The following is a 208048-nucleotide window of genomic DNA, read 5'->3' as shown; positions in this document are numbered from 1 at the left end:
CTACTTTTTTTTTTTTTATTTGCATCTAGTACCATTTTGTGAGGAATTAGCAGGGGGACTTGCTACCGTTGTGTTTAGCTCTTAGTGGCACACATATCCACCTCAAACACCAAAGTGGGAAAATTTAGTAGGGGTTGGATTTCAATTAGGCACAGTCTGCCATTTTTCCTTTTTTATTTTACGTTTATTTTGTTTAATAACTCAGTGTCATCTCATCTGGCATAGTAGTGTGCTTTCATACTTGGCTAGAAAATAGCCATAGGAGAATCCAAACGGCTTACGCCTACAGTAGCGTTATATATTTGATTTCTGGTTGATCTGCTGGTGGCTGTACTTGCTGCAGTGCATCTACTAGACAATTGTGAGCAATTTGTAGTGAGACTTGCGACCGCTGTGTTTTGCGCTTAGTGACGCACATATCCATTGCAAAGACCGAAGTGGGAAAATTTAGTAGGGGTTGGATTTCAATTAGGCACAGTCTGCCATTTGTCCTTTTTTATTTTACGTTTATTTTGTTTAATAACTCAGCGTCATCTCATCTGGCATAGTAGTGTGCTTTCATACTTGGCTAGAAAATAGCCAAAGGAGAATCCAAACGGCTAACGCCTACAGTAGCGTTATATATTTGATTTCTGGTTGATCTGCTGGTGGCTGTACTTGCTGCAGTGCATCTACTAGCCAATTGTGAGCAATTTGTAGTGAGACTTGCGACCGCTGTGTTTTGCGCTTAGTGACGCACATATCCATTGCAAAGACCGAAGTGGGAAAATTTAGTAGGGGTTGGATTTCAATTAGGCACAGTCTGCCATTTGTCCTTTTTTATTTTACGTTTATTTTGTTTAATAACTCAGTGTCATCTCATCTGGCATAGTAGTGTGCTTTCATACTTGGCTAGAAAATAGCCATAGCAATAGGATAGCATTGTTTGGTTTTAAAAACTCAAAAACACAAAAAAAAAAAAAAAAAAACACAAAAAAAAGTTAAAAAAAAATTAAAGCTATAACTCTCATTTTAAAAATGTTTAACCCGAGGGCTAGGGGTAGAGGACGAGGGCGGGGACGTGGGCGTCCAACTACTGCAGGGGTCAGAGGCCGTGGTCCTGGCCGGGGTGAGACACCACCTGCTTATGAGGGAGCAGGGGAACGCCGCAGAGCTACACTCCCTAGGTTCATGTCTGAAGTTACTGGGACTCGTGGTAGAGCACTGTTGAGGCCAGAACAGTGCGAACAGGTGATGTCGTGGATTGCTGACAATGCTTCGAGCAATTTGTCCACCAGTCAGTCTTCCACGCAGTCCACCCATGTCACCGAAATCGCCACTCCTCCAGCTCCTGCACCTCAGCCTCCTCCCCCCCAGTCTGCCCCCTCCCAGGAAAATTTGGCATTTGAACCGGCATACTCTGAGGAACTGTTTTCTGGACCCTTCCCACAGTCACAAACCACTTGTCCGGTTGCTGCTGAGCAATTTTCCGATGCCCAGGTTTTCCACCAGTCACAGTCTGTGGGTGATGATGACCTTCTTGACGTAGTGGAAGTGTGTAAAGAGGTGTCCGACGATGAGGAGACACGGTTGTCAGACAGTGGGGAAGTTGTTGTCAGGGCAGGAAGTCCGAGGGGGGAGCAGACTGAGGGATCGGAGGATGATGAGGTGACAGACCCAAGCTGGGTTGAGAGGCCGGGTGAACACAGTGCTTCTGAGACGGAGGAGAGTCCTCGACCAGAACAGGTTGGAAGAGGCAGTGGTGGGGCCAGACGGAGAGGCAGGGCCAGAGCTGGTGCATCAGCGCCAAATGTGTCAACTAGTGAAGCTCCCGTGGTGAGGGCTCTTGCGGCGAGGGCTAGATCTTCAGAAGTCTGGAGGTTCTTTAAGGAAACACCGGATGACCGACGGACTGTGGTGTGCAACATTTGCCAAACCAGGCTCAGCAGGGGTTCCACCACTACTAGCTTAACTACCACCAGTATGCCCAGGCATATGAATGCTAAACACCCCACTCAGTGGCAACAAGCCAGCAGCGCAGCGCGATTGTAGACTGCCAGATGTCAACTTCCACCAGAAGTGGTAGTCAGGTCAGTCAGCTTCCTCAAGTCTACAATGAGGAGTGGACGTGGATGTCTGATATCTGTCAGGTGCTGAGTAACTTTGAGGAGTCAACACAGATGGTCAGTGGCGATGCCGCCATCATCAGCCTCACCATCCCGCTGCTTGGCCTGTTGAAAAACTCTCTGATCAGCATGAAGTCGGAAGCTTTGCGCTCGTCACAAGAGACGGGGGAAGAAGATTCCCTTGTTGATAGCCAAAGCACCCTCAGGTCTGTTTCTCAGCGCATATCGGAGGAGGTGGAGGTGGAGGAGGATGAGGAGGAAGAGGAGGAGAATGTTGGCGAGACACAAGAGGGGACCATTGTTGAGTCCTTCACTGTTAAGCGTGTATGGGCAGAAGAAGAGGAGTTGGAGGAGTTGGAGGAGGAGGAAATGGACAGTCAGGCCAGTGAGGGGAGTGAATTCTTACGCGTTGGTACTCTGGCGCATATGGCAGATTTCATGCTAGGCTGCCTATCCCGTGACCCTCGCGTTCAAAGAATTTATTCCAGCACCGATTATTGGGTGTTCACTCTCCTGGACCCACGGTACAGGCAAAATCTTTCCACTCTCATCCCTGCAGAGGAAAGGAGTGTGAGAATGCATGAATACCAGCAGGCCCTGGTGCACAAGCTGAAACAGTATTTCCCTTCTGACAGCGCTAGCGGCAGAGTGCGTAGTTCTGCGGGACAAGTAGCGAGGGAGAGTAGGCGAGCAGGCAGCTTGTCCAGCACTGGCAAGGGTACGCTTTACAAGGCTTTTGCCAGCTTTATGTCACCCCAGCAAGACACTGTCACCTGTCCCCAGTCTCGGCAGAGTAGGGCTGATCTTTACAGAAAGATGGTGAGGGAGTACGTAGCTGACCATACCATCGTCCTAAATGATCACACAGCTCCCTACAACTACTGGGTTTCAAAGCTGGCACGAACTGGCGCTGTACGCCTTGGAGGTTCTTGCCTGCCCTGCCGCTAGCGTCTTGTCCGAGCGGGTTTTCAGTGCAGCTGGTGGCATCATCACAGATAAGCGTACACGCCTGTCGACTGACAGCGCTGACAGGCTGACGCTTATTAAAATGAATAAAGGCTGGATTTCTCAGAATTTCCAATCTCCACCAGGTGAAGGAAGCTCAACCTGATTAATTGATCCACTCCTCCTCCTCCTCATTTTCCTCCTTCTCCTCCTCTTTGTACAGTAAAGCAGAGGAAACTGGCTATTTTTTGACAGGGCCCACTGGCTCTTGCTATAGTACTTTATGCATTTAATTTTTCTGGGGGGCCACCTACCCGGTCCTCTGTTTGAAACAATTTTTGTGAGTGCCACATACAGGCACTCAATCTATTCCATTTTTCTGGAGGGCCACCTACCTGGTCCTCTGTTTTAAAAATTTTTTGGGACTGCCACATACAGGCACTCAATCTATTCCATTTTACTGGAGGGCCACCTACCTGCTCCTCTGGTTTGAAAAATTTTTGGGACTGCCACATACAGGCACTCAATCTATTCCATTTTTCTGGAGGGACACCTACCTGCTCCTCTGGTTTGAAAACTTTTTGGGACTGCCACATACAGGCACTCAATCTATTCCATTTTACTGGAGGGCCACCTACCTGCTCCTCTGGTTTGAAACATTTTTGGGACTGCCACATACAGGCACTCAATCTATTCCATTTTTCTGGAGGGACACCTACCTGCTCCTCTGGTTTGAAAACTTTTTGGGACTGCCACATACAGGCACTCAATCTATTCCATTTTTCTGGAGGGCCACCTACCTGCTCCTCTGGTTTGAAAAATTTTTGGGACTGCCACATACAGGCACTCAATCTATTCCATTTTTCTGGAGGGACACCTACCTGCTCCTCTGGTTTGAAAACTTTTTGGGACTGCCACATACAGGCACTCAATCTATTCCATTTTACTGGAGGGCCACCTACCTGCTCCTCTGATTTGAAACATTTTTGGGACTGCCACATACAGGCACTATCCAAATTAAATTGTCTCCATAGCAGCCTCCACACGTTGTCTCCATTGCTACCTCCAAAAGTCGTCCATATAGCTGCCTCCATACATCCTCCCCTTATCAAACGAGGTGTGTCAGGCAGAAATTTGGGTTGTTTTCATGGATTCCACATCAAAGTTGTTAACTTTGTCGCCACCCTGCTGTGTTATCCACAAAATATACTGGCAAACTTTTATGATTAACCGATATTATTTCAGCGCTTCTTGCGCAGCTGTTTACATTCCCCTCACCCGCCATATCCCAAACTTATAAGAACGCTACTACACTTGATCTTATACAAAAGGTTCTTAGAAGTGCTGTTTGGGGAGTAGCCTAGAGACAGGGGCTTGGATTGGCGAAAGCTCGCCTGGCTGCAGAGCGCCAGCTCCATCCCAAGATCCAACTAACATAGTTTTAACTGCAGCACCTTTAATCTACTACTAGTTCACTGCCTCCATAATAATAATAATAATAATCTTTATTTATATAGCGTCATCATATTCTGTAGCGCTTTACAAATCATAGGAAACAAATACAAATGTAATGTAACAGAGCACAACATTTGTATGGAACAACAGGAGTGAGGTCCCTGCTCGCCAGAGCTTACGGTTTATGAAGATGATGGGGTAACACGAGGTAAAAGAATATTTAATGGTCAAGCCATTCTTCTTAGGGAATAGAACAAAATATAATAAATGGAATTGCTGTCGCTTGAACCACTCAGCCGTCATCTTATATACCAGGTCCAGGGTGAATGGGACTGCAGAGAAGTCTGGTGCCTGTTGGTTGCTGGATAACAGATGGGAGGACGACACAGGACGGGTTAGTAGAAGAGTTAAAACTTCATGCAGTTAATGAGTGTTATAGGCTTGCCTAAAGAAATGGGTTTTAAGACCACGTTTGAAACTTTGGAGGTTAAGTATTAGTCTGATAGTCCGGGGCAGAGCATTCCATAGAATTGGTGCAGCTCTAGAGAAGTCTTGGAGACGCGAGTGGGAGGTCCGCACTAGGGTAGAGGTTAATCTAAGATCACTGGCGGATCTAAGAGCACGGGTTGGGCGATAGACTGAGATAAGAGAGGAGAGGTAGGGGGGTGCAGCATTATACAGAGCTTTATGGATGAGGGTTATTATTATTTTAAACTGTATTCGAAAGGAGACTGGCAGCCAGTGCAGCGACTGGCATGAACTGTAAGCATACATGGTCCCCTTATCAAACGAGCTGTGTCAGGCAGAATTTTGGGTTGTTTTCATGGCTTCCACAACAAACTTGTTAACTTTGTCGCCACCCTGCTACAAAAGGTTCTTAGAAGTGCTGTTTGGGGAGTAGCCTATAGACAGGGGCTTGGATTGGCGAAAGCTCGCCTGGCAGCGGAGCGCCAGCTCCATGCCAAGATCCAACTAACATAGTTTTAACTGCAGCACCTTTAATCTACTACTAGTTCACTGCCTCCATACATGGTCCCCTTATCAAACGAGCTGTGTCAGGCAGAATTTTGGGTTGTTTTCATGGCTTCCATGTTAACTTTGTCGCCACCCTGCTGTGTAATCCACAAAATATACTGGCAAACTTTTATCATGTACCGATATTATTTGAGCGCTTCTTGCTCACCTCCTTTGGTTCCTCTCTGCCACCCATTGGTTTGAAGCCTGAGTCCATTTAGGGTATGTCGCCATGACACTCTCTAGCCTGCTGCCGCTGCCTCTGCATGCCGTCCCCTATAGTGTCAGGGTCAATTATTGGATGTTTTAGATGCTATCTAGCTTCATTCTGTCACTCTGTCATGGCCATGCTGTTGCCCATAATTTTGGCATAATGTTGCGATTATGCAGCCTCAGAGGCATCCATGCATGCTGCCCCTGCTGTTTCCTGTCCATTTCCGTGGTGTTTCCATCCTTTTCTGAGGTTCCCAGGTGTTTGGCCAAGCTTCCCTGTGCAGAGCCTTGGTCCCCTTGAAAAATGCTCGAGTCTCCCATTGACTTCAATGGGGTTCGTTATTCGAGACGAGCACTCGAGCATCGGGAAAAGTTCGTCTCGAATAACGAGTACCCGAGCATTTTAGTGTTCGCTCATCTCTAGTTATTAGTTATTTGTTTGTTATCAGTTGTCATTTATCCGGGCCTGTGGATAACTTAAGGGATATGGTCGATATATAATTTATAGTTTAGAGTTTGTGCATGGGGAAAAATGTATGGTGTAGCACTATGGCTTTGGTATGGGGTTTTGTTAACAGCAAATAGTAAAAATAATTTTTTAGCAAACAGTTTGAGAGATCCCGGGTGAGATCGCGAGCTCCTTGTCTGTATAGTTTAGGGTTGGAAGAACCCATTGATAGGTGTTGTGATGTAATGGGGAGCTCGCGGGGACACCTAGGACCTCCCATGACAATAACAGTTAAATCAGAACAGACTGAACTTAATGGGAGAGGAAAAAGAGAGAATGATATGTAGCCATGTTTCTGTCTAGGACTTCAATTCAGGCCCAAACAGATATGGCTGCCATCTTCTTCTGCAATAAAGACATCAATAAAGGTGGATCAGACAGGTCTTACTGCTTGTGGTTTGAGATTAGAGTTCCTTTAACTTTCTTGAAGTCTCTCTAATGGTGGCATTCTCCGTTCTCTCTGTCTTTGTTGTCGTGGCGTGTCGAATCTGGTGGAGGAATTTTGGTTCCAGCTCAGGGATCTTGTGTTCTGTCTTGGGTCTTGATCGTTGAAAGGGTCATCCCAGTTGGGGAGGGATATACGTGGTAGGTTTAATTCTTCCAAGAAGCTCGGCAGATCCTCTGGGTGGGTTAGTGTTGCTTGTTTGGTGCCATTCTTGGCGTGCAGAGCGAAGGGGAACCCCCACCTGTAGGTGATGTTTCTGTCTTGTAGGAGCGAGAGTAATGGGCGTAGCATGGCCCTCTGGCATAGTGTTCTCCTAGATAAATCTGGGAAAAGGGTTATTTTTGCTCCATCAAAGTCTATTTCCCCCTTGTTGCGTGCCTTCTGCAGGATTTGTTCTTTGATGGCGTAGTAGTGAATTCGGCAGATTACATCTCGAGGTCTAGCAGGATCCGAGCTTCTGGCTCTTAGAGCTCTGTGAGCGCGGTCAAATTCGATTGGAGTATCGACCGGCCGTTCCAGGAGGTTATTGAAGATGCCTGTGAGTGTGGGGATCAGGTCAGGTGCATGGGTCGCTTCTGGGAGCCCTCTTATTCGGATGTTGTTCCGTCTGTTTCTGTTCTCCAGATCGTCTATCTGGGCCGCTAGATGGCGCTGTTGGCTTTCCTGTGTGTTAGTAGCAGCTTGTAGCTCCAGGATTGTGGAGGAGATTTCTGTTCTGAAAGATTCCAGCTCATCTACTCTTTCTTGCAGGGATGATACGTCAGATTGGACCTTTTGTAGGTCTTGGCGCCAGGCGCCTTTTAGGTCTGATGCTAATGTATCCATGTCCCTTTTTGAAGGAAGAAGTGCTAGAAGTGCCTGGAGTTCTGTATGGCTTCTCAGGGCTAGTGCTGCCTCTTCAGGAGGGGGGAGGCTGACCAGGACATCAGCATGGTCCGACTGTGAGGCTGCAGGTCTCTGTGGGCTCTGAGAGGGCTCAGGATCTGGATTAGTGAAATAATCAGGAGCCTCTTTTCTACCTGGAGCTTGGTTGTGGGTATTTCTTTTGCCAGCCTGTGATGTTGCTGGGGACCCGAACAGGGTGCGTTTAGATGGGGGGCTTCTGCCTGAGTCTCCTTTCCCTCCTGCTCCTTTCTTAGTGGAGATATCTCCCTGGGTGTTATGTGGGGGGGCCATCTTGTCTCCTAGTCCCTGAGTGGCGTTGCGCGTGAGGGATCTGGTGACGGAGCGCTGGCCCTGAGCAGTGGGTATGAAAGCAGGGGTTGGTGTGCTGAGCGGGAGCCTTGGCTGTGTGTGGGCTCGGGGGCTGGTGGTGCAGGGGCTGTTACACTTACCCCGGTCCTGTGCCGTTCTGTTCTCCTTCCCTGCAGCTGCCGGGGGTCGGGGTGAGGGAGTCCCGGTGCGGCTCTGCGCTCCTCTCTTCACAGCAGCGCGCTGTGCTTGTGAGCGCTGCTGCTGTGGACTCTCCTGCCCTTGAACACGCTGCTGCCGGGGACGCTCCTGCTCCTGTGTGCGCTCCAGCTGCTGGGCCCTTGAGCGCCGCTGCTGCTGTCTCTCCTGCCCGTGTGAGCTCTCCTGCAGCTGGTGCTGGGAGCGCTGTTGGTGTGTGCGCTCACACTGCTGAGCGCTCTCCTGCTGCGCCCGATGTTGCTGCCGGCCGCGTGGTGTGAGGTGGCAGGAGCGGCTGCCCGTGGAGGGAGAGCGGCCCTGGAGGGGCTTAAAGAAGTTAAATATCGGGGTGCCAGACACCGGGGAATGTTGTGTCCTCCTGGAGGTACGTCTGGATCCTGGTTTCCCCATGCACTGTATATTTTATCTCCCTTTATCCTCTGGCCCGGAGCGGAGCTATCTCATGTGCGTCTGACCTGCATGGCGGTTAGTCACGCCCCCCACGATTCTTCTTTTTGTACCATTGAAGAAAGTGGTCAGTTAGAAACTCTATGGGGCGCATCTACTAAGGGCTTTGCGCCAGTTTGCTCTTGGACTTTTCAGGTTCCTTTAGGTGCAAACTGCTTGTACAGGTATTTAAGAAGTGTCTGAGAGAAATTTGTGTCTCACGCGACCCTTTTGTGACGCGACTACACTTTTCTTCACAAATTTGTGTACTGAAGGGGCCGTTTCGGTGCTGAGTCGGACTGTGCCCAGATTTAATATGCAAAGTCCCACAGAAATGTGTTGCATGGTTTATGTTAAAGGTGAACTAAAAAAAAGTAGCATAGCAGTGCAGGAGGCACCAGATTCATGCAGAATGTGCACCAGAAATCCTGAACCTGGCGCCCCCTGCACACTACACAGGTAATTGCACATAGTACACATTGCACTGTTCTTAGTAAATGTGCCCCTCTATATTTTGCTGAGTATATTTTCACACCTTCAGGAACCATAAAGAGGCCTACCAGCTCTCTCCCTATGATTCCGGCCAAAAACATGACTCTGCTACCTCTTTGCTGAGGTTGCAGCCTTGTTGGGACATGGTGTCCATCCACCAACCATCCATACCCATCCCTATGGAACATCCAGGGTTGCACAACGCTCATCAGTAAACAAGAGTTTTTGAAAATTTATGTATTTCTGGGCCCATTGCTACCGTTTCTGCTTGTGCGCACCGGTGGCGGAATAATAGGTTTATGCACCACAGCAAGTCTTTGATGGATCCTTCACCTAGAGGTTTCCAGGACTCCAGAGGCACCAGCAGCTTCACATATCTGTTTGCTTTTGTATTTGTATTTCATTTGCTTTCTTACAGTAATTCTGCAAATTCAGCAAATGACCATTTTCAGTTCTTTACAACCAATAAAATGTTTGGAAACTCTGCTGTGCAGAATAATGTGGAACTGAGCATTTAGAGGTTTTTTTTTTTTTAATCTTAAAGAATATCCGGTTATGGTTGGGAAGCTTGTTCAATAAAAATCGATTTATACTCGAATGGGTAATGACTTTTAGTATACTCATACTGCATCGACCATTTAGGAAAATCAGAGATAAATATCATTTGCATAATAATTTGGAGCATGGTGTAGAGTAGTGGTGGTGAACCTATGGCACGGGTGCCAGAAGTGGCACTCAGAGCCCTTTATGTGGCCATTGACCCCATAACAGAGCTCACCAAACAGGAACAAATTGACGAAATCTTCCTGCCGACCCAGGCAGTTTAAGAGATACTGCAATCAACGCTATTTTAAAACGACACTTTATTGGCTGTTTGGAACTGTGGGAAAAGTGAGAAGGTGTTGATAGAACTGCAGTATCTTAGTAGGTCATCCTACTGGACCCACCATTCTTACTGTACAGAGAGACCCTGGTGAGAAGATACAATGATAATCTGAATGTGCCCTCCTTCTTCAACTGCATTAGTGGCCTCAGGTGCTGATACGATTGATAGATGTTGAAGAGCAGGTAGCGATAAGTTATTGCTTAAATGCAATGTTGGCACTTTGCGGTAAATAAGTGGATTTTGGTTATAGTTTGGGCACTCGGTCTCCAAAAGGTTCGCCATCACTGGTGTAGAGGGTTCTCCAGTGAGAACAAGTTTAGCCTCATCAAAAGATAGGACCTAACTCTCTGTTTGATGGTTATCTCTAGAGATGAGCGAACATACTCGTCCGAGCTTGATGCTCGTTCGAGCATTAGCGTACTCGAAACTGCTCGTTGCTCGGACGAATACTTCGCCCGCTCGAGAAAATGGCAGCTCCCGCCGTTTTGCTTTTTGGCGGCCAGAAACAGAGCCAATCACAAGCCAGGAGACTCTGCACTCCACCCAGCATGACGTGGTACCCTTACACGTCGATAGCAGTGGTTGGCTGGCCAGATCAGGTGACCCTGGAATAGACTAGCCCCTGCCTGCGCTGCTCGGATCATTCTGTGTCTGGATGCCGCTAGGGAGAGAGCTGCTGCTGCTGCAGGGATAGCGTTAGGGTGTTCTATTAGCTTACTGTTAGGCAGGAGTGATTCTACAAGAACCCAACAGCCCTTCTTAGGGCTACAATAACGTTATACTTTTTTTTTGTTTTTATTTGCAGCTAGTACCATATTGTGAGGAATTTGCAGGGGGACTTGCTACCGTTGTGTTTAGCTCTTAGTGACGCACATATCCACCTCAAACACCAAAGTGGGAAAATTTATTAGGGGTTGGATTTCAATTAGGCACAGTCTGCCATTTACTTTTTATTTTACGTTTATTTTTTCATAACTCAGCGTCATCTCATCTGGCATAGTAGTGTGCTTTCATACTTGGCTAGAAAATAGCCATAGCAATAGGATAGCATCGTTTGGTTTTAAAAACTAAAAAACACAAAAAAAAAAAAAAAACACAAAAAAACACAAAAAAAAGTAAAAAAAAAATTAAAGTTATAACTTTCATTTTCAAAATGTTTAACCCGAGGGCTAGGGGTAGAGGACGAGGGCGGGGACGTGGGCGTCCAACTACTGCAGGGGTCAGAGGCCGTGGTCCTGGGCGGGGTGATACACCACCTGCTGATGGGGGAGCAGGGGAACGCCGCAGAGCTACACTCCCTAGGTTCATGTCTGAAGTTACTGGGACTCATGGTAGAGCACTGTTGAGGCCAGAACAGTGCGAAGAGGTGATGTCGTGGATTGCCGACAATGCTTCGAGCAATTTGTCCACCAGGCAGTCTTCCACGCAGTCCACCCATGTCACCGAAATCGGCACTCCTCCAGCTCCTCCACCTCAGCCTCCTCCCCCCCAGTCTGCCCCCTCCCAGGAAAATTTGGCATTTGAACCGGCATACTCTGAGGAACTGTTTTCTGGACCCTTCCCACAGTCACAAACCACTTGTCCGGTTGCTGCTGAGCAATTCTCCGATGCCCAGGTTTTCCACAAGTCGCAGTCTGTGGGTGATGATGACCTTCTTGACGTAGTGGAAGAAGTGTGTAAAGAGGTGTCCGACGATGAGGAGACACGGTTGTCAGACAGTGGTGAAGTTGTTGTCAGGGCAGGAAGTCCGAGGGGGGAGCAGACTGAGGGATCGGAGGATGATGAGGTGACAGACCCAAGCTGGGTTGAGAGGCCGGGTGAACACAGTGCTTCTGAGACGGAGGAGAGTCCTCGACCAGAACAGGTTGGAAGAGGCAGTGGTGGGGCCAGACGGAGAGGCAGGGCCAGAGCAGGTGCATCAGCGCCAAATGTGTCACGTAGTGAAGCTCCCGTGGCGAGGGCTCCCGCGGCGAGGGCTAAATTTTCAGAAGTCTGGAGGTTCTTTAAGGAAACACCGGACGACCGACGGACTGTGGTGTGCAACCTTTGCCAAACCAGGATCAGCAGGGGTTCCACCACTACTAGCTTAACTACCACCAGTATGCGCAGGCATATGAATGCTAAACACCCCACTCAGTGGCACCAAGCCCGTTCACCTCCGGCCGTGCACACCACTGTTCCTTCCCCTGTGTCAGCTGATAGTCAGCCCCCCTGCCCAGGACCCTGGCACAAAAACCCCATCGTCGCTTCCACGATCCTCCACAGCATCCACCAGCGTTCAGCTCTCCATACCCCAGGCGCTGGAGTGGAAACGGAAATATAGTGCAACCAACCCGCACGCCCAAGCCCTTAATGTCCACATGTCCAGATTGCTTAGCCTGGAGATGCTGCCCTATAGGCTAGTAGAGACCGAGGCCTTTCGCAACCTCATGGCGGCGGCCGCCCCTCGGTATCCGGTCCCCAGCCGCCACTACTTTTCCCGATGTGCCGTCCCAGCCCTGCACTAGCACGTGTCAGACAACATCATTCGTGCCCTGACCAACGTCGTTTCTGACAAGGTCCACCTGACCATGGACACGTGGACGAGTGCTGCCGGGCAGGGCCACTATATATCGCTGACGGCACATTGGGTTAACTTGGTGGAGGCTTGGACCGAGTCTGACCCTGCGGCTGGTCATATACTGCCGACGCCGAGGATTGCGGGGCCTACCTCGGTCCAGGTCTTTCAGGCATACTATGCCTCCTCCTCCTCCCACCCCTCCTCCACCTCCTCCTCCGAACTACCATCCGTGGGCATGGCGCCATCAGTCGCTAGCTCTAGGCACAGCAGCAGTGCCGTCGCTAAGCGACAGCAGGCGGTGCTCAAATTGCTGAGCCTAGGCGATAAAAGGCACACCGCCCAAGAACTATTACAGGGCATCACGGCGCAGACTGATCTGTGGCTGGCACCGCTGAACCTGAAGCCAGGCATGGTTGTGTGTGACAACGGCCGTAACCTGGTGGCGGCTCTGCAACTCGGCAGACTGACACATGTGCCATGCCTGGCCCATGTGTTAAATCTGATAGTTCAGCGTTTCCTCAAGACATACCCCAATCTGTCTGATTTGCTCACGAAGGTGCGCCGCATCTGTGCGCATTTCAGGAAGTCCAGCACAGATACTGCCACTCTCAGGGCAGCGCAGCGCCGCCTCCAACTGCCCGCTCACCGACTGTTGTGCGACGTGCCCACGAGGTGGAATTCAACATTAACCATGTTATCCAGAGTTTACCAGCAGCGCAGAGCGATTGTAGACTGCCAGATGTCAACTTCCACCAGAACTGGTAGTCAGGTCAGTCAGCTTCCTCAAGTCTACAATGAGGAGTGGACGTGGATGTCTGATATCTGTCAGGTGCTGAGTAACTTCGAGGAGTCAACACAGATGGTCAGTGGCGATGCCGCCATCATCAGCCTCACCATCCCGCTGCTTGGCCTGTTGAAAAACTCTCTGATCAGCATGAAGTCGGAAGCTTTGCGCTCGTCACAAGAGACGGGGGAAGAAGATTCCCTTGTTGATAGCCAAAGCACCCTTAGGTCTGTTTCTCAGCGCATATCAGAGGAGGTGGAGGTGGAGGAGGATGAGGAGGAAGAGGAGGAGAATGTTGGCGAGACACAAGAGGGGACCATTGTTGAGTCCTTCACTGTTCAGCGTGTATGGGCAGAAGAAGAGGAGTTGGAGGAGTTGGAGGAGGAGGAAATGGACAGTCAGGCCAGTGAGGGGAGTGAATTCTTACGCGTTGGTACTCTGGCGCATATGGCAGATTTCATGCTAGGCTGCCTATCCCAGGACCCTCGCGTTCGAAGAATTTATTCCAGCACCGATTACTGGGTATTCACTCTCCTGGACCCACAGTACAAGCAAAATCTTTCCACTCTCATCCCTGGAGAGGAAAGGAGTGTGAGAATGCATGAATACCAGCAGGCCCTGGTGCACAAGCTGAAACACTATTTCCCTCCTGACAGTGTTAGCGGCAGAGTGCGTAGTTCTGCGGGACAAGTAGAGAGGGAGAGTAGGCGAGCAGGCAGCTTGTCCAGCACTGGCAAGGGTACGCTTTACAAGGCTTTTGCCAGCTTTATGTCACCCCAGCAAGACACTGTCACCTGTCCCCAGTCTCGGCAGAGTAGGGCTGATCTTTACAGAAAGATGGTGAGGGAGTACGTAGCTGACCATACCATCGTCCTAAATGATCAGACAGCTCCCTACAACTACTGGGTAACAAAGCTGGACATGTGGCACGAACTGGCGCTGTACGCCTTGGAGGTTCTTGCCTGCCCTGCCGCTAGCGTCTTGTCCGAGCGGGTTTTCAGTGCAGCTGGTGGCATCATCACCGATAAGCGTACACGCCTGTCGACTGACAGCGCTGACAGGCTGACGCTTATTAAGATGAATAAAGCCTGGATTTCTCATAATTTCCAATCTCCACCAGCTGAAGGAAGCTCAACCTGAATAATTTATGCACTCCTCCTCATTTTCCTCCTTCTCCTCCTCTTTGTACACTAAAGCAGAGGAAACTGGCTATTTTTTGACAGGGCCCACTGGCTCTAGCTATAGTACTTTATGCATTTAATTTTTCTGGAGGGCCACCTACCCGGTCCTCTGTTTTAAACAATTTTTGGGAGTGCCACATACAGGCACTCAATCTATTCAATTTTTCTGGAGGGCCACCTACCTGCTCCTCTGGTTTGAAAACTTTTTTGGACTGCCACATACAGGCACTCAATCTATTTCATTTTTCTGGAGGGCCACCTACCTGCTCCTCTGGTTTGAAAACTTTTTTGGACTGCCACATACAGGCACTCAATCTATTTCATTTTTCTGGAGGGCCACCTACCTGCTCCTCTGGTTTGAAAACTTTTTTGGACTGCCACATACAGGCACTATCCAAATTAAATTGTCTCCATAGCAGCCTCCACACGTTGTCTCCATTGCTACCTCCAAAAGTCGTCCATATAGCTGCCTCCATACATCGTCCCCTTATCAAACGAGGTGTGTCAGGCAGAAATTTGGGTTGTTTTCATGGATTCCACATCAAAGTTGTTAACTTTGTCGCCACCCTGCTGTGTTATCCACAAAATATACTGGCAAACTTTTACCATTTAGGGATATTATTTCAGCGCTTCTTGCGCATCTGTTTACATTCCCCTCACCCGCCATATCCCAAACTTATAAGAACGCTACTACACTTAACTTGGTCCAGGCTGGGACCGAGTCTGACCCTGGGGCTGGTCATATACTGCCGACGCAGAGGATTGCGGGGCCTACCTCGGTCCAGGTCTCAAAGGCCTACTATACCTCTTCCTCCTCCCACCCCTCCTCCACCTCCTCCTCCTCCGAATTACCATCCGTGGCCATGGCGCCATCAGTCGGTAGCTCTAGGCACAGCAGCAGTGCCGTCGCTAAGCAACAGCAGGCGGTGCTCAAACTGCTGAGCCTAGGCGATAAAAGGCACACCGCCCAAGAGCTATTACAGGGCATTCCACATCAAACTTGTTAACTTTGTCGCCACCCTGCTGTGTAATCCACAAAATATACTGGCAAACTTTTATCATTTACCGATATTATTTCAGCGCTTCTTGCGCATCTGTTTACATTCCCCTCACCCGCCATATCCCAAACTTATAAGAACGCTACTACACTTAACTTGGTCCAGGCTGGGACCGAGTCTGACCCTGGGGCTGGTCATATACTGCCGACGCAGAGGATTGCGGGGCCTACCTCGGTCCAGGTCTCAAAGGCCTACTATACCTCTTCCTCCTCCCACCCCTCCTCCACCTCCTCCTCCTCCGAATTACCATCCGTGGCCATGGCGCCATCAGTCGGTAGCTCTAGGCACAGCAGCAGTGCCGTCGCTAAGCAACAGCAGGCGGTGCTCAAACTGCTGAGCCTAGGCGATAAAAGGCACACCGCCCAAGAGCTATTACAGGGCATTCCACATCAAACTTGTTAACTTTGTCGCCACCCTGCTGTGTAATCCACAAAATATACTGGCAAACTTTTATCATTTACCGATATTATTTCAGCGCTTCTTGCGCATCTGTTTACATTCCCCTCACCCGCCATATCCCAAACTTATAAGAACGCTACTACACTTAACTTGGTCCAGGCTGGGACCGAGTCTGACCCTGGGGCTGGTCATATACTGCCGACGCAGAGGATTGCGGGGCCTACCTCGGTCCAGGTCTCAAAGGCCTACTATACCTCTTCCTCCTCCCACCCCTCCTCCACCTCCTCCTCCTCCGAATTACCATCCGTGGCCATGGCGCCATCAGTCGGTAGCTCTAGTCACAGCAGCAGTGCCGTCGCTAAGCAACAGCAGGCGGTGCTCAAACTGCTGAGCCTAGGCGATAAAAGGCACACCGCCCAAGAGCTATTACAGGGCATTCCACATCAAACTTGTTAACTTTGTCGCCACCCTGCTGTGTAATCCACAAAATATACTGGCAAACTTTTATCATTTACCGATATTATTTCAGCGCTTCTTGCGCATCTGTTTACATTCCCCTCACCCGCCATATCCCAAACTTATAAGAACGCTACTACACTTGATCTTATACAAAAGGTTCTTAGAAGTGCTGTTTGGGGAGTAGCCTAGAGACAGGGGCTTGGATTGGCGAAAGCTCGTCTGGCAGCGGAGCGCCAGCTCCATGCCAAGATCCAACTAACATAGTTTTAACTGCAGCACCTTTAATCTACTACTAGTTCACTGCCTCCATAATAATAATAATAATAATAATCTTTATTTATATAGCGCCATCATATTCCGTAGCGCTTTACAAATCATAGGAAACAAATACAAATGTAATGTAACAGAGCACAACATTTGTATGGAACAACAGGAGTGAGGTCCCTGCTCGCCAGAGCTTACGGTTTATGAAGATGATGGGGTAACACGAGGTAAAAGAATATTTAATGGTCAAGCCATTCTTCTTAGGGAATAGAACAAAATATAATAAATGGAATTGCTGTCGCTTGAACCACTCAGCCGTCATCTTATATACCAGGTCCAGTGTGAATGGGACTGCAGAGAAGTCTGGTGCCTGTTGGTTGCTGGATAACAGATGGGAGGACGACACAGGACGGGTTAGTAGAAGAGTTAAAACTTCATGCAGTTAATGAGTGTTATAGGCTTGCCTAAAGAAATGGGTTTTAAAAACACGTTTGAAACTTTGGAGGTTAGGTATTAGTCTGATAGTCCGGGGCATTGCATTCCATAGAATTGGTGCAGCTCTAGAGAAGTCTTGGAGACGCGAGTGGGAGGTCCGCACTAGGGTAGAGGTTAATCTAAGATCACTGGCGGATCTAAGAGCACGGGTTGGGCGATAGACTGAGATAAGAGAGGAGAGGTAGGGGGGTGCAGCATTATACAGAGCTTTATGGATGAGGGTTATTATTTTAAACTGTATTCGAAAGGAGACTGGCAGCCAGTGCAGCGACTGGCATGAACTGTAGGCATACATGGTCCCCTTATCAAACGAGCTGTGTCAGGCAGAATTTTGGGTTGTTTTCATGGCTTCCACAACAAACTTGTTAACTTTGTCGCCACCCTGCTGTGTAATCCACAAAATATACTGGCAAACTTTTATCATTTACCAATATTATTTCAGCGCTTCTTGCGCATCTGTTTACATTCCCCTCACCCTCCATATCCTAAACTTATAAGAACGCTACTACACTTGATCTTATACAAAAGGTTCTTAGAAGTGCTGTTTGGGGAGTAGCCTAGAGACAGGGGCTTGGATTAGCGAAAGCTCGCCTGGCAGCGGAGCGCCAGCTCCATGCCAAGACCCAACTAACATAGTTTTAACTGCAGCACCTTTAATCTACTACTAGTTCACTGCCTCCATGCATGGTCCCCTTATCAAACGAGCTGTGTCAGGCAGAATTTTGGGTTGTTTTCATGGCTTCCATGTTAACTTTGTCGCCACCCTGCTGTGTAATCCACAAAATATACTGGCAAACTTTTATCATGTACCGATATTATTTGAGCGCTTCTTGCTCACCTCCTTTGGTTCCTCTCTGCCACCCATTGGTTTGAAGCCTGAGTCCATTTAGGGTATGTCGCCATGCCACTCTCTAGCCTGCCGCTGCTGCCGCTGCCTCTGCATGCCGTCCCCTATAGTGTCAGGGTCAATTATTGGATGTTTTAGATGCTATCTAGCCTCATTCTGTCACTCTGTCATGGCCATGCTGTTGCCCATAATTTTGGCATAATGGTGCGATTAAGCAGCCTCAGAGGCATCCATGCATGCTGCCCCTGCTGTTTCCTGTCCATTTCCGTGGTGTTTCCATCCTTTTCTGAGGTTCCCAGGTGTTTGGCCAAGCTTCCCTGTGCAGAGCCTTGGTCCCCTTGAAAAATGCTCGAGTCTCCCATTGACTTCAATGGGGTTCGTTATTCGAGACGAGCACTCGAGCATCGGGAAAAGTTTGTCTCGAATAACGAGTACCCGAGCATTTTAGTGCTCGCTCATCTCTAGTTATCTCCATTATGCATCCCCCACGAATCACGAGAAAGGGTGTGCATTGTACTCCCCTTGTACCCCAAGATGAATTGGAAGTTACAAGGTTTGATGGGTGACATAAGGTTAAGGTAGTAAGTAAATGTTGGTAGAAGCTGGGACAGTAAAGGTACTCGGGTCTTTGTTATGGTTGAAGAGGTAGAGTCTAGAAACACTAGGAAGTAAAAAGCCTGAATTTATTTTACTCCTGTGGGTGTTTCTGCACCCACAGATAATATTGAAAGGACCTGAACAGTAAAGTCATCAAGGGAAATGGGGAGGGTCATTGCCCTTGATGACTTTACTGTAGCACGCAATGCCACCAGCATGTTGATGCCTTTGACTTTCCAATGCTTGCTCATCACAACACGCGCAGCATCTGAGGGGTGCAGCCTAAATACAGTGGGGATTAAGTTGTAGTCTTACTTTTTTCACTGTTCCAGAACCTGGAGCCAGCCGAATGTGGGTGTCCTCCCGAAGGTCAGCTGTAGTTTGAGTGGAATGTATTGGAAATGTGGGGGGTCTTTCTGATGAATATTTAAATTTTTGGATATGATGGAGCGGATTGAGTAAGGTTTTTAGCTCCTTTATAGGCATTTATATTATGTTATTATTTTAAGTTCTTTCCCAAGCCCATTTTTAACAGGGCAACTGTATAATTACCCCATTTTGTAGCCCTATGCTGCTTACAACTGCCATTTTACAGCCATTTTTGGATTTCAGTAGATTTCAATGGAATTTCAATGGAATTTGTGTTCGGGCTCAATTTTGGGACCAAGTCCGTGTCCTGCACCAATTTTCCCCCAATCATCACTAGTATAGATATTCAACACTTTAGACCACAAGCTCTATGCTTGTCAGTTATAACCTAAAATAGTCAAAAGTAGCTTGAAAAAAAACATAAAAATCTATACATTTTCTATGAATGTTTCATACTAAATATAGCATGAAGCCAAATATGCTACATAAAAATAGATATTTTCCTTGCCTGGAAAGATACAACAAAATGTAACAAATTACCTCTGTAGAATGAAGAATAATGAAGAATAATATTTTTGTGCAGGATGGATAAAAATCAACGATAATAAATATAAACAATGAACCAGTTTCATTAAGGGAACAAAATTCTACCTTCTACTGATCAACTCCTAACAGTGTAATCTACAGGGAGGTGGCTCTGGTTTGGCTGATGTCTCAAGCTCGAATGCTTAAAAAAGTGATGGAGGGAATTGGTTTACATGATGGTTATGAAGCAGTAGTGACTCAGGATTCTTTCTTCTGCCGAGTGGGTATTTGGGATCACAAATCAGACAAATGTACCCATAGAATGATGGTGGAAGCTTGAAACTCACTCTACTTCACTTTTTTTTTTAATTATCATTTTTCAAAGAAATGTAACAGAAAAGTTGACATGTACATATTTCACAATAAAGTTTTTCAACAACAATACAACCGAAAGACAAGTTTTGTCCCAAAAGATATTAACAGCTTAAATCTTCCATTTGTGTAACAGGACACTAAGCCTGACCGTGCAGTATTTTCCTGGTATTTAAACATTTGCCAAGGATGGCATCAGCATTATGCCTAATCGGTTGAGGCGGGTTGGGGGGGGTATCAAAGAAAGACAGTCATACAAACTCACCATGACAACAATTAACAGTTGGGTAAAAACAAAAAGGGATGACCATATCACTCTCCTCCCCCTGCTCGCTCCTCTATCCAGTAGCGGTCCCAACGTTCCCAAGTTTTATCGAATAATGGGATACGATTATTCAAGGAGGCAGTCAGATACTACTTCACAATTTAACTTAAAAACTGAAATGAAAGCTTTTCTGATTTCTTGGTTCCTCAGGCTATAGATAATGGGGTTGAACATGGGAGTAACCACTGTATAAAGCAGAGACAGGATCTTGTTGAGATTGAGTCTATGTCCACCACTAGGACTAAGGTAGATACTGATGAGGGACCCATAGTAAGAGCAAACTACAGCCAAGTGGGAGCTGCAAGTGGAGAAGGTCTTCTGTCTACCTGTGCGGGATGATATGCCAAGGATGGTGTAGAATATGCAACCATATGTAGCTAGGACAAACATAAAAGGTAGCGGGACAATGAAATTTGTTAGAACTAATGTTTCCATTTCAACATCAAAAGTATCAGAACATGAGAGTTCCATAATTGGGGCCAAGTCACAGTAGAAATGGTCAATGATGTCCAAGTCACAGAATTCTAACCTGCATAGAAGTATTAGAGTTATAAGTACCAAGAGGAAGCCAAGCATCCATGAGTAGATAACTAGGTGCCAACAGCGGCTGGTCACCATTATCGAGATATATCTCAAAGGGTTGCAAATGGCCAAGTACCGATCAAAAGACATGACAGTAAGCAAATAACACTCAAAACCAGTACAAGATCCAAATATGTAAAACTGGGTAAAGCAGCCGATGAAAGATATTCGGCTTCCTTCTCTTAGGATGACCTGAAGCATGTTGGGCATGATATTAGTGGTAAACAACAGGTCACATAGTGACAAGTGACATAGGAAGAAATACATTGGTGAGTGGATGAGGTGACTTCTCAATATTAACAAGATGATAAGAAGGTTTCCACATATAGTGAACATATAAATGACCAGAAGGAAAGTGAAGAAAGGTATCTTGAAGTGATGAAGATCCTGGAAGCCCAGAAGGAAAAAACTTGTGACTATGGAATGGTTCATTTGGAGAATTTCCTGATGGAATTATATTATAATAGATCAGGTTATGGTACAACACAAATATCAAGCTACTTCTTGGATTGCTGCTTCAATTATTAAATTTAGGATTTTTCGGCTTAAAAAGTAAATGGCTAAAGGTTGACATTTATTTAAATGTGATGTCCTTAAGGAGAGGAGGTACTACCACCACCATAGACAGGGGGCATCCTCTACACCTAGAGGATAGGAGGTTCTACCATCACCATAGACAGGGGGCATCCTCTACACCTGGAGGAGAGGAGGTTCTACCATCACCATAGACAGGGGCATCCTCTAAACCTAGAAGAGAGGAAGTTCTACCATCACCATAGACAGGGGTCATCCTCTACACCTAGAGGGGAGGAGGTTCTACCATCACCATAGACAGGGGGCATCCTCTACACCTAGAGAAGAGGAGGTTCTATCATCACCATAGACAGGGGTCATCCTCTACACCTAGAGGAGAGGAGGTTCTACCATCACCATAGACAGGGGGCATCCTCTACACCTAGAGGAGAGGAGGTTCTATCATCACCATAGACAGGGGACATCCTCTACACCTAGAGGAGAGGAGGTTCAACCATCACCATAGACAGGGGGCATCCTCTACACCTAGAGCAGAGGAATTTCTACCATCACCATAGACAGGGGGCATCCTCTACGCCTAGAGGAGAGGAGGTTCTACCATCACCATAGACAGGGGGCATCCTCTACACCTAGAGGAGAGGCGGTTCTACCATCACCATAGACAGGGGGCATCCTCTACACTTAGAGGAGAGGCGGTTCTACCATCACCATAGACAGGGGACATCCTCTACACCTAGAGGAGAGGAGGTTCTACCATCACCATAGACAGGGGGCATCCTCTACACCTAGAGGAGAGGAGGTTCTACCATCACCATAGACAGGGGGCATCCTCTACACCTAGAGAAGAGGAGGTTCTATCATCACCATAGACAGGGGTCATCCTCTACACCTAGAGGAGAGGAGGTTCTACCATCACCATAGACAGGGGGCATCCTCTACACCTAGAGGAGAGGAGGTTCTATCATCACCATAGACAGGGGACATCCTCTACACCTAGAGGAGAGGAGGTTCAACCATCACCATAGACAGGGGGCATCCTCTACACCTAGAGGAGAGGCGGTTCTACCATCACCATAGACAGGGGATATCCTCTACACCTAGAGGAGAGGAGGTTCTAACATCACCATAGACAGGGGGCATCCTCTACATCTAGAGGAGAGGAGGTTCTACCATCACCATAGACAGGGGACATCCTTTACACCTAGAGGAGAGGCGGTTCTACCATCACCATAGACAGGGGGCATCCTCTACACCTAGAGGAGAGGAGGTTCTACCATCACCATAGAAAGGGGGCATCCTCTACACCTAGAGAAGAGGAGGTTCTACCATCACCATAGACAGGGGGACATCCTCTACATCTAGAGGAGAGGAGGTTCTACCTTCACCATAGACAGGGGACATCCTCTACACCTAGAGGAGAGGAGGTTCTAACATCACCATAGACAGGGGGCATCCTCTACATCTAGAGGAGAGGAGGTTCTACCATCACCATAGACAGGGGACATCCTCTACACCTAGAGGAGAGGAGGTTCTAACATCACCATAGACATGGGGCATCCTCTACACCTAGAGGAGAGGAGGTTCTATCATCACCATAGACAGGGGACATCCTCTACACCTAGAGGAGAGGAGGTTCAACCATCACCATAGACAAGGGGCATCCTCTACACCTAGAGGAGAGGAAGTTCTACCATCAACATAGACAGGGGGCATCCTCTACGCCTAGAGGAGAGGAGGTTCTACCATCACCATAGACAGGGGGCATCCTCTACACCTAGAAGAGAGGCGGTTCTACCATCACCATAGACAGGGGGCATCCTCTACACCTAGAGGAGAGGCGGTTCTACCATCACCATAGACAGGGGACATCCTCTACACCTAGAGGAGAGGAGGTTCTAACATCACCATAGACAGGGGTCATCCTCTACATCTAGAGGAGAGGAGGTTCTACCATCACCATAGACAGGGGACATCCTCTACACCTAGAGGAGAGGAGGTTCTAACATCACCATAGACAGGGGGCATCCTCTACACCTAGAGGATAGGAGGTTCTACCATCACCATAGACAGGGGGCATCCTCTACACCTAGAGGAGAGGAGGTTCTACCATCACCACAGACAGGGGGCATCCCCTACACCTAGAGGAGAGAAGGTTCTACCATCTCTATAGACAGGGGCATCCTATAAACCTAAAAGAGAGGAGGTTCTACCATCACCATAGACAGGGGGCATCCTCTACACCTAGAGGAGAGGAGGTTCTACCATCACCATAGACAGGGGTCATCCTCTACACCTAGAGGGGAGGAGGTTCTACCATCACCATAGACAGGGGGCATCCTCTACACCTAGAGAAGAGGAGGTTCTATCATCACCATAGACAGGGGTCATCCTCTACACCTAGAGGAGAGGAGGTTCTACCATAACCATAGACAGGGGGCATCCTCTACACCTAGAGGAGAGGAGGTTCTATCATCACCATAGACAGGGGACATCCTCTACACCTAGAGGAGAGGAGGTTCAACCATCACCATAGACAGGGGGCATCCTCTACACCTAGAGGAGAGGAAGTTCTACCATCACCATAGACAGGGGGCATCCTCTACGCCTAGAGGAGAGGAGGTTCTACCATCACCATAGACAGGGGGCATCCTCTACACCTAAAGGAGAGGCGGTTCTACCATCACCATAGACAGGGGGCATCCTCTACACCTAGAGGAGAGGCGGTTCTACCATCACCATAGACAGGGGACATCCTCTACACCTAGAGGAGAGGAGGTTCTAACATCACCATAGACAGGGGGCATCCTCTACATCTAGAGGAGAGGAGGTTCTACCATCACCATAGACAAGGGACATCCTCTACACCTAGAGGAGAGGAGGTTCTAACATCACCATAGACAGGGGGCATCCTCTACACCTAGAGGAGAGGAGGTTCTACCATCACCATAGAAAGGGGGCATCCTCTACACCTAGAGAAGAGGAGGTTCTACCATCACCATAGACAGGGGGACATCCTCTACATCTAGAGGAGAGGAGGTTCTACCTTCACCATAGACAGGGGACATCCTCTACACCTAGAGGAGAGGAGTTTCTAACATCACCATAGACAGGGGGCATCCTCTACATCTAGAGGAGAGGAGGTTCTACCATCACCATAGACAGGGGACATCCTCTACACCTAGAGGAGAGGAGGTTCTAACATCACCATAGACAGGGGGCATCCTCTACACCTAGGGAAAAGGAGGTTCTACCATCACCATAGACAGGAGGCATCCTCTACACCTAGAGGAGAGGAGGTTCTACCATCACCATAGACAGGGGTCATCCTCTACACCTAGGGGGGAGGAGGTTCTACCATCACCATAGACAGGGGGCATCCTCTACACCTAGAGAAGAGGAGGTTCTATCATCACCATAGACAGGGGTCATCCTCTACACCTAGAGGAGAGGAGGTTCTACCATCACCATAGACAGGGGGCATCCTCTACACCTAGAGGAGAGGAGGTTCTATCATCACCATAGACAGGGGACATCCTCTACACCTAGAGTAGAGGAGGTTCAACCATCACCATAGACAGGGGGCATCCTCTACACCTAGAGGAGAGGAATTTCTACCATCACCATAGACAGGGGGCATCCTCTACGCCTAGAGGAGAGGAGGTTCTACCATCACCATAGACAGGGGGCATCCTCTACACCTAGAGGAGAGGCGGTTCTACCATCACCATAGACAGGGGGCATCCTCTACACCTAGAGGAGAGGCGGTTCTACCATCACCATAGACAGGGGACATCCTCTACACCTAGAGGAGAGGAGGTTCTACCATCACCATAGACAGGGGGCATCCTCTACACCTAGAGGAGAGGAGGTTCTACCATCACCATAGACAGGGGGCATCCTCTACACCTAGAGAAGAGGAGGTTCTATCATCACCATAGACAGGGGTCATCCTCTACACCTAGAGGAGAGGAGGTTCTACCATCACCATAGACAGGGGGCATCCTCTACACCTAGAGGAGAGGAGGTTCTATCATCACCATAGACAGGGGACATCCTCTACACCTAGAGGAGAGGAGGTTCAACCATCAGCATAGACAGGGGGCATCCTCTACACCTAGAGGAGAGGCTGTTCTACCATCACCATAGACAGGGGACATCCTCTACACCTAGAGGAGAGGAGGTTCTAACATCACCATAGACAGGGGGCATCCTCTACATCTAGAGGAGAGGAGGTTCTACCATCACCATAGACAGGGGACATCCTCTACACCTAGAGGAGAGGAGGTTCTAACATCACCATAGACAGGGGGCATCCTCTACACCTAGAGGAGAGGAGGTTCTACCATCACCATAGAAAGGGGGCATCCTCTACACCTAGAGAAGAGGAGGTTCTACCATCACCATAGACAGGGGGACATCCTCTACATCTAGAGGAGAGGAGGTTCTACCTTCACCATAGACAGGGGACATCCTCTACACCTAGAGGAGAGGAGGTTCTAACATCACCATAGACAGGGGGTATCCTCTACATCTAGAGGAGAGGAGGTTCTACCATCACCATAGACAGGGGACATCCTCTACACCTAGAGGAGAGGAGGTTCTAACATCACCATAGAAAGGGGGCATCCTCTACACCTAGAGGAGAGGAGGTTTTATCATCACCATAGACAGGGGACATCCTCTACACCTAGAGGAGAGGAGGTTCAACCATCACCATAGACAGGGGGCATCCTCTACACCTAGAGGAGAGGAAGTTCTACCATCACCATAGACAGGGGGCATCCTCTACACCTAGAGGATAGGAGGTTCTACCATCACCATAGACAGGGGGCATCCTCTACACCTAGAGGAGAGGAGGTTCTACCATCACCACAGACAGGGGGCATCCCCTACACCTAGAGGAGAGGAGGTTCTACCATCTCTATAGACAGGGGCATCCTATAAACCTAAAAGAGAGGAGATTCTACCATCACCATAGACAGGGGGCATCCTCTACACCTAGAGGAGAGGAGGTTCTACCATCACCATAGACAGGGGTCATCCTCTACACCTAGAGGGGAGGAGGTTCTACCATCACCATAGACAGGGGGCATCCTCTACACCTAGAGAAGAGGAGGTTCTATCATCACCATAGACAGGGGTCATCCTCTACACCTAGAGGAGAGGAGGTTCTACCATCACCATAGACAGGGGGCATCCTCTACACCTAGAGGAGAGGAGGTTCTATCATCACCATAGACAGGGGACATCCTCTACACCTAGAGGAGAGGAGGTTCAACCATCACCATAGACAGGGGGCATCCTCTACACCTAGAGGAGAGGAAGTTCTACCATCACCATAGACAGGGGGCATCCTCTACGCCTAGAGGAGAGGAGGTTCTACCATCACCATAGACAGGGGGCATCCTCTACACCTAGAGGAGAGGCGGTTCTACCATCACCATAGACAGGGGGCATCCTCTACTCCTAGAGGAGAGGCGGTTCTACCATCACCATAGACAGGGGACATCCTCTACACCTAGAGGAGAGGAGGTTCTAACATCACCATAGACAGGGACATCCTCTACATCTAGAGGAGAGGAGGTTCTACCATCACCATAGACAGGGGACATCCTCTACACCTAGAGGAGAGGAGGTTCTACCATCACCATAGAAAGGGGGCATCCTCTACACCTAGAGAAGAGGAGGTTCTACCATCACCATAGACAGGGGACATCCTCTACACCTAGAGGAGAGGAGGTTCTAACATCACCATAGACAGGGGGCATCCTCTACATCTAGAGGAGAGGAGGTTCTACCATCACCATAGACAGGGGACATCCTCTACACCTAGAGGAGAGGAGGTTCTAACATCACCATAGACAGGGGGCATCCTCTACACCTAGGGAAAAGCAGGTTCTACCATCACCATAGACAGGGGGCATCCTCTACACCTAGAGGTTAGGAGGTTCTACCATCACCATAGACAGGAGGCATCCTCTACACCTAGAGGAGAGGAGGTTCTACCATCACCATAGACAGGGGGCATCCTCTACACCTAGAGGAGAGGAGGTTCTACCATCACCATAGACGTAGAGATGCTTTGCTGTTAAGGTGAGACTGTGGAGCTCTCTGCTGCACCTTGTTGTGATGACTAATAATTTGTACATGTTCAAGAGGGGTCTGGATGCTTTTTTTACCTAGCCAAAATATAATTATTAATATGGGGTTATGGGAACTATATAATAGTTGATCCAGGGATATCGGCTTCAGGAATTTTTCCCTCCTGTAAGATAACTCATATTCCCCTATTTTAGGGCTGACCACCTACTCCTTGTAGTACTAACTGCCACGTGTATTTCCTTATAACATTGACACCAACTTCATGCTCCTGTAATACTGTTACACTTAACATAGCATTAACATTACCAATCACACTCAACCTGCAAGACTGTGCCATAGATCATTGCAAACCACAAAGTCAACGGTTAGTACTTCCAACCTCTACTCCTGTGCTATGCAGAGCTCTGCTTCTCTTTAAAATGGAACTTTGTGGTAGTAGCCACTAGCGAGCACCTATATCTTGTGTCTAATGTTCATTGATCGATTAAAGTTATGTAACTGATCAGGGGGTAAGTAGGTAGGAGATGACAACTATACTCTCTGAGTCTGAATCGTCCAAGGGAAAAGTTGATTTTTTTATAGGTAAATGAATAAGATTTTACAAAAAAGGAAAAATTCTAGAGTAGACATTTTATTCCCTACCTGAGGGGGCTAGAAGTTTAAAGGGAACCTGACATCAGAGGGCAAAACAGCCTTCTGGTGACAGGTTCCCTTTAATGTAGTAAAATCTGTTGACAGGTTCTCTTTAAAGGAAACCTGCCATCAGAAATTGACCTACGAAACCCCAACCTGCCACTATCTACGGAGATCAGACCTGTCAACGATCGAGACAGTTAACCTGTTAAGTGCTGTCAAACCTGTGACATCGTTGGGAATGTTGGAGGGGGAATGCTGATCAATTGTCATGACTGCTGAGACTCTCTCTGGCTGTTATTTGTCCTGATCTGTTATAGTTTAGCAGTATCTTCACAATAAACTGCAAAAATGTACCTATTTTACTCGAGTATAAGCCGACCCAAGTATAAGCCAAGGCCCCTAATTTTACCACAAAAACCTGGTAAAACTTATATTTTTAGTATAAGCCAAGGTTGGGTTTTCAGCACATTTTTGTGCTGAAAAACTAGGCTTATACTCGAGTATATATGGTAGTATTGCAAATTTATTGTATGAGCCATCAGATCCTTGCATCCAAAAATTTAAAATATAAAAAATAATTATCCCATAATATGAAGGCTAAGAAGAAGTGTCCAAGTGTCCAAATGTGATTAAAAGGTGCAAACATAAGATCATCCCCTCCAAAAATGACACCCTACAGCTCCGTAGACTGAAGACTGAAAACATTACAGGGGTAACATTTTATTTTTTTGTTTCCATTTTTAAAGGTATTATTGTAAATTAACATTTGTTTAAATGTGGTATCTCTGGAACTTGTCATTTGGAACTTACATAGAAAGCCATCAAACAAAATCCCTAAGAAAATGGATCACATAGAGAACATGGCACACACCAAACTGGATTTCTTTAATTTTTTTATTTTAGCGAATATTTCACACAGTGGAGCCTTCACCGTAAAAAATGAACATAAATTATGTATTTCTATACAGATCATGTGGCCTCACCTTTCTCCTACCCACTACTGCAGACATTGCCAGATCATGCTTGACAAAGGTCGTGATGACCGAAACGTCGTAAATTACTTCTGATCTGTATAGAAATACATAATTTATGTTCATTTTTTATGGTGAAGGCTCCACTGTGTGAAATGTTAGCTAAAATAAAAAAATTAAAGAAATCCAGTTTGGTGTGTGCCATGTTCTCTATGTGGATTATGGATGGACTGAGAATCCTACATTAAGCACCACCCATACGTGGTGTGCGGTCACTACTGTTTCTACGTGTAAGAAAATGGCTCAATCATGTTAATAATACAATTTCATAATAATAATAGCCTGCACCTTCGCAGGCTACACTTTCTGGCATCCTCTGGTCAAAGTTCCACACGTGAAAGTTCTACGTTCCATTACCGGGGCAAAGCTCTCTTCCACGACGTTTCAGCCCGGCTTGCACCAGCGACTCGACCCGGTCATGGGACTCTATGTTCTGCATGACTGCTGTACATCACTGCATGAATGCCTGTGCCTTGCTCTCTACTGCACTGCCTGCCTGAATGGATGGGAGTGACTGACTGACTGACGGGTACACACACTCTATCACTCTCTTGAGCGGTCGGAGCATGCTGCCAGAGGCGCAGCCTGGCCTGCATCACATTCTGCCATCCACCGATCACACTTCCACACGTGGAAATCTCCAGTCTCACCTCCACCCCCAGACCTTCGGACACGCTAAAACTACGCCCACCGGGGGAGACCACACCCCCAAAAATTAAGCCCTCCTCTGAATATTAAATCACTGGTGAGTAATGCACCCATTGACCATGGGGGGGTGCCACCATGGACGGTAAGACTGAAATCAAGGGATGATGTCCCTTTCCACATCCCTCTTGTGTTTCCAGACAAGTTGCTGATTTCGTGTCCTGACAAGAGGGTGGCACGGAGTCCTCTGCTGCTGCCACCTGCAGAATTTTTCATTGTGCCACTCTCTGACCTCATGTGCTGCTGCTGCTGCCACCACCAGAATTTGTCATTGTGCCACCGGTACTTTGCAAAAATCACACCAGGCTCGTGGAGCCCTTTTCGGCAGCGGTTAGAGCGGATAATCCCCCTTCCCGGTTCTTTTCTACTTTCCACTCCAAGAGCTCCCTGGACCTCACGGCCGGGGCCCACTTCCATGAGCCCAGCTAGAGGAGGATGGCTTTGCCAGTCACCACCTGTAATGCTCCAAAGAAGACTCTCATGGCATAGCTGGTCGTAGGGATCCAAGGCAACCCACTGGGCGATTTACCGGGCCATGTACCTAACCGGGACTAACCACCAAGTGTGGCCGGGGACCACTTCCATGATCTAAGCTAGGCTTCCTGGGAGCTCCCGCTGACACTATGTGGAGGTAGCCACCACTTTTCAGGAAAATTGTAATGAATGATGCATGTGGCGTCTCTAATCTTCAAATTTAAATTAAACATTTCAACTTCAAATTTATTTCAAAATTCGTCATCGTGCCACACTGTGGCCTACCATGTTGCTTCCACCTCCAGAATTTGTCATTGTGCCACTCTCTGACCTCCTGCTGCTACTGCTGCCACCTCCACACTCTATCATTGTGCCACACTGTGGCCTACGAAGTTGCTACCACCTCCATAATTTGTCATTGTGCCACTCTGCAGCCTACTCATTCTGCTGCCAATTGACCGCTGTCTCCCTGGAACAACCTGTAATTTCCATAATGCTGTTTTCACCCTCCGCCACTCTATGAAATTGCCACTATGTTTGTTTTACCCCTTCATTTCATTTGTCAGAAGGAATGAAATGCTTCAGAATTGATAGTCGAAAGCAGGAGTGGATACAGAACACAGAGGACATGCAAACATTTACTGGTCATCTCTGTTTTGGATCAACTCCTGTTTGTTTTTGACTTATGGACCCATTGAAAGCGGACACTGACAGATGAAACGAAGGGCAAAATGATCTGTGAAATGAGATGGCACAGACGTTACCTTGTCAAGCTGCGTTCCCGCTTCGCTTATTTGGTGAAGTTGGTCTCTGTAAGTGCACATGGAAGTGAAGAGTGAAGCAATTCTAAGAGCTGTCATGTGCGTGTCATACTAAAACACAGCATTGTTTGAAGACCAAACCACACCCCTATGCATATTTGAGCATGGCACAACATTCAACAACACCCAACAGGCTCTGTGCAACCAGGGAAAACCTGTTTTTTAACATGATTCGTCATGATTTGATTCGTGTCGAATCAAATTTTTTCAAAAATTCGGCTAATCAGGTGGAATCGAATTTCAACAAATTCACTCATCTCTAGTTATAAATAATGAATTCAGATGTATGTGGTTTATTATAGACTTATCTCATTCTACAAAGGTCCCTCCATGAAACTACACAGGGTTTTCTAATCCATCATCACAAGCAAGTGGAAAGGAAGTGGCACCACAGCGCAAGTGAAATTTTTCACACCACCAACCTTGTAGCAGGTGCACAAAGGCCTATAATATTATTTTCAAGTTCTGCCCCTGTTCACACAACCTCAGGTTCTCTACTGACTAATAAAATTCACAAAGTGAGCTCAAAGAAATCACACCAAGACAAAGTATGGTATAATATCTCAATCTCTGTGAAGTGATACCATGAATGCTAGGCAGATGTGAGATGCTTTATTTGCATCACAAAGGATTATACAGAAACTTGTAGTGGGGCAGGACCTGGGCTTGGTTAGTTAAAGATAAAGAAGTAATGTCCATAGTCCATTGGTTTGTAAATTATCCCATGGGCATCGCAGAAACAAAGGCTCTGTTTTCCCTGGAGTGGGTAGTATGTTATCACACTGTTATCAATATTCATCCACATTTGAGCGTCCTCTTAGTTTCAGCATTTAGCAAGCATATAAAAATAAAAGCATGTTCATAAATTATACAGCAATACTTCACATTATCATTGCCCATTTGTACATATGTAACAGTTAAATAGCATATTTTAATAATAGAGATGTGTTAGTTTGAGATATCCTGATGATATCATGGTTGTGTAATAGTATCTATTCCACGTCACCTCAGTACCTATTCGAACTCACATAGTGCTTTCTAATATAACATAAATAGACCTGCTACATGTATGATCACAACCTATGGGAACCAGTCAGGGGATGCCTCATACTATGTCAGTATCTTTTATTTCTTCTTTATATTTTCTCCTCACATCCAGTGATGCGTATCCTGGTTCCCCTGAGTCTTGACATTTATCCAAAAAGTCCCCTTTCCTCCTGAAGAGACTACAGCACAAAAAATCGAGTTCCACTATGTATCTGTTGAAACTCCCGAAAATTCTGCCTGACACAGCTCGTTTGATAAGGGGATGATGTGCTGCATATCCTCTCGTGCTCCAGCGTCTGGGGTATAGAGAGTTGAAAGTTGCTCATGGAGACATTGGTGGACGCTGTGGAGGATCGTGGAGGCGAAATGGACAGGAAACAGCAGGGGCAGCATGCATGGATGCCTCTGAGGCTGCCTAATCTTGGGATGGAGCTGGCACTCCGCTGCCAGGTGAGCCTGTCCAAGCCCCTGTCTCTCGGCTCCTCCCCACCCAAAATGGGCCTGGGGGCCAGAAGCGTTTACTTTAAAAAATTATAATTTTCAAAGCAGGCGGGGTCGTTTGAATATTTCACCTAGGAATAATGGAATAGCATAGTGGTTCTATTTTTAATTGTTTTTCGGAAATGGTTCCATGATTAAGAGCGACAGTATGGGGCATCCATATTGCGCTGCTATGATTGCAACTTCAGGTCTCCAGCATGGCGGCGACAGATGGGCCGAGTTCCACTATGTATCTGGTGAAACACCTGAAAATTCTGCCTGACACAGCTCGTTTGATAAGGGGACCATGTATGGAGGCAGTGAAGTAGTAGTAGATTAAAGGTGCTGCAGTTTAAACTATGTTAGTTGGATCTTGGGATGGAGCTGGCGCTCCGCTGCCAGGCGAGCTTTCGCCTGTCCATGCCCCTATCTCTCTGCTCCTCCCCAAACAGCACCTCTAAGAACCTTTTGTATAAGATCAAGTGTAGTAGCGTTCTTATAAGTTTGGGTTATGGCGGGTGAGGGGAATGTCAACAGATGCGCAAGAAGCGCTGAAATAATATCGGTAAATCATAAAAGTTTGCCAGCATATTTTGTGGATAACACAGCAGGGTGGCGACAAAGTAAACAACTTTGTTGTGGAAGCCATGAAAACAACCCAAATTTCTGCCTGACACAGCTCGTTTGATAAGGGGACGATGTATGGAGGCAGCTATATGGACGACTTTTGGAGGCAGCTATGGAGATGACGTGTGGAGGTAGCAATGGAGACAACGTGTGGAGGCTGCTATGGAGACAATTTAATTTGGATAGTGCCTGTATGTGGCAGTCCAAAAAAGTTTTCAAACCAGAGGAGCAGGTAGGTGGCCCTCCAGAAAAATTAAATAGATTGAGTGCCTGTATGTGGCAGTCCAAAAAAGTTTTCAAACCAGAGGAGCAGGTAGGTGGCCCTCCAGAAAAATGAAATAGATTGAGTGCCTGTATGTGGCACTCCCAAAAATTGTTTAAAACAGAGGACCGGGTTGGTGGCCCTCCAGAAAAATTAAATGCATAGAGTACTCTAGCTAGAGCCAGTGGGCCCTGTCAAAAAATAGCCAGTTTCCTCTGCTTTAGTGTACAAAGAGGAGGAGAAGGAGGAAAATGAGGAGGAGGAGTGCATAAATTATTCAGGTTGAGCTTCCTTCACCTGGTGGAGAATGGAAATTCTGAGAAATCCAGGCTTTAGTCATCTTGATAAGCGTCAGCCTGTCAGCGCTGTCAGTCGACAGGCGTGTACGCTTATCGGTGATGATGCCACCAGCTGCACTGAAAACCCGCTCGGACAACACGCTAGCGGCAGGGCAGGCAAGAACCTCCAAGGCGTACAGTTCGTACCACATGTCCAGCTTTGAAACCCAGTAGTTGTAGGGAGCTGTGTGATCATTTAGGACGATGGTATGGTCAGCTACGTACTCCCTCACCATCTTTCTGTAAAGATCAGCCCTACTCTGCCGAGACTGGGGACAGGTGACAGTGTCTTGCTGGGGTGACATAAAGCTGGCAAAAGCCTTGTAAAGCGTACCCTTGCCAGTGCTGGACAAGCTGCCTGCTCGCCTACTCTCCCTCGCTACTTGTCCCGCAGAACTACGCACTCTGCCGCTAGCGCTGTCAGAAGGGAAATACTGTTTCAGCTTGTGCACCAGGGCCTGCTGGTATTCATGCATTCTCACACTCCTTTCCTCTCCAGGGATGAGAGTGGAAAGATTTTGCTTGTACCGTGGGTCCAGGAGAGTGAATACCCAGTAATCGGTGCTGGAATAAATTCTTTGAACGCGAGGGTCCCGGGATAGGCAGCCTAGCATGAAATCTTCCATATGCGCCAGAGTACCAACGCGCAAGAATTCACTCCCCTCACTGGCCTGTCTCTCCATTTCCTCCTCCTCCAACTCCTCCAACTCCTCCAACTCCTATTCTTCTGCCCATACACGCTGAACAGTGAAGGACTCAACAATGGTCCCCTCTTGTGTCTCGCCAACATTCTCCTCCTCTTCCTCCTCATCCTCCTCCACCTCCTCCGATATGCGCTGAGAAACAGACCTAAGGGTGCTTTGGCTATCAACAAGGGAATCTTCTTCCCCCATCTCTTGTGACGAGCGCAAAGCTTCCGACTTCATGCTGACCAGAGAGTTTTTCAACAGGCCAAGCAGCGGGATGGTGAGGCTGATGATGGCGGCATCGCCACTGACCATCTGTGTTGACTCCTCAAAGTTACTCAGCACCTGACAGATATCAGACATCCACGTCCACTCCTCATTGTAGACTTGAGGAAGCTGACTGACCTGACTACCAGTTCTGGTGGAAGTTGACATCTGGCAGTCTACAATCGCTCTGCGCTGCTGGTAAACTCTGGATAACATGGTTAATGTTGAATTCCACCTCGTGGGCACGTCGCACAACAGTCGGTGAGTGGGCAGTTGGAGGCGGCGCTGCGCTGCCCTGAGAGTGGCAGCATCTGTGCTGTACTTCCTGAAATGCGCACAGATGCGGCGCACCTTCGTGAGCAAATCAGACAGATTGGGGTATGTCTTGAGGAACCGCTGAACTATCAGATTTAACACATGGGCCAGGCATGGCACATGTGTCAGTCTGCCGAGTTGCAGAGCCGCCACCAGGTTACGGCCATTGTTACACACAACCATGCCTGGCTTTAGGTTCAGCGGTGCCAGCCACAGATCAGTCTGCGCCGTGATGCCCTGTAATAGCTCTTGAGCGGTGTGCCTTTTATCGCCTAGGCTCAGCAGTTTGAGCACCGCCTGCTGTCGCTTAGCGACGGCACTGCTGCTGTGCCTAGAGCTAGCGACTGATGGCGCCATGACCACGGATGGTAGTTCGGAGGAGGAGGTGGAGGAGGGGTGGGAGGAGGAGGAGGCATAGTAGGCCTGAAAGACCTGGACCGGGGTAGGCCCCGCTATCCTCGGCGTCGGCAGTATATGAGCAGCCGCAGGGTCAGACTCGGTCCCAGCCTCCACCAAGTTAACCCGATGTGCCGTCAGCGATACATAGTGGCCGTGCCCGGCAGCACTCGTCCACGTGTCCGTGGTCAGGTGGACCTTGTCAGAAACGGCGTTGGTCAGGGCACGGATGATGTTGTCTGACACGTGCTGGTGCAGGGCTGGGACGGCACATCGGGAAAAGTAGTGGCGGCTGGGGACCGAATACCGAGGGGCGGCCGCCGCCATGAGGTTTCGAAAGGCCTCGGTCTCTACCAGCCTATAGGGCAGCATCTCCAGGCTAAGTATTCTGGAGATGTGGACGTTGAGGGCTTGGGCGTGCGGGTGGGTTGCACTATACTTCCTTTTGCTCTCCAGCGTCTGGGGTATGGAGAGCTAAACGCTGGTGGTTGCTGTGGAGGATCGTGGAGGCGAAGATGGGGTTTTTGGGCCAGGGTCCTGGGCAGGGGGCTGACTAGCAGGGGAAGGAGCAGTGGTGTGCACGGCCGGAGGTGAACGGGCTTGGTGCCACTGAGTGGGGTGTTTAGCATTCATATGCCTGCGCATTCATATGCCTGCGCATACTGGTGGTAGTTAAGCTAGTAGTGGTGGAACCCCTGCTGATCCTGGTTTGGCACAGGTTGCACACCACAGTCCGTCGGTCATCTGGTGTTTCTTTAAAGAACCTCCAGACTTCTGAAAATCTAGCCCTCGCCACGGGAGCCCTCGCTACGGGAGCTTCACTACGTGAAACATTTGGCGCTGATGCACCAGCTCTGGCCCTGCCTCTCCGTCTGGCCCCACCACTGCCTCTTCCAACCTGCTCTGGTCGAGGACTCTCCTCCGTCTCAGAAGCACTGTGTTCACCCGGCCTCTCAACCCAGCTTGGGTCTGTCACCTCATCATCCTCCGATCCCTCAGTCTGCTCCCCCCTCGGACTTCCTGCCCTGACAACAACTTCACCACTGTCTGACAACCGTGTCTCCTCATCGTCGGACACCTCTTTACACACTTCTTCCGCTACGTCAAGAAGGTCATCATGACCCACAGACTGCGACCGGTGTAAAACCTGGGCATCGGAAAAGAGCTCAGCAGCAACCGGACAAGTGGTTTGTGAAGGGTCCAGAAAACAGTTACTCAGAGTATGCCGGTTCAAATGCCAAATTTTCCTGGGAGGGGGCAGACTGGGGGGGGCAGGAGGCTGAGGTGCAGGAGCTTGAGGAGTGCCAATTTCGGTGACATGGGTGGACTGCGTGGAAGATTGACTGGTGGACAAATGGCTAGAAGCATTGTCCGCAATCCACGACATCACCTGTTCGCACTGTTCTGGCCTCAACAGTGCTCTACCACGAGTCCCAGTAACTTCAGACATGAACCTAGGGAGTGTAGCTCTGCGGCGTTCCCCTGCTCCCTCATCAGCAAGTGGTGTCTCACCCCGCCCAGGACCACGGCCTCTGACCCCTGCAGTAGTTGGACGCCCACGTCCCCGCCCTCGTCCTCTACCCCTAGCCCTCGGGTTAAACATTTTGAAAATGAAAGTTGTAACTGTAAATTTTTTTTTTGTGTGTGTTTTTTTTGTTTTTTTTGTGTTTTTTTGTTTTTAAAACCAAACGATGCTATCCTATTGCTATGGCTATTTTCTAGCCAACAATGAAAACACACTGCTATGCCAGATGAGATGATGTTGAGTTATCAAAAAATAAACGTAAAATAAAAAGAAAATGGCAGACTGTGCCTAATTTAAATCAAACCCCTAATAAATTGTCCCACTTCGGTCTTTGCGATGGATATGTGTGTCACTAAGCGCTAAACACAACGGTTGCAAGTCTCCCTGCAAATTCCTCACAATATGGTAGTAGATGCACTACAGCAAGGCCAGCCACCAGCAGATCAACGAGAAATAAAATATATAACGCTATTGTAGGCCTAAGTAAGCCGTTTGGATTCTCCTATGGCTATTTTCTAGCCAACTATGAAAGCACACTGCTATGCCAGATGAGATGACGCTGAGTTATCAAAAAATAAACGAAAAAAATAAATAAATCGGCAGGCTGTGCCTAATTGAAATCAAACCCCTAATAAATTGGCCCACTTTGGTGTTTGAGGTGGATATGTGCGTCACTAAGAGCTAAACACAACGGTCGCAAGTCTCACTGCAAATTCCTCACAATATGGTACTAGATGCACTACTAGTGCCAGCAAGCCCAGCCACAAGCAGACAAAATAAATAAAATATATAAATAACGCTATTGTAGCCCTAACAAGGGCTGTTGTGTTCTTGTATACTCACTCCTGCCTAACAGTAAGCTAATAGAACACCCTAACGCTTTCCCTGACCAGCAGCAGCTCTCTCCCTAGCGGCATCCAGACATAGAATGATCCGAGCAGCGCGGGCAGGGGCTAGTATATTCCAGGGTCACCTGATCAGGCCAGCCAACCACTGCTATCAACGTGTAAGGGTACCACGTCATGCTGGGTGGAGTGCAGAGTCTCCTGGCTTGTGATTGGCCTTGTTTCTGGCCGCCAAAAATCTAAAGGGCGGGAGATGCCATTTTCTCAAGCTGGCGAAATACTCATCCGAGCAACGAGCAGTTTCGAGTACGCTAAAGCTCGGACGAGTATGTTCGCTCATCTCTATTCCTGATGTTTTGCTTGTTAGAACACATTGACAATAACACTATTCTTCACTTTGCAGGTGTGCGTGCGTGTCTCCCGCTAGGTTCGGTGATGTTCGGAACATCTGGAATGTGAAGAATATTGTTCTTGCAATGTGTTCTACACTGAAATGGTTCTGTATTCACTGTTTTTAATGTTTTAATTCTATTCTTCACTTTGCAGGTGTGCGCGTATCTCCAAACCTATCGGAAGACAAGTGCACACACCTGTAATGTGAAGAATAGAATTAAAACATTAAAAACAGTGAACACAGGAGCATTTAAGTGCAGAACACATTGAAAGAACAATATTCTTCACATTCCAGATGTTCCGAACATCTCCGAACCTAGCGGGAGACACGCGCGCACACCTGCAAAGTGAAGAATAGTGTTATTTCAATGTGTTCTTACAAGGAAAACATCAGGAAACATCTGGAATTTTTTATTATGCACTGTTCTTTTAATGTTCTCTTTTACTAAAAAAATGCTTGAGTCTCCCATTGACTTTAATGGGGCTCGTTATTCGATACGAGCACTCGATCATCGGGAAAAGCTCGTATCGAATAACGAGCACCCGAGCATTTTAGTGCTCGCTCATCTCTAGTAATGACTTTTAGTATACTGCATCGACCATTTAGGAAAATCTGAGATAAATATCATTGCCCTTGATGACTTAACATGCTGGTGGCATTGCGTGCTACAGTAAATGCCGTTGACTTTCCAATGCTTGCTCATCACAACACACGCAGCATCTGAGGGGTGCAGCCTAAATACAGTGGGTATTAAGTTGTAGTCCTACTTTTTTCACTGTTCCAGAACCGGGAGCCAGCCGAATGTGGCTGCCCTCCCGAAGGTCAGCTGTAGTTTGGGTGGAAGGGAATGGAAATATGGGGGGTCTTTCTGATGAATATTCCAATTTGTGGATAGGATGGAGCAGATTGAGTAATGCTCCTTTATAGGCATTTATATTATGTTATTATTTTAAGTTCTTTCCCAAGCCCATTTTTAGCAGGGCGACTGTATTATTAACCCATTTTGTAGCCCTCTACTGCTTACAACTGCCATTTTACAGCCATTTATGGGTGTTAAAATTCATCACTGATTTCAATGGAATTTGTGTTCGGGCTCAATTTCGGGACCAAGTCCGTGTCCTGCACCAATTTTTCCCCCAATCATCACTAGTATGGATATTCAACACTTTATCCCACAAGCTCTATGCTTGTCAGATATAACCCAAAATAGTCAAAAGTAGCTTGAAAAAAACCATAAAAATCTATACATTTTCTATGAATGTTTAATACGACATATAGCTTGAAGCCAAATATGCAACATAAAAATAGATATTTTCCCTGCCTGGAAAGATACAAGAAAATGTAACACATTTCCTCTGTAGAATAAAGAATAATGAAGAATAATATTTTTGTGCAGAATGGATAAAAATCGGCGATAATAAATATACAATGAACCAGTTGGATTGAGGGAACAAAATTCTACCTTCTAAAGATCAGCTCCTAACAGTGATATCTACCCTCTATGGAGGGAATTGGTTTGCATGATGGTTATGAAGCAGTAGTGACTTAGGATTCTTTCTTCTGCCGAGTGGGCATTTGGAATCAGATATCAGAAAAATGTACCCATAGAATGATGGTGAAAGCTTGAAACTCACTCTACTTCACTCTTTAACTTAAAAACTGTAATGAAGGCTTTTCTGATTTCTTGGTTCCTCAGGCTATAGATAATGGGGTTGAACATGGGAGTAACCACTGTATAAAGCAGAGACAGGATCTTGTTGAGATTGAGTCTATGTTCACCTCTAGGACTAAGGTAGATACTGATGAGGGACCCATAGTAAGAGCAAACTACAGCCAAGTGGGAGCTGCAAGTGGAGAAGGTCTTCTGTCTACCAGTGCGGGATGATATGCCAAGGATGGTGTAGAATATGCAACCATACGTAACTAGGACAAACATAAAAGGTAGCGGGACAATGAAATTTGTTAGAACTAATGTTTCCATTTCAACATCAAAAGTATCAGAACATGAGAGTTCCATAATTGGGGCCAAGTCACAGTAGAAATGGTCAATGATGTCCAAGTCACAGAATTATAACCTGCATAGAAGTATTAGAGTTATAAGTACCAAGAGGAAGCCAAGCATCCATGAGTAGATAACTAGGTGCCAACAGCGGCTGGTCACCATTATCGAGATATATCTCAAAGGGTTGCAGATGGCCAAGTACCGATCAAAAGACATGACAGTAAGCAAATAACACTCAAAACTAGTACAAGATCCAAATATGTAAAACTGGGTAAAGCAGCCGATGAAAGATATTCGGCTTCCTTCTCCTAGTGTGACGTGAAGCATGTTGGGCATGATATTAGTGGTAAACAACAAGTCACATAGTGACAAGTGACATAGGAAGAAATACATTGGTGAGTGGATGAGGTGACTTCTCAATATTAACAAGATGATAAGAAGGTTTCCACATATAGTGAACATATAAATGACCAGAAGGAAAGTGAAGAAAGGTATCTTGAAGTGATGAAGATCCTGGAAGCCCAGAAGGAAAAAACTTGTGACTATGGAATGGTTCCATTGGAGAATTTCCTGATGGAATTATATTATAATAGATCAGGTTATGGTACAAAACACAAATATCAAGCTACTTCTTGGATTGCTGCTACAATTATTAAACTTGGGATTATTCGGCTTAAAAAGTAGATTACCTAATTTGAATAAACAAATATCTGACTGGGCAATTCAGAGGTCTTTCTTATTATCTTTTTATAACTAGGTCTGTGGCCAAGACAAGGGGGCATCCTCTACAACTAGAGGAGAGTCGGTTCTACCATCACCATAGACATGGGGCATCATTTATTCCTAGAGGAGTGGAGGGTCTACCATCACCATAGACAGGGGGGGGGGGGTCCTCTACACCTAGAGGAGAGGTCGTTCTACCATCACCATAGACAGAAGGCAACCTCCACACCCAGAGGAGATTCTACCATCACCATAGACATGTGGCATCCTCTATACCTAAAAGAGAGGTAGTTCTACCATCACCATAGACAGGGGGCATCCTCTACACCTAGAGGAGAGGAGGTTCTACCATCACCATAGACAGGGGACATCCTCTACACCTAGAGGAAAGGAGGTTCTACCATCACCATAGACATGGGGCATCATTTATGCCTAGAGGAGTGGAGGTTCGACCATCACCATAAACAGGGGGCATCATTTATGCCTAGAGGAGAGGCGGTTCTCCCATCACAATAGACAAGGGGCATCCTCTACACCTAGAAGAGAGGCGGTTTTACCATCACCATAGACAGGGGGCATCCTCTACACCTAGAGGAGAGTAGGCTCTACCATCACAATAGACAGGGTGCATCCTCTACACCTAGAAGAGAGACGGTACTACCATCAACATAGACAGGGGACATCATCTACACCTAGAGGAAAGGAGGTTCGACCATCACCATAGACAGAGATGCTTTACTGTTAACGTGAGACTGTGGAACTCTCTGCTGCACATTGTTGTGATGACTGATAATTTATACATTTTCAAGAGGGGTCTGGATGCTTTTTTTACAGAGCAAAAATATCATTATTAATATGGGCTTATGGGAACTAAATAATTGATGTTGATCCAGGGATATCGGCTTCAGGAAGGAAATTTCCCAACTGTAAGATAATTCATATTCCCCTATGTCAAAGCTGACTACCTACTCCTCATAGTACTAACTGCATAGTGCCAATTGTATTTCCTTATAACATTGACACCAACTTAATGTTCCTGTAATACTGTTAGACTTAACATCCCATTAACGTTACCAATCACACCCAACCAGGAAAATGGTGTCATTAGAGATGGGCGAATTTGTTGAAATTCAGTTTGTCCCAATTCGCCAATTTTTTTTAAAAAAATTTGATTTGACTCGAATTGAATCATGACGAATCACTTTAAAAACAAGTATTTCCTGGCTGCAGAGAGCCTGTAGGGTGTTGTAGAACGTTGTGCCATGCTTAAATTTGCATAGGGAGCGTGGTTTGGTCTTCAAACAATGCTATGTTTTAGTATGACACGCACATGACAGCCATGGCTCTTAGGATCGCTTCACTCTTCGATTCCATGTGCACTTACAGAGGCCAACTTCACCAAATAAGCGAAGCGGGAACGCAGCCTGACAAAGTAACGTCTGTGCCAGTTCGAAAGGACTGAGCTGACAGCCAAGATCCCACTATAACATCACAGAGTGCAATCTTTTTACACTGACATGAGATGATTCCATAGATTTCTACAGAACCTGTTCTGTTACACGCGGATACATGTAGAAATCCCCCAAAAGAGTGCAGAGGGTGTCGGCAGTAATTCTGCACTGACGTCACTGATCATTTTGCCCTTCATTTCATCCGTCAGTGTCTGCTTTCGAACAGGTCAATAATCCATCAGTATTGCTAAAGCCAAAATCAAACAGGAATGGATCCAAAACAGAGATGGGATAGTAAATGGGATATTTCATGTACAGTGTGTGTTCTGTATCCACTCCTGCTTTTGGCTATCAATCCGGAGCCTTTCTCATTCCTTCTGACAGATGAAATGAAGCAAACATAGCGGCAACGTCATAGAGCGGTGGAGGGTGAAAACAGCATTATGGAAATCACAGGTTGTTCCAGGGAGACAGCGGTCAGTTGGCAGCAGCATGAGTAAGCCACAGAGTGGCACAATGATAAATTATGGTGTTAGCGGAAACATGGTAGGCCACAGAGTGGCATAATGACAGACCTTGGAGGTGGTGGTGGCAGCAGCAGCAGGAGGCCACAAAGCGGCAGAATGATAGGGTGTGTAGGTGGCGGCAGGAGCAGGGGAACACAAAGCCCACAGCAGAGGAGGCCACAATGTGGCACAATGACGAAGTTTGAAATGAATTTGAAGTTGAAATTTAAATTTGAATTTGAAAGTTACAAACACCACATGCATCCTACATTACAGTTTTCCTGAAAATATCAGGTCTTTGCCAAAAAAGAACTACAAAGGTGGCACCAGCAGCAGCAGCATGAGGTCAGAGGTGTGAAGGTGGCAGCAACATAGTAGGCCACAGAGTGGGAAAATGATAGAGTGTGGAGGTGACGGACAATTCCAGTCCCTGGTAAAGATGGTAGGAGGCAGATGGAGCAACTGGCAGCAGATGTGTGGCATCAGGCGGGTGGCAGCATCAGAATAGTGGCTGAGGCAGGTAGTTAGAACCTCGACTCATTTTTAAACGTTGGGGGAGACGTTATGGCTGATCTAATCTGATGCATTGGGGAGTTGAAATCCTGGCCGATCCAAGCCTGATTCATCTTAACAAAGGTTAGTCTCTCCACATTACGGGTGGACAAGCGGGTTCTCCTTGGGATAACGATGGCCCCCGCCACACTGAACATCCGCTCTGATGCCACACTACTGGCCGGGCAGGACAGCTTCTCTACGGAAAACTCTGCAAGTTGCGGCCACGCATCAAGTTTGGCTGCCCAGTAGTCCATGGGTTACTCTACCTGAGGTGGTAAAGTGCTGTCCAAGTAGGCCTCCACCTGCTGGTACCGGATCTGCTCCATGTCCTGCTGCTGCTGGTGGCGTTTAACCTCCTCACTAGGCGGGTGAAGTAAGCTGCTCATTAAGGAATCCAGACTTAAGCTGCTGCAGATGAAGCTGTTACTGCTCCTACCCCCCATCTCCCCACAGCAGCCGTGGCAGTAGTACTTGAGCGATGACTGCCAGGAATCCCTCGGTCAAACCTCACAGAGGATGGACAATGGTGCACATAGGCAGCTTCCAACTGTGTGCACAGTATTTCTCTATAGTATGCCAGCTGTTTCACCCTCTCAGCAGCTTTAAAAAAGTCACCCATTTTTGACCGGTAGCGAGGGTTCAAGAGGGTGGAGAGCCAAATGTCATCCCTATGCCGGATGTTGACTATTCGGCTGTCACTAGTTAGGCAAAGTAGCATGCTGCGGGTCATCTGCAAGTGACTCTGAGGGACTCCCGGCCTCCATCTCCACCATATACTGCCACGGTGCTTCTGGGTCATCTGTCTCGTCTTCTACCTCCTCCGGATGCTCTTGCTCCTCCTCTCTTGTCACCTAAGTGGAAAAACCACTGATTTCACCAGACTCTGCTTGTGCTCCAATGTCCTCCTCCTCCTCCAGTTCAGCCCCCACCGGACTCATGTGGCCATGAGATGTAGTCTCCACTTCTCCAGTGCCCTGACCAGACAGATTTGGCAGCATCAGTTCCAGGACATATAGCAGTGGAATGATGTTATTCATCCCGCAGTCCTGGCAACTGACAAATAACGTGGCCTTTTTAAGGGCCTGAGCAAACGGCAGGTGTCACGCATGAGCTGCCAGTGGCTGACATCAAAATTAGTGCTTGGCTTTGTAAGAATAGCTGAAGTGTGTGCACAGTGTCCTGGCCATTTTTAAAATGCAGATGGGTGTAAGACTTGAGGAATCTGTTGACAACCAGATTGAACACGCCCGCCATGCAGGGCGCATGGACCATCCCTCCTCGGTGCAGCGCGGACACCATGTTCCTCCCATTGTCTGTCACCATGGTTCTGATTTTTAGTTGTCGCGGAGAAAGCCACACATTGATTTCTCGTTGCATGACGCGGAGCAGTTCCTCCCCTGTGTGACTTTGTTCGCCCAATCAAACCAAGTGTAGAACCGTGTGAAACGACTGTACCCTGCACATGTGGTATGATGGAGCAGCACTTGGGGAGGCTGAGGTGGTGTGGAGAAGGAGGAGGCGGACACTGACGCAGGAGCAGCAGTTTGACGACGTGGAGGAGAAAGCAGCGTCTCTTGTTGAAGTTGTTTGTGTGGCTTGGAGGGAAGTACATTTGCTGTAAAGGACATGTACTGGCCCTGACCATAGTTACAGCTCCACATGTCCGCACTGCCAGGCACCTTGGAAGAAACTGATAAGCTCAAGGACTGTTCCACCTTCTGTTTTACATATTGGTGAAGGGCTGGCACAGCCTTTTTGGAAAAAGAATTTCGGCTTGGAACTCTCCACCTCGGTTCCGCACAAGCAGAGTCCTGCAGAGTCCACGAATTGGAAAAGGAGGGACTGCAATACCAGCAACTTGGACTAGAGCATGGTCAGCTTCTGCACCTTAGGATGGCTGGACGCATACATTTGTCTCTTTGTAATCGCCTTTTTCAACGACTGCTGGCGCCATGCGTAGCGAGGAGCAGGAGCATCCGGACCCGGAGATGATGTCAAAGACAAACAGCTCCCTTCGGCAGAGGTGCTGGAGCCTTAACTGGCTGAAATAACATGTGTGCCACTAGGTGCTGCTGCTGTTGCTGCAGCGGCAGGATGGACCTCCGCATCTGTTCCACGTTTCTCCCAGCCCATTGGATGGTGACGCTGCATGAGTTCATGCAGGGCTGTGGTGCCAACGTTAGCTCCCTGGCCACGCTTCACTTTTTGCCCGCAGATTCTACATATACAAACCCTCGGCTCCTCTGGTGTCTTAACAAAAAACTGCCACACCGCCGAGGTGGTGATTTTAATGCCAACAATCTGCACTAAGCGACTACTTATACCGCTGCCTCTCTGAGCCCTGTACCACTGCTTACTTGGACCTCCGAAGTAGGGTTTTTACCCCGTGGCCATTTGGCTCCCATGCTTATACTGCTGCCACCCTGCTGACTCACCGCCACAGTAGCAACTTGCTGCCCGCTTCGCTGCCTGACGCACAAGCTGACACTTTCTTCGCCTGATGATGATGAATCCCTTGCTACACCCGGCTCCCAAGTGTGATCGGCTACATCATCGTCAATTTGCGTTTCCCGGTCACTGCTACTCTCCCCAACGGTGTCAGTATGCAAAGCCTGCCTACTGCACAAAGCAGAGGATGACTGCCCCATCTCTTCACTGCCAAGCAGCTGCTACTGGTTGAGTACAGGTGAGGGATGCTGACCTGCTCCCGGGCCATGCCAACTAATTGTTGTATCTGACGAACCCACAGACTCTCGGCTGGGGTTGTCAGATGTTATATTTGAGGAATTGGATGACCTAGTCAACCAATCAACAACCTTTGGGTTGTTGATCAACACACTGCCGCTAGATGACAACGGCAGTACTGGCCTCATAGAGTCACCCCTGCTGCGAAGTCCCCTTACAGTGCTGTGACCTCTGCCTGCTCCACCTACCACCTTTCTGTCTGACATAGAGGTTAATCAACTACGTGAATTTGACAATTATTTGTTGCTCTCAAATTTCCAAAAAAAAAGTATTGGAATTTGCATTGTACAGATACCCCACAACAGACACTCTGTAATTGGAGCGAAAATCACTCTATAAACTATGTGGATTTGACACATAAATCTTGCTCTGAACTTTAGCAACAAAAAGTATTGGAATTTGCGTTATACAAATCCCCCAAAATGGACACCCTGGGATTGGAGCAGAAATCACTACAGAAAGTATGTGGATTTCACAATGATTTCTTTCTATTCACTTCAGCAACAAAAAAAGAACTGCTATTTGGGGTATACAGATCCCCCAAATCAAACACCCTGGGATTGGAGCAGAAATCACTACAGAAAGTATGTGGTTTTCACACTGATTTCTTCCTCTTCACTTCAGAAACAAAAAAGAACTGCTATTTGGGGTATACAGATCCCCAAAATCAGACACCCTGGGATTGGAGCAGAAATCACTACAGAAAGTATGTGGTTTTTGCACTGATTTCTTCCTCTTCACTTCAGAAACAAAAAAGAACTGCTATTTGGGGTATACAGATCCCATAAATCAGACACCCTGGGATTGGAGCAGAAATCACTACAGAAAGTATGCGGTTTTCACACTGATTTCTTCCTCTTCACTTCAGAAACAAAAAAGAACTGCTATTTGGGGTTTACAGATCCCCCAAATCAGACACCCTGGGATTGGAGCAGAAATCACTACAGAAAGTATGTGGTTTTCACACTGAATTCTTCCTCTTCACTTCAGAAACAAAAAAGAACTGCTATTTGGGGTATACAGATCCCCCAAATCAGACACCCAGGGATTGGAGCAGAAATCACTACAGAAAGTATGTGGTTTTCACACTGATTTCTTCCTCTTCACTTCAGAAACAAAAAAGAACTGCTATTTGGGGTATACAGATCCCCCAAATCAGACACCCTGGGATTGGAGCAGAAATCCCTACAGAAAGTATGCGGTTTTCACACTGATTTCTTCCTCTTCACTTCAGAAACAAAAAAGAACTGCTATTTGGGGTATACAGATCCCCCAAATCAGACAACCTGGGATTGGAGCAGAAATCACTACAGAAAGTATGTGGATTTCACAATGATTTCTTCCTATTCACTTCAGCTACAAAAAAGAACTGCTATTTGGGTTACACAGATCCCCCAAATCAGACACCCTGGGATTGGAGCAGAAATCACTACAGAAAGTATGTGGTTTTCACACTGATTTCTTCCTCTTCACTTCAGAAACAAAAAAGAACTGCTATTTGGGGTATACAGATCCCCTAAATCAGACACCCTGGGATTGGAGCAGAAATCACTACAGAAATTATGTGGTTTTCACACTGATTTCTTCCTCTTCACTTCAGAAACAAAAAAGAACTGCTATTTGGGGTATACGGACACCCTTGGAGAAAAAATCATTACAGCACAGTACAGTAGAAGCTACTGGACGCTAAGGCAGCACATGCAGAGTGAAGTGCCGAGTAAATGGCTGCCTCTTTTTATAGTCTGTGTGACATCACATAAGCCTGCCGATCGCTGATTGGCTAAAAGGGCTGCACGTGTGATCCAGGGTGTTCATTTCTCCTTCCCAGAGTTCTCTGCCCCATGTAACATGTTTACTTGCGCCCATTTTGGCAATAAAGGAGGGAAAAAAAACTTTGTTCCCACGAATCAGCGTAAGCTTCGGCTTCGTGACGAATCAAATTTTTCCTGAAATTCTAACCGAAGTTAGAATCGTTAGAATCGATTCGCCCATCTCTAATCTCAATCCAAAACCAAACAAAAATCAGAAAGTGTTATACAGTGTTAGGCTACATTCACATGACTATATGGGAGACGTATGTATGGCCGCAAGCTTGCGGCCGTACATACATTCTCCATAGAAGGCAGTGGCTGCATGGAACGATACAGTGCTGCATTGTACCGTTCCATACATGGGGAAAAGATAGGAAATGTTCTATCATTCCCGTAGTACGGCCCGTACACCATGCATTTGTATGGAGAGGGGAGGAGTCACTCCCCATGGCGCCGGACGTATGCCCACCCAGTTGAAGCCATGTGGGCATATACGTTAGTCTAAATGCAGCCTTATACATTCAGGTGAAGTTGTGTCCATGCTGGCGCTGAGTACTGGGTAACACTATCCATATATTAAAGTCAGATCGATTGTGGAATATTTGTGACAAATATGAGGATTTATTAGGATTAACAAATAATGTGGGGTGTATTAGGATGTATGTGGTTTTGTATAGACTTTTCTCGTTCTACAAAGGTCTCTCTATGAAACTACACAGGGTTTTCTAATCCATCATCACAAGCAAGTGGAAAGGAAGTGGCACCACAGCGCAAGTGAAATCTTTCACGCCACCAACATTGCATCAGGTGGACAAATGGGCTATAATATTATAGCCCATATTATAGCCCCTGTTCACACAGCCTCAGGTTCTCTAATGACTAATAAAATTCACAGAGTGAGCTCAAAGAAATCACACCAAGACAAAGTATTGTATAATATCTCAATCTCTGTGAAGTGATACCATGAAATGCTAGGCAGATGTGAGATGCTTTATTTGCATCACAAAGGATTATACAGAAACTTTTAGTGGGGCAGGACCTGGGCTTGGTTAGTTAAAGATAAAGAAGTAATGTCCATAGTCCATTGGTTTGTAAATTATCACATGGGCATCGCAGAAACAAAGGCTCTGTTTTCCCTGGAATTGGTAGCATCGTAAATCAGTCCAGGGAGCCTCACATTCTTCTCTGCACGGGAGTGTGTTATCAATCTTCATCCACAGTTGAGCGTCCTCTTAGTTCCAGCATTTAGCAAGCATATAAAAATAAAAGCATTTTCATAAATTATACAGCAATACTTCACATTATCGTTGCCCATTTGTACATATCTAACAGTGATATAGCATCTTTTACCAATAGAGACTATTTCCTATTATATTCCCTCTTATGTTTTTTGGATATACTAACATCTAGTGTTCAAATTGGATAGTGTCCCGCTCTGCTTTTTATTGCCATCCTCAGTATTTTTCTTTGTTCTTTTGGAAGTATATTTAATTGACTTATTGATGCATTTTTTATGCTTCCAACTGCACCAGCTGTGCTTTTTGTTTTATGTTTTTTTGTGTGCTATATTTTGGATTTAAGCTTTAAATAAAGTGGTATTATTTTACATTATTGTTTTTTTTTCTTTTATTGTTAAGGGTTTGTTTGTCGGGTCAGGGCCGGCTACAGATTTAAGAAGGCCCCTGGGCGACAGAGCCCTAGTGGGCCTCCCCCCGGTAGCCACACTGTCTCCACTACATAGCCACTCTGCCCCCCTCCTAACTACTAAGCCACACTGTTTCCCTATAAGTTACATTCCATAAGCCACACTGAACACCCCATAGCCACACTGTCCCCCCCACGTAGCCACACTGTCCCCCTTACCACATAGGCACATTGTCCCCTCTTACGTAGCCACACTGTTCCCCCCTATGTAGCCACACTATCCCTCTTCCCCCGTAGCCACATTGTCCCCCCCTATGTAGCCACACTTTCCCCCCATAAGCCACATTCCATAAGCCACACTGTCCCCCAATAGCTACACTGTCCGCCCTACATAGCCATACTGCCCCCCTACATAGCGACACTGTCCCCCATAAGCCACATTCCATAAGCCACACTGTCCCCTCCGACTAGCCACACTGCCCCCCACCTATAAGGCACACTGCCCCCCTAACCAAAATCTTGCACTGTCCCCTTTGCCCGTAGCCACACTGTTCCCCCTCCCCCCATAGCAACACTGTACCCCCCATAAGGAACACTGTCCACTCCCCCCATAGCCACACTCTCCCCCCACCCAAAAGGCACATTGCTCCCTCCACCCATAGCCACACTGTCCTCCTCACTATGGGAAAGAAAAAAAAGAATCACCATTCCTAATTCCCCAGCATCAGCACCTGCAGCTGCTTTCATTCTTCAGCATGCGCCCGCTGTACACCCTGGCTTTGAAGCCGGCACACATAATCTGACATCATCATGTTCGCCATCTTCACAGCTGTCGCGTAGTGCAGAGCACCACTTCGGGGGAACTAGGAAAGGTGAGTTTTGCATTCTGCCTCTATGCAGCTCTCCGGACAATCGCAGAATAGAGGCAGAAAGCTACACGAGCTGGAAGGTGATCATTTGTACCAGTGTCTTAAAGCGACATTGTTACAATACATCAGGGGACCCGGGTCAGCCCCACCAGCACCCTGGGCCCCAGCACATGCCTGGGTAAGGCATGTGTTGGCGCCGGGCCTGTGTAAGGTATTACTTTGGTGTATTACATAAGTTTGGTTCCATTATTGTCCTTTCTCTATACATAAAGCTTTTTTGGTTATATTGAGGTTTATCTTGCATAGTCCCCTCTCCTCTGGCCCAGTTTAATAAATTCTTGCCGTACCATGTTCTGGTCTCATAGGACATAAGGAAGGTGTCAGCATATCAGGTCTCTGATGTGATGTGGGTCCAAATCATTGTATATAGCAAATGCTGGAAGAACCACACATGACACACACACACTTGTGCCTCCCAATATGACTCCAACTTTATTTGCCCCGGGGAACTTCACAAAACATGTATAAGGGTTTCCTAAAGAAATGTACAACTTCTCACATTTTATCATGGGACAGGATGATGTATAAAAAATCTGAGACAAGTTAGTGTCTGAGTAGTTAGCTCAAAACGCGTCAGTCTTTTCCTGCGACTTGTGCATGTGGATTTTATGGCTCCAATAAAGAACTGATCATTTGCAAGAAACCAGGTGCCGGAGGATTCTTTTCTGTGTTAGTAAATGGATTCCGTTCTGTCCCACAGGCTCCGCCCTGTGGGTGGAGTGATGATATGAACCGACATTGCACATGGAGCCAGGATATATTCTGCTGGCAGCCGGAACAGCTGTAGGAGGTGTGGCAATAGGAACGGCAGCCAGACGGTCAGTCAGGGGGGGGGGCATGGACACTCCTGAAGAGGGAGGGGGATATTTTATTTAAATATTCATCTAGCTGTGGCTGCGTACACCCGACATAAGTGCAAGCTCAGCAGGTTTACTGTACAGTACAGAATCCAGAGAGATTAGTTTCCATTAGAGTAATTTTTTCAGAAGTTTTCATATGACACTTTTGTAAGAGAGAGTAGTGAAAGGGTCGGACAGAGATTTATAGTAGCAAAAAGTAGTGGGTCAGGCAAGAGGAGACCAACTCAGGGCAACACGTGGCTCAGTGGTTAGCATTATAGCCTTTTAGCGCTGGGGACCTGGGTTCAAGTCTCAGGGTCAACATCTGCAGAGAGTTTGTATGCTCTCTCTGTGTTTGCTTGGGTTTCTTCTAGGTCCTCCGGTTTCCTCCCACACTCCAAAAACATACTGGTAGGATGATTAGATTGTGAGCCCAATTGGGGACAGGGACTGATTTGGCAAACTCTGTGCAGTGCACAGACTGAAGGTAGGTGGGTAATGACCAGTCACCTACCTCTTGTGGCCCCATGTTTTACAGCAATTTCGATTGTGCACATTTCTTTATTCTATGTCAGTCGTTACAAAAACTAGAATAGAATTATGTTATTTTCTTACTATTACTACTGCAGGACCAAACACTCCGGAGACTCGTATAATAATGAGCCTGAATTACTGAGGGGATGAGGTGGAACCTGAGGGAACATCCACGAGTGTCTAACACTAATTGGAGGACCATCTCATTTCTCACATGGAAAAACTCCATGTGTATAATAAATCCAGTCACAGTAAACTCCAGCTTGTACATTACAATACAAAATAACAAAAGTTTAAAATAAATATTATTAACCCCTTAATGGCCACTGTATCATGATTTAATACTGGCCATTAAGGGTCCTGTAAGTGTTTGACTCCTGCCCCCCCCCCCCCCTCCCCTTCCCGGAGAGCTAACTATAGGACCAGCGCTTATTTAAGCCTAAGTGTAGAATAAATTTAAAAAGTAAAAAAAAAATAAAGCACAAAAAAACAACATACTTGGTATCACCTCTTCTGTATAAATCTGTGCAATAGATCAAACGCAATATTGATCCCACATGGTAGACAGAGTTAAAAAAAAAAATTATGTAATATGTAATTTTACATAAAAAATCCTAATAAAAAATGTGATTAAAAAAGTAATGTGTCCCAAAATGACACAACTGAAAATAACCACCCTTTTCACAAAAAAAAAAAAAAAAAAAAAGCCCTCAACAAGCTCTATCAACAATAAAAATACAGAAGCTACGCTGGTTGTTAAAAACTAAAAAAAAAAATGCAATTTTCTCCAATATTGGTTTTGCTCAGCAAAATCGAACAAAAAAAACCACATCACCACATCCCAAAATGTGCAATCTATAAAAATATAAAAAAAACGGTTATTCCTGGTGGTGAACCCCCGTAACGGAAAGATGTGCTCAAATGTCCGAATCAACACTTTTTTTGCCATTTCCCAACAAATAAAAACATAATAAAAAATGGTAGCAATGAAAATATCAGCTCGTCCTGAAAAACAATGACACCTTAACCAGTATGAAAAAGTATTTTTGTAGTCAGAATATGGTAAAGGTACCGTATATACTCGAGTATAAGCCGACCCGTGTATAAGCCGAGGCCCCTAATTTTACCACAAAATAATGGAAAAACCTATTGACTCGAGTATAAGCCGAGGGTGGGAAATGCATTGGTCACAGCCTCCCCAGTATATAGCCAGCAAGCCCCTGCCCCAGTGTATATAGCCTGCCAGACCCTGCCCCAGTGTATATAGCCAGCCAGCGCCTGCCCCAGTGTATATAGCCTGCCAGCCCCTGCCCCAGTGCATATAGCCTGCCAGCCCCTGCCCCAGTGTATATAGCCTGCCAGACCCTGCCCCAGTGTATATAGCCTGCCAGCCCCTGCCCCAGTGTATATAGCCTGCCAGCCCCTGCCCCAGTGTATATAGCCTGCCAGCCCCTGCCCCAGTGTATATAGCCTGCCAGCCCCTGCCCCAGTGCATATAGCCTGCCAGCCCCTGCCCCAGTGCATATAGCCTGCCAGCCCCTGCCCCAGTGTATATAGCCTGCCAGCCCCCGCCCCAGTGTATATAGCCAGCCAGCGCCTGCCCCAGTGTATATAGCCTGCCAGCTCCTGCCCCAGTGCATATAGCCTGCCAGCCCCTGCCCCAGTGTATATAGCCTGCCAGACCCTGCCCCAGTGTATATAGCCTGCCAGCCCCTGCCCCAGTGTATATATCCTGCCAGCCCCTGCCCCAGGGTATAAAGCCTGCCAGCCCCTGCCCCAGTGTATATAGCCTGCCAGCCCCTGCCCCAGTGTATATAGCCTGCCAGCCCCTGCCCCAGTGTATATAGCCTGCCAGCCCCTGCCCCAGTGTATATATCCTGCCAGCCCCTGCCCCAGTGTATATAGCCTGCCAGCCCCTGCCCCAGGGTATATAGCCTGCCAGCCCCTGCCCCAGTGTATATAGCCTGCCAGCCCCTGCCCCAGGGTATATAGCCTGCCAGCCCCTGCCCCAGTGTATATAGCCTGCCAGCCCCTGCCCCAGTGTATATAGCCTCCCAGCCCCTGCCCCAGTGTATATAGCCTGCCAGCCCCTGCCCCAGTGTATATAGCCTCCCAGCCCCTGCCCCAGTGTATATAGCCTCCCAACCCCTACCCCAGTGTATATAGCCTGCCAGCCCCTGCCCCAGTGTATATAGCCTGCCAGCCCCTGCCCCAGTGCATATAGCCTGCCAGACCCTGCCCCAGTGTATATAGCCTGCCAGACCCTGCCCCAGTGTATATAGCCTGCCAGACCCTGCCCCAGTGTATATAGCCTGCCAGCCCCTGCCCCAGTGCATATAGCCTGCCAGCCCCTACCCCAGTGCATATAGCCTGCCAGCCCCTGCCCCAGTGCATATAGCCTGCCAGCCCCTGCCCCAGTGCATATAGCCTGCCAGCCCCTGCCCCAGTGTATATAGCCTGCCAGCCCCTGCCCCAGTGTATATAGCCTCCCAGCCCCTGCCCCAGTGTATATAGCCTCCCAACCCCTACCCCAGTGTATATAGCCTGCCAGACCCTGCCCCAGTGTATATAGCCTGCCAGCCCCTGCCCCAGTGCATATAGCCTGCCAGCCCCTACCCCAGTGCATATAGCCTGCCAGCCCCTGCCCCAGTGCATATAGCCTGCCAGCCCCTGCCCCAGTGCATATAGCCTGCCAGCCCCTGCCCCAGTGCATATAGCCTGCCAGCCCCTGCCCCAGTGCATATAGCCTGCCAGCCCCTACCCCAGTGTATATAGCCTGCCAGACCCTGCCCCAGTGTATATAGCCTGCCAGACCCTGCCCCAGTGCATATAGCCTGCCAGCCCCTGCCCCAGTGTATATAGCCTGCCAGACCCTGCCCCAGTGTATATAGCCTGCCGCCGCTGCCAGACAGATCACACAGAAGATATACAGGGGTCACCGGAAAGGTGAGTTTAGATATATTAATTTTTTTGACTCGAGTATAAGCCGAGTTTGGGTTTTTCAGCACATTTTTTGTGCTGAAAAACTAGGCTTATACTCGAGTATATAAGGTAATCATTTTTAAATTTTTTGTAAAACCTATTAACACTAGAGATAGGTGAGCACTAAAATGCACGGGTGCTCGTTATTCGAGACAAACTTTTCCAGATGCTCGAGTGCTCGTCTCGAATAACGAGCCCCATTGAAGTCAATGGGAGACCCGAGCATTTTTTTGCTAAAACAGAACAGTAAAAGAACACAGTGCTTAATGACATATTCCAGATGTTTCCTGATGTTTTGTTTTGCTTCACATTGCAGGTGTGCGCGCGTGTCTCCCGGTTCGGAGATGTTCGGAACATCAGGAATGTGAAGAATATTGTTCTTTCAATGTGTTCTGCACTTACATGCTCCTGTGTTCACTGTTTTTAATGTTTTAATTCTATTCTTCACATTCCAGATGTTCCGCACATCTCCGAACCTAGCGGGAGACACGCGCGCACCCCTGCAAAGTGAAGAATAGTGTTATTTCAATGTGTTCTTACAAGCAAAACATCAGGAAACATCTGGAATATTTTATTAAACAATAAAAACACTGTTCTTCACTTAATTTAATGCTCGATCGCGAGCAGGGGAAATACTCGTCCGAGTAACGAGCCGGTCCGAGTATGCTAATACTCCACCCAGCAGTATACTCGCTCATCTCTAATTAACACCTAATAAAACCTATATAAATTTATTATCCCTGTGATGGTACCAAACCAAAGAATATACTAGAGATGCCATATGGAATGTACACTGAAAGACATACAAGCAGAGCGCACAAGAAAATGGCGCAAATGAGGTTTTGTGTCAATTTTATCGCATTTTGAATTATATTTCCACTTCCCAGTACAAGGGATGGAATATAAAATACTGTCACTAGGAAGGACAATTTGTTACACAGAAAACAAGCCCTCACACAGCTCCGTACACAGAAAAATAAAAAAGTTACTGATTTAAGTAGGGAGCGATAAACAGAAAGTAAAAAGGAAAAAGACCATCAGGGGTTAATATGCCCCCCGATACCACGTGATAAAAAGTTTACAAATTCTCTGGGATAAAGGTTTATGGTACCTGAGGCCACGGTCACACTCGTGATCACATATTTTGGTAACATTGGGGCACATTTACTTACCCGGTCCATTCGCGATCCAGCGGCGCGTTCTGTGTGGAGGATTCGGGTCCACCAGGTGGCGCTGCTGCGCTGAAGTTCATCGCAATGCACTGAATTTCACCAAGCCGGGCCGAGTGCAGGTAAGCGCGTGTCCAGTGTTTTTTTTTTTTTAATTCGGCAGTTTTTCCGAATCCGTCAGTTTTGCATTCAGCCACGCCCACCGATTTCCGTCGCGTGCATGCCGGCGCCGATGCGCCACAACCCGATCGTGTGCGCCAAAAACCCGGGGCAATTCAGGGAAAATCGGCACAAAACGGAAAAATTCGGGTAAATCGCTGTAAAAACGCGATTCGGCCCCTTAGTAAATGACCCCCATAGTGTTTTTAACACAATAATTAAATCAAAGTAAATGCAATCTTACCTTAATGGGGGTCATTTACTAAGGGCCCGATTCGTGTTTTCCCGACGTGTTACCCGAATATTTCCGATTTGCGCAGTTTTTTCCTGAATTGCCCCGGGATTTTGGCCCACACGATCGGATTGTGGCGCATCGGCGCTGGCATGCACGCGACGGAAATCGGGGGGCGTGGCCAAACGAAAACCCGACGGATTTGGAAAAACCGCCGCATTTTTAAAAAAAAAAGTGTTGCGGGACTAGTGCTTACCTTCATCCAGGATAGGATCGTGAACTCCAGCTCGTTCCGATGCTCTTCAGCGCAGCAGCGCCACCTGGTGGGCGTCGGAGGAACTGCCTTAGTGAATCCCGGCTGGACCCGAATCCACCGCAGAGAACGCGCAGCTGGATCGCGAATGGACCGGTTAAGTAAATCTGCCCCAATGTGCGATCACAGGTGGAGCCTTTGGATTGTTTTTCAAAATGCAACCAAAATGCCATGTGTGAATGTGGCCTCAGGGGCTCTATAAACACGTCATGGCACCTGAAAACTATCCTGCCCTACAAAAGCTCAATGGCTCCTCCCCTTCCACGCTTTGCCATGTGTCCTGACAGTGGGTTACATCCACATGTGGCATCCTCTTACTCAGAAAAACTGCTCAATATATTCCTAGATCATTTCCTACTATTATTCAGTTAATGTGGGTAAATTTTGCGGCTGAATGAATGTATCAATGATAATTATTAGTGAATGCCAAATCGAACCTTCATTTTGTTTGAAATTCTGTAAAATACATAAAGGGTTAACAAGCTTCCTACCTGCTGCTCTGAATAGTTTGAGGGGTGAAGTTAATAATAATTCATTTATTTATATAGCAAACACAGATTACCAAATGCACAGAGTTTGCCAAATTGGTCCCTGTCCCCAATTGGGCTCACAATCTAATCAACCTTCCAGTATGTTTTGGAGTGTGGGGGGAAACCAGAGGACCCGGAGGAAACCCACGCAAATACGGAGAGAACGTATAAACTCTTTGCAGATGTTGACCTGGGTAGGACTTTAACCCATGACCCCAGCGCTGCAAGGCAGAAGTGCTACCCACTGAGCCACTGTTAATAGAATGGGGTGATATGTGTGTGTGTGTGTGGGGGGGGGGGGGGGGTTCTATTAACAGAACTTCCAAAACCCTATAGAAATTAAATGGTCCCTAAAATAATCTAAAATTGTTTTGAAAATGAGAGAGAATTCTGTTGGATTTGTGATCTTTCTAGTGTTGTAATAAAACAAAAGGACACTTCTAAAATGACGCAAACGCAAAGCTGAGGGATGGGAAATGTTAGTAACTAATTTGGGAAGTAAGAAAACCAGAACATTTTGAAGTTTGAAAATAGCTATTTTTTTTTCAAAATGTTTATCAAATTAATCTTTTTTTCATAAATAAATGTTAAATATATCAAGCAAACTGTAAGTGCAAAATGTAATGGAAAAACAAACTCAGAAACACTTGTAAAAAACCAGCGCTTACCATGCGCTCGCCTCTCCTTCACTTCCTATGTAGCCGCGCGAACGCGCGCATGGTAAGTGCCGAGCGTGTACCTCCCTGCGCCGGCTATAAAGTTTAAAAAGTGTTTTAAACCGCAATACCGCGGTTTAAAACACTAACAAAAATAAGCTCCGGCACCAGCTCACCCTGAGCTCACCCTGAGCTCACCCTGACCTCACCCTGACCTCACCCTGACCTCACCCTGAGCTGGTGCCCGGTATTGCCATCGGAAACCTGCCACTTCAAGTGGTAGGTTTCCTTTAAAGCTTCTAAAGTAATAACCGGATAAATTGGCACGTGCTGGTTTTGCAAAAAAGGCCTTGGTCATCAAGACGCAAATGAGCTTAGTCACTAAGGCCCCTTCTGCACTCGATGAACTCGCAACGCGTGCTACTCGGATCGCACGGCCCGAACGCTGCACACCGGGACTGAACTGACATGCTGAGTTCAGTCCCGGTGTGCAGCGTTCGGGCAGAGAGGTGGGAGCAGCACGCGTTGCGAGTGTGATGCGAGTTCGTCGCATCACACACGTGAGTGTAGAAGGGGCCTAAGGGATTAACTGATGTGTTGAGAAGCCTTTTAAAGAAAATTTACCATCAAAATCAAGCATGACAAAACCATGGACACTTACTTGTACTAGGGTGGTTCAATAAGTCCCTGAGGGAAGTTGGTGTTATCATCGTGTGCCGCCATCTATCAAACGAAGGCAGCCATTGGAGTAAGACGTGTTTCGTGATTTTCGCTAAGATGGAAAATGCGCAGTATAGTTCGGTAATTCACTTTTTGTTTTTGGATGGGAAAAAATGCGAGGAGATAAAAGTTGGAAGCTGTTTATGGGGACACTTCGCCATCTGTGACCACACTTAGATATTGGTTCAACAAATTTAAACGTGAGCGATCATCCGTTTTTGATGAGGAGCTAGCAGGACGCCCGGCAGACGTGGTTACCGAGGAAACAAAAGTGCATGAAGTAGCAGAGGCCGTAGGTGTGTCGACCGGAACGGCAATTAATATTTTACATGATAAGTTGCCGATGAAATAATTGTCGGACTGATGGGTGCCGCGATTGCGGTGGACAACAACCCGATGCGGCTGGTAACTTAGAAGCAGTGTTTGGATCAATTTAAGCGAGATCCGAAGGAGTTTTCGCGTCGAGTTGTCACCATTGATGAAACCTGGATTCATCATTACACACCAGAAACTAAGCAACAATCAGAACAATGGATTTCTCCCTGTGAATCTGCTCCAAAGAAGGTGAAGACGGTCCCATCAGCCTAAAAGGTATTGGCAACGATTTTTTGGATGCGAACGGCGTCATCCTCATGGATTTTTTAGAAAAAGGTAGAACGATCACTCGACAATACTACAGTGAGTTATTGGACCGCTTCGACAAAAAATTGAAGGAGACACGGCCGCAATTGGTGAAAAAGAAGGTGCTGTTTCACCAAGATAACGCACCAGCACATTCATCCAGAATCGTCGCCGTCAAACTGCATCAATTGTGTTATGAATTGTGGCTGCAAGACCCGCCCTCTCCCCCCCCCCCCAATTGTCAGCCTGCGACTTTTTCTTGTTCCCTAACATGAAGAAATGGCTTGTGGGAAAAAAATCTAGCTCAAACGAGGAAGTCATTGCCGAGACAGGGGCATATTCTGGAGGGTTCGACAAATCCTATTTTTTGGAGGGGATAAAAAAATGGCAAGAACATTGCGAGAAGTGTATCTTTCTAAAAGGGGACCAAAATATTTTTTTGAAAAAAAAGGTGTCTTAATTTCTAACATGAGTACTTATTGAGCGCCCTCGTAGATCGTGGCACCAAAAGTATAATAATCTTTTTATTTACATTTTGCCATCCATGGATTCTTCCTTTCTAAAGCTTTTAAAATCATGCTAATGAGCCAAAAGGGCTCCTAAGGTTGTTACCAGAGCCCCTCTGCGCTGTCGCTTCACAGGCTGTTACACAGTGCAATAGCAAGTAGGGGGTCTGTTAATGCCCTCAGATGGTCATGGGTGCCCTTGCGATCCATGTCACGGATCACGGGCACACCTGTGCCCCTCTCTGTGGCATGGTACCCCTGGCCCTCACTTATCTCTCCACGAGCCTGCTTCCCATCGCGTTCTCTAGGATTTAAAGGGCCAGCGTCCCTCTGATTGGTGCTGGCACTTCTGGGTTTGCTATATAATCCAGCGGCTCCCATCATTCCCGGCGGGATATTCCCTAGGTTTCCCAAGCTGACCCAAGCCATTCCTGTGAAGTAAAAACTTCTCTGTGTTCCTGCGTTCCTGTGTTCCTGCATTCCTGAGTTCCTGTGTTCCAGTCTGTTCAAGTCTGTTCCGTGTCCCAGCCTGCTCCCATGTTACTGCTGTGAGTTCCAGGGTTCCTTCCAGTGCTATACTCTCGCTGTCATCCCAGGCTTGTACTGTGTTCTGCATTGCTACCTTGGCTGCCACCGCGGGCTAGTGGCACCTGTGGAACGACCTGGTGGCACCCTGCCGCAGCAAGACCATCCCGCTTTGTGGCGGGCTCTGGTGAAGACCTATTGCCACTTAGACTCCGGTTCCAGGTGTTGGCTAGTACCATCTCCTGCGGGGTTCACTGACCCAAGAACCCTGACAGTAAAATCCGGCAATGGACCCCTCCAAGGAGCCGAACCCCTCCAAGGAGCCACATTGGGTACTGTCTGATCTTTTTAGCATGGTCGACCGGCAGTCTCAGCAGATTGCTTCTCAAGGAGACCTACTAGGCAAAGGTGCCGCCACGCTTCAACAGCTGCTTGACTCCCAGCAACAGGCTTCTGTGACTACTTCTGCGACTTCACCAGTCACCCGGGCAAGTCCTCCGGCAGCAGAACCAAGGCTCAGATTTTCTATGCCTGATAAGAACAATGGTGACCACAAATTGTTCAGGGGCTTTATAAACCAGTGCTCGCTGCACATAGAACTGATGCCATCCCAGTTTGTCACCGAAAGCTCCAAGGTGGCATTCATTGTCAGTTTGCTTTCCAGGAAGGCCCTGGCCTGGGCAACTCCTATATGGGACAGAGGTGATTCAGTCACAGCAACCCATACTGCATTCCTGGCTGAATTCCGGTCCGTGTTCGAGGAACCTGCACGAGCCTCCTCAGCTGAAACGGCGCTGCTGAACCTGTGCCAGGGAAAATGATCTGTGGCTGAATATGCTGTCAAGTTCCACACCCTGGCTTCTGAGATCTCCTGGAACGACACGGTCTTGTCAGCAACTTTCAAAAAAGAACTGTCTTCCAAGGTCAAATACGCACTGGCTGCCCGTGATCTGCCAGCTACTATGAGTGGTCTTAACAGCCTGGCCAGCCGGAAAGACATGCGGTTCAGGAAGAGAGCTGGATAATTGCATCACGAGCAACCACAGGCTCCAATTCCACATCTTCCTTATTTTGCTCCGGCTTTCCAAAACCCGCTCCGGCCTCCGGCTGCACAGTCTGCAGAGGAGCCAATGCAAGTTGACAGAGTCCGACTCACGGCCAAGGAACGTTCCAGATGTCTCCAAGAAAACCTCTGCTTGTACTGTGCCAGTCCCAAGCATCTCATCGGGGCTTGTCCTGTCCGTTCTCCCAGGTCCAGGAGACACCAACACCTTGGGGTCCTGGGAGAAACATCCCTACGTGTGAATACTGTGTCTCCACATCTGACTGTTCCTGTACTCCTAGGTGTCGGTACTCGCATTCCCGTGCAAGTCTCAGCCTTTGTGGACTCTGTTTCTGGTGGTTCCTCTCAAGAAGCCCCTATCCATATCCTCTCTTGATGGATAAATCTTCTCTGAACCAGTCCGGTACCGCACTGAGCCAGTTTTTTTGCCACGCTCCACCTCACCTCTTCTCCTGGGTCTTCTATGGCTGAAACTTCACTCTCCGGTCCTCAATTGCAAAACTTCACTCAAGCTGCATCGTATCACCGCCATCTCTCCTGACCTCTCTGGACATGGCTGGAGAGGGGCCAGTGCCTCGGCAGCTGTCTCCCGGCAAGATGTATGTAAAACCTGCTCTCCTCCAGAGGTGCCTCGGGACCAAAAAGAAGAGGAGGAGGCCGAAGAAGAGGGAGGGCCCTAAGGGGGGGGTACTGTCACAGGTGCCCCACGATCCATGTCACGGACTGCAGGCACACCCGTGCCCCTCTCTGTGGTGCGCCACCCCCTGCTCTCACTTACCTTTCCACAAGCCCATCGGACTAGGCAACGTGCTCCCTATGGCGCGCTCGCCGGTTCTCTGGGATTTAAAGGGCCAGTGTCCTTCTGATTGGCGCTGGCACTTCCAGGTTTGCTATACAATCCAATGGCTCTCATCATTCCCGGCCGGATCTTCCCTAGGTTTCCCAAGCTGACCCAAGCCATTCCTGTGAAATGGAAGCTCCTCTGTGTTCCTGCATTCCTGTGTTCCAGTCTGTTCCCGTGTCCCAGCCTGCTCCCGTGTTCCTGCTGTGAGTTCCAGGGTTCCTTCCAGTGCTAGACTCCCGCTGTCATCCCATGCTTGTACTGTGTTCTACATTGCTACCTTGGCTCCCACCCTGGGATAGTGGCACCTGTGGAACGACCTGGTGGCTCCCCGCTGCATCAAGACCATCCCGCTTTGCGGCGGGCTCTGGTGAAGACCAGGGGCCACTTAGACTCCGGTCCCAGGTGTCGACTAGTACCATCTCCCGCGGTGGTTCAGAGGGTCCACAGACCCTAGAACCCTGACCAGAGCCTTTCCGGCTCATTATAATAATTTCAAAGTTGATTTTAGAAGGAAGAATATAAAAAGAATATCTTAGTCAAGGTGCCTTGATCTATGAGTAATGTCTCTGGTTTATTATAATGGATTTTGATGGTAGATTTCTTTTAACCTTAAGAAAGTTACCGTAACTACAAACTTTACATTTCTAACAAATTCTATTCTGGCAATTCTCAGAAATGTAATTGGACCAGTGGGGAATTCGGCAGATAATTAGATCTTATTCTACATCACTACTGAAGGTATAAAACCAGGGGATAGCATCTCCGCTCTGCTCGCTGCACTAAACAGAGACCAAAACTGTCCAATATCTGCCAGAACATGTAAGTGATTTGCTATCATCATCACAGGAGAGAAAACTGAGATTAGATGCAGAGCATTTCTGAAATCAGAACATAACATTACATTAGACATAATTATATAAAAATAAAGCAAATACTGTAAATGTTATTGTGATATTGCAAAAAATATGATATCATTTTGTTTTGTTTTATTCATATTCCAGAGAAAGATTGAAAATACAAAACAAAAATTCAATAGGAATAAGGAATAATAACATATTGGGGTTTATTTACTAAGGGTCCGCGGAACGCATTTCTGTCGGACTGTTCATGGTTTTCCGGGACAGGGACAGGGATTTAGCAGGGGATTTTGGCACACACAATCGGATTTAGGTGCAGCGGCACCAGCTTTCATGTGACAAAAATCGGGGGGCTGGCCGTTGGATGATCGGACTGAGCGCGGGATTTAAAATTAAAATTGTGTTGCACTTAACTGCACCGCAAAGAACATGGTGAACTCCGGGGACCTTAGCGGGGAAGCGACACATGCAGGATATCGGGCGCACAATCTTAGTGAATCGGGGCACAGTGCATTGACGTCGGACAATGCTATTCGGGTGAACTCCGTTGGCCGGGTAAGTAAATGTGCCCCATTGTTTGGTCAAATGGTTGGATGTGGACTGGAAAATGATTGCGGATAAGGAATAGGCCAGATCTAGAGACATTGGGGCACATTTACTAAGGGTCCGAATCGCAGTTTTCCGCCGGGTTTTCCGAATTTTACCGCTTTGCGCCGAATTATCCAGGGTTTTTGGTGCACGTGATAGGATTGTGTCCCATCGGCGGCGGCTTGCATGCGACGAAAACCGGTGGGCATGGCTGTCGGAAAACCCAACGGATTCAGAAAAATTGTGCTGTTTAAAAAAAAAAGTGTCGCTTGACACAGACTTACATGCACCAGGAATAGGATGGTGAACACCAGCGGTAAATCGCCGGAAGACCCGAATCCTCCACAGAGACCGCGCCGCTGGATCGCGACAAGACCAGGTAAGTAAATCTGCCCCTTTGTGTCCTTGATTGAATTATCATGTTTATTGGGTGAAGGGGCATTTCGCTCTCTGTTATAGGGTTGTTGATCTATCTACCCAACAGAAGGCAGTTGGGAGACGTTTTATTTTTGTGATGGGGTCACATACATATTAATGATTCTTTTATGACTCTTTCTTCTGTGTCCATCCTTCTACCATGTCACAATCTCCTTAAAGTAGAGAGTTAGGGATACATATTGGACTACGTATTGGACAGCATAGTATGTTACTCCATTCCATTCTACCTGGAGATGATGATGATTCGACAAAACACTTCCATAGTCACAGATTTCTTCCTCACAGGATTCCAAAACATTGACAACTACAAGATCATTTTTTTTATATTTCTACTTAAAATGTACATCCTGACCGTCAGTGGAAACCTTCTCCTTGTCATCTTAGTGAACACTAGCCGCCTCGCGGAGACCCCCATGTACTTTTTCTTGAGCCACCTCTCATGTTGTGATTTTCTATTCTCCTCGAACATTGTCCCCAACATGATGCACATCACATTAGCGGATGGAAGTCCCATCTCGTTTTCTGGTTGTCTTCTTCAGTTCTATGTTTTTGCTTCATGCACTGCCACAGAGTGCTACCTCCTAACAGTCATGTCCATTGACCGATTTGTGGCAATCTGTGTCCCGTTACGATATTCCTCTGCCATGAACAGTCAGCTGTGTCTGCACTTGGCAATGTGGTCGTGGTTACTTGGCTTTCTCTTTGTCTTGATAACCATCTCATTGATATGCCAGTTGGATTTTTGCAGTAGCAGGACCATTAACCACTTCTACTGTGACTTCATCCCGATGTTGGAGCTTTCTTGCTCCGATGTATCACCAGTCGTCTTAGAGACATTTTTCTTTGCCATTGTCATAGTCCTGGTGCCTTTTCTGACTGTCCTAGGTAGCTACATCTCTATTTTCTGGACAATCATTGGGATACCCTCATCGACAGGCAGAAAGAAGACCTTCTCCACTTGCAGCTCCCACCTTCTTGTTGTAGGTGCATATTATGGCTCTCTACTTAGTATATATTTATTCCCTTCTGGAGGCCAGTCTGATAACATTAATAAGATGTTATCTCTATTGTACACTTTAGGGACACCATTGTTAAATCCAGTAATATACTGTTTCAGAAATCATGAGATCCAAAGTCAACTTTCTAGAATTTTCCATTGCTTGAAAAATATCCACACATTTCTTATCTGGCAATAATTTTAGTTTGTGTATCACCAGAATAGGTCCTTTTATCTCAAATATGTTTTCACTTTGTCCCCCTGGTCAAATGTAATAGACCACTACTATGGGAGTACTTTTTACTTCAGAAAATTTGGAAACTGCAATGTATAGTGCTCGGTGCGGTGATTCACTATGATCATGCGCGAGAAATCATGAATGTGTCGCTTCCCCGCACTGGCCCGACAGAGTTACCTATCTCTTTTTGTGGTGGATATTTAACATAGGGCGAGCGACACAATTTCATGTTAAATACAGCACTTGGTCCAAATCAGTCAGACCAACCGAGGGTTCCAAATTTTCTGCTATCCAGTCATATCAGTCATACCACACAAAAACCTGATGGCAATCATTTACCAAATGCCTGCTTCAGGTTGGCATGCCATTTTTATGTGCCTTCTTATTTTTTAGGGTATTATGAGGCTTAAAACCTTAGGTGCAGTTTTTCACATTTTAATGAAAGTCAAAACTTAAAGAGAACCGGTCACCACATTTTCACATACACAACTACTGACAGGTTCCTATAGAGACCTATTAACTAATTGACCAACTTCTTTTAGCTAAAAATCAACTTTATCTTTATCAGAGGGGCATGTCCTGTATAGCCAGTCCCTCCCATGTACTCCACCCATGCCTTATGTCTCATCTCAGCATGTCATGTGACCAGGCAACACAGGTCCTTTAGTCTCCTGCCATTAGCAAACTGTACACCTTATATGTATTTATGTGAGCACATGTATATGTATTTATGTGAGCACATGAAATCACAGCAGCCTCCATGGACTTCTACTCCTCCCCATCCTCCATGGAGGGTGCAGTGATTTCATGTCATTAGATACATACATCGGTTAGACATTGCAGATGTAAGAGAACCTTAAATGATGTCATCCTGGTCACTTGAATTTGAGTGCCCAATGAGCTCTCTCTGAATGTTCCATACAGCAAAATATCATAATCCTAAGACCAAGTCAGGAGCCAGGGCAATGCAAGTAACTCATGAAGGGCTTCATTGGACTCACTTAGTGTAGTGGACTCACATCAGGTGTTTTGCATATAAGTCTACAAACAGATTCTGTAACACAGCAGCCACAGAAATGAACCATTTAGGGATAAGGGCAATGCTTTGTAATCAAAGTCTTTATTTCGGGTGGGTACATTTGCATGACAGGGCCCCTTTTGAAGGACCAGTTCAATTTTCAAGTGACTTTGAGCGGCCTAAATAACAGTTAAACCCCATAAATTACCCCACTATAGAAACTACAGCATCTGTACCAGAACATTTAGTAAGTTTGCTAACTCTTTAGGTGTTTCAAAGAGGTTAAAACAGAATGGAGATGCAATTTAGAAATGGTAATTGTGGGGGAAATTCATTTTGGCACATAAATTCCACATTAATAATAGATGAAATAATGAATTTGATAAGTCAGATTTATTGTACAGGTAAATACAGCAATACCAATTCTGTGGGTTATTTGTGTTGTTTATATTTTATTAGATATTTACATGGAAAGCTGGTGCCGGTGTTTTAGAGACTTTTTCATTCTTCCTTTATTTTAATAAAAAATATTGAAATGTATTTTTCACTTTTTTACTCAAATTTTAGCTTTAGACTTGAACAAGTGGTTAGAAGATTTCTTGCTCGATCTACTGCACTGCAATACTTAGGGGTAAGGATCTTAAGGGTTAGACAGCTCTAGTCTAGTTTTTGTACTTACTGCGCTTGTTTTTTACATTATGTATTTGAACAGCTGTTGATGTGTCTTTATTAGAGATGAGCGAACACTAAAATGCTCGGGTACTCGTTATTCGAGACGAACTTTTCCCGATGCTCGAGTGCTCGTCTCGAATAACGAACCCCATTGAAGTCAATGGGAGACTCGAGCATTTTTCAAGGGGACCAAGGCTCTGCACAGGGAAGCTTGGCCAAACACCTGGGAACCTCAGAAAAGGATGGAAACACCACGGAAATGGACAGGAAACAGCAGGGGCAGCATGCATGGATGCCTCTGAGGCTGCCTAATCGCACCATTATGCCAAAATTATGGGCAACAGCATGGCCATGACAGAGTGACAGAATGAAGCTAGATAGCATCTAAAACATCCAATAATTGACCCTGACACTATAGGGGACGGCATGCAGAGGCAGCGGCAGCAGCGGCAGGCTAGAGAGTGGCATGGCGACATACCCTAAATGGACTCAGGCTTCAAACCAATGGGTGGCAGAGAGGAACCAAAGGAGGTGAGCAAGAAGCGCTCAAATAATATCGCTACATGATAAAAGTTTGCCAGTATATTTTGTGGATTACACAGCAGGGTGGCGACAAAGTTAACATGGAAGCCATGAAAACAACCCAAAATTCTGCCTGACACAGCTCGTTTGATAAGGGGACCATGTATGCTTACAGTTCATGCCAGTCGCTGCACTTGCTGCCAGTCTCCTTTCGAATAGTTTAAAATAATAATAACCCTCATCCATAAAGCTCTGTATAATGCTGCACCCCCCTACCTCTCCTCTCTTATCTCAGTCTATCGCCCAACCCGTGCTCTTAGATCCGCCAGTGATCTTAGATTAACCTCTACCCTAGTGCGGACCTCCCACTCGCGTCTCCAAGACTTCTCTAGAGCTGCACCAATTCTATGGAATGCTCTGCCCCGGACTATCAGACTAATACCTAACCTCCAAAGTTTCAAACGTGCTCTTAAAACCCATTTCTTTAGGCAAGCCTATAACACTCATTAACTGCATGAAGTTTTAACTCTTCTACTAACCCGTCCTGTGTCGTCCTCCCATCTGTTATCCAGCAACCAACAGGCACCAGACTTCTCTGCAGTCCCATTCACCCTGGACCTGGTATATAAGATGACGGCTGAGTGTTTCAAGCGACAGCAATTCCATTTATTATATTTTTTTCTATTCCCTAAGAAGAATGGCTTGACCATTAAATATTCTTTTACCTCGTGTTACCCCATCATCTTCATAAACCGTAAGCTCTGGCGAGCAGGGACCTCACTCCTGTTGTTCCATACAAATGTTGTGCTCTGTTACATTACATTTGTATTTGTTTCCTATGATTTGTAAAGCGCTGCAGAATATGATGACGCTATATAAATAAAGATTATTATTATTATGGAGGCAGTGAACTAGTAGTAGATTAAAGGTGCTGCAACTATGTTAGTTGGATCTTGTGATGGAGCTGGCGCTCTGCAGCCAGGCGAGCTTTCGCCAATCCAAGCCCCTGTTTCTAGGCTACTCCCCAAACAGCACTTCTAAGAACCTTTTGTATAAGATCAAGTGTAGTAGCGTTCTTATAAGTTTAGGATATGCCGGGTGAGGGGAATGTAAACAGATGCGCAAGAAGCGCTGAAATAATATCCCTAAATGGTAAAAGTTTGCCAGTATATTTTGTGGATTACACAGCAGGGTGGCGACAAAGTTAACAACTTTGATGTGGAATGCCCTGTAATAGCTCTTGGGCGGTGTGCCTTTTATCGCCTAGGCTCAGCAGTTTCAGCACCGCCTGCTGTCGCTTAGCGACGGCACTGCTGCTGTGCCTAGAGCTACCGACTGATGGCGCCATGCCCACGGATGGTAATTCGGAGGAGGAGGAGGTGGAGGAGGGGTGGGAGGAGGTATAGTAGGCCTTTGAGACCTGGACCGAGGTAGGCCCCGCAATTCTCTGCGTCGCCAGTATATGAGCAGCCCCAGGGTCAGACTCGGTCCCAGCCTGCACCAAGTTAAGTGTAGTAGCGTTCTTATAAGTTTGGGATATGGCGGGTGAGGGGAATGTAAACAGATGCGCAAGAAGCGCATGATGCGCATGGAGCTGGCGCTCCGCTGCCAGGCGAGCTTTCGCCAATCCAAGCCCCTGTCTCTAGGCTACTCCCCAAACAGCACTTCTAAGAACCTTTTGTATAAGATCAAGTGTAGTAGCGTTCTTATAAGTTTAGGATATGCCGGGTGAGGGGAATGTAAACAGATGCGCAAGAAGCGCTGAAATAATATCCCTAAATGGTAAAAGTTTGCCAGTATATTTTGTGGATAACACAGCAGGGTGGCGACAAAGTTAACAACTTTGATGTGGAATCCATGAAAACAACCCAAATTTCTGCCTGACACACCTCGTTTGATAAAGGGACGATGTATGGAGGCAGCTATATGGACGACTTTTGGAGGTAGCAATGGAGACAACGTGTGGAGGCTGCTATGGAGACAATTTAATTTGGATAGTGCCTGTATGTGGCAGTCCCAAACATTTTTCAAACCAGAGGAGCAGGTAGGTGGCCCTCCAGTAAAATGGAATAGATTGAGTGCCTGTATGTGGCAGTCCCAAAAATGTTTCAAACCAGAGGAGCAGGTAGGTGGCCCTCCAGTAAAATGGAATAGATTGAGTGCCTGTATGTGGCAGTCCCAAAAATTCTTCAAACCAGAGGAGCAGGTAGGTGGCCCTCCAGTAAAATGGAATAGATTGAGTGCCTGTATGTGGCAGTCCCAAAAATGTTTCAAACCAGAGGAGCAGGTAGGTGGCCCTCCAGTAAAATGGAATAGATTGAGTGCCTGTATGTGGCAGTCCCAAAAATTGTTCAAACCAGAGGAGCAGGTAGGTGGCCCTGCAGTAAAATGGAATAGATTGAGTGCCTGTATGTGGCAGTCCCAAAAATGTTTCAAACCAGAGGAGCAGGTAGGTGGCCCTCCAGTAAAATGGAATAGATTGAGTGCCTGTATGTGGCAGTCCCAAAAATTGTTCAAACCAGAGGAGCAGGTAGGTGGCCCTGCAGTAAAATGGAATAGATTGAGTGCCTGTATGTGGCAGTCCCAAAAATGTTTCAAACCAGAGGAGCAGGTAGGTGGCCCTCCAGTAAAATGGAATAGATTGAGTGCCTGTATGTGGCAGTCCCAAAAATTTTTTAAAACAGAGGACCGGGTAGGTGGCCCTCCAGAAAAATGGAATAGATTGAGTGCCTGTATGTGGCACTCACAAAAATTGTTTCAAACAGAGGACCGGGTAGGTGGCCCTCCAGAAAAATTAAATGCATGAAGTACTATAGCAAGAGCCAGTGGGCCCTGTCAAAAAATAGCCATTTTCCTCTGCTTTACTGTACAAAGAGGAGGAGAAGGAGGAAAATGAGGAGGAGGAGGAGGAGTGGATCAATTATTCAGGTTGAGCTTCCTTCACCTGGTGGAGATTGGAAATTCTGAGAAATCCAGCCTTTATTCATTTTAATAAGCGTCAGCCTGTCAGCGCTGTCAGTCGACAGGCGTGTACGCTTATCGGTGATGATGCCACCAGCTGCACTGAAAACCCGCTCGGACAAGACGCTAGCGGCAGGGCAGGCAAGAACCTCCAAGGCGTACAGCGCCAGTTCGTGCCACATGTCCAGCTTTGAAACCCAGTAGTTGTAGGGAGCTGTGTGATCATTTAGGACGATGGTATGGTCAGCTACGTACTCCCTCACCATCTTTCTGTAAAGATCAGCCCTACTCTGCCGAGACTGGGGACAGGTGACAGTGTCTTGCTGGGGTGACATAAAGCTGGCAAAAGCCTTGTAAAGCGTACCCTTGCCAGTGCTGGACAAGCTGCCTGCTCGCCTACTCTCCCTCGCTACTTGTCCCGCAGAACTACGCACTCTGCCGCTAGCGCTGTCAGAAGGGAAATACTGTTTCAGCTTGTGCACCAGGGCCTGCTGGTATTCATGCATTCTCACACTCCTTTCCTCTGCAGGGATGAGAGTGGGAAGATTTTGCTTGTACCGTGGGTCCAGGAGAGTGAACACCCAGTAATCGGTGCTGGAATAAATTCTTTGAACGCGAGGGTCACGGGATAGGCAGCCTAGCATGAAATCTGCCATATGCGCCAGAGTACCAACGCATAAGAATTCACTCCCCTCACTGGCCTGACTGTCCATTTCCTCCTCCTCCAACTCCTCCAACTCCTCTTCTTCTGCCCATACACGCTGAACAGTGAAGGACTCAACAATGGTCCCCTCTTGTGTCTCGCCAACATTCTCCTCCTCTTCCTCCTCATCCTCCTCCACCTCCACCTCCTCCGATATGCGCTGAGAAACAGACCTCAGGGTGCTTTGGCTATCAACAAGGGAATATTCTTCCCCCGTCTCTTGTGACGAGCGCAAAGCTTCCGACTTCATGCTGACCAGAGAGTTTTTCAACAGGCCAAGCAGCGGGATGGTGAGGCTGATGATGGCGGCATCGCCACTGACCATCTGTGTTGACTCCTCAAAGTTACTCAGCACCTGACAGATATCAGACATCCACGTCCACTCCTCATTGTAGACTTGAGGAAGCTGACTGACCTGACTACCAGTTCTGGTGGAAGTTGACATCTGGCAGTCTACAATCGCTCTGCGCTGCTGGTAAACTCTGGATAACATGGTCAGTGTTGAATTCCACCTCGTGGGCACGTCGCACAACAGTCGGTGAGCGGGCAGTTGGAGGCGGCGCTGCGCTGCCCTGAGAGTGGCAGCATCTGGGCTGGACTTCCTGAAATGCGCACAGATGCGGCGCACCTTCGTGAGCAAATCAGACAGATTGGGGTATGTCTTGAGGAAACGCTGCACTATCAGATTTAACACATGGGCCAGGCATGGCACATGTGTCAGTCTGCCGAGTTGCAGAGCCGCCACCAGGTTACGGCCGTTGTCACACACAACCATTCCCGGCTTGAGGTTCAGCGGTGCCAGCCACAGATCAGTCTGCGCCGTGATGCCCTGTAATAGCTCTTGGGCGGTGTGCCTTTTGTCGCCTAGGCTCAGCAGTTTGAGCACCGCCTGCTGTCGCTTAGCGACGGCACTGCTGCTGTGCCTAGAGCTACCGACTGATGGCGCCGTGCCCACGGATGGTAGTTCGGAGGAGGAGGTGGAGGAGGGGTGGGAGGAGGAGGAGGCATAGTAGGCCTGAAACACCTGGACCGAGGTAGGCCCCGCAATCCTCGGCGTCGGCAGTATATGAGCAGCCCCAGGGTCAGACTCGGTCCCAGCCTCCACCAAGTTAACCCAATGTGCCGTCAGCGATATATAGTGGCCCTGCCCGGCAGCACTCGTCCACGTGTCCGTGGTCAGGTGGACCTTGTCAGAAACGGCGTTGGTCAGGGCACGGATGATGTTGTCTGACACGTGCTGGTGCAGGGCTGGGACGGCACATCGGGAAAAGTAGTGGCGGCTGGGGACCGAATACCGAGGGGCGGCCGCCGCCATGAGGTTGCGAAAGGCCTCGGTCTCTACTAGCCTATAGGGCAGCATCTCCAGGCTAAGCAATCTGGAGATGTGCACATTAAGGGCTTGGGCGTGCGGGTGGGTTGCACTATATTTGCGTTTCCGCTCCAGCGTCTGGGGTATGGAGAGCTGAACGCTGGTGGATGCTGTGGAGGATCGTGGAGGCGACGATGGGGTTTTTGTGCCAGGGTCCTGGGCAGGGGGCTGACTAGCAGCTGACACAGGGGAAGGAGCAGTGGTGTGCACGGCCGGAGGTGAACGGGCTTGTTGCCACTGAGTGGGGTGCTTAGCATTCATATGCCTGCGCATACTGGTGGTAGTTAAGCTAGTAGTGGTGGAACCCCTGCTGAGCCTGGTTTGGCAAATGTTGCACACCACAGTCCGTCGGTCATCCGGTGTTTCCTTAAAGAACCTCCACACTTCTGAAGATCTAGCCCTCGCCGCAAGAGCCCTCACCACGGGAGCTTCACTAGTTGACAGTGGCGCTGATGCACCAGCTCTGGCCCTGCCTCTCCGTCTGGCCCCACCACTGCCTCTTCCAACCTGTTCAGGTCGAGGACTCTCCTCCGTCTCAGAAGCACTGTGTTCACCCGGCCTCTCAACCCAGCTTGGGTCTGTCACCTCATCATCCTCCGATCCCTCAGTCTGCTCCCCCCTCGGACTTCCTGCCCTGACAACAACTTCCCCACTGTCTGACAACCGTGTCTCCTCATCGTCGGACACCTCTTTACACACTTCCACTACGTCAAGAAGGTCATCATCACCCACAGACTGTGACTGGTGGAAAACCTGGGCATCGGAAAATTGCTCAGCAGCAACCGGACAAGTGGTTTGTGACTGTGGGAAGGGTCCAGAAAACAGTTCCTCAGAGTATGCCGGTTCAAATGGCAAATTTTCCTGGGAGGGGGCAGACTGGGGGGGAGGAGGCTGAGGTGCAGGAGCTGGAGGAGTGGGGATTTCGGTGACATGGGTGGACTGCGTGGAAGACTGACTGGTGGTGGACAAATTGCTCGAAGCATTGTCAGCAATCCACGACATCACCTGTTCGCACTGTTCTGGCCTCAACAGTGCTCTACCACGAGTCCCAGTAACTTCAGACATGAACCTAGGGAGTGTAGCTCTGCGGCGTTCCCCTGCTCCCTCATCAGCAGGTGGTGTCTCACCCCGCCCAGGACCACGGCCTCTGACCCCTGCAGTAGTTGGACGCCCACGTCCCCGCCCTCGTCCTCTACCCCTAGCCCTCGGGTTAAACATTTTTAAAATGAGAGTTATAACTTTTTTTTTTTTTTACTTCTTTTTGTTTTTTTTTGTGTTTTTTTGTGTTTTTTTTTTTTTTTGTGTTTTTTGTTTTTTTTTGAGTTTTTAAAACCAAACAATCCTATCCTATTGCTATGGCTATTTTCTAGCCAAGTATCAAAGGAAGCACACTACTATGCCAGATGAGATGACACTGAGTTAGTGCCTAATAGAAATCCAACCCCTACTGAATTTTGCCACTTCGGCCTTTGCTATGGATATGTGCGCCACTAAGCGCAGAACACAGCGGTCGCAAGTCTCACTACAAATTGCTCAGAATTGGCAAGTACATGCACTGCAGAAACTACAGCCACCAGCAGATCAACCAGAAATCAAATATATAGAACGCTACTGTAGGCTTCAAGAAGCTGTTTGTATTCTCCTATGGCTATTTTCTAGCCAAGTATCAAAGGAAGCACACTACTATGCCAGATGAGATGACACTGAGTTATTGCCTAATAGAAATCCAACCCCTACTGAATTTTGCCACTTCGGCCTTTGCTATGGATATGTGCGCCACTAAGCGCAGAACACAGCGGTCGCAAGTCTCACTACAAATTGCTCAGAATTGGCAAGTACATGCACTGCAGAAACTACAGCCACCAGCAGATCAACCAGAAATCAAATATATAGAACGCTACTGTAGGCTTCAAGAAGCTGTTTGTATTCTCCTATGGCTATTTTCTAGCCAAGTATCAAAGGAAGCACACTACTATGCCAGATGAGATGACACTGAGTTATTGCCTAATAGAAATCCAACCCCTACTGAATTTTGCCACTTCGGCCTTTGCTATGGATATGTGCGCCACTAAGCGCAGAACACAGCGGTCGCAAGTCTCACTACAAATTGCTCAGAATTGGCAAGTACATGCACTGCAGAAACTACAGCCACCAGCAGATCAACCAGAAATCAAATATATAGAACGCTACTGTAGGCTTCAAGAAGCTGTTTGTATTCTCCTATGGCTATTTTCTAGCCAAGTATCAAAGGAAGCACACTACTATGCCAGATGAGATGACACTGAGTTATTGCCTAATAGAAATCCAACCCCTACTGAATTTTGCCACTTCGGCCTTTGCTATGGATATGTGCGTCACTAAGCGCAGAACACAGCGGTCGCAAGTCTCACTACAAATTGCTCAGAATTGGCAAGTACATGCACTGCAGAAACTACAGCCACCAGCAGATCAACCAGAAATCAAATATATAGAACGCTACTGTAGGCTTCAAGAAGCTGTTTGTATTCTCCTATGGCTATTTTCTAGCCAAGTATCAAAGGAAGCACACTACTATGCCAGATGAGATGACACTGAGTTATTGCCTAATAGAAATCCAACCCCTACTGAATTTTGCCACTTCGGCCTTTGCTATGGATATGTGCGCCACTAAGCGCAGAACACAGCGGTCGCAAGTCTCACTACAAATTGCTCAGAATTGGCAAGTACATGCACTGCAGAAACTACAGCCACCAGCAGATCAACCAGAAATCAAATATATAGAACGCTACTGTAGGCTTCAAGAAGCTGTTTGTATTCTCCTATGGCTATTTTCTAGCCAAGTATCAAAGGAAGCACACTACTATGCCAGATGAGATGACACTGAGTTATTGCCTAATAGAAATCCAACCCCTACTGAATTTTGCCACTTCGGCCTTTGCTATGGATATGTGTGCCACTAAGAGCTAAACACAACGGTAGCAAGTCCCCCTGCTAATTCCTCACAAAATGGTAATAGATGCAAATTAAAATAAAAAAAGTAGAACGTTATTGTAGCCCTAAGAAGGGCTGTTGGGTTCTTTGAGAATCACTCCTGCCTAACAGTAAGCTAATAGAACACCCTAACGCTTTCCCTGACCAGCAGCAGCTCTCTCCCTAGCGGCATCCAGAGACAGAATGATCCGAGCAGCGCGGCCAGCGGCTAGTCTATCCCAGGGTCACCTGATCTGGCCAGCCAACCACTGCTATCGACGTGTAAGGGTACCACGTCATGCTGGGTGGAGTGCAGAGTCTCCTGGCTTGTGATTGGCTCTGTTTCTGGCCGCCAAAAAGCAAAACGGCGGGAGCTGCCATTTTCTCGAGCGGGCGAAGTATTCGTCCGAGTAACGAGCAGTTTCGAGTACCCTAATGCTCGACCGAGCATCAAGCTCGGACGAGCATGTTCGCTCATCTCTAGTCTTTATCTCTTTGTCATGTAAAGTTGTGATTTTATAATCTGTTGCCGTTCAGGATGGCTTTTCCCTCGATAAAGAACATCCATAAAATTTTTTATTTTGAGGTTTCCAGCATTATTTGGGATTTAGTCAGATAAGCAGAAAATCCTTTATCCAGCTGATGACTCATCCTTCCTCTCCAAAAGTTTGTCCTTCCGGGGAGTAGAAAGTTCCCTCGAAACGTCGCACAGTCTCGGTGAAGCCACAACAATTTAGTGTGGATCTCCATTTAAATCAATATATATATATATATATATATATATATATATATATATATATATATATATATATATATATATTATAATGGTGATATGGTGATATCACAAGTATATTTATCTTTTTGTATTGAAATGCCGGCAAAGATAATATAAATTGAAAAGTCACTCTACAATATAAGCAGGACTGGAGAGCTCACCCTCATACTCCAACCAAATTGTTATCAGATCCCAAAAAGATCCAAAACTACTGTATTGCAGTAATTTATGAAGAAGGCCTCATTGTTTGCCTCCTGCAGGCTGTAAGAGATTGTTCTGCCCTAAAGGCCTGGGAGACTCGGAGAGTTCATGGCTAAAACGGCAACTGATTGGCATCCCTCAAATGCCACAATGTGCCTCCATAGCTTAAGGAGGACCTGTCACCAGAATCTTACCACCCTGACTAACAATGTATACTGATAAAGGGTTACAAGTCCTCCCCATATCACCTAAAATTAGCTGCTGGAGAGGGACTGCACCTTACAGCCATTTTTCTGATATGCAAATTAGCTTTCCTGACTCATGTCTCCTGGCTTTGACTCTTCTTTCTCGCAGGCTGCCAGTGAATCACATAATCACCACCCCCTCTCCAGGGAATAAGAGCTTCATTGTATAATGTGAACAGGGGCTGGATTGATGCTGCTCTACTAAAACATCCATCCCCTAATTTTAATAACTTCATCAACACAGATGTGACTGAGGGAGCCGGTTTTCTTCAGTATGGCAAAGCCTGGCGACATAACTCAATGATGCCTCTGCCTCTATGAACGGTTGGACCATGTGATTAGAAGCTCAGGGTTAGTAAGGAAAGCCAACTCCTTATGGAGACTTAATTCGCAGATCGCCATTACTGACATACAGGGAGTCATTTATCTTGTTTTTTTTCCTCTGTGTTAAATAATTATATATCACAAATTCATCAGTATTAGACCATGAAGAGTTAAAGTAATAGCCATACACGTGCTGATGACATATACAATCTATATCAGCATTAGGGAAGAGCTACTGTACATTGCATCAAGCCTAAATATATATGAATACCATATATAGGGACACAGAGCGTCCAACACTACAAGACACACCTCTACTATGACTATACATGACAGACAGACAGTGTGATGGGCCGCTGGGACGGAGAGGCTGGTACAAGGAGGCTACGACAGCTCACTTCTCTCACTTCTAGAACTCTTGTGCTCTCACGTCTCTCACAGACATATGAAAAGACACAACAGGTGGATATGGACATATGAAGAGCTACGAGAAAAGATGGAAGCCTCTATTTCTTCTGAATCCAGACGTGGAAATATAAAAGATGCAATTTTGGCACATTTGTGGCAGATAACCCTCTAAGATAAATCCAAGAGTCCAACCCCCACCCCCACCCCCCTCTTAAAAAAAAAGGCTAAATAAAAAATGACCAACACAGAGTTTAATAAGACAGGCAAGTTTTTTTAATTTACAGAGAAGTGAACTCTTCCCTGGCTGTAGGCCTCCACATTGCTCTATTAACACAACAAAGCAATCAGCTCTGATGTGTGTGTATCAGGGGTTAAAAGTGTTCTTGTTTCTATCATTTCCATCAGGGATATCTAGGGATACTTGTAGAAACCTTTGGTCAGACAGGAAAAGGGAATCTCCAAATGAGCAAGAAGGGAGGATGGAGCACTTACTCCACTACTCACTACTGATACTTAAAGGGAACCTACCACCCCGATTCTACCTATAAAGGTAGAAGGGGTGGTAGGTGGAAGAATGGGACGTGACTCATGTCCGGCTACTCCACGCCCCAGTAGCCGCATAAAATTTTTTACATATGCCTGCAATAAAGTTTTCTAAAAGACACTCGGGACGAGAGGATTAGCCCAAAAAAGGGCTATCCTCACGTCCCATTCATCCACCTACCACCCCTTCTACCTTTATAGGTAGAATCGGGGTGGTAGGTGCCCTTTAATAACTACAACTGTGTTTCGATCTACCGTATATGCACCATTGGATATCCACCATGGTCATGTGATATCTGTTTACCTATTAAAATAGAGAAGACCCCTCCCCCCCCATGTACCAGTGATTATAACGCCTGGGGGAGTCAAAGTTCCCCTAACATTAACGCGGAAGGGTTGCAGATCAAAATATTATAATAATAGTAAAATATTTATTAAATAAGATACAACAATCTGCTACAAGAATCCTTCAAAATACAAGTTATTTTATTGTATCAAAAAATGGTAGCACCGGAAAAATCTGAAATATTCATAAAACTGTAATGTATAAAATTTAAGGAAATTTTAAAAAGTAAAAATGAACATATGATACCTACAAGTTCACTGTTATTTGCTCACTTAAAATAGAAAAACAGAAATGCGCTCACATTGACAGTTGTATTTTCTGACAGTGCGGTAAACATATACACAGAATGACAATTTATAAATCCTTAGAGTGCTGATCCATTATGGTGGTGTAAGTTCCAGAATAATCAATCATATAAGTGGCTTAAAAGTGTTTCTAAGAGGTCAGAACCGTCTCAGGTCCAAATTGGACAATATCAATGTGCTCAGATAAAATCCATTATGTGCAGGTCTACTATATAACTGTATAGCCCCACTATTATTTATGGAAAATTCTAGTTCGCACAATAGCGGCTCCCAGGTTCTGTGATTATGGTAGGGTCCATTTCCACTTAGTCCTCCCAAACTCAGATCTCCAAGAGGTAGGATAATGCAGGTCCACTTAGAACCTTCCAAATTACCTTCCATCCAAAAATATACTCCGTCAGACTCAGGAGATGCAGCCCCGCTTTGGAGAGCGAGCTAGAACTTATTGGTTCTATTCCATGTTTCGTTTCTAAGACCAATGAGTAAATCTTTCTTTGACCTCTTTTTATTTCCGGAACTATTTGGTTCATCATATTTTTGTAATTTTGTAAGCAAAAAAACTATTTCCATCTGAAACCTTTAATTATTGTGTTTTCTCTTTGTTGCTCTGTGTAGATGGCAATTCATGGACCCATCACCTCGAAGCTGTGTTACCCTTAGAGCACGACTGCACATGTTCTGGAGGTAGTAAGAATGGGTGGTGACAGCATTTGTGGGGATTTGGAGAGTGTAAAGTAGAGTTACCCGATAATTTTGCACTCAAAGTCACATGTGCAGTTGCTGATCTCAGTTAGGAAACCCGGAACTGCCTCTTGCTCTCTAGATCAGTGATTCCCAATAAGATTCTAAATAAGAGCAGTTTTTTGAACACCCTTGATTAATTCCTGGGAAATAGACAGCAGTATCCTTTATGATGGGCCTCCAAACATGGCCTTAAATAAGTCCATGAAGGACCCTGCCTGGTAGTTTAGGGAACCTTGTAATGTGGAGGGTGCATTGTGTTCTGCACGTTCTCGATTCACCAGCCTCCTGATGATGGGACGGTTGTGTTTCCTCAGACTCTGATAGATTTTGTCTTTGTCCTCATGACCCCAGGCTCTTATATAGTCATAGAGTCTCCTCATCTGTTCTTGGTTGGTGTTTTGGCTGCGTATGGTCTGATATTGTTCATATGTTAATAGTTTTAGACCCAGAAGATCATCTAGAACCGGGTCTACCACAGAGATCATACGGATCAGATATGCTCGATGTTCATCCACAAAATGGACACTTTGCTCTGGGACTGATGCACAGGCTCCTGTAATGAGAAATATGATCTGTTGTTAGAACCATTTAAAAAGTTTTTCAATTGAAGCAGGAAAAACACAGAGTAATTGTACCCGCTAAAGGCCTAAGTTCTTGCCCGAAACGCTGACAATAACAAACACCTATAATATCATCGGAGCAGCGCCTGAAATAATCAACTCTGAATTGGCCATGTTTTTCCTGCTCCAAACCTGTTGCAGGAGATACAATTCTAAGTTGGATGTTCTACCCCTGCAGCTGTTCCTGAAGCCAAAACTGCACGTCTATGTGCACTGACAAACCTTCCTTTTACCTACGATAGGTAAGTACAACTATATCAAGATTTTATTGGTTTATTTTACTCTGCACTTGAATCTGAGCTGAGTGTGTCATTGTATGTTATATGCATCTCATGGATGTCATCATCTCTCCACTCTGATCTGTCTCATCTCTCTTTCTATGTTTCAGATACTAGTGAATGTTCTGAAGCTAAATGAAAGTGTATATACATCTGGACCCTTATACTCTAAGCACATTGTCAGCACACAGCATCCCACAGCACAGGAATCATGCAGCGTCTGCTCAGAGACTCTGGAATATTACACTGACCATCACTGAGTGATAGGAGCTAAAACATCAATAACACTGGGTAACATTGTAAAGTAAGGGGTTAAAAATGATCTTCATTGTGTAAACATCACTAGGTGATTGAAATTTGAGAATTTTCTTTTATGGGCAAACCCTTTTATGACAGAACTATACAAAAATCCTGACACTCATTGGGAGTCATTTATCTTTATAATAATAATCATTATCTATTTAGCGCCATCAAATTGCGCCAACTTTACAGATTTAGGATCTTAGGATTTTCTCTTTCTTCCTCTTATGTTTGCAATTTTTTTATGGCACATTTGTATATTTGTGCCTAAATTTGTGACTTTTCCGCTCGCGTAGTAATGTTAGATGCACAATAATTTTACCATCTTTAAAGTGCAGATGTGGACTTGAGAAAAAGCCACAATTTTGGTGGAAATCCTGGTAAAAAAGTCACAAATAAACTCCAGTCCCGATCCGCCGTAGGAAAAACTTTAGAAGGGGTGGGAGAGGAGTATGCAACTTTTTTGCGATATTTTAATAAAAACTCGCATTAACCCCTCCGTATCACCTGCCTGATATATTAACCTGTATGATAAATGAAGTCCAAAACCCAGAATCACCAAAGATAGACACAAATTTCCTTCCGGTGCATCCCGTGGCCCCTTCCGGCTGTAGAGAGAGGCTGGCCGCCTTCAGAGGGTATGTCAGGAGTTTTTGGGAGGTGATATCGGGCATTACAAACCTTTAAATTTTTTAACGTATAAATACATTTTTTTTGTAAAATGCTTTCATTATGCAAAAGTCATAAAAGTTGTTTTTTGTTTTTTTTTTAAATCTAGACAAATTTGGTGAATCCAGAATTGTGGTGACCTAAAGTATAAACGTTATTTAGTCATTTATACTGCATTATGAACACCAAATGATTTTTTTTAAAAATCATCAGAATTACAGTATCAACTCTGATGATTAAAGCTGTAACGTTAGGGGTTATTTTTAAACTCTATGTACCCCAAAATGATATCATTAAAAAATGAAACTATAGCCACAAAAATCAAACTGTCTAAAAGCTTAAAGGTCATCTACCACTAGAATAAAGGACCTGAGGGGCTCCGTAGGTGTGAATGAACCCTGGAGCCCCTCAGGCTCATTTGCATACAGTCTTTCATCCTGGTGGTAGATGCCCTTTAAATGTTGAAACATGGCCAATGACCAAGATGTGTTGTTCATTCTTAAGAATTCATTACTTTATATTAGGTCAAATTTCTGTAGCAGGGAATGTTGAAAGCTAAAAATAAAGGAATCAAATATTTGGCAATAATAAGGTAATAATTAAGATGGTTAATGAGAATTTACAAAGGTCAAAAATGAAAGGTTAAAATTTAGATGAAACTTAACATTAAAGCCTGACTCTAGAAAACCCAGGGCCGGACATTGGCAGATGGGATGGTAAATTTTCTCTGAATGCATAATGCACTTCCAGACCAGTTACCAAACATAAGACTTTACCAAAGCTACTTATGCCGGAGGCAGCGTGGATACAGCAGCTTAGATCCTTGTAAGCTGTATAATGGTAGCTAAGTTACCGGGGCTCAGCTCTGTAAATGGTAGACAACTCTGTAATACTGTATATATATATCAACTGTACATGGGAAGAAGTGATTACACTTTGGTTATGTCTTCTCTAAAGTAACAATAGAGTAATGTAACAACTGTGTCAGGGCCATCCTCGGTACGTGGTGCGCAACTGAGAAGGCGCTGATATTATCTCTGTGCCTTGCATGTATTCTATAGTGTGAACATGGGTTTTACTTGCTTTGCTGTTTTGATTGATTGAGCACCACACCTGTCTCTGCTGCAGCACAGCTTTGGTCCTGCTGTAGTTAAAGGAAACCTACCACCTCAGTTCTACATATTAAGGTAGATCGGGTGGTAGCTACCTCTATTCTACGTGAGGATAGCCCTTTTAAGGGCTGATCCTCACGTCCCCTGTACCTGTTTATAACTTTTATTGCCCTAATATGCTAATTTTCTAAAGAGGCAACTGGGGTGTGGAGTAGTCGGAGCTGAGGCTACACGGCGCAGCTACTCCACACCCTAGTAGCCTTTTTGATCCTCCTACCGGCATATCTTCGGCGCGCAGCTACAAGGAGCTGCGTGCCCTCGTCTGTGAAGGCGGCATTCTGCGCATGCGCAGAACGCAGGCCTGCTACTGCACAGTCACTTCTCCGAAGCAGGAGCTAGTGCGCATGTGCAGAACTCCGGCTTCGCGGACGAGGGTGCGCAGCTCCTCGTAGCTGCGCGCCGAAGATATGCCGGTAGGAGGATCAAGAGGCTACTGGGGCGTGGAGTAGCTGTGCCGTGTAGCCTCAGCTCCAGCTACTCCACGCCCCAGTAACCTCTTTAGAAAATTAGCATATTAGGGCAATAAAAGTTAGAAACAGATACAGGGGACGTACAATAGGGGCACTTACCACCCGATCTACCTTAATAGGTAGATCCGTGGTGGTAGGTTTCCTTTAACGTGTGGTGATTGACAGCTTTATACTCCTCACATTAAAAGTTTTATGATCACCTAAGGGAGAGATTGGAGGGTGGGATAGGTCTGACAGATTGCATCATAAATCTTAGTTTGTGATTATAAGGTTTTAAAATGAACAGCTCCTATTGGGAGATAAAGGTTTTGTACAGCGACTTGTGGGGCAGCCAGGTTGTAACTCTGACCAGTGCAATCTCTTTAGTTCCTACACTCCATTGAACAACTTGATTTCTCCAAAATAACTATATAAGCATGCACTTACCTCCAGGATGGGAAACGCCTGGTGCAATTTGTGTAACATTCCCCATGTCATCTAAAAAATAAAAATAAATACTTTTCATACAATTTACTACCCAATAATAAGCACCATATAGACTATAGTATTAGCCGAGTATCAGCCGGCCTGGACGCACACACTTGTTGCTGCCGGTGCACAGGAATTAAGGAGATGACCTGCAGGGAGCAACAGAAAGGTGAGTCCTGAGTCCAATTTTTTAATGTGCTGGGTATACTGGGGGCAAGGGGCTGGCTATATACTGGGGTTGGGCTGGCTGGCTATTTACTGGGGGGCATGAGCTGGCTGGCTATTTACTGGGGGGCATGAGCTGGCTGGCTATTTACTGGGGGCATGATCTGGCTGGCTATTTACTGGAGGGCATGAACTGGCTGGCTACATACTGGGGGGGCTGGCAGGCTATATACTGGGGGCAGGTATGCTATATACTAGGGGGCAGGGGGCTGGATAGCTATACATTGTGAGGTTAGCAGGCTATTTACTTGGGGATATGAACAGGCAGGCTTTATACTACAGTGGGGGCTGGCTAGCTTTATGCTAGAGGAATGAGATGGCTAGCTATCTACTGGATGGCAGGGGCTGTCTAGCTAAATAATGGGTGGGAGGGGCTGGCAAGCTATATACTGGTGGACAGGGGGCTACTGGCTATACAGTAGAAGGCTGGCTAGCTATATACTGGTGGACAGGGGGCTACTGGCTATATAGTAGAAGGCTGGCTAGCTATATACTGGTGAGGAGGGGCTGGCTAGCTACAGTATATACTGGGTGGAGGCTGTGACCAATGCATTTCCCACCCTAGGCTTATACTGGAGCCAATAGGTTTTTCCAAATTTTTTTGTGGTAAAATTAGGAGCCTCGACTAATACACAATTATATACGGTAAATGATTAGATGATGAGAATAAATATAAGTAGAAACCATACTTGGTGTCAGGTGAACCTTCCAGACTGGATCTTTAGAGACTGCATCAGGGACATCTTCAGAGACAAACAAAAAGATATCAACATCTTTTTGCTTTAGTTGGATCTCCGTGTACTGAGGACGTTCTGACTGGAACTTTAGAGTCTGGAAAAGTGAACATTACAGAATAGGTGAGAAAAAAATATTGAATCTGTTTGTGTCCAATAATTGAAATATTACTCTTTATTTCACTGTAATTTTCTACAAACTTTAAGAAAAGAATTTAGAAGATCTTCAAACATTTGTCCTTTCATAATCTTTATATTCAGACGTTAATCTAGTTGTAAAGTCACACACCTCCTCCATCTCCTCTCCTCCACATTAGGGAAACACTTTTGCGAGACATTTATCCTCTTTTATTTGCACTTCAATGTCCGTGCCCAACATTGTGGGTTCACGTCCACGAACCTGGACTTCAGCAAGAAATTTGGCTCCGGCATTCGGCTCGCCCCCCGCCATTAACACTTTCAATCGGCACTGTCATTGTTTCCGGGTGTTAACTCTTTAAATGAAGCCAGCAAAGCTGCCAGTGGCATATAGCTCCTTAACGCCGCAGCCCTTTTTCGTTTTTGCGTTTTCATTTTTCACTCCCCCCGTGTACTGGGAAGCGGGAAAAAAATTCCAAATGCAGTGAAATTGGTAAAAAAACGCATTTGTGCCGTACTCTTGTGGGCTTGGATTTGACGGATTTCACTGTACACCCCAAATGACATGTCTACTTTATTCTTTGAGTCGGTATGATTACAAGGATACCAAATTTGTACAGGTTTTCTAATGTTTTCATACATTTAAAAAAATTTAAACTTCCTGTACAAAAAATATTTTTGGGATTTTGCCATCTACTGGCACTAATAACTTTTTTATACTTTGGTGTCCGGAGCTGTGGGTGGTGTCATTTTCCGTTACGGGGTTGAACGCAGTGAAAAACCGTTATTATATTTTGATAGATCAGGCATTTTCGGACGCGGCGATACATAATGTGTTTATGATTTTTACTGTTTATTTATATTTAAAACAGTTCTAGGGAAAGGGGGGTGATTTGAGTTTTTAGATTTCTTTATTATATATTTTTTTTTAAACTTTTTAAAAATTTTTATTTTTACTATTTTTCAGACTCCCTAGGCTACTTTAACCCTAGGTTGTCTGTACGATCCTATCACATGTATGGCAGTATATGGGGATTTTACTCCACATACATTACAATGTGCTGATAGCATATTGTATTTCATGGGTTAAGCCGAAGTAGCCTCGGGTCTTCGGAAAACCCGAGGCTACCATGGCGATGGATCGCCGTTACCCGATGAGGTCACGGGGAGCTACGATCCTCAGAAAGATGGCAGCGCCATCTTTTTGAAGCTGCCGGCAGCTTTGCTGGCACCGATCGTGGGTGTTACCGCAATATGCAGCAAAGACTTACCGGCTATGGAGAGGGCTCGGCCCATGAGCCCACTCCATGCACCCGCACCCGGCATGTGACGTAATACTACGTCACATGTCGGCAGCAACTCACAAACCACACACAGTAGATTTTAGATGTCTTTATTAGAGATGAGCGAGTATACTCGTCCGAGCTTGATGCTCGTTCGAGTATTAAGGTACTCGAAACTGCTCGTTGCTCGGACGAGTATTTCCCCTGCTCGAGATCGAGCATTTAATTAAAAAAACACAGTGAAGAACAATGAAGAATAGAATAAAAACAGTGAACACAGTGAACACAGGATCATTTAAGTGAAAAACACAGTGAAAAACACAGTGAAGAATAGATTACAGATGTTCGGCACATCTGCTTACTTGTCGGGAGATACGCGCGGAACGGTGCGAACAAAATAGTATGTGAAGAACACATTGCAGAACACGGTGAGCAGGACAGAGACAACGGGGAGCAGCACAGAGACACCGGAGAGCAGCACAGAGACACCGGGGAGCAGCACGGAGACATGGGGCAGCGGCAGCACGAAGACATGGGGCAGCGGCAGCACGAAGACATGGGGCAGCGGCAGCATGGAGACATCAGGCAGCGGCATGGAGCGGCACGGAGACATCGGGGCACGGAGACATCGGGGCACGGAGACATCGGGGAGGGGCGGGGAGCCGCACGGAGACATCGTTGCACGGAGACATCGTTGCACGGAGACATCGGGGAGCGGCACGGAGCGGCACGGAGACATCGGGGCACGGAGACATCGGGGCACGGAGACATCGGGGCACGGAGACAGCGGGGCACGGAGACATCGGGGCACGGAGACATCGGGGCACGGAGACATCGGGGCACGGAGACAGCGGGGCACGGAGACAGCGGGGCACGGAGACAGCGGGGCACGGAGACATCGGGGCACGGAGACAGCGGGGCACGGAGACAGCGGGGCACGGAGACAGCGGGGCACGGAGACAGCGGGGCACGGAGACAGCGTATCTCCCGACAAGTAAGCAGATGTGCTGAACATCTGCAATCTATTCTTCACTGTGTTTTTCACTTAAATGATCCTATTCTTCACTGTTCTTCACATCTGCTAACTTGTCGGGAGATAATATACGTGCGGAACAGTGAAGAATAGATTGCAGATGTTTGCATACATTTGCTAACTTATCAGAAGACATTCTTTTTCAATTAATTAACACATTTTATTCCCGAACCAACGTCCCTTTGAAAAATGCTCAAGTCTCCCATTGACTTCAATGGGGCTCGTTATTCGAGACGAGCACTCGAGCATCTGGAAAAGTTTGTCTCGAATAACGAGCACTCGAGCATTTTAGTGCTCGCTCATCTCTAGTCTTTATACATATTCCACTGATAAATGGGTTGGGATGAGTAGAGCCAATTGGGTAGAGTTGGGGGGTTGCTGATACCTGGAATAAACTATATACTGTAAATGAGGGGACAGAATTCAGGATTATGTCAACGTATGGAAAAAAAGATTTTAAAAAGTCTTAAACTATGTGTGATTATATGTGTTATCATCCAGCCTCAGACATTCTTATATGGTGCATCATAAGACTAATTGTTTCTCGTTATCTTAATTTACAGCCGAATAAAAAGCCAACATGATAAATATTTGTATAATTTTTCTCTTGCTTCTTATTTCTTTTCCTTCGAAGTTTAGAAACTGTGCCCCGTTTTGTCGTCCAGATCATAAAACTGTGTAAACACTGTCGTAAGACCCTAGATAATTGCACACAAGGCATCTGCAGTAAATGGATTGGTGAATGTGCCCCAGGTGCAGGACTTTAGAGTATTCCATACCTCAGGACATATGGATATGTCTGGAAGCCCTCTCACCAGGTATTTCACTTTCAGATATACAGACTCACTGGCCTGTTCAGGCTTTTTGATTCTGTGATATCCAAATCTTTTGTTTTCTTTGTCAAGGGCCTGGAATTAAAATATCACAATAAATAAATTAATTAACAAAATATACAACCACATATTTTAAAAAATATAGTGAGTAACATATCTGGACCAATAGGTTTATAAAACACGTTATTTTGTGCATTTGATTTAAAGGACATGTACCACCAAATCTACTGGTGGTAGACTGTCCCCCAATCTCATGCTCATTACCTTAGGGGGTTCTGGCCACCGGTTTTCCTCTGTTTGGTAAGGTCCATTAGTGCAAGAAATCCACTTTATAAAACAATGCGAATGAGTCAGAGGCTCTAAAGCCTATGTCAGCAAAACAACTCCTGGGTCCGGCCACTAATTAATTATGTACACCCCCTGTAATAAAAATTGGTACTGTGTCCCTCCTGCGCATGCGGAGTAACACTGGCCTTGCGCAGCTGCAGGGAGACCAGCCGGGTTTCCTTGAACAGCCACTTTGGTCTCCAGCCGGCTGGATTAGCGCCCAGAGCCAAGAAGCGCTTCGCTGATGAAGGCCGGAGCACCTCCGACTCATTAGCATTTTTTTATAAAGTGGATTTCTTGGACTAACAGACCTTACCAAAGGTAACAAGTATGACATTGGAGACAGTCTACCACCAGTAAATATGGTGGTAGATGTCCTTTAATGGCAACCTGTCACTTTGGATATACCCTACAGAGCACAAACAGCATATTGTTCTTTCTCTTTACTTACAGAGTCATCTCTGTGGGCACCCAGTTGTCATTTCAGCATAGAGTTACCCAGCCAGACTGAATTACCTATGGCATTTTAAAGCAACAATTCCAGAACTTCCTGCGAGTGCATAAGAAGCAAGGAGGTGTGGATAGGGCTGGATTATCATTGGAGCTCTTGCCCCATGATTCTTGCTGTTCACTGGGACCTTGGAAAGATGCTACACTGATAATCTGAATTTCCCCTTCTTCTTTCAACAGTATTGTGTCCTTGAGGCGCCAATACAGTTGAATGCTGTAGCAAAACACAAAGCAATAAGTTGCTGATTCAAGTGAAGTGTCTGCACTTGATGAGGTGATAAATAAGTGGGTTTTTGGCTGCAGTTTGGGCACTCGTGCTAAAATTTTGGTCACGAGAAGAATAGTGCAGCCGCGACACATATGTGTCTCAGACACTTCTTGAATACATGCATAAGCAGTTTGCACTGAAAAGAATATGCAAAGTCCGACAGAAAAGTCTTTAGTAAATGTCCCCCAAAACGCATTGCAAGCAGAACATGTATCCGCACCCTAAAACACAAGACATACTATACTTTGAAACCAACACATGTGAAAATTTATGTAAGGAAGATGGATGTCATGTGGAAAGTTGGAAAAATCCATTAAATCAGGAGGGTTTAACTGATTCTGTTAAAAAAAGATCTATATGAGCTCCAGAAAAACCAAAAATATGATACTTTCTTATTAGTTTTATTTTAATAAGCAGATGAATAAAACTTTGGCAACATAAGTTAAACATGTACAGCATAACTCTGTCATAAACCTTTTCCAGGTTCAGCTAAAGATGGCGAGATTACAAATGACTCTGAAAAATGTCAGTGTCATGCATCAGGGGTAATGGACCCACTGGACCACCGCAGATGATGACGTAAGCCAACACCTGGGACTGGAGTCTAAGTGGCACCTGATTTTCACCGAAGCCCGCCGCAAAGCAGGTTGGATTTACTATGGCGGGGTACTTCCAGGTCGCTCTACAGGCACGACTTTGTCCATGGTGCCGGCCAAGGTGAAGTACAAAGTCGTATGGCAAGATCGTAGTCGGGGACAGGAAGAAGGTTGAGACAGGCAGCACAGGTTCAGAGTCGGGGACGTAGCAGAAGGTCAGGACAGGCAGCACAGGGTCAGAGTCAATAATGGAAGCGGGGTCACAATAGGAATTCAGAATAAAAGCACAGGGCATCAGACATCCTGGATCACAGGAGCACTCGCGACAGTCAGCTTGGATATTCTGCATCTCTCTCCTCTTCTGTCTCACTTCAAATAGCTAGAGTTATGCTCCAGGGCTCAAAAGCTTATAGTCCTCTGCAGTATTTTGGGTTTCTTGAATATGAATGGGAGCACTAAAACTTTTCCACTCATGGTTAGTGGTTGGGTGAAACCATTTTATGTAAACTCTTGAGCGTAACTGTATATCTTCTGAACCATGAGACCTAGAATCTGCCCCTGAGAATGAAGAGAATCTTTAGGAGGCCAGTTGAATTGTTTGCCTCATGTGGTAGTTTACAGCATTACTGAGGGGTAAGCACATTAACTGGCTGCCCCAAAGTTTGTTAGAGACTGTTTGCCAAGCCTCTTCCTTCCTCTAGTTCTTTTGTGTTATCTCCAGTCTCTAGAACAAGAGGAGGGTGGCTCGACTTGCTATGCAGAGTCTGGGTGCAGAGCGACTGGATGGGTCTCTAAAAAAACACAACCTTGCTCCTCTGTTGCTGAGTGTAGTACATTCAGCCTCTGGTAATTGACTCAGGAGGCTCAATGAGAAGAAACCCTGCCGATGTCTTCTCTGAATCATTGCATTTCCATCTTGCTTTTATAAAAATTCTAAATTCTTGTAGTGTTTGGATCAGGGCCATAAACCTGGTCATGCATCCTAGTGTAGTGGGCCCAGTACGTGTGCTATGGCAATAGTTCTGCCACTGGGAGTTGGGGAGGTCATGTCACTGTTTCATCTCATGGAGCAGAAGGACTTGGTCACTCCTGTCTCCTCTATACAAGGACGGAGCTGTGTTTGTAGATTCTACAATCCTGAGGTGTTATATCTTTTAAAGCTTCACTTGGTAATGATAACACACTTACCTCTTCTGCATTTGTTATATTGGGCAGTACATAAAGATGGATCCTGTGCTCCTCATTTGACCCTCTACCCAATATGGTGAAATAAATAAGGACAATTCCATGTATTGGGATCCGTCCCCTTACTAATCTCATTATGACCCCAAGTAAGGAAAAAGTAGGATTCTCCATTGTGACGTAAAACGGTTCAATCTGTGTTGGTGTCATCATCGTCATGTTTCCATCTTTAAAGTGAGCGCATTTAATCTGTGATGTGTCTTCAATAAATGCTGTAAGATACACAATGACCTTGTATCAAGAAGAGAGGATTGTTATAGAGTCACAACAGATGGTTGATTGATTAATTCTGTATTTAGTGGATTAGTGATCTTAGGGCTAGTGCTATGGGGTGACTAATAAAAGACATTTCTGTACCTTGGATGATACCTTTGTGGTAGTTTCTGAACTCCATGAAATCTTATTTCTCTTAAAGGATACATAAAACCAGAAATCTACCAAGTATATGGGTTTTCCCACCAAACAAGTAAGCCCTATCCACAGGATAGGGCCTAAATTACTGATTGGTGGAGGTCTCAGTGATGAGACCCCACAGGTCACAAGAACAGGGGGTCCATTCATCTCTATGGAACTGATGGAGATTGCAAAGATATCAAGACAATAGGGGTTAACTTTCTGATTGGTGGAGGTCTCAGTAACGGGACCTCCCTGGATGATAACGAGGGTCCTTTGTACCTTGGTTGCACCGGAGATGACCGGAGTAGCCAGTCACTTGTGTCGGTGCACTCTATGGTGCTGAACTACATAACAAAGCACTGCATTTGTCTATCTTCCATCATTGAGACCCCCACCAGTCAGCAAGTCAGGCTCTATGCTATGGATAAGGACTAACTTGCTATAACCGGACAACCCCTTTAACTCCTGTATACACATTACCTATTTCAATGGGAAGTTTTCAGTAAATCTTTTTATTTGCAGTATTTTTTATTCTTTCTCCTGTATTATCTGTGATTGCCAGCATATTGTGCCTATTATAGCAGTAGACTTACCCTTAAAGCACAGGAAATGAGGTAGGTACACCGCTGACACAGCATTAGGCTCACCATGTACCTGTATGTTAAACAGAGGACCCAAAATCTCAGAAGTTGAATTGGGAATGTTTTTCAAGTGGTCACTCCAAGACTCAAGTTTATATTCAATAATAACTGGATCTTTCACCAGGAATTTGATCCCAGTCTTCGGGCAGCGGTAGAGCCCAGGAGATTTAACTTCTAATCTATAAAATCAAGAGAAATTACACTTTCAGTTATTTCAATTTTTATATTAACTTAATTTGGGGAATTTATGAATGTGTCCGAATATATCCTCCTCAAGTGACTTCTCTGAGAGTCAGAACATCTTCACATGAGACTGAATAACTGGAAATCTACCGTAAGGAATCTACTATGAGACGTAAATCTGATGGTAGATTCCTACTGCATCCGCCCTAATCTGTAATTTAATAATCCTGGAACCTAAAATAACTTGTTAAAACATTATTTTAGTAATATGTAAATTACCTGCAGAGGCTACTACTAACCAGTAGTCTCTGCAGTTAATTTGCATATTTATAAAATTTACATATTACTAAAGTTACACCAAATGTATCACAGTGACTGATACGTTGTCACAGGCGCTCCTGCGACCCACATCCCAGGTCGCAGGCACACCCATGCCCCTTTCTGTTGTGCCCACTCTCTCCAGGATCTCTCCAGGATCTCTCTCGTCTCCACGCTTCTGCTCCCATCCTGGCTTCCCAGCACGCGCTTCCCCGTCTTCTAGGGCAGGCATGTGGTGACGCTCGTAGATTTAAAGGGCCAGCGCACTGCTGATAAGGCGCTAGCCATTTCCCGGATTTAGATAAATGCTGGCCTCTCCCAGCACTCCCCGTCGCATCTTCATGCTCTATGTCATCGAGAAAGCTTACTCCTTTGCCTTGTGCCTGTGATGTGATTCCTGTTGGCCCGGCTGGAAGGAGCTTTTGGGTTTTCAACAGGCATATGTAGGGATATCCAGGACCTAAAATGGGTCCAGGTCGTCCTGGAAGCAGTGTCTGAATTATTAAGCTTAATGAGATGGACCTTTGCATTATGAAATATTCTTTCTCAGAAATTGTGAATGTTTGGGTCCAGGAGGGTTCCATGAGTTATCTAGCAAGGTGCTAGTTATTCTACAGCCATGGAGGAGGCCAGTCATACTGTTAATTCCTGTATGGGGTGTAGTACGCCACAGGGATTTGGTAGGGAAAGATACAGATACTATGTGGCCGAGCTTTGTTTACTTTAAAGAGATAGGCCTGGATATATTCCTCTGGGGCCTTCCAATGGTATTGAGCTGACAGTTCTTTTTTTGTGGGTTTGGGTGCCAATCCGTGTAGGGTTACATGGATTTTCAAGTGGTAGAATGGTGGAAGATTTGAGATAGTGGTTGCTCAGTTGTCCGACTTGCCAGCTGGGAGTCCGTCCAGCTTGGCATACAGCTTCCAAGGCTGTGATTCTATCCCAAGTGTCTGACTTTTGCATAATATGAGTTAATATGTAAAAAAATAAAACTGTGACCTAATTTTCTACCCAGCAACAAGTCTCTGTGATATTTTGGAAGTTAACTTATACTGTTAAAGTTTACTGATATTTTTGTTACGGGTAATTTATTAAAGTGTCCTAACAGGAGGTTTACATTAGGTTTATATAAGGTGTTTATTGCCCTCCAGTCTGGGCAATCGCCTCTATTATCGATTTCTAAAAAGCATAAAAACAAAAAGAAAGAGGAAAAAAATCTGGAACAGAAGATGAAGTGAGTGAAACAGTTTTCGCTTGTTGAGGTGGAGGAAACCTAACTACTGGTGACAGGGTGATGGCCGCTGGGAAGTGCCGCCTCCGGGTGTGCCAACATTTTTCCCAATGGTTTTCTCAGGCCACATAATGGTGTCTTACCCTACATTGCCTGAGGGTTTTGGTATCAGTGTTACCCGTTTGTACCTCACCTTCTGGACACAAATCCTACATATTCCAAAATGTGATTCCTCAGTGGATCCCACACTGCAGACTTGACCTCTTGCAGTGCTATTATTTTGGCAACAGACACAAGGGGGCATAGAAGGGGGTCTACCCGATTCATGTCTGGCTCCAGCTCTGTCAACCTGTTTGATGATGGGGAGGTCACATCTCACCTTGGGTCCCATGGCCACAATCAGAAACATCATAGCCATTCACAAATGCGCTAAGGGAGGATGCACTGGACCTCTGCTCTGCTCTTGTGATGGCCTAACTGGTCTCAATCTGCTCATTTTTCTCATTTAACCCCTTCCAGAATCATGAGGTAACTGTAAGGCTTTTTTTAATTCTGAAAGTTAGGAATAACCTACCTGTAGGTGCTGCCTTTGGTGCTGAAGACTACTTTTGCAAAAACCTGGCACTGATCCTTTTCCTATATATAAGTAAATATTAGATGGTGAGATAATAATAATTATTATATGGTTTATGATAGATGGATAGATAGATAGAAAGGAGATAGATAGATAGACAGATAGATAGATAGAAAGGAGATAGATAGATAGATAGACAGATAGATAGATATGAATAATGTTACCTGACCGCACAGTCTGCAGCTGAGGTCTACATTCATATTCATCTGAGATTTCCCGGCTTTCTGACTTGTTACTGTAAATGGAGATTGCATTAGATACTTTGTCCTCACTAGGACACTGTAGTTTTAAGGTGTAGGTCTCGAAGGTCATTAGGGTTTTTAATGTTAACTGACAGCAACCCCAAATATATAGATAATTGTATATAGAAATATCACACCAAGAGGTTTTCTACATCCAGCATTTTATTATACAATGTATTATATGTACACTGATGGTCTGAATGGTTTTATCAAAGGTGATTTGTATTAAATTGTGACTCGCCGTTACAGTAATCTAATAAGAGCACCTGTCAGGAGTATTTAGTTCATAACAGAGAAACAATTTACGATATAACGTGAAAATATCTCACGGTGATGTGGTAAACTAAAAGCGGATTAAGAATCTGCTCATGGATTGAACATGTGGTGTATTCTGAAATATCGCGAGTTACTGGATTTGTGATATTTCCTGTTGTTGGATCCATTTTTTTTACTCAAGTGACGTAATAAAGCCCGTTGGATTACCTTGTATGATTATGGGGGTTATTTTTCATAAACCAGCGCTCGTGCACCGACAAAGTTTGCGTCTCTCCGGCGCCTCTTCAGGTATCTGGTGGCGGCGCAGTGACCTATTCCCACGCCTGGTTTCTACCTAGCATAGAAATAGAAGCAGCAGGCAATCGTTCACTGGGTGGAGTGCCTCGGCATGGGGACAGAAAGGGCCTACGACGGCCCACTCCGCCACCGGCCGCACCCCCTTTTGGGCCCCTCCACATGGCCTTGACGTTGAGATGATATGAAGAGGGAAATAACCACAAAAATAAGCGATTCGCAAATATTTCAGGGTTTCTACGCCGGTGTTCTGATAAGTTGCCCCCTTATGTGTATATATTTATAATGTTACTATTTTGGCATCAATTAAGGTCGACCTGTCTTGATTTTTTAAATTTATTTTAGATTTATTTTAAAACGAAAATTTCTTCTGCACAAACCAACACAAATGTAGCACAAACATTTGACACCAATTTTGTTTGACTTGAACAAGGTGGGGGGGGGGCAACTTCTCTCAGCTACTCCTGGTTACTGGCAGCTATATTGTACCAGCATCAGCTTCATAACCTCAGCTGCCCTCAAATTTTAAGTATTATGCCACCATTTTGAGGAGAATTTGAAGTTCTTTTACGAAACTTACTGTAAGAAATCTACCTATTAACCCCTTAACGACGCACGCCGTAATAGTACGGTGCGCCTCGGGTGCGGGTACATGGAGAGGGCTCATGGGCTGAGCCCTCTCCATAGCCTGTAAGTCTTTGCTGCATACTGCAGCAAACACTTACCAGTAACACCCGCAAATGGTGCTAACACCAATCGCAGGTGTTATCACCACAACCGCCACCTGCAAAGCTGCCAGCGGCTTCAAAAAGATGGCGGCGCATGGGCGCAGCTCTGTGCATGTGCAGTAGCTCCGGTAGCAGAGCACATGCACAGAGCACTTAAGAAGCCAGGACCTCAAGCATCAGTTACTCCATGTAACTGTTGCTCCCACTAGTCTTTGTCAAAACGTAACATATTAGTTCGATAAAGTGTAGATAAGGTTAGGAAGTTTTATGGGATTAGGGGAAAATAGATACCGTTTAGAAGAAATCTTTACTTCAGTTTTACCTTAATAGGTAGATTTCTAGATTTCTGATGTTGGGTTTCCTTTAAGAGTAAAGTGAGTCCCACCAACATCCCCTTGTCTGTGTTTTTTCATCACATCATTACACAAAGTGCCTATTAGATTAGGGCAGGGTCCTGGGGGAATAAATACTAAGACCCAGCTCCTGTGTGGGAAGTGTGGGAAGCTTTGGTAAAGACCTTCCAACTGATATCAGACCCATAAAGAATTTCCAGTCTTTTGGAACTACTACTGCCATCATTTCCCCTTCCCCTGGGCTGCTTTATATAATGTTATGGCACATGCTATGGATTTGGGGTGTAGTGTGTGTACGCATGTTGTAAGATTATCTACTAGCTTCTGTGAAGCAATAGGATTGTCGGGATCCTTACCATCTTTGGCGGATTTCATGCCCATCTGTTGGTTAGTCTGGAGCCTAAAATTCCTTCAAGATGCATAAAAATAGGCAAATTAAATAAATTAGCATTAAAAACTATTATTTATAAACTCTTTAGAGCAGATTGGCATCCAGTATACCGGTTGTGTTTGGCCAACAGCTCTAGGATGGAGTTGGACACAACAAGGCTGGACATGCCTTGTTTTTTTAGAGTAAGTTGTAGAATTTCAATCTTGTTAAGCTCCTGGCACTAAATGACAACCAGATAATGGGTTGATACCAGATGTAAGATGAAAATAGCTTATGCTCTTCTCCCAATGTATCTACTCGTTTTTGTAGAGCTATTACATAGAGAAGGATGACGAGATTAGTCTAAGCAGCTTTGGTAGGGAAAATAGTGATATCATATGATATATGATCTCTATAGTGTATATCATCACTTTTTTGGCCAAAATAGATACTTAAAGAATTTTCTGTGGTTAAATTGTGTAGTAACTAGGGGTGACTGGATCAGAAAATTAAATAGCAGAAATACGCACAAAGAAGCACTAAAGGGATATTCCCACTAAGACAAGATTCTTAAATATACTCAAGATAACAAAATAACACATTCACTGTTATTCACATAACATAATAACATTCACTGTCATTAACAAAAATACAGCATTTCACAGATATAATGCCAATCTACACAATTTTGGTTGCCCCTGGACCCGACCCTAAATCTTCTGACTTCAGGGTCAGAAGGACATATTGGGGCACATTTACTAAGGGTCCGAACGGCACATTTTCGTTGGGTTTCCCGACTATTTCCGATTTGCGCTGCATTTAAGTGGGTTTTTTGGCTCACGCAATCGGATTTTGGCGCAATCGCGCCGACTTGCATGCGACACAAATCGGGGGGCGTGGCCGTCGGACAACCTGATGGATTCGGACAAACCGCGGAATTTAAATATCAAATTGTGTCGCAAGCCAAGCACTCACATGCATCGGGAAGAAAAAGGTGAACCACGGCGCAGAAGCGACACATGCAGGATCTCAGGCGCACGCCGTTGAAGAATCGCGCCGGACTTCATCATCGTCGGAGTACGCACCTCGGGGATCGCGCAGGACCAGGTAAGTAAATTTGCCCCATTTTTCTTATAATGCACAGTAGAAGAAAGAAAGCATGGCACTCACAGGGACAATATTCAGCAAACTTCTTTATTGTTTCAGAGGCATCAGAACAGAGTGAGGAGCTGCCTCGCCAAGCTGACGGGCAGTTTCGCGCGTGCAAACGTGCTTTCTCAAGCCTTCTGACGGCCGTCGAATGAGGAACGCAGGCCACACCACTACCTCCTTAGAGCCGGTCCAAGATAGTTTGAATATCAAGGAGTTTAGAGGTGGAGTGCATTCTACTTTTTGTCCCCCCCTTGCCGGCCGGGTCCCCCATCGAGACTTTTAGCCTCAGAGTTGTGGAAGATATTAAAGCATTGATATATCCCAGCACCCCTAGTAACCTTACTAGTGGTGAGAAAAGAGCCTTATCTTGGCTCAAATCTCTGGGGGAAGTCATCATAAAACCGTCCGACAATGGGGGAAATATTGCACTTATGTCTCGTGATTATTACATGAAAGAGGCTTATAGACAGTTGAGGGACATTAACACCTGTACTCCCTTAAATTGTTACCCTACCATCAAATTTCAGGCACAGTTACATACATTGCTTAGATGGAGCGTAGAGTCTAAAGTGCTGTCAGAAAGAACTGCAGAGAAATTATTCCCTATTCATCCAAGATACCCATGTTGGTATTTTTTACCCAAGGTGCACGAAGCCCTCCCTGATGCTCCGGGTCACCTGATCGTTGCGGCTATAGGCTCAGTCACAGAACTGATTTCTCAGTATATTGATTGGCTTCTTAGGCCACTGCTTGTCGATATCCCCTCCTACCTGAAAATGACCAGTGCCTTTCTGGGGGTGGTTAGGGATATCGAGTGGCAGGACAATTATTATTTGGCTTCTGTAGATGTAGAGAAACTGTATACCCGCATCCCTCAGGAACTTGGAGTAGATTGTGTTAGACAGATTTTGGCTAACGCCAATCAAGTACATAACTATATTAAATTTGTTTGCGACAGTCTTAAATTCGTCCTCTCACATAACGAATTTCTTTTCAATGATAAGCGGTTTGCTCAAAAAAACGGAACGGCCATGGGCACACCTGTAGCTTGCACTCTAGCAAATATTTTTCAAGCAGTGTTTGAATCACGGTACATGTTTTCCTTGAGCAACCCCTATGTTCTGTATTTTTATCAAAGGTCTTTATAGTGTGGGAAAGGGACAGAAACCCCTTTTCAAGAATTTGTCTTGTATCTCAATAACAGTAATGATATGAACATGTGCTTTACAGCTAATTTTGGTGGAAAGGAGTTGGAGTTCCTTGACGTGAAGGTCAGTGAGGTGGATGGCTCTTTGCATACCACGGCCTTTATGAAGTCAACGGCCACCAACTCCCTCCTCCATTGTAACAGCTTTTATCCCCATCATACAAAAGAAAGCTTACCGTTCAGCCAATTTTTACGTCTAAAAAGACTTAATAACAATAGCTCCCAATTCGAACTACAAGCGAATGAGCTTAAGAATAGACTACGGGAACGGGACTACCCCCAACAACAAATAGAAAAAGCATTAAACAAACCACATCAATCAAAACATCCTGATCATATTCATACCAGGGATGGTGGTGGACGTTTCGCCTTCTCTTTTGGCTTCAGTCCGTGCGAGGGGGCGATACGGTCCACTATATTCAAACATTGGAAAATTTTGGAACAGGACCCATTATTAAAAGAAGTTGTGTCCCAAAAACCTCTCATTAAGTTTTGTAGAAGTACCAACTTAAACAATTAGCAGCAACGAAACTATTCATTATTGTTCACCATGACAATCATAGTCTCAAACAAATCAATGGCCTACAGCATTCAATAAATCTCAACATAAAAACAGCAGAATGCTATCCAAAAATATCCTAAAACTTAACTTTTAATCATAAGCTTCCAATAAAATTAGTAACAAAAATACAAATGTATAAAATATGCCTAGTGTATTGAACACAAGAGATCAATAAATCAATAGGTCAACAGATGCACATTAATTACACTTTTGCTGTCATCCTGTTATGCAAAAGTGTAATTAATGTGCATCTGTTGACCAATTGATTTATTGATCTCTTGTGTTCAATACACTAGGCATATTTTATACATTTGTATTTTTGTTACTAATTTTATTGGAAGCTTATGATTAAAAGTTAAGTTTTAGGATATTTTTGGATAGAATTCTGCTGTTTATAAGTACCAACTTAAAGAACAAATTAGTGCGGAGCCGCTGCTCTACCCCTCGCCAAATATGGCTTCAACAGAGTATCCCTAAGGGCAATTTTAGATGTGGTAGCTGTAATTTTTGTAAATATTGCGCACAAACAAAAAATCTAAAACTGGGAGGTTTCAACCATAAAATTTAATCCTTTATTACATGTAGAGCCACGTTTGTTGTCTATGTTATTCTATGCCCCTGTAACAGGTACTATATTGGGAAAACAATTAGAAATCTGTTTAGTAGGATTAGAGAACATTTTAACTCTATTGATACGGGAAAAGGATGTCCACGTTTAATTGACCACGTTAGGGAATGTCATGACGGTAACTTTAGGGTTCTACTTTTCGCAGGTCTCATGAAAATAGATAATAACTAGAGATGAGCGAAGAACAAGTTGTGAAGAACAACTTCACAAATATTGTTCTTGAAATACTATTGCGGAGAACACTGTTCTGCACGCGTGTCTCCGGGACAGATTGCAGATGTTCCCGAACATCTGCAATCTGTTCTGTACTTTAGAAGAACAAATTCCAGATGTTTTCAGATGTTTTCACTGAAAGAACACATTGAAAGAACACTGCAGAACAGATTGTTCGCAAACATCTGCAATCTGTTCTGCAGTGTTCTTTCAGTGAAAACATTCTGCAAACATCTGGAATTTGTTCTTCTTCAGTGCTCGTTAAATTTGTTATTTTACTGAAAAATGCTAGAGTCTCCCATTGAATTCAATGGGGCTCGTTACTTGAAATGAGCACTCGAGCATCGGGAAATGTTCAGCTCAAGTAACGAGCACCCGAGCATCTCTAATAATAACCCAATGGGAGGCAATCGTGCTCTTGCTTTGCTGAGACAAGAAGCCACATATATAATGAAATATGAAGCAATGGGGCAACTTGGAATAAATGATCGCAATGAGTTGAGTGTATTTTCATAAATATTTAAGGTAACAAACACCAATGTATTTATCATAGTCCTGTACTTATAAGTGTGGTAGCATAATAGTACATGTTGTCGCGAGATTATATATATATTAATTGTGCTATGATGTGGTATCCAAACCCCTTAGTAATGTTATCTGTCCTTGCTGTAGTTTTGTTTCTCCCTTTTGTGCTGAGTTTCTGAGTTTTCTTGCCAATATCTTAATGTGTTTTGCAATGTTACCTAGACCTGGATGAGGTATTTTTAGATACTACTACTTTACTATCACTATGGGTAAAAATCCATATGAGGATTGCGAGCACTTTTGATTTTGTCTGCCACGGACGTTGTGCAACTTCATTGGCTTAGGGGATCACGTGTAGTTTACAGTTTCCATGACGCCCGCCGAGGGACAGGTTTATCCTGTGTTCCTCGTTCGGTGGACGTCAGAAGACTTGAGAAAAGACCCGTCGCATTGGCGAGGCAGCTCCTCACTCTGTTCTGACGCCTCTGAAACAATTAAGAGGTTTGCTGATTATTGTCACGATTAGTGCCATGCTTTTTTTCTTCTACTGTGCATTATATTGACCTGATCTGTGGATGAGCACCCTGGAACAGTCCCGCTCCCTGAACGCCAGTTTTCCAACACATGCTTGTTGAATGGGAATATATACTTTAGTGTGAGCTGTCCCGACTATAGGACTCTTTCTTGTTTACATATTCTTTTCTTATGTCTGACGTTGCACTGAGCTCTTTTCTGCCTCCAGCCCCCACCACTGCATTCCAGGATAACCTTGCACACAATGATTTCCTGCTGGAAAACAACACTACAGCGTGAGGAGAGTAAAGCTACAAGCTACAGTCAGATAAGATCTTTATCCAGTGGAGGGGGAGGGAGGCATATATTAGTAGATTGTTCAGAAGCTAAATGAAAGTGTAGATAAACCTGTACCCGGATAATCTAAGCACATTGTCAGCTCACAGCATCTCCCTGCACAGAAGGATCATGAATTGTCTGCTTAAGAGAGACCCCACTCACACTCTGGAACCTTACACTGATCATCACTGAGTGATAGGAGCTAAAACAGCAATAAAACTGAGTAAAATTGTAAAGTAAAGTGTTAAATATGATCTTTATTGTGTAAACATTGCTAGGGAATTGAAGATAAATAAAACAAAATAGGATAAAAAATCCTCTAAGACACAAACAGGATGCCGCCAATTATAAATAAACGTAGCCCATTGTGTAATAAGATAACTTTCATGTATTGGTCAAAGGTATAATAAAAAATAGCAGAATAAACCATGCTGCAATGTAACCCAAACAGGCAATGAGTATAAAATATCAAAGTAAATAGCCAAATATGTATTACCAATATCGGAAGACGATATCAAGGCCAGAAGAGGGGGACCAGGTCCAGTGTGCCGCCTGGAAATGGTCAGTTATATTCAATGTTCACTTGTATGTGTCATTAAATACACTTTATTGATCTTGGTTAAGGGTTAAAGGCACAAATGAACTTATATTTCATTATCTTCTTGAAAAACACACTGTTGGTTTCTGTTAGTGGTAGAACTCTTTAATTGCTTCGCTTGTAATTTTTTAACCTAAAGAGCTATCTCTTACCACTGCTTAGCTGTCCACGTCCCCTCCCTTCTGCTCTAATACAGGTAAACGACATTTCATACATCCTTTATTTTATAACAGATACAGGAGTGATATAAGGAGGGGAGGCAGTCAGACATTACTATAGAGGTCACATCACCAGGTGCAGTCAGAAGTTTAAATTATAAGCACAACAATAGTGTGTAGCCTAAAGCAGAATAAAATGTATAACGTGTCCACACATTTCTTCTCTCGTATAAATCTGTTATACTCACAGTAATGTCTCCTCCTGTGCACATCTTTTATAGTAATAGTAACGTTTTCTCCTTTACACAGCTTTTATACTCACAGCAATGTATCCTCCTCCTGTATATCTCTTATACTCCCAGTAATGTCTCCTCCTGTACACATCTCTTATACTTACAGTATTGTCTCGTCCTGTACACATCTCTGATACTCACAGTAATGTATTCTTCTTTACACATTTCTAGAAGTCATAATAATGTCTCCTCCTGTAAACATCTCTTGGACTCACAGTAAGGTGTACTCCTAAAAATATATTGTATACTCACTCTAATTTCTCTGCCCTGCAGGCTGGATTGGACAAAGCTTCCATCAGGTCAATGAGGTGAGGACCAGACAGATCATTATGAGACAGGACAAGTATCTTCAGATATCTGTTATTTTGTATTCCAGATACCAATTGGATGTAGGACGAGTCTGGTAAATTATTATAAGATAAACTGCAAAAAGAAGATAAGATGTAAGTGGCATGTCCACAAGGTTAGTAGAAAATCTGTTGATTGTCAATTTGGAAGCAAAATGTTCCCAACTATTATTTAAATCCCAAACCAATTACACTAGAAGCAAATTTTTGTGTTCCCTGACACCTGCAAGTTGTGAACACTGTACATTTCCAGACAATATGACTGTGGCCCACTGCTAGGGGCTTTATACATGAACTTCCATTTTTCATCTTTTCACCTCTACATAGGGATATGGACTTTGCTGCTGAGAGATTGCAAGGCCCAGGGGTGTAAGTAGGAGAGGCTACTTAGCAGATCTGCCACATAGCAGATTTTTGCACAGGGCCCTCTTTCTCTGCATATTTGTACACACACGTTTATACATTTACACACATTTATACGCTGATATAAACACACATATATATATTTATATACACACACATACATTTCAACTCTCATACACACACATGTGAGCACCTAACAAACACACACAGTTTTTACAGACAGTATGTAGACATAATAAACACATACCTACAGTATATACACACCATACATCATATATACACAACACTGCAAAGCTGCTGAAGGCATTTAAATCTGTTTCCCAAAACGTCCGATCTATCAAAATATAATAACGGTTATTACCGGCGTTTAACCATGCAATGGAAAATAGTGCCCAAAGTCAAAAATGTCACTTTTTTGCCATTTATAAAAATATAATATATATATATATATATAAAAAAAAATCAAAAGGCCGTGCAGTCCTAAAAATTATAACATTGGAAATGTCATCAAAAGCTGCAAAAAAAGTGACACCAAACATAGTCCTACACAGTCCTATACTGAAGTATGAAAAAGTTATTAGTCCTAGAAGATGACAAAATGAAGAATTTTTTTGTACACAAGGTTTTAATTTTTGTAAATGTATGAAAACATTATAAAACCTACACAAATTTGGTATCCCAGTGGCTATATCCAGCTTATCTGTACTTGTGAACTCTGTGGTTTTTATAACTATCACCAATTGTAATCGTCATCTTATGTTTACTGCATGACCCAAGAGATTGTTATTCGCTTATTCACTTGACACCATCTGCATCGCTGATCAGATACGGCTGTACCCTCAGCACTACTTGTTTCTATATATCTGTGAATTCATGCTACTAGTATTGGTTACCCTGTACACATTCTTCTCTTGTCTGTACTGCTATTGTTGATATGATAACTCGACTACTGATACTAATCTTCAGATACCTAGGTTTGTTTTGACTATTTTAGATTTCAAACGTTCATCTTTGACACTACGCTACAGAGCTTGGATAGCCTGGGTATCCTGGATAGCCTAACTACTCAATTAAACTAGCTTTAACATATAACAACCTGGCTTTATTAAGAGGCAAAGGGTGTATCCCCCCAAAAAACAGTAAAGATCTGACAGGGGAACACCATGGTGTGAGGCTGTGGTAATAACTTCACATGTTATATGCCAATTTTGCAACATAAGCCTTTACAATGCTCAATAATTAAAATACAAAAGGTATAGGATGCGGTTACATATTATGGTTATGCAAATATTACAATTATGTATGTAATTTCTACTTTTGTATATATTTCTCATACTCACAGTAATATCTCCTCCTGTACACATATATTATGTACAGGAGGAGACATTACTGTGAGTATATCTCTTATACTAAAAGTATTCTCCTCCTGAACACATCTCTTATACTCACAGTAAAGTCTCCTAAAGAACACATGACTTATAATGACAGTAATGTCTCCTTCTGTACACATCTTATATTTACATTGATGACTCCTCATGTACACATCTCTTATACCCACTGTAATGTCCTCTCCTGTACACATCTCTTAGTCACTGTAATGTCTCCTCCTGTACACATCTCTTATGCTCACAGAAATGTTCCTCCTGTACACATCTATTATGCTCACAGTAATGTCTCCTCTTGTACACATCTATTATGTTCACAGTAATGTCTCCTCCTCTAAACAACTTTTATACTCACAGTAATGTCTCCCCCTGTGCTTATCTTTTAGACTTACTGTAATGTCTCCTCCCGTACACACATCTTATACTCACTTTAATTCCTTTATCCTGCAGCCCGGGCTGGACAGGGCTTCCATTAGGTCACCAATGTAAGGACCAGACAGACAATTACCATGCAGGTCAAGTATCTTCAGGGATCTGTTTTTTCTTATTCCAGAAGCCAAATGGATGCAGCAATTTCCTGGTAGATAATTCCAACTCAAACTGTAATAATAAGAAGTAAAGATGTGTTAGATGCACACACAGAATGGCTGTGGATTATAAATTTAGAAAATCATCTCTTTGCACCTCTTGTGTGTGGGATATTAAAAATGCCTGCAACTGTATCATATGTCCTCAGATCAAATTCACATTGCAGGAATATAGAATACATGAAAGAATAATCCGATGGTCCAGCCAGATTACAAAACGTGTTCAAAATGTATTCATTGAATATCTTTACATCCACAGTGTAATTCCTGTCCACCAACGCATTTCAAATGGTACAACGGTCCTTAGTCATGGTGACCATTCAGAGAACTCAACTTATAGAAATAGTTTAGTATTGATATTTGTGAAATAAGCCCTTTTTATGTAAAAAAAATGTGCACAGTAATTAGTGCTCTATCCTGTAATGAGCCATACACAAGTGTATCTAACACAAGACCATGGACAGACTTATCCACTGGAAGTAAACGACGTGAAACCTCCTACTGAATTACAGCAAGCAGAGATCTAGAAAAAAGTGAGAAATGAATACACACACTGTATTGAAAATGTATATAACTTTTCAGTATACAAACATTATTATATAACACATTCCTGATGTTTACAGATGTTTTCTTTGTAAACAAACGATAAGGAACAGCATATACGGGGAGAATAGGGGGGGAAAGAGAGAAATGGGTATCATGCATGTAATGGTACCGAGTCCCCACCTAAATGCCAAGTGCCCCTTAGAGAGTTTACGCATGAGGTCTAATCCTCAAAAAAGTCTATTGAGCCAAAGGTATCCCCCAAGAGAGGGAAGAGAGGAAAGACTATCACGAAAAATGAATAAAAGAGTGTATCTTTATTGATGAAATATATTAAAAAAACATGATATAGAACAACTTGGTAGAAAAAACAAGATGCGAGACACACACAGCGGTGATGCACAGAGAAATTGCAGTCGTACACCGAGACAGCATACGGAACATTATGGGAAAATTAACATATATATGTAAGGTTTTCCCATAATGTTCCGTATGCTGTCTCGGTGTACGACTGCAATTTCTCTGTGCATCACCGCTGTGTGTGTCTCGCATCTTGTTTTTTCTACCAAGTTGTTCTATATCATGTTTTTAAATATATTTCATCAATAAAGATTCACTCTTTTATTCATTTTTCGTGATAGTCTTTCCTCCCTTCCCTCTCTTGGGGGATACCTTTGGCTCAACAGATGATTTCCTTGAAAGAATACATTGAAAAAACACAATTCTTCATTTTCCAGGTGTTCGCGCGTGTTTCCAGCTAAGTTAGGAGTTGTTCGGAACATCTGGAATGTATAGAATATTGTTCTTTCAATGTGTTCTGCACTTAAATGGTCCTGTGTTCACTGTTTTTAATGTTTTTATTCTTTTCTTCACATTGCAGGTGTGCGCTCGTGTCTTCCGATAGGTTCGGAGATGTGCGCGCACATCTGCAAAGTGAAGAATAGAATAAAAACATTAAAAACAGTGAATACAGGAGCATTTAAGTGCAGAACACATTGAAAGAACACTATTCTTCACATTCCAGATGTTCCGCGGAAGACACGTGCGGACACCTGTAATGTGAAGAATAGTGTTATTTCAATGTGCTCTTACAAGGAAAACATCTGTAAACATCTGTAATGTGTTATTCTGCACTGTTCTTTTAATGTTCTCTTTTAGTAAAAAAATGTTTGGGTCTCCCATTGACTTTAATGGGGCTCGTTATCCGATACGAGCACTCGAGCATCGGGAAAAGCTCCTATTGAATAACGAGCACCCGAGCATTTTAGTGCTTGCTCATCTCTAAACATAACCATCAATGTTATTTAGATGTAAAAATGCATCTAGACCCTTCTGGGAGCTCTCTGCTGTCCCTGCTGTGACCAGCGCCTGAGGCATGCTATTCCACAGAGTGACAGTTCTCATAGTAAAAAAGCCCTGTCCCCTCTCGTGATAAAACCTTGTTTTCTCCAGATGGAGACAGCGCCCCCTTGTCTTTTGATTTGATTTTATCTGAAACAACTTTCCACCATATATTTTGTATGGACCACTTATATATATTAATCATGTCCCCTAGTAGACATCTCTTTTTGAGATTAAATAAATCTAGTTGTTTTAATCTTTTCTCATAAGTGAGACTGAGATAACTTGCAGCAACTTACAGTCTCAACACAGTGTATCAGATCTATAGAAGTCTCATCCATGTATTTTGCAAGAAACCAGCGGTTTTAGCTTTGCTAGGTATCAATGATTTTTTTAGTTTCCAAAGGACTTTGATGCATTTTTCTGGTACATGGAGAGATTATAAATGGTTTTGCTACTTTTTAGGTAGTCCCTACACCCTCAAGAAAACAATGAATCTTATATCTGGGATAAAGCAGAGAGACTAAAAGCTGGATACAATTTACAGATTTCTTTGTGTTTCCTTGAGTGTGTTTCCTTATGTTTTAACTGAATTTCCCATTTCTTCTAAATATTATTTTTATTACTAAGAGATCACTAGAGAGGTGACATAACCACATGGAGTCTGAAGTATATATCATAGCTATAATATTGTTTGGAGCATAAAAATCCATGTATAAAGTTTCCCTGTATGTCTCTTCCTGTACACATCTCTTCTCACAGTAATGTCTCCTCCTGTACTCATCTTTTATACTCATATTGTTTCCTCCTGTACACATCTCTTCAACTCACAGTAATGTCTCTTCCTGTACACATCTCTTCTCACAGTAATGTCTCCTGTACACTTCTCTTCTCACAGTAATGTCTCCTCCTGTACTCATCTTTTATACTCATATTAATGTTTCCTCCTGTGTGAGGGTCAAGATAATGATTATGTGTCCATAATAAATATATGCTTTATGATTGTATACATGTGCCCTTTGCCCTATATTTTTGTACTCTGTCTGTTATGAAATACAGAGCTTTTCCCTTACATCAGCCCTAACCAGACATGCAACTGTCAGCGAAACTCAAGTCTTGTGATGGAAAGCAGATGATGGAAAGCAGATGTTATTCAAAAGATAGCGCCGGCTTCTGGACCAAAGGTCAATTTCCTAACCTCCAGGCTACAGGAGATTGCCCTAGCATGGCAACCATGATCTAATTTTGAGGACCAATCAGCAAGAGCCGGAGGCCAGACATATATGCTTAGCTTTAACCAAATTATGATGATTTTAATGTATGTAACCACACCTTTTTGTTTGGGTATAAGAAGCTATGTAATCAGGAAATAAAGGCAGTTCAGTTCTCTTTTCTGCATGGCAAGTTAAGAGCATGAACTTAGGATAAAACAGAATCTCAGTCTTCTGTCTTTTCTTACCAAAACGTGCACGCGTGCTCAAATAATTTGGGGTGTCTGAGAGAAGAGGGTAAGGCGGTCCTACGCTGCCCCGAAAATTGGCGCCCGAACAAGGACCATCCCCGCTGATACCGTACACCCGAAGACCCAAACCAGAGGACAGGGGACGAATGCTTGTCCACACCAATAGAGGACCGAGGCCTCACTGAATCACGGTAAGTTAATGCATATTATATATGTGTTAGACTTCCCTGTGATCATTGGTGTGGAATAAGTTAGTAGCCTCTGATACTCTTTGGGTCTAAGGGCTAATTGTCTGAGTGGTGAGACTCATTTTCTTTACGGTGATCGCTGGGATGGTTCAGAACTGATGTATTTTTAGTATAGTGACACTTCCTTACTGTGTGTCACTGGAATTCATCACGCCTCATTCTCTCAGGCACTGAGTCAGACCTCTGGGTGGAAAGTGAAAGTAAAGGGCTTCATTGTGACATATAGAATCTCTGCCCCCCTTCTGTAGAAGCTGGGGAGGAAGTTTGCAGACTGAGAATAGTACAGATAGACATCCTCTGTTCTGGGGGGACACGGGGCACTAGCTACTAGTTACGTGTCCGGGGTTGTTTTTATTATTTTATACGGGGGAGGGAAGGGAAAGGGAATTAAGGCGGTCTAGGTTAGAGACCGGGAAAATAGCATTGGCTCATTAGGAGACCGGCTGGTTAAGGTACCGAGGGAAGCGCGGTTTTTGGGCTGTAAGTGACCCTAACGGGTGTGTGATCAGGGTTGGTAGCGTAGGGATTTTGTTATTTTGCTGACACACAACGGTGAGCCGGGGCCCCTGCGTCGAGTGAGTAGCTACACCGACGTGTACCTTGTTTGGAACATGATGTTGGGTGTGTTTAAGAAAGTGCATACACTCCCCGAGGGGGCAGAGACTGCAGTTAAGCTTGTTGAAAAACGGGAAGGAAAAAAGTATGTTAATAATTGTGTGAGGTTGTACAAGTATGTTGATATGCCCTCAAAGGGAAGGCTGCAGCCTTCAATGTGGAAGCAAATTCTAACCACAAGTAGAGGTGTGTTAGAAGATAAGGGCATATTGGAAGCTCAGGCTCACTACAGAGTGGCCAGAGCATTGCAAGATGAAGGATGGTCAGAAGTGAAGGGAGATGGTGGTTCAGCAAAAGCGGAAGTGCTATATGGATATGTGAAGCTTTTAGATAGAGATGTGAAATGCGGAACCAAGATGGCGACAGCACCATGTGCCCAGCAACCGCCCTATAATGGCGGCCAACCCGGTCCGGAAGGGTGGACCTGTAGAGTGTGTGGTTTACAAAACCAGGAATGGGCGGAGTCATGATAAGAGTTAGAAGAATTAGAATTAAAAGAACGTTCTCCTGGAGGGAACCACTAGGGCGCTAGCGATAGTTCAGTGCAGATAAGGGAAAGATGTAAGTAGACAGAAGGTTGTTGAGTTAAGTAGGACTGATGGAAAAGTGCAAGTCGATATGGTGGAACAGAAGGGCTGGTAGCATTGTGCTGAAAAGTAGTAGAAGGTTTGAAAGTTTTGGGATGTGTTAAAGGATCTGATAAATGTACAAGTGAGAGAAAGAAAGAAAAAAAAAAAAACTTGATCAGATTTTCAAATAGACACTTAGAGCCTCTGACTTTGACGGACGGACCAGGACAGAGTGACAGGAATCCTTTAGAGTGCCCGTTGAGAAAGAGACAGGTGATAAGGGACATTTCAGAGATTTTGATGTGTAGAGAATTTGAGAAAAAGAGATTTTATTCCTTGATGGCTAAATTTCTCCATAGCTGCTTGTAATCTGTGTCTGAGAACTAGTCTTGAAGCGATCTGTGTTGTGCTTAGGAGAGAACAGACAGTGACTTTGAAAGTGCAAGTTTACAAACAGGGGGGGCGACAGAGGGAACTCGCTGTGACTGAAAGACAGAGGAAAACAGAGACCAGTGTTTCACAGACCACTCCAAAGTATGACTGACAAAAGTTTTGATTCCAGACGAGCCCAGCTCAAGGGGGTGTGCTTCCACTTGCTGGGAGGAGACATTACTGAAGTGACTAAAGTGAGTGGCCATATTCTAATAGGGGGGCGGTAACTAACGAGGACGTCAGCAAGTACATGCCCCCTGACAGCTTCTCTTATTGTCAAACCCTCCCCTGCTAGCCCAGTGATGATTTTAACCCATTCACAGTCAAGAAAAAGACCCAGAAAGAACAGCTGGATACATGTAGGATGGTCCATGATCTCCAAGCTGCCAATGAGTGTCCCACACTGGCAGCAGTCCCCGAGAGTGACAAATTATTCACTGTTATTGATTTGGCACATGTTCTCCTCTCTGCGCTCCTGCATGAAAATTGCCAGTACCTATTTGCCTTTACCAGTTCATTATTCCAGTATACCTGATGTAGACTCCCACAAGGGGGGTAAAACTCACCCAGCCAATACCCCACGGCCCTACAGGGAGTAGACTGGCAGACTAGCCCCTTACTGGATGTTCTCCTTTTCAGTATGCGGATGACCTACTGTTTTTGTTTCCCAGGATGCATTTATTGACCTTATGCGTTTTCTGTTCCAGAAGGGTTGCAAAGTTTCCAGAGACAAACTCCAGTACTGCCAGGAGAAGGTGGTTTTCCTAGGCCACTGCTCAGCCACAGGCAGATACCTGGTACAGCTCCTGGCCAGCTCCTGCAGGCCTGGGATAAGGTCTGCTGCCTCCAGCCTGATGTTGCCCCTTGATGACTGAATTGCCTCTTCCCCATTTGCCCTTAGTCAGGAGGCAATTGATGCATTCCATAGCCTTAAGCTGGTAAATCCTGTCTGCCCCGGCCCTAGGCACACCCCACTGAACCAGACATTTCATTTTATTGAGTATCCAGTCCATGCCACAGGTGTCATAGCCCAGGAACATGGTGGCCTCCTCAGTGGCCCCAATTAGGCCCGGTTAAACTCAGTTGTGAGGGGGGCCCCTCATGTGTTGGTAGCTGCAGCCAGCAATCTGCTCAGCAAGGCCAGTGAGCTGATCCTAGATCCCAGATCACTCAGTTGTAGTGCAAACCCCACATTCCTTGCACAGTGTCCTCACCCAAGTACAGCCCAAGCATCTGAGCAAAGGCCAGACAGCACAGACTGCAGCTCCTCCACCTCAGCCTCCTTCCCCCCAGTCTGCCCCCTCCCAGCAAAATTTGGCATTTGAACAGGCATACTCTGAGGAACTGTTTTCTGGACCCTTCTCACAGTCACAAACCACTTGTCCGGTTGCTGCTGAGCAATTTTCCGATGCCCAGGTTTTCCACCAGTCGCAGTCTGTGGGTGATGATGACATTATTGACGTAGTGGAAGAAGTGTGTAAAGAGGTGTCGGACGATGAGGAGACACGGTTGTCAGACAGTGGTGAAGTTGTTGTCAGGGCAGGAAGTCTGAGGGGGGAGCAGACTGAGGGATCGGAGGATGATGAGGTGACAGACCCAAGCTGGGTTGATAGGCCGGGTGAACACAGTGCTTCTGAGACGGAGGCGAGTCCTATAGCAGAACAGGTTGGAAGAGGCAGTGGTGGGGCCAGACGGAGAGGCAGGGCCAGAGCTGGTGCATCAGCGCCAAATGTTGCCCGTAGTCAAGCTCCCGTGGCGAGGGCTAGATTTTCAGAAGTCTGGAGGTTCTTTAAAGAAACACCGGATGACCGACGGACTGTGGTGTGCAACCTTTGCCAAACCAGGATCAGCAGGGGTTCCCCCACTACTAGCTTAACTACCACCAGTATGCACAGGCATATGAATGCTAAACACCCCACTCAATGGGGCCAAGCCCGTTCACCTCCGGCCAGGCACACCACTGCTCCTTCCCCTGTGTCATCTGCTAGTCAGCCCCCTGCCCAGGACCACGGCCCAAACATCTCCCGTGCGAAAACCCCATCTTCGCCTCCACGATCCTCCACAGCATCCACCAGCGTTCAGCTCTCCATACCCCAGACGCTGGAGCGCAAAAGGAAGTATAGCGCAACCCACCCACACGCCCAAGCCCTCAACGTCCACATCTCCAAGTTGCTTAGCCTGAAGATGCTGCCCTATAGGCTGGTAGAGACCGAGGCCTTTCGAAACCTCATGGCGGCGGCCGCCCCTCGATATTCGGTCCCCAGCCGCCACTACTTTTCCCGATGTGCCGTCCCAGCCCTGCACAAGCACGTGTCAGAGAACATCATCCGTGCCCTGACCAACGCCGTTTCTGACAAGTTCCACCTGTCCATGGACACGTGGACGAGTGCTGCCGGGCAGGGCCACTATATGTCGCTGACGGCACATTGGGTTAACTTAGTGGAGGCTGGGACCGAGTCTGACCCTGGGGCTGCTCACATACTGCCGACACCGAGGATTGCGGGGCCTACCTCGGTCCAGGTCTCAAAGGCCTACTATGCCTCCTCCTCCTCCCACACCTCCTCCACCTCATCCTCCTCCGAATTACCATCCGTGGGCATGGCGCCATCAGTCGGTAGCTCTAGGCACAGCAGCAGTGCCATCGCTAAGCGACAGCAGGCGGTGCTCAAACTGCTGAGCCTAGGCGATAAAAGGCACACCGCCCAAGAGCTATTACAGGGCATAACGGCGCAGACTGATCTGTGGCTGGCACCGCTGAACCTGAAGCCAGGCATGGTTGTGTGTGACAACGGCCGTAACCTGGTGGCGGCTCTGCAACTCGGCAGACTGACACATGTGCCATGCCTGGCCCATGTGTTAAATCTCATAGTTCAGCGTTTCCTCAAGACATACCCCAATCTGTCTGATTTGCTCACGAAGGTGCGCCGCATTTGTGCGCATTTCAGGAAGTCCAGCACAGATGCTGCCAGTCTCAGGGCAGCGCAGCGCCGCCTCCAACTGCCCGCTCACCGACTGTTGTGCGACGTGCCCACGAGGTGGAATTCAACATTAACCATGTTATCCAGAGTTTACCAGCAGCGCAGAGCGATTGTAGACTGCCAGATGTCAACTTCCACCAGAACTGGTAGTCCGGTCAGTCAGCTTCCTCAAGTCTACAATGAGGAGTGGACGTGGATGTCTGATATCTGTCAAGTGCTGAGTAACTTTGAGGAGTCAACACAGATGGTCAGTGGCAATGCCGCCATCATCAGCCTCACCATCCCGCTGCTTGGCCTGTTGAAAAACTCTCTGGTCAGCATGAAGTCGGAAGTTTTGCGCTCGTCACAAGAGAGGGGAGAAGAAGATTCCCTTGTTGATAGCCAAAGCACCCTTAGGTCTGTTTCTCAGCGCATATCGGAGGAGGTGAAGGAGGATGAGGAGGAAGAGGAGGAGAATGTTGGCGAGACAGAAGAGGGGACCATTGTTCAGTCCTTCACTGTTCAGCGTGTATGGGCAGAAGAAGAGGAGTTGGAGGAGTTGGAGGAGGAGGAAATGGACAGTCAGGCCAGTGAGGGGAGTGAATTATTGCGCGTTGGGACTCTGGCACATATGGCAGATTTCATGCTAGGCTGCCTATCCCGTGACCCTCGCGTTCAAAGAATTTATTCCAGCACCGATTACTGGGTATTCACTCTCCTGGACCCACGGTACAAGCAAAATCTTTCCACTCTCATCCCTGGAGAGGAAAGGAGTGTGAGAATGCATGAATACCAGCAGGCCCTGGTGCACAAGCTGAAACAGTATCTCCCTTCTGACAGCGCTAGCGGCAGAGGGCGTACTTCTGCGGGACAAGTAGCGAGGGAGAGTAGGCGAGCAGGCAGCTTTTCCAGCACTGGCAGGGTTACGCTTTACAAGGCCTTTGCCAGTTTTATGTCACCCCAGCAAGACACTGTCACCTGTCCCCAGTCTCGGCAGAGTAGGGCTGATCTTTACAGAAAGATGGTGAGGGAGTACGTAGCTGACCATACCATCGTCCTAAATGATCACACAGCTCCCTATAACTACTGGGTTTCAAAGCTGGACATGTGGCACGAACTGGCGCTGTACGCCTTGGAGGTTCTTGCCTGCCCTGCCGCTAGCGTGTTGTCCGAGCGGGTTTTCAGTGCAGCTGGTGGCATCATCACCGATAAGCGTACACGCCTGTCGACTGACAGCGCTGACAGGCTGACGCTTATCAAGATGAATAAAGCCTGGATTTCTCCGCATTTTCATTCTCCACCAGGTGAAAGAAGCTCAACCTGAATAATGTATGCACTCCTCCTCCTCATTGTCCTCCTTCTCCTCCTCTTTGTACACTAAAGCATAGGAAACTGGCTATTTTTTGCCAGGGCCAACTGGCTCTAGCTATAGTACTCTATGTATTTAATTTTTCTGGAGGGCCACCTACCCGGTCCTCTGTTTTAAGCAATTTTTGGGAGTGCCACATACACGCACTCAATCTATTTAATTTTTCTGGAGGACCACCTACCTGCTCCTCTGGTTTGAAAAATCTTTTTGGACTGCCACATACAGGCACTCAATTTATTTAATTTTTCTGGAGGACCACCTACCTGCTCCTCTGGTTTGAAAACGTTTTTGGACTGCCACATACAGGCACTATCCAAATTAAATTGTCTCCATTGCTACCTCCCCACGTCATCGCCATAGCTGCCTCCAAAAGTCGTCCATATAGCTGCCTCCATACATTGTCTCCTTATCAAACGAACTGTGTCAGGCAGAATTTTGGGTTGTTTTCATGGATTCCACATCAAACTTGTTAACTTTGTCGCCACCCTGCTGTGTAATCCACAAAATATACTGGCAAACTTTTATCATTTACGGATATTATTTCAGCGCTTCTTGCGCAGATGTTTACATTCCCCTCACCCGCCATATCCCAAACTTATAAGAACGCTACTACACTTGATCTTATACAAAAGGTTCTAAGAAGTGCTGTTTGGGGAGTAGCCTAGAGACAGGGGCTTAAATTGGCGAAAGCTCGCCTGGCAGCGGAGTGCCAGCTCCATCCCAAGATCCTCCGAATTACCATCCGTGGGCATGATGCCATCAGTCGGTAGCTCTAGGCACAGCAGCAGTGCCGTCGCTAAGCGACAGCAGGCGGTGCTCAAACTGCTGAGCCTAGGCGATAAAAGGCACACCGCCCAAGAGCTATTACAGGGCATCACGGCGCAGACTGATCTGTGGCTGGCACCGCTGAACCTGAAGCCATGGTTGTGTGTGACAACGGCCGTAACCTGGTGGCGGCTCTGCAACTCGGCAGACTGACACATGTGCCATGCCTGGCCCATGTGTTAAATCTCATAGTTCAGCGTTTCCTCAAGCCATATCCCAAACTTATAAGAACGCTACTACACTTGATCTTATACAAAAGGTTCTTAGAAGTGCTGTTTGGGGAGTAGCCTAGAGACAGGGGCTTGGATTGGCGAAAGCTCGCCTGGCAGCGGAGCGCCAGCTCCATCCCAAGATCCAACTAACATAGTTTTAACTGCAGCACCTTTAATCTACTACTAGTTCACTGCCTCCATACATGGTCCCCTTATCAAACGAGCTGTGTCAGGCAGAATTTTCAGGTGTTTCACCAGATACATAGTGGAACGCGGCCCATCTGTCGCCGCCATGCTGGAGACCTGAAGTTGCAATCATAGCAGCGCAATATGGATGCCCCATACTGTCGCTCTTAATCATGGAACCATTTCCGTAAAAACAATTAAAAATAGAACCACTATGCTATTCCATTATTCCTAGGTGAAATATTCAAACGACCCGGCCTGCTTTGAAAATTATAATTTTTTCAAAGTAAACGCTTCTGGCCCCCAGGCCCATTTTGGGTGGGGAGGAGCCGAGAGACAGGGGCTTGGACAGGCAAAAGCTCGCCTGGCAGCGGACCGCCAGCTCCATCCCAAGATTAGGCAGCCTCAGAGGCATCCATGCATGCTGCCCCTGCTGTTTCCTGTCCATTTCGCCTCCACGATCCTCCACAGCGTCCACCAATGTCTCCATGTGCAACTTTCAACTGTCTATACCACAGACGCTGGAGCACGAGAGGATATGCAGCACATCATCCCCTTATCAAACAAGCTGTGTCAGGCAGAATTTTCAGGTGTTTCACCAGATACATAGTGGAACTCGGCCCATCTGTCACCATGCTGGAGACCTGAAGTTGCAATCATAGCAGCGCAATATGAATGCCCCATACTGTCGCTCTTAATCATGGAAGTCGTCTCCATGGCTGCCTCCACATGTCGTCCCCTTATCAAAAGAGCTATGTCAGGCTCATTTTTCGGGTGTTTCACCAGATACGTTATGGAACTTGGTCACTATGTCGCCACCATGCTGTGTTATCGACTAAATATACCGTCAACCTTTTGTTCACATAGGAAATCATTTCAGCGCTTCTTGCTCAACTCCTTTGGTGAAACCTGAGTCCATTTAGGGTATGTCGCCATGAGACTCTGTAGCCTGCTGCCGCTGCCTCTCCATGCCGTCCCCTATAGTGTCAGGGTCAATTATTGGATGTTTTAGATGCTATCTAGCCTCATTCGGTGACTCTGTCATGGCCATGCTGTTGCCCATAATTTTGGCATAATGGTGCGATTGAGCAGCCTCAGAGGCATCCATGCATGCTGCCCCTGCTGTTTCCTGTCCATTTCCGTGGTGTTTCCATCCTTTTCTGAGGTTCCCAGGTGTTTGGCCAAGCTTCCCTGTGCAGACCCTTGGTCCCCTTGAAAAATGCTCGAGTCTCCCATTGACTTCAATGGGGTTCGTTATTCGAGACGAGGACTCGAGCATCGGGAAAAGTTTGTCTCGAATAACGAGTACCCGAGCATTTTAGTGCTCGCTCATCTCTAGTAAAGACCTGAAGCCTTGTCCCTCCTGGGTGTAGAACAGGCGAGTGCTTTCCTGCTGCCCACCAATCAGTTAGGACCACCTCCAACAGAAAAATGGGATTGCCCCCTTTGAAGTACGTTTTGGCTGTGCACCCAGACTAGGCCCCTATTTCCCACAGACCCTATAGCTGATGGCAGGAAACCAGGTGGAACATGTCACACAGCTGAGCAAGGCCTTGGAAAAGGTCCGCAAAAGTGTTTCTGATTCCTTTTTCAGATCCAGACAGAGACCTCAGGATGCATACCCTGAAGCCTGGAGACTACTTGGTGGTAAAGACACACCAGAGAGAGAGTCTGGAGCCTCGCTACGATGGTCCTTTCCAAGTCCTGCTGAACAATGACATGTCTGTGAAGCAGGAGGGAAGCCGGCATGCTTCCACGCTTTCTATTGCAAACTTACTTATTCTTCCTGCTAGCTGGTCTCTTCTGACTGACTGTATGCTCAGGGACACCCCAACCATGACTATCACTGTATCTATAGGGGTGATCAGGATGCCCCCAGGGTAGGAGACTTTACCTACGGTTGGTGCAACAAGACAATGACCTTTAACATTGACAGCACAGGTAACCCTGTATAGCAGTGTCTGATGTGTACTGGATTTGTGGGGATAGGAGAGTCAGGTCAGGCCTAGAGGCTGGGAAGGTGAGTGTACGGTGATAACACTTGTGCATTCCTTCCTCGTGATCCCCAGGGATAAGGTTGATCAGACACATAAAGAAAAGGTAGAGAATCCCAAAGGATTCTGAAGGTCTAAGAGAAGCACCTAGATGACAACATTTATATAGATACGGTGGGAGCACCAAGGGGGGGTCCCAGATGAGTACAAGGCCCACAATCAGATATGGGCAGGACTAGAGTCCATTATTACCCAGAGAGCGATGAGCAAAAATGTTGGTTTGGTTAACTGTTTTTATTGTAATCAACAGAGATTTGTGAATTATATCCGAGATGCTTCCCAGAACCGATGGCTTTGGACATGATCTTTGCTGAGAAGGGAGGAGTCTGTAAGATGGTGGGAGTGGCTTGTTACATCCCTGATGACATCGCCCCCTATGGATCCATTACCCATGCTCGTGAAAAGATTGAAGGACTGTCCAGGGAACCAAAGAGAAACTCTGGGGTGGAAACTTTGTTATTCACTTTGTAGTTGGGGGATTGGAAGGGTTTCCTTTAAGTGGGGGTGATATTGGGGATTGTGATTTTGCTCTCGTCACTTATTGCGGGTTGTGTGGTCCCCCTCATCAAATCCACCATGTTCCAGATGGCCATCCAGGAGGTAAGAACTGTGACAGGAGAAGTGCCCGGAGTGGAGGATGATGCTGCCTGTTTACAAACCTATGAACTATGGGAACTCAGTGATGTGCTTTGAGTGTGCAGACCTGTAACCACTGAGTGACTGGCCTCTGGGGGATCTGGTGAAGAGTTAACAAGTCCAGCAGGTAAGGGCTTAGCCTACCTGTGGGTACCTGGAGTTTGAGGAGGTCACACAGGATGGAATTACAGGCCAGCAAAGCTCAAAAGGGAGAAATTGTTGGTGATATATTCCTCTACGGCGGCCATCTTGAGCAAGAGAACTAAAACGGCATTACAGCTCCGTTCTGGGGTGTGTGTGTGTGTGTGTGTGGGGGGGGGTGTATGTTGCCCACTTAGCAGCTATAGAGTTAAATGTTTTAATTCAGCTATTTTTCTTATTTAAACTGTTGTTATGGCCAATAGCATTACAGTATTCTATTCACACCTTTTTGATGACCCTACAAACTAGAATGGCTCTGGTCACTAAAATTAAGTTTACCATCCACCAATACCCCCAAGTCCTTTCCAGCTCCAGTTTTACCAAGTAATTGACTCTTTAGAACATAATTATACTTTTTGTTTCTCTGGCCCAAGTGCATAACTTTACATTTACCTACATTAAATCTCATCAACCATTTCTCTGCCCACTCCTCAAGCTTCCATAAAGATTCCATCAGATGAGTCTGACAGGACCGATCTCTCATAAACCCATGCTGACGCTGGGTTATAAGGTTGTGCACAGTGAGATACTCCAAGATAGCATCTCTAACAAACCCCTCAAATATTTTCCCCACCACATGGACAGCCTGCAGGAAAAACGAATCGCAGCGAAGTGTAGGGAAAAGCTCAGTATTTAGGGGGGAATTGTGAGGGTCAAGATAATGATTATGTGTCCATAATAATTATATGCTTTATGATTGTATACATGTGCCCTTTGCCCTATATTTTGTACTTTGTCTGTTGTGAAATACAGAGCTTTTCCCTTACATCAGCCCTAACCAGACATGCAACTGTCAGCGAAACTCAAGTTTTGTGATGGAAAGCAGATGATGGAAAGCAGATGTTAGTCAAAAGATAGCGCCGGCTTCTGGACCAAAGGTCAATTTCCTAACCTCCAGGCTACAGGAGATTGCCCTAGCCCATGATCTAATTTTGAGGACCAATCAGCAAGAGCCGGAGGCCAGACATATATGCTTAGCTATAACCAAATTATGATGATTTTAATGTATGTAACCACACCTTTTTGTATGGGTATAAGAAGCTATGTAATCAGGAAATAAAGGCAGTTCAGTTCTCTTTTCTGTATGGCAAGTTAAGAGCATGAACTTAGGATAAAACAGAATCTCAGTCTTCTGTCTTTTTTTACCAAAACGTGCACGCATGCTCAAATAATTTGGGGTGTCTGAGAGAAGAGGGTAAGGCGGTCTTACGCTGCCCCGAAACCTGTACACATCTATTCTACTCACATAAAACACAAGGGTTGGAGCGTCACCGTGCGAAAAATCGTAGGGTGCAGGTCTTCGTAGGGGTCCGACAACCCCTCCAGCAGTAGAACCAAATACACAGATGAAGCAGCACTCCAAAAAGTTAGGTGAAAAAAGTGATGTTTATTCCACCAGTGATGCGACGTTTCGTCTTTTCCATAAAGACATTCTCATGCTTGAGAATGTCTTTATGGAAAAGACAAAACGTCGCATCACTGGTGGAATAAACATCACTTTTTTCACCTAACTCTTTGGAGTGCTGCTTCATCTGTGTATTTGGTTCTCTTCTACTCACAGTAATATCTCCTTCTGTGCACATCTCTTCAACTCACAGTAATGTCTCCTCCTGTACACATCTCTTATACTCACAGTAATGTCTCTTCCTGTACACATCTTTTCTCACAGTAATGTCTCCCCCTGTACGCATCTTTTATACTCATATTAATGTTTCCTTCTGTACACATCTCTTCAACTCACAGTAATGTCTCCTCCTGTGCACATCAATTATACTTATAGCAATGTCTCCTCCTGTACACATCACCTATACTTATAGCAATGTCTCCTCCTGCACACATCTCTTATACTCACAGTCATGTCTCGTCTTGTGCACATCTCTTATACTCACTCTAAATTCTCTATCCTACATCCTGGACTGGAAAGAGCTTTCATCAGGTCACGGAAGTGAGGACCACACAGTTCATTATCAGACTGGTTAAATGCAGCATTGCCACCCAGAACATTCCAAGACAGGTCAAGTATCTTTAGGGAGGGATTATTCCTTATTCCAGAAGCCAAAGGGATGCAGGATGAGTCATTTAGACCATTATAAGACAAACTGTAAGAAGAAAATTTGATGTGAGTATGTGATTACAGCAGATTATTATACAAAAGGGATTAAGACTTTAGAGTTAAAATATCCCCAATAGAGATGAGTGAGCACTAAAATGCTTGGGTGCTCATTATTCGGTACAAACTTTTCCCGATGCTCGAGTGCTCGTACCGAATAACGAGCCCCATTAAAGTCAATGGGAGACCCAAGCATTTTCACATTCCAGATGTTCGCGCGTGTCTCCCGCTAAGTTCGGAGATGTGCACGAACATCTGGAATGTGAAGAATAGTGTTCTTTCAATGTGTTCTGCACTTAAATGCTCCTGTGCTCACTGTTTTCACTGTTTCAACTGTTTTTATTCTATTCTTCACTTTACAGATGTTAGTGCATGTCCTCCGATAAGTTCAGAGATGTGCGCGCACATCAGCAATGTGAAGAATAGTGTTATTTCAATGTGTTCTGCACTTAAATGGGCCTGTGTTCACTGTTTTACCTGTTTTTATTCTTTTCTTCACTTTGCAGATGTGCGAACGTGTCTCCTAATTTATCGGAAGACACGCGCGCACATCTGCAAAGTGAAGAAAAGAATAAAAACAGGTAAAACAGTGAAAACAGTGAACACAGGAGCATTTAAGTGCAGAACACATTGAAAGAACAATATTCTTCACATTCCAGATGTTCGCTCGTGTCTCCCGCTAAGTTCGGAGATGTGCACGAACATCTGGAATGTGAAGAATAGTGTTCTTTCAATGTATTCTTACAAGTAAAACATCTGTAAACATGTGTAATATGTTGAAGAACAGTGTAAACACTGTTCTTCACTGTCTTTTATTAATTTAATGCTCGAATTCGAGCCGGCGAGATACTTGTCCGAGTAACGAGCCGGTCCGAGTATGCTAATACTCGACCGAGCAGTATACTCGGAGGAGTATACTCGCTCATCTCTAATCCCCAACTATTATTTTAACACAATACTATGGTTATAAATACGATTATAAAACTATGAAAATATAAAGATCAGATGTGGACACATACACAGGATATGCATATGAAGGCTGTAGATTGTTTGTTTAGCAGAAAATATTAGAAAACTTCTGAAAATCATCAATAGTAACCGCCTCTTTTGTGTTTAAAAAAAAACACCAACTATGTCCCGAGTCCTCAGACACCAAATTCACCTTCCATTAATTCAGAATACGTGCAACATGAGTGAAAAGTACCAAAAAAGGAACAGGTCTTCTGGGTCTGAGGAAGAGTATTCAGAACTTACAACATAGGTAAGTAACATAGAATGTGCTCTAACTGGAGGTGGAGATATCAGTTTAGCACTTCATCTACCAACAAGACCATAGATGTGGTCAAAGCAAAGGCGCAGAGCATAAAACATAACAAATCCATGAATAACCCCTTCCTACATATATCTTACTTTACATATGTCCTATACTCACTGTAATTCCTCTACCCTGCAGCCTGGACTGGACAGAGCTTCCATCAAGTCACTGAGTTTAGGTCCAAACAGATTGTTGTCAGTCAGGTCAAGTATCTTCAGGGACTGGTTATTCCTAAATCCAGATGCTAAATGGATGCAGGACGTATCTGCTAACTTATTGCTACGCAAACTGTAAGATAAGAAGATAAAATGGGTTAGATGCAAAAAACGGAATGTTAGTATGAGGACTGTAGATTATGAATAAACTAGAAAATATTTACAATACTCATGGAAAATAATTTTTACGAGTTACTATTTGAGTGCGGGAATATTAAGAATGCCAGAACCTGTGTCCTCAAATGGCGAATTCACCTTCAAAAAATTCAGAATACATGCAACTGGATTTGTAAAGCGCTACAGAATATGATGCCACGATAAATAAAAATCCTACCTACATGCCCATAATATACTTTAAATACGGCTTACCTGCCCCCCAGCAACTGCCCTGCGTTGACATAAGATACTTCTTTCCACGCGATGGCCACGCAGGAGCCAGGAAAGAAGCTTCCCAGCCTCCAAACCTGCCTGGAAAATGTGAACATACATAGCTAGCACATGCGCAGTTCACATATGCCGGCCACCTCACTAGAGCAGGACGGCTGCTGCGCATGGGCAATAGCTTCACTGCTGCTTTTATATGAAGGGGGTTTAGCAGTGGCGGCATGCTACTGTGCATGCCTGGAAGGTTTGGAGGCCAGGGAGCCTCATTCCAGGCACCTGTGCGGCCACTGCTGCTTACAAGCGGCAGCGGCCATATCTTATGTCAGCACAGGGCCGTTGCTAGGGGGCAGGTAAGTCCTATTTACAGTTATGGGCATGTAGGTAGGGTTTTTTTTAAAAAAAACTATAAATTGAAGAAATATTTCTTTATTCTGTTAGGGATTGATTAAACCAAACTTGGTGAGAAGAAACATACCCCTTTAGGCATCCAATTTTGGTTTTGATTATAAAAATACAGACGCAATAAAAAGACCATTTGTGATTTCAACCAAGGGGGGGGGGGATTCATTATGCCTTTTCTACCAGTTTGGAGCATGAATATATGAGTATATAAGTGTAAAAATGTAAGTAGGGATGCTCAATGGCTGCTATAGGGCCCGCACAGAAGGGGGCCCGGTCAAGATGCTCAGCTGGTCTTTCTTTGTTCTCCAAAGATAGTTGACAAAAGTGAAGAAGCTGAAGTGTACAGCAGATAATTGTGTGAATACCAGGCTGGCCGCATGCAGGACAGAGGACGGGGGTCTATCAGGGAGCCTGTGCGCAGCCAGACAGTTATTCACGCGTGTTACCTGATACAGGATCTCTACATGTGAACTGATTTCTCCTGAACTATATGGAGGCTGCACTAAAGCCTGGATATTGATCACTTATACTTACTCTAGTTTCTCTATCCTGCAGCCGGGACTGGACAGAGCGTCCATCAGGTCAGTGAGGCGAGGACCGGACAGACAATTCCAAGACAAGTCAAGGATCTTCAAAGAGGGGCTATTCTTTATACCAGATGCCAACTGGATGCAGGAGGCATCTGATAGATGATTACTACTCAAACTAAAAGAAAAACAAGATGATTCATGTTAGACATATACACAGATTGTTGGGATGAAATCTGTAGACATTAATTTAGCAAGAAAATGTTCCCACTATTTTGGCAAAACACATAAATCTCTAGAAGCCGCTTACAATGTATGTGATGAATGTCGGCAACTAAATCATACATCATCAGAAAACTCATCTTTGTTCCACATCAATGCTACCACCAGAGCAGAACCAGTGGTACTCTCTACAGGCTTGTCATGACATGGGACCTCCTTTCCTCAGTGCAGGGTGACTGCTATCTCTAATAAATTGGGGGTGTATGGTGTTGTACATACTATGATATATTCTAAGGGGAATATATATAAGATATATACTAGAGTCTATAAAAAAATCTCTGTACTCACCTTTCACAGGCTGTGCATAGGGAGCTGCTGGCTATATACAAGGGAAGCAGGCACTGGCTATATACTAAGGGAACAGGCACTGGTTATATACTAAGGGGGCAGACACTGGCTATATACTAGGGGACAGGCACTGGCTATACACTAGGGGGCTGCTGGCTATATTAAAGGGGGCAGTCACAAGCTATATTAAGGAGCAGGAGGACTATGGGCAGTAGACTGGCTATATATTAAGGGGCAGGGGGCTGCTGGCTATATATTAGGGGGCAGGAGGCTGACTATATACTAGGGGGCTGCTGGCTATATACTAAGGGGGCAGGCACTGACTATATACTAGGGGTCTACTAGCTATATAAAAGGGGGCAGTAACTGGCTATATTAGCGGGCAAGGGCCACTGGCTTTATACTATATGCAGGAGACTGGCTATATATTAGGGGGCAGAGGGCTGCTGGCTATATACTAGGGGGCAGGGGGCATGCTCTATACTAGGGGGCGGGGGGCTTCTGGCTATATACTAGGGAGCAGGGGGCTGCTGGCCATATACTAGGGCAGTGATGGCAAACCTTTTAGAGGCCAAGTGCCCAAACTGCAACCCAAAACCCCCCTTATTTAACGCGAGCTGCCAACCAAAAATTAAAGCAGTAACTTATTGCTCCCTGTTTAACAACTTTCAATGATATTGACCTCCTAAGGACAGCAACACAGTAGAAAGATGGAAAATTTTCATCATTTTAGCTTCTTTCCAGTGTCCCTCTGTACACAGGATCGTGGGGCCAGCAGGAGGTCCTAAAATAATTCAACCCTGTCTAAATCTCCCTCTTCCTACAGTCCCAAGTAGCGAAGAAAGTATCAAAATATGACTGAAAGCAGCATCTTTTAAGTTGCTTGGAACTGCAGGAAGATTCTTTGAGTCTTGTCTGGTGTGCTGGGATGATGGCCTGGGTGCCCACAAAATGGGCTCTGAGTGCCGCCTCTGGCACCCGTGCCATAGGTTCGCCATCACTGTAATAGGGGGTAGGGGGCTGGCTTTTACAAAACTCTTTAAAAAGAATCACTGTACTCACCTTTCTGACGCTCCTCTTCTGTCTTATGAAGCTCCGGCTCCGGGGACCCTCAGTGGGTTTCGGAACGGTGAGTACAGAGGTTTTTTTTAAGTGGACAGGCACTGGCTATATACTGAAGGGGCAGGCATTGGCTATATACTAAATTGACAGGCACTGGCTAAATACTAAGGGGGCAAACACTGGCTATATACTAAGGGGCTGCTGGCTATATAAAAGAGGTAGTTACTGGCTTTATTAGGGGCAGGGGCTACTGGCTATATACTGTGGGCAGAAGACTGGCTATATACTATTGGCAGGAGAATGGCTATAAATTAGGGGGCATGGGGCTGCTGGCTATATACTAGGGGGCAGGAGGCATTCTCTATGCTAGGGGGCAGGAGGCTGCTGGCCATATACTAGGGGGTAGGGGGATGGCTATATTCTAGGGCACATGGGCTGCTGGCTATATACTAGGGGGCAGGGGGCTGCTTATACTCAAATCTTTAAAAAAAATCACTGTATTCACATTTCTGTCCCCTCTTCTGTCTTATGAAGCTCCAGCTCTGAAGACCTTCAGGGGGGTTCGGAAAGGTGAGTACAGAGGTTTTTATATTAATAGGCTGTTTATATGGGGCTGCTGGCTATATACAAGGGGAACAGAGCTGGATATATACTAAGGGGGAAGGCATTGGCAATATACTAAAGCGTCAGGCACTGGCTATTTCATAAATTGGCAGGCACTGGCAATATACTAAGGTGCTAAAAGGGGGCAGTAACTGGCTATATTAGGGGGCAGGAGCTACTGGTTATATACTACAGGCAGGAGACTGGCTATATATTAGGGGGCAGGGGGCTGCTGGCTATATACTAGGGACAGGAGGCATGCTCTATACTAGGGAGTGAGGGGCTGCTGGATATAAACTAGGGGGTAGGGGGCTGGCTATATACTAGGGCACATGGGCTGCTGGCTATATATTAGGGGACAGGGACTGGCTTTATACTGGGGGGCTGCTGGCTATATAATGAGGGACATGTGCTTTCAGGCTATATACTGGGTGTAGGCTTTGACTAATGCATTTCTTACCCTAGGCTTATACTTGCTTCAATAGGTATTCCCATTTTTTGTATTAAAATTAGGTATCTCGGCTTATACTTGGGTCGTTTTTTATTCAAGCATATATATATAGTACATTATTTAGGAGCACAGTGTTGACACTCTAATGCAACCATATTATATCTGTGGCTGCTTCATCCTGCCCATAAAGTATGGCCAAGGATGCGCTGATAAGTGTCGTTTGTTCTAATATGAACACTGGTATGTTCATTATTTATTGGCAAAAACAGAGGTCAAAAGTTCTCTGTAAGTCTTCACACAGTTGGCAAACACTGTTGCTGGTATGTTGGCCCATTCCTCCATGTACATCTATTCTAAAGTGATGTTAAAAAGCTGTTGCTGGGCAACACAGACTTTCAACTCCCTCCAAAGGTTTTTTATGGGGTTGCGATCTGGAGATTGGCTAGGCCACTCCTGGACCTTGAAAAGCTTCTTACGAAGCTGCTTCTATGTTACCCTGTTGGTTTGCTTGGGATTATTGTCATACTGAAAGACCCAGCCACTTTACCTCTTTAATGCTAATGCTGATGGGTATTAATTAGAGATGAGCGAGGATACTCGTCCGAGTATACAGCTCGGTCGAGTATTAGCATACTCGGACCAGCTCGTTACTCGCACGAGTATCTCGCCGGCTCGAGATCGAGCATTAAATTAATAAAAGAAAGTGAAGAACAGTATTTTTATTGCATAATAAAATATTACAGATGTTTACAGATGTTTTGCTTGTAAGAACACATTGAAATAACACTATTCTTCACTTTTCAGATGATCGCACGTGTCTTCCGCTAAGTTAGGACATGTTTGGAACATCTGGAATGTGAAGAATAGTGTTTTTTCAATGTGTTCTGCACTTAAATGCTCCTGTATTCACTGTTTTTAATGTTTTAATTCTATTCTTCACATTGCAGATGTGCGCGCACATCTCCGAACCTATCGGAAGACACGAGCGCACATCTGCAAAGTAAACAATAGAATAAAAGCATTAAAAACAGTGAACACAGGACCATTTAAGTGCAGAACACATTGTAAGAACACTAACTTCCTCTTTTCATTGATTACACACCTGAGCAAATGCTACTATAGCTCTTATGTAGTCAAATGTAATTAAGATATACGTAAAAAACACATTGCAATATTAACATGCATATCTTTTTTAAAAGAACATAGTAATAATACTATATACGGTGATTCGTGGGAACGAATTACATTTTTTTTTTTTCGGAAGACCCGAAGCTGTCATGGCGACGGATCGCCGTTCCCCGATGGCGTCACGGGGAGCGACGATCCTCGGCGGTGATCTGCAGGCTAATACCCATGATCGGTGTTAGCACCGACCGCGGGTGTTACCGGTAAGCCTTTGCTGCAATATGTTCAATAAGATCAGTGTCGTGAGGCCGAAACTGTCAACTCCCGCTATTCCACACGACCGTACGAGGAGCAAGTGCAGGACAATGGGGAGCGATGATACACATAAAAGATAGTGATTACTGCAAACATAGTTATAGGTGTATTATTATATACATGCCGATGGCGATTCTTATAACAAAGAAACTATTTGCTCGTTTTATGAACTAATGTAATTTGATTAAGCGTATTGAAGCTATTAACCTGTTTCAAGAGTAATAATGGAGCATTATTTCATGTTTCTGATTTAAATCATGAGGCCATCTCGTGTTCTATCTCCTCCTCTATGTAAGGGTTTTATTTTCTCCGTTGCAAAAAGCTCTAAGCTGCCTGTATTACTCTGATGTTTACATAAGCAGTGTTTGGCTATATTAGAGATAGAATTTTTGAAGCTTGTTATGTTGTATTTATTGTTTTGAGTGCCCCTTATGTGTTCCAAAAATGAATGTATAGTTTTATGATTAATATATAGTAATCATATATATATAGTAAAAAATATAGGTGTCACGGGTGGTCCCCACGATATGGGTCGCGGGCTCATTCGTGTTCCTTGCTCTCCGCAGGCGCAGCGCTTCTCACCCATCCCCACTCCAGAGTTCCATCCTCACTCTGTGTGCGCGTGTCCCCGCGTCCTAGGGTGTGCGCACTGCAGCCTCAGTAAATTTAAAGGGCCAGCGCACCATTAATTGGCGCTGGCCATTTTCCCATAAGGCTATTTAAACCTGCCTCTCCCATCACACCTTGCTGGATCTTTGTGCCTAGAGCCCTAGAGAAAGCTTTTCTATGCCTTGTGCTGTTTTCGTGAATTCCTGTTGTGACCCTGGTTCCGTTTCTGACTCCGCTCCTGTGCCGCCTGTCCTAACCTGTTGCTACGTCCCCGACTTTGAACCTGTGCTGCCCGTCCTGACCTCCTGCTTGTCCCCAACTACGAGATTGCCTGCCGTTTCTGTACCTCGAACTTGGCTGCCACTGCGGACAAGTCACGCCTGTGGTACGACCTGGTGGTACCATGCCGCAGCAAGTCCAACCCGCTTTGTGGCGGCTCTGGTGAAAACCGGGTGCCACTTAGACTCTGGTCCCAGGTAGTGGCTTGTGTCACCGTCCGCAGTGGTTCAGAGGATCCACAACCTCTGAGCCTGACAATAGTATATAGTATATAATCATATATATAATAACAGTTAAGTTTTATCTTTTTCTGACCACTGCTGATATTTATTACAAACAAAAGTTTCTGGAGTAAATATTACATTCTATTTAATTAAAGTATCAAATTCTTATTTCATGTAATTTATTTAAAAATCTTAAAATGTGATTATCCAGACTTTTTTTTAGATTTTCTCTAACAGTTGAAAAGTACCCTCTCCATTCTTTAAAGGTGTAAAATCTTGCAAAATCGTCAGAGTATCAAATACTTATTTTCCTCACTTTTCAGCCAAACCGGAATGTTAGAAATCTGTTCAGGTTCAGGTTTGGGTATCTATTACCCGAACCACCACAAGAAACATCCGTAATCGGTGCTGGCATTGATCATAAGTAGTAACTGCTTAAATGTTGCTCACAAAGTCTCCAACGTGATTTACATTACTGTGACTGCATCGATCTAAATGCCACTTCCAGAACCAATCTCAGGCTTAAACACCAGTGAAGGGGGACAGAGGTGAACCTGCACATTTCAGTACAAATGGTTCATATCTGCTCAACACTATTGAATATACATGCAATACAGCATACATTAAATTTATAGGACAGCAGGTGTGCACTCCTCCATTCTTCACCACTATCAACAGTAAAAAGGAGCAGGTTTTCTGGGACTGAGGCAAAGTAGGCAGGCTATCAACATAGATTGTGCAATTTCTGTTACCAACACTATCGAAGGAGGTAGAGTTATTCATTTAGCATTAGAAGCACTCGTTACACAACTGAAGTATGTGGTTTTGTCAATGGTTCAAAACCTAAAAAAGGCATGTATAGCATGTCCTCGCATGTCTCTATCTGTATTAATTTTGTATACTAACAGTAATGTCTCCTCCTGTACATGCCTCTTATACTCACAGTATTGTCCCTCCTGTAAGCATCTTTTCTACTCACAGTAATGTCTCCTCCTGTACACATCTCTTATACCCACAGCAATGCCTCCTCCTGTACATATCTCTTATAGCAACAGTAATGTCTCCTCCTGTACACATCTCTTATTCAAGCAGTAATGTCTCCTCCTGTACACAACTCTTATTCACACAGTAATGTCTCCTCCTGTACACATCTCTTATACTCACAGTAATGTCTCCTCCTGTACACATCTCATAGACACACAATAATGTCTCCTTCTGTAAACATCTCTTATACTCGCAGTAATCTCTCCTGTTTTATGCATCTCTTATATACTCACCTTAACTCCTCTATCCTGCAGTCTGGACTAGACAAAGCTTCCATCATGACATTGAGTTGAGGACCAGACAGATGGTTATCAGAGAGGTTAAGTTTTTTAAATGAGAGGTTATTCCTTATTCCAGATGATAAATGGATGCAAGATAAATCTGTAAGATTATTGCTACGCAAACTATAAGAAAATAAGATATGGGTGTCAAATAAAATACGATTAGATAAAAAGGCTAAAAAAAGTATAACAAAATAAGTGCAGTGTCTCCACATACAACTTCACATGATAGGTTTGGATGTAGCTAGTCAGCAGACGTTGTCACATTCAGTATGATAGTATTACACATTATAGAATCATGTCCTTTAAATGGAGATCATTGTCAATGCTGGACTGGGTGTACGTTGATCTTCACAGAGTCGGATGTAGGAAGTCTAGATGTTCCTGTAGGATTTTTCCATCAATTAATAGTATATGAGACAAAGGCTCAGGAATAGGAAGACTCCTGATATGAGCATGAAATATGAGATACCTATCTATTCCTGTACATAACCGTTTTCCATATGCTTTTTGTGTATCTTGCATAGGAGAGGACTTTCAGTATTGGCTTTAGCAAACTCTACATAAAGGAAAGATTTGTAGAGAACTCAGTAGAAGTTATCCCGACAACAGATTCTTTTGACCATTCAATTGATTTTGTAGCTCAAGAGTAACCCTGGGCCTCTTGGCTGATTCTCCTCTTCTGAGCCATCTGTTTCGGTGGATGGAAGTGTCCTTATAGGTTAGCAGTTGTAAGATAATCCTTTCCATTTGAAGATTATTTTCCTGAGTTTTTCAAAGCTTGGGCTCTTTTTTTTTAGAAAGCCTAACTTTGCAATAAACTATCACAACTTTGGGGGTCATTTACTAAGGGCCCGATTCGCGTTTTCCCGACGTGTTACCTGAATATTTCCGATTTGCGCTGATTTTCCCTGCATTGCCCCGGGATTTTGGCGCACGCGATCGGATTGTGGCGCATCGGCGCCGGCATGCACGCGACGGATATCGTCGGGCGGATTCGGACGGATTCGGAAAAACAGCCGCATTTTTTAAAAAAAAGTGTTGCGGGACTCGGACTTACCTTCACCAGGTATAGGCCGGTGAACATCAGTGCATTCCGGTGGGCCTCGGGGAACTTCAGCGCAGCAGCGCCACCCGGTGGGCGTCGGAGGAACAACCTTAGTGAATCCCGGCCGGACCTGAATCCACCGCAGAGAACGCGCTGCTGGATCGCGAATGGACCGGGTAAGTAAATCTCCCCCTTTATCTCAGAGCTTCATGCTATTTTTCTTGGTTTTAACAATGTGGTTTGTTCACAAATGTTCTCTAACAAACCTCTGAGACCCTAACAAAACAGCTGTAGCTATTGAGACTAAACTACACACAGATCTGCTCTTCTTACTAATTAGGTAACTTCTAAAGATAATCAGACATACCAGATTTTATTTAGGGGTATTAGAGTACAGGGTCCTGGATACATATGGGATGCAATGTGTCTTCACAGATACTGTTCTATCACATAGAATATCCATAAAATATATTTAAGTTTGTGGCTGTGATATTTAAAAATGAGAAAATGTTCAAGTGGTGCATTATAGAAGGACAATGTAAGTAAATGTGCCCTAATGCGTAACATCACCACCACTGTCCACAACAACAACAAGTAGCAGGTCTAACATTAACAAAGATAGAGTTAGTGAAAGAGATGGATTAGGGGTGTCCATTTAGCATGTTATTTGAAGGCTTGTTCATAGAAATAAATTGGCATAAAATAGAACAAAAATGATGTATCTGGTGTTTTCACGTGTTCTTTAAATATCTCTTGTACTCACTCTAATTTCTCGATTCTGCAGTCTGGACTGGACAGAGCATCCAGCAAGACACTGATGTGAGGACCAGACAGGTGATTAAAAGACAGGTCCAGTATCTTCAGGGAGGGGTTATTCAATATTGCAGAGGCCAATTGGGTGCAGGCCCAGTCTGGTAGATTATTACTATGTAAACTGTAACCATAAGAGTTAATATAAATGAGGGATCAGAAGACATTATCACAAATCAAATAATGTGTTCAGTGTCACATTTTCATATCTGATTTCCACATCTCTGAGCTACTTCCTTTCAATATGTGAAAACTGCTGAAATTAGGATGGAATTCTAGTGCAATCTGTTTTTTTGCATACAACCATTAACTTTAATGGGTAAGTTCTATGCTAGACTTAAATCAGAGTAGTGCATACTGTACACCTCTATAATACTCACAGTAATGTTACCTGCTGTATATATCTCTTATACTCTTAGTAATATCTCCTCATGTACACATCTTACACTAACAGTAATGTCTCCTCATGTATACATCCCTTATATACATAGCAATGTCTCCTCCTTTACATATATATTATACTTACAATAATATCTCCTCTTTTACACAGTTTATACTCAAAGTAATGTCTCCTCCTGTACACATCTCTTATTCTCACAAAAATGTCTCTTCCTGTACATATTTCTTATTCTCCTGGCAATGTCCCCTTCTGTACACATCTCTTATACTCACAGTATTGTCTCCTACTGTACACATCTCTTATACACACAGCAATGTATCCTCCTGTACAGATCTCTTATACACTCAGTATTGTCTCTTCCTGTACATATCTCTTATTCTCCTGGTAATGTCTCCTTCTGTACACATCTCTTATACTCATAGTATTGTCTCCTCCTGAACACATCTCTTATATCACAGTAATGTCTCCTCCTGTACACAACTCTTATACTCACAGTAATATCTCCTTCTGTACACATCTCTTATACTCACAGCAATGTCTCCTCCTGTACACATCTCTTATACTCACAGAATTGTCTCCTCCTGTGCACATGTCTAATATCATAGTAATGTCTACTCCTGTACACATCTCTTATACTCACAGTAATATCTCCTTCTGTAATGATCTCTTATACTCACAGTAATGTCTACTCCTGTGCAAATCTCTTATACTCACTGTAATGTCTCCTACTCTACACATCTCTTATACTCACAGTAATGTCTATTCCTGTACACATCTCTTATATTCACAGTATTGTCTCCTCCTGTACACATCTCTTATACTCACAGTAATGTCTCCTACTATACACATCTTTCATATACACAGTAATGGCTCATCCTGTACACATCTCTTATACTCACTGTAATGTCTCCTAATGTATACATCTCTTATACTCACAGTAATGTCTCTTCCTGTTTACATCTCTTATACTCACAGTAATGTCTCCTCCTGTACACATCTCTTATACTCAATGTAATGTCTCCTACTGTACACATCTCTAATACTCACTGTAATGTCTCCTACTGTACACATCTTTCATATACACAGTGATGTCTCATCCTGTACACATCTCTTATACTCACAGTAATGTCTCCTCCTGTACACATCTCTTATACTCACAGTAATGTTTCCCCCTGTACACATCTCTTAAACTCACAGTAATGTCTCTTCCTTCACACATATGTTATACTCACAGTAATGCCTCCTCCTGTACATATCTCTTATACTCACAGTATTTTCTCCTCCTGTACACATATCTTATATTCACAGTATTGTCTCCTCCTGTACACATCTCTTAAACTCACAGTAATGTATCTTCCTGCACACATCTGTTATACTCACAGTAATGTCTACTCCTGTACATATCTCTTATACTCACAGTATTTTCTCCTCCTGTACACATCTCTTATATTCACAGTATTGTCTCCTCCTGTACACATCTCTTAAACTCACAGTAATGTATCTTCCTGCACACATCTCTTATAATTACAGTAATGTCTCTTTCTGTACACATCTCTTATACTCACAGTATTGTCTCCTCCTATACACAACTCTTATATTCCCAGTAATGTGTGCTCCTGTACATATCTCTTATACTCACAGTAATGTCTCCTCCTGTATATCTCTTAAAAAAACAGTAATGTTTCCTCATGTAAACATCTATTATTTTCACAGTAATGTCTCATGTACACATCTCTTATACTCACAGTAATAACTCTTCCTGTACACATCTCTTATACTCACAATATTATCTCCTCCAATGCACACCTCTTATACTCACTGTAATGTCTCCTACTGTACACATCTCTTATACTCACTGTAATGTCTCCTTCTGTACAGATCTCTTATACTCACTGTAATGTCTCCTACTGTACATCTCTTAAATACACAGTGATATCTCCTCCTATACACATCTTTCATATACACTGTAATGACTCATCCTGTACACATCTCTTATACTCACAGTAATGTCTCCTCCTGTACACATCTCTTATACTCACAGTAATGTCTCCTCCTGTACACATCTCTTAAACTCACAGCAATGTCTCTTCCTGCACACATCTGTTATACTCACAGTAATATCTCCTCCTGTACATATCTCTTATACTCACAGTAATGTCTTCTCCTGTACATCTCTTAAATACACAGTAATGTCTCCTCATGTACACATCTCTTATACTCAAAGTAATGTCTCCTGAACACATCTCTTATACCAGAGTAATGTCCCCTCCTGTACACATCTCTTATACACACAGTAATGTCTCCTCCTGTATACATCTCTTATACTCACAGCAATGTCTCCTCCAGTACATATCTCTTATACTCACAGTAATGTGTCCTTCTGTACATATGTCTTATTTGCTTTGTGATATCTCCTCCTTTAAACATCTCTTATACTAACAGTAATGTCTCTTTCTGTACACATCTCTTATACTCAGTATTGTCTCCTCCTGTACACAACTCTTATACTCACAGTAATGTCTCCTCCTGTACAAATCTCTTATACTCATTGTAATGTCTCCTACTGTACACACCTCTTATACTCACTGTAATATCTCCTACTGTAAACATATCTTATACTCACTGTAATGTCTCCTACTGTACATATCTCTTATACTCACAGTAATGTTTCCTTCTGTACATATGACTTATACGCACTGTGATATCTCCTTCTGTACACATCTCTTATACTCACAGTAATGTCCCCTCCTGTACACAACTCTTATACACACAGTAATGTCTCCTCCTGTATACATCTCTTATACTCACAGTAATGTCTCTTTCTGTACATATTTCTTATACTCACAGTATTGTCTCCTCCTGTACACATCTCTTAAACTCACAGTAATGTCTCTTCCTGCACACATCTGTTATACTCACAGTAATGTCTCTTCCTGTACACATCTCTTATACTCACAGTAATATCTCCTCCTGTACACATCTCTTATACTCACAGTAATGTCTATTCCTGTACAAATCTCTTAAACTCACAGGATTGTCTCTTCCTGCACACATCTGTTATACTCACAGTAATGTCTCTTCCTGTACACATCTCTTATACTCACAGTAATATCTCCTCCTGTACATATCTCTTATACTCACAGTAATGTCTCCTCCTGTACATCTCTTAAATACACAGTAATGTCTCCTCCTGTACACATCTCTTATACGCAAAGTAATGTCTCCTCCTGTACATCTCTTAAATACACAGTAATGTACCCTCCTGTACACATCTCTTATACTCACAGTAATGTCTCCTCCTGTACATATCTCTTATATCACATTAAGGTTTCCTCCTGTACATATCTTTCATACGCACAGTAATGTCTCCTCCTATACACACCACTTATACTCACAGTAATATCTCCTCCTGTATACATCTCTTATACTCACTGTAATGTATCCTCCTGTACACATCTCTTATAATCACAGTAATGTCTATTCCTGTACAAATCTGTTATACTCACAGTAATGTCTCCTCCTTTACATATCTCTTATATTCACAGTATTGTCTCCTCCTGTACACATCTTTTATATTCACAGTATTGTCTCCTCCTGTACACATCTCTTAAACTCACAGTACTGTCTCTTCATGCACACATCTGTTATAATCACAGTGATGTCTCCTCCTGTACACATCTCTTATACTCACAGTAATGTCTGCTCCTGTACTCATCTCTTATGCTCACAGTAATGTTTCCTCCTGTCCACATCTCTTATTCTCACACAAATGTCTCCCACTGCAATCATCTTTTATACTCACTGTAATGTCTCCTACTGTACACATCTCTTATACTCAAAGTAATGTCTCCTCCTGTATACATCTTTCATATACCCTGTAATGTCCCATCCTCTACACATCTCTTATACTCACAGTAATGTCTGCTCCTGTACTCATCTCTTATACTCACAGTAATGTCTCCTCCTGTACACATCTCTTATACTGACAGTAAAGTCTCTTCCTGTACACATCTGTTATACTCACAGTAATGTCTCCTCCTGTACATATCTCTTATACTCACAGTATTTTCTCCTACTGTACACATCTCTTATACCACAGTAATGTCCCCTCCTGTACACATCTCTTATACACACAGTAATGTCTCCTCCTGTATACATCTCTTATACTCACAGCAATGTCTCCTCCAGTACATATCACTTATACTCACAGTAATGTTTCCTTCTGTACATATGTCTTATACGCTCTGTGATACCTCCTCCTGTAAAAATCTCTTATACTCACAGTAATGTCTCTTTCTGTACACATCTCTTATACTCACAGTATTGTCTCCTCCTGTACAAATCTCTTAAACTTACAGTAATGTCTCTTCCTGCACACATCTGTTATACTCACAGTATTGTCTCCTCATGTACACATCTCTTATACTCACAGTAATGTCTCTTCCTGCACACATCTGTTATACTCACAGTAATGTCTCCTCCTGTACATATCTCTTATACTCACAGTAATGTCTTCTCCTGTACATCTCTTGAATACACAGTAATGTCTCCTCCTGTACACATCCCTTATACTCACAGTAATGTCTCCTAAACACATCTCTTATACCACAGTAATGTCCCCTCCTGTACACATCTCTTATACACACAGAAATGTCTCCTCCTGTATACATCTCTTATACTCACAGCAATGTCTCCTCCAGTACATATATCTTATACTCACAGTATTGTCTCCTCCTGTACACAACTCTTATACTCACAGTAATGTCTCCTCCTGTACACATCTCTTAAACTCACAGTAATGTCTCTTCCTGCACACATCTGTTATACTCACAGTAATGTCTCCTCCTGTACATATCTCTTATATTCACAGTAATGTCTTCTCCTGTACACATCTCTTATACTCAAAGTAATGTCTCCCGAACACATTTCTTATTCCACAGTAATGTCCCCTCCTGTACACATCTCTTATACACACAGTAATGTCTCCTCCAGTATACATCTCTTATACTCACAGCAATGTCTCCTCCAGTACATATCTCTTATACTCACAGTAATGTTTCCTTCTGTACATATGTCTTATAGGCCCTTTGATATCTTTTCCTGTAAACATCTCTTATACTCACAGTATTTTCTCTTTCTGTACACATCTCTTATACTCACAGTAATGTCTCCTCCTGTACACATCTCTTATACTCACTGTAATGTCTCCTACTGTACATATCCCTTATACTGACAGTAATGTCTCCTCCTGTACATATCTCTTATACTGACAGTAATATCTCCTCCTGTACAAATCTCTTATACTCACAGTAGTGTCTCCTCCTGTACACATCTCCTATACTCACATTAATGTCTCCTCCTGTACACATCTCCTATACTTACATTAATGTCTCCTCCTGTACATATCTCTCAAACTCACAGTAATGTCTCTTCCTGTACATATCTCTTATACTGAAAGTATTGTCTTCTCCTGCACATATCTCTCATACTCACAGTAATGTCTCCTCCTGTACACATCTCTTATACTCACTGTATTGTCACCTCCTGTACACATCTTTTATACTCACAGTGATGTCTCCTCCTGAACACATCTTTTATACTCACAGTAATGTCTCCTCCTGTACACATCTCTTATATCACAGTAATGTCTTCTTATGTACACATCTTTTATACTCACTCTAATGTCTCATCCTGTACACACTTCTTATACTCACAGTAATGTCTACTTCTGTACACATCTCTAAAACTCACAGTAATGTCTCTTCCTGCACACATCTGTTATACTCAGAGTAATGTCTCCTCCTGTACATATCTCTTATACTCACAGTAATGTCTCCTCCTGTATATTTCTAAAATACACAGTAATGTCTCCTCATGTAAACATCTCTTATACTCACAGTAATGTCTCCTCATGTAAACATCTCTTATACTCACAGTATTTTCTCCTCCTGTACACATCTCTTATATTCACAGTATTTTCTCCTCATGTACACATCTCTTAAACTCACAGTAATGTCTCTTCCTGCACACATCTGTTATACTCAGAGTAATGTCTCCTCCTGTACATATCTCTTATACTCACAGTAGTGTCTCCCCCTGTATATTTCTAAAATACACAGTAATGTCTCCTCATGTAAACATCTCTTATACTCACAGTAATGTCTTCTCATGTAAACATCTCTTATACTCACAGTAATGTCTCTTTCTGTACACATCTCTTATACTCACAGTATTGTCTCCTCCTGTACACAACTCTTATACTCACAGTAATGTCTCCTCCTGTACATATCTCTAATACTCACAGTAATGTCTCCTGTACACATCTCTTATACTCAAGGTAATAACTCTTCCTGTACACATCTCTTATACTCACAGAAATATCTCCTCCTATACACACCTCTTATATTCACAGTAATATCTCCTCCTGAACACATCTATTATACTCACTGTAATGTCTCCTACTGTACACATCTCTTATACTCACTGTGATTTCTCCTCCTGTACACATCTCTTATACTCACTGTAATGTCTCCTACTGTACACATCTCTTATACTCACAGTAATGTCTCCTCCTGTACACATCTCGTAAACTCACACTAATGTCTCTTTCTGCACACATCTGTTATACTCACAGTAATATCTCCTTCTGTACATATCTCTTATACTCACATTATTTTCTCCTCCTGTACACATCTCTTAGTATCACAGTAATGTCTCTTCCTGCACACATCTGTTATACTTACAGTAATGTCTCCTCCTGTACATATCTCTTATACTCACAGTAATGTCTTCTCCTGTACACATCTCTTATACTCACAGTAATGTCAACTCCTGTACACATCTCTTATACACACAGTAATGTCTTCTCCTGTATACATCTCTTATACTCACAGCAATGTCTCCTCCAGTACATATCTCTTATACTCACAGTAATGTTTCCTTCTGTACATGTCTTATACGCTCTGTGATATCTCCTCCTGTAAACATCTCTTATACTCACAGTAATGTCTCTTTCTGTACACATCTCTTATACTTACAGTAATGTCTCCTCCTGTACACATCTCTTATACTCACAGTATTGTCTCCTCCTTTACACATCTCTTATACTCACAGTAATGTCTCCTGTACACATCTCTTAAACTCACAGAAATAACTCTTCCTGTACACATCTCTTATACTCACAGTATTATCTCCTCTTATACACACCTCTTATACTCACAGTAATATCTCCTCCTGAACACATCTCTTATAATCACAGTAATGTCACCTCCTGTACACATCTCTTATACTTACAGTAATGTCTCCTCCTGTACACATCTCTTATACTCACAGTAATGTGTCCTTCTGTACACATTTCTTATACTCACAGTAGTGTATCCTCATGTACACATCTCTTATACTCACTGTAATGTCTCCTTCTCTACACCTCTCTTATACTCACTGTAATGTCTCCCACTGTACACATTTCTTTTACTAACTGTAATGTTTCCTCCTGTACACATCTCTTATAATTATAGTAATGTCTCCTCCTGTACACATCTCTTATACTTACAGTAATGTCTCCTCCTGTACACATCTCTTATACTCAGAGTAATGTCTCCTCCTGTACACATCTCTTTTACTGACAGTAATGTCTTCTCCTGTACACATCTCTTATACTCACAGTAATGCGTCCTCTTGTACACATCTCTTATACTCACAGTAGTTTCTCCTCCTGTACACACCTCTTATACTCACAGTAATGTGTCCTCCTGTACACAGCTCTTATACTCACAGTAATGTCTCCTCCTGTACACATCTCTTATACTCACAGTAATGCCTCCTTCTGTACATATCTCTCATACTGACAGTAGTGTCTCCTCCTGTACACATCTCTTATACTAACAATAATATCTTCTCCTGTACAAATCTCTTATACTCACAGTAGTGTCTCCTCCTGTACACATCTCCTATACTCACATCAATGTCTTCTCCTGTACACATCTCCTATACTCACATTAATGTCTCCTCCTGTACATATCTCTCAAACTCACAGTAATGTCTCCTCCTGTACACATCTCTTATACTCACTGTAATGTCACCTCCTGTACACATCTTTTATACTCACAGTAATGTCTCCTCCTGTACACATCTTTTATACTCACAGTAATGTCTCCTCCTGTACACATCTCTTATATCACAGTAATGTCTTCTTCTGTACACATCTCTTATACTCACTGTAATGTCTCCTCCTGTACACACCTCTTAAACTCACAGTAATGTCTCCTCCTGTACACATCTCTTATACTCTCAGTAATGTCTCCTCCTGTAAATATCTCGTATACTGACAGTAATGTCTCCTCCTGTACATATTTCTTATACTCACAGTAATGTCTCCTCATATACAAATCTCTTATGCTCACAGTAATGTCTCCTCCTGTACATATCTCTTATACTCACAGTAATGTCTCCTCCTGTACATATCCCTTATACTGACAGTAATGTCTCCTCCTGTACATATCTCTTATACTGACAGTAATATCTCCTCCTGTACAAATCTCTTATACTCACAGTAGTGTCTCCTCCTGTACACATCTCCTATACTTACATTAATGTCTCCTCCTGTACACATCTCCTATACTTACATTAATGTCTCCTCCTGCACATATCTCTCAAACGCACAGTAATGTCTCTTCCTGTACATATCTCTTATACTGAAAGTATTGTCTTCTCCTGCACATATCTCTCAAACTCACAGTAATATCTCCTCCTGTACATATCTCTTATACTGACAGTAATGTCTCCTCTGTACATATTTCTTATACTCACAGTAATGTCTCCTCATATACAAATCTCTTATGCTCACAGTAATGTCTCCTCCTGTACATATCTCTTATACTCACAGTAATGTCTCCTCCTGTACATATCTCTTATACTCACAGTAATGTCTTCTCCTGTACACATCTCTTATACTCACAGTAATGTCAACTCCTGTACACATCTCTTATACACACAGTAATGTCTTCTCCTGTATACATCTCTTATACTCACAGCAATGTCTCCTCCAGTACATATCTCTTATACTCACAGTAATGTTTCCTTCTGTACATGTCTTATACGCTCTGTGATATCTCCTCCTGTAAACATCTCTTATACTCACAGTAATGTCTCTTTCTGTACACATCTCTTATACTTACAGTAATGTCTCCTCCTGTACACATCTCTTATACTCACAGTATTGTCTCCTCCTTTACACATCTCTTATACTCACAGTAATGTCTCCTGTACACATCTCTTAAACTCACAGAAATAACTCTTCCTGTACACATCTCTTATACTCACAGTATTATCTCCTCTTATACACACCTCTTATACTCACAGTAATATCTCCTCCTGAACACATCTCTTATAATCACAGTAATGTCACCTCCTGTACACATCTCTTATACTTACAGTAATGTCTCCTCCTGTACACATCTCTTATACTCACAGTAATGTGTCCTTCTGTACACATTTCTTATACTCACAGTAGTGTATCCTCATGTACACATCTCTTATACTCACTGTAATGTCTCCTTCTCTACACCTCTCTTATACTCACTGTAATGTCTCCCACTGTACACATTTCTTTTACTAACTGTAATGTTTCCTCCTGTACACATCTCTTATAATTATAGTAATGTCTCCTCCTGTACACATCTCTTATACTTACAGTAATGTCTCCTCCTGTACACATCTCTTATACTCAGAGTAATGTCTCCTCCTGTACACATCTCTTTTACTGACAGTAATGTCTTCTCCTGTACACATCTCTTATACTCACAGTAATGCGTCCTCTTGTACACATCTCTTATACTCACAGTAGTTTCTCCTCCTGTACACACCTCTTATACTCACAGTAATGTGTCCTCCTGTACACAGCTCTTATACTCACAGTAATGTCTCCTCCTGTACACATCTCTTATACTCACAGTAATGCCTCCTTCTGTACATATCTCTCATACTGACAGTAGTGTCTCCTCCTGTACACATCTCTTATACTAACAATAATATCTTCTCCTGTACAAATCTCTTATACTCACAGTAGTGTCTCCTCCTGTACACATCTCCTATACTCACATCAATGTCTTCTCCTGTACACATCTCCTATACTCACATTAATGTCTCCTCCTGTACATATCTCTCAAACTCACAGTAATGTCTCCTCCTGTACACATCTCTTATACTCACTGTAATGTCACCTCCTGTACACATCTTTTATACTCACAGTAATGTCTCCTCCTGTACACATCTTTTATACTCACAGTAATGTCTCCTCCTGTACACATCTCTTATATCACAGTAATGTCTTCTTCTGTACACATCTCTTATACTCACTGTAATGTCTCCTCCTGTACACACCTCTTAAACTCACAGTAATGTCTCCTCCTGTACACATCTCTTATACTCTCAGTAATGTCTCCTCCTGTAAATATCTCGTATACTGACAGTAATGTCTCCTCCTGTACATATTTCTTATACTCACAGTAATGTCTCCTCATATACAAATCTCTTATGCTCACAGTAATGTCTCCTCCTGTACATATCTCTTATACTCACAGTAATGTCTCCTCCTGTACATATCCCTTATACTGACAGTAATGTCTCCTCCTGTACATATCTCTTATACTGACAGTAATATCTCCTCCTGTACAAATCTCTTATACTCACAGTAGTGTCTCCTCCTGTACACATCTCCTATACTTACATTAATGTCTCCTCCTGTACACATCTCCTATACTTACATTAATGTCTCCTCCTGCACATATCTCTCAAACGCACAGTAATGTCTCTTCCTGTACATATCTCTTATACTGAAAGTATTGTCTTCTCCTGCACATATCTCTCAAACTCACAGTAATATCTCCTCCTGTACATATCTCTTATACTGACAGTAATGTCTCCTCTGTACATATTTCTTATACTCACAGTAATGTCTCCTCATATACAAATCTCTTATGCTCACAGTAATGTCTCCTCCTGTACATATCTCTTATACTCACAGTAATGTCTCCTCCTGTACATATCCCTTATACTGACAGTAATGTCTCCTCCTGTACATATCTCTTATACTGACAGTAATATCTCCTCCTGTACAAATCTCTTATACTCACAGTAGTGTCTCCTCCTGTACACATCTCCTATACTCACATTAATGTCTCCTCCTGTACACATCTCCTATACTTACATTAATGTCTCCTCCTGTACATATCTCTCAAACTCACAGTAATGTCTCTTCCTGTACATATCTCTTATACTGAAAGTATTGTCTTCTCCTGCACATATCTCTCATACTCACAGTAATGTCTCCTCCTGTACACATCTCTTATACTCACTGTATTGTCACCTCCTGTACACATCTTTTATACTCACAGTGATGTCTCCTCCTGAACACATCTTTTATACTCACAGTAATGTCTCCTCCTGTACACATCTCTTATATCACAGTAATGTCTTCTTCTGTACACATCTTTTATACTCACTGTAATGTCTCATCCTGTACACACTTCTTATACTCACAGTAATGTCTCCTCCTGTACACATCTCTTAAACTATCAGTAATGTCTCCTCCTGTACATATCTCTCATTCTCACAGTAATGTCTCCTCCTGTACATATCTCTCAAACTCACAGTAAAATCTCCTCCTGTACATATCTCTTATACTGACAGTAATGTCTCCTCCTGTACACATCTCTTATACTCACAGCTATGTCTCCTCCTGTACACAACTCTTATACTCACAGTAATTTCTCCTCCTGTACATATCTCTTATATCAAAGAAATGTCTCCTCCTGTACACATCTCTTATACTCACAGTAATGTCTCCTCCTGTACATATCTCTTATATCACATTAATGTCTCCTCCTGTACATATCTTTCATACTCACAGTAATGTCTCCTCCTGTACACATCTCTTATACTAACAGTAATGTCTCCTCCTGTACACATCTCTTTTATCACAGTAATGTCTTTTTCTGTACACATCTCTTATACTCACTGTAATGTCTCCTCCTGTACACACTTCTTATACTCACAGTAATGTCTCCTCCTGTACACATCTCTTATACTCTCAGTAATGTCTCCTCCTGTACATATCTCTCATTCTCACAGTAATGTCTCCTCCTGTACATATCTCTCAAACTCACAGTAAAGTCTCCATCTGTACATATCTCTTATACTGACAGTAATGTCTCCTCCTGTACATATTTCTTATACTCACAGTAATGTCTCCTCATATACACATCTCTTATGCTCACAGTAATATCTCCTCCTGTACATATCTCTTATACTCACAGTAATGTCTCCTCCTGTACATATCTCTTATACTGACAGTAATGTCTCCTCCTGTACACATCTCTTATACTCTCAGTAATGTCTCCTCCTGTACATATCTCTTATACTGACAGTAATGTCTCCTCCTGTACACATCTTTTATACTCTCAGTAATTTCTCCTCCTGTACACATCTCTTATACTCTCAGTAATGTCTCCTCCTGTATATATCTCTTATACTGACAGTAATGTCTCCTCCTGTACACATCTTTTATACTCTCAGTAATGTCCTCCTGTACACATCTCTTATACTCTCAGTAATGTTTCCTCCTGTACATATCTCTCATACTTTCAATAATGTCTCCTCCTGTACATATCTCTTATACTGACAGTAATATCTCCTCCTGTACACATCTCTTATACTCACAGTTATGTCTCCTCCTGTACACATCTCTTATACTCACAGAAATGTCTCCTCCTGTACACATCTCTTATACTCACAGTAATGTCTCCTCCTGTACATATCTCTTATATCACATTAATGTCTCCTCCTGTACATATCTTTCATACTCACAGTAATGTCTCCTCCTGTACACATCTCTTATACTCACAGTAATGTCTCCTCCTGTACACATCTCTTATACTCACAGTAATGTCTCCCCCTGTACACATTTCTCATACTCACTGTAATGTGTCCTCCTGTACACATCTCTTATACTCACTCTAACTCTTCTATCCTGCAGCCTGGACTGGATAGAGCTTCCATCAAGTCACTGAGGTAAGGACCAGACATATTATTATCAGACAGGTCAAGTATCTTCAGGGAGGGGTTATTTTTTATTCCAGATGCCAAATGTATGCAGGATTTTTCTGAAAGATTATTACTACGCAAACTGTAGGAAGAAGAAGAAGGGACGTTGGTGATGCATCAAGAGACAGTATCACAAATACATTGGCATTACATTTAGTTACAGTGCCCCTTAATACTGTGTAACATGATAAGATTGGATACAGCATGTTAGCAGACATGATTAAAGGACATGATTAGATACAACACCGTATCACACATAATAGGGACATGCAATTCAAATAGAGATCACAAATCTGTCCTGCCTCCTGAGAGGTGAATGGCCCTGTCCTTATCTGATCACCAGAAAAACTGGGATGTAAACTGATCTCCACAGATCCAGATGTAAGGAGTCTGGATGTTCCTGTGAGTCTCGTACATTTGCATAGATCAATAATACATGATAAAATGGTCCTCAGTCGGACTCGACCCCAGTTCAGGTCTCGAAACAGGTATCATTTTAATATTATCTATATATGAGTTTATATGTTTGTTTTTTAATACTTATTTTAAATTATTGGCTTGTAATTTGTCCATGAACTGGAACTCCTAGATGAAATTTTTTAGAGCTATCTCATAGCACAGAACGCCTTTGCCCACAATACTGCTCCATGTATTTATATGTTAACTAGAGATGAGTGAATCATCCAATATTTGATACCCTAAATCATCACCAAATATTTGTAAAGGTTTATGTTTGGGTACAAAAAAAATTGGGCAAAACCAATGTTACTCAAATTGTCTTGAAAATTGGTACATAACTCCCTTCAGTCATGTAAAGCACAGATGTTCATGAGAAGCTCCTATCTCATTTCTTCAAATATATTCATATTTTCATTTTCCCTCTGATGTCCCACTTCCCTAAGCTCTGGGATGAATTGCAGCAGTAGCAAATCATTGTCACAGTGAAAATGACACACAATGACACACATAGCTTTGGGGAAAGGCAGGTATTTAATGTGTTTTCCTATTTTAAAGCTTTCAAAAATAGTCCCTATTGTAATAGTATGATGGTTGGTGGCAAATGGAGTGTGGAGAGGGCCCAGGGGCATTGAAATGCTGGTAGGACAAGAAAGCAGCCATTTTGTTGAGGATTGTTTTTCCCCGTGCCATGGCATTATACCCATGTACAGCAATAGAGCTGTATTTCAGTATATGGTAAGAGTGATCAGACCCCCTTAGGGTTATAGTACGCGAGGGGGGATCTAGTCCCATCCAGGTCAACATCTGCAAAGAGTTTGTATATTCTCTCCATGATTGCGTGGGTTTCCCTTCTACACTCCAAAACATACTGGTAGGTTGCTTAGATTGTGAGCCCCATTGGGGACAGAGACTGATATGGCAAACTTTGTGCAGCGCTGCGTAATCTGTGTGCGCTATATAAATAGATTATTTATTATTGAAATAGCTCATGCTGTTTGCTGAGGCTCCTTGGCCCACCTCTAGATTTCTTACTCTGACTTCACCAGCAATGCTTCTACCACCTTGGCTATGCCACTACCACCAGCAGAGCTGAATACATTGTCCCTCATCTTTGAGTCCCCGCCACTTCTGGGCTACCCACACATTGAATGCTGTGTAAAAAAACAACAACAGGGAGGCCTTATTCAACATCTGGCAAAGTGTGCAGTGAGGGCAGAGCCAGCGCCAGCACTGGGCATACCTGGGCAAGTGCCAGGACCCATAGCTGCTTGGGGGCCCACATAAGGCTGTGCATAATACATGAGGGTGAGGGGGCTTTATGTAATGAATTCATAGGGTTTCAGGGGGCTTATATTAAATAACCATGAAGGGGCTGTTTGGTATGATAAACTAGGGAATACTTTATGGAACAGGAGACTGTTTTAGTTTCTGAATTTTTTAGTCGTCCCATAAGTTCACAGAAAAGGAGCCTACTGAAACCTGGAGCCAAACCTAATTGGGTATCTGTGGTGTAGGAGAAAAAGTAGAGGAACACCACTAGGAATTGGAATTAATGACACAGAACATCCATGCTTTGCTTGGGATGAAAAAAGCAGAAATATACGTCCTTTGACTTTTGGCTCCAACATAATGTAAAAGACTCAGAAGGAAGATCATCCTGCTGTGACTGAGAGGAGGAGGAGTGAGTCATCCAGTCCACAATTTCCCCCACACTTTCCTCTTCTATAATAAGGTTGTTCCTTTTTAAAGCCTGGGTGAGCTGTGACCTATGACCAGGGGTACATCAGGCATGAAGCAAGTTGAGCTTCTTGCCTCAGGTGGCACGACCTGCAGCAAGATGGGGGAGGCAGCATCAGAGTCACAAATCCGCATCTGACTCTTAAAAATTGTCTCTTCACGCCTGGTGTCGGCATGGGTGTGTGGCAAAATTATGGTAAAGAAACACACAACAGTCACAGAACTGTGAATGAGACTGCAAGAAGAGCTGAGCAGATCCCGGCAGAGCCGTGTGAGAGAATAGTGATGTCCTGTCTCCAGGGCTGATGTCCTGTGCATTACTTTCTGACTGGTGACTGCTGGGACCTGGAGAAAGTGTAATTATTATCTTTCTCTGTGCTACACTCATTTCTGTTCCTTATTTCTCATCATCACATGTTTTACAATACAAAGGTTTTATGTAGATAGCTTGGTAATTTTGTAAAACACTGTTCTAGTGGCCTGATGCACCCCTTACAAAAAAATCCATCAAAAATGTTCTCTAATTTCGATCTCTAGTGTAAAAACTCACCGTAATTCCTTAATCCTGCAGCCAGGACTGGAAAGAGCTTCCATCAAATCACTGAGGTGAGGACCGGACAGGTTGTTATTAGAAAGGTCCAATTTCGTCAGGGAGGGATTGTTCCTTATTACAGATGCCAACTGGATGCAAGATGTGTCTGGTAGCTTATTCATAGCCAGACTGTAAGAATAAGAAGACATGTAAGTGATGCTTCAGGAGACAGTATTACATTTTATGGAATTGAATGGACAGCACATAAGAGAATATCACAACAATTGTCCCATCCCATCTAATGTCCCATCATACAATGTCACATGATAGGATTTGATACAAGGGGTCATTAGACAGAATCGCACTAGATACAACTAAGAAGACAGTATAACAAGATCATGGAAGTTACAAAGCTGTTCTGTGTCCTGCAAGGAGAATATCCCTGTAACTTTATTGTTGATTACAAGTTGGTGATCACTGATATTGATTGATCTCCACAGAGGCAGATGTAATGAGTCTGAATGCTAATCAATAATTCATGAGAACATGGTCCTCAACTCAGTAAAAGGAAGACTCCAGACATAAGAAGTCTGAGAAGAGATTAGTGTAAGAGCACAGTACTTCTTCTCTATAACTGCATCATCTCTATTTCTATCCCAGGCATTTGGGTAGCTGGTAAGGGAGTCATACTGACACATGTGCAACATCCTGATTGGGGCCGACAGGATGCGAGGGCAGCAGAAGACTGAAGTGGAACCTGAAGTGGCTGGCTGTAGGGTGATTAGAACACAGATGTTAGGTATGCCTAGGTTTCAGTATAGATCTAATGCACACCAGTCTTGACTAGTAGGTCAGAATCAAGAAGAGGGCTGTGACTACATGAAGGAGGCCTGTGATGGTACCCGCAGACCAGGGACAAGCAATAGATTCTTAAGCAACTAACTCTTCCTTTATTGTAACTTGTATGGCAACTGGGTCTGCTCATCATTAATTATAACATCTGGTGGCAGAGTGTTCAAAGTCTTAATGCTCTTACGTATATTAAAAATTTCAGTCTATGGCAAAGGTTAGAACCACCTCTCTCTTAAGCTTAAAGGATTCACCCTGTCTATAGGGATGGTAGAACTCAATCTCCTCTATGTTGATGATAGAATTGCCTCTCCCATATGTGGGGAGGATGGCCCCTATCTCTGGTGGGGGTAGAACCTCCTCTCCTCTAGGTGTAGAGGATTCCCTGTCTATGGTGATGGTAGAACCCCCTCTCCTCTAGGTGTAGAGGATGCCCCCTGTCTATGGTGATGGTAGAACCTCCTCTCCTCTAGGTGTAGCGGATTCCCTGTCTATCGTGATGGTAGAAGCTCCTCTCCTCTTGGTGTAGAGGATACCCCCTGTCTATGGTGATGGTAGAACCTCCTCTCCTCTAGGGGTATAGGATGCCCCCTGTCTATGGTGATGGTAGAACCTCCTCTCCTCTAGGTGTAGAGGATTCCCTGTCTATCGTGATGGTAGAACCTCCTCTCCTCTAGGTGTAGAGGATACCCCCTGTCTATGGTGATGGTAGAACCTCCTCTCCTCTAGGTGTATAGGATGTCCCCTGTCTATGGTGATGTTAGAGCCTCCTCTCCTCTAGGTGTAGAGGATGCCCCCTGTCTATGGTGATGTTAGAGCCTCCTCTCCTCTAGGTGTAGAGGATGCCTCCTGTCTATGGTGATGATAGAGCCTCCTCTCCTCTAGGTGTAGAGGATGCCCCCTGTCTATGGTGATGTTAGAGCCTTCTCTCCTCTAGGTGTAGAGGATGCCCCCTGTCTATGGTGATGGTAGAACCTCCTCCCCTCTAGGTGTAGAGGATGCCCCTGTCTATAGTGATGGTAGAACCTCCTCTCCTCTAGGTGTAGAGGATGCCCCCTGTCTATGGTGATGGTAGAAACCCTTCTCCTCTAGGTGTAGAGGATGCCCCCTGTCTATGGTGATGGTAGAACCTCCTCTCCTCTAGGTGTAGAGGATGCCCCCTGTCTATGGTGATGTTAGAGCCTCCTCTCCTCTAGGTGTAGAGGATGCCCCTATCTATGGTGATGGTAGAATGTTAAACTGGAAAGTGCCAGTGAGAGAAGGGGTAGGGGAGAAAGGGGCCCCAAAGGCAGCTCTAGTTCTAGAGACTCAGAATACATACTTTAAAGAGTATATAGAATCTACAGTGCAACAGAAGTGTAGCCTCCAGCGACCACCATCAAAATGTGGAAGGTCTGAGACAGAGTAGTCACAGCTTTCAACATTGATAGGGTTAGCAAAGTGCTAGCACTAGAGGTAGAGTTGCGTTTTAGCATTTGAAACCCTGCTAAAAAAAAAGTAGGATGTGGTTATAACAATGGTACAGATCATAAAATAGATGTATAAATTGTCCCCATATGTCTCTTCCAGTGGTATAACTAGGAGACAGGTGGCCCCACTTACCCCTTAAAAATATACATATCATGTATTTGAATCGTGTTTTTTCGTTGAATTCTGCCGGGTTTTTGGCGCACGCCGGCATGCAAGTGACGAAAATCAGGGGGCGTGGCTGTGGGAAAAACCCGACGGATTTGGAAAAACCACCATATTTTTAAAAAAAATGAGTCGCATGACACGCACTTACCTGCACCCGTCCTAGCTTGGTGAAATCCAGTGAACTTCGGCGGACTTCAGCGCAGCAGCGACACCTGGTGGACATCGGGCTCACTACCTTAGTGAATCGCCGGAAGACCTGAATCAGCGTCGGAGAACCCGCCGCTGGATCGCGAATGGACCGGGTAAGTAAATCTGCCCCATAGTATTTACGCACCATATATACATACAGACAGCATATACACACATTCATAGAGTACCATATACACCCATGCATCACATACAGAGACATACCGCCTATACACATCACATATGCATAAACATTTAGAGCATATACAAATTACAAATATACACATACAGCATATTCACATCCAATTACCCAGATCCCAGGGCCCTCTGACACTGTGGGCCCCATAAAAGTTTTTATGGCGGGTACCCCTGTAGTCACGCCCCTGGTCTCTTCATATAAACATCTTTTACACTCACCGTAACTCCTCTATCCTGCAGCCTGGACTGGACAAAGCTTCCATTAAGTCACTGAGGTGAGGACCAGACAAATCGCTATTAAACAGATCAAGTATCTTCAGTGAGGAGTTATTTCTTATTCCAGATGCCAAATGGATGCAGGACGTGTCTGATAGACAATTATAAGACAAACTATAAGAATAAGAAGATGAGATAGTCAGAATGACTATTACATTGGTGTAGTCAGGACCAAAAAAGTATCAAGTCTTCTGGGACTGGGGTAGACTAGGCCGAGCTGCCTTCCCTCCAATTTGAGAGATTTGGTCAAGCTTTGAGTTAAGTTGGATTGGATCCCTTTAGACATGGGCTAAATTTTTGTGACACTTGATGTCAAATCCTTTTATTCATGCATGAAACGTCATGATGGCTTTTTTTTTATAAGGCTCCAGGACACTGCAAAGGGTGGAGCTTGTGCACCTCATATGCAAATTTGTTTATGGGGCTGTGAAAGAAAGACCTGTTCCTGTCAGATCATGATCTCGCTATTAATAATCGGTAAAAATATCAAGTCACATGTAATTGTAAGTGTAAAAATTAATGTCAGTGCTCACTATTACAAGTCTAGGGTCTCTTTTTAAGGTTGCCCCAGATAAAGCTGGAAGTAGGCAAGTAGGATCCAGGAATACATAACTCTCGACCTAGGGCCAATGCTAGAAAGGTCGACAGCCAAGGTGGAAGTTTGGTGCAAACTTCCCTTGATGGTTATAGGGAGAATAAATCTGTGCAAAATGGTGCTTATTCCCCAATATCTCTACATATTACACAATTCACCCATGTGGATACCTGTACATTTGTTCACTAAAATACAAAGATTATTCAGATCACAAAATCTGTATAAGCTGTACTTGTATCTTTGTAATATCTCGGTAGTCTAACACATAATATGCAACTTGTCCAGACTGTTTGGGGGGGGGGGGGGATGTCTGTCTGCTAGCGGGGGGGGGGGGGGGGTTGGGGGGATCGGGGATATGTATGTAAAAACGTTATAAAATGTTCAATAAAAAGTTTGCTTCAAAAAAGAAAAATCCGCCACTACTTTTTAAAACCATAAGACCTCTCTCTTCCATTGATAGCTTTTAATTCCCCTATCCATTAGATACTTTCGGCAGGCCTTTCCAATCGCCCTATCCTATCACGCTTGGACAGACACACCTCCCTCACACTAATACGTCATCTAATCCATTCTAAGTGATGGCTCTATTCTTATATACATATTTCTACATTCCATCTTATCCAATAATATTTATTTAAGAACACATCTTCCATTCCCAAGTTTTTATCGTATAGACCAAAAATATTTATACCCCTTTTTACATCGGCCGGATTAAAGTAATTTCTATTTTTAATGTTGCAACCTTCCCTAAATAGTTCCAAATCTAAAAAAAACAAACAAATCTTATTCTCCACTTCTTCATGTGTAAATTTTAAATTATAATTATTAACATTGATATATCTCAAGAAACCTTCTAACTCCTCACTGCATCCTCTCCAAATAACGATGCAGTCATCAATATATCTCTTAAATAAAATAATATTATCTAAATAAATATTACAACTTTTCCAAATATAAATTAGCCAACGATGGGGCAAATTTTGCCCCCATTGCAGTTCCTCCAATTTGTAAATACAATTTTTCATCAAACCAAAAATAATTATGTCCTAAACAGAATTGTATATTTTCAACTAGAAATGTCTTTTTCAACCGGTCCATGTAGCCAGCTCCATCCAATCCCAAGATCCTAGGGAATAGACGTGTACAATGCCGATACATCACAGGAGCAAAACATTGATTAAGTGTTGTGAATCCCTTTGATATGTTCTCATATTTTTAACCAAGGGATGAAGGTATATATCTACATATTCCCCCAGGCCAGTGGTTCCCAACTTTTTTGTATTCGAGGGTGGGCTGCACCCAAGAATTTTTTCCAGGGACCCGAACCATGGTCCCTGTAAAAATAAAATAGTTTGCCCAGCAAATACCCCATATCTTACCCCAACCTATATAATGCTATATATATTTTCCTGTAGCCCTCTTTTTATACCACATATGGTAGAGTATAAGTCTATCTTGAATATAAGCCGAGGCACCTTATTTTATTAACAAAATGTCCAGCAGTCTTTCCTCATTAATAAAATGTCCAAAGCAGCGCTCCCTCAAAAACGCACATCCCCCAATACTAATGCCCTCTGCCCAGCCCCCATAATAGCAATGCCCTCAGCCTAGCCCCCATAAAAATAAAAAACTCTATACTTTCCTACGACGCTCCTCTTCTCCCGTGCCTTCCCGGTAGACGGCCAGCGGCAGGTCTATGCACACTGCCAATCACGCCATAGTGTGTAAGCACTGGCAGCGTCCATAGACGACATCTTCCAGGGAGCCGCGGGGCAAAAAAGAACCTGGTGCAACGGGAAAAGAGGAGCATCAGAGGAAAGTATAGAGTTTTTCTTTTTAAGTACTTTTGGCCGCGGCCCTGGACCGGGTGTTCCACAACTCGGTCTTAGGCCACAGCCTGGTGGTTGAGGTCCACTGCCCCAGGCGACTGGTAACAGCTAATCCCTGAAATGATGGGTCAACGTGGGGGATTTACGATGCTCTTATGAACCTTGGGCAAATAATATATTACTGGAATTTTTGGGTTGAGTCCATTTACATATAGTAATTCCCTTCCTTTAATAATTTCATGCTCCCTAACCCATTTCAATAATCACTCTAATTCCTTTTTATACCTCCTTGTGTTGTCACTTTTCAGGTTTAGATACGTGAAAAGTGACATGTGATACATCTATGAAACAGACTACGCTATGTACATATGAATTTCCTCCATACAGCAATCCATTGTATTGTATTAATCACCTATTGGATGAGACATCAAGTATAACGCAACTGTTAGAAATAGATAGAAATGTAAAACATAATTAGTACTTTACCTCAGTTTATGGAGGTTATGTAATGCAGGTGCAAGTCTCTCTAATCCTTCGGAGTCTAAAGAACATGAAGATAAATCAAGTTCCTTTATATTTCTGTCCAGGATGAATGCTACTACTGTACAGTCCATTGCTGACATGCAGACACCAGAAAGGTCCAGTGTTCTGTCAGATAGCAATGATTCCCGCACTAGAGACTTATTCTGAGTTTCAAACAGATAGAAGAAAGTTCTGAGAAGATGTTTCCTCTTATCCACACTTTCCATCAGTTGTTGTCCTTTTAGAATATGGTCCTTTAGCCAAGTCATGACATCTCTGGAGGCCTGATCTGCTTGTTTGTCCAGGTAACTAGAAAGTATGGACCTGGTAGAGGCATCGGTTAGACCACACAGGAAACGGAGGAAAATTTCACCACGTCCGTCATGATAGGATATGGCTTTTTTTATTGAATTCTTTAACTTCTCAGGAGAATAGTCAACATAATGCACCAAAGCAGCAAAGAATTCCTGAAGAGTGAGATGTAAGAAGGAATAGGACGCAGGTTCCTCCCATTCTATCAGAAAACTGGATAAGAGCTTTTCCTTATTGTCCACATGGAACGTTTCTAGATCTTCATTATCAAAAATAACCTTGTGATTCAAAACTCCATCTTCTGCCATCCACCCGATGGACTGCAGGAAACCTGGAGAACAACTTTTCTCCAGATTAAGGATGTTGGTGACAAATATGGCAAAGAGCTGGGTCACTGTTTGGGGTAAAGATGAGACCTGCTGGTCACTACTTGATGGTTTGAAGCACCTGGATAATACAGTACAGATGATCCAGCAGTAGGCCGGGAGGTAGCAGAATGTGTACAGCGAGTCATTCTGCTTCACATAGGTAAAAGCCTTTACTGCTAGATCAGAGTCAGGGAAGAAATCATCAAAGTAAATTTGTATTTCTTCTGCGAAAAAACCTGAGAGTTCTGCAATTTGTTGAAAAACTTTACAATCAATTGATGTCAGTCTGGTTGGACGACTGGTGATTAGAACAGAACAACCATTAAGAAGGGACTTTCTCACCAAACTGACCACAATCTGACCACTAGATCCGAGCTGTTTAGGATCAGAGATCACTGAATCTAATTTGAAATCCATTGTGTGATTGCTTTCATCTAATCCATCAAATATAAAGAGAAGTTTCTTTGGATCTCGTAAGATGTTCCCAAGTTGTTTCTCCAGATACGGGTAATGCTGAAGGATCATGGTCTCCAGACTAACCTTATCCAGTCTGTTGAGCTCCCGAAATGTATAGAAAAAGACAAAAGAGAATCTTTGATAGAGATCCCCCTTACACCAGCTGTAGATAAACTTCTCCATCAGAGTGGTCTTCCCTACACCCGCAACTCCAACCACCATCACCATATGTGGCACACTCCTAGATCGGTGGCTCCAGCGGAATAACTTGTTGGCAGAAGTTTGTTGTAAATCATTTAGTTTCATCTTGAAATATTTCCCATGTTTATTCCCGGTGTTTATAAGCTCATTCCCAGTGTATTTACTGAAGTGATCAGCGGAGACAATAATGAGGTTCAAATAACGGAATGGAAATCTTTCCTTATTACATCTTAGGGGGTGGTGCTTTATAAGCCTCTGAGTTATCTCACGTAATCTTTTTTTGTGGCAGATCTGGACTTCTGTAGAAAAATCAAAAATTAAAGGTGAAGATGAGAGGTTAAACTAAAACACAATCTTCATGTGAAGGAATGCAAAGCAGAGCTAAGAATGGTCGCGAAGGAGCACACACAATAGGGGATTACCTTGATAATGCACCTTACAATATCAGATATGTGGTGATGCTGACTTGAAGATGCAACTCTTGAACCACAGAATGCTGGGAACAACCATAGACTAAAGATTTTTTAGATTATGACAATTCTGATCCATGAGGAAAAAATGTAATTGTTTATTATCTAGAATAAATGGCTTCACATTGTGGAAGTACACTGCTTCCTTACTCAGATACAGGGCTTTGCATAGATATGGGCGGGTAACACCAAAAAACGGCTATTAGGAGCATGTGAGGAGGCCGCCCCCATCACTTGGTCCAATTTAGAGAAGAAAAAGCATACGCTCCCGTATGGTACGCTCATTGTGACATCATTATAGTATCATAGAATATAAGGTTGGAAAAGGACTCACGTCTATCAAATCCAACCTACATGCAGAGCTGCGCCATCCATAAGGCAAGCTGATCCTCTTTCCTCAGGTAGCACAACCTGCAACAAGGTGGTAGACCTGACACCTGAAAATAGTGTCTCTTCATACCCGATGTCAGCATAGGTGTGGAAAACTGCATGAAAAATCCTGATATTTTACTTCTGGATGGAGGGAGAGGGCGTTCTATAACTCCACTCGGGCAGCAGAAAGTTTAGGTTCATTCATGTATCAAATATCTAACATAACAACCTCCTGTAGCAGAGAGTCCTACAGTCTCTCTGCTCTCACCTCTGCTCTTACCCCAAGATGATGTAGAGGATGCCCTTGTCTATGGTGATGTTAGAACCTCCTCTCCTCTAGGTGTAGAGGATGCCCCCTGTCTATGGTGATGGTAGAACCCCCTTTCCTCTAGGTGTAGAGGATGTCCCCTGTCTATGGTAATGGTAGAAACCCCTCTCTTCTAGGTGTAGGGGTTGTCCCCTGTCTATGGTGATGGTAGAACCCCCTCTCCTCTAGGTGTAGAGGATGTCCCCTGTCTATGGTGATGGTAGAACCTCCTCTCCTCTAGATGTAGAGGATGCCCCCTGTCTATGGTGATGGTAGAACCTACTCTCCTCTAGGTGTTGAGGATGCCCCTGTCTATGGTGATGGTAGAACCTCCTCTCCTCTTGGTGTAGAGGATGCCCGCTGTCTATAGTGATATTAGAACCACCTCTCCTCTAGGTGTAGAGGATACCCCCTGTCTATGGTGATGGCACAACCTCCTCTCTTCTAGGTGTAGAGGATGTACGTTGTCTATGGTGATGGTAGAACTTACTTTCCTCTAGGTGTAGAGGATGCCCACTGTCTATGGTGATGGTAATACCCCCTCTCCTCTAGGTGAAGAGGATGCCCCCTGTCTATAGTGATGGCAGAACCTCCTCTCCTCTAGGTGCTGAGGATGCTTCTGTCTATGGTGATGGTAGAACCTCCTCTCCTCTAGGTGTAGAGGATGCCCGCTGTTTATAGTGATATTAGAACCACCTCTCCTCTAGGTGTAGAGGATACCCCCTGTCTATGGTGATGGCACAACCTCCTCTCCTCTAGGTGTAGAGGATGTCCGTTGTCTATGGTGATGGTAGAACCTCCTCTCCTCTAGGTGTAGAGGATGCCCCTGTCTATGGTGATGGTAGAACCTCCTCTCCTCTAGGTGTAGAGGATGCCCGCTGTCTATAGTGATATTAGAACCACCTCTCCTCTAGGTGTAGAGGATACCCCCTGTCTATGATGATGGTAGAACCTCCTCTCCTTTAGGTGTAGAGGATGCCCCCCGTCTATGGTGATTGTAGAAACACCTCTCCTCTAGGCTTAGAGGATGCATGCCTGACGAAGGCCCATGTCCAGGGCTGAAACGCGTAGCAATCCATCTATTTATTTATTTTTTTTACTGTAATAAAGAACTAGCTTTGAATCTCACTACAATCTGATAGTGTTTTGGATCCATGCGGCGCCGACGTATCACCTCCACGGGAAATTTCCATCTTTCTACTTGGTGTCTTTACATGGCGGCTTTATACACCATCCCCCAAGGGTAAGTAAGTAGACAGAGCACTTACCTTTCAGTTCTGGGGGAAGCTGATGACCATTGTCATCCAGTTGGATTTGCTCCGGCAGAGTGTCACCTAATAAGGAAGAGATTTTTTAGTGTATAATCTCATCTCTGATAGATGAACAGATTTACAGGGATATCCTGTAAATATGAGAATATATTGTGACCTAAACAAGTTGTAATAGTCCTAAGGGAAAAGCTACTGTATTTAAAAATCCCTATATCTGATACATCTCCATGTCAGCCCAACAATCCAATTATGTCTCAATATTATGTCCGAATTTGTTATTAGAGCCACATTTTTTTAGATTAAATTTTTTTTTAAAAAAAGCAACTCTGGATTACTAATGATTAGAGATGAGCGAGCACTAAAATGCTCGAATGCTCGTTACTCGAGTCAAACTTTTCCCGATGCTCGAGTGCTCGTCTCGAATAACGAACCCCATTGAAGTCAATGGGAGACTCGAGCATTTTTCAAGGGGACCAAGGCTCTGCACAGGGAAGCTTGGCCAAACACCTGGGAACCTCAGAAAAGGATGGAAACACCACGGAAATGGACAGGAAACAGCAGGGGCAGCATGCATGGATGCCTCTGAGGCTGCCTTATCGCACCATTATGCCAAAATTATGGGCAACAGCATGGCAATGACAGAGTGACCGAGTCAGGCGAGATAGCATCTAAAAAACCCAATAATTGACCCTGACACTATAGAAGACGGCATGCAGAGGCAGCGGCAGTAGCGGCAGGCTAGAGAGTGGCATGGCGACATACCCCAAATGCCCCATTTAAAAAATTCCTTTTGGCGAGGATAACGTGTAGCAGTGTATGTATCAGTATTTGGCGTGGTTATGGCGGCAGAGAGGAACCAAAGGAGGTGAGCAAGAAGCGCTGAAATGATTTCCTATGTGAACAAAAGGTTGACTGTATATTTAGTCTATAACACAGCATGGTGGCGACATAGTGACCAAGTTCCATAACGTATCTTGTGAAACACCCGAAAAATGAGCCTGACACAGCTCTTTCCTAATGGGACGACATGTGCAGGCAGCTATGGAGATGAATTTTGGAGGCAGCTATGGAGACGGCGTCTGGAGGCTGCTATGGAGACGACGTGTGGAGGCTGCTATAAAGACGACGTGTGGAGGCTGCTATGAAGACAATTAAATTTGGATAGTGCCAAAAACTTTTCATAATAGAGGAGTGGGTAGGTGGCCCTCCAGAAAAATTAAATAGATAGAGTGCCTGTATGTGGCAATCCAAAAAAGTTTTCAAAACAGAGGATTGGATAGGTGGCCCTCCAGAAAAATTAAATAGATAGAGTACGATAGCTAGAGACAGTTGGCCCTGGCAAAAAATAGCCAGTTAACCCTGCTTTAGTGTACAAAGATGAGAAGAAGGAGGAGAATGAGGAGGAGGAGTGCATACATTATTCAGGTTGAGCTTCCTTCACCTGGTGGAGATTGGAAATTATGAGAAATCCAGGCTTTATTCATCTTAATAAGCGTCAGCCTGTCAGCGCTGTCAGTCGACAGGCGTGTACGCTTATCGGTGATGATGCCACCAGCTGCACTGAAAACCCGCTCGGACAAGACGCTAGCGGCAGGGCAGGCAAGAACCTCCAAGGCGTACAGCGCCAGTTCGTGCCACATGTCCAGCTTTGAAACCCAGTAGTTGTAGGGAGCTGTGTGATCATTTAGGACGATGGTATGGTCATCTACGTATTCCCTCATCATCTTTCTGTAAAGATCAGCCCTACTCTGCCGAGACTGGGGACAGGTGACAGTGTCTTGCTGGGGTGACATAAAACTGGCAAAGACCTTGTAAAACGTACCCCTGCCAGTGCTGGACAAGCTGCCTGCTCGCCTACTCTCCCTCGCTACTTGTCCCGCAGAAGTACGCCCTGTCAGCGCTGTCAGAAGGGAAATACTGTTTCAGCTTGTGCACCAGGGCCTGCTGGTTTTCATGCATTCCTTTCCTCTCCAGGGATGAGAGTGGAAAGATTTTGCTTGTACCGTGGGTACCAGGAGAGTGAACATCCAGTAATCGACTGGAATAAATTCTTTGAACGCGAGGGTCACGGGATAGGCAGCCTAGCATGAAATCTGCCATATGCGCCAGAGTCCCAACGCGCAAGAATTCCCTCCCCTCACTGGCCTGACTCTCCATTTCCTCCCCCTCCCCCGCCAACTCCTCTTCTTCTGCCCATACATGCTGAGCAGTTAAGGACTGAGCAATGTTCCCTTCTTCTGTCTCGCCAACATTCTCCTCCTCTTCCTCCTCATCCTCCTCCACCTCCTCCGATACACGCTGAGAAACAGACCGGAGGGTGCTTTGGCTATCAACAAGGAAATCTTCTTCTCCCGTCTCTTGTGACAAGCGCAAAGCTTCCGACTTCAACAGGCCAAGCAGCGGGATGGTGAGGCTGATGATGGCGGCATCGCCACTGACCATCTGTGTTGACTCCTCAAAGTTACTCAGCACCTGACAGATATCAGACATCCACTTCCACTCCTCATTGTAGACTTGAGGAAGCTGACTGACCTGACTACCAGTTCTGGTGGAAGTTGACATCTGGCAGTCTACAATTGCTCTGTGCTGCTGGTAAACTCTGGATAACATGGTTAATGTTAAATTCCACCTCGTGGGCACGTCGCACAACAGTCAGTGAGTGGGCAGTTGGAGGCGGCGCACCGTCGCAAGCAAATCAGACAGATTGGGGTATGTCTTGAGGAAATGCTGAACTATGAGATTTAACACATGGGCCAGGAATGGCACATGTGTCAGTCTGCTGAGTTGCAGAGCCGCCACCAGGTTACGGCCGTTGTCACACACAACCATGCCTGGCTTCAGGTTCAGCGGTGCCAGCCACAGATCAGTCTGCGCCGTGATGCCCTGTTATAGCTCTTGGGAGGTGTGCCTTTTATCGCCTAGACTCAGCAGTTTGAGCACCGCCTGCTGGGAAAAGTAGTGGTGGCTCAGGACCGAATACAGAGTGGCAGCCGACTCCATGAGGTTGTGAAAGGCCTCGGTCTCTACCAGCCTATAGGGCAGCATCTCCAGGCTCAGTAATTTGGAGATGTGGACGTTGAGGGCTTGGGGGTGTGGGTGGCTGGAACTGTATTTTCTCTTGCGCCCCAGTGTCTGGGGTATAGACAGCTGAACGCAGCGCATGGAGACATGGGTAGACGCTGTGGGGGATCGTGGAGGCGAAAGTGTGGTTTTCGCGCAGGAAGTGTTTGTGCCAGGGTCCTAGGCAGGGGACTGACTTAGCAGAGGCAGCAAATGACACAGGGGAAGGAGCCGTGGTGTGCCCAGCTGGAGGTGAACGGCCTTGGTTTCATTGAGTGGGGTGTTAAGCATTCATATGCCTGCGCATACTGGTGGTGGTTAAGCTAGTAGTGGTGGAACCCCTGCTGATCCTGGTTTGGCACAGGTTGCACACCACAGTCCGTCTGTCATCCCATGTTTCTTTAAAGAACCTCCAGACTTCAGAAAATCTAGCCCTCACCACGGGAGCTTAACTACATGAAAAATTTGGCGCAGATGCACCAGCTCTGGCCCTGCCTCTCCATCTGGCCCTTCCACTGCCTCTTCCAACCTGTTCTCGTCGAGGACTCTCCTCCTTCTCACAAGCACTGTGTTCACCCGGCCTATCAACCCAGCTTGGGTCTGTCACCTCATCATCCTCCGATCCCTCAGTCTGCTCCCCCCTCGGACTTCCTGCCCTGACAACAACTTCACCACTGTCTGACAACCGTGTCTCCTCATTGTCCAACACCTCTTTACATACTTCTTCCACTATGTCACCAATGTCATCATCATCCACAGACTGCAACCGGTGGAAAACCTGGGCATCAGGAAAGAGCTCAGCAGCAATCTGACAAGTGGTTTGTGACTCTGGGAAGGGTCAAGAAAACAGTTCCTCAGAGTATGCCGACTCAAATGCCAAAATTTCCTGGGAGGGGGCAGACTGGGGGGAAGGAGGTTGAGGTGGAGGAGCTGGAGGAGTGCTCACTTGGGTAACATGGGTGGACTGCGTGGAAGACTGACTGGTGGACAAATGGCTTGAAGCATTGTCCGCAAACCACGACATCACCTGTTCGCATTGTTCTGGCCTCAACAGTGCTCTACCACGAGTCCCACTAAGTTGAGACATGAAGCTAGGGAGTGTATCTCTGCGGCGTTCCCCTGCTCCCTCATCAGCAGGTGGTGTCTCACCCCGCCCAGGACCACGGCCTCTGACCCCTGCAGTAATTGGACGCCCACGGCCTCGTCCTCTACCCCTAGCCCTCGGGTTCAACATTTTCAAAATTAAAGTCTATTATATAGACAAAACAGAAAAATAAACTGTAAATTTTTTTTGTTTTTCTTTTTTTTTATAGAACAAAACATGCAGAAGTAATCAGACAGCAACCTCAGAAGATGATTGCTATGGCTAGTTTCTAACCTACACTGACAGCACAGAAAGGATTTTGTGCTGTGACTGTCACTTTAACTTTTGAAAAACGCTAATGTAGCCCTAACAAGGGCTGTTGGGTTCTTGGAGAATCACTCCTGCCTAACAGTAAGCTAATAGAACACCCTAACGCTTTCCCTGACCAGCAGCAGCTCTCTCCCTAACGGCATCCAGACAGAGAATGATCCGAGCAGCGCAGGCAGGGGCAAGTCTATTCCAGGGTCACCTGATCTGGCCAGCCAACCACTGCTATCGACGTGTAAGGGTACCACGTCATGCTGGGTGGAGTGCAGAGTCTCCTGGCTTGTGATTGGCTCTGTTTCTGGCTGCCAGAAATCTAAACACCGCAAGATGACATTTTCCGAGCACTGAGCAGTTGCGAGTACACTAATGCTCGAAGGAGCATCAAGCTCGGACGAGTATGCTCACTCATCTCTACTAGTGATTTATCTCATATCTGATTCCAGTTCTCTAAACAAAGTAATGGGGATAGTATAGCCTAGTAGCCATTGTTGTGTCTGGGCTTGATGATTTGCCGGACACTCCTGTTCTTGCTTTATTGTGGTCAGTGTAAGTCAGGGGAACCCATATGGACACGTCTCGCTCCCAGTGTTACCTCTGTGGCGCAGCTCTTCCAGTAGAGCCTCCAGATTGGGTGAATACTTTTCCTTCTGTAGGACATAAAGACTAACCCACAATGCTGACAGAGCCTCCCGTCCTCTCGGGAATATATCCTGTAGTAAATTCCAGGCCAAACTTTTTTTACTATACTTTTTCGGGTATTTCTATAACATAAAAGAGAACATCAGAGTCATTAATACAAAGGGCCGACATACATATCATTTTTGGTAATTCTTAATAAATAAATCCATTTAGTTGGATGGAGCTTTATCCGGAATTCTTATCATTTATACAGGAGATGTTTATAAACCTTCAAAACTTTTTTGTTTAATAGTCCTTAAGCTGTAAGACTTTAGAAGAGACAGAGGTGTCCATGTGTCTGCCTGTGCACGGGTGTCAATATTAATCTATGATAATTGTACAAGTGATCTGATCTATCCAGGACACGTACAGTAGTGGCACAGCACAGTACCACGTATCCTGTACATGGTGGAACAACTACTCTATAGTACTACAGTACAGCTACTTTTACCCTGCATATGGTAGGAATGCACTGTACCACTACTCTTACTATATACATATGGGTCACAGTACAACTGCTCTGGAGAACAGTCCATGCACATGAAGGAAAAGCAGTGGCACTCACAAATTGAAGTCCAAAATCTTTATTTTATCATAGCGGTGGTGCTGGGGGACACCGTCCAAGTTACAGTCCATTCCTGTATATATGGGGACAGCACAGTACTACTACTACTATCCTGTATATATGGGGACAGCACAGTACTACTACTCCTATCCTGTATATATGGGGACAGCACAGTACTACTACTCCTATCCTGTATATATGGATACAGCACAGTACTACTACTCCTATCCTGTATATATGGGCACAGCACAGTACTGCTACTCCTATCCTATATATATGGGCACAGCACAGTACTACTACTCCTATACTGTATATATGGGCACAGCACAGTACTACTACTCCTATCCTGTATATATGGACACAGCACAGTACTACTACTCCTATCCTGTATATATGGACACAGCACAGTACTACTACTCCTATCCTGTATATATGGATAGAGCACAGTACTACTACTCCTATCCTGTATATATGGGCACAGCACAGTACTGCTACTCCTATCCTATATATATGGGCACAGCACAGTACTACTACCCCTATCCTGTATATATGGACACAGCACAGTACTACTACTCCTATCCTGTATATATGGGCACAGCACAGTACTACTACAACTATCCTGTATATATGGACACAGCACAGTACTACTACTCCTATCCTGTATATATGGGCACAGCACAGTACTACTACAACTATCCTGTATATATGGGCACAGCACAGTACTACTACACCTATCCTGTATATATGGGCATAGGACAGTAATACTACTCCTATCCTGTATATATGGGCACTGCACAGTACAACTACAACTATCCTGTATATATGGGCACAGCACAGTACTACTACTCCTATCCTGTATATATGGACACAGCACAGTACTACTACTCCTATACTGTATATATGGGCACAGCACAGTACTACTACTCCTATCCTGTATATATGGACAGTGCACAGTACTACTCCTCCTATCCTGTATATATGGGCACAGCACAGTACTACTACTCCTATCCTGTATATATGGGCACATCACAGTACTACTACTCTTATCCTGTATATATGTGCACAGCACTGTACTACTACTCCTATCCTGTATATATGGGCACAGCACAGTACTACTACTCCTATCCTGTGTATATGGGTACAGCTCGGTACTACTACTCCTATCATATATATATGGGCACAGCACAGTACTACTACACCTATCCTGTATATATGGGTACAGCACAGCACTACTACTCCTATCCTGTATATTTGGACAGTGCACAGTACTACTACTCCTAACCTGTATATATGGGCACAGCATAGTACTACTACTCCTATCCTTTATATATAGGCACAGCACAGTACTACTACTCCTATCCTGTATATATGGGCACAGCACAGTACTACTACTCCTATCCTGTATATATGGACACAGCACAGTACTTCTCCTCCTATCCTGTATATATGGACACAGCACAGTACTACTACTTCTATCCTGTATATATGGACACAGCACAGTACTACTACTCCTATCCTGTATATATGGGTAAGGCACAGTACTACTACTCCCATCCTGTATATATGGACACAGCACAGTACTACTACTCCTATCCTGTATATATGGACACAGCACAGTACTACTCCTCCTATCCTGTATATATGGGCACAGCACAGTACTACTACTCCTATCTTGTATATATGGGCACAGCACAGTACTACTACTCCTATCCTGTATATATAGAAACAGCACAGTACTACTACTCCTATCCTGTATATATGGACACAGCACAGTACTACTACTCCTATCCTGTATATATGAGCACAGCACAGTACTACTACTCCTATCCTGTATATATGGACACAGCACAGTACTACTACTCCTATCCTGTGTATATGGGCACAGCACAGTACTACTACTCCTATCCTGTATATATGGGCACAGCACAGTACTACTACTCCTATCCTGTATATGGGCACAGCACAGTACTACTACTCCTACACTGTATATATGGGCTCAGCACAGCACTACTACTCCTATCCTGTATATATGGACACAGCACAGTACTACTACTCCTATCCTGTATATATGGGTACAGCACAGTACTACTACTCTTATCCTGTATATTTGGGCACAGTACAGTACTACTCCTCCTATCCTGTATATATGGACACAGCACAGTACTACTACTCCTATCCTGTATATATGGGTACGGCACAGTACTACTACTCCCATCCTGTATATATGGACACAGCACAGTACTACTACTCCTATCCTGTATATATGGACACAGCACAGTACTACTACTCCTATCCTGTATATATGGGCACAGCACAGTACTACTACTCCTATACTGTATATATGGGCACAGCACAGTACTACTACTCCTATCCTGTATATATGGACACAGCACAGTACTACTACTCCTATCCTGTATATATGGACACAGCACAGTACTACTACTCTTATCCTGTATATATGGGCACAGTACTACTACTCCTATCCTGTATATATGGGTACAGCACAGTACTACTACTCCTATCCTGTATATATGGGTACAGCACAGTACTACTACTCCTATCCTGTATATATGGACACAGCACAGTACTACTACTCTTATCCTGTATATTTGCGCACAGTACAGTACTACTACTCCTATCCTGTATATAAGGACACAGCACAGTAATACTACTCCTATCCTGTATATATGGACACAGCACAGTACTACTACTCTTATCCTGTATATTTGGGCACAGTACAGTACTACTAATCCTATCCTGTATATAAGGACACAGCACAGTACTACTACTCCTATCCTGTATATATGGGTACAGCACAGTACTACTACTCCTATCCTGTATATATGGGTACAGCACAGTACTGCTACTCCTATCCTGTATATATGGACACAGCACATACTCCTATCCTGTATATGGGCACAGCACAGTACTACTACTCCTACACTGTATATATGGGCTCAGCACAGCACTACTACTCCTATCCTGTATATATGGGCACAGCACAGTACTACTCCTCCTATCCTGTATATATGGGCACAGCACAGTACTACTCCTCCTATCCTGTATATATGGGCACAGCACAGTACTACTCCTCCTATCCTGTATATATGGACACAGCACAGTACTACTACTCCTATCCTCTATATATGGGCACAGCACAGCACTACTACTCCTATCCTGTATATATGGACAAAGCACAGTACTACTACTCCTATCCTGTATATATGGACACAGCACAGTACTACTACTCCTATCCTGTATATATGGACACAGCACAGTACTACTACTCCTATACTGTATATATGGGCACAGCACAGTACTACTACTCCTATCCTGTATATATTGGTACAGCACAGTACTACTACTCCTATCCTGTATATATGGGTACAGCACAGTACTACTACTCCTATCCTGTATATATGGGCTCAGAACAGCACTACTACTCCTATCCTGTATATATGGGCTCAGAACAGCACTACTACTCCTATCCTGTATATATGGACAAAGCACAGTACTACTACTCCTATCCTGTATATATGGGCTCAGAACAGCACTACTACTCCTATCCTGTATATATGGGCTCAGAACAGCACTACTACTCCTATCCTGTATATATGGACAAAGCACAGTACTACTACTCCTATCCTGTATATATGGACACAGCACAGTACTACTACTCCTATCCTGTATATATTGGTACAACACAGTACTACTACTCCTATCCTGTATATATGGACACAGCACAGTACTACTACTCCTATCCTGTATATATGGGCACAGCTCGGTACTACTACTCCTATCCTGTATATATGGACATGGCACAGTACTACTACTCCTATCCTGTATATATTGGTACAACACAGTACTACTACTCCTATCCTGTATATATGGACACAGCACAGTACTACTACTGCTATATTGTATATATGGGCTCAGAACAGCACTACTACTCCTATCCTGTATATATGGACAAAGCACAGTACTACTACTCCTATCCTGCATATATGGACACAGCACAGTACTACTACTCCTATACTGTATATATGGGCTCAGAACAGCACTACTACTCCTATCCTGTATATATGGACACAGCACAGTACTACTACTCCTATCCTGTATATATGGACACAGCACAGTACTACTACTCCTATCCTGTATATGGGCACAGCACAGTACTACTACTCCTATCCTGTATATATGGGCACAGCACAGCACTACTACTCCTATCCTGTATATATGTGCACAGCACAGTACTACTGCTCCCATCCTGTATATATGGACACAGCACAGTACTACTACTCCTATCCTGTATATATGGACACAGCACAGTACTACTCCTCCTATCCTGTATATATGGGCACAGCACAGTACTACTACTCCTATCCTGTATAGGCACAGCACTACTACTCCAATCCTGTATATGGGCACAGCACAGTACTACTACTCCTATCCTGTATATATGGACACAGCACAGTACTACTACTGCTATATTGTATATATGGGCTCAGAACAGCACTACTACTCCTATCCTGTATATATGGACAAAGCACAGTACTACTACTCCTATCCTGCATATATGGACACAGCACAGTACTACTACTCCTATACTGTATATATGGGCTCAGAACAGCACTACTACTCCTATCCTGTATATATGGACACAGCACAGTACTACTACTCCTATCCTGTATATATGGACACAGCACAGTACTACTACTCCTATCCTGTATATGGGCACAGCACAATACTACTACTCCTATCCTGTATATATGGGCACAGCACAGCACTACTACTCCTATCCTGTATATATGAACACAGCACAGTACTACTCCTCCTATCCTGTATATATGGGCACAGCACAGTACTACTACTCCTATCCTGTATAGGCACAGCACTACTACTCCTATCCTGTATATGGGCACAGCACTACTACTCCTATCCTGTATATGGACACAGCCCAGTACTACTACTCCTATCCTGTATATATGGGTACAGCACAGTACTACTACTCCTATCCTGTATATATGGACACAGCACAGTACTACTACTCCTATCCTGTATAGGCACAGCACTACTACTCCTATCCTGTATATGGGCACAGCACAGTACTACTACTCCTATCCTGTATATATGGGCACAGCACAGTACTACTACTCCTATCTTGTATATGGGCACAGCACAGTACTACTACTCCTATCCTGTATATATGGACACAGCACAGTACTACTACTCCTATCCTGTATATATGGACACAGCACAGTACTACTACTCCTATCCTGTATATATGGACACAGCACAGTACTACTACTCCTATCCTGTATATATGGACACAGCACAGTACTACTACTCCTATCCTGTATATATGGACACAGCACAGTACTACTACTCCTATCCTGTATATGGGCACAGCACAGTACTACTACTCCTATCCTGTATATATGGACACAGCACAGTACTATTACTCCTATCTTGTATATATGGACACAGCACAGTACTACTACTCCTATCCTGTATATGGGCACAGCACAGTACTACTCCTCCTATCCTGTATATATGGGCACAGCACAGTACTACTCCTCCTATCCTGTATATATGGGCACAGCACAGTACTACTACTCCTATCCTGTATATATGGGCACAGCACAGTACTACTACTCCTATCCTGTATATATGGGCACAGCACAGTACTACTACTCCTATCCTGTATATATGGACATGGCACAGTACTACTACTCCTATCCTGTATATATTGGTACAACACAGTACTACTACTCCTATCCTGTATATATGGACACAGCACAGTACTACTACTCCTATCCTGTATATGGGCACAGCACAGTACTACTACTCCTAACCTGTATATATGGGCACAGCACAGCACTACTACTCCTATCCTGTATATATGGACACAGCACAGTACTACTCCTCCTATCCTGTATATATGGGCATAGCACAGTACTACTACTCCTATCCTGTATAGGCACAGCACTACTACTCCTATCCTGTATATGGGCACAGCACAGTACTACTACTCCTATCCTGTATATATGGGTACAGCACAGTACTACTACTCCTATCCTGTATATATGGACACAGCACAGTACTACTACTCCTATCCTGTATAGGCACAGCACTACTACTCCTATCCTGTATATGGGCACAGCACAGTACTAATACTCCTATCCTGTATATATGGGCACAGCACAGTACTACTACTCCTATCTTGTATATGGGCACAGCACAGTACTACTACTCCTATCCTGTATATATGGACACAGCACAGTACTACTACTCCTATCCTGTATATATGGACACAGCACAGTACTACTACTCCTATCCTGTATATATGGACACAGCACAGTACTACTACTCCTATCCTGTATATATGGACACAGCACAGTACTACTACTCCTATCCTGTATATGGGCACAGCACAGTACTACTACTCCTATCCTGTATATATGGACACAGCACAGTACTATTACTCCTATCTTGTATATATGGACACAGCACAGTACTACTACTCCTATCCTGTATATGGGCACAGCACAGTACTACTACTCCTATCCTGTATATATGGGCACAGCACAGCACTACTACTCCTATCCTGTATATATGGGCATAGCACAGTACTACTACTCCTATCCTGTATATGGGCACAGCACAGTACTACTACTCCTATCCCGTATATATGGGCACAGCACAGTACTACTACTCCTATCCTGTATATATGAGCACAGCACAGTACTACTACTCCTATCCTGTATATGGACACATCACAGTACTACTACTCCTATACTGTATATATGGGCTCAGCACAGCACTACTACTCCTATCCTGTATATATGGACACAGCACAGTACTACTACTCCTATCCTGTATATATGGGCACAGCACAGCACTACTACTCATATCCTGTATATATGGGCACAGCACAGCACTACTACTCCTATCCTGTATATATGGGCACAGCACAGTACTACTACTCCTATCCTGTATATATAGACACAGCACAGTACTACTACTCCTATCCTGTATATATGGGCACAGCACAGTACTACTACTCCTATCCTGTATATATGGGCACAGCACAGTACTACTGCTCCTATCCTGTATATATGGACACAGCACAGTACTACTACTCCTATCCTGTATATATTGGTACAGCACAGTACTACTACTCCTATCCTGTATATATGGGCACAGCACAGTACTACTCCTCCTATCCTGTATATATGGACACAGCGCAGTACTACTACTCCTATCCTGTATATATGGGCACAGCACAGTACTACTACTCCTATCCTGTATATATGGGCACAGCACAGTACTACTGCTCCTATCCTGTATATATGGACACAGCACAGTGCTACTACTCCTATCCTGTATATATTGGTACAGCACAGTACTACTACTCCTATCCTGTATATATGGGCACAGCACAGTACTACTACTCCTATCCTGTATATATTGGTACAGCACAGTACTACTACTCCTATCCTGTATATATGGGCACAGCACAGTACTACTACTCCTATCCTGTATATATGGACACAGCGCAGTACTACTACTCCTATCCTGTATATATGGGCACAGCTCGGTACTACTACTCCTATCCTGTATATATGGACATGGCACAGTACTACTACTCCTATCCTGTATATATGAGCACAGCACAGTACTACTACTCCTATCCTGTATATAAGGGCACAGCACAGTACTACTACTCCTATCCTGTATATATGGACACGGCACAGTACTACTACTCCTATCCTGTATATATGGGCACAGCACAGTACTACTACTCCTATCCTGTATATATGGGCATAGCACAGTACTACTACTCCTATTCTGTATATATGGGCACAGCACAGTACTACTACTCCTATCCTGTATAGGCTCAGCACTACTACTCCTATCCTGTATATATGGGCACAGCACAGCACTACTACTCCGATCCTGTATATATGGGCACAGCACAGTACTACTACTCCTATCCTGTATATATGGACACAGCACAGTACTACTTCTCCTATCCTGTATATATGGGCACAGCACAGTACTACTACTACTCCTATCCTGTATATGGGCACAGCACAGTACTACTACCCCTATTCTGTATATATGGGCACAGCACAGTACTACTACTCCTATCCTGTATATATGGGCACAGCACAGTACTACTACTCCTATCCTGTATATATTGGTACAGCACAGTACTACTACTCCTATCCTGTATATATGGGCACAGCACAGTACTACTACTCCTATCCTGTATATATGGACACAGCGCAGTACTACTACTCCTATCCTGTATATATGGGCACAGCTTGGTACTACAACTCCTATTCTGTATATATGGACATGGCACAGTACTACTACTCCTATCCTGTATATATGAGCACAGCACAGTACTACTACTCCTATCCTGTATATAAGGGCACAGCACAGTACTACTACTCCTATCCTGTATATATGGACAAGGCACAGTACTACTACTCCTATCCTGTATATATGGGCACAGCACAGTACTACTACTCCTATCCTGTATATATGGGCATAGCACAGTACTACTACTCCTATTCTGTATATATGGGCACAGCACAGTACTACTACTCCTATCCTGTATAGGCTCAGCACTACTACTCCTATCCTGTATATATGGGCACAGCACAGTACTACTACTCCTATCCTGTATATATGGGTACAGCACAGTACTACTCCTCCTATCCTGTATATATGGGCACAGCACAGTACTACTACTCCTATCCTGTATAGGCACAGCACTACTACTCCTATCCTGTATACGGGCACAGCACAGTACTACTACTCCTATCCTGTATATATGGGCACAGCACAGCACTACTACTCCTATCCTGTATATATGGGCACAGCACAGTACTACTACTCCTATCCTGTATATATGGACACAGCACAGTACTACTTCTCCTATCCTGTATATATGGGCACAGCACAGTACTACTACTACTCCTATCCTGTATATGGGCACAGCACAGTACTACTACTCCTATCCTGTATATATGGGCACAGCACAGTACTACTACCCCTATTCTGTATATATGGGCACAGCACAGTACTACTACTCCTATCCTGTATATATGGGCACAGCACAGTACTACTACTCCTATCCTGTAAATATGGGCATAGGACAGTACTACTACTCCTATCCTGTATATATGGGCACAGCACAGTACTACTACTCCTATCCTGTATATATGGACACAGCACAGTACTACTACTCCTATGCTGTATATATGGGCACAGCACAGTACTACTACTCCTATCCTGTATATATGGACACAGCACAGTACTACTACTCCTTACCTGTATATATGGGCACAGCACTGTACTACTTCTCCTATCCTGTATATATGGGCACAGCACAGTACTACTACTACTCCTATCCTGTATATGGGCACAGCACAGTACTACTACTCCTATCCTGTATATATGGGCACAGCACAGTACTACTACCCCTATTCTGTATATATGGGCACAGCACAGTACTACTACTCCTATCCTGTATATATGGGCACAGCACAGTGCTACTACTCCTATCCTGTATATATGGGCACAGCACAGTACTTCTACTCCTATCCTGTATATATGGGCATAGGACAGTACTACTACTACTCCTATCCTGTATATATGGGAACAGTACAGTACTACTACTCCTATCCTGTATATATGGACACAGCACAGTACTACTACTCCTATCCTGTATATATGGGCACAGCACAGTACTACTACTCCTATGCTGTATATATGGGCATAGGACAGTACTACTACTCCTATCCTGTATATATGGGAACAGTACAGTACTACTACTCCTATCCTGTATATATGGGCACAGCACAGTACTACTACCCCTATTCTGTATATATGGGCATAGGACAGTACTACTACTCCTATCCTGTATATATGGGCACAGCACAGTACTACTACTCCTATCCTGTATATATGGGCACAGCACAGTACTACTACTCCTATCCTGTATATATGGGCACAGCACAGTACTACTACCCCTATTCTGTATATATGGGCATAGGACAGTACTACTCCTCCTATCCTGTATATATGGACACAGCACAGTACTACTCCTCCTATCCTGTATATATGGACACAGCACAGTACTACTACACCTATCCTGTATATATAGGCATAGCACAGTACTACTACTCCTATCCTGTATATATGTGCACAGCACAGTACTACTCCTCCTATCCTGTATATATGGGCACAGCACAGTACTACTACTCCTATCCTGTATATATGGGCACAGCACAGTACTACTACTCCTATCCTGTATATATGGGCATAGGACAGTACTACTACTCCTATCCTGTATATATGGGCATAGGACAGTACTACTACTCCTATCCTGTATATATGGGCATAGGACAGTACTACTACTCCTATCCTGTATATATGGGCATAGGACAGTACTACTACTCCTATCCTGTATATATGGGCATAGGACAGTACTACTACTCCTATCCTGTATATATGGGCATAGGACAGTACTATTATTCCTATCCTGTATATATAGGACAGTACTACTACTCCTATCCTGTATATATGGGCATAGGACAGTACTACTACTCCTATCCTGTATATATAGGCACAGCACAGTACTACTACTCCTATCCTGTATATATGGGCATAGGACAGTACTACTACTCCTATCCTGTATATATGGGCATAGGACAGTACTACTACTCCTATCCTGTATATATAGGCACAGTACTACTACTCAAAAACCTGACAAAAGGGTCCCCCATCCTACTTATGTGTGAATGAAAATGTAAAATGTGTTCTGCTCCTTATCCAGGTCCTATGATGAGTAGGGGGCTCTTAATCTTCTCTCAAAATTGCTTAGTAACCCGTAGATTTGCACTATGTCTACTATGTGTCCTGTAGGACATCTACCACCAGGATGAAGGATTGTAAATTAAGCACGCCATCTGTCAGGATCCGCTCTTCTTTTAGCTTCTTATGCCCTTTTTTTTTACGAAATATGCAAATGAGCCTCAGGGGTTCCTGTCTCCATAGATGTTAATGGAGCCTGGAGCCCCTCAGGCTTATTTGCATACATTTTAGCATAAAAACCAGGTCATAAGAAGCTAAAAGAAGAGCAGATGCTGCCAGAGGGGGAGCACACCAGCATGTCAGTGTGCTGGGTGTACAATCCTTCATCCTGGTGGTAGTTTTCCTTTGAAATGGAGGACGGTTTTCCCTCACTAAATTATTATTTTCTTGTCCATATTTTACTATTTTACATAAAGAAGATTTGGCGCTCAGCGTCTTGGAGACAGCAGGACAGTAACGTGGGGTAGTCTTCTCCTATAGCACTCGGGGCTCCTATGGAGCACCTGCCGCTTGGATCCGCTCACCTCCAGCCCGAGGATGTTTCGGGACTTCAGTTGACTTATAAGTGATCGAGATCTTCCATCATCCAGAATGTAGAGCAGGTCATCATGGAAATATTTGTACGTCTTCCTCAGGACTTGGGGATCAAACTGGGAAAGCTTGTGGTGGAACTGGCGGGTCTCATCATCTACGGAAGGAAGAAGACACAAGAATGACACAGTAATGGGGGACATTATCCCGCCTTCACTTTCCTCCATACTAGAGAAGGCGCACGATGAGGATCCTCAGATGTGAGTCCGATGTTCCTACATCCAGGGAAATCTAAGAGTTTCTTTTCAATGGGATTTTTCACACTTCAGTTTTTTTCAGTTTAGAACCTGTTGTTGTACTGAAAAAAAAAACTGAAGTGTGAAAAAGCCCATTGATAAGAATGGGTCAGTAAGGAGAAAAGCAATGTGTATGTTTCCATAAGCCAGAATGATGTGATAAACGCCAATGTGTAACCACCCTAAGATTGAAGAATTTACCACGCTTAAATTTCTGCACATCAAATGAGATTAAAGCCTCACACATCAGCCCATGGGCCCTGTGGTGGTAACTGGTGTGAAAGTGGATAAAAAATAAGACCAAATAAGATTATGGGCAGCACGGTGGCTCAGTGGGTAGCACTACAGCCTTGCAGCATGGTCTCTAAGTGTTTAGCACTACAGTCTTGAAGCACGGTGGCTCAGTGGTTAGCACTACAGCCTTGCAGCATGGTCACTAAGTATGTAGCACTACAGCCTTGAAGCATGGTGACTCAGTGGTTAGCACTACAGCCTTGCAGCATGGTCACTCAGTGTTTACCACTACAGCCTTGAAGCATGGTGACTCAGTGGTTAGCACTACAGCCTTGCAGCATGGTTACTAAGTGTTTAGCACTACAGCCTTGAAGCATGGTGACTCAGTGGTTAGCACTACAGCCTTGCAGCATGGTCACTAAGTGTTTAGCACTACAGCCTTGAAGCATGGTGACTCAGTGGGCAGCACTACAGCCTTGCAGCATGGTCTCTAAGTGTTTAGCACTACAGCCTTGGAGCATGGTGACTCAGTGGTTAGCACTACAGCCTTGCAGCATGGTCACTAAGTGTTTAGCACTACAGCCTTGAAGCATGGTGACTCAGTGGTTAGCACTACAGCCTTGCAGCATGGTTACTAAGTGTTTAGCACTACAGCCTTGAAGCATGGTGACTCAGTGGTTAGCACTATAGCCTTGCAGCGCTGGGGTCCTGGTTCAAATCCCATCCAGGTCAACATCTACAAAGAGGTTTCCTCCCATACTCCAAAACATACTAGTAGGATGATTAGATTGTGAGCCCCCATGCGGACAGAGACGGATCTGGCAAGCACAGTGCAGCGCTGCGTAATCTGTGTGCGCCATATAAATAAAGGAATTATTATTATAAAACACTGCATTTCAAAAAAAGAGCTACACACTCTAAATGATGAACCTTAAAGGTACTTAAGACTATGCAGTGATGTAATGATGCCAACGTAGTCCACCCAGCATCACTGTGCATGTAGGTATGGCTTTATTAAATAACTGGGCAGGTGCTAAGATCACCAGGGGATGGGTCCGAAGTGCCATAGCCACAGACAGAAATATACCAGGGGGATTTGGGGCACTAAGCCAAACGTTCATGAGGACCTGTAGTTGGTTTAATGTCCCAAGAGTCAGCATACGTTGTAGTCAGGATAGCCTGTGTTCTGGCTATTGACTGCAATGTCACCTTCATGATAAATCTTGTCAAAAACACAAGCTACAAACTTTCTGCCAAGATGATTAGCCAAACTTTAAGGGGTTTACCCACAAAGCAACATAGACCCGATCCACAGAACTTATTGTGTTCTTTACTATCCACAGGAAAGGGCCGAACTTGCTGATTGGTGGGGGTCTCAGTGACAAGACCCACACAGATCACGAGAATGAGGGGTCCAATGGGGTCCCAGGTACCTCTGACCCCTTGTGGCTCCCTGAGATTAATGGAGCAGACAGCTGCGCATGACCATACCTGGGACCCCACATCCGACCCTTATTCTAGTGATCTGTGGGGGTCACCACTGAGACCCCCACCAATCAGCAAGTTAGGCCCTATCATCTGGATAGGGCCTAACTTGTTTCATTGGAAGACCCCTTTAAGTTTGGCTAATCATCTTGGCAAAAATATGTGACTTGTATATAGGGGCACATTCACTAAGGGTCCCCGGGCCGCATTTTCGTCGGGTTTCCCGACTTTTTCCATTTTGCACTGCGTTTAACTGGGGCTTTTTTGTGCACGCGATCGGATTTTGGCGCAATCGCGCCGACTTTCATGTGACGCAAATCGGGGGCATGACCAATGGACAACCCGACGAATTCGGAATGCGCGCTGTATTTAACATTCAAATTGTGTCGCAAGACACGCACTTACAAGTAGGAAGAGGAAGGTGATCTCCGGGAGACCAGAGCAGGGAAGCGACACATGCAGGATCTCGGGCGCACGAGCTATGTGAATCGCGCCGGACTTCATCTTCGTTGGACAGTCCGGATCGGGGATCGCGACAGGACCGGGTAAGTAAATGTGCCCCATAGTGTTTTTGACAAGATTTATCATGAAGGTGACATCTCAGCCAGAACATAGACATTACTAACAAGAAGGGGACCAATAGTTTATGACCTCCCTGTTATATCAGGAGAAGGAAGAACAGATCTATTACATGGCTCACAGATTGGGTATGAATTACCAAATTTCATCCAAAGCAATGCAGAAAATATTCTGCTTTACTCCGAGGGAATAAGAATAATGGACCAAAGTGAGCACCTCTGCCGGTAGTGTGAGGGATCATGGGTCAGGGGAAAGCTGCTTATGGAAGCAGCCAAAGGAGGCGCCGCTACATTATTTGCTTATCTCCAGTAGAGGTAACTTAAAGAAACCCTGTAGCTGAGCTTCACTCTCTGGATAGATTTGGGAGTTATGGAAACGTGATTTTTAATTAAAGGGGTTTGTCCAGTCATGGAAAGATAGGGCCTATCCTCAAGGTCACAAGTTTGGTGGGGGTCTCAGTGATGGGACACCAAGGATCATGAAAACAGAGGTCGGTGGTACCCCTGTTGCACTCAAGATGACCAGAGCAGCCAGCCGCGTAGGTGTACGCACCATAGAGATAATGGGGCTCATTTACTTACCCGGTCCTGCTGCGATCCAGCGGCGAGTTCTCCGACGAGGATTCGGGTCTTCCAGCGATTTGTGCGTCCAACTTCCTGCAGGTGTCACTACTGCACCGAGGTCCGCCGGAGTTCACCATCTTCTTCCCGGTGCATGTAAGTGCTTGATTTTACGACACACTTTGTTTTTTAAATTCCGCGGTTTTCCCCAATGCGTCGGGTTGTTTGACGGCCATGCCCCCCGATTTCTGTCATGTGAAAGCCGACGCCAAAACGGAAAAAGGCGGGAAACCCGACGAAAGTGTGGCTGCGGAGCCCTTTGTAAATGAGCCCCAATAGGTACACCCTGCGCATGTGTGATTGGTGATCGTGAGTGCAACAGGGGTACAACCGACCCCCATTTTCATGATCTGTGGGGTCCCATCACTGAGACCGCAACCTATCATCAAGTTAGACCCGACCCTGTGGACAGAGGATAACTTCTTATCATCGGACAGCCACTTTAGCTTTGATTCACTTGAAGTTATCGGAACAGTGTAAAACTTCCAACCTCCTCAGAAATATGGAAGTAGAAATATTCCTAATTCCCCCATAAACAGATAAATTAGGAATTTCTCTTTATTCCATTCTAATGGATCCTTATGTGCTGATGGTGAGAGTAAAAGGGAAGCGGAAAACCATAAATAGATACTATAAGAGCACAGTATGGCGGTAATATCCCGCTCTCCGCACCCTCTGTGTACATGGAGGGATACACAAAATACACAACAATCACATCACTGTAATAATAATAATAATAATAATAATAATAATAATAATAATGTAATTGTGGAGTATTCTCACCATCACTGGATATTATACAACTCATTTCTGATCCTTGGCAGATAAAAAAATGTCCTGCAAGATGAAAAACCTTCATTAGAAAAAACAGTAATATCTCTAAGCCCTTAAAGGGGCTGTCCAGCCACATGTCACATCACAGGATAGGGGAGAACTTTCTGATCAGTCCCGAGGTAGGTCCACCCCTGATCACCAGAATCGGAGCCCGTTGAGCGAAGCAGTTGGTGGTACACGTGTCTGCCGCTCTATTCATGTCTATGGCGCGGAGAGAGATAACGCAGAAACGTACTCAGTCCCACTCAAAATGAATGGAGCAGCAGATGTAAAACCAGGGCCGGATTAAGGGTGGTGGGGGCCCCTGGGCGCAAACTGGTGAGGGCTTTTCTAACAATGTTTTTGGAGGTATATAGCCTGCCAGCCCCCTGTAGTATGTAGCCTGCCAGACCCCTGTAGTATATAGCCTACCAGACCCCTTTAGTATATAGCCTGCCATACCCCTGTAGTATATAGCCTGCCAGACCCCTGAAGTATACAGCCACCAGCCCCCTGTAAACTTTAGCCGACAGTCCCCTGTAGAAAATGGCGATCTCGGCGATCTCTACCTGCGGAGGCAGCTTTGTCTCACTGACACAGCTGTCATCCTAGACCCCTATGTGTGTTGCGGGTGGCCACGGGCCGCTGCGCATTGCACACAGAGACAGTCAGCGACTCAGCTGAGCTGAGTTGCTGACTGTTGGAAACTGGTGGGGGCCCCTTAAAAAGTGAAAGTGGTGGGGGCCCCGGGGCTCGAGCCCCATGAGCCCCCCCTTTAATCCGGCCCTGTGTAAAACTGTCCCAACACTAGGACCCATTAGCAAGTTATCCCTTATCCTGGGGATGGCAGGAAACTTGACGTTGTACTTGATGTGGTAGGACAACCTCTTTAAGCCACAGAAACCCACCCACTGCTCCCCAAACCTGCACCCACATCACCCCAGGACTGAGCTGGTTATGAATCTGACTTGCAGACTGGAGAAAGTCTTACAATGGTTCATGTATAATGGAGGTTGTGTGGCTCCTCTGTAATCCTCCTCGTACAGTTATTGTCAGACGCGAGCGCGGCTTCTGTTATCCGTGTGTCGGATGCTGATGGTAAATCCGATGTAGTGGGAGACTTTCTACTTGGTTTAGTTTACACCATAAAGTTGTGCCAGAAAATTTTGTGCATTTGTATAAGTGCCGCAGCGACTTCATCCTGCAAAAGCAAATCAAATTGTCAGAGACAACAGCGTTTTGTTGTAACGGTCACAAAAATGTCTAAAAACTGTAAAAACCCATCACAAATGTAGCACAAGGTATTATAGACAGTGTGTACAAATTATGGCATAAAAAGTTTGATAAATCTGCCCGTTCAGATAGTGAGGGGATTTATAACAACTGGAAGATGCTAAACTCTGCAATTACTAAGCGGTTCCGACACAGCACATGCGCCAGAATTGAGATCTGTGCTAGGTCCGATGTTTCAGTGACGTAACTCTTTCAAGCTTAGAATACTAGAAAACTGGCGTACAAGGAGTGCGATGTCTGGTTATCACTTACTGTACAGGTATGTAGCAGTGTGTATCAGATGTAACAGAGTGTAACCTCATCATAGACCTACCTGGAAGGTTCTCACCCCGTGATACACAGGGAAGTGGAGCTTCCTCTAAAAAAACACAGGGCCTGAATTCTCATAGGTGGAGGCAGAGAAGTGACTTACCTTACTACATGTAGACAGTCACAGCTTATCTCCTCCTCCCTGTACAATGACCTCTATATAGATAACACTGACCCATCATTACATCACTACTGACAATAGATGATGTCACAGCTTATCTCCTCCCCCTCCCTGTACAATGACCTCTATATAGATAACACTGACCCATTATTACATCACTACTGACAATAGATGATGTCACAGCTTATCTCCTCCTCCCTGTACAATGACCTCTATATAGATAACACTGACCCATCATTATATCACTACTGACAATAGATGATGTCACAGCTTATTTCCTACCCCTCCCTGTACAATGATCTCTATATAGATAACACTGACCCATCATTACATCACTACTGACAATAGATGATTCCACAGCTTATCTCCTCCCCCTCCCTGTACAATGACCTCTATATAGATAACACTGACCCATCATTACATCACTACTGACAATAGATGATGTCACAGCTTATCTCCTCCCCCTCCCTGTACAATGTCCTCTATATAGATAACACTGACCCATCATTACATCACTACTGACAATAGATGATGTCACAGCTTATCTCCTCCCCTCCCTGTACAATGACCTCTATATAGATAACACTGACCCATCATTACATCACTACTGACAATAGATGATGTCACAGCTTATCTCCTTCCCCTCCCTGTACAATGTCCTCTATATAGATAACATTGACCCATCATTACATCACTACTGACAATAGATGATGTCACAGCTTATCTCCTTCCCCTCCCTGTACAATGACCTCTATATAGATAACACTGACCCATCATTACATCACTACTGACAATAGATGATGTCACAGCTTATCTCCTCCCCCTCCCTGTACAATGACCTCTATATAGATAACACTGACCAATCATTACATCACTACTGACAATAGATGATGTCACAGCTTATCTCCTCCCCCTCCCTGTACAATGACCTCTATATAGATAACACTGACCCATCATTACATCACTACTGACAATAGATGATGTCACAGCTTATCTCCTCCTCCTCCCTGCACAATGACCTCTATATAGATAACACTGACCCATCATTACATCACTACTGACAATAGATGATGTCACAGCTTATCTCCTCCCCCTCCCTGTACAATGACCTCTATATAGATAACACTGACCCATCATTACATCACTACTGACAATAGATGATGTCACAGCTTATCTCCTCCCCCTCCCCTCCCTGTACAATGACCTCTATATAGATAACACTGACCCATCATTACATCACTACTGACAATAGATGATGTCACAGCTTATCTCCTCCCCCTCCCTGTACAATGACCTCTATATAGATAACACTGACCCATCATTACATCACTACTGACAATAGATAATGTCACAGCTTATCTCCTCCCCCTCCCTGTACAATGACCTCTATATAGATAACACCGACCCATCATTACATCAATACTGACAATAGATGATGTCACAGCTTATCTCCTCCCCCTCCCTGTACAATGACCTCTATATAGATAACACTGACCCATCATTACATCACTACTGACAATAGATGATGTCACAGCTTATCTCCTCCCCCTCCCGGTACAATGACCTCTATATAGATAACACTGACCCATCATTACATCACTACTGACAATAGATGATGTCACAGCTTATCTCCTCCCCCTCCCTGTACAATGACCTCTATATAGATAACATTGACCCATCATTACATCACTACTGACAATAGATGATGTCGCAGCTTATCTCCTCCCCCTCCCTGTACAATGACCTCTATATAGATAACACTGACCCATCATTACATCACTACTGACAAGAGATGATGTCACAGCTTATCTCCTACCCTCCCTGTACAATGACCTCTATATAGATAACACTGACCCATCATTACATCAATACTGACAATAGATGATGTCACAGCTTATCTCCTCCCCCTCCCTGTACAATGACCTCTATATAGATAATACTGACCCATCATTACATCACTACTGACAATAGATGATGTCACAGCTTATCTCCTCCCCCTCCCTGTACAATGACCTCTATATAGATAACACTGACCCATCATTACATCACTACTGACAATAGATGATGTCACAGCTTATCTCCTCCCCCTCCCTGTACAATGACCTCTATATAGATAACACTGACCCATTATTACATCACTACTGACAATAGATGATGTCACAGCTTATCTCCTCCTCCTTCCTGTACAATGACCTCTATATAGATAACACTGACCCATCATTACATCACTACTGACAATAGATGATGTCAGAGCTTATCTCCTCCCCCTCCCTGTACAATGACCTCTATATAGATAACACTGACACATCATTACATCACTACTGACAATAGATGATGTCACAGCTTATCTCCTCCCCCTCCCTGTACAATGACCTCTATATAGATAACACTGACCCATCATTACATCACTACTGACAATATATGATGTTACAGCTTATCCCCTCCCCCTCCCCGTACAATGACCTCTATATAGATAACAATGACCCATCATTACATCACTACTGACAATAGATGATGTCACAGCTTATCTCCTCCTCCTCCCTGTACAATGGCCTCTATATAGATAACACTGACCAATCATTACATCACTACTGACAATAGATGATGTCTCAGCATATCCCCTCCCCCTCCCTGTACAATGACCTCTATATAGATAACACTGACCCATCATTACATCACTACTGACAATAGATGATGTCACAGCTTATCTCCTCCCCCTCCCTGTACAATGGCCCCTATATAGATAACACTGACCAATCATTACATCACTACTGACAATAGATGATGTCACAGCTTATCCCCTCCCCCTCCCTGTACAATGACCTCTATATAGATAACACTGACCCATCATTACATCACTACTGACAATAGATGATGTCAGAGCTTATCTCCTCCCCCTCCCTGTACAATGACCTCTATATAGATAACACTGACACATCATTACATCAGTACTGACAATAGATGATGTAACAGCTTATCTCCTCCCCCTCCCTGTACAATGACCTCTATATAGATAACACTGACCCATCATTACATCACTACTGACAATATATGATGTCACAGCTTATCCCCTCCCCCTCCCCGTACAATGACCTCTATATAGATAACAATGACCCATCATTACATCACTACTGACAATAGATGATGTCACAGCTTATCTCCTCCTCCTCCCTGTACAATGGCCTCTATATAGATAACACTGACCAATCATTACATCACTACTGACAATAGATGATGTCTCAGCGTATCCCCTCCCCCTCCCTGTACAATGACCTCTATAAAGATAACACTGACCCATCATTACATCACTACTGACAATAGATGATGTCACAGCTTATCTTCTCCCCCTCCCTGTACAATGGCCTCTATATAGATAACACTGACCAATCATTACATCACTACTGACAATAGATGATGTCACAGCTTATCTCCTCCCCCTCCTGTACAATGACCTCTATATAGATAACACTGACCCATCATTACATCACTACTGACAATAGATGATGTCACAGCTTATCTCCTCCCCCTCCCTGTACAATGACCTCTATATAGATAACACTGACCCATCATTACATCACTACTGACAATAGATGATGTCACAGCTTATCCCCTCCCCCTCCCTGTACAATGACCTCTATATAGATAACACTGACCCATCATTACATCACTACTGACAATAGATGATGTCACAGCTTATCTCCTCCCCCTCCCTGTACAATGGCCTCTATATAGATAACACTGACCAATCATTACATCACTACTGACAATAGATGATGTCACAGCTTATCTCCTCCCCTCCCTGTACAATGACCTCTATATAGATAACACTGACCCATCATTACATCACTACTGACAATAAGGATGTCACAGCTTATCTCCTCCCCCTCCCTGTACAATGACCTCTATATAGATAACACTGACCCATCATTACATCACTACTGACAATAGATGATGTCACAGCTTATCCCCTCCCCCTCCCTGTACAATGACCTCTATATAGATAACACTGACCCATCATTACATCACTACTGACAATAGATGATGTCACAGCTTATCTCCTCCCCCTCCCTGTACAATGGCCTCTATATAGATAACACTGACCAATCATTACATCACTACTGACAATAGATGATGTCACAGCTTATCTCCTCCTCCTCCCTGTACAATGACCTCTATATTGATAACACTGACCCATCATTACATCACTACTGACAATAGATGATGTCACAGTTTATCTCCTCCCCATCCCTGTACAATGACCTCTATATAGATAACACTGACCCATCATTACATCACTACTGACAATAGATGATGTCACAGCTTATCTCCTCCCCCTCCCTGTACAATGTCCTCTATATAGATAACACTGACCCATCATTACATCACTACTGAGAATAGATGATGTCACAGCTTATCTCCTCCCCTCCCTGTACAATGACCTCTATATAGATAACACTGACCCATCATTACATCACTACTGACAATAGATGATGTCACAGCTTATCCCCCCCCCCTCCCTGTACAATGGCCTCTATTCATATAACACTGACCAATCATTACATCACTACTGACAATAGATGATGTCACAGCTTATCTCCTCCCCCCTCCTGTACAATGACCTCTATATAGATAACACTGACCCATCATTACATCACTACTGACAATAGATGATGTCACAGCTTATCCCCTCCCCTCCCTGTACAATGACCTCTATATAGATAACACTGACCCATCATTACATCACTACTGACAATAGATGATGTCACAGCTTATCTCCTCCCCCCTCCTGTACAATGACCTTTATATAGAAAACACTGACCCATCATTACATCACTACTGACAATAGATGATGTCACAGCTTATCTCCTCCCCCTCCCTGTACAATGACCTCTATATAGATAACACTGACCCATCATTACATCACTACTGACAATAGATGATGTCACAGCTTATCTCCTCCCCCTTCCTGTACAATGACCTCTATATAGATAACACTGACCCATCATTACATCACTACTGACAATAGATGATGTCACAGCTTATCTCCTCCCCCTTCCTGTACAATGACCTCTATATAGGTAACACTGACCCATCATTACATCACTACTGACAATAGATGATGTCACAGCTTATCTCCTCCCCCTCCCTGTACAATGACCTCTATATAGATAACACTGACCCATCATTACATCACTACTGACAATAGATGATGTCACAGCTTATCTCCTCCCCCTTCCTGTACAATGACCTCTATATAGATAACACTGACCCATCATTACATCACTACTGACAATAGATGATGTCACAGCTTATCTCCTCCCCCTCCCTGTACAATGACCTCTATATAGATAACACTGACCCATCATTACATCACTACTGACAATATATGATGTCACAGCTTATCTCCTCCCCCTCCCTGTACAATGTCCTCTATATAGATAACACTGACCCATCATTACATCACTACTGACAATAGATGATGTCACAGCTTATCTCCTCCTCCTCCCTGTACAATGACCTCTATATAGATAACACTGACCCATCATTACATCACTGCTGACATTAGATGATGTCACAGCTTATCTCCTCCCCCTCCCTGTACAATGACCTCTATATAGATAACACTGACCCATCATTACATCACTGCTGACATTAGATGATGTCACAGCTTGTCCGCACGTAGAGGCCACACAACTGCAGTATAGAAATCATGCTTTCCTGATGCTCTATACCAGTGATTTTCAACCTGTGTGCCGTGGCACACTAGTGTGCCGCGACACATGCTCGGGTGTGCCGCGGGGAAAGTTCCCCAAACTATGGTGACCCCTGTGTTTTGTTTCCCGGCAATGCGCAGCGATACGGAGTCACGGCGCATCATCCTGAGAGCGGAGAGACTCTTGCATTTGCCCGCCAATAATGCTGACTATATGAGCTTTGCCTGAGTATATGAACTGATGGCAGAATACTCAGCATATGAGCTGGTACTTTTAGTACTCCAGCAGTATACTGCATATAACAATGAGAAATGTAAAATGAGAAATACTATAGTCATGAGTCATATGCTTAGTATACGAGCTGGCACTTGTACTCTGGCCTCATGGCTGTAGTACTTCTCATTGTACCCCTTTATGAGCCAGTATATGAGCCACAGAATAATCAGCACCATATACTAAAAACAGGGAGAAACTGAGAACTGTTGAGGAAGAGCTTCGTGTGCGTCTTTCCACCATTGCTGCCAGGATATCCCTTTTGTGTTTATCGAAGCAGGCCCAGGTTTCACGCTGAGTAAAATAAATTTACAATCTCTTTTATTAACTATAAGTATAATATGACTGCTTTAGTGTCATTTTGTGCTATTTTGGTTGGTGGTGTGCCCCAGGATTTTCTAAGCATAAAAAGTGTGCCGCGGCTCAAAAAAGGTTGAAAATCACTGCTCTATACAACTGCTCATTACTTACAATTACCTCTTACAGCCCCCAAGGTACCCCTGACTGTATAAGGAGGGTGCCCCAAGAAGGAGGGCAGTGTGCTAGGATGTAAGGGGTAACTGCTTGGAGGGAATGGAATGGTGCATTTTATATTCAGAGGGCAGTGCGGTGGTGTAGTTCCCAGGGTGCATCTGGTATGTACCTCTGCTTGCTTCTCATACTTGTTATAAGACCTTGTTTCTGGTTTCCTCTTCCCTTTGGATTCTTCACCTTTTCCTGTCCTGCCGTCCCTCCCCTTTGTTAATTTTCAGTTTTTTGGTACTTATTTTGTCTCTTGTATCAGTCGTTCTATTGAAGTCACAGCTGGTGGAAAGATCGACTTAAAACTACTTCACTTAAGGCTGACTAGTCCCCCTGGAGTCCGGACGGGCACAGCGCCCCCGATGGTGGCTGAATATAAAACATCATTACCTGCATTACTTCTGTATACAGTTTATTTACTATCTTTGATACAATGATTGACATTACACAAGCTGTGACCGTTTTACACCCAACTTCAGGCGTCGTTAGTTATTTATTCCTAAGTCCATTTATGGGTCCTGAGCTGATTAAGTTCTTCTGGGCATCAGTAACTACCAGGCAGCGCTGCACAAGAGCTTACTATTCATTCAGCAACAACCTGCCTGGTAAGTGTCTCCAGCAATGTAAGTAGAGCTCCCCCCACCCGCTCCCTTATCTTATCTGGACTTTGCCCTCACTGGAGGGTGGGGGTGGAGGTCTCTTAGTGCTGCCTGTATGTGACATTACAGCAATGCAGGGGGAGACATATAATAAGTGCTGCTACCTACCATGGTGCCGTTTTCCTCGCTATTGTGCAGGGTGCACCAGATGATCCAGTACTGGGCAAAGTCTTCAGTTATCTGGCGCCCCCCTGCGCTGCTCGGGAGGGGGCACCTTCATCTTTTAATACACAATTGTGTCGAGCCGCAGTAATAAATGTGTCTCTAACCCCGGCTGAGCAGTAACAGCCCCTGTAGGGGATATTTTCCTAAGTTGTTGGACACAGAGCAGCCGCAACACGAAACTGGCGCAGAGAATGGGCAGACTGGTTCGAGCTGATAGAAAGGCAACAGTGACTCAAATCGCCACCCGTTACACCCAAGGTAGGCAGAAGAGCATCTCTGAACGCACAGTACGTCCAACTTTGAGGCAGATGGGCTACAGCAGCAGAAGACCACACCGGGTGCCACTCCTTTCAGCTAAGAACAGGAAACTGAGGCTACAATTTGCACAAGCTCATCGAAATTGGACAGTAGAAGATTGGAAAAACGTTGCCTGGTCTGATGAGTCTCGATTTCTCCTGCGACATTCGGATGGTAGGGTCAGAATTTGGCGTCAACAACATGAAAGCATGGATCCCTCCTGCCTTGTATCAGCGGTTCAGGCTGGTGGTGGTGGTGTCATGGATCCATCCTGCCTTGTATCAGCGGCTCAGGCTGGTGGTGGTGGTGTCATGGATCCATCCTGCCTTGTATCAGCGGGTCAGGCTGGTGGTGGTGGTGTCATGGATCCATCCTGCCTTGTATCAGCGGCTCAGGCTGGTGGTGGTGGTGTCATGGATCCATCCTGCCTTGTATCAGCGGCTCAGGCTGGTGGTGGTGGTGTCATGGATCCATCCTGCCTTGTATCAGCGGCTCAGGCTGGTGCTGGTGGTGTCATGGATCCATCCTGCCTTGTATCAGCGGCTCAGGCTGGTGGTGCTGGTGTCATGGATCCATCCTGCCTTGTATCAGCGGCTCAGGCTGGTGCTGGTGGTGTCATGGATCCATCCTGCCTTGTATCAGCGGCTCAGGCTGGTGGTGGTGGTGTCATGGATCCATCCTGCCTTGTATCAGCGGCTCAGGCTGGTGGTGGTGGTGCCATGGATCCATCCTGCCTTGTATCAGCGGCTCAGGCTGGTGGTGGTGGTGTCATGGATCCATCCTGCCTTGTATCAGCGGCTCAGGCTGGTGGTGGTGGTGTCATGGATCCATCCTGCCTTGTATCAGCGGGTCAGGCTGGTGGCGGTGGTGTCATGGATCCATCCTGCCTTGTATCAGCGGCTCAGGCTGGTGGTGCTGGTGTCATGGATCCATCCTGCCTTATATCAGCGGTTCAGGCTGGTGCTGGTGGTGTCATGGTGTGGGGAATATTTGCCTACCTGAGTATTGTTGCTGCCCATGTCCATCCCTTTATGAGCACAATGTACCCTGTAACATCTGATGGCTACTTTCTGCAGGATAATGCGCCATGTCATAAAGCTGGAATCATCTCAGACTGGTTTCTTGAACATGACAATGAGGTCACTGGACACAAATGGCTCCACAGTCACCAGATCTCAATCCAATAGAGCATCTTTGGGATGTGGTGGAACGGGAGATTCGCATCATGGATGTGCAGCCGACAAATCTGCGGCAACTGTGTGATGCCATCATGTCAATATGGAGCAAAATCTCTGAGGAGCTTCCAGCACCTTGTTGTATCTATGCCACGAAGAATTGAGGCAGTTCTGAAGGCAAAAGGGGGTCCAACCCGTTACTAGCATGGTGCACCTAATAAAGTGGCCGGTGAGTGTATATATGTATTTGTGTATATATGTGTGTATATGTATATGTGTATATGTTTGTGTGTATTTATATATGTGTGTGTGTGTATATATGTATGTGTGTATATGTATATATGTATTTGTGTATATGTGTGTGTGTATATGTATATATGTGTGTGTTTTGATTGTGCTTGTGTAATTATATGTGTGATTACAGGACCATTCACTCTGGCTGCAACTTTGTATTTTTTACCCCCCCATTGAACAGCATTGTTAGACTGGCATCGCATCCACATCACTACTCACTGTTATCACTAGTGTTTCTCTAGTCCTGCGGGACAGTCCCAGTTTCTGCATCCGACAACTGGTTACAGAGGGAGGTGGCAGGTCATTGCTCCGGTGCCTCTGCTGTGCCATGTGATGATGCCGCCTTCCCTGCTACATATAGCAGAAGGAGAGAAGCTGCTGCAGGGGAATGAAGAAAGGTGAGTACTTGTGTTTATTATCTTACTGTTGTGGAGCAATATGAAGAGGAGCTGCTGGGTGCCAGGGTGTATGATGGGGAACTGCTGGGGGGCACCATGAGAGGGGGAGCTGCCGGTGGGGGACACAATAAGAGGAGAGGGAGCTGCTGGGGGACAAAGTAGGAGGTTGTGTTGCTGGGGCAGGCACCATAAGAGGGGGAGATGCAGAGTGTGGGAGCAAAATAAGAGAGGGAACTATTGGGGGGCACTATAGAAGGGTGAACTGCTGGTGGTGGGCACTGCAAGAGAGGGATCTGCGGGGGCAAAATAACAGGGGAGCTGTAGTGTGGGGGGCACAATAGGATGTGGTGCTGCCTGTTGGCACACTAAATAGGGGGTACAATAAGTGGGTGAGCTACTGGTAAGGGCACAATATGAGAGGGAGCTGCTGGGGGGCTTTAATACTATATGAAGGGGAGCTGGGGACAGAATATCAGAGGGGCTACAATGTGACAGTAAACTGGGGGACACAATGCAACAGGGAGGTGGAGGCAGTTAGGGGGTAATTATACTGTGTTGGGTAAAGGATGGGGCAAAGAGTGTGGCTTAGGGGAGAAGAGTGCTGGATACATATATACTGGGGTAAGAGTGCTGCATGACCCTATATAATGGGAGAAGAGTGCTGGGTACATATATACAGGGGGAAGATAGCTAGGTACATATATACAGGGAGGTGGAGGCAGTTAGAGGGTAATTATACTGTGTTGGGTAAGGGATGGGGCAAAGAGTGTGGCTTAGGGGAGAAAAATTTACACGCTGCCTGTTTTGTCCCTATACTACTACTACTAATAATAATAATAATAATCTCCTCCAAAAGTTGGTAGGTGTGTATTTGGACCAGAAGCAGTTAACTGGAAATGGACAGCGGCATACCGATCATGGTGACAGAGTGTGCGACCACGACAGGGTCCAGGAATGGAAGGGTCCCGCAGCCTGACAGCAGGTCCATGACAGGGGAAGGTAATCAACTGAATTGTGTAAGACAGGCTTACAATTGATTATCAGAGGGCACAGCACTGGGGGCAATGTGTTGGAGATCTATATCCTGGGGAACAGGGTGCCTGGTACATATATACTAGGGAGAAGTGCTGGGTACATATAAACTGGGGGAAGTGGGGCACAGTATATAGCTATGACAGGGGGCACAGTATACAGCTTTCACAGGGGGCACAGTATAAAGCTATTACAGGGGGCACAGTATATAGCTATGACAGGGGGCACAGTATACAGCTTTCACAGGGGGCACAGTATAAAGCTATTACAGGGGGCACAGTATATAGCTATCACAGGGGGCACAGTATAAAGCTATTACAGGGGGCACAGTATATAGCTTTCACAGGGGGCACAGTATACAGCTATCACAGGGGGCACAGTATAAAGCTATTACAGGGGGCACAGTATATAGCTATTACAGGGGGACAGTATATAGCTATTACAGGGGGCACAGTATACAGCTATTACAGGGGGCACAGTATACAGCTTTCACAGGGGGCACAGTATATAGCTATTACAGGGGGCACAGTATACAGCTATCACAGGGGGCACAGTATATAGCTATCACAGGGGGCACAGTATACAGCTATTACAGGGGGCACAGTATACAGCTATCACGGGGGGCACAGTATATAGCTATTACAGGGGGCACAGTATACAGCTATCACAGGGGGCACAGTATATAGCTATCACAGGGGGCACAGTATACAGCTATTACAGGGGGCACAGTATACAGCTATTACAGGGGGCACAGTATACAGCTTTCACAGGGGGCACAGTATATAGCTATTACAGGGGGCACAGTATATAGCTATTACAGGGGCACAGTATACAGCTATCACAGGGGTCACAGTATATAGCTATTACAGGGGGCACAGTATATAGCTATCACAGGGGGCACAGTATATAGCTATCACAGGGGGCACAGTATATAGCTATTACAGGGGGCACAGTATATAGCTATCACAGGGGGCACAATATATAGCTATCACAGGGGGCACAGTATATAGCTTATACAGGAGGCACAGTATATAGCTATCACGGGGGGCAAAGTATATAGCTATCACAGGGGGCACAGTATACAGCTATCACAGGGGCACAGTATATTGCTATTACAGGGGGCACAGTATACAGCTATTACAGGGGGCACAGTATATAGCTATTACAGGGGGCACAGTATATAGCTATCACAGGGGGCACAGTATACAGCTATCACAGGGGCACAGTATATAGCTATTACAGGGGGCACAGTATACAGCTATTACAGGGGGCACAGTATACAGCTATTACAAGGGGCACAGTATACAGCTATCACGGGGGGGGGGGGCACAGTATATAGCTATCACAGGGGGCACAGTATATAGCTATTACAGGGGGCACAGCATACAGCTATCACGGGGGGCACAGTATATAGCTATTACAGGGGGCAGAGTATATAGCTATTACAGGGGGCACAGTATACAGCTATCACGGGGGGGACAGTATATAGCTATTACAGGGGGCACAGTATACAGCTTTCACAGGGGGCACAGTATATAGCTATTACAGGGGGACAGTATATAGCTATTACAGGGGGCACAGTATACAGCTATTACAGGGGGCACAGTATACAGCTTTCACAGGGGGCACAGTATATAGCTATTACAGGGGGCACAGTATACAGCTATCACAGGGGGCACAGTATATAGCTATCACAGGGGGCACAGTATACAGCTATTACAGGGGGCACAGTATACAGCTATCACGGGGGGCACAGTATATAGCTATTACAGGGGGCACAGTATACAGCTATCACAGGGGGCACAGTATATAGCTATCACAGGGGGCACAGTATACAGCTATTACAGGGGGCACAGTATACAGCTATTACAGGGGGCACAGTATATAGCTATTACAGGGGGCACAGTATATAGCTATTACAGGGGCACAGTATACAGCTATCACAGGGGTCACAGTATATAGCTATTACAGGGGGCACAGTATATAGCTATTACAGGGGGCACAGTATATAGCTATCACAGGGGGCACAGTATATAGCTATCACAGGGGGCACAGTATATAGCTATTACAGGGGGCACAGTATATAGCTATCACAGGGGGCACAATATATAGCTATCACAGGGGGCACAGTATATAGCTTATACAGGGGGCACAGTATACAGCTATCACGGGGGGGACAGTATACAGCTATCACAGGGGGCACAGTATATAGCTTATACAGGAGGCACAGTATATAGCTATCACAGGGGGCACAGTATATAGCTATCACAGGGGGCACAGTATATAGCTTATACAGGAGGCACAGTATATAGCTATCACGGGGGGCAAAGTATATAGCTATCACAGGGGGCACAGTATACAGCTATCACAGGGGCACAGTATATAGCTATTACAGGGGGCACAGTATACAGCTATTACAGGGGGCACAGTATATAGCTATTACAGGGGGCACAGTATATAGCTATCACAGGGGGCACAGTATACAGCTATCACAGGGGCACAGTATATAGCTATTACAGGGGGCACAGTATACAGCTATTACAGGGGGCACAGTATACAGCTATTACAAGGGGCACAGTATACAGCTATCACGGGGGGGGGGGCATAGTATATAGCTATCACAGGGGGCACAGTATATAGCTATTACAGGGGGCACAGCATACAGCTATCACGGGGGGCACAGTATATAGCTATTACAGGGGGCAGAGTATATAGCTATTACAGGGGGCACAGTATACAGCTATCACGGGGGGGACAGTATATAGCTATTACAGGGGGCACAGTATACAGCTATCATGGGGGGCACAGTATATAGCTATTACAGGGGGCACAGTATACAGCTATTACAGGGGGCACAGTATATAGCTATCACAGGGGGCACAATATATAGCTATCACAGGGGGCACAGTATATAGCTTATACAGGGGGCACAGTATACAGCTATCACGGGGGGGACAGTATACAGCTATCACAGGGGGCACAGTATATAGCTTATACAGGAGGCACAGTATATAGCTATCACAGGGGGCACAGTATATAGCTATCACAGGGGGCACAGTATATAGCTTATACAGGAGGCACAGTATATAGCTATCACGGGGGGCAAAGTATATAGCTATCACAGGGGGCACAGTATACAGCTATCACAGGGGCACAGTATATAGCTATTACAGGGGGCACAGTATACAGCTATTACAGGGGGCACAGTATATAGCTATTACAGGGGGCACAGTATATAGCTATCACAGGGGGCACAGTATACAGCTATCACAGGGGCACAGTATATAGCTATTACAGGGGGCACAGTATACAGCTATTACAGGGGGCACAGTATACAGCTATTACAAGGGGCACAGTATACAGCTATCACGGGGGGGGGGGCACAGTATATAGCTATCACAGGGGGCACAGTATATAGCTATTACAGGGGGCACAGCATACAGCTATCACGGGGGGCACAGTATATAGCTATTACAGGGGGCAGAGTATATAGCTATTACAGGGGGCACAGTATACAGCTATCACGGGGGGGACAGTATATAGCTATTACAGGGGGCACAGTATACAGCTATCATGGGGGGCACAGTATATAGCTATTACAGGGGGCACAGTATACAGCTATCACGGGGGGGACAGTATATAGCTATTACAGGGGGCACAGTATATAGCTTATACAGGAGGCACAGTATACAGCTATTACAGGGGGCACAGTATACAGCTATCACGGGGGGGACAGTATATAGCTATTACAGGGGACACAGTATATAGCTATTACAGGGGGCACAGTATATAGCTATTACAGGGGGCACAGTATATAGCTATTACAGGGGGCACCGTATACAGCTATCACAGGGGGCACAGTATATAGCTTATACAGGAGGCACAGTATATAGCTATTACAGGGGGCACAGTATATAGCTTACACAGGAGGCACAGTATATAGCTATTACAGGGGGACAGTATATAGCTTATACAGGAGGCACAGTATATAGCTATTACAGGGGGCACAGTATATAGCTTACACAGGGGGCACAGTATATAGCTATTACAGGGGGACAGTATATAGCTATTACAGGGGGCACAGTATATAGCTATCACAGGGGGCACAGTATACAGCTATCACGGGGGGCACAGTATACAGCTATCACGGGGGGCACAGTATACAGCTATCACGGGGGGCACAGTATATAGCCATGACAGGGGGCACAGTATTTAGCTATCACAGGGGGCACAGTATATAGCTATTACAGGGGGCACAGTATATAGCTATTACAGGGGGCACCGTATCTCTTTATATTTATTACAGGGGCACAGTGTGAATTAATAAGGGGGGACTTCATTTAATCAATTATAGGGTTCTGTATACATGTAAATTATTGAGCTCTGCACATATGTAAAATCATTTGGGACACTGTATATATGTATATAGGGACCTCTGTTTCTGTATGAAGCTTGGTTCTAGTGCTGTACTGATGTATTAGACCCCATGCTGGTGCTGTATTTATGTACTGGTGAAGTATCTATGTAAATCACTATTGTAATATTTCATGGCAGACACAATGTTATAATATACATTTATAATAAAGGTAACTTCTAAGCAATATCTAGTGGCTTGTGCTGATATTTAGTAATAAATATAAACGTATAAAAAAGCAAAAAATCTAATGAATAAAATCTCCTGAAAAGTTTCCTTGATTCACACTTTCAGTAACGTGTCGCTCCGTGTCCTGTTACTCTCCAGTACAGGCGGTCCCCTACTTAAGAACACTCGAGTTACATACGACCCCTAGTTACAAACGGACCTCTGGATGTTGGTAATTTATTGCACTTTAGTCCTAGGCTACAATAATCAGCTGTAACAGTTATCACAGGCGTCTGTAATGAAGCTTTAGTGTTAATCCTGGTTCTTATGACAACCCAACATTTTTAAAATCCAATTGTCACAGAGACCAAAAAAGTTCTGTCTGGAGTTACAATGATAAAATATACAGTTCCGACTTACATACAAATTCAACTTAAGAACAAACCTACAGACCCTATCTTGTATGTAACCCGGGGACCGCCTGTATCTGGAGGTTTGTGTCTTCTCAAGATGAGAGGAAGTCAGAGAGGAAGAGGGAAGAGAGAAGAGAGGAGAGAGAAGATCTCACCGTGCACACAGTAGCGTCGCTGACAATCCCCGGTAGATCCGGTGCCCGGTCTGTCCCCACTCAGTGTCTCGCCCCGGAATCTCCTCCACCACTTCTCATCTCTGTAACATGTGCGGAGTTTACTAAAGGACGGAATTTACTTTCACTTTCTCGTGCACTTCCTTCCTTCCTTCTACAGACAAAGAATGCGACGAGCCCAGACGTAAGAGACCAGGCAGCAGTTATCTCACATCTGCAAGAGACGTGGGGCCTCCTGGGGGCTGACTGTAGTAGGAGCATACCCCCATACCCGCCCTCTATACTCCTACTCACAGTATATACAGACACATACAGTATATACACATCAAATCTGCACACATACTATACTGTAGATAAGCATTGTATACACATCTATAGTATATATACATTGTATACATACAGTATATACACAGCACAGATCATATATATGTACATGCATACAGCCTATAATGTACACAAATACAACTATATATATATATACAGCATAAACACACACACACAGAACCTACAGACATATACACACATACAGCATAAACATACACTAAGCTTATTCACACTACATGCACACATACATTATATACAGACACATACAGTATACACACAGCATAAACATAAATACACACATACAGCATATACACACACATAGATGTATACACTCATACACACATAGATGTATACAGTCATACACACATATATGTATACACTCATACACACGCATATATGTATACACTCATACACACATATATGTATACACTCATACACGCATATATGTATACACTCATACACACATATATGTATACACTCATACACACATATATGTATACACTCATACACACATAGATGTATACACTCATACACACACATAGATGTATACACTCATACACACATAGATGTATACACTCATACACACACATAGATGTATACACTCATACACACATAGATGTATACACTCATATACACACATAGATGTATACACTTATATACACACATAGATGTATACACTCATATACACACATAGATGTATACACTCATATACACACATCGATGTATACACTCATACACACATAGATGTATACACTCATACACACATAGATGTATACACTCATACACACATAGATGTATACACTCATACACACATCTATATATACACTCATACACACATATATGTATACACTCATACACACACATAGATGTATACACTCATACACACATAGATGTATACACTCATACACACATATATGTATACACTCATACACACATATATGTATACACTCATACACACATATATGTATACACTCATACACACATATATGTATACACTCATACACACATATATGTATACACTCATACACACACATATATGTATACACTCACACACACACACATGCATATACTTAGTCAGGCAGTCTTCTTATCCCTTGGTCTTATAGCTGCTGATCACACAAGGTAAGTAGATGTTAGTAAGTAGCGGTGAGGGATCCCTAGTCTTGCCCCCCCCCCCTTTCTGACACATCTTTCCTGAGCTCGTGGCGCAGCTGTGTACTTAGGAAGATGTGCACTTTATATACACAGTACAATACAATACAATGTACAGCTCTATACATTCTTTAGTGTGGTGGGTCAGGTGGCCGGGCTTCCTATGGCTGCTACCCCAGTTGTTGCACCCCTGCACACTAGTCAGGGTGACTGATCACATGACACCTGAGGATCCTCCCTTACACTGCTCCCCCATTTCTGGACAGATTTGTATTTCTTCCCCTTTTTTACACATTTATTCAGGTTTTTAATGGTCTACCTACAGAGGCTTTGGTGGATAATACCAGTCCCCCCCCCCAGCAGCTTTAACGCCCCCGGACTTGAAGCTGGTACCTATCATGGGTGTTACCTCTTTAAATGGCTAAACCCCAGGCGCGGCCACTTTCTGCACGATCGTGGATGGCACAGAGAGGGGGTTTAAAATTTTAACGGGTACACTCATCACTACCAAGAGAATAGGTTTGCCCAATACGCATCAGATTTCTTTTCTCATGATGCTCATATCAACAAAGTAATTTTGATCGAAAGTTCCAGGAAGAACCTCTTTATAGGATTTACCATAGGTTGGAAACAGTTAAGGTTGAATCACAGTAGTTGGATACAGTCTAGGACATCTCAGTGGTTGGATACAGTCTAGGACATCTCAGTGGTTGGATACAGTCAAGGACACCTCAGTGGTTGGATACAGTCAAGGACACCTCAGTGGTTGGATACAGTCAAGGACACCTCAGTGGTGGGATACAGTCTAGGAGACGTCAGTGGTGGGATACAGTCTAGGACACCTCAGTGTTGGGATACAGTCTAGGAGAAATCAGTGGTGGGATACAGTCTAGGAGACATCAGTGGTGGGATACAGTCTAGGACACCTCAGTGGTGGGATACAGTCAAGGACATATCAGTGGTTGGATACAGTCTAGGAGACATCAGTGGTTGGATACAGTCTAGGAGACATCAGTGGTTGGATACAGTCTAGGAGACATCAGTGGTGGGATACAGTCTAGGAGACATCAGTGGTGGGATACAGTCAAGGACATATCAGTGGTTGGATACAGTCTAGGACACATCAGTGGTTGGAGACAGTCCAGGAGACATCAGTGGTGGGATACAGTCCAGGAGATATCAGTGGTGGGATACAGTCTAGGACACCTCAGTGGTGGGATACAGTCTAGGAGACATCAGTGGTGGGATACAGTCTAGGAGACATCAGTGGTAGGATACAGTCTAGGACACCTCAGTGCTGGATACAGTCTAGGAGACATTTCAGTGGTTAGATACAGTCTAGGAGACATCAGTGGTTGGATACAGTCAAGGACATCTCAGTGGTTAGATACAGTCTAGGACACCTCAGTGGTTGGAGACAGCCTAGGAGACATCAGTGGTGGGATACAGTCTAGGAGACATCAGTGGTAGGATACAGTCTAGGGCACCTCAGTGGTGGGATACAGTATGGGACACATCAGTGGTTGGATACGGTCTAGGACACATCAGTGGTGGGATACAGTCTAGGAGACATCAGTGGTGGGATACAGTCTAGGACACCTCAGTGGTGGGATACAGTCTAGGACACCTCAGTGGTGGGATACAGTCTAGGAGACATCAGTGGTGGGATACAGTCTTGGAGACATCAGTGGATGGATACAGTCTAGGAGACATCAGTGGTGGGATACAGTCTAGGAGACATCAGTAGTGGGATACAGTCTAGGAGACATCAGTGGTGGGATACAGTCTAGGAGACATCAGTGGTGGGATACAGTCTAGGAGACATCAGTGGTGGGATACAGTCTAGGAGACATCAGTGGTGGGATACAGTCTAGGACACATATTTGGTGGGATACAGTCTAGGAGACATCAGTGGTGGGATACAGTCTAGTAGACATCAGCGGTGGATACAGTCTAGGACACCTCAGTGGTGGGATACAGTCCAAGAGACACCAGTGGTTGGATACAGTCTAGGACACCTCAGTGGTTGGATACAGTCTAGGACACCTCAGTGGTGGGATACAGTCTAGGAGACATCAGTGGTGGGATACAGTCTAGGAGACATCAGTGGTGGGATACAGTCAAGGAGACATCAGTGGTGGGATACAGTCTAGGAGACATCAGTGGTGGGATACAGTCTAGGAGACATCAGTGGTGGGATACAGTCTAGGAGACATCAGTGGTGGGATACAGTCTAGGAGACATCAGTGGTTGGATACAGTCTAGGACACATCAGTGGTGGGATACAGTCTAGGAGACATCAGTGGTGGGATACAGTCTAGGAGACATCAGTGGTTGGATACAGTCTAGGAGACATCAGTGGTGGGATACAGTCTAGGAGACATCAGTGGTGGGATACAGTCTAGGAGACATATTTGGTGGGATACAGTCTAGGAGACATCAGTGGTGGGATACAGTCTAGTAGACATCAGCGGTGGATACAGTCTAGGACACCTCAGTGGTTGGAGACAGCCTAGGAGACATCAGTGGTGGGATACAGTCTAGGAGACATCAGTGGTAGGATACAGTCTAGGGCACCTCAGTGGTGGGATACAGTATGGGACACATCAGTGGTTGGATACGGTCTAGGACACATCAGTGGTGGGATACAGTCTAGGAGACATCAGTGGTGGGATACAGTCTAGGACACCTCAGTGGTGGGATACAGTCTAGGACACCTCAGTGGTGGGATACAGTCTAGGAGACATCAGTGGTGGGATACAGTCTTGGAGACATCAGTGGATGGATACAGTCTAGGAGACATCAGTGGTGGGATACAGTCTAGGAGACATCAGTAGTGGGATACAGTCTAGGAGACATCAGTGGTGGGATACAGTCTAGGAGACATCAGTGGTGGGATACAGTCTAGGAGACATCAGTGGTGGGATACAGTCTAGGACACATATTTGGTGGGATACAGTCTAGGAGACATCAGTGGTGGGATACAGTCTAGTAGACATCAGCGGTGGATACAGTCTAAGACACCTCAGTGGTGGGATACAGTCCAAGAGACACCAGTGGTTGGATACAGTCTAGGACACCTCAGTGGTTGGATACAGTCTAGGACACCTCAGTGGTGGGATACAGTCTAGGAGACATCAGTGGTGGGATACAGTCTAGGAGACATCAGTGGTGGGATACAGTCAAGGAGACATCAGTGGTGGGATACAGTCTAGGAGACATCAGTGGTGGGATACAGTCTAGGAGACATCAGTGGTGGGATACAGTCTAGGAGACATCAGTGGTGGGATACAGTCTAGGAGACATCAGTGGTTGGATACAGTCTAGGACACATCAGTGGTGGGATACAGTCTAGGAGACATCAGTGGTGGGATACAGTCTAGGAGACATCAGTGGTTGGATACAGTCTAGGAGACATCAGTGGTGGGATACAGTCTAGGAGACATCAGTGGTGGGATACAGTCTAGGAGACATATTTGGTGGGATACAGTCTAGGAGACATCAGTGGTGGGATACAGTCTAGTAGACATCAGCGGTGGATACAGTCTAGGACACCTCAGTGGTGGGATACAGTCCAAGAGACACCAGTGGTTGGATACTGTCTAGGAGACACCAGTGGTTGGATATGGTCTAGGAGACATCAGTGGTTGGATACAGTCTAGGAGGCATCAGTGGTTGGATACAGTCTAGGAGACATCAGTGGTTGGATACAGTCTAGGACACATCAGTGGTGGGATACAGTCTAGGACATCTCAGGGGTTGGAGACAGTCTAGGAGACATCAGTGGTTGGAGACAGTCAAGAACACCTCAGTAGTTGGATACAGTCTAGGACACCTCAGTGGTGGGATAAATCTTAATATATTTTGTACTTTCCTCTTCTAAACAGTTTGATACCAGGGAAAAGCAATATTTCAATACTAAAAAATGTGAGCTGAAATGTTATTGTAAGGCAGGAAGTGATTAGGACTACGAGTGGTCGAACACTTCCAAGTCACCTCCGGCTTGTGTCATTGTGTCCACACCCAGGACTGATTGAGCCGTGGCCGTGGTCTTAGTGTGAAGAGAGGAGATAGAGCTGTCTACCTCTCCTTAGTTGTACTGGCATCTATGAACCATATTACTTATCCCTGGTGGTGGTTTAGATGCTGCTATAGAACAATCTCTTTCTTGCACACCAAGAGCCGGAGATGTTGGTGCTTGAGCAAGGACCTCGATGCAGTACGGAGGATCTGGATTACTGACTGGGTGCATGGACCTGAGAGCTCAGCGGGGTCTCTGCTCACATGAGACTGCACAGCGCCGTGCTCACCTCTGTTTGGCTGTCAGTAAGCTGACCAGGTACACACCCATAGAATTTCAGTATTGTTTTTGGTATCGAGTAGTTTTGATAGCCCAACGGATTAAGGCTAATGACCGCTCAGAGGTGGCGGCAGTCAGGACAGGGTGTGGCCCCTTTAATTGAAGGTTGCTTTTCCCTCTCTCATCTTCATGTATGAGAGGGACATGGGCTGGGGGTGGGGCTAGTAACGTGGGCGGTACAGAAGATGGTCAGATGCCTGAGTACTCTGTACGGCAGAGAATCGCCCATCGGTTTTCCCTCCCTCCTTTTATATCGTTTTTTTGTATATTTTTGTCACGGTGGGTGTTTTTTTCAGGGGTTACACTGCCCAACATACCCTTACATACGGCAGGCATACAGGGGGGTACCTCATGGTATATTAAGTGGAAGGGTTAATAGTGTGTATATATTCAAGTAAAGAAATGGTGAAATTATTAACGGTTTCAATAAAGCTGTGTCCGACCCCGAGTCGCCCCACAATGGTGAAGTAACGGTTTTCTGTGCGGTTATCTATGTTTGGACGATGCCATATTAAAGGGGCCGATCCGGCTCCGGGTCAGTAAGTGATTATTATTTCAACAGTCTCATAATATCAGCAGCAAATAAAAAATTCTGCTATTATAACACATCTAGTTGTTGTATGTGGTCTAAGTAGATGTATGAGCGCTGCGGGCACTGCTGCTGTGCCTTTATGGGTGGGGGGCACCCTGTCAGTGCTCAGACCACACACCCCTGCACCTCATCACATTGCCCCCACAAGGAAACTTCTTCCAAAAGATAAGGAAAGAAGTCCGCAAACAGATCGCTGAAGACAAGAAGGTCAAGGATATGGATTACTGTGGGCGCATCCTGTGCTCTGAGATTTGATGAGATGCGTCAGACGTGTGGAAGACGCCAAGTGAGGACTGGACAAGATTCTCCTACAGTCAAGCAAGATGGTCAGAGATTCCTGGTTGGGGGTTGCATGAATGCTGCCGGCTGTGGGGACTACAGGTCACAGAGGGAACCATGAAAACATAAATGTACTGTGTGTGTTTGTGTGGGTTTCCTCCGGGTCCTCTGGTTTCCTCCCACACTCCATAACATACTGGTAGGTTGATAAGATTGTGAGCCCCATTGGGGACAGGAACTAATGTGACAAGTTCTGTGCAGCGCTTTGTAATCTGTGTGCGCTATATAAATAAAGGAATTATTAATTATAATTACAAGGGGAGTAATTTGAGGGTGAGATCATAACCGGGCCCAAGAGGCTTAAAGGGGCGACAAGGTGTCACTTTCCCATAGGAGAACACTAGTGCTATAAACCCAGCATTATAGTCGGGGTCCTGGCACAGACTTAGCCCTGGGCGCCATCAGCTTCTAGTGACTCCACTGACTGTGACTAAATATGCCAAATATTCGACAAACTAGTTTTTTGCTTTTTATTTGAATATATAACCTATTATTCTCCATTACATGGAGGGCAAAACTACACGAACAAAACCAACAATTTATAATTTATTAAGACACTAGGGGGCACATTTACTTACCCGGTCCATTCTTCCGGCGATTCGTGAAGGTCTTGCGCCCGATGCCCACCAGGTGTCGCTGCTGCGCCGAGGTGCGTCGGAGTTCACTGATCTCTTCCTGGTGCATGTAAGTATGGCGCGTGCGACCAATTTTTTTTTAGAAATACGCCGGTTTTGCCGAATCCGAATCTGACGGGTTTTCCACCGGCCATGCCCCCCGATTTCCGTCACATACAACCCGGCGCCTAAATCCGATCGCGTGCACCAAAATCCCGGCGGAATTCGACACAAAGCGGAAAATATACCAAAACACGACGGAAAAATGCAAATCGGGTCGTTAATAAATGTGCCCCATAATATTTTATTTGTTATGATATTTATCACAACCAGTTAAAAGAATCCTGTCCACACGTAGTTATTCCCCAACAGCACTGGGAGTACAAGCACAAGCATCACATATACCAGTGGTGGCGAACCTATGGCACTGGTGCCAGAGGCGGCACTCCGAGCCCTCTCTGTGGGCACCCGGGCCATCGCCCCAGCATGAAATTCACCAGACAGGACTCAAAGAATCTTCCTGGAGAATCTTCCTACAATGATAGATGGATTTGCCCTCCTCCGTTCAACTGCGTTGGTGTCTTTAGGAGTCTGAACAATTGAAAGTTGTCAAAGAACAAGGAGAAATAAATTACTGCTTAAATTGCCGTGCTGGCACTTTGCTATAAATAAGTGGCTTTTGGTTGAAGTTTGGGCGCTCAGGCTCTAAAAGGTTCGCCATCACTGACATATACAGACCTGGGTGTGTTATGGAAATAAAGCCACAAGGGGGCGATATACAACAAGTCTACGGTAAAATCACGGGGGGGGGGGGAGGGGCTTTACCTTTAGTCGTGTCTCTCTTTGCTTTTTCTGGGTTTTGCATCGGAGTCTCTTGGGATTGGCAACTTTTTTTTAAATTAAAAAGTCGGGCGAAAGTTTCAAACTCTCCTGCACCCCCGTCTAATGTTTCACCTAGTATGTTGAGAAAAGCGTCTGTGTTGGCCAGGAAAAAACAAAAAATCTATGATGTTAATACTTTTGTGTGAAAACTACAAAATCATAGAAGATTTTTAATGTTTTCCCTTCGCCTGGACAGGACCGGAGCTCATTTGGGACTTTTCAACAACGATTTGAGCCAAAATTGTGACTTTTTCTTACGTCCGCATCAAGATTTTAAACATATATCAGACGCAACACTGAAAAATGTCACCAAAACCAATAATGATCCACATTCACAATTAAATGTATAAAGGGGCAACCAAATAATAACAATAACCTGACATATAATGGGTTGAAACCTCAAAAAAATCTACAAAAACAAAAGCACATGAATAAAACTCCCTCTTTATTGAAAAATTACTGAATAAAATAAACAGATAAAACTTTCTTATAAGAGAAGGAACGGGATGTTCATAGCAAGTGTGACACCAACAAATGGCCACTAGATGTCAGTATAACTCACTGGCAGCTGCCGGCGGTGCACCCCGATCTCTGGGTGGTAAATCCGGGGAGACGTGATGGCTTGTCATTAGCTCATTTTCCCCTCTTCAGGCTCTCGCTCATATCAGTATTCCTGATTTTATTGCTTTTTAAAAATGTAAAAACAGTAGGTATCTTGTAATAATGCAAAGTGCCCTGTCCATATGTTAACCTCTTCCCAACGTGTGCCATAACAGTACAACGCACGTCGTGCCCCCGATATCCTGCATGTGTCACTTCTGCGCTGAGGTCCACCGGAGTTCACCTTCTTCCTGGTGCATGTGAGTGTTGATCTTGCGACACAATTCTATTTTTAAATTCTGTGGTTTGTCCGAATCCATCGGGTTGTCCGGTGGCCACGCCCCCCAATTTCTATTGCATGCAAGCCGGTGCGCCAAAACTCAGAGCAATTCAGCGCAAAACGGCGCAAATCGGAAATATCGGAAAAATCTGAAAACTTGACGGAATCGCGGCCACAGGACCCTTAGTAAATGTGCCCCGTTAAGTCTTTGCTGCATATTGCAGCAAACACTTACCGGTAACACCCGCGATCGGTGCCAGCTTCAAAAAGATCGGCGGATCTTGGTGAAGATCGTTGCTCCCCACAACGTCATCGGGGAGAGGCGATTGGTTGCCATGACAGCCTTGGGTCTTCCAAAGACCCAGGATTGTCTGGATTTAACCTATCCAATACAATGTGCGATCAGCACATTGGAGGTCATTTACTAAGGGCCCGATTCACGTTTTCCCGACGAGTTACCCGAATATTTCCAATTTGCGCCAATTTCCCCTGAATTGCCCCGGAATTTTGGCGCACGCAATCAGATTTTGGCGCATCGGCTCTGGCATGCATGCAACAGAAATCGGGGGGCGTGGCCGAACGAAAACCCGACGGATTCGGAAAAACCGCCGCATTTAAAAAAAGAAAAGTGTCGCGGAGCTTGCACTTACCTTCACTAGGAATAGGCCGATGTACTTGAGTGCGTTCCGATGCTCTTCAGCGCAGCAGCGCCACCTGGTGGACATCGGAGGAACTACCTTAGTAAATCCCGTCCGGACCCGAATCCACCGCAGAGAACGCGCCGCTGGATCGCGAATGGACCGGGTAAGTAAATCTGCCCCATTGTAATGAATGAGGAGGAAAATCCCCATATACTGCCATGCTGTAGTATGGCAGCATATGGTAGGATCAATCAATGGCAGCCTAGGGTTAAAGTAACCTAGGGAGTCTGAGTAATAGTAAAAATAAAAAAAGTTTAAAATAAATTATCAAAATAAAAAAAAAATTGTACAGAAGGTTTTAATTTTTGTAAATGTATGAAAACGTCATAAAACCTTTATACAAATTTGTTTTCCTGGTAATCGCACCGAACCAAAGGATAAAGTAGATCTGTCATTTGGGGCACACAGTGAGAGCCTTAAAAATCCAAGCCCACAAGAAAATGTCGCAAATGCGTTTTTTCACCAATTTCACTGCAATCAGAATTTTTTTTCCCGCTTCCCAGTACATGTCATGGGATATTAAATACTGTCACTATGAAGTGCAATTTGTTACACAGAAAACAAGCCCAAACACAGCTCTGTACATGGAAAAATAAAAAAGTTATAGATTTTTGATGATGGGGATTGAAAAATGGAAAGGAAAAAAAATGCCTCGGTGGGAAGGGTTAAAAAAGAATAAAATAAAAATGCATTTTTAGCCCCGGTCTGGGCTCGTCTTCAGTCATACTAATGTACAAACATCAGATATTTATGCCCAATTTTGTGCGAAAGAACGGGTTGAACATGGAATGATCCCTGAGGTCATCTCTGTCACATGTATCTAATCACATGTATCTAATCACATGTATCTAATCACATGTATCTAATCACATTGCCTGATAGGAAAGGTAATAAATTGCATAAAAGCATAAAAAACAAACAACATTATTTCATAAAACATAAAATGAATATATAATAATTAGATGATGTTTTCTTATTATAATACAAATGTATCCATTTAGTGCATCTTTGAGTCTTCTAGATTGTATAGTGGAGTGTTGTAATGTCATATTCTGAACACAAGAGGGGGGCAGTGAGGGCCTAATCGCGCTGCCTGATTGATAGTTACTAGTAGTGGAGATTCGTACCATAGAGAACAGAAGAAGAAGGAATAATAATAATAATCCTTTATTTATATAGCACACACAGAGTTTGCCAAATCAGTCCCTGTCCCCAATGGGGCTCACAATCTAATCAACCTACCAGTATGTATTGGAGGAAACCGGAGGACCTGGAGGAAAACCAGGCAAACCCGGAGAGAACAAACAAACTATATGCAGATGTTGACCTGGGTGGGACTTGAACCCAGGACCCCAGC

The 208048-nt window shown here is 44.7% G+C and overlaps 2 protein-coding genes and 1 pseudogene across 5 annotated transcripts; all 3 read right to left on the bottom strand.

Moving 5' to 3' along the window:
- Nucleotides 1-20200: 20200 nt before the first annotated feature.
- Nucleotides 20201-30141, bottom strand: LOC140128618 (olfactory receptor 11A1-like). The gene is made up of 3 exons (XM_072150316.1): nucleotides 30011-30141; nucleotides 28972-29056; nucleotides 20201-21160 (listed from the first exon to the last, which is right to left on the bottom strand). The coding sequence occupies exons 1-3, from the start codon at nucleotides 30139-30141 to the stop codon at nucleotides 20201-20203; spliced, it is 1176 nt and encodes a 391-aa protein (XP_072006417.1).
- A 9690-nt stretch (nucleotides 30142-39831) lies between these two features.
- On the bottom strand, nucleotides 39832-60444 carry LOC140128617 (olfactory receptor 11A1-like; annotated as a pseudogene).
- Nucleotides 60445-78540: 18096 nt separating this feature from the next.
- On the bottom strand, nucleotides 78541-196969 carry LOC140128358 (NACHT, LRR and PYD domains-containing protein 12-like). Of its 4 annotated transcripts, XM_072149996.1 has the most exons (27): nucleotides 196830-196969; nucleotides 190469-190627; nucleotides 180419-180628; nucleotides 179398-179451; nucleotides 175394-175557; nucleotides 163329-163497; nucleotides 158263-158328; nucleotides 154473-156144; nucleotides 151506-151676; nucleotides 148437-148607; nucleotides 145602-145772; nucleotides 132143-132313; nucleotides 130284-130454; nucleotides 123776-123946; nucleotides 122358-122528; nucleotides 120705-120914; nucleotides 105008-105178; nucleotides 102736-102906; nucleotides 96282-96334; nucleotides 94197-94267; nucleotides 93973-94034; nucleotides 91619-91845; nucleotides 90576-90841; nucleotides 87633-87761; nucleotides 84355-84496; nucleotides 83399-83449; nucleotides 78541-80016 (listed from the first exon to the last, which is right to left on the bottom strand). In XM_072149996.1, exons 4-27 carry the CDS (start codon nucleotides 179420-179422, stop codon nucleotides 79628-79630), a joined length of 5235 nt encoding a protein of 1744 aa, XP_072006097.1. In that variant the 5' UTR covers nucleotides 179423-179451; nucleotides 180419-180628; nucleotides 190469-190627; nucleotides 196830-196969; the 3' UTR covers nucleotides 78541-79627. The 4 variants fall into 4 exon arrangements, with proteins under 4 accessions (XP_072006097.1, XP_072006099.1, XP_072006098.1 ...); XM_072149998.1 differs by lacking the exon at nucleotides 130284-130454; XM_072149997.1 differs by lacking the exons at nucleotides 190469-190627; nucleotides 196830-196969 and having other exon boundaries at nucleotides 180362-180428.
- Between the last annotated feature and the right edge of the window lie 11079 nt (nucleotides 196970-208048).

The sequence above is a fragment of the Engystomops pustulosus genome, chromosome 4 (assembly GCF_040894005.1).
Source record: "Engystomops pustulosus chromosome 4, aEngPut4.maternal, whole genome shotgun sequence".
NCBI classification, from domain to species: Eukaryota; Metazoa; Chordata; class Amphibia; order Anura; family Leptodactylidae; genus Engystomops; species Engystomops pustulosus.
The sequence above is the reverse complement of the archived record's forward strand: the minus strand, read 5'-3'. Positions and strand labels throughout refer to the sequence as shown.

Excerpts from the sequence above, each read along its gene's own strand:
- LOC140128618 (XM_072150316.1), bottom strand. The coding sequence starts at position 30,141 with ATGGAAGTGGGCCCCGGCCGTGAGGTCCAGGGAGCTCTTGGAGTGGAA. Across the intron at positions 29,057-30,010 it reads CCTGGTGTGATTTTTGCAAA|ATCAGAAGTAATTTACGACG; the intron begins GTACCGGTGGCA and ends ATTTCTATACAG. Across the intron at positions 21,161-28,971 it reads CAGTAGTGGGTAGGAGAAAG|GAAATTCTCCAAATGAACCA; the intron begins GTGAGGCCACAT and ends TAATTCCATCAG.
- LOC140128358 (XM_072149996.1), bottom strand. The coding sequence starts at position 179,422 with ATGAGTTGTATAATATCCAGTGATG. Across the intron at positions 156,145-158,262 it reads GCTTCCCCCAGAACTGAAAG|AAGTCCAGATCTGCCACAAA; the intron begins GTAAGTGCTCTG and ends ATTTTTCTACAG. Across the intron at positions 102,907-105,007 it reads TGCAGGATAAAGGAATTAAA|TTTATCTTATAATAATTTAC; the intron begins GTGAGTATAAGA and ends TTCTTTTTGCAG.